The sequence below is a fragment of the Macaca nemestrina genome, chromosome X (assembly GCF_043159975.1).
Source record: "Macaca nemestrina isolate mMacNem1 chromosome X, mMacNem.hap1, whole genome shotgun sequence".
Lineage (NCBI taxonomy): Eukaryota > Metazoa > Chordata > Mammalia > Primates > Cercopithecidae > Macaca > Macaca nemestrina.
Genome location: NC_092145.1, coordinates 35,421,180 through 35,709,537, shown reverse-complemented (window position 1 = coordinate 35,709,537; position 288,358 = coordinate 35,421,180). Strand labels below are relative to the sequence as shown.

General features: G+C 42.6%; 6 protein-coding genes, 1 long non-coding RNA gene and 2 pseudogenes across 15 annotated transcripts; 4 read left to right on the top strand and 5 right to left on the bottom strand.

Annotated features, from left to right (window-relative positions):
* Window positions 1–90,574: 90,574 nt before the first annotated feature.
* Window positions 90,575–101,571, bottom strand: LOC105468404 (Rhox homeobox family member 1). Of its 3 annotated transcripts, none has more exons than XM_071089116.1 (6): window positions 101,484–101,571; window positions 100,338–100,387; window positions 100,039–100,190; window positions 97,839–98,278; window positions 94,874–94,919; window positions 90,575–90,828 (listed from the first exon to the last, which is right to left on the bottom strand). In XM_071089116.1, the coding sequence occupies exons 4-6, from the start codon at window positions 98,231–98,233 to the stop codon at window positions 90,712–90,714; spliced, it is 558 nt and encodes a 185-aa protein (XP_070945217.1). In that variant the 5' UTR covers window positions 98,234–98,278; window positions 100,039–100,190; window positions 100,338–100,387; window positions 101,484–101,571; the 3' UTR covers window positions 90,575–90,711. The 3 variants fall into 3 exon arrangements, with proteins under 3 accessions (XP_070945217.1, XP_070945218.1, XP_024644450.1); XM_071089117.1 differs by having other exon boundaries at window positions 97,839–98,080; window positions 98,180–98,278; window positions 100,338–101,559; XM_024788682.2 differs by having other exon boundaries at window positions 100,338–101,558.
* LOC105468408 (putative uncharacterized protein CXorf42) lies at window positions 101,484–210,036 on the bottom strand. The gene is given in 5 exon segments (XM_024788683.2): window positions 101,484–101,574; window positions 101,761–101,902; window positions 127,384–127,431; window positions 209,494–209,634; window positions 209,636–210,036. Coding segments are annotated over 4 exon segments (426 nt in total). The 5' UTR covers window positions 209,848–210,036; the 3' UTR covers window positions 101,484–101,574; window positions 101,761–101,877.
* On the top strand, window positions 103,045–131,119 carry LOC105468410 (uncharacterized). 3 transcript variants are annotated; one of them, XR_979465.3, is made up of 7 exons: window positions 103,045–103,176; window positions 103,348–103,632; window positions 109,526–109,679; window positions 118,185–118,416; window positions 120,353–120,948; window positions 121,646–121,808; window positions 128,064–131,118. It is a non-coding gene; the product is annotated as an uncharacterized lncRNA (long non-coding RNA). The 3 variants fall into 3 exon arrangements; XR_979464.3 differs by having other exon boundaries at window positions 120,353–121,808; window positions 128,064–131,119; XR_979466.3 differs by lacking the exon at window positions 109,526–109,679 and having other exon boundaries at window positions 120,353–121,808; window positions 128,064–131,119.
* On the top strand, window positions 133,422–148,277 carry LOC105468407 (rhox homeobox family member 2). Of its 2 annotated transcripts, XM_011718541.3 has the most exons (5): window positions 133,422–133,720; window positions 133,904–134,306; window positions 135,547–135,592; window positions 138,647–138,745; window positions 147,889–148,277. In XM_011718541.3, exons 1-5 carry the CDS (start codon window positions 133,642–133,644, stop codon window positions 148,216–148,218), a joined length of 957 nt encoding a protein of 318 aa, XP_011716843.2. In that variant the 5' UTR covers window positions 133,422–133,641; the 3' UTR covers window positions 148,219–148,277. The 2 variants fall into 2 exon arrangements, with proteins under 2 accessions (XP_011716843.2, XP_024644449.1); XM_024788681.2 differs by lacking the exon at window positions 147,889–148,277 and having other exon boundaries at window positions 138,647–139,228.
* LOC139360616 (swi5-dependent recombination DNA repair protein 1 homolog pseudogene) lies at window positions 180,377–181,107 on the bottom strand (annotated as a pseudogene).
* Window positions 188,590–192,412, bottom strand: LOC139360617 (elongation factor 1-alpha 1-like; annotated as a pseudogene).
* Window positions 210,037–215,409: 5,373 nt separating the features above from the next.
* On the top strand, window positions 215,410–223,069 carry LOC105468412 (zinc finger and BTB domain containing 33). Of its 2 annotated transcripts, XM_011718548.3 has the most exons (3): window positions 215,410–215,666; window positions 217,358–217,459; window positions 218,095–223,069. In XM_011718548.3, the coding sequence occupies exon 3, from the start codon at window positions 218,097–218,099 to the stop codon at window positions 220,113–220,115; it is 2,019 nt and encodes a 672-aa protein (XP_011716850.1). In that variant the 5' UTR covers window positions 215,410–215,666; window positions 217,358–217,459; window positions 218,095–218,096; the 3' UTR covers window positions 220,116–223,069. The 2 variants fall into 2 exon arrangements, with proteins under 2 accessions (XP_011716850.1, XP_011716849.1); XM_011718547.2 differs by lacking the exon at window positions 217,358–217,459.
* A 248-nt stretch (window positions 223,070–223,317) lies between these two features.
* Window positions 223,318–275,304, bottom strand: LOC105468411 (transmembrane protein 255A). 3 transcript variants are annotated; one of them, XM_011718543.3, is made up of 10 exons: window positions 275,015–275,236; window positions 268,186–268,328; window positions 258,563–258,625; window positions 255,826–255,915; window positions 251,715–251,783; window positions 250,150–250,221; window positions 249,651–249,739; window positions 241,520–241,682; window positions 232,924–233,067; window positions 223,318–225,696 (listed from the first exon to the last, which is right to left on the bottom strand). In XM_011718543.3, exons 1-10 carry the CDS (start codon window positions 275,070–275,072, stop codon window positions 225,538–225,540), a joined length of 1,050 nt encoding a protein of 349 aa, XP_011716845.1. In that variant the 5' UTR covers window positions 275,073–275,236; the 3' UTR covers window positions 223,318–225,537. The 3 variants fall into 3 exon arrangements, with proteins under 3 accessions (XP_011716845.1, XP_011716846.1, XP_011716847.1); XM_011718544.3 differs by lacking the exon at window positions 250,150–250,221 and having other exon boundaries at window positions 275,015–275,304; XM_011718545.3 differs by lacking the exons at window positions 250,150–250,221; window positions 251,715–251,783.
* LOC112424403 (prefoldin subunit 4-like) lies at window positions 237,326–238,200 on the top strand. Its single transcript, XM_071089183.1, has 2 exons — window positions 237,326–237,331; window positions 237,820–238,200. The coding sequence occupies exons 1-2, from the start codon at window positions 237,326–237,328 to the stop codon at window positions 238,198–238,200; spliced, it is 387 nt and encodes a 128-aa protein (XP_070945284.1).
* Window positions 275,305–288,358: the final 13,054 nt, after the last annotated feature.

Here is a 288,358-nt window from a genome sequence, read left to right as displayed (position 1 = left end):
CCTGGGCACTCCGGCAGCCCAGAGGGAGCCTGTCCCCCCATCAAGCCCAGCAGGTGCCGGCCGGCTGTGCCGAGTGCAGGCCCTCCGAGCCCACGCCCACCCGGAACCTGCGCCAGCCTGCGAGCACCTCTCTTCACACTTCCCCAGGAGCAGAGGGAGCCGGCTTCAGCCTTCCGCTCCAGAGAGGAGCTCTCATATCTCAAGGGCGGGTTGAAGGGCTCCTTAAGTGCGGCCAGAGTGGATGCCGAGGCTGAGGAGATGCCGAGAGTGAGCGAGGGCTGCTAGCATGTTGTCACCTCTCATCAGTATAATTTCTTCCTTAAATGTTTAGTAGAATTCCCCAGTGAAACTATCTGGGCCAGGTGCTTTCTATTCTGGAAGATTATTGATTATTGATTCAATTAAAAATACATATAGATGTTCAGATTGTCTGTTTCTCCTTGTGTAAGTTTTAGTAGATTGTATCTGTTGAAAACACTCAGAAAAGCTGAGTGTTGGAAGAGAAGCTGAAGCAGGGCTGCATGTCTGCTAGACTTGCTGGTTCCTTGCTTCTAGAACTCCCATTATCCCAAGTAGCCCTATGTTTTTCATTCACTTGACACACTGTTTCCTTTCAACCCCCACTTGTTTCTTTGGGCACTAATAAACAGCATGGGCTTCCAGAGCTCAGGGCCTTTGCAGCCTCCACACTTGCAACGCCCCCCCCCCCCCCACTTTCTCTCAAATGGTCTTTTCCTCAATCCTTTGACTCCGCTGGACTTCATTTCCCCATGACCTGGTGTTGGGTCTGATCACCCCAACAATATCTTTCAAGGAATTGGTCCATTGCATCTAAGTTACTAAATTTGTGGCCATAAAGTTTTTCAAAATATTCCTTTCTCATCATTTTAATGTCCATGAGATAAATAGTAATGACCTCTCTTTCATTTCTGATATTAGAAATTTGTGTCTGGGCATGGTGGCTCATGTCTGTAATCCCAGCACTTTGGGAGGCTGAGGCAGAAGATTCCTTGAGCACAGGAGTACAAGGTCACAGTAAGCCTATGATTGCACCACTGCACTCTAGCCTGGGTGACAGAGCAAGACTTTGTCTCCTGCCAAAAGAGGAAAAAATTTGTGTTTTGTCTCTTTTCTCCCTTGGTTACCGTGACGAGATATTTACAGATTTTGTGATCTTTTTAAAGAGCCAGCTTTTGGTTTTATTGCTTTTCTCTATTGTTTTTCTGTTTGAAATTTCCTTGATTTTTGCCTGATTTTTTATTCTATCTTTTCTTCTGCTTTCTTTTGATTCAATTTACTCTTCTTTCTCTAGTTTCTTAAGGTCAAAGTTTAGATTATGAATTTTAGTTCCTCTTTTCTGTTTTGACGGAGTCTCACTCTGTTTCCCAGGCTGGAGTGCAGTGGCACAATCTCAGCTTACTGCAACCTCTGCCTCCTGGGTTCAAGCGATTCTCCAGCCTCAGCCTCCTGAGTACCTGGGACTACAGGCGCATGCCACTATGCCCGGCTAATTTTTTGTATTTTTAGCAGAGACGGAGTTTCACCGTGTTAGCCAGGATGGTCTTGATCTCCTGACCTCGTGATCCACCTGCCTCAGCCTCCAAAGTGCTGGGATTACAGGCGTTCCCCCGGCCCTGTTTTTCTAATACATGCACTAAATGCTATGAATTTTCCTCTATGCATTTCTTTCATTGATTACCACACATTTTGACAAGTTGTATTTTCATTTTCATGTAATTCAAAATATTTTTCAAATTCCCCTGAAATGTCTTCTTTGATCCATGTGTTCTTTACAAGTGCGTCTTACGGCACAGAAGTGGTCTATCTTGTTGAATGTTCCATGTGAGTTTGAGAAGAATGTGTATTCTACTATTGTAGGATAAAATGTTCTATAAATGTCAACTAGATCCAGTTTATTGATGGTGCTGTTAGTTCAACCATATCCTTACTACTGATTTTCTGCCTGCTGGATTTGTCAATTACTGATGTTGACGTGTTGATATCTCCAAGTATAATAGTGGGTTTAGCTCATTCTCCTTGCAGTTATGTCAGTTTTTGCCTCACATATTTGGATACTCTCTCATTAGACACATACACATTAAGGATTGTTCTGTTTTCTGGAGAATTAACTCCTTTATCCTTATGAAGGGCCCCTCTTTATCCCTGATAATTTTCCTTACTCTAAGGTTTGCTTTGTCTGAAATTAATATAGCTACTCTGACTTTTTCTTTTTTGATTTTTGAGACAGAGTCTTACTCTGTCACCCAGACTGGAGTGCAGTGGCATGACCTCAGCTCACTGCAATCTCAGCATTCCAGGTTTAAGTGATTCTCATGCCTCAGCCTCCCAAGTATCTGGGACTACAGGTGCGCGCGACCATGCCTGGCTAATTTTTGTATTTTTAGTAGAGACGGGAGGTTTCACTATGTTGGCCAGGCTGGTCTCAAACTCCTGGCCTCAAGTGATCTAGCCGCCTTGGCCTCCCAAAGTGCTGGTGTGTCTGGAATTTGTTCCTTCCAGTGGCTTCTTGGTCTCACTGACTTCAAGAATGAAGCCGCGGACCCTCGCGGTGAGTGTCACAGTTCTTAAAGATAGTGTGTCCGGAGTTTGTTCCTTCATATGTTCAGATGTGTCCGGAGTTTCTTCCTTCTGGTGGGTTCGTGGTCTTGCTGACTTCAGTAGTGAAGCCGCAGACCCTTGTGGTGAGTGTTATAGCTCTTAAAGGTGGCATATATCCAGAGTTGTTTGTTTCTCCTGGTGGGTTCGTGGTCTTGCTGACTTCAGGAGTGAAGCCGCAGACCTTCACGGTGAGTGTTACAGCTCATAAAGGTAGCGCAGACCCAAAGAGTGAGCAGCAGCAAGATTTATTGTGAAGAGCAAAAGAACAAAGCTCCCATAGTGTGGAAGGGCACCTGAGCAAGTTGCCACTGCTGACTTGGGTGGCCAGCTTTTATTCTCTTATTTGGCCCCACCCACATCCTGCTGATTGGTCCATTTTATGGAGTGCTGATTGGTCCATTTTACAGAGTGCTGATTGGTCCATTTTACAGAGTGCTGATTGGTGCGTTTACAATCCTTTAGCTAGACAGAAAAGTTTTCCAAGTCCCTACCTGACCCAGAAGTCCAGCTGGCTTCACCTCTCACTGGGGTTACAGGTGTGATCCATGGCGCCTGGCCCAGCTTTCTTTTGATTAGTGCTACTATAGCATAATTTTTCTCCATCCCTTTTCAGAAAAAACTCCTGTCTCCAAAAACCATTCTTTTACTTTTGATCCATGTCTTTATATTTTATTTGTTTATTTATTTATGAGACAGGGTCTTACTCTGTTGCCCAGGCAGGAGTGCAGTGGCATGATTATGGCTCATTACAACCTCAAACTCCCTGGGCTCAGGTGATCCTCCCACCTCAGCCTTCTGAGTAGCTGGGACTACAGGCACAAGCCATCCTGCTTGGCTAATTTTTATATTAGCCAGGGGTTTTGCCATGTTGCTCAGGCTGGTCTTGAACTCTTGAGTTCAGGTAATCTGCCTGCCTCAGTCTCCCAAAGTGCTGAAATTACAGGTGTTAACTGCCACACCTGGCCTGTTTTTGTATTTAAAGTGGGTTTTTTGTAGACAACATAGACTTGGGTCTTGTATTTTTATCCACTCTGAGTGTTTCTTTTTTTTTCTCTTCATGCTCATATCATGAAATTTGTCTTTTAATTTGTATATTTAGATCATTCACATTTAAAGTGATTATTGATATATTTGGATTAGTGTCTACCATATTTGTAACTATTTTCAATTTGTTGCCTTTGTTCTTGGTTTCCATTTTGTCTTTTACTCTTTTTCTGCCTTCTTTGGTTGTAATTGAGCTTTTAATTATGATTCCATTTTCTCTCCTCTCTTAGTATATCAGTTATACTTCTTTTTAAAAACTTTATTTGATGGTTTGTATGTGTGTTTTCTTTTTCTTTTCTTTTTTTTTAGGGTAAGGTCTTATTCTGTTGCTCATGCTGCATGATCATAGCTCACTGCAGCCTTGACCTGCTGAGCTTAAGCAGTCATCTTGCCTCTGCCTCCTGAGTAGCTATGAGTACAGGTACACGCCACCACGCATGGCTAATTATACTTCTTAAAAAATATTTTTAGTGTTGCCCTAGTGTTTGCAATATGCATTTACTACTAATCTAAGTTCACTTTCAAATAACACTATATCATTGCATGGGTAGTACAACTATTTTATAACACAGTATTCCCAATTCCTTCCTTATAACATTGCTGTCCTTTATAACATTGCTGTCATTCATTTCACTTATCTGTAAACTATAATCACTAAACCCATTTTTTTCTATAATTAATTTGAAAACTGTTATCAATTAGATCAAATAAGAATAAGAAAAATACGATATTTATTTTATTTTATCATCATTGATGATTTCTCTAATGATGTTCCTTTCTTTATGTAAATTGGAATTTTTTGCCTCTATCTTTTTTTTTTTTTTTTCATTTTGAGATGGAGTCTCGCTCTCGTCTCCCAGGCTGGAGTGCAATGGCGTGATCTTGGCTCACTGCAAGCTTCACCTCCCGGCTTCAAGTGATTCGCCTGCCTCAGCCTCCTGAGTAGCTGGAACTACAGGCACCCGCCACCATGCCCAGCTAATTTTTGTATTTTTAGTAGAGATGGGGTTTCACCATGTCAGCCAGGCTGGTCTCGAACTCCTGACCCCAGGTGATCTGCCTGCCTTGGCCTCCCAAAGTGCTGGAATTACAGGCCTGGGCCACTGCACCCGGCCGATCATTTTTCTATTCTTTGAAAAACTTTTGGCTAGGCACAGTGGCTCACGCCTATAATCCCAGCACTTTGGGAGGCAAGGTGGGTGGATCACGAGGTCAGGAGTTCGAGACCAGCCTGGCCAACAGAGCAAAATCCCATCTCTACTAAAAATATGAAAATTAGCTGGGTGTGGTGGGAAGGTGCCTGTAATACCAACTACTCGGGAGGCTGAGGCAGTAGAATCGCTTGAACCTGGGAGGTGGAGGTTGCAGTGAGCTGAGATTGCGTCACTGCACTCCAGTCTGGGTGACAGAGCGATACTCTGTCTAAAACAAACAACCCCAAAACTTTTAACATCTATTGCAAAGCAGTTATACTGGTGACCATTTCTCCCAGTTTTGTTTGTCTGAGAAAGTCTTTATTTCTCCTTCTCTTGAAGGGTAATATCACTGGGTACAGAATTCTAGGTTGTTGGTGTTTTTCTTTGAATACCTCTTCTTGCTCCTCTATAGGTAAGGTATTGTTTTCATCCATCTTCTTTTAAGAGTTTCTCTTTGTGTTTGATTTTCTGTAGTTTGAATATATGCTTAAATATAGATTATTTTGGTATTGATTCTGCTAGATGTTCTTTGACTTTATTGGATCTGTGGTTTGCTCTCTGTATTAACTTTGAAAAATTCTCTGCCATTATTACGTTAATTATTTTTTCCATTCCTTTCTGTCTTCTCTCATTATGCATATGTTACACCTTTGTAATTGTCCACAGTTCTTTGATATTCTGTTTTGTTTTTTTTTTTTTGAGACGGAGTCTCGCCCAGGCTGGAGTGCAGTGGCCGGATCTCAGCTCACTGCAAGCTCCGCCTCCCAGGTTTACGCCATTCTCCTGCCTCAGCCTCCCAAGTAGCTGGGACTACAGGCGCCCGCCACCTCGCCCGGCTAGTTTTTTGTATTTTTTAGTAGAGACGGGGTTTCACCGGGTTAGCCATGATGGTCTCGGTCTCCTGACCTCGTGATTCGCCCGTCTCGGCCTCCCAAAGTGCTGGGATTACAGGCTTGAGCCACCGCGCCCGGCCTCTGTTTGTTTTTTGTTTCATTATTTTTTCTGTTTGCTTTTCAGTTTGGGAAATTCCTATTGTCATATTGGGAACTTTTCCTTTCTTTTTCTTATTTTACTTTATTTTTGAGAGAGGGTCTCAGTCTGTCATCTAGGCTGGAGCACAGTAGATTGATCATAGCTCACTGCAGCCCCCAACACCAGGGCTCATGCAGTCCTCCCGCCTCAGCCACCACACCTGGATAATTTTTTTAAGAGATGAGGTTTTGCTATGTTGTCCCCGCTGGTCTCAAACTTGCCTGAAGCAATCCTCCCACTTCAGCCCCATGAAGTGCTGGGCTTACAGGTGTGAGCCACCATGTCCAACCCATACATGGAAGTCTATTGTCATATCTTCTAGTGTACTGTTTCTTTCTTTCTTTTTTTTTTTTTTTGAGACTGAGTCTGGCTCTGTCGCCCAGGCTGGAGTGCAGTGGCCGGATCTCAGCTCACTGCAAGCTCCGCCTCCCGGGTTTACGCCATTCTCCTGCCTCAGCCTCCGGAGTAGCTGGGACCACAGGCGCCCGCCACCTCGCCTGGCTAGTTTTTTGTATTTTTTTAGTAGAGACGGGGTTTCACCGTGTTAGCCAGGATGGTCTCGATCTCCTGACCTTGTGATCCGCCCGTCTCAGCCTCCCAAAGTGCTGGGATTACAGGCTTGAGCCACCGTGCCCGGCTTAGTGTACTGTTTCTTTCCTGCCTTCTCTAGTCTAACGATGAGCCCATGAGCCCATCAAGAACATTCTTCATTTCTGTTACTATGTTTGTGATTTGTAGCATTTCTTTTTTAATTTTTTCTTAGAGGTTTTATCTCTCTATACATTACTCATCTGTTCTTCCATGTTTATAGAGCCCTTAGCATAATAATCGTAGTTATTTAAAATTCCCAATCTTATCATTCTAAAATATCTGCTGTATTTTAGTTGGGTTCTGATGCTTGCTTTGTGTCTTCAGAACATGACTTTTTTGACAGGGTCTCACTCTGTTGCCCAGCGTGAACTGCAGTGGCATGATCATGGCTCATTGTAACCTCCTGGGCTCAAGCGATCTTCCCACCTCAGTTTCCCAAGTAGCTAGGGTCTACAGGCATATTCCACCATGCCTGGCTAATTTTTCTTATTTTTTGTAGAGACAAGGTCTCACTATGTTGCCCAGGCTGGTCTAGAACTTCCGGGCTCAAGTGTTTCACTTGCCTTGACCTCCTAAAGTGCTGATATTAAAGGTGTAGGCTACTGCACCTGGTTCTAGAATATGTTTTTTGACTTTTAGCAGTCTTTTACATTTTTGTTGAAAACCATACGTGATGTACTGGGTAGAAAGAACTGAGGTAGGCTGGGCATGGTGGCTGTGCCTCTCTATTCCCAGCACTTCATGAGGCCAAGTCAGGAGGCTCACTTGAGGCCAGGAATTCGAGACCAGCCTGGACAATAATACAGTGAGACCCTGTCACTACAAAAAAAAAAAAAAAAAAAAAAAAAAAAAAGGAAAAACAAAAAAGCACTGAGGTAGGTAGTTCTTTTGTGTGAGGTTTTATGGTTATCTGGCTAGGAATTAGGCTGTTTACTTTTGGCCGTAGCTTTAGGTGTCAGAAGCTAAAATTTCTTGTAGGGCCCTTGTCTTTGTTTCCTTTGTTGTCTTTGAGTTTTTCCAAAGGCTCCTTCTTAAATAGGATCTGAGGCTTGCAGTCTTTTCAGCTGTAATTCACCTATAATCTGCGGTTATTATGCAGGATTCTTACTGATGTGGTGGTAAGGTTGGGAGGAGGGCAAGCATTTTATCATCCCACGATTAGATCTCAGTCTTTCACTAAGCCTGTGTCCCTGGGCTGTGACCTTTGCAAGTCCTTCTCAGCGTCCCCACCCATCCCTTTAGCTTAGATGGAAGGCTAGACAGGGCTGGAGTTGAGTACTTCCTTTCCCCGTGGTTGGTCAGGCTTTGGGGAAACCCAACTTTGTTAGGCTCTGGTAAAATGGTTTCCTCCCAGGGTAGTCCTTGGCTATGGAAAACAGAGAACTCTGGGCATATTTCAAAATGATTGCTTTTCTTGTCCACCTGCTGGAAGCAGGGGGGGATTCCCACCCCCTCCCTTCACAGTGACAACTTGGTGTGGCTTCTGGAGATAAAACTCATGAAATCCCCTTAAGGCTGCCCCCACCCTTGAAGTTTTAACTCTCTAGATAGGCCATACTGAGCTTCTAGAAGTTCATCAGTAACAGTTGTTCCTACAGAGTGTTCCTACTCATGCTGGCTCCAACTATGGGTTTCTGCTGGTGGCCTTCTACTCTTGGTAAACAGTAATTCTCTGTATCTGCCTATCTGCATTTCTAGTTTTCATGCCTTCCACTGTGATACTCTGATATATCTAAGAAGAATTGTTTTTAGTTTGTTCAGCATTTTTCTTGTTGTGAGGACAGGAATGATGATTTCCAAGCTCTTTACATGTTGGACTGCAAACGCGCAAGTCCTTGTCTTGCTGTTTAAAGTGTGAGAATTTGAGGTTTCCAAGATGGCTGAATAGAAACAGCTCCAGTCTACAGCTCCCAGTGTGAGTGACGCAGAAGACAGGTGATTTCTGCATTTCCAACTGAGATACCGGGTTCATCTCACTGGGGCTTGTCGGACAGTGGGTGCAGCCCATGGAGCATGAGCCAAAGCAGGGCAGGGCATCGCCTCACTGAGGAAGCACAAGGGGTTGGGAAATTCCCTTTCCTAGCCAAGGGAAACCATGACAGAAGGTACCTGGAAAATCGGGACACTCCTACCCTAATACTGTGCTTTTCCAACGGTCTTAGCAAGCAGCACACCAGAAGATTATATCCCGTGCCTGGCTCGGAGGGTCCCATGCCCACAGAGCCTTGCTCACTGCTAGCACAGCAGTCTGAGATCGAACTGCAAGGTGGCAGCGAGGCTTGGGGAGGGGTGTCCACCATTGCTGAGGCTTGAGTAGGTAAACAGAGTGGCCGGGAAGCTTGAGCTGAGTGGAGCCCACCACAGCTCAAGGAGGCCTGCCTACCTCTGTAGACTCCACCTCCGAGGACAGGGCATAGCTGAACAAAAGGCAGCAGAAACTTCTGCAGACTTAAATGTCCCTGTCTGACAGCTTTGAAGAGAGTAGTGGATCTCCCAGTATGGAGTTTGAGATCTGAGAATGGACAGACTGCCTCCTCAAGTGGGTCCCTAACCCCCGAGTAGCCTAACTGGGAGACACCTCCCAGTAGGGGCCAACTGACACCTTATATGGCTAGGTGCCCCTCTGAGACAAAGCTTCCAGAGGAAGGATCAGGCAGCAACATTTACTGTTCTGCAATATTCACTGTTCTGTAGCCTCTGCTGGTGATACCCAGGTAAACAGGGTCTGGAGTGGACCTCCAGCAAACTCCAACAGACCTGCAGCTGAGGGTCCTGACTGTTAGAAGGAAAACTAACAAACAGAAAGGACATCCACACCAAAACCCCATTTGTACGTCACTATCATCAAAGACCAAAGGCATATAAAACCACAAAGATGGGGAGAAACCAGAGCAGAAAAGCTGAAACTTCTAAAAATCAGAGCACCTCTTCTCCTTCAAAGGAACACAGCTCCTCACCAGCAACAGAACAAAGCTGGATGGAGAATGACTTTGGCAAGTTGAGAGAAGAAGGCTTCAGATGATCAGTAATAACAAACTTCTCTGAGCTAAAGGAGGATGTTCGAACCCATTGCAAAGAAGCTAAAAACCTTGAAAAAAGATTAGATGAATGGCTAACTAGAATAAACAGCATAGAGAAGACATTAAGTGACCTGATGGAGCTGAAAACCATGGCACGAGAACTATGTGACGCACGCACAAGCTTCAGTAGCAGATTCGATCAAGTGGAAGAAAGGATATCAGCGATTGAAGGTCAAATGAATGAAATGAAGTGAGAAGAGAAGTTTAGAGAAAAAAGAGTAAAAAGAAGCAAACAAAGCGTCCAAGAAATATGGGACTATGTGAAAAGACCGAATCTACGTCTGATTGGTGTACCTGAAAGTGACGGGGAGAATGAAACCAAGTTGGAAAACACTCTTCAGGATATTATCCAGGAGAACTTCTCCAACCTAGCAAGGCAGGCCAACATTCAAATTCAGGAAATACAGAGAATGCCACAAAGATACTCCTCGAGAAGAGCAACTCCAAGACATATAATTATCAGTTTCACCAAAGTTGAAATGAAGGAAAAAATGTTAAGGGCAGCCAGAGAGAAAGGTTGGGTTACCCACAAAGGGAAGCCCATAAGACTAACAGCAGATATCTCTGCAGAAACTCTACAAGCCAGAAGTGGGTGGGGGCTAATATTCAACATTCTTAAAGAAAAGAATTTTCAACCCAGAATTTCATATCCAGCCAAACTAAGCTTCATAAGTGAAGGAGAAATAAAATCCTTTACAGACAAGCAAATGCTGAGAGATCTTGTCACCACCAGGCCTGCCTTACAAGAGCTCCTGAAGGAAGCACTAAACATGGAAAGGAATAACTGGAACCAGCCACTGCAAAAACATGCCAAATTGTAAAGACCATCGATGCTGGGAAGAAACTGCATCAACTAACAAGCAAAATAACCAGCTAACATCATAATGACAGGATCAAATTCACACATAACAATATTAACCTTAAATGTAAATGGGCTAAATGCCCCAATTAAAAGACACAGACTGGCAAATTGGATAAAGAGTCAAGACCCATCAGTGTGCTATATTCAGGAGACCCATCTCATGTGCAGAGACACACATAGGCTCAAAATAAAGGGATAGAGGAAAACTACCAAGCAAATGAAAAATGAAAAAAGGTAGGGGTTGCAATCCTAGTCTCTGATAAAACAGACTTTAAACCAACAAAGATCAAAAGAGACAAGGCTATTACATAATGATAAAGTGATCAATTCAACAAGAAGAGCTAACTATCCTGAATATATATGCACTCAATACAGGAGCACCCAGGTTCATAAAGCAAGTCCTTAGAGACCTACAAAGAGACTTAGACCCCCACACAATAATAATGGGAGACTTTAACACCCCATTGTCAACATTAGACAGATCAATGAGACAGAGTTAACAAGGATATCAGGAATTGAATTCAGCTCTGCACCAAGTGGACCTAATAGACATCTACAGAACTCTCCACCCCAAATCAACAGAATATACATTCTTCTCAGCACCACATCGCACTTATTCCAAAATTGACCACATAGTTGGAAGTAAAGCACTCCTCAGCAAATGTAAAAGAACAGAAATGATAACAAACTGTCTCTCAGACCACAGTGCAATCAAACTAGAACTCAGGATTAAGAAACTCACTCAAAACCGCTCAGCTACATGGAAACTGAACAACCTGCTCCTGAATGACTACTGGTTACATAATGAAATGAAGGCAGAAATAAACATGTTCTTTGAAACCAATGAGAACAAAGACACAGCATACCAGAATCTCTGGGACACATTTAAAGCATTGTGTAGAGGGAAATTTATAGCACTAAATGCCCACAAGAGAAAGCAGGAGAAATCTAAATTTGACACCCTAACATCACAATTAAAAGAACTAGAGAAGCAAGAGCAAACACATTCAAAATCTAGCAGAAGGCAAGAAATAACTAAGATCAGAGCAGAACTGAAGGAGATAGAGACATAAAAAAATCCTTCAAAAAATCAATGAATCCAGAAGCTGGTTTTTTGAAAAGATTGACAAACTTGATAGACTGCTAGCAAGACTAATAGAGAAGAATCAAATAGACGCAATAAAAAATGATAAAGGGGGATATCACCACCGATCCCACAGAAATACAACTACCATCAGAGAATACTATAAACACCTCTATGCAAATAAACTAGAAAATCTAGAATAAGTGGATAAATTCCTGGACACAATACACCCTCCAAAGACTAAACCAGGAAGAAGTTGAATCCCTGAATAGACCAATAACAGGCTCTGAAATTGAGGCAATAATTAATAGCCTACCAACCAAAAAATGTCCAGGACCAGACGGATTCACAGTCGAATTCTACCAGAGGTACAAAGAGGAGCTGGTACCATTCCTTCTGAAACTATTCCAATCAATAGAAAAAGAGAGAATCCTCCCTAACTCATTTTATGAGGCTAGCATCATCCTGATACCAAAGCCTGACAGAAACACAAGAAAAAAAGAGACTTTTAGACCAATATCCCTGATGAACATTGACGCAAAAATCCTCAATAAAATACTGGCAAACCAAATCCAGCAGCACATCAAAAAGCTTATCCACCACGATCAAGTTGGCTTCATCCCTGGGATGCAAGGTTGGTTCAACATATGCAAATCAATAAATGTAATCCATCATATAAACAGAACCAAAGACAAAAACCACATGATTATCTCAATAGATGCTGAAAAGGCCTTCGACAAAATTCAACAGCCCTTCATGCTAAAAACTCTCAATAAACTAGGTATTGATGGGACGTATCTCAAAATAATAAGAGCTATTTATGACAAACCCACAGCCAATATCATACTCAATGGGCAAAAACTGGAAGCATTCCCTTTGAAAACTGGCACAAGACAGGGATGCCCACTCTCACCACTCCTATTCAACATAGTGTTGGCAGTTTTGACTAGGGCAATCAGGCAAGAGAAAGAAATAAAGGGTATTCAGTTAGGAAAAGAAGAAGTCAAATTGTCCCTTATTGGGGACCGTGCCGGGGGTGGTGGAGAATGAACAGACACAAAAGACAAAGACAAACAGAGAACATGGCGGCCGCACCCAGAGCCTCTGCCTCACTTTATTTATACTCCATAAACCCCACGTCAGCAGAAAGAACACAATGCAAAACAAACTTTCTTTACCCAGATGTAACCTTCTGCTTAGTTCCTTGTCTCTCTGCTCTTCTTTATTTGTCCGCCTTCTTGGCGCCTACAGGAGTTCATTAAAAGTTCAATTGGAGATACTGTCCTTGAGCCCTATCTATTCTCAGCATACTGTTTTCAAGGGCCCCTGCAGTCCCTGTTTGCAGATGACATGATTGTATATTTAGAAAACCCCATCGTCTCAGCCCAAAATCTCCTTAAGCTGATAAGCAACTTCAGCAAAGTCTCAGGATACAAAATCAGTGTGCAAAAATCACAAGCATTCCTATACACCAATAACAGACAAACAGAGAGCCAAATCCTGAATGAACTCCCATTCACAATTGCTTTAAAGAGAATAAAATACCTAGGAATCCAACTTACAAGGGATGTGAAGGACCTCTTCAAGTAGAACTACAAACCACTGCTCAGTGAAATAAAAGAGGACACAAACAAATGGAGGAACATTCCATGCTCATGGATAGGAAGAATCATTATTGTGAAAATGGTCATACTGCCCAAGTTAATTTATAGATTCAATGCCATCCCCATCAAGCTACCAAGGACTCTCTTCACAGAATTGGAAAAAACTACTTTAAAGTTCATATGGAACCAAAAAAGAGCCCGCATTGCCAAGACAATCCTAAGCCAAAAGAACAAAGCTGGAGGCATCATGCTACCTGACTTCAAACTATACTACAAGGCTACAGTAACCAAAACAGCATGGTCCTGGTACCAAAACAGAGACACAGACCAATGGAACAGAACAGAGCCATCAGAAACAATACCACACATCTACAACCATCTGATCTTTGACAAACTTGACAAAAACAAGAAATGGGGAAAGGATACCCCATTTAATAAATGGTGCTGGGAAAACTGGCTAGCTGTATGTAGAAAGCTGAAACTGGATCCCTTCCTTACACCTTATACAAAAATCCTTTGGGTATATACCCAGCAATGGGATGGCTGGGTCAAGTGGTATTTCTCGTTCTAGAAACTTGAGGGATCGCCACACTGTCTTCTACAATGGTTGACAGTCCCACCAACAGTGTAAAAGTGTTCCTGTTTCTCCACATCCTCTCCAACACCTGTTGTTTCCTGACTTTTTAATGATCGCCATTCTAACTGGTGTGAGATGGTATCTCATTATGGTTTTGATTTGCATTTCTCTGATGGCCAGTGATGATGAGCATTTATTCATGTGTCTGTTGGCTGCATAAATCTCTTCTTTTGAGAAGTGTCTGTTCATATCCTTTGCCCGCTTTTTGATGGGGTTGATTTTTTCTTGTAAATTTGTTTAAGTTCTTTGTAGATTCTGGATATTAGCCCTTTGTCACATGGGTAGATTGCAAAAATTTTCTCCCGTTCTGTAGGTTGCCTGTTCACTCTGATGATAGTTTCTTTTGCTGTGCAGAAGCTCTTTAGTTTAATTAGATCCCACTTGTCAATGTTGGCTTTTGTTGCCATTGCTTTTTGTGTTTTAGTCATGAAGTCCTTGCCCATGCCTATGTCCTGAATGGTACTACCTAGGTTTTCTTCTAGGGTTTTTGTGGTTTTAGGTCTAGCATTTAAATCTTTAATCCATCTTGAATTAATTTTTGTATAAGGTGTTAGGAAGGGATCCAGTTTCAGCTTTCTACTTATGGCTAGCCAGTTTTCTCAGCACCATTTATTAAATGGGGTATCCTTTCCCCATTTCTTGTTTTTGTCAGGTTTGTCAAAGATCAGATGGTTGTAGATGTGTGGTATTATTTCTGATAGCTCTGTTCTGTTCCATTGGTCTGTATATTTGTTTTGGTACCAGGACCATGCTATTTTGGTTACTGTAGCCTTGTAGTATAGTTTGAAGTCAGGTAGCATGATGCCTCCAGCTTTATTCTTTTGGCTTAGGATTGTCTTGGCAATGCAGGCTCTTTTTTGGTTCCATATGAACTTTAAAGTAGTTTTTTCCAATTCTGTGAAGAGAGTCCTTGGTAGCTTGATGGGGATGGCATTGAATCTATAAATTACCTTGGCAGTATGGCCATTTTCATGACATTGATCCTCCTATCCATGAGCATGGAATGTACCTCCATTTGTTTGTGTCCTCTTTTATTTCGTTGAGCAGTGGTTTATAGTTCTCCTTGAAGAGTTGACCCACCTATTTTTAAAGCAAACCTTCAATCAGAGATTTTATAAAGGTATTAGTTTAGTATATTGAACAATTAATATCATTAAAAAAAAACCCCACAACATATAACTCTATGCCATTGACATTTTAAACTACACTGGGAGAAGCTATTTCCTTATTGGAAAAATATTTTAGGAAAGTTAATGCTGTACCCACTTCCCTTCAGTTCTGTTTTGGACTATGCTTATTGCTTTGTCTCTCTCCTCCCATTGTTAATATTCTTTAAGGGTTTTTACCCAGCTCCCAGATGTGAGTCTAGTGGACACATTGCAGTCAGTACCTGCTGTTAATGCTATGCTTGGTAACAGAATGAAGAAATTTCAGTATCCTGACAGTGGACCATTGGGGTGTCCTTGAGCAGCTGCCTCTGTTGCCTTCACTTCATAGTGTCACCCTGGTTGTGGGGATAGTTGAGCAAGGTATAAGGTGGGCCCCAGTTGCAGTTATATGGAGGAGAATGATCCCTCCATTTGGGAAGATAATTTTCTCACATTTTTCTCACAATAACTTCTTACTGCTTATTGGAAAAATGAGTCAATACTAGAGATACCTACTGATAACTTGGTAACTACTTAAATGCAGGCATAAAGCAATCATGGCTTGAAGCCAGAGAATGCAAAACCAATCTTTTCTCACATCTGAATTCCTGTATCTTGTTTAATTAATGAGTTAGCCCAATATGTAATTAGTCACACCTTGTTAACTAGATATAACTAGATATACTGATTTAATTTAGAATTTTAATCAACCCACCCTTCTCACATTTAAATATTTACATCTTTTGTAATATCGAAGTAGTGCTATAAACACAGTTATCTTTGTAAGACGTATGTAAAGATAACTAGATATTACTAGAACTAGACTGAGTATGTGAAGGCAGGATGCTGTCAAACACGTTTTCCTCAAATTCAACTTCATAATTCTTATTTTAAAAAACTTGCTATAATATAGATAATATGTGGTTCCTAGTTAAGTACTTACTTAGACATATTGGAAATAACTAGAAAAATACCTGAATCTAGGATGTTGAAAAACACATTCTTTTTACATCCGAATTTAATTTCTTTTGGCATAAGGTACTGGAAATATAGATAACTAGTGGTAGCTATGTAATTTTAAAATTAGAGATACCTAAAATTAGCTAGAAAGCTACTTAAAGCCATAAAGCTGAAAAATACATGCTTTTCATCTCTAAAATATTTGTTTTTAATATTTCTTTTTGGAATGTGCATTTAGTACTCAAAATTCCTAGCATACTAAGGTAAGCTTTATTTTTATTTTTTTGAGACAGGTTCTCACTCTGTTACCCAGGATGGAGTGAAATGGCACTATCATGGTTCACTGTAACATCAAACTCCCTGGCTCAAGTGATCCTTCTGCTTCAGGCTCCCAAGCAGCTAGGACTACAGGCATACGCCACCACGCCTGGTTAATTATTTTTTATTTTTTATTTTTTTTTAGGTAGGGATGAGGTCTCACTATGTTGCTCAGGCTGATCTGGAACTCCTGGTCTCAAGCCATCCTCCCACCTTGGCCTCCCAAAGCACTGGGTTGACAGGCGTGAGCCACTGCACCCAGCCTCTAAGGTAAGCTTTATATAAAGATAACTAGATATAACCTAGTCTGGGCAACATAGGGAGAACCTATCTCTACCACATATTTAAAAATTAGCCATGTGTGGTGGTGTGAGCCTGTAGTCCCAGCTACTCAGGAGGCTGAGGTGGGAGGGTCAATAGAGCCTGGGAGTTAGAGGCTGCAGTGAGCTTGATGGGCTTATTGTACTCCAGCCTGGGCAATAGAGTGAGGCCATCTCAAAGGTAAATAAATAATAAAAAATAGATACAACCTGAATGACTAGTTGAAAGCAGAAAGCTAAATAACGCATTTTTCTCAATGTAACTTCTTATCATTGAAGGAATATGTTAGTAATATAGATGACTAGTGTTACTTATATAACTACTTATAGAGAAATAACTGGAAATAACTAGAAAATTAATTGAAGCCAGGATGCTGGAAAACATTTTTCTCAAGTGAAACTTATTATTTCTTCTTGAAGTTAAGTACTGGAAAGGTAGACAACTAGTGATACATAGATATATCTAGAAATAACTGGAAAACTACTAGCTGTCCAAAAAACAACAACAAAAAAACTACACTTCTCTGTTCTATATTTTTTGAATGCTACTACTATAAATAAGTAGTAATCAAGAGGCATTTGGTTTACTCTGGATAACTAAACATGAGCAGAATAAGTAGTTAAAGCTGGAGAACTAAAAAACACAACACAAACTTGTCCGTTGTAAATTCTCCTTATCATTGGAATAGTTAATACTGTAAATGTTCAGTTGGTACCTTTGTAATTATTTACCTAGAAATAACCAGAAATAACAAGAATACCTAGTTGAAGGCAGGAAGTTGCCAGTCATGTTCTTTTCAACTCTAAATTCTCTGCTGAAGAAAAGTTGATCAATCCAGGAAGCTGAAACAATATTCTTCTCAACACTACAGTCGTTTCTATTGTGGATATAATGAGTTAGTGCTGTAGATAAGTATTTGTACCCAGGACACTAACTAATTGGATATAACTATTAATATGGAAATGAAGATGAGGTAGGAGGCCCGCAGAACTTATTTTCCAGTCACAGGGTCACGACCCCACTGATGGAAACAGGATCGGGTCAAAACAGGATGCAGTTGGCCCAGGCTGTTGGCTCGAGCCTGTAATTCCTGCACTTTAGGAGGCCGAGGTGGGCGGATCACTTGAGGCCAGGAGTTCGAGACCAGCCTGGCCAACATGGTGAAAACCCGTCTCTACTGAAAATACAAAAATGAGTTGGGCGTGGGGACGGGTGCCTGGAATCCCAGCTACTCGGGAGGCTGAGGCAGAAGAATCGCTTGAACCCGGGAGGTAGAAGTTGCAGTGAGCCGAGATCACACCATTGCACTCCAGCCTGGGGACACAGTGAGACTCCCTTAAAAAAAAAAAAGAAAAGAAAAGAAAAGAAAAACAACAACAAAAACCCGAAAAACCAGGATGCAGGGAAGAAGCCATCCAAATCCAGCAGATGGCAACGAAAGCTACCTCTAGTTGTCTTCACTGCCCATTAGCAGCAAGACAGTCGCAGTGTAAAGACAATTCACAACTGCCATAGCCAGGGGCCATGGCAATAGCCAGGAAGTTACCTTGTATTTTCTGGATACTCCTCACTCGTTTTCTTGAAAGTTCTCAATAACCTACCTATTGATTAGCACATAATTAAAAGTGGGTATAAATACAGCTGCCAACAGCCCATCTGCTGCTGGCTCCGGGTGCACTGCCTACGGGTTAGCGCTGTTCTGCAAGGAGCAATATTGGTTCAATAAAAGTTGCTCTGTCTCACCACCCGCTCACCCTCCATCCGGGCAAAATCCCAATTTGGCGGCTTGCCTGTCCTACGCTAGAGACAAGGAGGTGAGAAAATATTCTCATAAATACTTTCTTTTCTTTCTTTTTTCTTTCCTTTTTTCTCTTCTTTTCCTTTTCCTTCCCTTTTCTTTCCTTCTTCCTTCTTTTCTGTCCTTTCTTTCCTTCTTTCTCTTTCTTTTTTTGAGACAGCACCTCGCTGTGTTGCCTACGCTGGAGTGCAGTGATGTTTGAAAGCACAGTCTTCACAAACTCAAATTCTTATTTTTTTTGTGAAATAATGAGTTTATACTACAGATATCTGGTGGTAACTATGTCAGTAGTGAAATAGATTTAACTAGAAATAACCAGAAAAAAATATGATGTCATGAAGTTGAAAAAATAATGATTTACCACTCCAACTTCTTATTTCTTCTTATTATAACGGGTTAGTATTATAGATATCTGGTGACGTCTACTTCATTACTTACCTCAAAATAACTGGAGATAATTAAAATAAGTATTGTAATCCTGGAAGGTGATCCTGCCTCAATTTCGACTCGCACCAAACAGCTCAACCCCTTCCTCCCGCAGTCACCCTGCCTGCAGTGGGAGTGGTCAACGAAGCCGCAAAATGGATCGAAGGTCCCCACACACGCCCGACCCCTCCACTCCTCCCCGTGCCCTGACCACAAATGCGTCCCTGATTTAACAGCCACGCTCGCGCTGTGAACGCCTGCCAGTAGGGCCTTCCGCCACACACACACCGTAAGCGCGGAGGCGCAACGCTTCATCCACGGCGCTCCCAGATGGGGTCCCAGCCCAGATCCGGCCACGAAGACACAGGTGACCCCGGCCTGGGTTTCCTGTTCCATGAGCTCCAGGAAGGCGACAGTCAGTGCCTGTCTGGGGACTCGGACCGGTGCTTTGGGGAACTCTGGGAAGGGAACTTTCCTGGAGAGGGACGCGTGGACCGGACGCTGCTGCGCCTCCTCTCTCAGGCTGCGGTTCTGTGCTGCCCTATGCCCTCGCCAAACGCCCTGATATCTCTCTCTCTCATCTCTCTCCTCACTCAATCTCTCTTTGCCTTTCCTCCTTTCCAGATGCGAAGGCTGTAGGGACTTCGGTGATTGAAGCGGGGGAGGGGAGACAGTGAGAAGAAAATACGGTCCGAACCCGAGCAGGGAGCCGGAGCAGAAGTAGAAAGTCATGTCTGCGCGGGAGCTGCCGATCCCACGGTCAAGTAGAACCAGAAGGGCGACGGTGGCGACCAGGAGCCCTCACAGTAGCAGCCTGAGGCTTCCAGCCCAGGAGGAGCCACAACCTCAATATTAGCAGCGTCTCTTCAGCACCAGTGCATTCAGCAGGTTGCACCTGAAGGAGCTAGACCGCATTTTCCCACGCTCTGAATATCCCGACGTGATCGCCGGTAAGCGGCTTGCTCTGGAGCTACCCAGTTCCCAGGATGCTGGGGCACTTCCCTGGACGCCTTTGGCTCTACCCATGTCTTGTTACCACCCTTCAGTGCCAAGAGCTATTTAGGGGGCTCAAGGCCACTGGCTCAGGGCCGCTCTTGAGCTGTGGGATGCCGGCGATAGCAACTGGGTATCAAGGTATTTTTCACGCAGTATAGAAATGAATCAAGTTAAATATTTGCATTAAAAATTATTAATCTTCGGGCTGGTGTGGTGGCTTATGGCTGTAATCCCAGCACTCTGGGAGGGCAAGTCAGGAGGATCGCTTGAGTCCAGGAGTTCAGGACCAGGCTGACCAATATAGTGAGACTTCATCTCTACAAAAAATTTTGTAAAATTATCTGGGCATGTTAGCAGCATACACCCGAACTCCGAACTTGAGCTTGAAGTTCAAGGCTTCAGTGAACCATGATCCGGCCACTGCCCTCCAGCCTGTGCTACAGAGCTAGACCCTGTCTCTAAAATTAGATACATAGATAAATTACATAAATAGATGATTGATAGATAGATAGGTAGATAGAGAGAGAGAAATCTTGAATCCTGAGTGTTTTAGCCCTCTCTTAAATTCTGCACACAAAGAACAACCATCCCTACCTAACGCAAGCCTGGGGCTAGGTATCACAGAAAAATGTGCAGGAGCAGTTGGGAGGATAGACATTTTCAAACTGGTATGAAATGCTCATAGGTGTATTTCATTTCATCCACAATCCCAAATACTGAATTTTTGTTGTTTTCTTCCCCAGAAAGCAGCTTGCAATATGCATGGATATGAGTGAAGCCAAAGTAGAAGCCAGTAAGCCTGATGAAAGCAATTGGTCAGAGTAGCCACTCTGAAACCTGCCTCAGTCCTTGGATACCTTTGTCCTACACATTCTTAAATTGGCCTGTTTTTGTTGCCTTTTCTGTGTTTGCCAAGTGAGTTTTGAACTTTAGAGGGGGAGTAATGGGATACATAAACCTTAGCCTATGGAAATTTCCCATTACCAGAGGGAATATGCTTTCTAATGGAAAAAGAAAACGAAACAGAACTAAACTGTTACTTCTGTTTCCTGTACAAGATTAAGTATAAATAAAGTTCCATTCCTTCTAACAATGGTGTCCTTTAGAGAACACTTCTGTGTATAGTTATGTTGGGACTGAGTCTGACTTGAGGAGTTGGCAAATTAATGCACCAAGGAGCTATATTGTGAGAAGGTTCAACTGTATTTAAAATATTTAAACCAGGCTATGTTCTTAGCTAAATGACCGAATTTATAAATATTCAGGCATTGGAGTGAGGGAATAAGTTACACACAGAAAGAACACATTATATGAGTAATTAATATATGTTTAGTTTCACTGAGACTGATGGGGAGGACATAGCTTAAAAGTCCAAGTGCCTGGTGGTCCTGCTGTTGTTTTTAAGGGTCTGATGAAGCCATGTAGAAAGTGGCAGCCCGAAATTTTGATTTTCTCGAATACTTTGATTTGTAAGCCTGAATACACTGCTAATATACTGGCATTACAGTGGGGGTGTGGGGAGGAGGCAGGTTTGCAAACTGGATATTTGTTTAAAAATTGGAATAAAAAAGAACAATTATTGAATAAGTTTTCACTCACCTAAGAAGGGTGAAAAGGTTAAAGAAAAATTGCATACACTCAAATATATACCTTGAAGATATGGCACAAATGGAGCTCTATGAGGGAATATTCTCTTTAGGAATTTCTGACAACTAAGGATTTTTTTTTTTTATGTTACTGTTTTAAACTGGTGGGTTTCATGTAATTTGTTTGGTGGTGGGGTGGGGTACGCTCAATTTAAACCAGGTTCTTACCTGTGCTAATTTGAAATGCTTTTTCAATTTCCCAGGCAGTGATGATTAATTTGTAGGTCATGAGATGAAGAAATTGCTAAGATTACTTAAGTATTATTGACCGAGTATATTTTCAAAACAAAAAGAAAATCCAGGATGAGGTTATGAGCTGTGCTGTGCAGTTCGCGTGAATGCAGTGATGCCCCCACCCCGCCATGACGAAGCCTTTTTTTTCAGACCATCTTTTTCACTCCCAAGAGTTTTCAGAGGATGAAGGCCAGCCCAGTGGCTCACGCCTGTAATCCCAGCAATTTGGGAGGCCAAGGCGGGCAGATAACGTGCTGTCAGGAGTTCGAGACCAGCCTGGCCAACATGGTGAAACTCCATGGTGAAAATAAAAAAATTACCTGGACTTGGTAGCGCACCAGGGTAGTCCCAGCTACTAGGTAGCATGAGACAGGTGGATCGCTTGAACCTGAGAGGCAGAGGTTGCAGTGAGCCAAGATTGTGCCACTGCACTCCAATCTGGGTGACAGAGCAAGACCCTTGTCTCAAAAAAAAAAGACCAAAAAAAAAAAAAAAAAAGAGAGTTTTCAGAGGATGAATGGCCCCTTAGGCATCCTTGAGGAAACCTGATTAAAAATCCAACCTGCTCCTATTGATGTAGTTACTTCAGACTGAAGATGAGCTTTTCAAATGGGGCTGCAGTGTGCGGACATCCAGCCATTGCACTCCAGCCTGGGTGACAGAGTGAGACTCCGTCTCAAAAACAACAACAAAAAAGAAACTTTAGAAAGCAAAACCCCCAATGTTTTTGATTACTGTAGAATGCAGAAGTGCCTGGACTCCTCCCAAGATTGTGTTCATAACTTTTCAGCTGAAACTAACATTTATGAAGACCATCTATTTTGGGTGAACCTATTTTCTAGTAACCAGTGTTAAATTTTTTTTAATAAATAAAAATTTTAAACTTGTATTAGAACAATTAATTTCTCATCTTTGCCTTTTTTCCTTTTCATATGTTTATTTTTTAATCCCTTTTGAGAAATGAGATCTCAATATGTTGTCCGGGCTGGTTTTGAACTCCTGAGCTCAAGCAATCCTCTCACCTCAGTTTCCAAAAGTGCCGGGATTACAGGCCTGGGTGATCACACCTGGCCTGATTGTTGCCGTTGAAATATTTGAAGTACATTTTAACATACATGGGTTTTGTGGGATTACTTTTAAAATAACTCTTTGTTTTGAAACTTAGACTGAGTGGAAACTATTATCTAAAGCATTCTTTTTGACTATTTCCTCTGCCCCATGCCTTAATTCTTCTGGAACTTGGAAGAACTAGAGAGGCATTAAAAATAATATATATGTCGACAGGGTGCCGTGGCTCCATTCAAGTGATCCCAGGGGGTGGATCGCCTGAGCCCAGGAGTTTGAGACAAGCCTGGGCAACATGGTGAAACCCCAGCTCCACTAAATGTACAAAAATCATCTGGGCATGGTGGTGCATGCCTGTAGTCCCAGCTACAGAGGAGGCTGAGGTGGGAGGATCCCTTGAGCCTGGGAGGTGGAAGTCGCAGTGAGGTGAGATCGGGCCACTGCACTCCAGCCTGGACGAGAGAGTGAGACCCTGAGTCAAAAACAAAAACAAAAACAAAACAAACAAATACATACATGTCTCTTGAAGACTCCATCAGTTATGGGAAATGGTATTCACTATTCTTTTCCTGAGCATGAAAAAAATGTTCTGTTAGTGTGTGTCAAATTGAATGTTAGTGTTTACTGCAGGATTTGTGTGGAGTATTTCTTGGCTTTCAATCGCAATATGGCAAAACCATGTGCTCAACTGGGACACAGAAGAGGTCAGAACTCGGTCTGATGGTGTTCTGTGGCTTTCATTTCTATAGATTCTGTAGTTCTGTTTAGAGGGTACCTATAGCATTGAGGAAGCTGATGTTTAAAAAGAACAGGTGCCACATCGGGAAATAAATGTTGGTTTCAAACTTATCTGTTGAGGATGGCAGTGGGCATACACAGGTGCATTCCTAGATGTTTCCCAATTCAGCCAGGTGCTGGGGCCACTGGGTAGCAATAACCTCCTCTCTGTGCAGAAGTCCCACATTACGTGCAACTGCTTTCCTGACATTTCATATCCACAACTGTGAAGGTCGCAGAGTGAAATAGTGGACAATACAGGAAAAAAAAAAAAAAAAAAAAAAAGCAAGCATGCTTTCCTAAGAAAACAGAGCCTTGCTTTACACTGGGAACACATAAGTGCTGTGAAACTGGACTTTGATGTAACCCCTGCGAGAGGAAATTCTGATTGAACCATGGCACTTATCTTAGCAATCACTTCATAGTACAGCCTTGATGGTCACAATTAAGCACTTTTAATAGCGAACGAGAAGCCTTGCATTGCTAGAGATTGCTCAAAAGCAAAGGCTGTATTGAGAAGAACTTAATGTTTCTTGAAAAATGGGCCTGGCTTCCTTCACCCTCCCATTTTTCTTTTTGTTGTTTTCTACTGTGGTGGTTGCACAGTAAGAAGACACCATGAACAAATGACTGCCTAGTCCAGTGAATGATCAGTCTGGATCACTGCTCAGGGGACCATCTCCTTGATCTGAGTGCCAATAACCCCAAATATGCCCTTTCTATTTTTAATTAGCAGGAATTCTAGATCTCTTAAGGATGAAGAGAGCAATAAAATACATTGGACGTTGTGATTGTCCATTTTGAGTTAGGGAAGGTGTAATAATATGCCTTCTGGTCTGGGGATGGGGAAGAAAAGGGAGAACAGCCTCCTTCTGGCTTTGGTGGAGTCTCCTCTCATGATTCTTCTGAAGCAGCAGGACCTTTGGGCCAGAATGACTCCTATTCCCCTGTGTCCCCCACAAAAAGGGAGGGCAGTGGACAGAATCTGGAGCATGTTGAATCAATGCTTAGCTGTTGCCTTCCCATAAATACTGAGTAGCCACTTAGGAAGCTTCCCCTAGAGTCCGGAGTTGGGCATGAATGTTCCTGTTAGCATGGATGGGTCTCTATTCTGTCTGAAAAATTGGGCAAAACTAGTTCAAAATTCACTAAAAGTCACCCGCACTAGCTCTGCAGCTCCTTTCCATCACTGCACTCACACAAACTGCAGAGCGGGGCTCATAACCTTATCCTGGATTTTGTTTTCATTTTGCAAAATTCTCTCTTAATAAAACTTAAGTAATCTTAGTAATCTTTTGATCCCATGACCTACAAATTAATCATCACTGCCTGTGAAAATGAAAAAGTATTTTAAATTAGCACAGGTAAGAATCTGGTTTAAATTGAGTGTGCCCCCCATCACCAAACAAATTTCATAAAACCCACCTCTTTAGATAGTCCCACCAAAATAATTCCTTAGTTGTTAGAAATTCCTCAAGAGAATATTCACTCATAAAGTTCACTTTGTGCCATTTCTTCAAGGTATATATGTAAGTGTATGCCATTCTTCTTTAACCTTTTCATCCTTCTTAGGTGACTGGAACCTTACTCAAAATTGTTCTTGTTTGTTCCAATTTTCAGACAAATTTCCAGTTTGCAAACCTGTCTCCCCCCAACCCCCACTGTAATGTGTGTATATTAGCAGTGTTTTCAGGCTGACACATAGAAGTATTCCAGAAAATTAAAATTTCAGGCAGCCACTTTCTACATGTCTTCATCAGACACTTCGAAAAAACATTAGGACCACCAGGCACTTGGACTTTTAAGCTATCTCCTCCCTATCAGTCTCAGTGAAACTAAACATACATTAATTACTCATATAGTGTGTTGTCTGTGTGTGTGACTTATTCCCTTAACCCAATGCCCAAATATTTATAAACTCACTCACTGAGCCAAGAACATAGCTTGGTTTAAATATTTTAAATACAGTTGAAACTTCTCACATCCTAGCTCTTTGATGCATTAATTTGCAAACTTTGAAGTCAGACTCAGTCCCAAGATACCTCCACACAGAAGTATTCTCTAAAGGATACCATTGTTGGAAGGAATTGATCTTTATTTATTCTTAATTTTGTACAGGAAATAGAAGTAGCAGTTTGGTATGTATAGTTTTCTTTTTCCATTAGAAAGCATATTCCCTCTGGTAATGGGTAATTTCTATAAGCTGGGGTTTCCTTATCCCATTTTTCACCCTCTAAAGTTCAGAACTCACTTCACAAACATAGAAAAGGCAACAAAAATAGGCCAACTTGAGAATGTGTAGGACAAAGTTATCCAAGGACTGAAGCATGTTTCAGAGTGGCTACTCTGACCAATTGCTTTTATCAGGCTTACTGGCTTCCACTTTGGCTTCACTCACATCCATGAATATTGTAAGCTCCTTTCTTGGGCAGAAAACCACAAACGTTCAGTATTTAAACTTTTTCAGAATTGTGAATGAAATGAAATACACTGATGAACGTTTCATACCGGTTTAGAAATGTCTATCCTCTCAACCGCTCCAGCATATTTTTCTGTGATACCTCACCCCATGATTGCATTAGGGATGGCTGTCCTTGGTGTGCAGAATTTAAGAGAGCACTAAAACACTCAGGATTCAAGATATCTCTGTCTATCTAACGGTCCATCTATCTATTTAATTTTAGAGATAGGGTCTAGCTCTGTTGTCCAGGCTGGAGGAGGGGTGACACAATCATGGTTCACTGAACCCACGAACCCACGTAGGCTCAAGCAATCCTATGGAGTAGCTGTGACTACATGTGTGTGCCACCATGCCTGTCTAATTTTTTTAATTTTTATGTAGCGACAGAGTATCATTATATTACTCAGGCTGGTCTTGAAGGCCTGGACTCAAGTGATCCTCTCGCCTCGGCCTCCCAGAGTGTTAGGATTACAGGCGTGAGCCACCAAACCAGCCTGAAGATTAACAAATGTTAAGGCATTATTTTAAAAATCAAGACCAATGAAAAAAATCCATAGTAACCAAATTGTTAAAATGTTCAGTAAAGGCAAGATCCAACCCTGTAGGACTCGCTCTCCTCACCCTGATGTCAATCGCAATTCCAATAAAACATTTCCAAAACAGGAGTCTGGCCAAAGTTGCCTGGCTTGATTTGTTTCTATAATGCGTGAAAAAATACCTTAATGCCCAGTAGGCATCGCCCCCACCCCACAGCTCAAGAGTGGCCTACTCCTGTGGCCTTGAGCTCCATATGTAGCTTTTGACTCTGGAGGGGAGGGAGCGAGACTGGGGCAGAGCCAAAGGCGTCCCAGGAAGAGCCCTAGCGTCCTGGAGAATTGCGCACCTCCAGAGCAAGCCGCTTACCTAGCAAACACGTCAGGATATTGAGAGCGTTGGAAAATGCTGTCTAGCTCCTTCAGGCGCAACCCACTGAATGCGCTGGGGGAGAAGAGGTGCTGCTGATCTTGGGGATGCAGCTCCGAGGAGGAAGAGTCCTGGGCGGACTCCTCAGGCTGCTGCTGCCAGGGCTCCTGGTCTCCACCGCCGCCCTTCTGGTTCTCGCCGAACATGGGGTCCGCGGAGCTCCCGCACAGACGTGACTTTCTTCTGCTTCTGCTCCCTGCTCGGGTTCAGACCCTATTTTCTTCTTATCCTCTCCTCCCACTTCAATCACCGAAGTCCCTATAGCCTTTGCATCTGGAAAGGAGGAGAGGGAAAGGGAGGGGGAGAGAGAGAGGAGAGACAGAGATAGAGATAGAGATAGACATAGACATAGACATAGAGATAGACATAGACATAGACATAGACATAGACATAGACATAGACATAGACATAGACATGAGAGAGAGAGAGAGAGAGAGAGAGAGAGAGTGTGTGTGTGTTTGTTTGACCGGGCACAGAGCGCCTAAGAGAGGCGCCGGTCCACGCGCCTCTCTCCAGGAAAGTTACTTTCCAAGAATTCACCAATGCACAGGTCGGGGTCCCGAGCCAGGCACTGACCGTCGCTTTCCTGGAGCTCATGGAACAGGAAGCCCAGGCGGAGGTCGGTGGTGTCTTCGTGGCAGGATCTTGGCTGGGAGCGCGGTCGATGAAGCCAGATGCCTCCGCGGAATCTGCGCTGGGGTCCTCTGGCTCCTGGTCTGAGTTCGGGCGGGTGGACTTTGGGTCCGACGCCTGCACGCGATGGGGAGCCGGCTGCTGCTCTGGTCGCCTCCGGTCGCGGTGTGTGTGTGTGTGTGTGTGTGTGTGTGTGTGTGTGTGTGTGTGTATGTGATGGAAGGCCTTGCTGGCATGCCCTCGCGGCCAGGGCATGGCCCTAAAGTCAGGGGCGCGCTCCTGGTCAGGGTGCGGCTTCCGGGCAGGCCTGTGTCGGAAACCCTTGCTCCATTGCTCCATTTTGCGGCTTCCTTGACCACTCCCATTCCCAGCAGTGTGACTGCCAGGAGGAAGGCACTGTTACTGCTGATCTGGGGCAGGGGGAAGGGCGGAGGACCGAGACCCAATCTAGCCCCGGAGCCGTTGGGCCAGGTGATGTCGCCTGTAATCCTAGCTACTCTGGGAGGCTGAGGCGGGAGGATCGCTTGAGCCCAGGAGTTTGAGACCAGCCTAAGCAACCTAGCAAGACACCCATCACTAAAAAAATAAAAAATAAAAGTAGCCGGACCTCGTGGTACGCGCCTGTAGTCCAAGCTACTCAGGAGGCTTAAGTGGGAGGATCCCCTGAGCCCAGGCGTTCCAGGCTGCAGTGAGCTATTGTTACTGGTGAGGAAGTCCAGGTTCTTGGCGTTTGGAACAAAAATTGGACAAAACGCACAAACAAATCAAGGAAAGAATGAAGCAACAAAACCAGAGATTTAGTGAAAACTAAAGTACACTTCACAGGGTGGGAGCCGCTGTAGCAACCGTTCGAGGGCCCTGATACAGAATCTTCTCAGGTCCTAATACCCCCTAGATGTTTTCCATTGGCGATTTGCTGTTCGCCTTATGTAAATGAAGTGGTGGCCCGCAATCAGAGGCTGAAGTGAAGTTACAATGGTCACACTCCTATGCAAACATCTCACTGGTTGCTGAAAGCAACCACTCAGAGGCTAAAGTGCAGTTACAAAGTTGTACTTCTACGCAAAGGAAGACTTGGCCTGCAATCAGTCTTTCAATTTCCCTTCTGCCCCCACGGAAAGCGTGGGAGTTTGCAAAGGGTGTAGCCGTTGGTCCTTTTGTTACTTAGGCTTGGAAAGTTAGGGTTTTCCTTTCAATTTAGTTCTAGGAAGTCAGCATGAAACGGCCTTAGATTCCCTGCCTCTAGACTCTATTCTCCTGCCTCACTATGATCACACCACTGCACTCCAGCCTGAACTACAGACTGAGACCCTAGCTGTAAAATATAAAATAAAAAAATAAGAATTGTGCCTTTGAATGAGTTGGTTTCCTGAAGAGTGATTATTTATCCAGTTTTTACCTTCATAACCTCCATTGTCATCAGACCCATTCAATAAATTAAACTATTTTCATAAGCTGTAAAAGCACCCTGGACCCCACTCACTTTGCCTGCTGTGCCCAACAGGTAAGTCTCTCCTGTCTCCTATTCCTGAGAGGGTAGATAGGAAACCAGCTACAAGATGGTTTGTTGACCAATTCACTCTGAAAACGCTGTCAAGGAATTTCACCCCCACAGACTCTCCCTGACATTAAGCAAGATGTCCCCTCCCCAGGCTGCTGCTTGTAGAGTTCTGCAAACCTCACCCTTCACGTGGCCAGACAGCCTGTAATGAATTTCGGCCTGGGATCCGTTATTATGTGAGAGAACTACAATGATTTTAATCATGGTGTGCCTCAGCCCAGCTAGGACAGCTGTCAGAATTGGAGTCGTGTGGTGTCTCACATCTGAGATTTCCATGACTTGCTTCAGTGCTTTCTCAGCTTCAGTAGTCATTTCTGTGCTCCTTTGGTGAGTGTTACCTCACGGGGCACCAATCAAGATGGTATTTACTTTAAAATTTTAGTTACACTGATTCATTTCTTGCAAATGTTACATACATAATTGAGCATCAGCCAGGTAAAAATAGGCACAAATGACGGGTTTGATGTCCTAGATTTATGAAGGAAGAGACCCTGGGGCCAGACTGCTGGCATCTGCATTATGGCATTGCTTGTCATTTGCTAGCTAGCTAACCTGGTGAGTTGTTTTTTTTTCCTGTGCTTTAATTTTCTCATCTATAAAATGGAGTAATAATAATACCTACCTTATGGAGCCTGTTGTGGAGATTGAGATGGTACTAATGGTAGCTCAAACTTATGTGGTTCTTACTGTGTTCTAGGCAATGATCTAAGTGATTTGTTTATAGTAACATTTAATCCTCTTAACAACCCTGTAGACAAGGATGTGTTATTATTGTCATTTTACATGTGGTGTTATTGAGTAACGGAGATTTTAAGTACCCTGCTCAAAGTCACTCACTTGGGAAATGTCCGGTGCTGGGATTTGAACCCATTCTCCGAGTACTGTCCCTGACACAGAATAACCTTTGCTCAATAACCTTTGCTATTATGCTATAATTAGTGTCTTTTGTAATTAGTTAACTAGAGATAAACAGAAATAAAAGTATCATTCATCTCAAAATTTCCTTCACTTGTTTGGATATCGAATTAGTGCCATAGATATCTAGTGGTACCTCCATCATTAGTAACCAAGGGATAAATAATGATATCTAGAATAGCAAGTTTAAACGAGGATGCTAAAAAAAAGTGGTTGAATTCTGGAAGTTAACCAGTCCTATAGTTAACTGCTTTAACATAGGTACTAGTTAAATAGCAATAACTACAGCTACTAATTTCAAAATAATATTATAGCATATAGCACGATAGCAAACATCCTCTGTGTCATGGATAGTATTCAGGATAGGTTAAAATCCCAGCTCTGGACATTTTCCAAGTGGGTGGCATTGAGCAGGTCACTTAACGTCTCTGTGGCTCAATAACACACACTTGTAAAAAGTCAATAATAAATATAGTCAGAGAGTGAACACCTTCTTCTTTTTTTTTTTTTTTTTTTTGAGACGGAGTCTCACGCTGTTGCCCAGGCTGGAGTGCAGTGGCGCGATCTCGGCTCACTGCAAGCTCCACCTCCCGGGTTCCCGCCATTCTCCTGCCTCAGCCTCCTGAGTAGCTGGGACTACAGGCGCCCGCCACCGCGCCCGGCTAATTTTTTGTATTTTTAGTAGAGACGGGGTTTCACTGTGGTCTCGATCTCCTGACCTTGTGATCCGCCCGCCTCGGCCTCCCAAAGTGCTGGGATTACAGGCTTGAGCCACCGCGCCCGGCCGAACACCTTCTTCTTATAACCAACTTCTTATTTCTTGTTAGCATAATGAGTTAGTTCTATATAACAAGGGGTGCATAGGTAACTACTGAACTGGAGATAACTAGAGATAACTAGAATAACTCAGAGAAGCCTGAAACCTGGGAAGCAATCCTCAACAAGTCGAATTCTTATCTTTCCTTGTTAAAATGAGTTTGTAGTTTACATATCTAGTGGTACACAGGTCTCGAGTAAATTTGGATTATGTAAAAGTAATTAGAAAAAAGATTTGAAGGCATGATTCTGAAAAATCATGATTTACCACTTGAACTTCTGATTCTTTGTTATAATAATGAGATAATACTATAGATAGCTGTTGATACCTATTTAACTAGGTTACTACAGGTAACTAAAGATAATTAGAACATTCATTTGAAGTCAAAATTGAAATGCACAGTCTTAATAATTTTTTTCTTTTTTGGAAATGGGGTTTCAGTATGTTGCCCGATCTGGTCTTGAACTCTTGGGCCCAAGCAATCCTCCTGCCTCAGCCTCATGAATAACTAGGATTACAGGTGTGAGACATTTGTATTTGGACCAATTTATTTGTATAAATTTATGGGGTAGAAAAGAAATTTTGTTACATGTATTTAATGCATAGTGTCAGGTCAGGGTATTAGGGTATCCATCACCCAGTGCATTTTTGCTAAGTATAGTCACTCTACTCTGCTATCAAACATTGAATTTATTCCTTCTTACTGTATGTTTGCACCCTTCCACCCACTTCTCTTCATCATCCCCCCCACCTCCACTCTTTCCATTCTTTGTTATCTATTTTTCCACTCTCTACCTCCATGTGTTCACATTTTTTAGCTCCTACATATAAGTGAGATGATGTGGTACTTGTCTTTTTGTGTCTAGCTTATTACACTTAAGGTAATGACCTGCCAAGTTGCTGCAAATGGCATGATTTCATACTTTTTTATGGTTGAATACTATTTCACTGTGTATATGTACCACATTTTCTTTATCCACTCATCTGTTGATTGACACAGGTTACTTCCGTGTCTTTGCTATTGTAAACAGTGCTGCAATCAACATGCGAATGCAGGTATCCCTTTGATATATCGATTTCTTTCCCTTTGAGTAGACCCAGTGGTGGGATTGCTGGATGGAATGATAATTCTATTTTTAGTTTTTTGAGAAATCACTACACTGTCATTCATAGTGGCTATACTAATTTTCATTCCCATCAACAATATATAAGAGATTCCTTTTCTCTGCATCCTCACTAACATCTGTTGTTTTTGTCTTTTTAATAATAGCCATTATGACTAGGATAAGATAATATCTCATTGTGGTTTGATTTGCATTTCTCTGATGAGTGATGTTGAGCAATTTTTCATATACCATTTGTATGTCTTCTTTTGAGAAATGTCTATTCGTGTTTTTTGCCCACTTTTTAATGGGATTATTTGCATTTTTTCCACCTGAGTTGTTTGAGTTCCTTGTATACTCTGGATATTAGTCCCCTGTCAGATGAATAGTTTGCACATATTTTCTCCCATTCAACAGGTTGTCTCTTCACTCCGTTGATTGTTTCTTTTACTGTGCAGAAGATTTTTAGTTTAATTAAGTCTCATTTGTCTATTTTTGTTTGCCTGAAATGCACAGTCTTATACACTATCTCGTTATTCCTTGATGGAATGTTGCCTTAGAACTATAGAAAAGTAATGGTACCTAAAAGAAAAAAAACCTAGGTATCTAGGGATAACTGGAGGTGACTAGAATGACTAGCGTAAGCCAGGAAGCCAAAAAGTATTCTTCCCAACTTTGACATCATATTTCTTGTTGGCATAATGTGTTAATACTATACATAAGTCATGGTACCTAAGGAAAAAGTAAACTATAGATAGCTTATGATAAGCGGAATAATTAGTTGAATCCAGGCAGATGAGAAACCTATTCTCAACTTTACCTTCTAATTTCGTGTTGGATAAGGAGTTAATACTACGGATATCTGGGAGTATCTAGATAACTAGTTAACTAGACACAAGTAAAGTTAAATAGAGAAATACATAGTAGCCCATAATCTAAAAAACACATTTTTCTCAAATCTAAATTCTTACTATAGTGGAATGATGAGTGAGTAGTACAGTTATTTAGTGTTACATAGGTAATCAGTTAAATAAACGTGAATAGAAATAACCAGTATGAATATATGACACCAGGAAGTTAATACTTTGTTTTCAATTCTTTTATTTAAAAAAAAATAATAATGAGGTAATATTGATAAATAGTGACATCTGTTTATTTATTTAATTAGAGGGAATTAGATATACCTAGAATAATAATTGGAAGCCAGGAAGCTAAAAAACCACTGCTCTCAACACTAAATTTAATTGTTCCCACACGTATTAGTGCTGTAGACAAAAAACTGGTACCAAGTTAACTACTTTATTAGGGATAGCTAGAAATAACCAGAAAATCTGTTTGCATCCAGAAGTTGAAAAACTGTTTCCCACTACCCTAAATCTTGGTTTGTTTCTTTGTTTTGAAACATGATCTGGCTCTGTCGCCCAGGCTAGAGTGCCCTGGTGCAATCTTTGCTCACTGCCACCTCCACCTCCTGGGCTCAAGCCATCATCCCACCTCAGCTTCCTGAGTAGCTGGGACCACAGGCACGAACCACTACATCAGGGTAACTATTATTTATTTATTTATTTATTTATTTATTTTTTGAGACGGAGTCTCGCTCTGTCTCCCGGGCTGGAGTGCAGTGGCGCGATCTCAGCTCACTGCAAGCTCCGCCTCCCAGGTTCACGCCATTCTCCTGCCTCAGCCTCCCGAGTAGCTGGGAGTACAGGCGCCCGCCGCCACACCCGGCTAATTTTTTGTATTTTTAGTAGAGACGGGATTTCACCATGTTAGTCAGAATGGTCTCGATCTCCTGACCTCGCGATCTGCCCGCCTTGGCCTCCCAAAGTGCTGGGATTACAGGCATGAGCCACTGTGCCCGGCCTAGTTTTTTTTTTTTTTTTTTTTGTAGAAAGGTCTCACTATTTCCCTAGGCTGGTCTCATACTCTTGGGCTTAGGCAATCCACCCACCTCGGCCTCACTAAGTGCTGGGATTACCACCCTAAATCCTAGTCTTAGCTAGTTAACTACAGAGAACTGGTTGAAGCTAGTAGGTGGAACCATAATCTACTTAGCATGAAATTCTTAACTCTGGTTGAAAGAATTTATCAGTAGTATGGTTAATCAGAGGTAACTCTTTATTAGCTGTCTAGAGAAACTTTGACTTCAGGAAGATGAAAAACACACTCTTTCTAATTCTCAATTCTTAGTGTTTTGGAATGTGGATTTAGGAATGTAGATTACTAGATGAACTTGGGTAGAAGTTAAATAGAGATAACCAGATAAAAGCAGAACACATAGTTGAAGTCACAAGGCTCTTAACATTCTCCTCAAATGTTAGTCTGAATTCTTGTTCAAATAGGATGTTGGCACTAAAGGTAAATTTTGGCACTTAGACGTTACTTACATAGAAATAGCTAGAGATACCAATTAGAATAAGCAGTTGAGGTTAGGAGCTGAAATAAGGTGTTTTTTTTTTTTTTCCAGATTCTACATTGATTTTGCCTGTTGATTATTAAGTTAGTACTATAGATGAATAATGATACTTAGGTAACTAAAAAATATTACAAAGCCGCTCGCAGGTGGCTCATGCCTGTAATCCCAGCACTTTGCAAGGCCGAGTCTGGTGGATCACTTGAGCCCAGGAGTTTGAGACCAGCCTGGCCAACATGGCAAATCCCTGTCTCTACTTAAAATACAAAAATTAACCGGGTGTGGTGGCGTGCACCTGCAGTCCCAGATGCTCAGGAGGCTGAGGCAGGAGAATCACTTAAACCTGGGAGGTGGAGGTTGCAGTGAGCCGAGATCATGCCACTGCACTCCAGACTGGGAAAGAGAGCGAGACACCATCGCAAAAAAAAAAAAAAAAAAAGAATGTTAGAATACCTAGTGGAAACCATGAATTGGAAAACACATCTTTTCTGTCTAACTTCTTATTTCATGATGAAATAATTCACAAGACCTAGAGATCACCACTGGGACCTAGATAACTAGTCTGTAGGTGATATCTAGAGATTACCAGGAATATTGGTTGAGGTCAGGAAACAGAAAAGGACATTTTTCACAGATTTAAATTGCTATTTCCTGTTGAAATAAAGAGTACCATAGATACATAGTGGCATCTGTATAATGAATTAAACATAGGTAACTAGTGATAACTAGAATAACTAGTCAGTCAAGAAGCTGAAAATCATGACAGTCTCATGTATATATTCTTATTTCCTTGTTGGAATAATGAATGAATTGAAGAGCTATCCAGTGGGATCTAGGTAATTTGTAAACTAGAGGTAACCAGAGAAAACCAGAAAAACAAGTTGAACTCACCAAGTTAAGAAAAACTTCCTCTCAATCCTAAATTAATATTTCATCTTGGAATGAAATGTTAATACTGTCGATAATAGTAATACCTAAGTAACGGCTTTATTAGAGTTAACTAAAAGTGACTAAAAAATCTAGGGAGACTTAGACACATTTTTCTCACAATAACTTCTTATTGCTTATTGAAAAAGTGAGTTAATACTAGAGATAACTACTGATAACTTGGTAACTACTTAAATGGAGGCATAAAGCAATCATGGCTTGAAACCAGAGAATGCAAAACCAATCTTTTCTCACATCTGAATTCTTGTACCTTGTTGAACGAATAAGTTAGCTCAATAGGTAACTAGCTACACCTTAGTAACTAGATAAGCTGGTTAAGCTTAGAATTTTGAAAAACGGCCGGGCGCGGTGGCTCAAGCCTGTAATCCCAGCACTTTGGGAGGCCGAGACGGGTGGATCACGAGGTCAGGAGATCGAGACCATCCTGGCTAACACCGTGAAACCCCATCTCTACTAAAAAAAAATACAAAAAACTAGCCGGGCGAGGTGGCAGTCGCCTGTAGTCCCAGCTACTCGGGAGGCTGAGGCAGGAGAATGGCGTAAACCTGGGAGGCGGAGCTTGCAGTGAGCTGAGATCCGGCCACTGCACTCCGGGCAACAGAGCGAAACTCCGTCTCAAAAAAAAAAAAAAAAAAAAAAAAAAAAGAATTTTGAAAAACCCATCCTTCTTACATATAAATATTTATGTCTATTGTAATATGGAAGTAGTGTTATAAACAGAATTATCTATGTAAGACTTATGTAAACGTAACTAGATATTATCAAAATGAGTATGTGAAGGTAGGATGCTGTCAAACACATTTTTCTCAAATTCAACTTCAAAATTCTCATGTAAAAAAAACCTTGTTTTAATATAGATAATATGTGGTATCTAGGTAAGTACTTATTCAGAAATATTGGAAATAGCTAGAAAAATACCTGAAGCTAGGATGTTGAAAACCACATTCTTTTTACATCTGAATTTAATTTCTTTTTGACATAAGGTATTAGAAATATAGATAACTAGTGATAGCTATATAAATATTTAATTAGAGTTAACTAGGATTAGCTAGAAAGCTACTTAAAGCCCCCAAAATGAAAAATACATGGTTTTCATCTCTAAAATATCATTTAAATTTCTTTTTGAAATATGGAAGTAGTACTCTAAATAGCTAGAATATTAAGGTAAGCTTTATATTTATTTATTTATTTATTTATTTATTTATTTGGAGACGGGCTCTCACTCTGTTGCCCAGGCTGGAGTGCAATGGCATGATCATGGCTACTATAACCTCAAACTCCCTGGCTCAAGCATCCTCCTGCTTCAGCCTCCTAAGTCGCTGGGACTACAGACATTTGCCACCAGGCTTGGCTATTTTTTTTTTTTTAATTTTTAAAATTTTTGTACAGTAAGTTCTCACTATGTTGCTCAGGCTGATCTGGATCTCCTGGCCTCAAGCCATCCTCCCACCTTGGTCTCCCAAAGCACTGGGATGTGAGCCATCACACCCAGCCTCTAAGGTAAGCTTTATATAAAGATAACTAGATATAACCCAGCCTGGGCAATATAGTGAGACTCTATCTATCTCTACAAAAAAATTAAAAATTAGCCAGGTGTGGTGGTGTGAGCCTGTAGTTCCAGCTACTCAGGAGATTGAGGTGGGATGATCAGTTGAACCTGGGAGCTTGAGGCTGCTGTGAGCTATGATGGGGTCACTGCACTCCAGCCTGGGTGACAGAGTGAAACCATCTCAAAAATAAATAAATAATAAAAAATGGATAGAACCTGGATGACTAGTTGAAGGCAGAGGGCAAAAGAACACATTTTTTTTCCCTCTCATTCTGACTTCTTATTTATCATTGAAGTAATATGTTAGTAACATAGATGAGTAGTTTTACCTATATAACTATTTACATAGAAATATCTGGGCCAGGTGTGGTGGCTCATGCCTGTAATCCCAGAACTTTGTGAGGCCGAGGCGGGCAGATCATTTGAGGTCAGGGGCTTGAGATCAGACTGGCCAACATGGTGAAACCCCGTATCTACTAAAAATAGAAAACTTAGCCAGGTGTGGATAGTGCACCTGTAATCTCAGCTACTCAGGAGGCTGAGGCAGGAGACTCGGTTGAACCTAGGGGGCAGAGGTTGAAGTTAGCCAAGATTGTGCCATTGTCCTCCAGCCTGGGTAACAGCGAGATTCAGTCTAAAAAAAAAAAAAAAAAAAAGAGAAATAACTGGAAATAACTAGAAAATTAATTGAAGTCAGGATGTTTAAAAACACTTTTCTCAAGTGCAACTTCTCATTTCTTCTTGACGTAAGGTACTGGAAGGGTAGATAACTAGTGGTACATAGATATACCTAGAAATAACTGGAAAACTACTTGCTGTTTAAAAAAGAACAAAAAAACCTGTACTTTTATAAAATTTTTTGAATGCTATTACTACAAATAATTAGTAATCAATAGGCATTTGTTTTACTATGGATAACTAAACGTGAGTAGAATAAGTAGTTAAAGCTGGAGAGCTAAAAAACACAACACAAACATGTCAATTGTAAATTCTCTTTATCATTGGAATAATTAGTTACTACTATAAATGTTCAATTGGTACTTTTGTAATTGTTTACTTAGAAATAACCAGAAATAACAAGAATACATAGTTGGAGGCAAGAAGTTGCCAATCACGATCTTTTCAACTCTAAATTCTCTGCTGAAGAAAAGTTAATCAATCCAGGAAGTTGAAGAAATGTTCTTCTCACCACTATTGTCTTATCTGTTGTGGATATAAGAAGTTAGGACTATAGATAACTGTTTTTACCCAGGACACTAGCTAATTGGATATAACTACTAATATGGAAATGGAGATGAGGTAGGAGGCCAGCAGAACTTGTTTTCGAGTGACAAGGTCATGACCCCACTGATCTAAGCAGGATCAGGTCAAAAGAAGATGCAGTGGGTCTGGTGCGGTGGCTCACACCTGTAATCCCAGCACTTTGGGAGGCCAAGGTGGGAGGATCACTTGAGGTCAGGAGTTTGAGACCAGCCTGGCCAACATGGTGAAACCCCATATCTACTAAAAATTCAAAAATTATCTGGGCTTGGTGGCATGCCCCTGTAATCCCAGGTACTTGGGAGGTTGAGGCAGCAGAATTACTTGAACCCAGAAGGCATAGGTTGTAGTGAGCCGAGATCACACCACTGCACTACAGTCTGGGTGACAGAGGCAGACTTCCTCTCAAAACAAAACAAAGTGAAACAAAGCAAAACAAAACAAAACAAAAACCAGGATGCAGTGAAGGAGCCAGCCTCATCCAGCAGATGGCGACCAAAGCTACCTTTAGTTGTCTTCACTGTCCATTAGCATCAAGACACTGCCAGTGTAAAGACAATTTACAACTGCCATGGCAACGGGCCATGGCAATAGCCAGGAAGTTACCTTTTATTTTCTGGAAACTCCTCTCTCCTTTTACAGAAAGTTCTGAATAACCTGCTTCTTGATTAGCACATAATTAAAAGTGGGTATAAATACAGCTGCCAACAGCCCATTGGCTGCTATCTCTGGGTGCACTGCCTATTGGTTAGTGCTGTTCTGCAAGGAGCAGTACCAGTTTAATAAAAGTTGCTCTGTCTCACCACTTGCTCACCCTCCACCCAGGCTAAATCCCAGTTTTGGGGCTTGCCTGTCCTTCATCAAAGACAGGGAGTTGAGAAAATATTCTCATAAATAACTTTCTCTCTCTCTCTCTCTCTCTCTCTCTCTTTCTTTCTTTCCTTTCTTTCTTTCTTTCTCTCTTTCTTTCTCTTGCCTTTCTTTTTCTTTCTTTCTTTCCTTCTTTCTCCTTTCCTTCTTTCTTTTTACTTATTTTAAATTTTACTTTAAGTTCTGGAATACATGTGCAGAATGTGCAGGTTTATTACATAGGTATACATGTGCCATGGTGGTTTGCTGCACCTATCAACACATGCATTAGGTACTTGTCCTCATGATCTCCCTCCCCTTGGCCCCCACCCCTGAACAGGCCCCAGTGTGTGATGGTCCCCTCCCTATGTCCATGTGTTTTCATTGTTAAACTCCCACTTGCAAGTGAAAACATGTGGTGTTTGCTTATCTGTTCCTGTGTTAATTTGCTGAGAATGATGGCTTCCAGCTTCATCCATGTCCCTGCAAAGGACATGAACTCATTCTTTTTTTATGGCTGCATAGTATTCCATGGTGTATATGTGCCACATTTTCTTTATCTACTCTATCATTGATGCACATTTGGGTTGGTTCCAAGTCTTTGCTATTGTAAATAGTGCTGCAATTAACGTATGTGTGCATGTGTCTTTATAGTAGAATGATTTATAATCCCTTGGGTATATACCCAGTATTGGGATTGGTAGTCAAATGGCATTTCTGGTTCTAGATCCTTGAGGAATCGCCATACTGTCTTCCACAATGGTTGAACTAATTTACACTCCCACCAACAGTGTAAAATCGTTCCTATTTCTCCACAGCCTCGCCAGCATCCATTGTTTCCTGACTTTTTAATAATTGCCATTCTAACTGGCATAAGATGGTATCTCATTGTGGTTTTGATTTTCATTTCTCTAATGACCAGTGACGATGAGCTTTTTTTCATATGTTTGTTGGCCACATAAATGTCTTCTTTTGAGAAGTGTCTGTTCATATCCTTTGCTCACTTTTTGATGGGGTTGTTTTTTCTTGTAAATTTAAGTTCTTTGTAGATTCTGTATATTAGAACTTTGTCAGATGGGTAGCTTGCAAAAATTTTCTCACATTCTGTAGGTTGCCTGTTCACTCTGATGATAGTTTCTTTTGCTGTGCAGAAGCTCTTTCGTTTGATTAGGTCCCATTTGTCAATTTTGGCTTTTGTTGCCATTGCTTTTGGTGTTTTAGCCATGAAGTCTTTGCCCATGCCTATGTCCTGAATGGTATTGCCTAGGCTTTCTTCTAGGGTTTTTAATGGTTTTGGGTTTGACATTTAAGTCTTTACTTCATCTTGAGTTAATTTTTGTATAAGGTGTAAGGAAGGGGTCTAGTTTCTGTTTTCTGCATATGGCTAGCCAGTTTTCCCATCACCATTTATTAAATAGGGAATACTTTCCCCATTGCTCGTTTTTGTCAAGTTTGTCGAAGATCGGATGGTTATAGATGTGCAGTGTTATTTCTGAGGCCTCCGTTCAGTTCCATTAGTCTATATATCTGTTTTGGTACCAGTACCATGCTGTTTTGGCTATTGTAGCTACTGTAGCCTTGTAGTATAGTTTGAAGTCAGGTAGCATGATCCCTCCAGCTTTGTTCGTTTTGCTTAGGATTGTCTTCGCTATATGGGCTCTTTTTTTGGTTCCATATGAAGTTTAAGGTAGTTTATTCTAATTCTGCAAACAAAGTCACTGGTAGTTTGATGGGTATAGGCACTGAATCTATAAATTACTTTGGGCAGTTTGGCCATTTTCACAATATCGATTCTTCCTATCCATAAGCATGGAATATTTTTCCATTTGTTTGTGTCCTCTCTTATTTCCTTGAGCAGTGGTTTGTAGTTCTCCTTGAAGAGGTCTGTCACATCCCTTGTAACTAACTTTCTTTCTTTCTTTCTTCTTTTTTCTTTCCTCCTTCTTTTCTTTTGTTTCCTTTGTTTCTTTTTTTTTCTCTTCTTCCTTTCTTTTTCTTTCTTTTTTGAGAGATAGTCTCACTGTGTTGCTTAGGTTGGAGTGCAGTGATGTTTGAAAGCACAGTATTCACAAATTCAAATTCTTTTTTGTGTGAAATAATGAGTTTGTACTACAGATATCTGGTGATTTAACTAGAAATAACCAGAAAAAATTTGAATTTGTGAAGTTAAAAAATCATGATTTACCACTCCAACTTCTTACTTCCTATTATTATAATGAGTTAGTATTATAGATATCTGGTGATGTCTATTTCATTACTTTGAGGAGAGAGGCCTGAGGTTAAATATTAACATGGCCATTCTAACCACATGTGCTATCTATAGACCTCAATCTATCATGACCCTTTCATGTGGAACCACTTAGAATTGTAAGCCCTTAAAAGGGCCAGGAACTCTTTCTTCAGTGAGCTCAGTTCTTGAGACGCAAGTCTGCCGATACTCCCAGCCGAATAAAGCCTCTTCCTTCTTTAACCCAGTGTCTGAAGGGTTTTGTCTGTGGCTTGTCCTGCTACATATCTTGGTTCCCTGACTGGGAAGTGAGGTGATTAATGGACGGTCAAGGCAGCCCCTTAGGTGACTTAGGCCTACCCTGTGGAGCATCCCTGTGGGGGACTCCAGCCAGCTTGAGCAACACAGATCCTGAGAGGCACTTGCCCCAGTGGAACGCCTCGTCAGAGTGGTGCATGGCAGGCCCCCATGGAGGATCAATGCAGTGGCTGAACACTGGGAAGGAACTGGCACTTGGACTCTGGACATCTGGAATATGGTAGGACCGCTCCTGGGAACTTGCCCACTCCATTTGAGTGGAAGCATGGCCTGATCACCCACTGTGTGCCCTTGTGGGCACTTTGGTCTCAGTATTGATTTTGATTTGGCTTGACTTGTTTGCAAAAAGGAAAGTGAAAGTGAGTACTTGAGTTTGAGACGTGTGGTGCGAATGTTGTTTTGTCTCAGGAGGAAGATGGGTGGAATGCAAAGTAAGCCCACTCCACTAGGAACTATGTTGAATTTCAAGAAAGGATTTAATGGAGACTATGGAGTTACTATGACACCAGGAAAACTTAGAACTTTGTGTGAGGTAGACTGGCCAGCATTAGAAGTGGGTTGGCCATCAGAAGGAAGCCTAGACAGGTCCCTTGTTTCAAAGATATGGCACAAGGTAACTGGTAATCCAGGACACCCAGACCAGTTTCCGTACATAGACACTTGGTTATAGCTGGTTTTAGACCCCCCACAGTGGTTAAGAGGACAGGCAGCAGTAGTACTAGTGGCAAAGGGACAGAGAGACCGCTCTACCTGCCGAGGGAAGTCGGCTCCTAAAGTCCTATCCAACCCAACATCAGAAGATTCATGGCAAGAAATGGTGCCAGTGGCCCCCCCACTTTCACCAAGAAGGAAGGTCTCCCACTCCTGAGTCCACTGCGCCTGAGCTTCCACAAGGCCTACATACCCCAGGCCACCCAGTGTAGAAAAGAAAGGATGTGAAACCTTGGGAAAAACCCCTCCCTTGGTAGCCCATTTGAGGCCTAGAACTCGGATACAAATGCCCCTGAAAGAGCAGTGGTATACTGGGGTAGACAAGGATGGGCATATGGTGGAAAGGCATGCCTTTGTGTACCAACCCTTGACCTCTGCTGATCTCCTCAATTGGAAAAGCAATACCCCATCCTATATCGAAAAGCCTCAAGTTAGATTGATTTGCTCCAACTATTATCCAGACCCATAACCCCACCTGGGCTGATTGCCACCAGTTGCTCATGTACCTCTTTAACACAGATGAAAGGAGGAGAGTGCTCCAAGCAGCAATTAAGTGGTTGGAAGAACGTATTCCAGTTGATTACCAAAACCCCCAAGAGTATGTAAGAATCGAACTACCAGGAACAGACCCCCAGTGGGACCCAAACGAAAGACAGGGTATGCAAAGGCTAAACTGGTACAGGGAAGCCCTTCTGGAAGGGTTAAATAAGGGAGCTCAGAAGGCCAGAAATGTTAACAAAGTCTCTGAGGTCATTCAAGGAAAAGATGAGAGCCCGGCACAATTCTACAAGAGACTATGTGAGGCCTATTGTATGTATACTCCCTTTGATCCCGATAGCCCTGAGAATCAGTGCATGATTAACACGGCTCTAGTTAGTCAAAGTGCAGAAGACATTAGAAGAAAATTGCAGAAACAGGCTGGGTTTGCAGGCATGAGTACTTCACAGTTATTGGAGATAGCCAACCAGTGTTTGTGAATAGAGATGCGGTAAGCCACAGAGAGAACTGCAGAGAGAGTGAACACCAAGCCCGGTGAAACACCGACCTGCTAGCCGCAGCTATTAGAAGGGTCCCCCCGAAGGGGTGAGAGAAGGGGGGCCCCAGGAAAAATACCCAGTCTGGCTGTCCACACTTGCAGCATAACCGGTGTGCTTACTGTAAGGAAATAGGACATTGGAAGGACAAGTACCCCCAGTTGAAAGGGAAACAAAGTGACTCTGAGCAGGAGGCCTCAGACAATGATGAAGAGGCCTTGTTCAATCTGGCAGAAGGGTTACTGGACTGAGGGGGACCGGGCTCATGTGCCCCCAAAGAGCCCATGGTCAGGATGACAGTCGGGGCAGGGACATTGAGTTTCTTGTTGATACTGGTGCTGAACATTCAGTAGTAACCATCCTGGTCACCCCCTTATCCAAAAAGACTATTGATATAATCAGAGCCACAGCGCTTTCGGCAAAGCAAGCTTTCTGTTTGCCCTGGACTTGCACTGTGTGGGGGGTATGAGTGATTCACCAGTTTCTGTACATACCTGACCGCCCCTTGCCTTTGCTAGGAAGGAACCTACTTAGCAAGCTGATAGCCACCATCTCTTTTACAAAGTATGACTCTTTACAGCTAAAGCTACTTGGAACGGGAGTCATCATGGCCCTTACGGTTCCTCAGGAGGAGGAATGGAGACTCTTCCTAACTGAGCAAGGCCAAGAGATAGGACCAGCTCTAGCTAAGTGGTGGCCAAAGGTGTGGGCAGAAGACAACCATCCAGGGTTGGCAATCAACCAGCCCTGCGTACTCATAGAAGTTAAGCCTGGGGCCCAGCCAGTCAGACAAAAACAGTACCTGGACCCCAGAGAAGCTCTTGAAGGTATCCAGGTCCATCTCAAGCACCTGAGGGCCTTTGGAATTATAGTCCCTTGTCAGTCTACATGGAACATTCCCCTCCTGCCTGTTCCCAAGCCAGGGACCAAGGACTACAGGCCGGTACAGGATTTGCACTTGGTCAACCAAGGTACAGTGACTTTGCACCCAGTGGTACCTAACCCATACACGTTGTTGAGGTTTTTGCCAGCTGAGGACAGCTGGTTCACCTGCCTGGACCTAAAGGCATCAGACTAGCTCCTGAGAGCCAGAAACTGTTTGCCTTTCAGTGGGAGGATCTGGGGTCAGTTGTCACCACTCAGTACACTTGGACCCGGCTTCCCCAAGGTTTCAACAACTCCCCCGCCATCTTTGGGGAGGTGCTGGCTCGAGACCTCCAGAAGTTTCCCACCGGAGACCTAGGCTGCATGTTGCTCCAGTATGTTGACGACCTCCTGCTGGGACACCCCATGGCAGTTGGGTGCGCCAAAGGAACTGATATCCTGCTCCAGCACCTGGAGGACTGTGGGTATAAGATGTCCAAGAAGAAAGCTCAGATCTGCAGGCAGCAGGTACCTTACCTGGGATTTACTATCTGACAGGGGGCGCGCAGCCTGGGATCAGAAAGAAAGCAGGTGATTTGCAACCTACTGGAGCCTAAGACCAGAAAGCAGGTGAGAGAATTCTTAGGAGCTGTGGGGTTCTGCAGGTTATGGATTCCCAATTTTACAGTACTGGCCAAGCCCTTGTACAGAGTCACAAAGGGGAGGTGACAAGGAATCTTTAGAATGGGGGTCCCAACAGCAACGAGCTTTTCATGAGTTAAAAGAGAAACTCATGTCACCCCCAGTCTTGGGGCTGTCTGACCTGACAAAGCCATTTACACTGTATGTGTCAGAGAGAGAAAAGATGGTGGTTAGAGTTTTGACCCAGACCATGGGGCCCTGGCCAAGACTGGTGGCCTACCTCTCTAAACAACTAGATGAGTTTCTACAGGTTGGCCCCCATGTTTGAGGGCCTTGGCAGCAACTGCCCTGCTAGCACAAGAAGCAGATAAGTTAACTCTTGGGCAAAACCTGAACATAAAGGCCTCCCATGCTGTGGTGACTTTAATGAATACCAAAGGACATCATTGGCTAATGAATGCTAGACTAACTAGGTACCAAAACTTGCTCTGTGAAAATCCCTGCATAACCATTGAAGTTTGCAACACCTTGAACCTCACCACCTTACTCCCGGTATCAGAGAGCCCAGTTGAACATAACTGTGTAGAGGTGTTGGACTCAGTTTATTCTAGCAGGTCCGACCTCTGAGACCATCCCTGGACTTCAGTAGACTGGGAACTATACGTGGACAGGAGCAGCTTCGTCAACCCACAAGGAGAGAGGTGTGCGGGATATGCAGTGGTAACCCTGGACGCTGTCACTGAAGCCAAATCATTGCCCCAGAATACTTCAGCCCAGAAGGCCAAACTCATTACTTTAATTTAGGCCTTAGAGCTAAGTGAAGGTAAGACTGTAAACATTTACACTGACTCTCGATATGCCTTCTTAACCCTCCAAGTGCATGGGGCGTTATATAAAGAAAAAGGCCTGTTGAACTCTGGGGAAAAAGACATAAAGTATCAGCAAGAGATCTTGCAATTATTAGAGGAAGTATGGAAGCCCCAAAAGGTGGCAGTCATGTATTGCAGAGGACACCAGTGAGCTTCCACCTTGATTGCCTTGGGGAACTCCTGAGTTGACTCAGAGGCTCAAAAAGCAGGATCCACCCCCTACAGGGCATCAGTCACAGCCCCTCTGCTCCCTCAGGCACCCGATGTTGTACCTACTTATTCTAAAGAAGAGAAGGACTTTCTTCAGGTGGAGGGAGAGCAGGTGATGGAAGAGGGATGGATCTGGCTATTGGATGGAAGGATAGCTGTGCCACAACTGCTAGGAGCCACAGTCTTACTGGCTGTGCATGAGACCACCCACCTAGGCCAAGAGTCACTTGAAAAGTTGTTAGGCCGGTACTTCTGCATCTTGCATCTGTCAGCCCTTGCCAAAACAGTGGCACAGCCAGTAAGACTGTGTCACCTGCCGGCAGCACAATGCTAGGCAAGGTCCAACAGTCCCACCCAGCATACAAGCTTATGGAGCAGCCCCCTTTAAAGATCTCCAAGTCGACTTCACCAGGATGCCCAAATGTGGAGGTAACAAGTATTTGCTAGTTCTAGTGTGTACATACTCTGGGTGGGTGGAAGCCTATCCAACATGAACTGAGAAAGCTTGTGAAGTAACCCATGTGCTTCTCCGAGATCTCATCCCTAGGTTTGGACTGCCCTTATGAATCAGCTCGGACAATGGGCAGCGTTTGTGGCTGACTTGGTACAGAAGACAGCAAAGGTATTGGGGATCACATGGAAACTACATACCACTTACCGACCACAGAGTTCTGGAAATGTGGAGCAGATGAATTGGACTATCAAAAATAGTTTAGGGAAAATGTGTCAAGAAATAGGATTAAAGTGGGTATAAGCTCTCCCTGTGGTATTGTTTAAGATTACATGTACCCCTTCTAAAAGAACAGAATATTCCCCTTATGAAATATTATATCATAGGCCCCCTCTCATACTGTGGGGACTCCCAGGCACGCCTCAAGAGCTAGGTGAAATTGAATTACAGTGACAGCTACAGGCTTTAGGGAAAATTACATGAACAATTTCAGTCTGGGTAAATCAGAGGTGCCCCATCAGCTTATTCTCCCAAGTTCACCCTTTCTCCCCAGGTGATTGGGTGTGGATCAAGGATTGGAACGTAGCCCCCTTGCAGCCATGGTGGAAAGGACCCCAGACCATCGTCTTGACCACTCCCACAGCCGTAAAGGTAGAGGGAATCCCAACCTGGATCCACCACAGCCTCATAAACTCTGTAGCACCTGAAACCTGGGAGGCGAGACCAAGCCTGGACAACCCCTGCAAAGTGACTCTGAAGAAGACGACAAGCCCTGCTTCAGTCACACTCAGAAGCTGACTGGTCCATGCACGGCCAAAGCATGAGGATAGTTAGAGACATGACAAAGCTGGCACATGTGCCCATGCAGGTTTGGCATAGGTTTGATCCTGGATCCCTGTCTGGAAAATAGTTTCCAGCTCTAGGAGGATTTAAAACTCTTATAATAGGACTAAGGGGCTTCACTACCACCTTAGTTCATCAAAAGACCTCAGCACAAGTGTATTATCGATCTGTCTCTCAGGAAGACCTGGGTAGTGAAGATGAGAGTGAGAACTCCCACTAGTGAGTGAGGTTCTCAAACAGGGTAATGAGGAGAGGCCTGAGGTTAAAGATTAACGCCCCCACTCTAACCACATGTGCTATCTATAGACCTCAATCTATCACGACCCTTTCATGTGGAACCTCTTAGAGTTGTAAGCCCTTCAAAGGGCCAGGAACTCTTCTGCTCTGGAGCTCAGTTCTTGAGACACAAGTCTGCCGATGCTCCTAGGCGAATAAAGCCTCTTCCTTCTTTAACCCAGTGTCTGAGGGGTTTTGTCTGCGGCTTGTCCTGCTACAACTTAACTCGAAGTAACTGGAGATAATTACAATAAGTTTTGGAATCCTGGAAGGGGCAAAACAAAGTCATACAGTCTATGTTCTTTCCTGTTTCTTGTTGGAATTTTGTCTTAGAACTATAGCTAAGTATTGGTTCCTGAAAAACTAGATATATAGAGACATCTGGAGGTAACTAAAATAACTTACACTTCCTGGCTTACACTTAAGCCAGGAAGATGAAATATTTTCTTCTTAACTCTAAAATGTTATTTCATGTTGGCATGATGTGTTAATGCCATAAATAATTGGTGGTACCTAGGGAATGAGTAAACTGCAGATCACTTGTGATATCTAGAATAATTAGTTGAATTCAGGAAATTACCTTATTTCTTGTTGGAATGATGGGTGAATATTACAAATAACTAGGTGTCCCTGGGGAGCTGGAAAATTAGAAATAAGTAGAGAGAAGCAGAAAAGCTTGTAGAAGCCCAGACCCTGGAAACACTTTTTTTTTTTTTTTTTGAGACAGAGTCTCGCTCTGTCGCCCAGGCTGGAGTGCAGTGGCGCAATCTCGGCTCACTGCAAGCTCCGCCTCCCGGGTTCACGCCATTCTCCTGCCTCAGCCTCCTGAGTAGCTGGGACTACAGGCGCCCGCCACCGCGCCCGGCTAATTTTTTGTATTTTTAGTAGAAACGGGGTTTCACCGTGGTCTCGATCTCCTGACCTTGTGATCCGCCCGCCTCGGCCTCCCAAAGTGCTGGGATTACAGGCGTGAGCCACCGCGCCTGGCCAGAAACATATTTTTTTCAAATGTAAATTCCTTTTACTTGTGGAATAACGAGTGAATAGTATGGTTATGTAGTGGTAGCTAGGTCATTAGACATAACCAGAATAAACAGTTGACAGCAGGAATTTTACAAAGAATAAAACAAAAGATTATTTATAAAAATTAATATTATTAATAAAAATTAGTAAATAATAATGAGCAATACAAACAAGAATTAAGACTAACAAACAAGAATACAAATATTCTCAAATCTGACATTTATTTTTTGTGATAGTGTTAGTGTTATTGATAAGTAGTGGTGACTATTTATTTATTTAAAGGTAACCAGATTTAACCCAGTCAAGTTGACACATAAAATTAACCACCACAAAGTAGGTAACTAGTTTAGTAGGGATAGCTAGAGATAACCAGGAAATGTATTTGAATTCAGAAGGTGAAGAACCATCTGTCACACCCCTAATTCTTGACTCATATGGGAATAAATGGTTAGTACTATGGCTCACTACTGGTAACAAGATTACTAGTTAACTACAGAGAACTAGTTGGAGCCAGAAGTTTGAAACCACCATCCTTACAACTGGGAATTCTTAATTCTCATTTAAGTCCTGGATTAGCAGCATGGAGAATTAATTCGTGGTAACCAGATAACTAGCTTACCAGACATCTACAAAAACAGTTTGCACCTTAGAAGCTGGAAAACACTCTTCTACATTCCCAATTCCTATTTTTTGAATATGGTGTTAGTTTGTAATGTAGATAACTAGATTTGTTTGGGTAAGATTTAAGTAGAGATAATAGGATAAAAGCAGAATAAATAGTCAAAGGCAGAAGGCTAAAAACCTATTCTCAAATGTCTTAATTTTTGTGGAAATAACAAGTTGGTGGTATAGATAAATGAAGGCAGTTAGGTGAGATGTCTAGTTACTTAGACAATAAGTTGTTGAAATTAGGATTTGAAATGAAGGTTTTTCTGGACTCTATATTCTTTTTTTCTGCTGGATGAATAAACAGTACTTAGGTAATTAATTAACTTTAATTAATTAGGATAAGTTAATAACTTTGGTTAATAAATTAATTAGAATAAGTAGTTGCAGTCATGAATTGGAAAACACATCCTCTCACTATAACTTGTTACATGTTGAAATAGCTCATAAATCCTAGAGGTAACTAATTACAGCTAAGTAAGTAATTTACAGAAGATTATCTAGAGAGAACCAGAAACACTGGTGGAAGTCAGAAAGCTGAAAAAGACATTCTTCTCAAATCTAAATTCTTCCTTCTTGTTGAAATAATAAATTAGTATCATCTATAGAGAATGATACCTAAATAGCTAGTTGACTATAGATAATTAATAACTAGAATAACCAATCAAAGCCAAGAGCTGAAAATCATGATCATCTTATATCCATATTTTTATTTTTATTTTTGAGACAAAGTCTAGTTCTATCACCCAGGCTGGAGTGCAGTGGTCCAGCCTCAGCTCACTGCAACCTCTGCCTCCCGGGCTCAAGTGATCCTCCCACCTCAGTCTCACGAGTAGCTGGGACTACAGGAACGCACCACCATACCCAGCTAATTTTTTATTTTTTGTGTAGACAGGGTTTTGCCTTGTTACCTAGGCTGGTCTCAAACTCTTGAGCTCAAGCAATCTGCCCACCTCGGCCTCCCAAAGTGTTGGATTACAGGTGCGAGCCACTAAACCTGGCTATGTCTATATTCTTATATACTTTTTGGAATGACAACTTAGTGGTGCAGCTATCTAAGGGGATCTAGGTCATTTGTTAATTAAAGAAAACCAGAAAAATGAGTTGAAGTCACCAAGCTAGGAAACATTTAACTAAATATCTAATTAAGTTCATTTTCATATTGAAATAAAATTTTAGTACTATAGATAGCCAATAATACCTAGATGAGTGCTTTTCTAGAGTAAAATACCTGGTGAATTTAGTGAATTCTCTACAAAAATTACCCAGGTGTGGTGCTGCACACCTGTAATCCCAGTTACTAGAGAAGCTGAGGTGGGAGAATCCCTTGAACCCGGGAGGCAGAGGTTGCAGTGAGCCGAGATTGCGCCACTGCACTGCAGCCTAGGGGACAGAGTGAGAATGTTTCAAACAAACAAACAAAAATCATTCATTGCTTTCTGGAGAAGATGGAATTTTCAGAATGGACTGAAACAAAATTTCCTGCTTTTTCCTGATTATATATTACATGCCCATTGTTGAAAATTTGGAAAATTGGGCCGGGTGCAGTGGCTTACACCTACAATCCCAGCACTTTGGGAGGTCGAGGCAGGAAGACTGCTTGAGTCCAGGAGCTGTTTGAGACCAGCCTGGGCAACATAGGAAGACCCCATCTCCATTAAAAAAATACATTAAAGTTTTTTTTTAAAAAATGGAAAAATGAGTAAAAGTATCAAGAGCAGAGATTTGCCTATTAACGTTTTTGCTTCTTCCTGCTTTTATTTCATGCATATATAAATTGTGTTTTTAATCAAAGTTGAGATGATAAGAAATTCCAAGTGAGAAAAAAAGTTGGGATTGTGCTTAAGAAATTTCAAATGGGAAAAAAAAAAGTTATTTAATAGGAAGTGGGGAGTAATACCTGGCTGCCCAGCTCTGGAGGGCACCATTTCACACTGTGTTCAATAGCAAAACCAATTTACAAGTTATTTCTCCAATCACATGATAATGATTTTGCTTAAGCTGAATCCCTGTCTGAACTTGGGTGATGTGTTCAATGTCTAGGAATTTAGAACTTGTAGATTATAACGCTGTAATTGTAACTACAAAAGGATATTAACACTGCACTCTGGAATTCAGTCGAGAAAGTTTGAACTTCCTGGATAATTTTATTTATTATGCAGTCAGTGGAACTGAAATTATCAAAGCTGGACCAGAAGCTGAAATGGGAGAACTTTAGCATATTTACTATGGAAATCCCAACATGTGCAGAAAAAAATAGTATATGCAGAAAATGTTATTAGGAACCTCTCTACATTTAAATTCTAAATTATGTTTTATTGGTCTGAGTGAAATGTACAAGTACATGCTCAATCTTAATCTGCAGCTCCACAATTCTGTCTTCAGATAGTCTGAGACTTGCCATGCGGGTAAGGGCCATTTATTTGCTGGTCCCTAGTAATGGTCAAGGCTGCCTTCCACAAAATGCAGTTACACCTGCCCCTCTTATATATACTCCTCTTTAGTATTTGTAGAGTATTAAGATATATCAAAAAACACAGCAGGCAAGGGTCTCTGCCTTCGCTTCAGGCTCTCAGAGAGATGAGAGTTATTATTCCCAGCAGATTGTAGCAACAACCATCCAGGTGTATGCAAAGAACATTCTTGCAAATGTGTGTAGTCTCCTCTGATCTAATATCCTGTGGGGAGGTGGGGAGGAGGCAAGAGGAAAAGACTACAGTAGCGAATCATTTCATTTAGATACTTAACAAATTACTTTAAGTAAACTACTAAATTATTTGACCAGCTTGCATTTGTAATTATTCACCAAAAAGTATACTTTTTTATTTTATATTGAAATCATGTTTTTTTTCTTTGGAGAATAATGGAATTGGTGGTGAAGTGTCACAAAGTCTGAAATTTACCTGTGAATGTTTCAGCAAAAAGCAAACAAGCAAAAGCACATGCACACATAGATATAGAAAGAAAGTATAGCAAAATGTTAACAAGGTTTGAACCTACTTGGTGAGTATACCGGTATTACTGTTCATTCTTTAAAGTTTTCCGTATGTTTGAAAATTTTCATTAACAATTAAAAAAAAATAAATGGAAGGTTTAAACAAAGTATGTAAACCCAAAAGCCTTACACTTAACATCTAAAGCTCAAATAGCAACCAAGTTTGACTTCTACGATGAACAATAAAGACCCTTGGTTTTTATTTCACTAAGTACACTTAAGTATTGCCACATTATGAGCATTGCCTTAAAACGTCTGCTCTAAAAAGACATTTGGGGTTATATGGCGAAAGTGTCAAAGCAAGGCACTGAAAGACCAAAGAACTCCATGTAAAGATTATCCTAAACCTAATTGCCTTGGGATTTCTAAAAGTACTGCAAACACTACCCAAGGCTGATTTTGTTCACTTCTAGTGATTTCCTCACCTCCGTCCTTGCATGCCGGCATTCCAAATGGCTCACAACAATAGCTCCCAGCCGAACACACTGAAATTCTTAGACTTAAGACAAGTATGCCACAGAGCAGTCTTCTGACACTACAACTGGGGACAATCAGTGCACCTTCACTTCTCTCTCCACCACTCCTCAACATCTTCCTCAGGATCCTTTATTTTTATTTTTTTAGAGACAAGATCTCACTCTGTTGTCCAGGCTGCAGTGCAGTGGCCTGATCATGACACACTGCAACCTCCACCTCCTGGGCTCAAGCTATCCTCCCGTCTCAGCCTTCAGAGTAGCTGGGACTACAGGCATGCACCACCACGCCTGGTGATTGACATTTTATTTTATTTTATTTTCTTAAAGACAGGGTTTTGCTGTGTGGCTCAGGCTGGTCTCCAACTCCTGGCCTAAGCGAGCCTCCCGCTTCAGCCTCCCCAGTAGCTGGGACTGCAGGTGAATACCATCATGTCTGGCTTCCCCCAGGATCCTTGAGCCTCAAGTATTGCACGTGTCTCTCAGGCAGCCACACCCACCATCGTAGTGTGGTCAAGCCCATGAAACCTGCACTCCAGCCTGGGTGACAGAGTGAGACTCTGTCTCAAAAACGAAAAAATGAGTAAAGTATATGTAATGTTCTTTGTGTCTTTCAGAATTATCTCTGAGGTGAATGTGCTTAATGAGGGCCCTGGAATCATTCTAAGACCCTTGTCCTTAGAAAGAAGCTAATGATCCTCTCAGTGTGTGGCTTGGAGAAAGTGACAAAATCATGACTTCCTGACATGATAAATGGTCTGCTGTTGTGTGGTCCAGCGTTCCTTTCAATGCCTAGTTGCTGGGCTAAAAAGACAACTATATTGACTCTAGAATGTCAGTTACAATGTCTGTCCTCACAAGGGAAGTCATGATCAAACTCAAACAAGCAAGGTGTTCCTATGCTAGATGCCAGAGACAGGTTTACCCGTGGGTGAATGATGCAGTTCTTGCCTATGGTATAGGATGGGATGGTGTGGTGTCAGGGGAGGGGGCAAGGGGAGCACTGGAGGTAAGAGAGTGGGAGAAGAGAAGAGGGCCCTGTCAAATTTCCCTCAATCCTAAGAGAGACACTTAGGAATGTAGTGTCTCTGCTCCCTCTGGATATTCCCCTGTATATTTTGAAGCCTGGGAGGCAGGATGGAGTACATCCTGCTGATGACTGAATGGTGGCAAAGCAGAACAGAAGGATGCTCCCTTAACCCCATGACCGAGCCTCTGAATTAACCAGCTCCAGTGTTTAACCTATGTCTGGACTTACTTATTTTTTGACTTCTAATTTCAACTTTGTTAAAATACACTGTCCCTATTCATTTCTTTTTCTTTTCTTTTTTTTTTTTTTTTTTTTTTTGAGATGGAGTTTTGCTCTTGTTGCCCAGGCTGGAGTGCAATGGCACGATTTTGGCTCACCACAACCTCCGCCTCCTAGGTTCAAGCGATTCTCCTGTCTCAGCCTACCGAGTAGCTGGGATTACAGGCATGCACCACCAAGCCTGGCTAATTTTGTATTTTTAGTAGAGACGGGGTTTCTCCATGTTGGTCAGGCTGGTCTTGAACTCCCGATCTCAGATGATCCATCTGCCTCAGCCTCCCAAAGTGCTGGGATTACAGGTGTGAGCCACTGCACCCAACCTACAGTGCCCCTTTTCTTGTGATAGTCTTTATCTAAAACACTGCAGCTCATTGCACATAAGAAAGCCCACCTGGGGAAAGTATTGGCCTCCCTGATTGGTAAATTTGGAGCCTAATGCTTATTCTGACCAACTCTCATTCTTTCTGGTCATTTTGTCAATCTGTAAGTCAACAGAGCGGAAACAGTTACCATTATTTATTTATTAAAAGACCATAGTTGTCACTTGGAATAAAGAGTTGCATGTTCAATGCTAAAGGTAACCAGATAATATGAAGATCCAAAAATGTATAACTACTGTAAAGATAGTGATATTCCATGTGTATACAGCACTTCCACAGATGACATCAGGGTCTAGTAAGAAAACATTGTTTTTGATATTGATATTTTATCCAATTTAATATTTGTTCTGATGATGACTTTAAACACACCTGCACTGTGTGATTTATGTTGTCCTCATCATACAAGGCAAGATTTACAGAAGGAGAGAGGTGGCTTTCACGCTGAGAGTGATACTCTTTTATTGTACCACTCCATGTTAATTAGGCAATGACTTTTTTACATGACAAACTTCATGTAATACAGCCTCTAGTCTTTATTTTGTGCTTCACAGATCTCATTTCTCTGGAAAGGAAGAAAGAGAACAAGTAGTTGTATTTCCATTACAGATAGTCAGGGATATAGAAGACTATTAACAACATTACTAAGTCTATTACTAAATCTGTTAATGTGTAGTTCTGATATCTTTCCACTTTGCCTGCAGAGGAGAAATTACACACTAAGTTTATGTTCTTAGATGAATTTCACAGCCGAATAGTGAGGGACTACAAAATGACTGGTGAAAATGAGAGTTGGTCAGAATCAGCATTAGGGTCTGAATTTTTCACCTTTCTTCATGGTATATACTATGGAAAACATCAATTAACTTGTAACTTGAGCTTTACCTTTTTACTCTACTGCTGGGAGTGAATCATATTACAACTATTTGAAGCTAGAAGATTGTAGTGGTGCTGTGTATCTTGGATTTCTCTTGATTTTTTGCAAATGCAGTTAGCCAGAAGGGTTTTAAAAAATTTTTTATTTTATTTTATTTTATTTTTTACAGTAGCTCTGACTGATGTGGTCCAGCCACCCTTAGAGCCACTGGCCTTGGGCCAATATGTTGCCTACTCTTAAGTATTTTGAAATACTGCATGGAAAAAAATGTCATTTATTTGGTTTTATTACTATATTTAATTATTTGAATAGATATGGTTAGTTTAATATGTTAACTTGGCTAAGTGATGGTACCCGGTTATTCAATCAAACACTAATCCAGATGCTGCTGTGAGGGTATTATATAGATGTGGTTAACATCTATAATCAGTTGCTTTAAGTAAAGGAGACTGTCCTGGATAATCTTGGTGGGCCTCATCCAATCAGCTGAAATGCCTTAAGAGCAAAACTGATATTCCCAGAGGCAGAAGAAATTCTGCCTGCTGACTACAGCCTCAGTGTCCACCTGAAAGTTTCTAGGCTTCCCAAGTTCCCTACAGATTTTGGACTTACCTAGCTAGACCCCACAATCATCTAAGGCAATTCCTTGACACAAATCATATACATATATACCCTGTTGGATTTTTTTTTTTTTCTGAAAGAACCCTGACTAATACAGATTTTGAAACTAGAAGTGGGATGTTGCTGTACTGAAGACCTAAAATGTGGAATTGGCTTTGGAATTAGGCCATGGGTAGAAACTAGAAAAATTTTTGAGAAGCATGATAGAAAAAACCTAAATTGCCCGGAAGAGATTGTTGTTAGAAATAGGAATATTAAAATTGATTGTAGAGAGGTCTTAGAAAGAAATGAAGAAAATGTTACTGAAAATGGGAGGAAAGGCAATGCTTGTTACACAGTGACAGAAAATTTGGCTGAACTGTGTTCTTCAGTCATATGGAAAGCAGAACTTGAAAGTGATGAACTTGGATATTTGGCAGAAATGTACAGGCAAAGTCCTTAAGGTTTTTCTCTGTGAACCCCAAGATCTTTACCCTAAAATGTTTCTGTTGAATTTTACCCTGACAATGCAAATTGATAGCTTATCTTCATAACCTGGTTTCTCCTTGCTGCTTATAGTAAAATGTAATATTGATATGGACAGGAGACAGGGAAATACTGGGTAGAAGAGGGTGGTTTCCCAGCAAAGGCCTCACCCTCAAGTCTGGAAACCCGTGGCCCTAAATGGGAACAAGTGTTCCTATTTTCATGCCCAAATGTTGCCTTTTGGCCTGCCACGCGCCCCCCTATCCTGTACCTGTATAAACTACAAACCCCAGGATCCACAAGCAGATGAGCAGACAAGCAGAAGAGAAGAGGAACAGAAGAGTGGTGTGGCAGAGAAGGAGAGAAGAGAAGGAGGTTCTGAATGTCAAGAGGAGTTCAGTTGGGGACGGTAGGAGAGGAGATCGGCCAAGGGACGACTGAACTCCAGGGGAAGATCATCTTCCCAGTCCATTCCCTTTCCAGCTCCCCATCCATCCTGCTGAGAGCCAGCAATAAAATACCCCATATTTACCATCCTTCAATTTGTCTGTGTGACCTGATTCTTCCTGGACGCTGGACAAGAACCCAGTACCAAGAGGGCACTGAGCTGTTTAACACTTAAGCTGTCCCTGGATGGCAGGGCTAAAGGGGCATCATGACACCCCTGGATACCGCTGTAGGGCCGGAGCCCGATAGTGCTTGCCCTGGCTCAAATGCATGCTCCCCCTCCCATAAGGGGTTTGAGTGTGCAGTGGCCAAACAGACGAGCCACACCCCTGTTGCAGGCCCTGCAAGGGGGGTCGGTGAACTCTCCCATTTCAATGTGAAAGAGATAAATTGAGGAAAGAACTATTAGGCAAAAAGTAACCAACACTTGATTTTGGAGGTTCTCAGCCTATCATGATTCTGAAGGATGACAAAATTAGAAAATTTATTGTTGCAAAAGCATGCTCTGAAGAGAAGGCCAATAGTATGACTGGACAATCTTGCTAAAGAGATTATATATGTGATTCATGGATCCAATCAACCATATCAGCTGAAGGCAGGAATAAATATGGGTTTATCCATGAAGGATCTTGTCTAATGGCATGGACTCCCATAACACACACATGAGACTGATAAGGATTTTGAGAATGTTATATCAACAGAAACACTGGCATCTTGGAGTAAAGGAGATAGATATGGGATGAAATGAAGGAAGACTGTTGGACTTCTGGAATTCTATAGGCAGGATATGAGCTGACAGGGCTACTAGACTGCAAATACACATTAGCCTTCAAGAAAAAGGAAGAATGAATTATGAGGGTGGCACAGAAGCTGGTGGAGCACTGCAAGACCAGATGGCAGAGCATTGAGCTAAAGAGGATTATTCCTAGGCCTTGAAATCTAATGGAAGTAGCCATGCTATTTATTTATTTATTGAGATGGAATCTCATTCTGTCACGCAGGCTGGAGTGCCGTGGTACAATCTCAGCTCACTGCAACCTCCACCTGCCAGGTTCAAGCAATTCTCCTGCCTCAGCTTCCTGAGGTAACCCCTGACCTCAAGTGATCCACCCACCTCAGCCTCGCAAAGTGCTGGGATTACAGGTGTGAGCCATCACACCTGGCCGTGCCATGCTAAATTTTGAAATTACTTGGGACAAGAAACCACTTTATGCCTCCCATGTTCATTCTTTTGGAATGGTAATGTCTTGTAAAAGGAAAATAAATCTCAGGACTCCAAAATCATTAAGCCAAAGGGAAAAGTCAAGCTGGGAACTGCATCAGGCAAACCTGTCTCCCATTTTATTCTTAAATAAGATAGTTACAAACAAAAAAAAGCCTCATACATCCCTCACAATTTCTCCACTGGGACATTCCTTTTGAGCTCCAAGATGTTTACCTTAAAATGGTTCTGTTGAATTTTACCCTGACAATATAAGTTGATAGCTTATCTTCACAGGTTCTAGACAAAGAACATAACTCAAAGTCATCCTTCTGTTCATCTGAGACAGATGCATATCTGATTGCTTTCCTAATGTAAAAATGCAGATTTACCGAGCTGACAAAGGCATAAGTGACTATTCCTCTACCCTTCTCTCACATGTAAATTGTGTATTCAGTGAAATGTTTATCAAACACTCAAAAGAATGCAACCATTTGTCTGTTATCTATCCACACCTTTATTTTTTTTTCCTTTTCCCCCAATATCTGCCCTTTTGCCTTTAAATATTGAAGTCCACCAAAATCTTTGGAAAAAGGCATACACCTGCCTTCCAGGTGCTTGTTCTTAACCTTCGTAAAATAAAATTTCCAAGTTAATTGAGACCTAGCTCAGATACTTTTTAGTTTACAAATTGGTAACAACAAAGGGATTCTGAGTGGAGGTGCCCCTGACCTTTGACAAATCTTCTATTACTGCTTGGTAACAGCTTGAGATATCTTTTTTTTTTTTTGAGACGGAGTCTCGCTGTGTCTCCCAGGCTGGAGTGCAGTGGCGTGATCTCGGCTCACTGCAAGCTCCGCCTCCCGGGTTCACGCCATTCTCCCGCCTCAGCCTCCCAAGTAGCTGGAACTACAGGCGCCTGCCACCACACCCGGCTAGTTTTTTGTATTTTTAGTAGAGACGGGGTTTCACCATGTTAGCCAGGATGGTCTCGATCTCCTGACCTCGTGATCCACCCACCTCGGCCTCCCAAAGTGCTGGGATTACAGGCTTGAGCCACCGCGCCCGGCCTAGCTTGAGATATCTTTATTGCTCAAACCAACAGGCGGATTTGCTGAGGCCTGGGAACTTCTCCCCTCCAGACAATGCCTGATCTGCACAATTTTGGTTGATATCTAAGGCTTTTTTTGCTGTACAACTCCTTTTCTGGAGTTTTACTCACTTTCAACAAGGTAGGCGAGTTTTCCTGTTTCGATGATGATGGAGGGCAGGCAACTCCTTTCTGGAGTTTCAGCTCACTTCCAACAGGGAAGGCAAGTTGGAGTTTTTTTCCTGCTTATAGACTGGTAGAGAGCAGTGTTGAGCCTGGACTCCATTCCTAGGTAAGTAGCTGAATTGGGGTTTTATCTTGAAAATTCTCCCTAATGACCTAAAGTGAAGATTAACAACCAGCTGCTCTTAATTTCTCCTTACCATTAGAGTGCTCAGGAATTGTATACATAGTATGATCATTTGTTTGTTTTCCAGGCTAAACTTTTTCATTTATTTGTTTGTTGTTGTTTTTGTTGTTTTGGTCTTTTTCCCATTGGATTTGACTAACTCTACCCAACTATATCAAATGTGAAGGAAAGTTACAAATTGTGAAGAACAACGCCTCTGCATTGGCTAAATTCCTGCAGCTGTGGGGAAAAAGAGAAAAGGATAAACAGCCATCAACAGGAAAAAAGAAAGATTTTGAGTACCTGAGGGGCTTTATTTACGTAATAAGGCCACATTTTGCTAGCCAAGCCAAACTGTGCCCCACGCTGCAGTTCTGTAGCTAAGGTTTTGCCCTTTTTTTCACCACAACAGCCTGGGTTTGGTTCCTAAATCAAGTTCTTTCTGGTTTGATATTTGTGTTATTTTTGAAATATCAGCAGTTTGTTCCAGCTAAAATAGGGTAGAGAGATTTAAAAGAATTTTTTAAGAGCTCAATGGGTAAAAGTCAGCTTAATTAAAAGCCAATATCCACGATGTGTGCGTGTATGTCTGCGTGCGTGTGTGTGTCTGTGTGTGTATTTAAAATGCCTTTATGGTGTTTTGTTTTGTTTTGTTTGTTTGAGAAGGAGTTTCACTCTTGTTGCCCAGGCTGGAGTGCAATGGTGCGGTCTTGGCTCACTGCAACCTCCGCCTCCAGGGTTCAAGCAATTCTCCTGCCTCAGCCTCCCAAATAGCTGGGATTACAGGCATGCAACATCACGCCCAGTTAATTTTGTACTTTTAGTAGAGATGGGATTTCTCCATGTTGGTCAGGCTGGTCTCAAACTCCGGACAACCTCAGGTAATCCGCTCACTTCGGCCTCCCAATATGCTGGGATTTCAGGCGTGAGCCACTGCGCCTGGCCTGTTTTTTTTTTTTTTCTTTCCTAGTGCCTTGTTTTTTGAGAAAAAGGTTTTTTCCTTCTCAGTCAAATGAATTCTGTTTTCTCCATTTACTTCTGCCTATCTCTCTTTTGTTCCCATCTGCTGCATGAGGGACCTAAAATAGTTTCTAACAGCCTGTAATTCCTTAAAGCAAACAGAGAAGGCACTAGACTCCTTTTTCAGGAGAAACATCTGTTTTTCCTTATGGAACCCCAAGAGTCTAAACAGACAAGTTCCTCTTGGATCTTAAACTGCTTGCTTTTGTACTGTTACCTGATTTTTGGACTAAGTTATTACAACAGAGGTTACTCTTTGGGTGTTTAAGATAAGAAAAGGTGTACTTTAGACACTTAGAGAAAAGTCTTTGTAACAAAGTGCACTGCAAAAGCATCACATGGTGTAGAATCATGATAATTCTATCTTTTGGAGATCCGGGACTCAGCGTGGGCTCTGCCCAGAGCTGAGGTCCAGTTAAAAGCTAGAGACTAGGCCGGGCGCAGTGGCTCATGCCTGTCATCCCAGCACTTTGGGAGGCCAAGGTGGGCAGATCACGAGGTCAGGAGTTCAAGACCAACTTGGCCAACATGGTAAAACCCCATTTCTACTAAAAATACAAAAATTAGCTGGGCATGGTGGCTTGTAATCCCAGCCACTTGGGAGGCTGAGGCAGGAGAATTGCTTGAACTGGGACCTGGGAGGCAGAGTTTGCAGTGAGATGAGATTGTGCCACTGCCCTCCAGCCTGGGCTACAAAGCAAGACTCCATCTAAAAAAAAAAAAAAAAAGCTAGAGACTAAATTGAGAACTATCTATATAAATAAAATTGGCATTCTTATACAATCCTATGATAGATTTCTATAATTTTAGGTTTGATTTGGCATCCAATTTTAATCTCTATCTAGCACACCAGACTCTCTTTGTACTTTTAGATGTTAATTTCTCTATCTGATTTTTCATCTGAAAGTTGTTCCTGTAATATGAAAATGTAGGGCTATCTATCTGACAACTGCTTGAGATCCAGTTAAAAGCTGATGAAACAGGTTATCAAGAAATCAGGAGTCTAAGATAGGAAAAAAGAGGTCTTACGAATCTAAAAGGTCTACTTTGATTTGTGTGACTAATACATGTGTATATTTATGTGTCATTTTTATGTAATGTTTCACTACTAAAAATATAATAAAAGAGATCTAATTAATTGGCTTAAAGGGAAAAAGCACTTAAGTCAAATACTGTATCAGACAAATGCTTTTTTAAGTTCGTGTGACTTAAGTAAATCTTTAAGAAATAAGCTGGTTTTAAAATTATTGGTAAAATAGAATTGGAAATGGCTTCAGAATTGTCAACATACATTATTGTGTAGATTTATTGGTCAAGTGGTTTTATATTTATCTCTGCTAGATGTTAGAATGTGTCAAAATTTGGCATGAGAGTTATAAAGCTATGGATACAGCCCAAAAGATAATTATCTTCATTTATGTAATTTTTTGATAAACAAAACATTTCATATTTTTCATTTAATGAAAACAGCTAAATCCTGAGTTATTAGTCAAGAAAACCCCCATTTATCTAACCTTAAGGTTCTTACATAGAAAATCTGAAATTCACAGGCTATAAAAATGTTTATTAGGGAAATAACATTAAATGATAACTATCACAGTTTGCATAAGTAACCTAGGCAAACTATTTTTAAAAGTTAATTAATTAGGTAAATGTAATGGAATAAATGCTTATAAATAAAATTGTTGGCCAGGCATGGTGGCTCACGCCTATAATCCCGGCACTTTGGGTGACTGAGGCAGGTGGATCAGTTGAGGCCAGGAGTTTGAGACCACCCTGCCCAACATGGCAAAACCACATCTCTACTAAAAATACAAAAATTAGCTGGACATGGTGGTACATGCCTGTAGTTCCAGCTACTTGGGAGGCTGAGGCACAAGAATTGCTTGAACCTAGGAGGCAGAGGTTGCAATGAGCCAAGATCACACCGCTACACTTTAGCCTGGGTGACAGAGTGAGACTCTGTCTCACAAACAAAAACAAAAAAACCCCTTGTCATGTAATTTATAATCTAAAGTTATATAGTTAAATAATAGATACTCATTAAATGTCTGGGTCATTTCCAATTTTTAAAAAGTTATAGGAAAACATTTATCTAAAATGTGTTCTTATTTAAAGGAAAATAATTTTTATCTAATTCAAAGATTATTTAAAGGCTATTTATGAAACAAGGTAAAAGGAACCAGTAAATAAGGGTGATGTAAATAAAGTTATAAATATAAATAGGTATTTTTGGTAAGAAAGGTTAAAAGGAAAATAATTTTATATGAGAAAGAATCTTGCATGGTAAATTTTTGTCCTAAAATAATATGACTGGTTATTTAAGAAAAATGAAAGTCTAGGATAAAATAGGAAGTCCAAACATGTAAATGATGTGTATAAGTCATAATAAGGTTTGTGGCTGGGTGCAGTGGCTCACGCCTGTAATCCCAGCACTTTGGGAGGCTGAGATGGGCGGATCACCTGAGGTTAGGAGTTTGAGACCAGCCAGGCCAAAATGATGAAACCCCATCTCTACTAAAAACACAAAAAAACTTAGCTGGGCATGGTGGTGCACACCTGTAATCCCAGCTACTCAGGAGGCTGAGGCAGAAGAATTGCTTGAGCCCAGGGGGCGGAGGTTGCAGTGAGCTGAGATTGCATCACTGCACTCCAGCCTGGGCGACAGAGCGAGACTCCATCTCAAAGCAAAAAAAATAAGGTTTGTAAAAAGAGAACTTATGAGGAGAAAAACTATAATAAAGTTTATAAAAAAGAGGATTTGTGAAGGAAAAATACTTTATGTGATCAAGTTGGCAATAATTAAAAGGAAATTATGTATAATCTTTTTAGAGATTGAGTTTTGATATAAAAAACATTAATACAGTAAATAATTGGTTAGAACAACAAAATGTTTTAAGGTATTGATTTACTCTTAGTAAAATTATTTTTTTATTTTTATTTATTTATTTTTTTGAGACGGAGTCTCGCTCTGTCACCCAGGCTGGAGTGCAGTGGCCGGATCTCAGCTCACTGCAAGCTCCGCCTCCCAGGTTTACGCCATTCTCCTGCCTCAGTCTCCCAAGTAGCTGGGACTACAGGCGCCCGCCACCTCGCCCGGCTAGTTTTTTGTATTTTTTTTTTTTTTTTTGAGACGGAGTCTCGCTCTGTCGCCCAGGCTGGAGTGCAGTGGCCGGATCTCAGCTCACTGCAAGCTCCGCCTCCCGGGTTCACGCCATTCTCCGGCCTCAGCCTCCCGAGTAGCTGGGACTACAGGCGCCCGCCACCTCGCCCGGCTAGTTTTTTGTATTTCTTAATAGAGACGGGGTTTCACCGTGTTAGCCAGGATGGTTTCGATCTCCTGACCTCGTGATCCGCCCGTCTCGGCCTCCCAAAGTGCTGGGATTACAGGCTTGAGCCACCGCGCCCGGCCCCGTTTTTTGTATTTTTTAGTAGAGACGGGGTTTCACCGTGTTAGCCAGGATGGTCTCCATCTCCTGACCTCGTGATCCACCCGTCTCAGCCTCCCAAAGTGCTGGGATTACAGGCTTGAGCCACCGTGCCCAGCCTACTCTTAGTAAAATTATAAGAGATTTTAATTTTTTATCCAAAAACTTCAACTTTTATTGTGTTTTGCTGTTTTCAGCTTTTTCTCCCCTTTGAGAAAGCCTGAGATAATATCCTTCTTCAAATTCTTCAGCTCCTGTAACTTTTTTCCTCAGGTTGTATTGTTGTGGCCTGATGCTAAAAATGTTTTATCTTAATGGTGTAAAGGATATGTTTTCTTCCAATATAATGTTCTGTGCTCTTGGCTTTAAATTGTTCTAAGAATCCAAACATTTTCACTTATGACCCAGGAAACACTCTTCCTATGTCTAACTAATTCAGGTACCCTTTTCATTAGTTTTGACTTTCAAGTTATCTAAATTGACTTCCCGTAGGGAAAAACAAAGCACACTGCAGAAGGTCTTTTCTTTTGCCTTTTGGTAACTGGCCTAAACAGATTTTACATTTTATTGAAATAATACTTATATCATTGTTATTAAGTTTTGATTTCCTTAGAAAAACTGAGCTTGAAAAATTAAAAAATTGAGGCTATTGCATCTATGTAACTTTCTGTATTGCTTTTAAAGACCTTGTGACATTAAGTTTCAGGGCTTTGACTCCTGGGTTTTAAAAGGACAGCAAGTCCTGCTAAATCCCTTTTTTTTTTTTTTTTTTTTTTGAGATAGACTCTTGATCTGTCACCCAAGACTGGAGTGCAGTGGCATGACCTTGGCTCACTGCAACCTCCACCTCTTGGTTTCAAGAGACTCATGCCTCAGCCTCCCAAGTAGCTGGGATAACAGTCACACACACCACCACACCCAGCTATTTTTTTTTTGTATTTTTCATAGAGATGGGGTTTCAACATGTTGGCCAGGATGGTCTCAAACTCCTGGCCTTAACTATCTGCCCACCTCACCCTCTCAAAGTGTAGGATTACAGGTGTAAGCCACCATGCCTGGCCTTAATCCTGCTAAATCTTAAACACTGACAGCAGCTTCATCTTCAGACTTGATAGACGATGACAACCAAAATAAACTGCATTTGTGAGACACAGGGCAAAAATTAAAATTATCAACTCTTCTAGGCCCAGGGACTGTTTATGATAGAAGAGGTCAGCACATGAGATTATAAGGGCCAATTTTGAGATAAAATTAGTTCAGTTTCTCTATAAATTAAACATAAATATTGAAGGCACACTGATTTAAGACTAGCATTTGGGCCCTTGTGTTAGATTAACAAGATTTTAACCCACTCTTGATTAATTAATTAATTTTATTTTTACATGGATGACATAATTAGCCCACTGTTAAATAAAAAATTCCAAAATGTTAAAAAAAGTTTACAGAAATTATATCTCATGGTCAAGATGGTTAAAATTTAATAGATTTGTTTATAAGATTTTGAGAGATAGATTTAATTGGCCTCATACTGTCTTTATTAGGGCTTATTGTTTGAGAAATTAAATCTCTCTTAAAGAATAAAGGTTTTTGCTTTTCATTTTTGATATCTTTGAGTTATCACTTTGGCTAAATGAAAGACTTATTTTACAATGACCTGTGATCCTATTTTATGATATCAAGGGTTTTAAAGTTTTTATATTTGACAAACTCAGTTAGTGAGCATGGTGTGTGCTTAAAAAGCATCTAGGTGAATAAATGTACATAAGGCGTGGGAGCATATTATGGGAAAAGAAAAGAAATGGAAGTTCACAACATGTTCTGAGGCTGTATTTCAAGATGAAAGGTAACACATATGCAGTTTGACACAAAATTGCAACTTGAGACTGGGAGGTGGAGAAGAGGAAAGGAGAAAGAAGAAAAAAAAGTTTGCAAATGCAGTTTGAGGCCAGGCACCGTGGCTCATGCCTGTAAATCCCAGCACTTTGGGAGGCTGAGGCTGGTAGGTCACCTGAGGTGAGGAGTTCAGGACCAGCCTGGCCAACATGGTGAAACCCTGTCTCTACTAAAAATACAATATTAGTCAGGCATGGTGGAGGGTGCCTGTAATCCCAGTTACTCGGGAGGCTGAGGCAGGAGAATTGCTTGATCCTGGGAGGCGGAGGTTGCAGTGAGCTGAGATCGTGCCACTGCACTCCAGCCTGGGTGACAGAGTGAAACTCTGTCTCAAAAAAAAAAATGCAGTTTGATGCTAGGCTGCTAAGCTGTTACGCTGCTAAGCAGCTTGGTTATACTTTCACTGTGGTACTGTGAGAAAAACCACCATGGAACAATTACAAGTTTTTTGTTTTTCTTTCCCAAGTGTGTAGATGTGGATTCCAGATAACCGATAAGAATGGCTTTCAGTTTATTGGTTTAGGTCTGGATGTGCTTATGCAACCTCTCCCAACCTCCATCAACTTGCTCACACCTCATTCACATTCCTGTTGTCAAATATTTAGTATCTGAGGATTACATGTTGCGGGATTTTTAAGGAATCAGAGAGACCGATGGGGTACAGGAGGATATTTATTAATTATTTAGGTGCACCGGCCCCGTCAGATTAACATCCAAAGGACTCAGCCCTGAACAAAGAGTTAAGTTACCTTTTAAGCATTTCGTGGGTGGGGGGAGATCTGTGCAGGGGAAAGTATACTACAGAAGTGAGAAACAAAGGCAGTTATTCAGTTGAGACATGCATTACATCATTTCTTACTTTTCAAGGAAAAACATGTTTTACAACTTGAGTTTATCTGTCTAGTGACCTTGCAGCTGCACAGCTAGGGAAACTGGGTCTTCACAATGCCTGGGAAAGGAGGAGAGATAAGGCTCACTGGCCACAGAAAAACAGGCAGTTAACTTTTAAAGGACTCCAGCTCTTTCTCTTTCTCAGGGGGAATTGGGTTTTCTTACATACAACTGAGTTTCTGCCTACACACTCTTTAATTTCTTTTAATTCCTATTCCATTCCCCCCTTTGGTGCTTTTTATAAAAAAGGTGTTAATAGAAAGCACCACTATTTGCCACCTCTTCGGGGAACTGAGTTGTTTCTACTGGCAGCGGCTGATATTTGGTTAATTCCATCAACTGTGCGGTAGTGTGTCAGGTTACTATTGCCTCTATAGTTGACTGAATACTCCTAATAAACAGAGGTAAAAGGCAAGGGAGGATGAGGCAGATGCCAAGAATAAGCAAGAACCCACTAATGAGGGTTGTGAATCCTCCAAAGGTTGAGAACCATCCTGCAAACAAGGAATCCAGGGACCACCTGGACCATCTCTGAACTGGAACATGGGCAAACTTGCACATTCTAGCTGTTATTTCCATGACAGCTCAGCCATTATTATTGATTTCTAGGCAACAGTGGGTTAAATTTTCCACATACTCCTCCTTCTGAGGTTAAGAGGTAATCTAAAGCCAATCTATTTTGATATATAGCATTTCTCATTTGTGTTGCTTGTATTACCAATAAATCTAGTGACTTTGATGTTTCATTGGTTATGATTTCAAAGACTGCCTGCAATCTTATGATGTGGTTGAGCATACAGATTGGAGTGCGGCAACCCCATGACCTGTCTTGCACCCAGGTAGCTAGCCCAAAGTAATGATTCTTTCAGGAGGCCATTCATTATCTTTACAGTTTCCTATGTTCACATCCTTTTTGATATTTGTGTCTATTTCTGTGATTATGCTTCTTCTAGTTCTTCTTTTATTTTCATCATAAACTGGATATCTTAAGAGTTCCCCTTGCTTTAGAGGAATTAGAAAGAAGGATGGCTTGATTGTTCCTAACACACATGCCCCTGTCCATTTAGCCAGCAGTTTCTGATAGGCCCATGCTCCACAGATCCAGTAAAGGCCAAAGGGTGCCTTCCAAGCATTTGGAGACTCTAGCTGATGCCAAGAATGGCTTAGAGTAGAGAATCGAGAGAAAGGGTTTGGATCTGGTAAGTAGGAGTCGTTCTGGGCATTTCTCCATGGAGTTTTGTTTTTAGTCTCATCATAGTACTGTTGCACTAGGCAAGTTGTTTCTCCTACTACCTCTGTGAAAGCCTTTCCCCATCGGGTGATACAGTACTTTCCAATTATGGAGGTTTTTAACCACCAAACACTGGCTGAGGCTGTTGGTTCATTGGCAGGGTTAAGCAAAGTGAAGTTATCTTGTGGCATTAATTCCTTTGCCTCCCATGGCCACTGGTCCCCCATATTAGTTCCTCCACATACATAGCATGAGGAAATTCTTAAGCTGCCAGCTATGTTTTCAGCTAGTTGAGCAAATAAGTTTTTGGGTGATTGGGGAAGATCAGGTACTGCAAAATGCTTATAGAATGACTTACGGACCCGGGGTTGTGGGGTTGGATGCATTTGAGTCCTTCTAGTCTTTTTGACAATTAGTAGTGGAACTCCAAGGCCTGCTTCTTATCTATCAACTCATAATAGTGCTGTCTGTCCTGTAGACCAAAAAGGTAGCTCTGGCTTTAAGATAGTAAAATTTAAAGGATTGCATGTCCTTGTCTTACAATTTGGTTTGGCTGACAAACTACTTAGCAGAGCAGTCCTTCCTGAATATAGGTATTGAAGCTGTGTTAGCATAGACAACTGAATGTTACAGTCTGGGCATCCAATTTGTGGTTCTCCGTACAGATGTTTAGGACTGCTGCTGCTAAGCCTCTCTTGTGTCAAACCATTGCAGGCTGCTTCTGGTTTTTAAAGATTATGAACATACGTGGCATGGCAAAGTACAAGGAAATAGGCCCTTTATAGGAGGGAGGGGCTTCTTTGGTTCGAGCTATAAGCTCCCCTTCTTTTTCTCCCTTTGATGTAATATGTATGTCAAACCAGAATTCATAGGGTAACAGCTTAGGGTCATAACATATATATAGCTGATTATTTCCTGGGTCACAGACTGAGTAGGTGGTCTGCTTGTCTGTGCAGGCTTCTAACTTGGTTCCTGTACATTCATAGTAGGTTTGGTACAGTACAGTTTTAACTATGGTATTCCTTACCCAGGTAGTGTGTACACAGTGTGGGCATCCTTCTAGAGATTTCTCCCCTTTTAGTATAGGCAGAAATGGTAACAACATCAGTATATGTAATAGAAACGTGCTCACACAACACATGGGCACGGCAAACCTTCCTCTGGGCATAGACATTTGCAGCATTTGCAGTAATAACATAACAGAACAATCAGTATTGACAGAATTATAGCTAGGCTTATAAATTGTATCCACATTTACTTATCCAGAGATGGTCCTCTGAGCTTCAGCTGTGCATAGACTAGTCAGCTTCCGAGATGTGACTAGAGCAGAGCTTGCAGGATCCTCAAGCTCCAGCCATGTGTAGACTGACCAGCCTCTGGTGTGGTCAGAGCAGGGCAGTTGTCTTTCTTACCGGTAGTTGGGTTTTGCCATAGGACTGTTCAGGTGGGGCGATCTGGGTCTTATTGGCTAGTCCATTGGTTGTCTTTGGGAGTCACTGCTGCCGCTGGTTTCAGCCAGGTATGATGAATCCAAGGTGTGACACCTGCAACTTTAACAGCAGTGGGAGTAGACATGATCACAATATGGGGCCCATCCTATAAGGGCCCCAGGGCTGTTGGATTTCACCTTTTAACCTAGACAGCGTCCCCTGGCTTTTGTGGATGCACTGGGTCTGTTAGACTTAAATGTATCCTTTCCCTTACCCAGCCTTGCACCTCCTGCATTGCCCCTCCTAAAGCCTGCATCTGTCTTATATGGGTTAGCTCTCCTAACTCCTTTAAATCCCCTCTAATTTGATTAATGATTGGGGTTGGCCTTCTGAACAATATTTTATTGCACGAATACCCAGTTTGTTTTGTAGGTGTACACCTGACTTGGAGTAGGACCATGGGCAAGATCTGATTGTAAGTGAGTTTCCTGGCAAAACTTTTTTATTAGCTCTTTAAGTGTCTGGTTCATCCATTCCACCTTCCCTGAACTCTGTGGTCTGTAGGCTGTGTGCAGTTTCCATTTGATCTTTAAAAACTGAGTCAGCTGTTGTGCTACTTCTGCCACCAATGCAGGACCATTGTCTGATCCTAGGGTTAAAGGCAATTCAAACCTTGGTATGATGCCTTTTAGTAGCATCTTTGTCGCCTCTCGTGCCTTTTCAGTCCTGGTGGGCAAGGCCTCAACCCACCCCAAGAAGGTGCAAAGAAACACTAGCATATACCAGTAACCTCCTGCTCAAGGCAACTCGGTAAAGTCTAGAAGCAGGTTCTCACAAGGCACAGCTCTCATTTCCTGAACTCCTAGGGATCGAGTAGGTCCTTGTTTTGGCTTATTCCGGGCACAGGATAGACATTGTTCACAAACAGCATGGGTGATGGCAGAGAGCCGTGGCACACAGAAGTGTCGACCTATCAAATTCTCCAGGGCAGTCCTTCCAATGTGTGTTACTTGATGAATCTGCTTCACAAACTTTGGGGCTATTGTCCTGGGACAGCTAGCCTCCTGTCAGAGAACAGTCACCATGCACCTTTAGTATATTTCCTTGTTTCCTGACCAAACCAAGCCTTTTCACTTGAAGAGTAATTGGGTACCTCTAGCAAAGGGGGCTCTATAAGGAGAGGCATTGCTAGAGTTCTTTCTTCAGGTAAAGCCTTGTTCATTGCTGCCCGCCTAGCCTCTTGGTCTGCTTTCTGTTGCCCTGCACCTCATAGCCTTTCCTGATTTGGTGTCCCTTGGAATGAATGACAGCCACCTTCTCTGGAGCCCATATGGCTTCTAATAATTGCAAAATTTCCTCTTTATTTTTTATTTCTTTTCCTTCGGTAGTCAAAATTCTCTCTCTTTGTATATTTCCCCATGGGCGTGCAGAGTTGCAAAAGCATATTCAGAGTCAGTACCTTTGTTTACTTTCTTCCCCTTGACCAATAACAGTGCTCTGGTTAATGCTATTAATTCAGCCTTCTGAGCAGAAGTCTCAGAAGGTAAGGCTTGAGCCTTGACCTGTTCCTTTTCTCACAGGAGGAGCTCTCTTTCCTTTCCTTTGGCAGCCTCATATAAGGTCCTTGCTATAAGGGAGAAGTTTGGAATCCAGATTTGGCAGAATCCCGCCACGCCTAGAAATTCCCTGACCTGCTGCCTTGTAACTGGGGTGGGCAATGCACATACAGCCTCCTTGCTTGCACTTCCAAGCCTGCACTGGCCTTGGTATACCATGAATCCTAGATATCCAACCTCCTGAAAACAGCCTTTTGCCTTGTCCTTGGACACTTTGTAACCAGCTTCACACAGCAGGTGAAGTAAGCCTCTCTGTTCCTTAGAGTCATTCCTCCCTCCTGGGGGCAGCAAATAGCAAATCATCAATGTGTTGCAATAGCCACAATTGTCACTAGGTGGCACCAAAGCCTCAAGATCTGCAGCCAAGGCCTCCTCAAAAATGGTGGGAGAATTCTTACACCCTTATGGCAGCCTTGTCCAGGTATATTGCGATTGCCCCCACTGGAAGGCAAATATAGGCTGACTTTGGGGAGCAAGCCTCAAACAAAAGAAGACATCCTTTAAGTCCAGACACGTGAACCAAGCAGCATCAGCAGGAATCTCTCCCAGCATTGTGTATGGGTTGGATACTATGGCATGGATAGTGACAGTGGCTTTGTTTACTGCCCGGAGATCCTGCACTGTCCTGTATTCCCCATTGGGTTTGCGAATGGGTAGCAGAGGAGTATTCCATGAGGAGTTGCATTTTACTATAATCCCATGCATATAAAGCCGATTTAGATGCTTTTGTTATTCTATCAATTTCCTCCCTGGGTAGCGGGTACTGATGGACTTGTACCGGGGCAGCATGAGGGTTAACCTCTACCACCACTGGCTGTCTGTTTGCAGCAAGTCCATGGGGGTTATCCTCGGGCCATACACCTGGTACCTTGAAAAGCATCCCCCACATATTCTGTAGGTCTGGCTCTGTTGGCTTTATGGCACACAGTTCATAGAGCTGCCATTCCTCAGCCCTTGGGACAGTTTGGGTCCATACCATTGCCTTGGACTTTCCAAACTCCAGTGTCATCTTCCCTTTAGGTGTAAAGGAAATTTGTGCCTGCAGTTTCTGGAGTAACTCTGTCCTGAATAAGGGCACTGGATAATTTGGCATATATAGAAACTCATGCTGCACTTCTTGTCCCCCAGTAATACATCTCCTGGATTTGGAAAAGGTCTCTTTTCTTTGGCCCCAGCAACCCCTACAATAGTAGCACAGTTCTTTGTTGGGGGGTTAATTGGGTGAGTTACCACAGAGAAATCAGCACCAGTATCGACCAAAAAAATCAATTAACTGGCCCCCTACTTTCATAGAGATCATAGGCTACCCGGGGCCTAAAAAGATGGAGCCTGCTCTGTCTCAGTCCTCAAAATTCTCGGCCCCTGCTAAGCCGATCACATCAGGATCTGCCCTTGAGGCGCCATGACTAGCATCCGAATACTGCACTTGGGTGTTAGACCATTGACCATCATTTCCATCCTTTTCCTTTTCGGGCCACTCATCTTTCCAGTGGCCCATTTGCCTGTAAGTTGCACATTGGTTCCTGTCCAACTGGGACTGGCTTTCCTCTCCTGGTCTTGTTTGCCCCCTTCCTCAGCCTCTGCCTCAGCCACACCCTCTAGCAAATTCAGGGTTACTTTCTGCTAGTGCAGCAACTATACATTGAGCTCTCTTTGTTCCTATATCTGGTTTTTCTTTCTTCCTTTGGTTGGACTGCCTGAGCCACTAATGCCTTGATAAGGCTCACTAGCCACAGAAAAATAGGCAGTTAATTTTTTTTTTTTTTTTTTTTTTTTGAGACGGAGTCTCGCTCTGTCGCCCAGGCTGGAGTGCAGTGGCCGGATCTCAGCTCACTGCAAGCTCCGCCTCCCGGGTTCATGCCATTCTCCTGCCTCAGCCTCCCGAGTAGCTGGGACTATAGGCGCCTGCCACCTCGCCCGGCTAGTTTTTTTTTTTTTTATATATTTTTTTAGTAAAGACGGGGTTTCACCGTGTTAGCCAGGATGGTCTCGATCTCCTGACCTCGTGATCCGCCCGTCTCGGCCTCCCAAAGTACTGGGATTACAGGCTTGAGCCACCGCGCCCGGCCACAGGCAGTTAATTTTTAAAGGACTCCAGCTCTTTCTCTTTCTCAGAGGGAATTGGGTTTTCTTACATACAACTGAGTTTCTGCTTACACACTCTTTAATTTCCTTTAATTCCTGTTCCATACATACACTGGAATATTCTTTTGGAATGTGTTCTTCCTTTTCTTTCTAAAGGATACAGGAATAGATATTTGTGGCCTATAGCCAGCTGTCCTGCTGAGAATTACTGAACTGAACTGAGCTGGTTGAGAACTTTGTTATTAGTTTCATATTTTAGTGCACTTTTGGCAAAGGGCAAAAGAAAAGTTCTGTGTAGAATAAACCCAAAGCTATGTTTTCATAACCTTTGATTGTTAAGGGTTGCTTTGGCATTCTTTTTTTTTTTTTTGAGACGGAGTCTCACGCTGTTGCCCAGGCTGGAGTGCAGTGGTGCGATCTCGGCTCACTGCAAGCTCCGCCTCCTGGGTTCCCGCCATTCTCCTGCCTCAGCCTCCTGAGTAGCTGGGACTACAGGCGCCCGCCACCGCGCCCGGCTAATTTTTTGTATTTTTAGTAGAGACGGGGTTTCACTGTGGTCTCGATCTCCTGACCTTGTGATCCGCCCGCCTCGGCCTCCCAAAGTGCTGGGATTACAGGCTTGAGCCACCGCGCCCGGCCTGCTTTGGCATTCTTGTGTCTTATGTCATTGGCTATAATATAGTTTGCCTATCATCAAAGGCTCTTTTCCATGGAAAAGCCAAATGACTGCTATTGGGACGTCTACAAATCTTGAATCAAGGTTAAACGCCAAATTATTTTTAGGGAAATACTGAGAAAATGGCCAGGCAATATTACTTGTATATTCAGCTGTGGAAACCCATGTACCTGTTGCTTTTCTAGTTTGAAGACATTTTATCAGTTGTTTTGTATGTTGGCAGATACTATCTTTACTTTGAGAAAACACAGAGAGATCAGTTATTAAACTTGATCTACAGAGTGCTCAGATAATATGATAAAGTAAGTGTGTGATTTCTACCATGACCCCAAAGAATTACATTCCCAAAGGCAGTCGATAAAAGGTAGGGAAAACAATAAGAATATCCAGTATTACTTATACAAGAAAACAATATGATTTCCCATGTATTTAAGTGTTTCATTGATACATTATGTGCATCTTCTTTTGTACCACTTACCACATGGTTACATGAAGGAGTATTTTGTTTAGCATATACATTTTCCTTCTAGTGCTAATATATTTTGTTTTTAGAGGCCAAAAAACAGTGCAGGTCCAGGAAGCCCACTCTTTTCTCTACCTTATAGACCTTGGTGTTTGGGGTGGGCTTAATCAGGTCTATAGGGTAATCATAGAGTTTTCAGGCTAAGCCTGTAAGAGTGGTTCACTGTAGATATGACCTTGGACCTGACTGGAAAAGAGAACACCACCAATATCACCATCAGATATTCAGCCATTAGAGGAACAGCTTTGCCACAGTATTTTAGTTCTGCACAAGGCACTATTCAATGAGGCAGTCCACTGTGTGGCAAACACACCTGTTCAAGTGAGGCTGGAATGTTCTGAGAGGTCTTAAGACATCATGACTCTCGGCTGGGCGCGGTGGCTCAAGCCTGTAATCCCAGCACTTTGGGAGGCCGAGACGGGCGGATCATGAGGTCAGGAGATCGAGACCATCCTGGCTAACACACTGAAACCCCGTCTCTACTAAAAAATACAAAAAACTAGCCGGGCGAGGTGGCGGACGCCTGTAGTCCCAGCTACTTGGGAGGCTGAGGCAGGAGAATGGCGTAAACCCGGGAGGCGGAGCTTGCAGTGAGCCGAGATCCGGCCACTGCACTCCAGCCTGGGCGACAGAGCAAGACTCCGTCTCAAAAAAAAAAAAAAAAAAGACATCATGACTCTCAAGGATCTGCCCACATGGGACTGGCCAGCACAGTACTCAGGGTCCATGGACTTCAGTGTTGGAGGATGGACCTCAGCTTGGTAACATCCTGGGTTATAACCACCTCCTCTTGTAACCAAAAAGCAGGTTAACTGGACTTAGAATCCAATTAACAAGAGCAAGGCCTTGTACAAGAAAAGTGAGTTTATTTCTGAAGCTAGATAGGGCAAAGGGCATAAAGTGTCTTGTTTTAAATGTGATGCTTCACTTTTGTAGCAAAAAGTGAACATAAGAATGATACAATGGACTCTGGGGATTCGGAGGAAAGGGTGGGAGCTGGGTGGGGGACAAAAGACTACAAACAGAGTTCAGTGTATACTGCTTGGGTGATGGGTGCCCTAAAGTCCCACAAATCACCACTAAACAACTTACTCATGTAACCAAATACCACCTTGTAACCAAATGCCACCAACTACTTGTTATTCGTAACTTCAACTCTAATTTTATTCACTTGAATTTTCAAAGTGTGCAGCTGTAAGGGGCCACAAAAGGTTCCCTAGCTTAGTTGCTATTCTGTAATTATATGTAAAGCCCTGATCAATTTCCCTAAAGCCTATGCAAGGCTTTTCTTGAGAGCGTTTGCTGAGACAATTTTTTATTTCAAATCACAGAATTAAGAATTATGTCATTGGTTAGAAGGGGAGAGCATAACTTACATTAATATATTTGCAATGACATATTTGCTTTCCTGTGGTAGTGTGAGGAATAAGAAGGCAATAGACATTCATATTTATGAGTATATGTTTATAAAGTGAAACACTTTTGAAACTCACTGCTTAAACAAGAACAAAAAACCAACACTGTATGTTCTTACTCATAAGTGGGAGCTAAGCTATGAGGATGCAAAGGCATAAGAATGATACATTGGACTTTGGGGACTCAGAGGAAAGGGTGGGAGTGGGGTGGGGGAGAAAAGACTACAAACTGGGTTCAGCGTATACTGCTTGGGTGATGGGTCTCCTAAAATCCCACAGATCACCACTAAACAACTTACTCATGTAACCAAATACCACCTGTTCCCCAAATACCTATGGAAATAAAAAAATTAAACTTAATAAAATTTAAAAATAAGCAATAACAAAACTCACAAATCTAAAGAAACTTAAATGAAAACCTGGCCAAAGGTTTTACCCATTTTTAGCTTCTGAGTTATGCTTTTGTTTTTTTTTTTAACTGATATTCTTGAAATATTTAATTTCATAAAACTAACCTTTGAAATATGAATGTCTGTTCCCTTGACATCACTCACAGTATCAAAAAGAAGTAAATGTATTACTGTGTATGTTTATGTCTATGATTGTATGTATTTCATGTGCAGTTGTACATATGAATTTAGAGTTGTCATTTTCAATTAATTTATAAAATTTTTACACTTCTATATTACTCCTAGAATTGGTATGTGACAAACCTCTCAGTGTTCCTTCTACGGATAGCCAACTTTAGATACTGATAATAAGAATTAAATTAACAGCTTTGGTCACTTACTTAGTCCCTGCTCTTTACCTGCCAGGCGCAGTGTTAGACATGCATGCATTGCATCTTTCACTTGTCTCAGCAATGGTGTAAGGTAGATGTTATTCCTGTTCTCACCTTTCTGCCTATCTCCTACTAAGGCAGCACAATATATCTCAGCTGATTTAAGGAGTTAAATTTAGGTAACATCAAATCAAGTAGAAGTATAGAATTTAAAAATCATCAGTGCAATTATTTGATAAAGCATAATGTCAACTTTGGAAGAAGGATAACGTTTAAAGTTATGAAGCAATACAAAAACCAGAAAGAAAAATATGCACCACAAAACTAAGAAGAAGAGGAAAACAACAGAATGGGGAAATGTTTGTCGTGAAAAACATAAGCATTAGTTATTTTAAATGTATTTTTAAAGTTATTAAACTTTGGAAGAATACCACCAAATGTCCAAACATTCAGTGAAGAAGAAAACAAATCACAGAACGAAAAGCACATAGAAGAGCCTTTAAAGAGGTGTTAACTTCATTATGCAACAAGGAAGTAACTCACAAGTAACTCACAAGGAAATAAAAATATATTTTTAAATTAAATTAAATTTATATTTTATTATATTTTTGAGACAGAATCTCACTCTGTCACCCAGGCTGGAGTGCAGTGGTGCAATCTCAGCTTGCCACAACCTCTGTCTCCTGGGTTCAATTCTTGTGCCTCGGCCTCCAGAGGAGCTGGGACTACAGGCACCTGTCACCACGCCCAGCTAATTTTTGTATTTTTAGTAGAGATGGGGTTTTACCATGTTGGCCAGGCTGGTCTCAAACCCCTGACCTCAGGTGATCTGCCCACCTCAGTGTCCTAAAGTGCTGGGATTACAGGCATGAGCCACCAAGCCTGGCCTAGTTAGTATAAATATAACAGTATCATTTCATACCTAATTAATAAATAAAAACAAGCTGAAAATGATAAAATACAATGAAATTGTATTCGTGTGGCTGTGGGGAAATAAATGTATTGCAAATGGCAATGATAACAGTAACCAATATTGTGCCCACTTTCCTCTTCTGCCCACATTTCTGTGCAGAGGAACCACTGTTTACCCCATTTTGTAGATCAGATGACTGTGACTCAGAAGGGAGGGATAAGTAGTCCCCCATCACACAGTTAGTATGGTGTTTTAGTCCATTTTTGTGTTGCTATAAAGGAACATCTGAGGCTGGGTAGTTTATAAAGAAAAGAGGTTTATTTGGCTCATGGTTCTGTAGGCTGTACAAGAAGCATGACACCGACATCTGCTTCTGGTGAGGGCTTCAGGAAGCTTCTACTCATGGTAGAAGGGGAGCAAGTGTATGTCAATCACATGGTGACAGGAAGGAAGGAAAGATAGGGGAGGAGGTTTCAGGCTTTTTAAACAAGCAGATCTCAGGAGAAATAATAGAGTGGGAACTCACTCATTATACCAGGTCAGCACCATGCCATTCATGAGGGACTCGACCCCATGATCCAAACATTTCCCACCAAGTCCCACCTCCAACACTGGGGATTAAATTTTGACATGAGATTTGCTGGGGACAAATATCCAAACTATAACATATGGGCAGAACCAGCCTAATAGAGCTTTGTTGAAGCTAAAAATGCTATGTTCCTTTTTTTAAATTTTACATAAAACCATTTGGAAGCATTTTTTTTTTTAAATAGAGATGATGTCTCACTATGTTGCCCAGGATGTTCTCAAATTCCTGGCCTGAAGTGATCCTCCTACCTCACCTCCCAAATCTCTGGGATTACAGGTGTAAGCCACTGTGCCTTGCTGATTATTTTTTAGAGGCAGGGTCTTGCTCTGTGGCCCAGGCTGGAGCACAGTGGCACAACTATAGCTTACTACAGCCTCAAACTCCTGGGCTCAAGGGATCCTCCTGCCTCAGCCTCCTGAGTAGCTAGGACTACAGGTGTGTGTCACCACACCTGGCCTAAAAACCATGTTTTAAACCAAAACTGGATACTGCTTCCCGTGGCAATATGCAAGAAAAAAAGAAAAGATTCAAACTCTTTTACTTAAGTATTTCAGTCCTGGCATGTTAGCCCAAAAGTACTAACTTAGGCTGAGTGTGGTAGCTCACGCCTGTAATCCAAACAATTTGGGAAGCTGAGGCAAGAGGACTGCTTGAGTCCAGGAGTTCAAGACCAGCCTGGGCAATATGGCAAAACCCTGGCTCTACAAAATATTTGAAAATTCGCTGGGCATGGTGATACATGCCTATAGCCCAAGTTATGCAGCAGGCTGAGGTGAGCCACTGCACTTCAGCCTGGGTGACAGAGTGAAACACTGCCTCAAAAACAAAACAAGGCCAGGCACGGTAGCTCACACTTGTAATCTCAGCATTTTGGGAGGCCGAGGTAGGCAGATCACTTGAGGTCAGAAGTTTGAGACCAGCCTGGCCAACATGGTGAAACCCCGTCTCTACTAAAAAATACAAAAAAATTAGCCAGGCATGGTGGCACACGTCTGTAATCCCAGCTACTTGGGAGGCTGAGACAGGAGAATTGCTTGAACCAGGGAGGCAGTGGGTGCAGCGAGCCTAGATTGCACTACTGCACTCCAGCCTGGGTGACAGAGTGACTCCGTCTCAAACAAACAAACAAAAAACAAAAAAGGAAGCAAAAGAAAGTTTAAAAGAAAAGTAGCCGTATGTACAAAGATGTGCATTCATTCAATTGATATCTGTTGATCACTCATTATGTGCCAGGAAACAACCTTAAGCAAATTACAAGATATGAATGCAGACATTAAAATGAAAACTACGAAGAAAATGATAAAATGTTGAAAAGCATTTCTGAAATAGTGTTAAATGGAAAAACTGGACCACACTATTGGATACTGAAAGTAATCATTCACTTGAGTTAGGTCGAAGAGCTGAATTGAGTCAGAGAAGTTACGTGATTTGGGGAAATTTCTAGTAAGAAATTTTTCAGTGGAAATCTTAATTGCCCTACTTTTGTGGCACCAGAATGTATACTTTCGCATAAAAGCCAATTTTGCAATTGTGGTTCTTTTGCCAGACTCCTGATTGGTGGGACTTTAGGTCCTGAGAGAACAGCCCCACCTCTCCTATTCCCAACTCTTCCACCTCCAGGTGGTGCATGATGTTCTTGCCATTTCCGGAGAGCAGCCTGTGTTTCTTGAATGGGAAGTGAGGGGAGGCCAGAGCACACCAGTGATAGGGGAGGGAGGCAGGGAAGTGCTGGGAGGAGAAGCGGAGTCCCTAGCAAGGGCTCCACCCCCGGTCCTGTGCCCGTGGACCGAAGTGAGGACAGGCATTTCTGTTTTCATGCCCAAATGTTGCATTTCCCAAGACCACCCTGGCCCGCCACGCCCCCATCCTGTGCTTATAAAAACCCCGAGACCATATCGGGCAGAGACACAAATGGCCATGGGCAGACAGAAGTGGCTGGCCCTCCAGAGGAACACACTGGCGGAAGAGCACACTGGCAGACACCAGCAGAGGCCAGCAGGCCGACCAGCTGAACAACACTGAGTTTGGTTGTGGTGGTCAGAGGAGAGCCTGGCTGCTGGGCGACCTGACTCCAGGGGAAAACCACCTTCCCACTCCGTCCCCCTTCTGGCCTCTCCATCCACCTCACTGAGAGCTACCACAACTCAATAAAAAACCTTGCACCCATCCTCCAAGCCCACATGTGATGATTTTTCTGGTACATAAAGGCAAGAATCTGGGAAACAGAAAGCCCTCTGTCCTTGCGATAAGGTAGAGAGTCTAATTGAGTTGATAAACACAAGCTGCCTATGGATGGCTAAACTGAAAGAGCACAACTGTAACACATGCCCACCGTAGACACTGCAGTGGGATCGGAGTCACATGTCACTATACTGATCTCTTCTTTGCAATAATTAAGTTGTTTTTATGTTACAGCTTTTTTTTTTTTTTTTTTTTGAGATGGCGTCTCACTCTGTCACCCAGGCTGGAGTGTAGTGGTGTGATCTCGGCTCACTACAACCTCTGCCTCCCGGGTTCTAGTGATTCTCGTGCCTCAGACTTCCCAGTAGCTGGGATTACAGGCATATATTTAGTGGAGACAGGGTTTCACCATGTTGGCCAGGCTGGTCTCCAACTCCTGATCTCAGGTGATCTGCACACCTCGGCCTCCCAAAATGCTGGGATTACAGGTGTGAGCTACTGCACTTGGCCTATGTTATAGCTTCAGGGACATCCAGTTTCCATTCATTACCCTTCTTCCCAATCTGTGACCCTGCAGTATGGACTGGCACATGACTGCCACTTACAGCACCCATGCAGGACTCCAGGCGGGGAGCCAACAGGGAGCAGGGGTTGTGTAGGAATGTATTATAGTCTGTGTTCATTCAATTCTGCATGAAGGCCCTTCCCAATTATATCAACAACTTTTTAAGAGATTTCGAGACTAAAAAAAGCTTTTAATCACTAATGTGTTTTTGAAAGAATCTGAATTAGGTACTTTTAAAATTAATTTTTCTCCTGAATAAACTATTTAGGTATTATTTTTAGTTAATACAGATTTGTACGAATTTGACACCCAACTGAGGAGTTGGCTTTGTAGGTCCCACTAACAACTGGCTTGACAAGCTTTATTCTATGATGATGTATTGTTCCTGTTTTTATAGGAAGGAGTTTGATATTAGGCCACTGTATGTATGGAAAATTTCCCAAACTCCTGGATTAGTCAATTGGAATTTTAAATTGGAAAATCCTCTCATAAATAGACAATTGTTTCTTGTTTTATCTCACTGGGAGCAACTTGACAGTTGTGTCTTGTAACAGGTAGAAATGTGGTTGCAGCTTGTGGGGGTGGGGGGTATTCTGATGACCAAAAAACCACAGGGTGAAATGGAGTGATGTGACCATTGCAGGTGCTGCATTCCAGGCCTGGTAGTTAAAGGTGTTTTCTAGCTAAAGATCCTGTGTGTGTGCACGCATGCCTACATGCACGTGTGTCTGCAAAAGAGAGAAGGAACAGCCACAAATACAAGCTCATGGTTTGGAAGGAGAATTCGAATCCTCTGCTGACCACCAAGTTCCTAGGGAAACAGGATGTGACAGGGATTGTGAACCAGGAAGCCTCATAATTTGGTCAACAACCCAGATCTCTCAGCACAGCCAATGGCTCATTGTGCCAGATTTTAAATGCAAATGAACTGTCAATTCACATCCACGTATGAAAGGCAAGAAAAGGGAAGGAGCAGTGGATATAAAGATAAGAAAGACATAGTTCTCTGCCCTTGCATTATTTAGGTCCAATTTACTGATATTCTTTATATGGAGCATTTAGGGTGCAACAATGTTGTGCTGATATTAAAAGACAAATGTGCTACTCATTTGCTGTTTCTTTAAGGGCAAAGTGCACATTTTAAATATGGAACCTTCGCCTTTTGTTTTTTATTTTGCTTTACATATGAAATAAATGGACTTTCTTTCTCCTCCAGGTGTCCACAGCCTCCTTGTCCCCATAAATGAATTCTAAAGTAAAAGTGATGTCATGCAGCATTCTTAGGATGAGGGATATGTGATGAGCATTATATCATCATAGCAACCAACTCCACAGGGTGTCCACTTAAGGTATGAGAATCCCAGTCCATGCCCACATCAAATGAGACAAAATTGAACTTACTAATCAGGAAATCCAGTGAAGGGCTTGTGAAGGCAAAATAAATTGCACAACTACCAAAATCACTAAGCCAAAGGGAAGAGACAAGCTGAGAACTGCATCAGGCAAACCTGCCTCTCCTTTTATTCCTAAATAACATAGCTACAAAGATTTTAAAAAGGCTGCATGCCTCCCTCACAATTTGGGAAATTCCTTGTGGGCCTCACGATCTTTACCCTAAAACAATTCTGTTAAATTTCACCCTGGCAATGTAAATTGATAGCTTATATTCACAGGTGCTGGACAAAGGTCAGAAGTCAAAGTCATCCCTCTGCTCACCTTGTTACAGGTAGTTAGGCATGAGCAGGGCAGGAGAGGGCTTTCTCCCACCCACTAGAAATGTCAGGTGATAGTTTAGCAATTACCTCATTGCCTCTCTAAAAATGAAAATTCAGCAGCACCAGGGAGAGGTTTCCTGATGGTCCACACCTGTTAACATCAAATTGTTAATTGAATGCAGGCCCCAGGGAGAAGCAACTTCCTGGGCATGCATGTTAAGAGACAAAAATGGTAAAGTATGATCTTCCACTGGCATACTCCACTGGGAAAGAAAGCCTCAGAGGAGCATGTGTAACTCCCTAAACACACTGAGCATGCTCAATTCCAAAGGGTAAGGAAAGCACTGGGCATGCGGATAGCCCACCCTAAGGGAAGAATCATGGGAAAAAGGCAAGCCTATAAAGTCCGAGGATCAAGATTAAAGGGCCTTTCTGCTGTCTTCTTTTGCTCTCTTTTCTCTCTTGTACCTTCAGGTGCCTGCTTGGGTCTCTTTCAAGCAAATTTTCCTTTCCTTTCTGTTCTAAAGCGTTTTAAATAAACTTCCACTTCTGTTCTGAAACTTACCTGGGTCTCTTTTTTTGCTTTATGCCCCTCAGTCGAATTCTTTTTTCTGAAGAGGCAAGGATTGAAGTTGCTGTGGACTGGTACAGATTCACCACCGTTAACACGGGTAACTGGGATGTCTTCCACTGCTAACAACGTGAGACAAATGGGTGCCTGATTGCTTCTTCTGCCCTATTGTTTATGTAAAAATGCAGATTCACTGAGCCAGATTAAGGCATAAGAGACTGTTCCTCTACCCCCCTCTCACATATAATTTGTGTATTGAGTGGAAGGTCAAAGACTCAAAAGAATCGAACCATTTGTCTCTTGTCTACCTATGACCTGGAGGCCCCCTCCCCATTTTGAGTTGTCCCTGCCTTTCCGCACAAAACCAATGTACATCTTACATATATTGATTAATGTCTCATGTCTCCCTAAAATGTATAAAACTAAGCTGTATCCAACCACCTTGAGCACATGTCATTAGGACCTCCTGAGACTGTGTCATGGGTGTATCCTTAACCTTGGTAAAATAAACTTTCTAAATTGATTGGAACCGGTCTCAGATACTTTTGGTTCACAAGTATCTGACCTAACCCTTGACAAATCTCCTATTGGTGCTTGATACCAGTTTGAGCTATCTTTACTGTTCAAACCAATAGGACAAGTTGTGAAGGCCTGGGAACTCCCCCTTCAGAGAATCCATGATCTCCTCAAATTTGGCTGAGATCTGAGGTTTATTTTGTTGTACAACTCCTTTTCTGGAGTTTTACACACTTCCAACAAGGAAGGTGAATTGTCCTGCTTCATGACGATGGAAAGCAGGCAACTCCTTTCTGGAGTGTGAGCTCACTTCCAACAGGGAAGGTGAGTTGAAGTTGTTTCCTGCTTCTAGGATGGTAGAGAGCCATCTTCAGACTGGGCTTCATTCCTAGGTAAGTAACTGAATTGGGATTTTATCTTGGAAATTCTCCTTAATGACTAAAGTTCAAATTAACAACCAGCTGCTCTTAATTTCTCCTTACCTTTAGAGTGCTCAGTAATTGTATAAATTGTGCAATTTTTTTTGTTTGTTTTGCTTAACTATTTTTGTATGTTTCTATTTTTGTTCTTCTTTTGGTCTTTTTTCCATTGGATTTGATAAACTCTATCAGACTTGATCAAATTTGAAGGAAATTTCCAAATTATGGGGAACAACGCCTCTGAATTGGCTAAATTCCCACAGCTGGGGGAGGGGGGAAGGAAAAAGAAAAAATGACCAGCAAAGGGGAAAAAAAGGAAAGATTTTAACTACCTGAGGGATTTTATTTACATAACGAGGCCACTTTTGGCTAGCCAAGCCAAACTGAAAGAGCAACAGCTGTTGTCCCATGGTGCAGTTCGGTAGCTAAGGTTCTGCCCTTTTTTTCCCACCAAAACACCCTGGGTTTGGTTCCTAAATCAAATCCTTTCAGGGTTCATATTTATGTTACTGTTGAAGTATGAGCAATTTGTCTCAGCTAAAATATGGCAATGAGATTTAAAAGGATTTTTTTTTTTGAGACGGAGTCTTGCTCTGTTGCCCAGGCTGGAGTAGTGGCACATTCTCAGCTCACTGCAATCTGCCTGCTGGGTTCATGCAATTCTCCTGCCTTAGCCTCCCGAATAGCTGGGATTACAGGCATATGCCACCACACCAGGCTAATTTTTTTTTTTTTTTTTTTTTTTTTTTTTTTTTTGAGACGGAGTCTCGCTCTGTCGCCCAGGCTGGAGTGCAGTGGCGCGATCTCGGCTCACTGCAAGCTCCGCCTCCCGGGTTCACGCCATTCTCCTGCCTCAGCCTCCCGAGTAGCTGGGACTACAGGCGCCCACAACCGCGCCCGGCTAATTTTTTGTATTTTTAGTAGAGACGGGGTTTCACCGTGGTCTCGATCTCCTGACCTTGTGATCCGCCCGCCTCGGCCTCCCAAAGTGCTGGGATTACAGGCGTGAGCCACCGCGCCCGGCCAGGCTAATTTTTGTATTTTTAGTAGAGACAGGGTTTCACTATGTTGGCCAGGCTGTTCTCAAACTCCTGACCTCAAGTGACCCACCCACCTCGGCTTCCCAGAGTGCTGGGATTACAGGTGTAAGGGACCACACCCGGCCTAAAAGGATTTTTTTTTAAAGAGCTCAATGGCTATAAATCTGCTTAATTAAAAAGCTAATATGGAAGATTTTGGGGGTGTGTGTATGTGTGTGTATGTGTGTGTGTGTGTGTCCACTTAAAAGGCCTTTATGCTTTTTTCTTTCCTAGAACTTCATTTGATTTTTGGAGAAAAAGTTTTGTTTTTCTCAGTTTTCTCCATTTTTCTTCCTGTCTCTCCTTCCTTTTGGCCCCCTCTGCTGCATGAGGGACCTAAAATGATTTTTAACAGCCTGAGATTTCTTAAAGAAAACAGACAAGGTATCAGACTCCATTTTGGGGAGAAACCTCTGTTTTTCCTTATGGAACCTTAAGAGTATAAATAGACAAGTTCCTCTCAGATCTTAAATAGCTTGCTTTCGTATTGTTACCTGCTTTTGTTTTGACTAAAGTAGTTATTACAACAGTGGCTATTCTTGGGTGTTTAAAATAAGAAAGAGTATAGTTTAGACACTTAGAGAAATGTCTTCATTAAAAAAGTACATTGTCAAAGCATCACATGTTCTAGGCTCAAGAAAATTCTCTTTTGGAGATTCAGAATTCAGTGTGGGCTCTGCCTAGACCTCAGAGATCCAGTTAAATAGTAAGAGACTAAATTTAAGACTACCTATATCAGTAAAATTGGTCCCCTTATACAATCCTATGATAGATTTTTATAATTTTATGTTTGATTTGGCATCTGTTTTTAATCTCCCTCTAGAACACTACACTCTTTTTCTCTTTACTTTGGGCAGTATGGCCATTTTCACAATATTGATTCTTCCTATCCATGAGCATGGAATGTTTTTTCCATTTGTTTGTGTCTTCTCCCCTTATTTCCTTGAGCAGTGGTTTGTAGTTCTCCTTGAAGAGGTCCTTCACATCCCTTGTTAGTTGTATTCCTAGGTATTTTGTTGGGAAAACTGGCTAGCCATATGCAAAAAACTGAAACCGCTTCCTTACACTTTATACAAAAATTAACTCAAGATAGATTAAAGACTTAAATGTAAGACCTAAAACCATAAAAACCCTAGAAGAAAACCTAGGAAATACCATTCAAGACATAGGCATGGGCAAAGACTTCATGTCTAAAACACCAAAAGCAATGGCAACGAAAGCCACAATTGACAAATGGGATCTAATTAAACTAAAGAACTTCTGCACAGCAAAAGAAACTATCATCGGAGTGAACAGGCAACCTACAGAATGGGAGAAAATTTTTGCAATCTACCCATCTGACAAAGGGCTAATATCCAGAATCTACAAGGAACTTAAATAAATTTAGAAGAAAAAAACAACCCCATCAAAAAGTGGTTGAAGGATATGAACAGACATTTCTCAAAAGAAGACATTTATGCAGCCAACAAACATATGAAAAAAAGCTCATCATCACTGACCATTAGAGAAATGCAAATCAAAGCCACCATGAGATACCATCTCATGCCAGTTAGAATGGCAATCATTAAAAAGTCAGGAAACAACAGGTGCTGGAGAGGATGTGGAGAAATAGGAACGTTTTTACACTGTTCGTGGGAGTATATATTAGTTCAACCATTGTGGAAGACAGTGTGGCGATTCCTCAAGGATCTAGAACCAGATATACCATTTGACCCAGCAATCCCATTACTGGGTATATACCCAAAGAATTATAAATCATTCTACTATAAAGACACATGCACAGTGTTTATTTCAGCACTATTCACAATAGCAAAGACTTAGAATCAACCCAAATACCCATCAATGATAGACTGGATAAAGAAAATGTGGCACGTATACACTATGGAATACTGTGCAGCCATAAAAAATGAGTTCATGTCCTTTGCGGGGACATGGATGAAGCTGGAAACCATCATCCTCAGAAAACTAACACAGGAACAGAAAACCACACACTGCATGTTCTCACTTATAAATGGGAGTTGAACATTGAAAACACACGGACACAGGGAGGGGAACATCACCCACCAGGGCCTGTTGGGGGTGGAGGGCTAGGGGAGGGATAGCATTAGGAGAAATACCTAATGTAGATGATGGGTTGATGGGTGCAGTACACCACCATGGCACGTGTGTTCCTATGTAACAAACCTGCACGTTCTGCACATGTATCCCAGAACTTAAAGTATAATAAAAAAGTGGGCAAATGAAATGAACAGACATTTCTCAAAAGAAGACATTTATGCAGCCAACAAACATATTTTAAAAAGCTCAACATCACTGATCATTAGACAAATACAAATCAAAACCACACTGAGACGCCATCTCACGCCGGTCAGAAGAACAATTATTAAAAAAAACAACAGATGCTGTCAAGGCTGCAGAGAAATAGGAACGCTTTTCCACTGTTGGTGGGAATGTAAATTAGTTTAACCATTGTGAAAGACAATGTGGTGATTCCTCTAAGACCTAGAACCAGAAATAACATTTGACCCAGCAATTCCATTACTGGGTATATACCCAGAGGAATATAAATCATTTTATCATAAAGATACATGCACATGTATTTCATTGCAGCACTATTCATAATAGCAAAGACATGGAATCAACCCAAATGCCCGTCAATGATAGTCTGGATAAAGAAAATGTGGTACATATACACCATGGAATACTATGCAGCCATAAAAAGGAACATTATCCTGAGCAAACTAATGCAGGAACAGAAAACTAAATACTGCATGTTCTCACTTATAAATGAGAGCTAAATGATGAGAACACATGGACACATGGAGGGGAATAACACTCACCAGGGCCTACTGAAGGGTAGGAGGAGGGAGAGGATAATGAAAAATAACTAATGGGTACTAGGCTTAATACCTGGGTGATGAAATAATCTGTACAACAAACCCCCATGACACAAGTTCACCCATGTAACAAACCTGGTTTGAAAATCATCCTGTGAGAGTGGTGAGGTACATTCTTCTTGGATTTTCCACACTCCCAACAGGGCCTGGGGCTTCTGTGTAGCAATCACAACCTTGTCTCTGTGGAAGCCACATATTATGCATACTACGTTGCTGACATTTGACAATCATAGGTGGAAAAAAGGAAGAAGGAAGGAATTAAAATTAGCAGGCACCATGGCATGCTTTTCCAAGGAAACAGAGCCTTCCTTTACACTGGGAACATACGAGCACTATTAAACTGGTCTTTGATTAAGACCCATGAGAGGAAATTGTGGGGTAACTGGTACCTTATCTGTAGTCATTGCAATCACTTTATAATATGACTGTGGGGTTCACAATCACTTTTAACATAAAACTCCGTTGAAGGAGACTCATATTGCTAAAGGTTACTCAAAAACAAAGGTTAAACTGAGAAGAACTTTTTATGCTTTAAAAATGGGGGCCGGGCACGGTGGCTCACGCCTGTAATCCCAGCACTTTGGGAGGCCGAGGAGGGTGGATCACGAGGTCAGGAGATCGAGACCATCCTGGCTAACACAGGTCTGAAACCCCATCTCTACTAAAAATATAAGAAAAAATTAGCTGGGTGTAGTGGCGGGCGCCTGTAGTCCCAGCTACTTGGGAGGTTGAGGCAGGAGAATGGCATGAACCCAGGAGGCAGAGCTTGCAGTGAGCTGAGACCGTGCCACTGCACTCCAGCCTGTGCGAAAGAGCAAGACTCTGTCTCAAAAAATGGGCTGGGCCTCTTCATCTCCCTAATTTATTTTTGCTTTTGTTTTCTTTCTATCCTGGAAGTTTTGTACAAAGAAGATCATGTTGATGAAAAGAGTAAAGCTCTTTAAAATATTTGAAAAGATTTATTCTGAGTCGCATATGAGTGACCGATGACCCATGAAAACTCTCAAGGGATCCTGAGAATGTGTACCCCAGGTGGTCAGGCTACAGCTTGGTTTTATACATTTTAAGGAGACACAAGACATCAATCAATATATGTAAGATGTACAACATTGGTTCTGTCCAGAAAGGTGGGTTAACTCAAAGTGGGAGCTTCTAGGTCATATGTAGATTCAAAGATTTTCTGATTGACAATTGGTTGAGTTACGTTATTGTCTAAAGACCAAGAATCAATACAAGAGAATGTCTGCATTAAGATAAGGGGTTGTGGAGACCAAGGTTCCCATTATGCAGAGGACGCCCCCAGGTAGCCGGCTTCAGAGAGAATAGATTGTAAATGTTTCTTACTTGAGTTGATTCTCTCCTGGATCAAGGAAAAGGCCTGCACAAGAAAGGGGATTCTCTTGAGAATGTACATTTTCCCCCACAAGAGACAGCTTTGCAGGACTATTTCAAAATACAGCAAAGAAACACATAGGGTAAAATACTTTTGATTTCTTTCAGGGCCTGCTATCTGTCATGTGATGCTATACTAGAGTTAGGCTGGAAATTGGTGTCTTATTGCTACAGATCTGTTAGTCTTCAGTTCTGTTCTAATGTTAATACTGGTCAGCTGTACATGAATTCCAAAAGGGAGCAGGGAATAATAAGGCATGTCTGACCCCTACGTCCCATCATGACCTGAACAAGTTTTTCAGGTTAACTTTGGAATGCCCTTGGCTGAGAGGAGAGATCCATTCAGATAGTTGGGGGGCTTCGAATTTTATTTCTGATTTACAATAGCATGAACGAAGCAGAAGTCTGACTGCTTCGTTCCACTGAGTGGTTATTCTGGAACATTGCTCAGGGCACCATCTTCTTACTCTTGTTTGAGCAGCACTAAATGAAAAGGTCCCCTTTCACCTTGTAATCAGCAGGAAGTGGGATTATCTTGAAGATGCTGATGATGACAAAATAAACTTGAAGGATTGTTCATCTGCTTTTGAGCTAGGGAAGGTGTAACAATATGCTTCCTAGGCTGGGGGTAGGGGAGAAAAGGCAGAAGAGCCTCTTTTTGGGCTTAATGAATTTTTTGCTTGTGTTTCTTTTGAAGCAGCAGGATCTTTGGGGCAGAATGGCTCCTATTCCCCTGTGTCCCCCACAAGAAGGGAGGACAGAATTTGGGGCATAGTGGATCAATATTCAGCTGCTACCTTCCCATAAATCCTATGAGTAGCCACCTAGGAAGTTTCTCTTTAGAGTTCAGAATTTGGACGGAACTAGTCAGCATAAATGGAACTCAGCTTTATGTGGGAATACACTGTAGTCTCACCAGGAATCTGCTTCACCCCTTCTTGCACATATTTGTGTTCCCTAAAGGGGCAAGGTGGTAAGGAGGATGGCATAATGGCAGGGGTAGGGAGGGGGAGTGGAGAAGGACGTATGGGTCAGTGCAAACTCACAATGACACTTGATAAACTTCTGTGATGTGCAGGGCCTATTGTTGATGGCAACTCAGGGATGTCATTTCATGAAAGGAGATCTCCTTGTCATTTTGTTTAAATGGCCTTTTTTTTTGATGTGGAATCTCGCTCTGTTGCCCAGGCTGAAGTGCAGTGGTGCGATCTTGGGTCACTGCAACCTCTGCCTCCTAGGTTCAAGCCTCCCGCGTAGCTAGGATTACAGGTGCCTGCCACCACCCCCAGCTATTTTTTTTTTTTTTTGTATTTTTGATAGAGATGGGGTTTCACCATCTTGGCCAGGCTGGTCTTGAACTCCTGACCTCGTGATTCACCCGCCTCAGCCTCCCAAAGTGTTAGGATTACAGGAGTGAGCCACTGTGCCCAGCCTTAAATGGCTTTTTAAAAACAATTTGCACCTATACCATACTAACCACAATTGGCACACAAAAACAAATATATTGCGAATTTGCCTCTTTATTGATAACATAAGTTCAGAGGAGATAAGGGTAGCCTGAGCGGCATGGGCAGCCCAGGTGTCAGTGGCACCAGAAAAACCCATCTCCAAACTAGCTCCTGAAGAAGGATGGCATTCTAGGGCTCGTCCAAGATGATGTAGACACAGTTGTCTGGGTCAGCAAGTAGTTCATTGGCGAGCATTAATTCCCTCTGATATCGCCTACATCTGGCCCTTTTATTCTTAAACCAAACCTACAATCAGAGGGAAAAGGGGATTGGTTCAGTATATTGAACAGTTAATGTTATAATAGAAAAACACAGTATGCAGCTTTATATGCTATTGTGATTTTAGACTGCATCAGGAGAAGCTATTTCCTCATTGCTAAAATACCCTAGGAAAGTTAACAACACAGCCCCTGGCCCTTCAGCTCACCCTTAGTGAGCACCAGCTTTGTGCCAAGTCCTGGAATAAGCTTATTACTTTGTATCTCTCTTCTCCATTTTATTATTTATTTATTTATTTATTTATTTATTTATTTATTTAGACAAGGTCTTGCTGTTTTGCCTGGGCTGTGGTCCAGTGGTGCAATCATAGCTCACTGTGACATTGAACCCCTGGGCTCAAGAGATCCTCCCACCTCATCCTCCCAAGTAGCTGGTACTAGAGGTACATGACACTATGCCCAGCTGTTTTAATTTTTCTGTAGAGATAGGGTCTCGCTATGTTGCCCAGGCTGGTCTTGAGCTCCTGGCCTCAAGCGATCTTCCCACCTTGGTCCCCCAAAGTGTTGGGATTACAAGCGTGAGCCACTGTGCCCAGCCCCAGTTTTAATACTCTTTAATGGTTACTTCCAGGTATTGGATGCAGTTCTGGCTTATGAGTTGTTCCAGGTCCTTGCTGTTAATTCAATGCCTGGCAACAGGGTAACAAAAGGTGTGCATCTGACAAGTGACCATCAGCTATCCAGCTGCTGCCTGCTCCCTCCTCACTAGGAGTTTCACCTTGTTCGTGGGAGAAGTTCGGCATGGTAAAAAGTGGGCCTAATTTCAAATCGTTTTCAGGGGACTGTTTAAAAAATCCATCTTGGTATGTAGTAAATAATAGGAAAGAGCACACTGGAATTTTAGACAGGTTTCCTTCCAGGATGTCTAAGGGATCATTTGTCCTCTGGCAAGAGAGGCCTGGACACTGTCTTGATAATTTTAGCCTGTAGCATTAAGGAAAGTTGAAACCAACTCGACCCAAATTAACTGAAACGCTCAAAAATCTTTACCCGCCCAACAGTTTAGGGGAAAGAGGCATACCATTGTCACCAATGCCAAATCTTCGTTCTCCAACCTGCTGCACCCTCCAAACCTTCCTGGGCTCAGGACAAGGTCAGCTCACTCTGTTTTAGCTACAGCTCCAGGATCCTGGACTGGAGGTGCTGTAGCCCAGTGTGGCAGGGCACCCTAGGCCCTGCTACTCAACCAGGAGATCTGAATCCCACCCCTAATCCTAAGGCAAAAAGGTGGAACCAGCGTTTTAGGAAGATGGTTAACATCAATGTGGGGGAAGAGTCACAAATATGGCTCCTCCCTAAATATCTGCCAACAATTAAAAAGCAAACAGACAAAGAGAACCTGTCAGTTACATGTCACTATCCTCTCAGCGTCCTCGTTAATGGAGTTTATATTGTATTTATTACTTTCAAAAGTTCTCAAACTGCAAGTTGTTTTTGTTGTTGTTGTTTTTGTTGTTGTTGTTTTTTTTTTGAGACGGAGTCTCTCTCTGTTGCCCAGGCTGGAGTGCAGTGGCCGGATCTCAGCTCACTGCAAGCTCCGCCTCCTGGGTTTAGGCCATTCTCCTGCCTCAGCCTCCCAAGTACTACAGGCACCCGCCACCTCGCCCGGCTAGTTTTTTGCATTTTTTTTAGTAGAGACGGGGTTTTACCGTGTTAGCCAGGATGGTCTCGATCTCCTGACCTCGTGATCCGCCCGTCTCGGCCTCCCAAAGTGCTGGGATTACAGGCTTGAGCCACCGTGCCCAGCCTTCAAACTGCAAATTGTAAGTGGCACAAAGGGCCTTCTTTTTCTGCCTGACATGTCTCTTTCACTTTCCCATTTAAGGATTTGCAGTCTTTCTGCTGCATGAGGCCAGTCTCTAAAAGTCTAAAAGAGCTCATTTTGGGAGGTTTCAAGTGTACCACTGGTCAAATCTATAAACATAACCCAAGTGTACAGTGGGTTAACTGGTATGTTCTGATATTAGGTCTACATTCCCAATACTGGTTTCATAAACCAGTTGCATTATATCCGCAAAAGCTATGGGGACACTATGTATTACTTTCTTGGGGGAAATTTATGCTGTATAGTTTGGAGATACTTGAGAACATTCTGTCTCTTCCCTTATTTGCATCTTGTGGCTCATATTCTTTTCAGAGAACTATGGAGAGAACATTATGTAAACCCAGGGAGGGGAAAAACAACTCACCAAAACCTTGTTTTTCTTTTCCTCTGAGTTTGCCTTACCAGCCCAAGAACAGCGGTCCCAACCTCTTTTCAACTTCTCCAACCCGAACCAGGTGTGACTATGAGCCCACCCTTTGCCATTAGGATGTCAGCATTCAGTGACCTGCTTTGTTAGGCTGCTTTTTTGAACAACCCACCACCAGATCTGTAGTGCATTTCCCTCACTACACTCACACATGAACTCTGCATAAAAGCTATAAGGTCATCCTGATTTTTGTTTTCTTTTCTTTTTTTTGAAAAGATCACTTTGATACTATGTATGGTTTTCTTTAGTCTTAAGTGGTCATCATTTGAATCCTATGACCTACAAATTAGTTAACACTGCTTAAAGGAATGAAAAGTATTTGAAATTAACATGGGTGTGAATCTACTCTAAAATGAGGGCCACCTCTCCAAACAAATTCCAGAAAACCCACGCCTTCAAAAAAGTACCACCAAAAAGAAATATAAATCCTTGGATGGATAGAAATTCCTCAAGAGAATAGTCACTTACACATTTAGTAGTTTGATAATGTTGAATTTGTATGGTATGTGCAAAGCCTATTTTGCCCATATTTTTCTCTAACCTTTTCACCCTTCTTGGTCAATTGAAATGAGTTCAATATTACTCAATTACTCATTTTGTTTCATTCTTTAGACAATTTTCCAAAGCATAGAAACCTTACAAACCTTCCTCAATTCCAAAATAATATGACTATTTTAGCAATATTTTCAGGTTGACACATCAAAGTATTTTAGAAAATTAAAACTTAGCACTGCCACTGTCTATACTGCTTTACCAATAACTTAAAAACAAAAGAAGGAGGACCAGGGGCTTGGACATTTAAGCTATCTTCCCATCAGTCTCAGCTTAACTAAATATACATTATTTAGTCATGTAACGTGTTCTATGGGTGAATTAGTCCCTCATCCCAATATTTATAAATTCACTCATTTAGCTAAGTGTTTATGCCTGGCTTTAAATAATTTAGTACACTCGAACCCTCTTATAACCCTGCTCCTCCCTGCATTAACTTGAATACTTCTTTTTTTTTTTTTTTTTTTTTTTTTGAGATGGAGTCTCGCTCTGTCACCCAGGCTGGAGTGCAGTGGCCGGATCTCAGCTCACTGCAAGCTCCGCCTCCCGGGTTCACGCCATTCTCCTGCCTCAGCCTCCCGAGTAGCTGGGACTACAGGCGCCCGCCACCTCGCCCGGCTAGTTTTTTGTATTTTTTAGTAGAGACGGGGTTTCACCGTGTTAACCAGGATGGTCTCGATCTCCCGACCTCGTGATCCGCCCGTCTTGGCCTCCCAAAGTGCTGGGATTACAGGCTTGAGCCACCGCGCCCGGCCTTGAATACTTCTAAGGTAAGACTGAGCCCCACCATGACTCTACACAGAAATTGCTCCTAAAAGATACCAGTGTTAGAAGGAGTTGAATTTTATTTATTGGATATATACATATATGTATACATGTATTATATATATGTATATATAAAACACATATATGTGTTTCTTATGTATTTGTTTAATTTTGTACACAGATTAGGAGAAGCAGTTTTTTGTTTTGTTTTTCCTTTAGTCAAATCATGTTCCCTAATGGGAACAGGAAAGAGGAAAGAACCATAAGCTGGAGCTTACTCCCTTTTCTACCGACAAAGAACCCAAACTTCAAAACTTATTTGCCAACATAAAAAAGACAATAATAAAAACAACAACTTTAGAATGTTCAGGACAAAGCCTTGAATGCCCTGAAGCAGGTTTTAGAATGGCTGCCCTCTCAAATTGCTTTTTCAAGTGTACTGACCCGCACTTTGTCTTCAGTCACACCTAAGTTTTCGGCAAGTTCCCTTCTGTGGAGAGAAAATCACACATGGTTAGTATTCAAGGTTGTGGATGGAACGAAATATATAGTATGTACTATATACTTCATGCTTGTTTTACAATTTATAATCTCCCCTCACACCTCCCCCAAGCACATACTTTTCTCTAATTTCCAGGTCCATGGTTGCTTTAGAAATGGTTCACCCTCATCACAAAATTTAAGGTGATGTTAACAACTCAGTAATCAAGAGAAATTTTTTTTTTGTTCTTTTTTAAATTGAGACAAGGTCTCAACTCTGTCTCCTAGGCTGGAGTTCTGTGGCGTGATTTCAGCTCACTGCAACCTCCGCCTCCAGGGTTCAAGCGATTCTCATGCCTCGGCCTCTCGAGTAGCTGCGATTACAGGCACATACCACCACGCCCAGTTGATTTTTGTATTTTTAGTAGAGATGGGGTTTTGTCATGTTGACCAGGCTGGTCTCGAACTCGTGACCTCAGGTGATCCGCCTGTCTCAGCCTCCCAAAGTCCTGGGATTTGGGGCATGAACCACGGCACCCCGCCAAGATGAATAATTTTAATGCATTATTATTATTATTATTATTTGAGACAGGGTCTCACTGTCGTCTAGGCTGGAGTGCAGTGGCAGGATCACTGTTCACTACAGCCACCATGTCCTGGGCTCGAACGATCCTCCTGCCTCAGTCTTCCAAGTATCTGCGAGTACAGGCACGCATCACCACACCCACCCGGCTAATTTTTAAAGTTTTATTTAGAGACGGGGTTTCACCATGTTGCCCAGGCTGTTCTTGAACTCCTGGATTCAAGCAATCTTCCCACCTCGGCCTCCCAAAAGTGCTGGGATTACAGGCCTGAGCCACTGTGCCTGGCCCTAATGCACTATTTTAACAAATAACAATTAATGCAAAAATCTGTGATGAGGGCCAGGCGCGGTGGCTCAGGCCTGTAATCCCAGCAGTTTGGGAGGCCGAGGTGGGCAGACTGCTTGGGCCCAGAAGTTTGAGACCAGCCTGGGCAACATGGTGAAACGATCTCTACACAAAAAAATACAAAAATTAGCCAGGTGTGGTGGCCTGTGCCTGCAGTCCCAGCTACTCAGGAGGCTGACACGGGAGGATGGCTTGAACCCAGGAAGCGAAGGCTGCAGAGAGCTGAAATGGCACTGCTGCACTCCAACCTGGGCCACAGAGAGAGACTCTGTCTCAAAACAAAACAAAACAAAAAAACAGAAAAAAAAACAACCAACCAAACAACAACAACAACAAAACTATGATGAACAAATTATCAAAATTTTAAATAAAGGAAGGATCTAGCACTGTAGTTGCATGACAGTACCTCATTCTCCTTACCCCAATTTCTTTTTTTTTTTTTTTTGAGACGGAGTCTGGCTCTGTCGCCCAGGCTGGAGTACAGTGGCCGGATCTCAGCTCACTGCAAGCTCCGCCTTCCGGGTTCATGCCATTCTCCTGCCTCAGCCTCCCGAGTAGCTGGGACTACAGGCGCCCGCCACCTCGCCCGGCTAATTTTTTGTATTTTTTAGTAGAGACGGGGTTTCACTGGGTTATCCAGGGTGGTCTCGATCTCCTGACCTCATGATCCGCCCGTCTCGGCCTCCCAAAGTGCTGGGATTACAGGCTTGAGCCACCGCGCCCGGCCCCCCAATTTCAACAAAATTTTATTTATAAAAACAGACCAGAGTTGGGTATGGTGGCTCACTCCTGTAATCCCAGCAACTTAGGAGGCTGAGGTGGGAGGATTGCTTGAGGCCAGGAGTTCAGCTTGGGTGACAGATCCCCCACTCAAAAACAACAACAACAACAAAAACAAAAACAGGCCATCATCACGGGTAATAAAAGAAAAAATAGATAAACTGGACTATATCAAATTTAAAACTTCTGTATATCAAAAGGTACAATGAACCGAGTAAAAACACAACTCATAGAATGGAACGAAATATTTGCAAATCACATCTGATAAGGGGTTAATATCCAGAATATATAAAGAGCTCCTATAACCCAATAACCAAAAAAAGAAAAAAAAAGAAAAGAAAGAAAGAAAAAAAGAAAAAGCCACTCAGATTTTAAAATGGGTAAAGGACTTAAAGAGACATTTCTCCAAAGAAGGTATACAAAGGGCCACTAAGCACATGAAAGGATGCACAACATCACCAATCATTAGGGAAATGCAAATCGAAACTATAATGAAGTATCACCTCACACCCATTAGGATGGCTATGTAAAAAACCCCAGAAAATAACAAGTGTTGGTGAGGATGTGGAGAAACTGGAACCCCCATGTACTGTTGGTGTGTATGCACCTATATCTATAAAATTGAATATTATTTAGCCTTAAAAAGGAAAGAAATTGTAATATATGCTGCAATATGGATGAACCTTGAAGACCTTATGCTAAGTGAAATAAGTCAGTGACAAAAATGCAAATACTGTATGATTCTACTTACATGAGGTACCTAGAGTAGTCAAAATAATAGAGACATAAAATAAAACAGTAGAATGGTGGTTGCCAGGGATTGGGGAAAGGCGGAAAAGGGGAGTTGCTTAACTGGTATAGAGATTTAGCTTGGCAACATGAGAAGAATTCTAGAGCTCTATTGCACAACAGTGTGAACATACTTAACACAACTGAACTCTATACTTAAAAAGTGGTTTAGACGGTAAATTTCACGTCTGTATATTTTACCACATCTTTAAAAAAGGGAGGCACGAACTAGTTTCCAGGTTTCATTCACATAAACCTTGCAATAAAATATTTACCTTGATGCCCAGGAGGTGAACATTCCCCTCCACACCAGCACAAAGGCAGGCAAGGACCCCCAGTGGCTTTTTCCTCATGACTGGGTGGGGCAAGGGAGAGAAAAAGATGCCTCGAAACGAACTTGGATCTCGCGGCTCCTGGAGCAGGACACTTACCTTGTGGGCACATCAGGGTATTGAGTGCGTTGGAAAACACTTTCCAGCTCCTGCACCTGCAACGGCGTGAACTTCTTGCGCCGAATTCGTGGCTGCATGTTCTCGGGCTGCGGATCCTCCATGGCCGCCTGGGCCGGCTCCTCCAGGGGCTGCTGCAGCTGCCTAGGCCCCTGGTTTCCACCGCCGCCCTCGTGGATCATGCCGCCATAGCGGTTCATGTAATTCTCGTGGTTCACGCCGCCCTCAGGGTTCATATTACCCATGAGGCCTGGAGCTCCTTGGCCAACATGGCCTTCTACCCTTGATGCTGCCCCCAGCTCAGGTGTGGAGCTTATTTTTACCTGGTATACATTCAGGCAGTAGAACTTGGTGTCATGGACGAGCGAACGTGCCATGGCTGGAGTGCTGCGCCCCTTACACAAACCCCGTGGCGTCTGCAGCTGGAGCGGGGGGTCAGAGGGTGGAGCTAGTTCCTGTTCTCATGCTTGGTATTGGTTACAGTTGCAATCAGGGGGACTTGCTTATGCGCACAAGCAAGAGAGGGAATGGAGAGGAGTGGGGGGATGGGAAGGTGGGGGTGCGGGTGGGGGTGAGGAGTGGGGGGTTGCAGGTGGTAGTGGGAGGTGTGAGTGTGGGGGTGGGGTGTGGGTGGGGGAGAGGGGGTGCAAGTGGGGGGTGGGGGTGTGCACGGTGAGGGTGGGGGTTGCAAGTGGGGGTGGGGTGTGGTTGGGGGGTGGGAAGCTGGGTGGGGGTGCACAATGAGGGTGGGGGTTGCAGGTGGGGATGGGGTATGGGTGGAGGGTGGGGGGTGCACAGTGAGGGTGGGGGTTGTGGGTTGGGGGTGGGGGTACGTGGTGGGGGTGTGGGTGGAGGGTGGGGGCTGTGAGTGGGGGGTGCGTGGTGGGGGTAGGGGTTGTGGGTGGGGTGAGGAGTGTGGTATGGGTCGTGGGTGGGGGTGGCGGTTGAGGGTGGAATGGGGTAGCCAAAACATAGGGGCAGTGTGGAGAAGGGCCAACAGGAGGCATATATGTATGCAACATGGGGCCCCAGCTTGCAGCTTAGCTGACTACACCCTACTCGGGCCTAGTTATTACCCCGAGGAAAGCTGATTTGGGTGCTTAAGGGGGAGGTGAGATCTCACAGTGACCATAGGACTGCTTGAGCAAGTTTGGAGAATATCTCATGGCCTGACCCTCCATATTTGGCAGCCTACACGGGGCACGGGCTAGTAATTAAGCTGAAACGATTGGCTAGGGGGCTGCTTGTTCAGAGTTCCAGCAAGGCACTGAAAGCAGAGCTGCCATGCTCTCTTCAGTGCTGGGATTGGGATCTGGGAGATAGGCATGCAGAGCATTCTGGGTGGTAAGATGTGCTCTGTAAGAAATCCCATGCACCCTTTGAGAAAGTTAACACAGAATAAACACGAGGCTGAATCTGTTAGCTGAATATCTTTGGCTGTGCAAGAGAAACCTGTACTCATGGCAAAATGGAGTGCTATTAGGACAAGCAATAAATAATAAATAAATACATAAAAATCGGGGATGGTATAGGAAGAATCCTAGTAAGGGCATACCTGCCAAAAATCTCCACTCTTGGGATGGAGATTTGGGATCTATGGATGTGCAGCTTACTGGATGTGGAGCCACTTCTGCTCCGCAGAGCCTCATAACTACACAGCCTCCCTACTACTGCCCCACCCCACCCCAATAAGCCCAATCACGAAGAAAAACCCTGAAGAGCCTGGTGCAGTGGCTCCTGCACTAGTCCCAGCTACTCAGGAGGCTGAGATGGGAGGATCACTTGAGCCCAGGAGTTTGAGGCTGCGGTGAGCTAGAATCATGTGGCAGCACTCCAGTCTGGGCAACAGATAGAGGCCCCTTTTCTCTAAAATAAATAATAAAATAAGAAATAAAATGAAAATGAAAGAAAGGAAAATGCTAGAGAGTCTGTCACGAGGAAGGGCATGGAGACGTTTTCTGAGGGTGGACAACTCATGAATCCTTAATTTTTCTAGAGATTGTGTGTGTGCTGTTAAGTGATGGTATATACTTTATTTTGTTTTTTAAAAATATTTTTTAAAATTTTTATTATTTTAAAATGTTCTTTTAAAAACTTTCTGTATCTATTTACAAATATTGGTTATTTGAGGTTTTTTTGGCAGCATATATAAAGATTCAGACCCGTTGAGTCTGTAGCCTACCGAGAGAGAGCTCTGGTCTTCATGGTGATTCTGAGCGTGGAAAGGCCCTTGCACTTGGCAGCATGCAGGGAACCAGTATGGCAGGACTAAGCCACTCGCCCCATTAATTGACTGCCATCCACTGGGCTAAGTGAGATCCTTGCATTCTATCCCTAGTGAAAAAGAGAGAGGAAGAAGAAGAAAAATAGATAATAAGAAAATTGAAAAAGAAATGAAGAAATGTACATTGTAGGGAGCAGGAAAGGACTACTAGTAATGGGAGGCATCAGCTAGGAGCACAGATCCGAAGCATGACTCACTGTGTGTCCTGGGACACTGGATGAATCTATCTGGTTCTTAGCTTCTTCACCTATAAAATGGAGATAACAACAGTGTCTCGATCATTGGGTTTTCATGAGAGTTCAATGAGGCAAAGCATACGTGTAACTGAACACAGCTCTAACTGCTCGCCACTTGCAAAGTCCAATGAACAAGAATGACGTCTGGTAAAAGAAAGTGGCTTTATTCCAGAGCTAGCTGAGGGGATTAGTACAGGCTGCCTTAAGGAAGCCACTACAGCCTTTGGGGCAGAAGGCAGGAGCTTTGAAAGGGGGGCTTGGCATGAACGACATGCAGGGGAGAGGGCGATGGAGTGCGGAGTCTGTGTGACTTGCTTCGGATGTCTTATCAGGTGGTCTGGCTGGCACCGTCATGGGCAGAGCTAGGTTGTAAATTGAGGCAATCTCAATTTGCCTCCTGGTAGGAGAGAGTTCTGGAGGTTCCTGGTTTGCTTTAAGGTTCAGTCTCTGTAACTTCTAAGTAAACACGTAGTTAGATAAGCTTGCTGTGTAGGGAGTGTCTGGTGGAGAGAAGGTAAAGGTTATAATGGCATTCCCAAAGAACTAAGTAGGAGGTGTGAGGAAAGGAAAAAGGAAAAAATAATTCATTTGAGTCTTTAAAAAAGAGGTACTTGGTTACATATAGACTGTTTTATTCTTTTTCTTCAACTCCAAATAGTCAATTTATCAGCAAATCCTGTTGACCCCACCTCAGAAACCCATTCCCAAACCTTTAACTTTTTTCTCTGACATGCCTAAGATAATCACTGTCATCTTAAACCTGGGATAATGCATTAATGTCCTGTCTCCCTGCTTTCACCTTTTTTCTCCTATAAACATTCTCCACCCAGCAGCCAGAGTGATCTGATGATGAAAATGTGAATTACACCATCGTGCCCCTGCTTATATCACTTTCATAAGGCTTGTTCTTGGGTTGGGTCCAGAGTAGGTACTTAATACATGGTAATGTTTATTACATTATCTGGTATCTAAGAATAAAATATATTAGGCCAAGAAAGAAAATCGATCTGCTGAGTGAAAGACACAGTCTTCTGGCACATTTCCTGGCCCAGGGCTCATACATGCAGCAGCCAACATAGGTTTACTGACGGAAGCACATATACGTACATAGAAACGTGGTACATGTATTGTTTTCACAAGAAGATGCTCTATCTTCATTACATGCTCCCGGAGGATAACAATCACTCTCTCTCTTTCCCTTGTGAATAAAAAAATATGAAAGTGAGTCAAGTAGGAAATGTGAGGCTACATGGTCTGGTCATTTGTGAAATTGTATAATTAAGCACCTCAATTAATCCTCAAAACACCTCTATGATTTAGGGATGACTGTTATCTCCATTTAAAAAATTATTAAACCAAGGCAAAATGAGAATAAACTGCTCACCAGATTAGCCAGCTAGCAGGTGGTGAGTGAAGCCATGATTCAGATATCCAGTCTGGTTCTAGGGTCGCTGCTCACATAAATCTGTTACATCAGGCCGTGATTTGTGGCTATTTTTGCTTAGGACGAGGGTTCCATTGGGTACCTAAGGTTTTCAAGAGTGAATCAAAAATTAAAAACTAAATTATATTTAAACTAAAACATTTAAGTAAACACTAGCTTTTCTGGTGCCCACATAGGGCAACAACACTCACCTAAGGTGCCTATGAGTGACTGAAGGTGAGAAAACACTGGGGTACACTGTGGAAATCTGAGATGTGGAAGAACATCGAGCTGTCACAGATGTCTCAGCTAGTCTACTGCACCCCATGATTAAAACTCTTACATGTCTCTCATGCAGCATTTGATCCAAGGCTGAAAATTGATCATGAACTGATTAGGCAAGAGAAGGAGAGGGGTGCAGACTCCAACAAAAGTCAGATGGAGGAGGCAACATTTTGGTTGAAGTCAGAGAGCGGCTGTGAGATTGCCATCCCTTGACATCTTTCTGAAAGTGAATTGTTTAATCACCTTTTTTTTTTTTTTTTTTTTTTTTTTTTTTAGCTGATTTCTTAGCCATCTTGCAGAAATATGAGGCAGGGGCACTTATCCATTAGATACAGTAGGTAAGGTACCTAAGCCCCATGACAGACACCCTTAGCGGCCCATGAAAATTTCTTTCATAAAATGGTGCTGAAGATAATGATAGTTGCAAAGGGAAAAATAGGATAGACCAATATCATAGTACGATACCAAGCATAGGGCCTATTATTGGAAGCTACTTCCAATGCTCAGGATATTAACATCTTCTGGAGCGTCTGCAAAACACATCTTGAAGGGAGAACCATAAAGTCCTCATTTTGGCCTGCCTCTTTTATTTAACAATAAAGTTTTATTTATTTCTGAGCACAAGATTACGATTTTATTTCTAGAAAATGGGAGAAAATGTGGAAGAAGGAGGAGGCAGGGAAAAGGTGGAAACTTGCCCAGGCCCACAGCAGGAGCCCAACACAGGGAACACTTAAGCTTGTGTAGAGTACTTGTAACCAGAAGCCCCGAGGTGGAGCACAGCAGAGCCACTGTCGCGGCCAGAGCCCATGCAGTGTAAACATTAACATTCTTGGATGCACTAAGCACTGGGCTGCGGTCTACACTTGCACTCTGAGGTGGTGGAGTCATTGCTAAAATTTTGGAGTACTTGGACTTTTCTCAAGAGGCGTTGCACTTCTTGTCCCTACCGGGGATTACCGCAGGTCGCAGCTCAGAGTCTGCGGAGGCGCGCCGTTTCATCGACAGCAGGGACTGAACCTTCAGCCCAGGAGAAGCCAAGATGGCACCGATATCGCACCCGGGGAATCGAGGACCGGGAAGAACTTAATGGTTAGTGCCTGGATGGTGACAGGTGCTCCAGTGTACTCGGGCAAACTACCTTTTCCTGCGACAGCCAATTATCTTTGTGCAGCTTTCCGTTTGCGGCCCCTGACCTCCTCCAGCCCGCAAACCCAGGCCTCCAGTGTTCTGATCTTTCTCTTTGCCTTTCCGCCTTTCCAGATGGGATTCCTTCCGTGATCTCAGTGGCTGTATCAGGCGAAAACGAGAAGGGCAAAATACCGTCCAAATGTAAACAAGGAGCAGCCACACCAGCAGCAGCAGAATGCCGCGGTAGTTCGGCAGGCCCTGGCCCCAAGGACAAAGAGAAACTCCACAGTGGCAGTGGCCACGAACTCAGAAAGCCTGAGGACATTCAGCAGCTCCTCTGGCTCATCACTTTCACATTGGTGCAACTATAGGAGCTGAAGAACATTTTCCAACTCGTTCCATACCCGGACGTGTTAGGTAAGTGGCAAGCTCAGGCGGCACCCACTTTTCACGGAGCAGGGGCTGGGCTTAGGGCTTATTCTCTTTCCCCAGGCCCCTTCCAAACCTTTCTGAGCCAAAGGCTACCTAGGGGTTTCAAGGCTGCTGGGGCCTGTTTGCCCTTGGACTTCAGGGTGGAGGCAATGCCTCCTGGACATCAAGGTAAATATTTTCAAACAACATTTAAATGAATCAAGTGGGGAAACTTTGGCTTGATAACTAGGTTTGTATAAGTAGAATTTTATTGGAACCAGAACCATGATCAGGGTGAGGAGAGTAAGGCATGGTCGTGCAAGTGGATGGGCAAATTCTGCTTTTATTTAAATATTTGATAATTTGCTCATAATATTTTTGATTTTTCAGAGTAGTGCAAAAAGTGTTATTTTTCTGGAATCCTGAACTTTTTTGTGCCCCCTTACATTCAGTATGGGGGAAAATCATTCCTAAAGACAGCCTTAATCTGGATATTACAAAATAGTGTACTCGGGGAGAGGTGTTGGGGGATAAGTATTTAAAAGCAAGCTTGAAATGAACAACATAAATTTTGTTTCATCCACAACTCTAAATACTGAACATTTGTGGTTTTCTCCTTCCAGAAAGGAACTTGTAAGATGCATGAGCATGACTGAAACCAGTGTGCAGGTCACTATACCTGAAAAAGCTTATTTGGCAGGGCAGCCATTCTAAAACCTGCTTCAAGACGTAGATACCATTGCCCCAGATATTCTGAAGTTTGTGTGATTTTGTTGCCTTTTCCAGGTTTGGGAAATAAGTTCATACTTTGAGTTTTTGTGAATAGAAAATGGGATAAGTAAACCTCAGCTTATGGAAATTTCCCATTATCAGAGTTGACATGATTTCAAAAAAGACCAAAGAAAATAGAACCAGACTACTTTTCTAGTTTATATATTAATACAATTAAATATATATGTGAATAGTATCAGTATGAAGTATATACAATATGTTATATTGTATATAAACAATATGCAGTGTATTTGCATATATGTGTGTGTGTATATATATACACACACACACACACGTGTATATATGTTAGAGAGGACATCTATGTGAAGATTATCTATAAGATGGGAATAAAAGCATTGTCTATGCCATAGAATTGAGAGGAATAAATGACAATATATGTAAATACCTAGCACAATACCTAGTCACAGAGTAAGACCTCAGAAATATTTATTACTATTACTCTGTAATATATCCTCTCACTACAGTATAACTCATGGCATATGTGACACAACAGAAGAAGCCTGGTTAGGAGTCATACATTTGGTTCTTTTGGAGATACACACTGAAATATTTACTGGTGAAATGATGTGATGTCTAGATGTGCATCACAAAAATCCAGGGGGAGATCCAAGTGTGTTTGAGAATTGGTTAGGGTATTCATGAAACAAGGTTGTCTATGAATAATTGTTGAAACTGGGTAATGGGTACAAATAGGGTTCATCTTTACCATTCTCTCTGCTTTTATATATGTCTGACAGTTTGCATAATAGAAAAATTGTAATAATCAGAGTTGTAAATTCAAATGTTGACAAGGCCAGACAGGTAACATAAAAGAAAGAAGCAAGCAGAGTAGGGACTGTGGCAAACTGGGAAAGAATATGTGTCTTCCAAAGGGGCAGCCAGTATTCAGCTCCAGCTTAGTGTTGCTGGCTGGCAATGTTGGGCCAGGACTGCCAGATTTTTCAGTTTTTCAAGATTGGCCCCAAATTAAAATGTTGATATGAAACCTTCAGTTCTTTAAATGTTGGTAACTAACTGAAATATGTTTTATTGAAAAGTATGGGGGCCATCTAAATCAGGTCTGCAGAACAGACTCAGGCTGGAGCTGCTAGTTTGTAAACTCTGCCTAAGAAGCCAATTTTAAGCAATTTTCATTCTCTGGAGCAGTGGAATATAATTGACAGCATTTCTAAAGCCGACAATCCAAGAATGCCATTGTGCTGTCCTGCTGTTCCTTATTATAAGTCCCGTGCCCATATATGCTTTGCTCTCTGCCTTCCATCCCTGCCTGAAGTTTCTCTATCTTTTTTTTTTTTTTTTTTGAGACGGAGTCTTGCTCTGTGCCCCAGGCTGGAGTGCAGTAACATGATCTCGGCTCACTGCAAACTCCGCCCCCCTGAGTTCCCGCCATTCTCCTGCCTCAGCCTCCCGAGTAGCTGGGACTACAGGCGCCCGCCACCTCGCCCGGCTAATTTTCTTGTATTTTTAGTAGAGACGGGGTTTCACCGTGTTAGCCAGGATGGTCTCGATCTCCTGACCTCGTGATCCGCCCGTCTCGGCCTCCCAAAGTGCTGGGATTACAGGCTTGAGCCACCGCGCCCGGCCTCTAACTTTATCTTTTATTCTCTTTGTTTGGTTCTGATCTTAAGGTTCAGAGCACTGATGACTAAGACTTCACAAGTGTCCGAGAGAGGAGACCTCACAGTAATGAATCAGGCACCAGCTCACCTGATCTTTCTCTCTGGTACATTTTGCAGCTCTTCTTAACAATATGTAGGTCCTTTGGACAGTTTTCAGAAATATTATGCCTCAAGGGGCAAGGTACCAGGCTGGAAGGGCAGGGCACCCTTGAGAAGAAAAAGGGAATTTTATAAAACTAGTATCTATTTGTGATCAAGTAAAACTTCCTGAAGTTCAGCAGTTCTTTCAATCTCCGTGTTGTTCTTTTTCTTCTCTTATATTGAAGTAAAATTTAAAATTTAATACTTTTATTTTTTAAAAGCATGTATGGCATCATTTCAGTCTTATTAAATTCTCTCTGCATCCATTCACCCAGCCTTCTTTGTTTTTGTGTGTGGAGTGGTCTCTGTGAGAGGGTTCATTAATGTCAATCCTGATCCTTTCTTCCTCATGAGATGTCAGTAGATTTGTTTTTTTTTTTTTTTGCTTTGAACTTCTATGAATTGATTGAATTTTTATGCCAATTACTTTAAAAGTATTACATAGAAGAACAAATGGACAGAAACATTTAAATGCAATCAAATCTTGTTGATGTTGAAGTATAGGAAATAATCTTGCATTGTCAGGTAAACTGCAGGACACTCGTATTTGAGTTTCAAATAAACAACAAATATTTTTGTATAGAGCATGTCCCAAATATTGCATGAGACACAGTTATCCAAAAATATTTGTTGTTTATCAGTGGTTTGACTCAGCGCTCCGTATTTTTATTGCAACTCTCATATAAACATATTGTCATTTTCGTAGGAAATGCTTTGAATACTTTGTCCTTTTTTCCCCATCCATTCATCCCGTTTATATTTTTCTTTCCACTTAGGAGAGATTAAGGAAAACATTAGGTACTTTGATTTGAGCCATCTCTATAATTATACAGATGCATATATTATATACACTCATATATATATATTATCTATATACAGATATGTATGACAGTGTGCTCTATATAATACCTGATATAAACACACATGAAACACAGACTGAACTGACTGTATTGTTGAAACAGCTGCTCAGTGAAATATGTCTTGTGGCCGGTGGTCCTTCTGAAACTGACCCAACAGTTCTATAGACCAGTGGTCCCCAGCCTTATTGGCACCAGGGACTGGTTTCGTGGAAGACAATTTTTCCATGGACTTGGTGGGCGGGGCAATGGTTTCGAGATGAAACTGTTCCACCTCAGATCGTCAGGCATTAGTTAGATTCTCATAAGGAGCGTGCAACCTAGATCCCTCACATGTGTGGTTTACAGTAGGGTTCGCACTCCTATGACAATAAAATGCCACCACTGATCCGACAGGAGGCAGAGCTCAGGCAGTAATGTTTGTTCGCCTGCTATTCACCTGCTGCTGCTCAGCCCATTTACTAACAGGCCACAGACCAGTACTGCTCTGTGGCCCAGGGGTTGGGAAGCCCTGCCATGGACTGTTCTTTTGATAAAAATAGAAATGAACCCTTCTGGTCTTAAAGTTTGAACCTTACATTTGTTTTATCTGAGTTCCTTCCTCAGGAAGCAATCTTCAGGCCTTTCAAAAAAAAAAAAAAAAAAAAAAGGGATCAAAGAACTGAAACTCACCAGATCATCACATCCAGACAGTGAAATGCTAGACCCCTCTTTCATCTTGATTGCTTCCTTGCCCCTCCCTAGTTCCTGTTTTCTTACACATTGTTAAATTTCTTCCCTGCTATTAAACCCCTAGTTTTAGTTGGTCCGGGGGATGGATTTGAGACTGAGCTTCCATCTCAGCTGCAGCATGATTATAGCCTTCTTCCTTGGCAGTACTGACTGTCTCAGTGATTGGCTTTCTGTGCAGTGAGCAGCAGAACTGACTGTAGCCTTGGTGTTTTGGTAAGACTTCCCTTGGGTCATTTCGGAATGAGGCAGAGAAAGGACAAGGTCTCCTGTTTAGCTTAGACTTGAATGTCATGTGGAACTGGAAGGAGGCAGGGACCCAGTTGCCCTACTGGCTTTTTTATTTATCCCCTTATCACACAGCAGCAGTGAGGTATCTGGGAGGCCTTGGGCTCTGGAGGAAATGTCAAAGTTGGTGGAAGAGCCCCGAGCCCAGCAAATCTGCCCACTCCCTGCAGGACTGCTGCTTTCACTTTCAATCTTGCCCATGGCCTAGGGACTGGAATGGCCTCAGCCACCAGCTGGATGGCCTCCACCAAGGCTCTTGAAACCAGTCCTACTGCTCACACTAGTGGTCTTGCTTTCTAGGGTGGCCCTCTGCCCCACATGGCATCCCATTAGTTTCTGCCTTCTGGTCTGCCAATAACAGCTACCCACACCCCTATGGGTGTGACAAGCTGTGGCCTGGCCTTCTCAACAAAGAGAGGGAGGAGAAGTGAGTGAGCTCACCTGCCTGCAGAGTCCCTGATATCTTCTGACTATTCACATTTCCTCTCTGCCTGCCTTGCGTTTTCACCCGTTCAATCCAGCTAGCTGATGGATCCCTTATATATCCTACCTACCCCCTTACATTCTTACTCTTCATCACGTCCCTTCACAAGGTGCCCTGGTCTCCTTCCTCTACCTTTCGCCTCCTGCTGGAGCACACATGGCCAAACACCTCATACTCACTGGAATTTCCTTATGTTATCATTAGAGAGAAATATATGTAATATATATGTTATATATTATATATGTTAATATATTAATATATAGTATATAATGTAATAAAAATGTATATTTTTTAGTGATGAGGTCTCGCTACCTTGCCCAAGCTGGTCTGGAACTCCTGGCCTCAAGCGATCTTCTCACCTCAGCCTCCCAAGCAGCTGGGATTAGAGAGCATGTTTTTATTCCCCACTACACTGAGCTCCTGGAAGGAAGGACCTCTGTTTTTTTCATCCCAGAATTCTAGTGCTGACAAAGTCTCTTATTGACCAAATTCTACTCAGGTTCCCTTGAGCTCTTTTTCAACTAGGCCTGGATTTTTGGATTTCTGAGTTTGTCTCTGCACTGTCCAGTTTCAGCAAGGAAATTGCTAAGTCCTGCTAAGTCTATTTAGCCATTCCCCATATCCAACCACTCTCAATATCTTATCTGGTTCCTCATCCTCCATCATGTCCCAGGTGATGTTTGATCACCCTGGGCTGCCTTCAGTAAAAATTCTGTTAGGTCGGTTTAGCCCAAATCTTCCATTATGCCTGATGTTTCCTCTTAGTAAATTTCCGTCCATTGACTCCCACCTTGTTCCTTGGCTCTAAATTCCCACTTGCTTACACTATTTTAGCTGATCTAAATCTATCTCCCCCATTGTAAGATGCCATTGCAGTGGTTCCTATACTTATCTTGATATTTCCCCCTTGAACACAGTCTTTCTCACCATCTTTAACACGTGTCGTTTAAAAAAAAAGTTGAACAGTAATGATGCTGTGACTTTTATAGGATCAGATTCATCACTGGACTCCTGGACCTATCACTGCGGACCTCAAACGTGCACCTTTTAAGCCCTTTCCTTCACTCCTGACTGATGGATTTGGGATCCACTGCTAAGTCAGACTTTTGAACCATTGTTCCAGGCAAACTTCTGTTAAAGCTGGTAAGGACTGATTTGATTCTTAAGATTCTGAGTATACTCTCTGAAGCAGGTTAGAGTACTAGGCTTCTTTTGAAAGGTGTCTCCTAGGCTGGACGGTCTCCTTCCTGGATCTCTGTCTTGAGTGGGGATTACTCTGGCTCCCTGGGCTGTAAGTTTTTCTTTCTGGCTTTCTATTTTGAGTGGGAATTATTCATTGATTCTTTGGGCTGGAAATTTTTTTTTTTTTTTTGAGACAGGGTCTTCCTCTGTTGTCCAGGCTGGAGCGCAGTGGTGTGATCATGGCTCACTGCAGCCTTAACCTCCCAGGCTTAAGCAATCCTCCCACCTCAGCACCCCTGAGTAGCTAGGAGTACAGGCACACGCCACCATGCCTGGCTAATTTTAATTTTTTTTTTTTTTTGTAGAGACAGGGTCTCACTATGTTGCCCAAGCTGGAAATTTTTTTCCTTATTATTTTGTGAGGTCTCTCTGTTCTATTTGATCCTGTTTTTCCCATGGGAACTTCTGAGTCAACTGAAACACCATTCTTGAATTCCTACTGACTATATGCTCCACCTACACTGTCCAACTCCTTCTTGTTGACGTGATTTTGCTGAGGATAATTTGGAACTTCACTGGTCTTTTTGGGAAACTTATGATCTCCCCAAACTGGTGTCTCTAAGACTTCTCTCTTCCCATTGGTTTCTCTCCTCTTTCCTCCTCTTACTGTAACCAAATGCAAGCTCAGCTGCTCATTGCTTGCAAAATTGAATAACAAGGATGAGGGTGGTAAAAAGAAAGTGACTTTTATTCCAGAGCTTAGCAGTGGGGAAACAACAGGCTCCTGCCTTAAGGGAACTGCTTTAACTTTCAGGGCAGAAAGCAAGGGCTTAAAAAGGGAAAGTTGGTGTGAATGGCATGGAGGAGGGGCGAGGAGGTGCGGGGTCTACGTAACTCACTTGGATGACTTATATTGAGTGATGCCATGTGATGGTCTGGTCTGCACCATCATGGATGCAATTGGATTGTGAATTAATTGTTGTCTTGAGACAATCTCCTGGTGGGGAATTCCAGAGAGTGCCTGTTTTGTTTTGAGATTTGGTCCCTGACACTTCTAAGCAAACATATATTTAGATAAGCTTTCAGTCTAGGTGTTACTGGTGGAAGGTGTCCAGGTTCTTGGCATTTTGAACAAAGAATTGGACAAAATGCACAAAGAAAAGCAAGGAAAGAGTGAAGCAACAAAAGCAGAGATTTACTGAAATCGAAAGTACACTCCACAGGGGGGCAGCAGGCCTGAGCAGTGGCTCAAGGGCCCAGATACCGAATCTTCCTGGGTCCAAATACCCCCTAGAGGTTTCCCATTGGCCACTTGGTGCTCACCTCATGTAAATAAAGTGGTGGCCTGCAATCAGTCTGAATGGTTGTGGAAAGCAACCAATCAGAGGCTGAAGTGAACTTACAAAGGTCACATTCCTATGCAAACATCTGGTGGTTGCAGAAAGCAACCAATCAGAGGCTAAAGTGAAGTCACGAAGTTGTACTTCTATGCAAACGAAGACCTGGCTGGCAATCAATCAGATTGAGCTGAACTAAAGTTATAAAGTTACACTCCTATACAAAATTCTGATTGGTTGCCAAAATCAACCAATCAGAGGTACTTTCAATTTCCCATCTGCCATGAAGGAAGGGTGGGGGTTTGCAAAGGCAGTAGCCTCTGGTCCTTTTGTTACTTAGGTGTGGAAAGTTAGGGTTTTCCTTTCAATTTAGTTCTAGGAAGTCAGCGTGAAACAGCTTTAGGTTTCCTGCCTCCAGCCCCTATTCTCCTGCTTCACAGGGAGTGCCTGTTGGAAAGAAGGTAAAGTTTATAATTGTATTCCTAAAGAGCAAAGTAAGAGGTGAGGGAAAAAGAAAAAAAGGTTAAAAATAATTCTTTTAAAGAAAATGAGGTACTTGGTTACGACGCCCCACTGTCAAATTCTATTCCATTTTCATGGCATTTGGGCATTGTTTTTATTCTGGGTACTTACTGCTGAAAGTGGGAGGAGTTATAGGGTATCAGAATGGAACTGATCCATTGGAGTTGGAAATATTCACAAATACTGGGGTTCACAGACAACGTTTGCTGGAGCATTATGGTGCGAGGCCAGGAAAGTCTCTTGGGAAAACCTGTCTTGCATTTCCATACAGAAGGTGCAACAGCAGTAAAATCCACAGCAAAGAAATATGCCTATCCCTGCAACCAGGGCCAAAGTTATAAGGAGCTTTAGACGCCAGGACGGTTCTGACCTGAACCAGGATGCTAACTATTGAGCTAGCGATAATGTGGGGTCAGATATAGTTTTGATTTGTTGGTTCATGTTTTGCAGAGCTAACAAGACATTTTCTGAATTATCTGGGATAATATGTAGCATTCAGTCTTAATTACTTATCATGCCCCGTCCCCACTGTCAGTTGTATCCAGAGTTCCTGTGGGGATATGATGACAGGTGGACTCAATACACAAATTGAAGGTTTTTTTTTTTTTTTTTTTTTAGTTTATATTTTCCACATCTTTTGGTTAAGACATACAGGAGGGGTCATAAATATTTATGAAGGCTGTCTTGACACATGTGTATGGAACAAATATGTATGTAACCTGAGAAGGAGCCACTGCACTCCAGCCCCGGGGACAGAGTGAGACTGTCTCTGAAATAATAATAATAATAATAATAATAATAATAATAATAATAATATCCAAGCTAAGAACAAATGTACAAGTAAAGATGCAGGTAAAAATGAATTGTCTGATATCCATTACCTCACATGTGTCAAGCACAGTAGTAAAACAATGAACTCATGCATTTAACATTTTAGGTTTTTGCTTTTGTGATGCCAAACATGGACATGCTGTAAAAATAGTTAATAGGGAAATAACTTCAAATGATGGCTAGCCTTGTTTAATGTTATGTTTGCCTAAAATAAGAATCTAGATCTTTTCTAAGTAAGATAAACCACTTAAACACTAATTACTGAACCTAAGTTTTAAGTTTATATGCTTTTGGGGTTTTATTTTATTTTGGTTTTTTAGATGGAGTCTCCCTCTGTCGCCCAGGCTGGAGTGCAGTGGCGCGATCTCAGCTCACTGCAACCTCCACCTCCCAGTTTCAAGTGATTCTCCTGCCTCAGCCTTCTGAGTAGCTGGGACTACAGGTGCGTGCCACCATGCCTGGCTACTTTTTTGTATTTTTAGTAGAGATAGGGTTTCACTGTGTTAGCCAGGATGGTCTCAATCTCCTGATCTCATGATCCGCCCACCTTAGCCTCTCAAAGTGTTGGGATTACAGGATTGAGCCACCATGCCTGGCCTGGTGTTTTATTTTTATATGATATAGTGAAGCTAAATACATCTGGTTCTGTTAATAAACATGAAAAATTATACAATGAGGAAGTATATTCCTCTAGAAATTGTGTGTTCATAAATTTACTAATCTGCTACAGAACACTAGTATATGACAGTGCTATGGACTCAATGTTTGTGTCCCCCCCCAAATTCATATGTTGAAATCCTGACCCCTAATGTGATTGTATTAGAAGGTGGAGCCTTTGGTAGGTTATTAGGTCACGAGGGTAGAGTCTTCACAAATAGGATTGGTGCCCTTAAGCATTCTCTGCCTGTTTCTATTCTGTAAATACATGTAAAGCCCTGATAAATTTCCCCAAATGTCATTGTTACAAACCTATTTGTATCTTTACTACCGAGCATATCCTGGGAAAATTTTTTATTTGAAATCACACGGTTAAGAGTTCAGAATTGGTTAGAAGAGTAGGGAATGCCTTACGCTAATATATCTACGATGACATATTTGTGTTCCTGTAGTGTTAAGGAAAGGAAGGCAATGGATATTCAACAGCAGCAACAATAATAACAACAATTAATCTAAAGAAACTTAAAAGAAAATATGACTAAATATTTACCCACTTTTGGCATTTGAGTTTTGCTTTCAATTATTTAAACTGGATTTCCTGAAGTATTTAATTTGAAATGTGAATATCTGTTCTCTTCAAGTGATACCTTTTTCCTTTACTGATTTTAATGTGTTTTCTGTAGCTGTAATAAGCCATAACCAGGTGTCTGACAGCTTTTCTGAGTCCAGAAGCACAGAATGCTCTGTGAAAGACCATGATCCGTTCTCTCCCCATCAACACCTTTTTATTTGTTCTGTACCCCATTTATTTTGTCCAGAAGCAAACACACAGACCCTAGGCCTATTAAAGTTGTGTTTTGGCTTAGTTTCGGTACACATATCCTTTAAATACAGCAGTTATTAAAAATTATTTTAGGCAATTAGAAAGGGTAAAGAGTTCTTGGTGGAATTTTCCATTGATAAAAAGCGACCCCCAAACCATTTCTTTTCTAACAGAAAGCGGCCTGAAACGTCAAGCTGCAAGCATAGCTATGCAAGCTAGCTTTCATATTGAATACCAGCAGCTGTACCTGGAAGCCAGGCACATTCAATATGGCGATTCTCACTCCCTTTTCTTTGTGACCACGTGTGTGGGTGTCATGGCACCAGCGGGGTAAAGTCACATGTGCAGGTGTCATGGCAACAGTCAGATAGAAGCCACAATTGCATAATAAAATATTAGGGTTGGAGGGCCAGTCTTTTCATGGGCTGTGTAAATGGAACACCTGGTCAAACCAATCCCCTGGGCCCTATGTAAATCAATCACCGCCTCCTCAAGCCTCCGTACAAAATTGATCACGTTTTGCCCCAAACCCGGAAACCCTCTCTCGGGCGACCTGCTTTCTCAGCATGAGGAAGCTTATTCTGTCTCTCTTCCTTTTTGTCTGTTAAACTTTTTGCTCCTTAACCCACTCCACGTGTGTGTCCATGTCGTTAATCATCAGCGTGAGACAGCTAACCACAGGTATTTCCCTAGACGAAGCCGTTTCACTTTGAATGGTTTGGCACTATTGTCAAATATCATACTTGTTATAAGTCTATGCAGATTTTCTATTTATTCTTGAGTCAGTTTTGGTAGCTTGTATGTTTGTAGGAATTTTTTTCAATACATTAGGGCATCTAATTTGTTGAAATACAATGTTCATAGTATTTCCTTATAATCCTTTTTATTTCTGTCATATCAGTGGTAACATCCCCTCTTCTAAAAAATAATTTCAACTTTTATCTTTGATTCAGGGGATACATGTGCAGGTTTGTTACATGAGTATATTGCATGATGTTGAGGTTTGAGATATGAATGGTCCTGTCATTCGGATGGGATACTAGTGAACATAGTACCCAACAGTTAGTTTTTCAACCCTTGCCCCATTCCCTACCTTCCCCCATCAGTCCCCAGTGCCTATTATTGCCATCTTTTTGTCCATGAGTACCCAATGTTTAGCTACCACTGTAAGTGAGTACATGCAGTATTTGGTTTTCTGTTCCTGTGTTAATTAACTTAGGATAATGGCCTCCAGCTGCATCCGTGTTGCTGCAAAAGACATGATTTCATTCTTTTTTATGTCTGCACAGTATGCCATGGTGTATATGTACCACATTTTCTTTATCCAGTCCACCCTTGATAGGCATCTAGGTTGAGTCCACGCCTTCACTATAGTGAATATTGCTGTGATGAATATATGAGTGCATGTGTCTTTTTGGTAGAACAGTTTATTTTCTTTTGGATATATGCCAGTAATGGGATTGCTGGGTCAAATGACAGTTCTGTTCTAAGTTCTTTGAGAATTCTCCAAACTGCTCTCCAAAGTGGCTGAACTAATTCACATTTCCACCAACAGTGTGTAAGTGTCCTTTTTTTCTGCAGCATCACCAGCATCTGTTGTTTTTTGACTTATTAATAATAGCCATTCTGATGGGTGTGAGATGGTATCTCATTGTGGTTTTGATTTGCATTTCTCTGATGATTAGTGATATTGAACATTTTTTCAAATGTTTGTTGGCCACTTGTATGTCTTATTTTGAAAAATATCTGTTCATGTGTTGTTTGCCCACTTTTTAATGGAGTTACTTGTTTTTTATTTCTTGAATTATTTCCTTATAGATTCTGGATACTAGGCCTTTGTTGGATGCATAGTTTGTGAATATTTTCTCCCATTCTGTGGGTTGTCTATTTACTCTGTTTATAGCTTCTTTTGCTATGCAAAAGCGCTTTAGTTTACTTGGGTCCCAATTGTAAATTTTTGTTTTTGTTGCAATTGCTTTTGAGGATTTACAAACTCTTTCTCAAGGCTGATGTCCAGAATGGTGTTTCCTAGATTTTCTAGGGTTCTTATAGTTTGATGTCTTACATTTAAATCTTTAACCCATCTTCAGTTAATTTTTGTATATGATAAAAGGTAGGGGTCCAGTTTCATTCTTCTGCATATAGCTAGCTAGCTATCTCAGCACCATTTATTGAATAGGGAGTCCTTTCCCCATTGTTCATTTTTGTAGGAGATCAAATGGCCATAGGTGTGCAGCTTTGTTTCTGGGCTCTCTATTCTGTTCCATTGGTCTATGTGTCTGTTTTTGTACCAGTATTATCCCCTCTTTCATTTCTTATTTTAGTTTTTGATATTCTCTCTTTTTCTTAGTCTGGTTAAAAGTTTGTCAACTTTGTTGATCTTTCTGAGAACCACATTTTGGTTCTGCTGATTGTTTATACTGCTTTCCTATTCTCTATTTTGTTTATTCTTGGAAGCAAAATTTATTCAAAGACCTGGGCAAACATTCTTAAATATCTGTGAGCCGTAATAAAGAAATCAATGTGCTTTATGTTCTTAGCTCCCACAATTTAGCCTAAATATTTGCCCTGGCATGCTTATACTGGTCCAAGCAAGCATTAGGCCATAGCCTGTTCCCTTTCCTTATTTGAAGGTGTTTTTACCTTTCTCGGCATTCCATAAATTACTTCCTCCTTCCTTTGTTCTCCTCTGCCTTTGCCTCTCATAAAAAATTCTAAGTTGCTAGCCAGTCGGGACTAATACAGAATGTGAGGTTCCATTCCAGTCAATGGAAACTGGACACAGCAGTAGTGTGTCCACAATTGGTGGGTTCTTGGTCTTGCTGACTTCAAGAATGAAGCCGTGGACCATCGTGGTGAGTGTTACAGCTCTTATAGGTGGCGTGTCTGGAGTTGTTCATTCCTCCCGGTGGGTTCATGGTCTCGCTGGCTTCATGAGTGAAGCTGCAGACTTTTGCAGTGAGTGTTACAGCTCATGAAGGCAGCGTGGACCCAAAGAGAGAGCAGCAGCAAGGTTTACTGTAAAGAGCAAAAGAACAAAGCTTCCACAGTGTGGAAAGGGACCTGAGTGGCTTGCCCCTGGCTGACTCGGGCAACCTGCTTTTATTCCCTTATCTAGCCCCACCCACATCCTGCTGATTGGTCCATTTTACAGAGAGCTGATTGATCCATTTTACAGAGAGCTGATTGGTGCATTTACAATCTGTGAGCTAGACACAGAGTGCTGATTGGTGCATTTACAATCCTTTAGCTAGACACAAAAGTTCTCCAGGTCCCCACTAGATTAGCTAGACACAGGGTGCTGATTGGTGCATTTACAAACCTTGAGCTAGACATAAAAGTTCTCCAAGTCCCCACCAGATTAGCTAGATACAGAGTGCTGATTGGTGCATCCACAAACCCTGAGCTAGACAAAGAGTGCTTATTGGTGCCTATACAATCCTCCAGCTAGACATAAAAATTCTCCAAGACCTCACCTGACTCAGGAGCCCAGCTTGCTTCGCCTAATGGATCCCATGCCAGGGCCGCGGGTGGAGCTGCCCACTAGTCCCATGCTGCACGCCTGCACTCCTGAGCCCTTGGGCTGTTGATGGGACCAGGCGCCGCAGAGCAAGGTGAGGCACCCATAGGGGAGACTCAGGCATGGCGGGCTGCAGGTCTCAAGCCCTGCCCCGTCGGAAGGCAGCTGAGGCCTGGCGAGAATTTGAGCATGGTGTGGGCAGGCCAGCACTGCTGGGGGACCCGGAGCACCCTCTGCAGCTGCTGGCCTGGGTGCTAAGCCCCTCACTGCCTGGGGCTGGTGGCACTGGCAGGCCACTCTGAGTGCAGGGCTGGCTGAGCCCGCGCCCACCCAGAACTCACACTGGCCTTCGAGCGCTGAGCGCAACCTGGTTCCCATCCACGCCTCTCCCTCCATGCCTCCCAGCAAGCAGAGGGAGCCAGCTCCAGCCTCAGCCGGCCCAGAGAGGGGCTCCCACAGTGCAGTGGTGGGCTGAAGGGCTCCTCAAGTGTGGCCAGAGCAGATGCCGAGGCCGAGGAGGCGCTGAGAGTGAGGGCTGCTAGCACGTCGTCACCTGTCAGTAGGGTGGACATGTCAGGTTATAAACGACCCTGTCTCCCTTGTTCAGTGTACTCTAGTGGCAGAACTGCTGGCGAGTGTACCCTTTCTGCAGAGAGTAAAAATGCCCTTGCTGAGGAAATTATATTTACATTCAAGTAAATTTCTTTATGGCACTGGGGAACAAGCATTTCTAACAATTTTGGTGGAAATCCATACACAGATACATTCTCTTCCAGGGGCGGTCTCCAGTCCTTTCTCATGAGGGAGCATACTCCTCTGCCTTATTGCAGTGGCCTCAGGGATATGGAATTAAGGCCCACCTGGTGTGATGAATAAACCCAGACTCTCAGCAACGCAGGAAAAAAACACTGGCTGGCAATCTGGAGTAAAGCATCCTCACATATCACGTGAACCAGGAAACTCTGTGCACAGACTGAGGAAAAAAAAAAAAAAACACTGGGAGAGCTGGTAAAGTATTTCCTTGGTGGTGGGGATTAAGGAAAAAGTGGCAGGGTGGTAAAGTATTCCTTGGTTAAGACATACCAAGGAGAGAAACCGCAGGGGTGGTAAAGCATTCCTTAGTCAGGACTAGGGAAAGAAAGCCATGGGGAGAGGTAAAGTATTCCTTAGTCAGGATATCTTGGAGGTTAAAAAGAAGTGAGAAATCCCCATTGAGGGGGTTAAACCTTAAAAAGAGGTAAGAAATCCCCATGGTGGGGGGTTGAACCTCAAAAAGAGGTGAGAAATCTCCACTGGGGGGTTGAACCTCAAAAAGAGGTGAGAAATCCCCATTGTGGGGGTTGAACCTCACACAAATCTCTGGTAGTAAATATATACATATATTCAAAACTCCCCTTTCCTCTCTTCTTGGGGAAAGAAAAAGGCTAAGCTCCATTCCCACTGGTTGCTCCCCTAGGTGAAGGGGAAGGAGAGAGGGGAAAACAGCAGCATAGGTGGCTGGCAGAGGCAAAGGAAAGACCAGCAGGGAGTAAAAAGAAACCAGGAAAGGAAGTCAGAGAGAAAGAGAACAAAAACAGCAAGCAGGGAGCCAGACAGGTGCACAAAGGGTTAAGTTCCTCTCCCCAGCCCAGCTCTATGTGAAAAAGAGGGTGGGGAATGGAGCTGGAAGGAGAGCAGAGGAGGTGAAAGGGCATAATTCTTGCAATTTGCAGCAGGCATCTGCCAAGCCTCTGGGCCAGTGATGGCCTGGGGCCTGGACTGCAGCCCCACAAATCTCACCTAGCCAAGAAACTGAGTGTAGGAACAAAGGAGAAAAGTAAAAAGGGAAATTGGGAAAAGAAAAAAAAAAACCAGATGAAACAGATGAAACAGACAGCAGTGCGTGTGTGGGGGCGGGGCTCATGCCATTGCCCGGCTCCACCTGCCGCAGGACCAGGAGAACTCGGGAGGGAAAAAGGAAACAAGGGATGATGGGGAGAGAGAGAGAAAAAGAAAGTGCAAATGAGAGAGAGAGAAATGGGGGGAAAGAATAAGTAAGAGGGAAACTGGAAGAGACAGAAATCAAAGATACAGAGGGTGAAACTAGGAAAAGAAATAGTGTAAAAGGAAGGCAGAAAGTTAAGACATGTTGAAATTGTGAAAGTCATAAGAAAAGTTATAAAAGGGAATTTATGCAAGAAATATTGTATAATTTAAATGTAATTAGGCCTAGTGAATGTAAAACTATTAAAACAACAGTTTATGTACAAAGTATGTAAGAAAAATAAAATATGCTCTTAATAAAAGGATTATAAGGAGGCATAAGAATATGGATTTTTACCTACATTAAAAGGTTAAAAAAATTTTGTTTTAAAGCTGTAAGCAAGTTTTAACATGTTAATTATGAAGGAAATTCTGTGTGTAAACATTTTTGCTAAAGCTAAAGGGTTTATCATCCAGTTTTTCTGTGAACTGGACATTAAAATAAAAGCACAATAGATTTTTCTTAAATCACTAACATGCTCTTTCACAAAAATTTTAACATGTTAAAAAGAGGCTATAAAAATCTTACCTTATAGTCAGACATTAAAATGGGATGTCTACAAGATTTTATTAAAATTAAGTTTAACATTAATAGCACATTAATATAAAGGTAAATTTTATCTTATGTGGTACAAAATCATACAAAAAACACTGTCAAATATAAAATGGTGTTTAGCTTTCTTAAGGCCCAAGGGCGGCTGGGTAAGTCACAAGCCCCTCATCCCAAAGGCCACAATGCGCAGGGGAGGTGAAGGCCACTAGAAGGCCAAGATCTTAAGAGGGGGCAGGGCCACAGCATCGCATGAGTGGTGCTGAGCAGGAATGGAGTGGGAGGCATCACCATGGGGCCTCAAGCCCCAGGATATGCAGCAAAAATTATGTACTTAATTTATCTTCCACTTTCCCTTCCCTGTGCTAAAAGTCTTTTAGCACAGGCACTACCCCTAGAATTTCCAGTACACCAGCACAAGCCTGGAAACCACATCCTTATCAAAAGACAGAAAGAAAAAAACTCGAGCCAGCCTGGGAAGGACCCTATTTTTTGCTGTTAACCACTGAGACTGCCGTCCGCACAGCCAAGAAAGGATGGACCCACCATACTCAAGTCAAGAAAACATCTTCTTCGTCAGAATCATGCGTTACTGTACTAGGATTAAGCCCTACTAAGTTAAAGTTAAAGAAAGCTTAATTTTCATATACCTTCTATATTGCTTCCTTTCCTTTCCTTGTTCTGTTACTAGCGCCTTTGTAACTAAGTCTGACTCACCTCAGACCATTGCCTTTAATGCTTGCTCTATCATACTTTGTGGAAATGTAAAAGATCAATGACAGCTAACCTTTTCACACAATTATTTATGCCCCAGCCCTCTAATTTACACAGTTACCCCTAGCACTCATTGTTGTGATCACCTGCAGCCAAGATGCTGATTTTCTGCTCCTATAGCCTGGCAACCTTGTAGTAAATGGGACTATGTCCTTTAAACTACTCAGAAGCAAAGTTGGACTTCCATGAAAAAGGTTTGTGCAGATCTAAAACCCCTCATCTATTTCATTAAAAGAACTGCCCCTTCTAATTGTCAGCCTTATCAATGTAACCCTGTCCTTCTCTCTATCACCACCTCCACCTTAACTAACTCTAGACCTGCCCTTAATTGCTTCTATGGTATTGGAATAGGAATTAAAGGAAATTAAAGAATGTGTAAGCAGAAACTCAGTTGTATGTAAGACAACCCAATTGCCCCTGAGAAAGAGAAAGAGCTGGAGTCCTTTAAAAATTAACTGCCTGTTTCTCTGTGGCTAGGGAGCCTTATCTCTCTTCCTTTCCCAGGCATTGTGAAGACCCTGTTTCTCTAGCTGTGCAGCTGCAGGTTCACTAGACAGATAAACTCAAGTCGTAAAACATGGTTTTCCTTGAAAAGAAAGAAATGCTGTAATGCACGTCTCAGTTAATTAAATAACTGTCCTTGTTTCTCACTCCTGTAATATGCTTCCCCCTTCACAGATCTCCACCCACCCCACAAAATGCTTAAAAGGTAACTTAACTGTTTGTTCAGGGCTCAGTCCTTTGGTTGTTAATCCGACTGGGCCAGTGCACTTAAATAATAAATATCTTCCTGAACCCCATTGGTCTCTGATTCCTTAAAACATCCTGTAACATTTCTGGGGACTCGCCTGGGATTGGAGACGACAGATTTACTGTTCCCTTTGCCTTCAGAACTAGAGCCCTGGGACCAGGGGAGACCTGGCATCTAAGACTTGCCACAGGGGAGCTTCACCCGGACAGAGACTGGCTCTCCTTGCATCCCACTGGCCTGCCTGGCAGTGCAACGGATTCGGGGACGGGGCTGCAGGACGATACCAGCACTTCAGGAACTGTGGTAAGGAGCAAGGGCCCAAGACAGGAAAGCCCGTCCCATAAGGATGAAGGAGAGCTTGGTTACCTCTCAGGGACCGACCATTAATCTAACCCAGAGTGGCTGGGGGCAGCAAGAGTGGCTTGCCAATTTGGATGAACCTCATGTCCCCACTAACAATGGAACTGGGAAAAGGGAGAAAATGGGCCAATACAGCGGCAAGTGTAGCAAGGTAGAGCTTGCTGGCAGGGTGGCAAGAGTGGCTTGCCACCCCAACTGGGAGTGTGTGGGTGCATGTGAACCTACCTGGGACATGAGAGAGGGTCGTTTTGTCCGATGAGGAGTCCTGGGATAGGAGTGGTGTGTGTATATGTGTGAATGTGGGAGCCTAACTAGGCTCACCCGGGACACGAGAGGCGCTTGTTTCATCTGATGAGGAGTCCTGGTGCAGGGGAGGTGTGTGAAAGTATGAGAAAGAGATAGTCTCGGGAGAGGCCAATGTGGGGAGTGATGTGGGGAGGCACAGATCCCTTAGCATGGGCTGTGTGCTCCGAGGCGAGTGTGGGGGAAATCAGACCTACGACACTGTATATAGCTGATAAGACCAGCTTCACAGCCACAGCAGGCTGTGACAGGGGAATGCACGTTCCTGGCTAAGCAGTGTATGAAACTCCCATAATAGGACCCGGTCTGGTGGACCCAAGGGTGAAAGTGAGAGTGAAAGTGCACTGCAAGGGTGGAAATGGGAGGGAAGGCATTGAAAGTAACTCCTTTGGAGTGCATGATATAGAGTTTTAAAAAAGGATTTAGAGGTGATTATGGGATGAAACTGGATGCTCTAAAGCTAAGGACATACTGTGAAATAGATTGGCCTGCTTTCAATGTGGGGTGGCACCTCTGAAGGTATAATAGACAGGGAATTAACTGGCCATGTGTTTAAGGTGGTCACTGGAGTTCGAGGACAACCAGGATACCCAGACCAGTTTCCCTATATAGACTCTTGGCTCCATGTGGCACAAAGTCGCCTCAAGTGGCTACAGCCCTGCCTAGAGGGATATTGCAAGGCATTAGTGGCTCGTGCAGCCCAACCAAAGGAAGCAGAGGAACCGAAAGCCCCTAGCGTCTCCCAGGAAAAGGAATCCCTGAAGCCTCAGCCGAAACCAGTTCTTCAGGCCCTACCTGAGGAAAGGGAATGTCTACCCCCATACGTGCCAGTCTACCCGTCTTTGACCAGAATAAGGCAGGAGGCAGAGTCAGGAGTGTCTGTAGAGTTGGGCTCAGAGGAAAGTGAGGCTCAATCTCCCCCCATGGAGGATCAGAAGCCCCCATTAGAAAAAAACAAGGAAGATGGACAGGGCGAGGCAGCTGGGTGCCTCTGCTCAGGCCGACCACGGGCTTTGCAGATGCCACTTCGAGAGACCAGGACACAAGTTTATGATGCCCAGAGGCAGATACAAGCTGGCCCTAGGCTTTATGTTTATCAGCCTTTCTCCACTACTGATTGCTTAAATTGGAAACAGCACACCCCCTCCTACACAGAAAAACCTCAGGCTCTCACTGATTTGGTGAATTCTATTATTATGACACATAACCCAACCTGGCCAGACTGTCAGAAACTTTTGCTAACATTATTTAATACAGAGGAGCATAAGAGAGTTAATCAGGCAGCTCTCAGCTGGTTACAAGGGGAAGCCCCAGAGACCACCCCTAACCCGTGCCAGTTCACCATGGAGCGATAACCAGATGAGGACCCTAACTGGGACCCAAATGAGGCAAGGGACATGGAAGGGCTGCAGCTATGTAGAAAGGCACTCCTGAATGAGATAAAAGCAGGAGGGAGGAAGGAAGACAATGAATATGAGCAAAATATCAGAAGTATGCCAAAAGCCTGACAAAAGCCCAAATGCATTTAATGAAAGGCTTTGTGAGGCCTATAGGCTGTACACTCCAATTATTCCAGAGGCTCCTAAAAACTGAAATATGATAAATATGGCATTTGTCAGGCAAGCTCAGGGAGACATAAGACAAAAGCTTCAGAGGCTGGAAGGCTTTGCAGGGAAAAATATTAGTGAACCCCTGGAAATAGCAAACAAAATATACATAAACCAGGAAGAAAAGGTGGAGAGAAAGGAAGAAAGAAAAACCAGAAATAGAAACAAAGAGACAGCTCAATTTATAGCTGCTGCACTAGCAGAAAGTAACCCTGGATTTGCTAGAGGGCGAGGCTGAGGCAGAGACTGAGGAAGGGGGCAAACAAGACTGGGAGATGAAAGCCGGTTCCAGTTGGACAGGAACCAATGTGCAAGGTGCAGGCAAATGGGCCATTGGAAAATGAGTGCCCTGAAAAGGAAGAGGATGGAGATGACGGTCAATGGCCTAACACCCGAGTGCGGCATTCGGTTGCTAGTTGTGGTGCTTCAAAGGCAGATCCTGATCTGATCGGCCTAGCAGGGGCCGAGAATTTTGAGGACTGAGACAGACCAGGCTCCATCATTTTAGGCCCCCGGGGAGCCTATGGTCTCTATGGAAGTAGGGGGCCAATTAGTGGATTTTTTTGGTCGATACTGCTGCTGATTTCTCTGTGGTAACTCACCCAATTAGCCCCCCACAAAGAACTGTGCTACTATCGTAGGTGCTACTGGGGCCAAAGAAAAGAGACCTTTCGAAATCCAGGAGATGCGTTATTGGGGGACAAGAAGTGCAGCATGTGTTTCCATATATGCCAAATTGTCCAGTGCCCTTGATGGGGAGAGACTTACTCCAGAAACTGCAGGCACAAATTTCCTTTACACCTAAAAGGAGTATGACCTTGGAGATAGGGAAGCCAAAGGCAATGGCATTGCCTTTGTCCCAAGAACTGAGGAATGGCGGCTCTATGCACTGTATACCAGGCGGCTGCCAGAGCCGGACCTACACAATATGTGGGGAATGCTTTTCAAGGTATCAGGTGTATAGGCTAAGGACAACACCCCTGGACTTGCTGCAAACAGATCCCCAGTGGTAGTAGAGCTTAACCCTCATGCTGCCTTGGTACGAGTCCGTCAGTACCCACTACCCAGAGAAGCAATTGAAGGCATAACAAAACATCTCAATCGGCTCTATGAACATGGGGTTATAGTGAAATGCAAGTCCTCCTGGACTACTCCTCTGCTGCCTGTGCGCAAACCAAATGGTGAATAAAGGCCAGTGCAGAAACTCCGGGCGGTAAACAAGGCCACTGTCACTATGCATGCCATAGTACCCAACCCATACACAAGGTTGCGACAGATTCCTGCTGAGGCCACGTGGTTCACGTGTCTGGACTTAAAGGGCGCTTTCTTTTGCTTGAGGCTTGCTCCCTAAAGTCAGCCTACATTTGCCTTCCAGTGGGGGCAATCGCAGTATACCTGGACAAGGCTGCCTCAGGGGGTTAATAATTCTCCCACTATCTTCAAGGAGGCTTTGGCTACCCATCTTGAGGCTTTTGCGCCACCTAGTGACAACTGTGGGCTATTACAACACATTGATGATTTGCTATTTTCTGCCCCCATGAGGGAGGAATCACTTCACCGAACAGAGAGGCTTCTTCACCTGCTGTGTGAAGCTGGTTATAAAGTGTCCAACGACAAGGCAAAAGTCTGTTTTCAGGAGGTTGGATGTCTAGGATTCATGATATCCCAAGGCCAGCACAGGCTTGGAAGTGCATGCAAGGAGGCTGTGTGTGCACTGACCACCCCAGTTACAAGGCAGCAGGTCAGGGAATTTCTAGGCATGGCGGGATTCTGCCAAATCTGGGTTCCAGATTTATAGCAAGGCCCTTGTATGAGGCTATAAAAGGAAAGGAAAGAGAGCTCCTCCTATGGGAAAAGAAACAGGAAAAGGCCTTCAAGGATATAAAGGGAGCTCTCATCCAGGCCCTGGCACTAGGGTTGCCAGATGTAAAAAAGCCCTTCTTTCTGTATGTGGATGAATGAAACGGAATGGCAGTCAGAGTCTTAACTCAGTTGTTGGGCTCTTGGCATCAGCTGGTAGCATACTTATCCAAAAGACTGGACTTGGTGGCTTTAGGTTGGCCCAGCTGCCTCAGGGCATTGGCAGCTACTGCAATCCTTATAGAAGATGCCAACGAGCTAGGCTTAGGTCAGAAGTTAATAGTTCGGGTGACACACGCTGTAGTCACCTTAATGGAGCAAAGAGGACATGGTTGGCTGTCCAACTCTAGAATGCTTAAGTATCAAGGGCTTCTATGTGAAAATCCCCAGATAACACTAGAGAATATAAATACCTTGAACCCAGCTACCCTGCTGCCTCTGGAGGAGCCTGATTGGAAGGATGGTGGGTTGCATCACTGCTGGCAGGACTTTTCCCACTGTTGCATAAAGATTGTGGATGAAGTGTTCTTGAGCCAGGAAGACCTCAGAGATACTCCCTTGGAGAGCCCAGATGTTAAATACTTCACTGATGGCAGCAGTTTCATAACACATGGGGTGCAATATGCAGGGTATGCAGTAGTGACCCAACACTCGGTGGTCGAGGCTCAAGCCTTACCTTCTTGGACCTCCACTCAGAAGGCTGAATTAATAGCATTAACCAGAGCACTGTTATTGGCCAAGGGGAAGAAAGTAAACATATAGACTGGCTCTAAATATGCTTTTGCAACTCTGCATACCCATGGGGCGATATACAAAGAGAGAGGACTTTTGACTACCGAAGGAAAAGAAATAAAAAACAGAGAGGAAATTTTGCAATTATTAGAAGCCATATGGGCTTCAGAGAAGGTGGCTGTCATTCATTGCAAAGAACACCAAATTGGGAAAAGCTATGAGGCACAGGGCAACAGAAAGGCAGACCGAGAGGCTCGGCGGGCAGCAATGAGCAAGGCTTTACCTGAAGAAAGAACTCTAACAATGCCTCTCCTTATAGAGCCCCCTTTGCTGGAGGTACCCCATTAACTCTTCAAGTGAAAAAGCTTGGTTTGTTCTGGAAACAGGGAAATACATTAAAGGTGGATGGTGACTGTTCTCTGACAGGAGGTTAGCCGTCCCAGAGACAATAGCCCCAAGATTTGTGAAGCAGATCCATCAAGGAACACACATGGGAAAGACGGCCCTAGAGACTTTGATAGCTCAACACTTCTATGTGCCACGGCTCTCTGCCATCACCCGTGCTGTTTGTGAACAATGTCTATCCTGTGCCTGGAATAAGCCAAAACAAGGACCTACTCGACCCCCAGGAATTCAGGAAATGAGAGCTGTGCCTTTTGAGAACCTGCTTCTAGACTTTACCGATTTGCCTTGAGCAGGAGGTTACTGGTATATGCTAGTGTTTCTTTGCACCTTCTTGGGGTGGGTTGAGGCCTTGCCCACCAGGACTGAAAAGGCACGAGAGGTGACAAAGGTGCTACTAAAAGGCATCATACCAAGGTTTGAATTGCCTTTAACCCTAGGATCAGACAATGGTCCTGTATTTGTGGCAGAAGTAGCACAACAGCTCACTCAGCTTTTAAAGATCAGATGAAAACTGCACACAGCCTACCAACCAGAGAGTTCAGGGAAGGTGGAACGGATGAACCAGACACTCAAACAGCTACTAAAAAACTTTTGCCAGGAAACTCACTTACAATAGGATAAGGTCTTGCCCATGGTCCTCCTCCAGGTCAGGTGTATACCTACAAAACAAATTGGGTATTAGCCCTATGAAATATTTTTCAGAAGGCCACCCCCAATAATTAATCAAATTAGAGGGGATTTAAAGGAGTTAGGAGAGCTAACCCTTAGAAGACAGATGCATGCGTAAGGGGTAATAATGCAGGAGGTGCAAGGCTGGGTAAGGGAAAGGATACCTGTAAGTCTAACAGACCCAGTGCATCCACATAAACTGGGGGATTCTGTCTGGGTTAAAAGGTGGTATCCAGGCTGGACGTGGTGGCTCACGCCTGTAATCCCAGCATTCTGGGAGGCCGAGGCGGGTGGATCATGAGGTCAGGAGATCGAGACCATCCTGGCTAACATGGTGAAACCCCTTCTCTACTAAAAATACGAAAACAAAAAATTAGCCAGGCATGGTGGTGGGTACCTATAGTCCCAGCTACTTGGGAGGCTGAGGTAGGAGAATGGCGTGAACCTGGGAGGCAGAGCTTGCAGTGAGCTGAGATTGCGCCACTGCACTCCAGCCGAGGCGACAGAGCGAGACTCCGTCTCAAAAAAAAAAAAAAAAAAAAAAGGTAGAATCCAACAACCCTGGGGCCCTTACGGGATGGGCCCCATGTTGTGATCATGTCTACTCCCACTGCTGTTAAAGTTGCAGGTGTCAAACCTTGGATTCACCATAGCCAGCTAAAACCAGCGGCAGCAGTGACTCCCGAAGACGACCAGTGGACTAGCCAACAAGACCCAGATCGCCCCACCTGAACAGTCCTATGGTAACACCCAACTACTGGTAAGAAGGACAACTGCCCTGCTCTGACCACACCGGAGGCTGGTCAGTCTACACATGGCTGAAGCTTGAGGATCCTGCAAGCTCTGCTCTAGTCACATCCCAGAAGCTGACTAGTCTATGCACAGCTGAAGCTAAGAGGACCATCTCCGGATAAGTAAATGTGGATACAATTTATAAGCCTAGCTATAATTCTGTCAATACTGATTGTTCTATTATGTTATTACTGCAAATGCTGCAAATGTCTATGCCCAGAGGAAGGTTTGCCATGCCCATGTGTAGTATAAGCATGTTTCTATTACATACGCTAATGTTCTTACCATTTTTGCCTATACTGAAAAAGGAGAAATCTCTAGAAAGATGCCCACACTGTGTATACCCTACCTGGGTAAGAAATACCATAGTTAAAACTCTACTGTACCAAACCTACTATGAATGTACAGGAACCAAGTTAGGAACCTGCGCATACAACCAGACCACCTATTCAGTCTGTGACCCAGGAAATAATCAGCTATATGTATGTTATTACCCAAAACCCTTACTTTATGAATTCTGATTTGAGGTACATATTAAATCAGAGGGAGAAAAAGAAGGAGAGCTTATAGCTTGAACAAAAGCAGCCCCTCCCTCCTATAAAAGGCACATTTCCTTGTACTTTGATGCCTGCCATGCCACATATGTTCATAATCTTAAAAAAAAAAAAAAAAAAGCAGTCTGCAATGGTTTAACACAAGAGAGGCTTAACAACAACAGTCCTAAACATCTGTATGGAGAACCACAAATCGGATGCCCGGACTGTAACATTCAGTGGTCTATGCTAACACAGCTCCAACACTTATATTCAGGAAGGACTGCTCTGCTAAATAGTATGTCAACCAAACCAAATTGTAAGACAAGGACATGCAATCCTTTAAATTTTACTATCTTAAAGCCAGAGCTACCTTTTTGGCCTACAGGACAGACAGCACTATTATGAGTTGATAGACAAGAAGCAGGCCTTGGAGTTCCACTACTGATTGTCAAAAAGACCAGAAGGACTCAAAAGTGTCCAATCCTGCAATTCTGGGTCCATAAGTCATTCTATAAGCATTTTGAACAGCCAGTGCCTGAGCTTCCCCATCACCCAAAAACTTATTTGCTCAACTAGCTGAAAACATAACTGGCAGCTTAGGAATTTCCTCATGCTGTGGATGTGGAGGAACTAATATGGGGGACCAGTGGCCATGGGAGGCAAAGGAATTAATGCCAAAAGATCACTTCACTTCACCTAACCCTGCCAGTGAACCAACAGCCTCAGTCAGTGTTTGGTTGGTAAAAAAACCCCATAATTAAAAAGTACTGTATCACCCGATGGGGAAAGGCTTTCACAGAGGCAGTAGGAGAAACAACCTGCCTAGGGCAACAGCATTATGATGAGACTAAAAACAAAACTCTATGGAGAAACGCCCAGAATGACTCCTACTTACCAGGTCCAAACCCTTTCTCTCGATTCTCTACTCTAAGCCACACTTGGTATCAGGTAGAGGCTCCAAATGCTTGGAAGGTACCCTCTGTCCTATAATGGATCTGTGGAGCATGGGCATATCAGCAACTGCCAGCTAAATGGACAGGGGCATGTATGTTAGGAACAATCAAGCCATCCTTTCTAATTCCTCTAAAGCAAAGGGAACTCTTAGGATATCCAGTTTATGATGAAAATAAAAGAACTAGAAGAAGCATAATCACAAAAATAGACACAAATGTCAAAAAGATGTGGACATAGGAGACTGAAAAGATAATTGTCTCCTGAAAGAATCATTAAATATTATAAGCCAGCTACCTGGGCGCAAGACGGGTCATGGGGATATTGCACTCCAATCTGTATGCTCAACTGCATCATAAAGTTGTAGGTAGTCCTTGAAATTATAACCAATGAAACATCAAGGGCACTAGGTTTATTGGCAATACAAGCAACACAAATAAGAAATGCTGTATATCAAAATAGATTAGCTTTAGATTACCTCTTAGCCTCAGAAGGAGGAGTAGGTAGAAAATTTAATTTAACCAACTGTTGCCTAGAAATCGTTGATAATGGCCAAGCTATTATGGAAATCACAGCTAGAATGTGCGAGCTGGCCCATGTTCTAGTTCAGACTTGGTCTGGGTGGTCCCCGGATTCCTTGTTTGGAAAATGGTTCTCAACCTTTGGAAGATTCAAAACCCTCATTGGTAGGTTCTTGCTTATTCTTGGCATCTGCCTCATCCTCCCTTGCCTTTTACCTCTGTTTATTAGGCGTATTCAGTCAACTATAGAGGCAGTAGTAACCCGACACACTACCATGCAGTTGATGGCATTAATCAAATATCAGCCGCTGCCAGTAGAAGAAGCTCAGCTCTGTGAAGAGGTGGCAAAAGTGGTGCTTTTTATTAACACCTTTGTTATAAAAAGCACCAAAGGGGGGAATGGAACAGGAATTAAAAGAAATTAAAGGATGTGTAAGCAGAAACTCGGTTGTATGTAAGAAAACCCAATTCCCCCTGAGAAAAAGAAAGAGCTGGAGTCCTTTAAAAATTAACTGCCTGTTTTTCTGTGGCCAGTGAGCCTTATCTCTCCTCCTTTCCCAGGCATTGTAAAGACCCTGTTTCCCGAGCTGTGCAGCTGCAAGGTCACTAGACAGATAAACTCAAGTTGTAAAACATGTTTTTCCTTGAAAATTAAGAAATGATGTAATGCATGTCTCAATTAATTGAATAACTGTCCTTGTTTCTCACTTCTGTAATATGCTTCCCCCTGCCCCACGATATGCTTAAAAAGTAACTTAACTCTTTGTTCAGGGCTCAGTCGTTTGGATGTTAATCTGACTGGGCTGGTGCACCTAAATAATAAATATCCTCCTGAACCCCATCGATCTCTCTGATTCCTTATCAATCCCGCTACACTTTGAGAACCTACAGCACAATGGTCAGGCATTGATCAGACATTGTGGCAATCCTCATATTTCCTGGCACAGGGCCCTGTAAACACAGCAGCCAACAAAGGTTACTGAGTGAAGTAAATATAGGTACAAAAAGACTTATAGAACCATTATTTTCACAAAAAAACATCCTGCCCCTGTTGCCCACTGCCAGAGAATAACCATCATCTTTCTTCTTTCAAGGACCCTTGTGAATAAACACAAACAAACTGGCAGAAGCAGGAAATATGAGGCAGCATGTTTAATCATCTCCATCTATTCAAAAACCCCATGAGATAGTTATCATTGTCATTCCCATTTTACAGATTAGAAAACTAACACAAACGGAGAGTGATCAAGTGAGATTAGCCAGCTACCAACAGGTAAGCAAAGCAAAATTTCAGATTCCAGCAGTTTAGCTCCAGGAGGAGCCAGCCTGAGGAGGAGACATCTTAGTTAAAATCAGAAAGAGGCTGTTAGATTGTCATCCCTTCCCATCTCTTCGAAAGTGAATTGGTCAAATATTTTCTAGCTGTTTTCTTACCCATCCTCTGGGAACATGAGGTATAATGGGTGCACTCATCCATTATGATCAGTCATTGAGGTGACTGGAACCCACAGTACATGTAGGGGCCCACAAAACAGTTAAATTTCTTATATAAAATGAGGTTGATGAAAAGGGTCGTTGTGCAAGCAAAAATAGAATGAGTCACCCAAATGATGGAGGATAGGTCCTATAGTTGAAACCTACTCTCTATATTCAGGACATTAACAAGTCCTGCAGTATCTACAAAATACTTATTAAAGGAAGAATCTTAGAGCACTCAATCTGTCCTGGCTGTGTTTATTTGACAATAAATAAAATGTATTTATTCTTAAACAAGAGCTCAGAAAGGTATCTGTAGAAAAGGGCAGGAGTAGAGGAAAAGAGGGCTATGCAGCAGCAGGAAAGAACGGAAATCACTGCAGGTCCACAGCACCAGTTCAGCGCAGAAGGTTAAGTGCGCATTTGTAATGGGTCTGTAGCCGGAGACATAGCAGAAGCTGCACTATCCACAGTCACAACCAGAGGCAAAGGAAGGATGCCCTGCAATTTTAGAAATCTTGGCTGCAGCTGGGAACGGTGGCTCACGCCTGTAATCCCAGCACTTTGGGAGGCCGAGGTGGGTGGATTACTTGGGGCCAGAAGTTCCAGACCAGCCCGGCCAACATGGTGAAACCCTGTCTCTACTAAAAATACAATAATTACCCAGGTGTGCTGGTGCATGCCTGTAGTTCCAGGTACTCAGGAGGCTGAGGCACTCCTGAGTACCTGCACAACACATGCAAGCATCCACTCCATCCTACTCCCTGCCCCCCGCCCTCCTCCCCCTTCCCCCTTCTCCTCCCCCTTCCCCCTTCTCCTCCTCTTCTCCTCCCCCCTCCTCCCCCGCTTCTCCTCCCCCCTCCTCCCCCGCTTCTCCTCCCCCCTCCTCCCCCGCTTCTCCTCCCCCCTCCTCCCCCGCTTCTCCTCCCCTCTGCCCTACTCCCCCCTACCTTACTCCCTCCCCTCGCCCTACTGCCCCACCCCAACACGTGCTCTTCTGCACCCAGGGCAAGGCCAAGCCCCTAAGGCATGCGCACCTCATTAGGCCCAACCCACAGCAAATAGCGGGAAGAGGAAAGGCAAGAAAGGAGGTCTCTAAGTGGATACACTGTTACTGAATCTAGGCGCCCAGAAGATGGAGGTTGTAGTGAGCCCAGATCGTGCCACTGCATTTCAGAGACAGAGCGAGACTGTCTTAAAAACAAAAACAAAAACAAAAAACAAAGAAAAGCAATCTCAGATGCTCTAAGCATTGTGCGTGTTTCTACCCTTGCACTTTGATGTGGATTCATTACTAAAAATTAATAGTGAACTTTCTCAAGGAGGGTGCTCCATTTTTACATAGTGCATTTGCGCAGCCCACAAGCTTTGCAAATCCAGGCCCAAGCTCCTGTTCCTGGAGACCTAGGAATCATGGAGCTAGTGTGAAATCTCTTATCGCCATAAAATGGGCTTGCACAATTCCGCACAGCAGCTTCCCCAAGTTCCACACTAATGCATGCCAGTCTACAGCACAACGCATGCAAGCACCCACCCCATCCTACTCCCCCGCCCACGCCCTACTCCCCCGCCCACGCCCTACTCCCCCGCCTACGCCCTACTCCCCCCTCCCCCGCACCCTACTCCCCTCCTTACTCCTCCCCCATCCCCTCCCCCTACCCCCGCCGCCAACACGTGCTCTCCCCCACCCAGGGCAAGGCCAAGCCCCTGACGCATGCGCACCTCAGCAGGCCCAACCCAGAGCAAAGAGCGGGAAGCAGAAAGGCAAGAGAGGAGGTCTCTAAGTGGATACACTGTTGCTGAGTCTAGACGCCAGAAGAACCTTCCAGGCTGCGACTCACAGTTCTAGCACTGCCTAGGAGATCGTGGTGGCCCCAGCTTAGAATCTGCAGAAGCACACAGCTCCATCCATACCACTCAGGGTATGGAGCCTCTGGACCAGTCTAGCCAGGATATCACCAGCTTGCTCAGCCTTGGAGTCGACTACGAGAAGGAACTACAGGGTCAGTACCTGAATAGGACTCATGCTTTTGCGAACTCAGGAAACCGAGGTTCCCTGGGAGAGGCGAGTCGACTGGATGATGTCCCCGCACTACCACTGCTCTGAGTGCAGCCCCTCACCGCCTCCTTCCAACACCCTCAGGACCAAGGCCTTGATCTTTCTCTTGGGGTTTCTGCTTTTCCAGATATGAATGCTGCGGTGCTGTCGCCTACTGAAGAGTTCAAAGAGGAGGAAGAGGATGCACCGTCTGAGCCTGAGCAAGGCACAGCAGCAGCAGGAGAAGAGTCAAAGTTGGCAGGAGCCCAAGGTGGAGAAGAAAAAGATGGCGGCGGCGGCGGCGGCGCAGGAGCTCCTGGCCTCCTATGGAAAGAAAACCGCGAGGGCAGCAGCGGCAGCGATGGCGACGATGAGGACAGCGACCAGGGCGAGAAGGAACCCAGACAGCAGGATTCGCCCCCACCGGGCGCTGTCGGGGGGCTGGAGCCTGGCAACGCGCAGGAGCCCAGCGTCCACGCCTTCACCCCCTTGCAGCTGCAGGAGCTGGAGCGCATTTTCCAACGCAAGAAGTACCCCAGCGAGTTCCTGCGGTAAGCCCATTGTTGGTTGGTGCGCGGTTTGCAGGGAGCACGTGCTGCTCCAGGGTGGCGTTTGGCTTTCCCCCAGCCCTCTCCTGCCCTCTCCCCTCCTGAACCAAAACCCACCTGGGGCCTGGTGTCGCTGCCGTCCCCTCCCCGCAGACCCCTGGCACCTGGTGGGTTCTGTAGTGGGGCTGTGCCTATTAGGCATCATGTATAATTTAAATGAACCAAGTCGGGCAACTTTGGGCTGAGGTCGGTTATGATAAGTAACTCCTATCGCAGCCGAGGCAGAAATAAAGGTTCGGTACAGCAAGTGCAGGGTCGCATCTTGACCTTATTTAAAATTCTGAGAAGTCTGTTGTTCGGCTGGGTTTCCTTTGGTGTTAATTGTTCTAAGTTTCAAATAGTAAGAACATATTTGGGCCGGGCGCGGTGGCTCAAGCCTGTAATCCCAGCACTTTGGGAGGCCGAGACGGGCGGATCACGAGGTCAGGAGATCGAGACCATCCTGGCTGACACGGTGAAACCCCGTCTCTACTAAAAAATACAAAAACTTAGCCGGGCGAGGTGGCGGGCGCCTGTAGTCCCAGCTACTCGGGAGGCTGAGGCGGGAGAATGGCGTAAACCCGGGAGGCGGAGCTTGCAGTGAGCTGAGATCTGGCCACTACACTCCAGCCTGGGCGACAGAGCGAGACTCCGTCTCAAAAAAAAAAAAAAAAAGAACATATTTATCTTGATTGACGATTTTTTTTTTTTGTTATGGGGGGTTATTTTTTATTTGTTTGAGAAACAGTCTCGCTGGGACACCCAGGCTGGAGTGCAATGGTGCGATCTCGGCTCACTGCAACCTCTGCCTCCCAGGTTCAAGAGATTCTCCTGCCTCAGCCTCCAAAGTAGCTGAGACTATAGGCGCCAGCCACCACTCCCGGCTAATTTTTGTATTTTTAGTAGAGATGGGGTTTCACCATATTGGCCAGGCTGGTCTCGAACTCCTGAGCTCAAGTGATCCTCCTGCCTTGGCCTCTCAAAGTGCTGGCATTACAGGCGTGAGCCACCGCCTTGATTTTTTTTTTTTTTTTGGCATCTCCTTTATTTGTGACCTGAGAGAAAAGTTCCTAACGTGAGGCTCAGCTGGATGTTACAGAACAGCCTACTGCGTGTGGGGAGTTGGTAGAATAAAAAATTAAACACAAGAATGAAACGACACCCACAACTCCAAATGCTAAACACGTGTGGTTTCTTCCCATAGGAGGAGGCTGGCAAGAAGCATGAATGTGACTGAACTCGCAGTGCAGGTCAGTAAACCGAAAAAGCAGTCGGGCAGGGGAGCCATTCTAAAACCTGCTTCAGGGCTTTGACACAACTTTGACCCAGACATTGTCATCTTGGTGTTTTTGTGTTTTTTTTCATGTATAGGCAATGAGGTCTGAATTTTGGGATCTTTGTGGCTGGAAAATGCAGCAAGGAAAGCTCAGCTTGTGGAAATTTCCCGTTACCAGAGGGAACATGACTATCCACGGAAAAAAAAATTAGTACTGAACGGTTTCCTTTATTCCTTGTGTATAAAATATATTATGCACTTGAATAAATTATAAATATATAAATATATGTATTCCAAATTACAAATATATATATATAAAATATATGAGTGTAAATTAAATATAGCATAATATATAAGATTAAACTCCTAGCACTGGTATCCTTTAGGTAGCACTTCCATGTGGAGGCATCCTGGGGTTTTCTGACCTGGGGATTATTCAAATTAATGCTCCAAAGAGCTCCATTAAACTAAATTATTTAATATATTTGAAACCAAGCATAAACTCTTTGGTTAAGAATTTATAAATGTTTAGGCATTGGGGTAAAGGAATAATTCACAACCAGAATGTATGTTTCCTGAAGCTGAGACTGATGGGGAGGTGATAGCATAAAGTTCAAGTGCCTGGCCCTCCTACTATTGTTTTTAAGTATTTGGTAAAGCCTTGTAGAGAGTGGCAGCTCTAAATTTTAATTTTCTGGAATACTTTGATTTGGCAGCCTGAAAACATTGCTGACATAGTTAGTTTTGCATTATGGTACAGATAGCAAAAAGGTTTGCAACCTTTGCAAGTTTATCTACAAATCAAAACAAATTTCAAGATCAATTTTGCATAAATTTCCACCAACCTAAGAAAGATAGAAGTGTTAGGCAAGAATTGTATACAGTCACACTCATGGCTTGGGGAAACTGCTCCCATTCAACTTTTGAAACTACCAAATGCATCAGTGAATATTTTCTTGAGCAATTTCTAGCATTTAAGAGATTTTTTGTTTTTTCCAGTTTGTTGTACTAATAGGAAGAGATGTGTTTTGTGTTATATGTTGATAGTGGCGGATGGCTCTCAGGTCAGGCTAGACTCTTACCTGTGGCAATTTGAAATACCTTTTTATTTGCTCAGGCAGTGATAATAAATTTGTAGGTCAATGGATCCAAAGGAGTATTTGCAAAAATGGAAAAGAAGAAAGAAAAAGCGGGATGACCCTAATAGCCTTTCTGCAGAGCTCATGTTTGTGAGTGCAGTGAGGGAACTATGCTGCGATTCTGTCAATGGTGGCATGTAGAAAAGCAGCCTGACAAAATGGGGCACTGAGTGTTGACATCCTGTTGCTCGCCATTTTCAAAGGCAGGCAATGCCAATTTGGGGGAGATGAAATATTGACGTTTGGGTGAATTGCCTTTCCCTTCCCTGGGTTTACATAGCATTCACTCAATGCAGTTCTGAAGGCAAAAGGACCACTCTCACTCAGCAAACAAGGGAAAAGGCATGATGTTCTCATTTATTGCCAAACATTTCAGCATGAATATCTCCAAAAAATTTTAATAGACGTTTCCTCCCTCTGTATTGTAACGATAATAAGGGCTGTTTTATGAAACCAACACTGAGAATGGGGACCTAATGTTGGCCCATAGCACATTTAGCCCACTTTTGGCATTACTTATGTTTATGAACCTTTGACCACAGCCACATTGCAATTGCCTCTAAACAAGCACTATTACAGTAGGCTTAAAATTCAGACTATGTATTCATGAGGGAGAAGGACTCCGAACAGTAAGATGGGAGAAAGAAATGGGGCATCAAACAGGGAGAGGAGTCCCTTTGTCCCGTAAAATTTGCAGTTTGGGAACTTCTAGAAGGATCAAAATACAATGGAAATGTCATTAATTAGAAGCTTGGGGGATAGTGTTGTTTAATGGACAGGTTTTATTTTTTGGTCTTTTAACAGTAGGCAGGTGTTTAGGGAATAGTGTTTGTTGATACCTCTTCCACATTACTACTGAACATGTTCAGAGATGCCTATTTGGACACTCCCGCTTTGGGGATGCTGATGAGATTGGGATCTTCTGTTTGAGTAGTGAGGCTAGATGGCTGATGGTGTCCCATGGAGCTGGGCAACCAAGTCTTTCCCACATCCTGGGACTGGGGAGAACCAAGTGAGCTGACCTTGTCCTTAGCCTGGGAAGAGTTGGAGGGAGGGATAAGTTGGAGCATGCAGAATTAGCAATGCTTCCTTTCTCTCGAACTCTCAACTGGGCAAAGCTTTTTGAGAATTTTTGTGAATTTGGACAACATTTGTGTCCTCCTTTCACAAAACTTCAAGCTGAAGTGTGAAGACAGTGTCTAGGGCTTCAGATACCCTCATTTCCCAGCAAGACAATCTAAACTCCCTGAGCCCCCTGTAACGAGACTTGCCTTGCAATATACCATCTTTTTAATTCTCAAGGAGTTTCGGAAAATGAATGACCCATTAGAGGTTCTTGAAGGAAAGAAAACTTGTTTTAAAATACAGTGTACTCTTACTGATTTTTTACTTTACACTGAGGATGGGCTTTTCAAAATGGGGGCCTCATCCTCTTGGTATGACTTTAAAAGGCACCCTCCCCATTTTTTCCAAGCTCAGCTTCCCCCACGACCAGGGTGACAGTGGCCTAGTAAGTAGTAGTTGGTGGGCAGCTGGATAGCTGATGGTCTGGTATCTGCAAGCAGATATGCCACACACAGCAATACCAGGAGGGATCGAGTTCCACTCATCAGCTACACCTGCACCCAAGAGTGGAAAATGTAATATTACAGATGAAAGGACAGAGACAAAGAAATAAGCCAAGCCAGAGCATATGTAGCACATACTTGGAGCTCACTCTGGCAAGGTGTGGTGTTCACCTTTCTAAGATATTTTAGTAGTCAGGAAGTAGCTTGCCTTGATGCACCGGAAAAGGTTAAGGGCAGAGAGAGTTGCTTGTTGTGTGTTTTCCCGTGATGAAATTAAATGCTCAATATACTAAACCTGTTTCTTTTTTCCTCTGATTGAAGATTTGGTTTGAGAATAGAAGAGCCAAGTGGAGGAGACATCAGAGGGCATTAATGGCGAGAAACATGCCGCCCCTCATGGTCGTGGGCCAGCCTGTCATGGTAACTGCAGTTGAGGCCATAATGGCACCCTTGTCCATCAGCAGGATGAGAGATGGTTACTTCTGGGGCTACAGCCATTCCAGCACCCTGTGTTTCTCCATGTCACCCTTTCCTCCTCCGTCCTTGCCCCTTCCAACTGTGTTTCTTCCACCTATGCCTCCCTCTGACGAGGCCCAATTTGGCCGGTTCCCTTTTGTTATCGGGCATTCTTTCACATTCCCCAATGTGTAAGGGATACCCTCTGTGCCACTTTTTGCCAGAGTGTGTTTGAGCCAGATTCGTAGTTTGCGTAGCACCCCATCAAGAGTAGTTCATCAAATGTCTATTAAATGTTTTAAAGAAAAGTAGATTATTGACCCATTTTTAGGGCACTTTTAAAAATGTTTCTATAAATATGTGAAGGGTATGTACATTTGTTTTGTGTGTCACATGGGGTCAGTAAGTTCTGAATAAAAATTGTTAAGAAATGCCGTTCAAACCGAATGTCACGGACTCTCCTCTCATGCAGTAATCTTGAGTCACCATTCGGGGGTTGTGCATGCCACAGAAGTTTCCCATGTGCCTATGGCAGGCTTACACTGACCCACACATTCTCTTCCACCCCCACCCCCAACATCCCATACTCATCTCCTCTCTGCCCCATTGATACCAGATACGTGTGCAAGATGGGGTGGTGTGAGTCCCTAATGAGAGAATAGTGTGTTTTAAGGCACTGCCAGGGTGGAAAACAGCAAAACCAAAATGGTATCGGGAAGGAAGCCAGCCCACTCTTAAAAATTCATTAAGTTTTTTCTTGCTATGGAAGACTTCTTTAAAGTAATTTTCTTTTAAAAATGTAAATGTAAATAATGCCATGAAATTATACACTGATTTAATGGCTACAATGGCAAATTTTTATATGGCTTACCACAACAAGACAAAAGGAAAAATATACCAAAAAGTTTTTTAAAAGTGATTATGAACATTGTGGTGATCCTGTGAAGTGATTGCAATGCCCGCAGATAAGGAGTCATGGTTACAACAATGTTTTCTCTGCAAATTATTTGATGGCCACTTTCACAATGCTTATGTTTTCAGCCTGACGGAAAATTCCATTTTCTTGGGTGAGCATGAACTTTCTGTCAAGCTGTCTGCTGCTATTCATTCCCCACTTCTCTCTTTACAATTGTGGGTGTCAAGCTTCAGCCACACAATTGCATTTGATGTGAGGGTTTGGCAAGGAGAAGGAGGTTTCTTCGTACCCCTGAAGTCACAAGCCTTGGTGGGAATAGGGAAAGTCCATGAATTCACTATGCATTTATGCATGCCCTTGGGCCAAGTGGATTGTTTTTTCTTCTCCAATTGAGATTTTCCCTTTCTTTCTTTCTTTTTTTTTTTGCTATTGTTCTCATTGTATTGTGCTTTGTATAATTATTTACAGTAAGTCCCGCATGTCAGTGTACATTCAGTCGGGAAATTGTTTCCATTTGGTACATTTTGTTCCAGTCTGTCTATTCCTGCTCATTATTTTGTTTTTCTACATTCAGACTAAAATATTTGGTAGCCTAGAGGTACTCAGAAATAGGCAAAGAAAGGTAAAAGAGGAGGAGGGGAGATTGAAGTCATACTTCCATTATCCCTCCTCATGGTTATCATATTCATAACATTTTTACACCATCAAAAGACATTTTTAGCCATATATGTTTCCTTTATATAGAAAATGAGATCTCCTGTACTCAGTTGGCATTTGTTTTCATGTATCTGATAAGTACCTCGTAGAATTATAGGTCAAGACATTGTCTGGCTCTGGTAACCTAGATTCTGAATTTCAAAGCAGAGTTCTTGTACCTTATGAAATTCAAATTCATAGAATTATAGGTAGGATGCCGTTTCACTTAAAATCACATAAAATGAATAGAAACTGACCTTGAACAACACATTGTCTAGGTAGCATACACTGGGACTAGTTCAAGGGGCTGGGTAGAAAACAAGTTAACAGTTTTTTTTTTTTGATGGGGAATATTACTGGAGACAGTACCCTTAAAACTTTCATTCCCTTTTTATTAGCAGCTAACATCTTATATGCCTTTACTATGTGACAGGCAATAAAATAATTTCCTTGGATGATTTTGTTTGATGCTCAAATGAATCCTAATAGTGAGGTTCTAAAGAAGAGGAAACTTGTCCATGGTCCAAAGCTAATCAGAGGAACAGGATGTGAAACCAAGTTTGTCTGGCTCCAGAGCCCATGCTTTGTCAAGTTTAATTCAGCAGTGGTGCACTGGGATGCCACAGTTAGGGCAATCTGGCTTTCAATCCCAGATGTGCCACTTCGCAGCTGTTTCCCCCTGGGCATTTTACTTAAGCTCTATAGTTTCATTATTATTCTTTACAAGATGATAATATATCAGAATTGATGAGAGTAATAAATAACATATGTAAGTGGCCTTCCACAACGCCCAGTCACAGAGTAAGCACACAGAAATGTTTTCTACTATTATTCTATATTATCTTTTATCATCACATTATTATAACCTGTTGTCCCACCTTTCCTATGTGGTATAACAGAAAGAGACCTGATTAAAAATAAGGTGGTCTGGGTTCTTGCTGCAGCTCTACCCTGTCTTTGTTTCCTTGAATGAGTTGCTTAACCTACTATATCTCTGCTGTCTCATGTGTTAGGTCATTCTTGTTTTGCTATAAAGAAATGCCTGAGGCTGAGTAATTTATAAAGAAAAGAGGTTTAGTTGCCTCACAGTTCTGCAGGCTTAACAGGAAGTGTGGTGCTGGCATCTGCTTCTGGTGAGGACCTCAGGAAGCTTACAGTCATGGTGGAAGACAGACTGGGAGCAGGCATCTCACGTCATGAGAACAGGAGCAAGAGAGTGGGTGTGGGAGGTGCCACACACTTTTAAACAACCAGATCTTGTGGTAACTCGCTCACTATTGCAAGGACAGCATCAAGCCATGAGGGTTCCACCCCCAGGACCCAAACACCTCCCAACAGGTCTCACCTCCAACACTGGGGAAAATAAGGATTACATTTCAACATGAGATTTGGGCAGAGACAAATATCCCAACTTTATCATCTCACCTATAGAATCATGAGAGTAATAGTCTGACTCATGTATTTGGAGCAGGTTTAGTGGTAAAAGTTTATCAGGCATAGTTCAAAAAATCAGAAAAAATAGGAATGAATGCCTTATGAAAAAAATCATTTCACACATTGTTTTCTAGAGTGTAGAGAGTACCATTCATGTTTATATGCGTGCTCAACCCCATTTTCCCAGATCAACGATTCCTGTTTGTCCTTTCTTAACAGAGAAAAGGAATCAAATGAAGTGAATAATACAGAGTGGAATTTTGTAAAGTGAGCAGAGTGGATATCTATAAAGGCTTTTCCATGTTTTGGCTATGATAATGATTTATGTGGCTGTCTATATAAAAAGGGTGTATCATTTAAACATGCCCTGAAATAGTTAATGATGAAATTTTGTGATGTCTCGATGTGCTTCCAAATAATCCCAGGTTGGGTGCAGGGATGTTGGAGAAATCAGCAAGGCTATTGATGAAACAAGACTGGATATTCATAATTGTTGAATGTGGGTGGTGGCTATATGAGTGTTCATCTTATGTTTCTTTTTATATATTTTTGACATTTCCTATAATTTTTTTTTTAAATAGTAAGGGTGGAAAACCTGGATGCTAACAGGGCCAGGAAGGTAACATAAATGAGGAAAACAAGCAGAGTGGGGACTGATAAACTGGGAAAGGATATGTCTCCCCAAAGGGAATGGCCACTACTCTGCTTCAGCCTAATATTTCTGGTCAGGACTTTGGGGTCCAGATCTGGCAGATTTTCCAGTTTGTAAAGATTGTCCATAAATAAGTGTTTACATGAAACCTTCTAGTCTTTAAATCTGAGCAATCAATTCAAATATGTTTTATTTCAAAGTACACTGGTCATCCAAAACAGATCTGCAGACCAGATAGAGGATGCAGCTTACACTTTGCAACCTATGCTTGAGAAGGTAACTTTAGGCAAATTCAAAACCCTGAGGCAATAGAATATGATTGAAAGCACCTCTAAAGCCAGCAATCGTAGGATGCCATCATTCCACCTTATTTATTTCTCATTATAAGTACTGTTCTCATGTGATAAAAGAAAAATTTCAGCCAAATTAAATTTAAAGGAGTTTAATTGAGCAATGGACGATTCGCAAATCGGGCAGCCCCCAGAATGACAGCAGATTCACAGAGACTCCAGTGCAGCCATGTGGTGGAAGATGTATAGACAAAAAAGGGAAACTACATACAGAAATCGGGAGTGAGATAGAGAATGGCTGGATTGGTTACAGCTCGACGTTTGCCTTATTTGACATTTTCATTTTACCAATAATTTTAAAAACTGTCTTTATTTCCCAAAGATTACTTAAGGCACATGAACTAAAAGGCATTATACTTTTTACTTTTCTGACAAAATATGTTATTTAAGCTTTTTTGTTTTTAAACCAATTAGTTAAAGCTCTTTTGTATATAAACATCACACACATAATACATATAAATACACAGACAGAAGTTAAAGGACACATTTTCCAAGCCAGGAATTGAACCCTGAACCCAGGCTGCCATTGTGAAGAGAGAGCATGGCCATGTGGTTACAAGGTCAAGTTCCCAAGGATATAGAAGAAAAGAGGGAAACCTTATCCATTTTTTTTTTTCAGGGACCTGCAGCAAAGCTTATAACTGATCAGTTTGCTTGGCTGTCTTGAACAGCGGGCTTACGGGTGTCTTAAGCCTATGTTCTATCTTAAGGTGCCCCTCATTAATGACAGAAAGTACGGAAAGACACACAAAGCATACCAAATTTGCTACAGCTTAAGACTAGCCTTACAAGTCCTTTTTTCTGATTAATTTAAACTTTGCAGGAGACAATTAGTGATTTTTACCATCCATTCAACCGGTTTGCACAGAGAGAGAGTGAGGCCAGAAGTCTGACTGGTAAATTCTTACCTGTTTGCCAGCATGCCAGGCTTCTCTGTGTTCCCTTTCCCTGAGTGGCCCTAGTGACCCAGCTCGCTGCATCACAGCCCTGGGGGCCAAGCCGCAACACAAAGGAAAATTATCTTTTTTTTTTTTTTTTTTTTTTTTTTTTTGAGACGGAGTCTCGCTCTGTCACCCGGGCTGGAGTGCAGTGGCCGGATCTCAGCTCACTGCAAGCTCCGCCTCCCGGGTTCACGCCATTCTCCTGCCTCAGCCTCCCGAGTAGCTGGGACTACAGGCGCCCACCACCTCGCCCGGCTAGCTTTTTGTATTTTTTTTTTTTAGTAGAGACGGGGTTTCACCGTGTTAGCCAGGATGGTCTCGATCTCCTGACCTTGTGATCCGCCCGTCTCAGCCTCCCAAAGTGCTGGGATTACAGGCTTGAGCCACCGCGCCCGGCTTCCGGAAAATTATCTTTTTCTGTTTTGGCCAGAGTAAAATATGTGTGACAAAACTTAGACATTAGCTACTCTGCTTAGCACCCAGTATTAAACTGGATGGCTTAAATTTGTCCTTAGATGGGTCCTGTCATCTTTAATCCAACTTCTGACTAGGAATTTCAACACGTGGTCCCTGGGCAAGATGGTCACCCCGAGTAACAGAAAAGATAATAAAGGGAAAGGAGAGAGAGAAAAGCATTGCCTGTGGCAGGGTGGGGAAGGTGAAGAGCTCAAGGAGACCAGAGAAAGACTCACCCATTCACTGCAGTGACACTGAAAATGAAAAGTTCAGGTGACCACTTGTCAGTAGTGAAGGGATCTTTTCCAGGAGTTCCATCAGCTGTCAAGATTCCCCTTTGGGGGAGGAAAAAGCTCCCATCTCCCATGGTCCCGCACATGCCTAATCCTGTCACCCACAGCTGTCAGCAAAAAGTGTAAGACAGATTAATCCAAAGAGAATAGCACTTAACATTCCATGGTGCCAAACCCGTCCTTAGCCAAAAGGGATTTTACCAAGAGCCCTCATTCTTCAATGTATTTTAATGTGGTGGTGTTCATCTGGAACGTTCCACCGTAAGTTCAAGTGATTCTCCTGCCTCAGCTTCCCGAGTAGCTGGGACTACAGGTGCGTGCCACCACACCCAGCTAATTTTTTTTTTATTTTTAGTAGTGATGGGGTTTCACTGTGTTTAGCCAGATGGTCTCGATCTCCTGACCTCATGATTCACCTGCCTTGACCTCCCAAAGTGCTGGGATTACAGGCGTGAGCCACCGCATCCAGCCTCTTGTTCTCTTATTTTCTCCCAAACATACAGAAACTCTCTCTCTGTTCTGAGCCAACTAAAGCTGGGGGTGGAGTGACATAGGTATTAATACCCCTGTGGCCGCCACCACAATGACTGTGCTGGGTCAGACCTGAAGCCACCCAGCACTGGATGTCACCCAAGGCCTGTTGTAACCACTCCCTGGCTACTGCCTGTTTGCTTAAGGCCCTGGGCGCTACAATGAGCAGGTGGCAAAGCCAGCCAGGCCTGTGTCCTCCCCTTCAGGTCAGTGAGTTCCCCCAGGTCCCAGGTGGGTCTAGAAGTATCATCCAGGAGTCAGGGACTACAGTCAAAAACCTTGTAAGTCTACCTGGTGTTCTATTGTATTACGGCTGAACTGGCACTCAAACCACAAGACCTAGTCCTTCCTGCTTTTCCCTCCCCTTTCCAAAGGCAGAGGAGCCTCACTCCATAGCCACTGCCACCCCTGGCCACAAGGAGTACTGAAAGACTACCACCAATGTTCCGTTAAGGCCCAAGATCTCTTAAGTTAGCTTGTGGCAAATGCTGCGTGGCCTGGGACTCACCCTTCAGGGCACTGGGCTCCCTTCTGGCCTGGGACAGGTCCAGAAATGCTGTCAAGGCCTGGAATCTGGAACTTCAAGAACCTTCTTGGTGCTCTAGCCCCTGTGGCAGTGTTGGTACCTGAAGAGGCAAGTCTCAGAGGCTCATGATGGCCCTCAATGAACGATGGAAATGTTAGGCAAGAATTGTCACACTCATGGCTTGGGGAAACTGCCCCCATTCAACTTTTGAAACTACCAAATGCATCAGTGAATATTTTCTTGAGCAACTTCTAGCATTTAAGAGATTTTTTGTTTTTTCCAGTTTGTTGTACTAATAGGAAGAGATGTGTTTTGTGTTATATGTTGATAGTGGCGGATGGCTCTCAGGTCAGGCTAGACTCTTACCTGTGGCAATTTGAAACACCTTTTTATTTGCTCAGGCAGTGATAATAAATTTGTAGGTCAATGGATCCAAAGGAGTATTTGCAAAAATGGAAAAGAAGAAAGAAAAAGCGGGATGACCCTAATAGCCTTTCTGCAGAGCTCATGTTTGTGAGTGCAGTGAGGGAACTATGCTGCGATTCTGTCAATGGTGGCATGTAGAAAAGCAGCCTGACAAAATGGGGCACTGAGTGTTGACATCCTGTTGCTCGCCATTTTCAAAGGCAGGCAATGCCAATTTGGGGGAGATGAAATATTGACGTTTGGGTGAATTGCCTTTCCCTTCCCTGGGTTTACATAGCATTCACTCAATGCAGTTCTGAAGGCAAAAGGACCACTCTCACTCAGCAAACAAGGGAAAAGGCATGATGTTCTCATTTATTGCCAAACATTTCAGCATGAATATCTCCAAAAAATTTTAATAGACGTTTCCTCCCTCTGTATTGTAACGATAATAAGGGCTGTTTTATGAAACCAACACTGAGAATGGGGACCTAATGTTGGCCCATAGCACATTTAGCCCACTTTTGGCATTACTTATGTTTATGAACCTTTGACCACAGCCACATTGCAATTGCCTCTAAACAAGCACTATTACAGTAGGCTTAAAATTCAGACTATGTATTCATGAGGGAGAAGGACTCCGAACAGTAAGATGGGAGAAAGAAATGGGGCATCAAACAGGGAGAGGAGTCCCTTTGTCCCGTAAAATTTGCAGTTTGGGAACTTCTAGAAGGATCAAAATACAATGGAAATGTCATTAATTAGAAGCTTGGGGGATAGTGTTGTTTAATGGACAGGTTTTATTTTTTGGTCTTTTAACAGTAGGCAGGTGTTTAGGGAATAGTGTTTGTTGATACCTCTTCCACATTACTACTGAACATGTTCAGAGATGCCTATTTGGACACTCCCGCTTTGGGGATGCTGATGAGATTGGGATCTTCTGTTTGAGTAGTGAGGCTAGATGGCTGATGGTGTCCCATGGAGCTGGGCAACCAAGTCTTTCCCACATCCTGGGACTGGGGAGAACCAAGTGAGCTGACCTTGTCCTTAGCCTGGGAAGAGTTGGAGGGAGGGATAAGTTGGAGCATGCAGAATTAGCAATGCTTCCTTTCTCTCGAACTCTCAACTGGGCAAAGCTTTTTGAGAATTTTTGTGAATTTGGACAACATTTGTGTCCTCCTTTCACAAAACTTCAAGCTGAAGTGTGAAGACAGTGTCTAGGGCTTCAGATACCCTCATTTCCCAGCAAGACAATCTAAACTCCCTGAGCCCCCTGTAACGAGACTTGCCTTGCAATATACCATCTTTTTAATTCTCAAGGAGTTTCGGAAAATGAATGACCCATTAGAGGTTCTTGAAGGAAAGAAAACTTGTTTTAAAATACAGTGTACTCTTACTGATTTTTTACTTTACACTGAGGATGGGCTTTTCAAAATGGGGGCCTCATCCTCTTGGTATGACTTTAAAAGGCACCCTCCCCATTTTTTCCAAGCTCAGCTTCCCCCACGACCAGGGTGACAGTGGCCTAGTAAGTAGTAGTTGGTGGGCAGCTGGATAGCTGATGGTCTGGTATCTGCAAGCAGATATGCCACACACAGCAATACCAGGAGGGATCGAGTTCCACTCATCAGCTACACCTGCACCCAAGAGTGGAAAATGTAATATTACAGATGAAAGGACAGAGACAAAGAAATAAGCCAAGCCAGAGCATATGTAGCACATACTTGGAGCTCACTATGGAAAGGTGTGGTGTTCACCTTTCTAAGATATTTTAGTAGTCAGGAAGTAGCTTGCCTTGATGCACCGGAAAAGGTTAAGGGCAGAGAGAGTTGCTTGTTGTGTGTTTTCCCGTGATGAAATTAAATGCTCAATATACTAAACCTGTTTCTTTTTTCCTCTGATTGAAGATTTGGTTTGAGAATAGAAGAGCCAAGTGGAGGAGACATCAGAGGGCATTAATGGCGAGAAACATGCCGCCCCTCATGGTCGTGGGCCAGCCTGTCATGGTAACTGCAGTTGAGGCCATAATGGCACCCTTGTCCATCAGCAGGATGAGAGATGGTTACTTCTGGGGCTACAGCCATCCCAGCACCCTGTGTTTCTCCATGTCACCCTTTCCTCCTCCGTCCTTGCCCCTTCCAACTGTGTTATTTCCACCTATGCCTCCCCCTGGCCGGGCCCAATTTGGCCGGTTCCCTTTTGTTATCGGGCATTCTTTCACATTCCCCAATGTGTAAGGGATACCCTCTGTGCTACTTTTTGCCAGAGTGTGTTTGAGCCAGATTCGTAGTTTGTGTAGCACCCCATCAAGAGTAGTTCATCAAATGTCTATTAAATGTTTTAAAGAAAAGTAGATTATTGACCCATTTTTAGGGCACTTTTAAAAATGTTTCTATAAATATGTGGAGGGTATGTACATTTGTTTTGTGTGTCACATGGGGTCAGTAAGTTCTGAATAAAAATTGTTAAGAAATGCCGTTCAAACCGAATGTCACGGACTCTCCTCTCATGCAGTAATCTTGAGTCACCATCTGGGGGTTGTGCATGTCACAGAAGTTTCCCATGTGCCTATGGCAGGCTTACACTGACCCACACATTCTCTTCCACCCCCACCCCCAACATCCCATACTCATCTCCTCTCTGCCCCATTGATACCAGATACGTGTGCAAGATGGGGTGGTGTGAGTCCCTAATGAGAGAATAGTGTGTTTTAAGGCACTGCCAGGGTGGAAAACAGCAAAACCAAAATGGTATCGGGAAGGAAGCCAGCCCACTCTTAAAAATTCATTAAGTTTTTTCTTGCTATGGAAGACTTCTTTAAAGTAATTTTCTTTTAAAAATGTAAATGGCTGGGCGCGGTGGCTCAAGCCTGTAATCCCAGCACTTTGGGATGCCGAGACAGGCGGATCACGAGGTCAGGAGATCAAGACCATCCTGGCTAACACGATGAAACCCCGTCTCTACTAAAAAATACAAAACACTAGCCGGGCGAGGTGGCGGGCGCCTGTAGTTCCAGCTACTTGGGAGGCTGAGGCAGGAGAATGGCATAAACCCAAGAGGCGGAGCTTGCAGTGAGCTGAGATCAGGCCACTGCACTCCAGCCTGGGTGACAGAGCGAAACTCCGTCTCAAAAAAAAAAAAAAAAAAAAAAGTAAATGTAAATAATGCCATGAAATTATACACTGATTTAATGGCTAAAATGGCAAATTTTTATATGGTTTACCACAACAAAAGAAAAGAAAAAATATACCAAAAAGTTTTTAAAAAGTGATTATGAACATTATGGTGATCCGGTGAAGTGATTGCAATGCCTGCCGATAAGGAGTCACGGTTACAACAATGTTTTCTCTGCAAATTATTTGATGGCCACTTTCACAATGCTTATGTTTTCAGCCTGACGGAAAATTTCATTTTCTTGGGTGAGCATGAACTTTCTGTCAGGCTTTCTGCTGCTATTCATTCCCCACTTCTCTCTTTACAATTGTGGGTGTCAAGCTTCAGCCACACAATTGCATTTGATGTGAGGGTTTTGCAAGGAGAAGGAGGTTTCTTCGTACCCCTGAAGTCACAAGCCTTGGTGGGAATAGGGAAAGTCCATGAATTCACTATGCATTTATGCATGCCCTTGGGCCAAGTGGATTCTTTTTTCTTCTCCGATTGAGATTCTCCCTTTCTTTCTTTCTTTTTTTTTTTTGCTATTATTCTCATTGTATTGTGCTTTGTATAATTATTTACAGTAAGTCCCACATGTCAGTGTACATTCAGTCGGGAAATAGTTTCCATTTGGTACATTTTCTTCCAGTCTCTCTATTCCTGCTCATTATTTTGTTTTTTCTACATTCAGACTGAAACATTTGGTAGCCTAGAGGTACTCAGAAATAGGCAAAGAAAGGTAAAAGGGGAGGAGGGGAGATTGAAATCATACTTCCATTATCCCTCCCCGTGGTTATCAGATTCATAACACGTGGTCCCTGGGCAAGATTATCACCCCAAGTAACAGAAAAGATAAGAAAGGGAAAGGAGAGAGAGAAAAGCATTGCCTGTGGCAGGGTGGGGAAGGTGAAGAGCTCAAGGAGGCCAGAGAAGGAATCACCCATTCACTGCAGTGACACTGAAAATGAAAAGTTCAGGTGACCACTTGTCAGTAGTGAAGGGATCTTTTCCAGCAGTTCTATCAGCTGTCAAGATTCCCCTTTGGGGGAGGAAAAAGCTCCCATCTCCCATGGTCCCGCACATGCCTAATCCTGTCACCCATAGCCGTCAGCAAAAAGTGTAAGACAGATTAATCCAAAGAGAATAGCACTTAACATTCCATAGTGCCAAACCCGTCCTTAGCCAAAAGGGATTTTACCAAGAGCCCTCATTTTTCAATGTATTTCAATGTGTTGTTGGTCATTTGGAACGTTCCACTGTAAGTTCAAGTGATTCTCCTGCCTCAGCTTCCCGAGTAGCTGGGACTACAGGTGCGTGCCACCACACCCAGCTAATTTTTTGTATTTTTAGTAGTGATGGGGTTTCACTGTGTTTAGCCAGATGGTCTCGATCTCCTGACCTTGTGATTCACCTGCCTCGACCTCCCAAAGTGCTGGGATTACAGGCGTGAGCCACCGCACCCAGCCTCTTCTCTTATTTTCTTCCAAACATATGGAAACTCTCTCTGTTCTGAGCCAACTAAAGCTGGGGGTGGAGTGACATAGGTATTAATACCCCTGTGGCCGCTACCAATATGACTGTGCTGGGTCAGTCCTGAAGCCACCCAGCACTGGGTGTCACCCAAGGCCTGCTGTAACCACTCCCTGGCTAATGCCTGTTTGCTTAAGGCCCTGGGCGCTACAATGAGCAGGTGGCAAAGCCAGCCAGGCCTGTGTCCTTCCCTCCAGGTCAGTGAGTTCCCCTAGGCCCCAGGTGGGTCTAGAAGTATCATCCAGGAGTCAGGGACTAGAGTCAAAGAAATATAAGTCTACCTGGTGTTCTATTGTATTGCAGCTGACCTGGCACTCAAACCACAAGACCTAGTCCTTCCTGCTTTTCCCTCCCCTTTCCAAAGGCAGAGGCGCCTCACTCCATAGCCACTGCCACCCCTGACCACAAGGAGTACTGAAAGAGTACCACCGATGTTCCGTTAAGGCCCAAGATCTCTTAAGTTAGCTTGTGGTGAAAACTGTGTGGCCTGGGACTCACCCTTCAGGGCATTGGGCTCCCCTCTGGCCTGGGACAGGTCCAGAAATGCTGTCAAGTCCTGGAATCTAGAACCCTAAGAACCTGCTTGGTGCTCTAGCCCCTGTGGCGGTGTTGGTACCTGAAGCCAGCAAGTCTCAGAGGCTCATGATGGCCCTCAACATGGTGCCTGTCTATTGCTGCTAGGTATTCAGGGTTCAAGGGCTCTTCAGTTAGCAGGTGATGAATTCTGGCAGGATGGGGTCCTTTCCTTCAAGGCAGTGGGTTCCCTTCTGGCCCAGGGTTTGTCTAGAAATGTCATCTGGGAGCTAGGGCTGGAACAGGGGCCTGATGACTCTGACTGGAGCCCTATCTTGCTGTGACTGAGTTGGTATCCAAGATGCAAGACAAAGTCCTCTCAACTCTTCCCTCTCCTCTCCTCAAGCAGAAGGAAGGGTCTCTTTTAGAGCCACATGCTGTGCATCCTGGGGTTAGGGGAAAAGTGATGCCAGTGCTCCCTTGGCTGTCCCAGCTAGTGTCTCAGCACGTTGTGTCCTGCCCTACCCCCACCCCTGCCAAGTCCACTGTGTCTGGACCTAGTTCAGCCCTAGGACTCACCTAAGAGTTGAAGTCCTTATGACCTAGGCTGCCTTTCAAGTTTAGTTAGAGACTGAGAGCACTTTGGCCCTTCACGGTGAGGTTTGCAGGTACTCAAGTTCAGACTGCTGGGATCAGTAATTCCCCTCTGGCTAGGGCTGGTTTAAATGCTCCTTCTGTGAGTGGGCATCAACTGAGTTTGGTCTGGTTTTCCTTTCTGCTGTAACAGGACATTGCTGAGATCAATGCTTCACAATTGAACTGTGAAGCAAAAGAACTGTGTTCTCCCTTCCCCAGTGTCCAGAGACACTCTCCACAGCACGTCATGGCTGCGAGGGTCAGGGAGGGGTACCGTTGGTGATTCAGGATTGTTTTTTCTATCTCTTCAGTGCCTCTTTCAGTGATACGAAATTAAAACCAGGTACTGTAAGTGCTCACCTGATTTTTGGATTTGATGAAGGTGTTTTTTTCTGTGTAGGTAGTTGTTAACTTGGTGTCCTTGCACAGAGTCGCAGGAGGACGATCAGTGGAGCTTTCTATTCTGCCATCTTGCTCTGCCTCCTTTCCTAGCCACATTTTCCCCTGCTTCCTGCTCCGCCCCTGGGTGCTGAGCACATGAGTCTTCAGAACACACCAAGCTCATTCCCACCTTGGGGCCTTTGCACTGGCTGTTCTCTCTGCCTGGAATGCTCTTCCTACAGGTTTTTGCATGGCTGCCTCCTTTATTGCATTCATGATTCTGCTCAAATGCCCTCCCTAAGCACCTGAGCTAAGATCCCCAACCCCACAGTGCCTCTACTTTTTTGTTTGGTTATTGGCTCTCTTGTTTAATCTCTGTCTTCCTACAAGAGGGCAGGATTCAGAATTTAAACAGTGCCCTGACACATAATGAGAGCTCAGTCATCTTCTGTTAAAGATAAAAATGAAGCCACAGTTTAGGTATACCCGAAGGCCAACCACTCATAACCATGCAACCAAAATTTAATTCATCCCGATTTCCCCAAACACCATCTCTAATCATAAATACCAAACATAACCTTTACATCTTTGTCAGCATGATTCAGTGAAATTAAACCAATCAGCTATAGGCAAATCAGTTTAAACAACTCTGTTTACCTTAAAAAGAATGTTAATGTAAAACAGCCAACCACAAAAAAAATCAAAATATTCTCCTTTATGCTTTATAAAGTGTGCTATGACTGCCATAAAGTGAGCTTTCTACCACTTTGTTTGAAGTCTCCTGGATCATGAGCTGTACTTTCTCTTACTATGTAACAGTAAACTTTAAAATGTTTCCTAACTTGATCTGATTCTAATTTTGACACTTCCAATAATCTTGAGAAATGCTCCTGAGCACTTTGGATCTGGTATTCTTAGGGCAAACATTCTCATTTTTCAAAGCAGAAATTGAGGCCCAGAGAGAGACAGTGACCCGCCTCAAGTCATCAAGTTCCAGCACTCTCTTTCCTTACTCCCTTGTTCTCCTGGTCTTGGGGACATCAGACATCTTTAAACATTTGGTCTCACTGTAGAAACTTTGAGACTCAGTGTTCCCTAGAGGGACAGAACTAATAGGATATATATATATGTGTGTGTGTGTATATATATGTGTGTGTGTATATATATCTCGTCCATATATATATATATATCTCCTCCATATATATATCTTCTCCATATATATATCCTCCATATATATATATATCCTCTCTATATATATCCTCCACATATATATATATATATGGAGTTAATTCAGTATTAACTTACACGATCACAAGGTCCTACAATAGGTTGTCTGCAAGCTTGAGGAGCAAAGAGAGCCGGTCTGAGTCTCAAAACTGAAGAACTTGGAGTCCGATGTTCAAGGGCAGGAAGTGTCCAGCATGGGAGAAAGATGCAGGCTGGGAGGCTAGGCCAGTCTCTCCTTTTCACGTTTTTCTGCCTGCTTTATATTCACTGGCAGCTGATTAGACTGTGCCCACCAGATTAAGGGTGGATTCGCCTTTCGCAGCCCACTGACTCAAATGTAAATTTCTTTTGGCAACACCCTTAGAGACACACCTAGGATCAATACTTTGTATCCTTCCATCTAATCAAGTTGACACTCAGTATTAACTGTCACACCCAGAGTGGCTGTTACTTCCCAAAAATATTCAGTAATTGATAAAGTGGGGTTTGTACCCTGGTATGTCAGACTTGCAGCTGCGACATTCTGACACTTGTGAGGCTGGATGGGGCAGAGGCAGTGGATAAAGTGGGCCTTTGCTTGTTCTCATAGGTTGGAATTAACATCTGAAGCACTTGCTTTCAACCTGAAGAACTTCCTTTATTATTTCTTGTGAGGTGGATCTAACAACAAATCCTCCCATTTTTATTTAACTGGGAATGTCTTTGACTTCATTTCTGAAAGGTAGCTTTGCTGGATGTAGGATTCTTGGTTGAGTTTTTTTCTTTAAGCAGTTTGAATATTTAATGTTACTGCCACCTGGCCTTCATTGTTTCTGCTGAGAAGTCAACTACCAATCTTACTGGGGTTCCCTGGTAAGTGATGAGACATTTTTCTCTTGCCACTTTCAAGATTTTCTCCTTGATCTTAGCCGGTTTTACTATGATATAATCTGTTGGTGGATTCTTTACATATATCCTTCTTATAATTCACGGAGCTTCCTGAGTGTGTAGGTTATTGTTTTTAAAATAAATTTGGGAAATTTTCTGCCATTATTTCTTGGACTATTTTGTCTGCTCCTCTCTATCTCTTCCTTTCTTCTGGTAGATCCCACTAAGGTTTGTGTGGCTGATGATGTCCTACATTTGTCTGAAGCTGTATTTATTTTTCTTCATTCTTTCTTCTCTCTAGTCTTCATCTTGCATAATCTCTATCGATCCTGTTTCAAATCTGCTAATTCTTCTGCCCGTTTAAATGTGCTATTGAACTCTGCTAGTGAATTTTTCACATCAGTTATTGTACTTTTCAGATTCAGAATTTCCATTTGGTTCTTTTAAAATAATTTCTATCTTTAATGATATTTTCTACTGGATGCAACATTGTTATCATACCTTTATTTTCTGAATCATGCTTTCTTTTAGTTCAGTAAACATATTTTTTCTTTCTCTTTTAAAACAATTTTTTTTTCCTCTGTAGAGATGGAGGTCTTGCTATGCTGACCAGGCTGGTCTCAAACTCCTGGCCTCAGGCAATCCTCCTGCTTCAGCTTTCCAAAGTGCTGGGATTACAGGTATGAGCCACCACACCTGGCCTGCAAACATATTTATAATGGGTATTTTGAAGTCTTTTTCTGTTAAATCCATCATGTGGTTGCTCTCACAGGCAATTGATGTTGTCTGCTTTATTTCTGGTGTATGGGGTATACTTTCCTGTTTCTTTGCAGGTCTGTATTTGTCTGTTCTCACATTGTCGTGAGGAAATACCCGAGAGTGGGTAATTTATAAAGGAAAGAGGTTTAATTGACTCACAGTTCAGCATGGCTGGGGAGGCCTCAGGGAACATACAATCATGGCAGAAGGTGAAGGGGAAGCAAGGCACCCTCTTCACAAGGCAGCAGGAAGGAGAAGTGCAAGAAGGAGAAATGCTAGACGCTTATAAAACCATCAGATCATGTGGGACTCACTCACTATCATGAGGATAGCACAGGGGAAACTGCCCCCATGATCCAATTACCTCCACCGGGTCCCACCCTTGACACATGGGGATTATGGGGATTAAGGGGATTACAATTCAAGATGAGATTTTGGGTGGAGACACAGCCAAACCATATCACATGCCTCATACATTTTTTGCTGGAATTGAAATATTTTTTGAGACAGGGTCCCACTCTGTCACCCAGGCTGGAGTGCAGTGGTGCAGTCATGACTCACTGCAGCCTTGACCTCCCAGGTTCAAGTGATCCTTCCACTTCAGCCTCGTGAGTAGCTGAGACTATCAGTGTGCACCATCACACCTGGCTAATTGTTTTTTATTATTTTTGTAGAGACAGGGGTCTCTCTATATTGCCCAGGCTGGTCTTGATCTCCTGGGCTCAAGTGATCCTTCCACCTTGGCCTCTGAAAGTGCTGGGATTACAGGTGTGAGGCATTATGCCTGGCCAGAAAATTTTTGATAATATGTTGTAGCAACTGCCCCCAACCCTGGCCTCTGGGACTTGTTATTTGCTGGTATATTTTTTAGTGATTGGCTGGATTATTGTAATGAAGCTTATTCCTTCTCCTCATAGTCTTAAACCTCTGATGTTGGTCTTCAGGAAGATATGACTTTGGGTGTGTACACTGTCACTCTAGGATGGCAGTGGTGTTAGTAGGGCTCTCTCTCTTTTCCTTACCATGCACAACTATTAAACTGTACTAATTGCCTGCTGATCATTCAATTGTTTTCAGCAATGCCCTAGGACATAAATTGTTCTACAAACGAATCCAATTAAATTGTGGTTTCTTTCAAGGAATGGTTTTTGAGGTCCATGTCTGATATTTGTTCTGATACCAGGAGTGCTCTTACCAGCCATCTTATTTCCTGGTTTTCTCCTGAAAGCTATTCAGCTTACAGGCCACGCTTTATCTTCATTAGATCCACAAATCTCAACTGCCTTGTATGACAACCTCCACTGTTCTTGAGAGCACTCTTAGGTTTGAACTTTACACTCTGTTGCAAATGAAGTCGATTCCTTTGGAAAGAGATTAGGAGCTACCTGTTGTGTAGCCTGTTTCTCCTCCAAGGCAAAATCTTTGAGCAAGAGCTCTAGAGACAGGGTGGGGACAGTGGCAAGCTTCTCTTTGAGTGGCAACCCCTTTCTATGGGCTGAGGCCTTGGCAGAGTGGGGTGCAGCAGCCTAAAGTGCTCTTGGCTTGCCTCTTCAGCATGTAACCACCACTTCATGAGCGAGGCAAGGAAATCTTGAGCCCCAGTTTCCTCAGTGTGTTGCATCTAAGATAGAGCCTCCATTAAATAACTGGAGGACAGAGTAGGCAGATTAAATGAGCCACCATCACTCAGCTGTACTCACCTGATACTTAACCTCAGAAACAAGTAGCTGGTGTCAGTATGAATGATGCTGAAGTGCTGCTCCTCCTGGGAAGAAAGTCCTCTGGCTGGGAGCCAGAGGGGAGAGGGAGCCCTATGCTCTTGCCTCAGCAGTCTGAAGTAGAATAAGTAGAATCTCTGCCTTACTGATCTGGGAGGGGGAAAGGAAGAAGCTGTAGTGGTTCAAATACCACAGACTTGCTTTTCTTACTGAATTTTTGTAGGTTCTCTTAGATAGATGTTTCTTCATTTACTGTTTTCCCTTAGGACCATTTCTAGGGGCTTTCAGTGGTGGTTTTAAAAAATAATATTTACCACTTTCACTTGTGAGTGCATCAGCAGAGTTCCTCAAGCTGTCATGCTGGAAGTTGAACTCCATGTTTGGTACTTTTTTCATTTGCACAGTGATATTTTTTCTATGCCTAGACAAGGTTATGAAGTGGTATTGTTTTTTCTCACTTCATCAAGATCACAGTGACTTTGTCTGACAGTAGTACTCTGTGAGACCATTTATGTTCAACAGGAAAACATCAAGACCTAGTTGTGAGTACCAGGCCAGTGCTGACTGTCAGGGACTGTGATATGGTTTGGATTTGTGTCCCTATCCAAATCTGATGTCGAATTGGAGGCGGAGCCTGGTGGGGGGTAATTATATCATGGAGGAGGATTTCCCCATTGCTGTTCTCATGATAGTGAGTTCTCATGATATCTGATGGTTTAAAAGTGTGTGGCACTTTTCCCCCCTCACTCTCTTGCTTTCCTGTCACCATGAAAAGATATGCCTTGTTTCCCCTTCACCTTTTGCCATGATTGTAAGTTTCCTGAAGCCTCCCAGTCATGCTTCCTGTTAAGCCTGTGGAACTGTGAGTGAATTAGACCTTTTTTTCTTCATAAATTACCCAGTCTTAGGTGGTTCTTTACAGTGTGAGAACAGACTAGTACAGACTACTTATCACCTCCTCACAGTGTAGAACAATCACTTCATAATTATCCTGTCTAAGGGGCAAGGAAGCTTGGGCATTTATCTATCAACTCCCAATAATCATTGGTTGAGAGTTCCTGGGGGCATTTATTCCCCAGCCTTCCCTGTTCAGGCAGAGGGACTTCAGACCCAAGAGGAAGCATCAAGCTGTTGGAAATTGGGCCAAGTACATATGGCTGAGATCTAGTAGGACACAGACAACATCTGTTACAGATGACCTGCCAAAAATCCTGGAAGGACCAGGATTTGAGCTCAGTGTTATCTGATGACCATGTCTTAGCCACCACTTGATTTGGTGAATGGAGAGGTTTGAAAAGAACAGCAGAACTTTGCTAGAGGGGTTGTCAAGATTACTTACCTGAACTGTTTCTCATTTATATATTACACAGACTGTTGGAGATACCTGCTCTGTTCCCAACTCCTGGCTAGACTATGGGGTCTCAAAGATGAACCAGGCATGTTTTCTGCCCTTATGGTACTATCTGTCTGTTGAGGGTGGGATATCTGAAGGGACAAGCCCACACTTCGTCCCCAGTCCTACCTGTGTTGGCTAGAGAGTCCTTCCTGGAAGATGTGCTGCCTAAGCAATGGAGAGTATTTAGGGAACATCCAGCCTACTCTTTTTACTTTACAGATAAAGGAACACAGGCCCACAGCAAGGGAATGGTCTGCAAAAGAGAATATATAAGACTGCACCCTGGAGAAGGCCAGCCTCTAAGTGGCCGTGCCCTTCCTTAGCTCCCCAGTCACCTGGATACAGGAAGTGCTCAGATTCAGTATATCAGATTCAGCTCCTCAGCACTTACCAACTCCATCCTGCCCAGAATGCTTTTCTTCAAAGGCCTGCAGGCTCAAGGCTCTGTCCTAAGCCTGAGCCTTTTTACCTCTAAAGAAAAGTAATCAACCTCCTCCAAAGGCATTCAATATCCTGGTGTGGGAGAATATGTGTGTATACCAGGGTCTGGGAATTTTGAGAAACCATCTTGAGGTCTGGTGAGTTGCTTTTTCCCCTTATGTGAATTTATATAGTTCTCTATGGAGTTCTGGAGGGAAAATGAACCAGACAAATTTTTTTTTTGAGACAGGGTCTCACTCTATCTCTTAGGCTGGAGTGCAGTGGCACAATCTTGGCTCACTGTAGCCTTGACCTCACGGGCTCAGGTGATCCTTCCACCTCAGCCTCCTGAGTAGCTCAGACTACAGGCATGCAGCACTACACTCAGCTAGTTTCTGTATTTTTTGTAGAGGTAGGATTTTACCATGTTGCCCAGGCTGGTCTCAAACTCCTGGGCTCAAGTGATCCTCTTGCCTTTGCCTCCCAAAGTGCTGGGATTACAGATGTGTGTTACTGCACCCAGCCGAAGATTTTCTTTTAAGTAAAAACAAAGTATGTTTTTATTTATTTCCAAACTCTGTAGCATGAATTTCTCCAAGAAACTTTTAGCAGATGCTCTCCTCCCTTTTGCAAATATACTAAAACTATTTTATGAAAATAGTTTCTAAATGAGCCCTAAAATGAGCTCTGTTACACTGACCTACTTTTGACTATGTCCTTTATGCAGCACTGTAGAGGGCTTTCTGCAGGCCCAGAGCAATGGAGTAGTCTGCATAAGAGAACACACAGAGCTCAGCTTAGAGGAGGCCAGCCTATGGATGGCCATGCCCTCCCCTGGGCCAGGGATCATTCAATTAAGAGAAACACACACCAGCCCAAGTTCAGCTCTTCAGCACACATTATCTAGCCCAGAACTATTTCACTTAAAGGGTTGAAGATTCAAGTCCCTTCCCCAATCATGGCACTGGGACATTTTACCTCTAGGAATAGTAAACAACTTCCCCTAAAGGCATTCAGTATCTTGGTGTCCATTCTTACAGGCCCTTGAGGGAGTGATATAACTTGTACTCTCCTCACAACTCTCATTTCTCCCAATCTTCTTGCAAATCTGTGCCTGAAGCTGGAAGCACAACACATGAACAATAACTAGCTTGATGCTTGGTGTTGAATTAACTTTTTTAAGAAAGCAGGCTAATAGGTTGGAAATTGTCCTGTCAATATTTTAGAATCTAGTAATACAAAAGACCCCTTCTAAAAGCACATTCTGTTGTGTTACATAAGCAGGGGGACAAAGGTGATTTCAGAGGTAGCATTCAGGTGTGAGCGTCATAACTGATACATTTGGACCCCTCCAAAGCACAGGCCACAAACAAAACTAGGACCTCTATGAGAACTGCAGAGTTGGATTATGATTTTTTATTTCAAGCCAAAGAATCTTGGTTTAGGCAAAATAATGGAGGGAAGGCAGAGAACAAGGAAGAGTCTCTGTCCATTCCCCTTGAACAAGAGAGACAAAAAAATTAAACAAAGGATGTTTTAAAATCAAAAGGTGAAAGAGTCCTTGGAAACATAGGAGGAAGGAAATCCATGGCAATGGCTGAGCCTGGAGCTGTTGTTGAGGTGTGGGGAGCTTGATGACAAACAGCGGCTAGCAGCTGGGTACTGCCTCTGGAAGGTAGCCAGTGGGGCACAAGGAGGTAGCTCTAGCCAGCTGGGCTTTACCATAAAAAAAAAATAAAGGAAAAATAGAACTCGGGTTCCTATATAAATCAGTCCCTAACATGTCCTTCCATAGCCCTCATCACGAGGCCAAGCAATAAGACTGCAATTTCTCTTTCCCTCTGATCCCTATCCTCCCTTTAACTCATCTGGTCACCTTAAGGGGTTTCAATGGGATTGAAATTATTTACAAGGAAGACAGGAAAGTCAAGACTGAGTAGAGGTTTCACAATCTCATTTTCCCTGGCCCAGGTCCCCAACCCCAGCACCTCAAGCACAAAATATGATTCTATTCATTTTAAGCACAAGGAATTTCCAAGGATTTCTCACAAATTCCACAGGCCTACCCACCACATCAAAAAGGTCAACTCCAAAATTGAGTGCGACAGAAATATTGTAAGATGCTAAATTGGCTCTTCTATTTATTTAACATAGAGACTTAGATTTAGGAGCCTCTTCTTGGCTCAGCCCGTTAGGTGAACACATTCTATAGTATCAAAGTTTTGCATAACTCTCCACTAAGTAAATGTTTAGTCCATTCATTCTGAACTGGAAGGAAGGGGACTAGGTGCCAGCTGTGATCCTAGTCAACATGCAGGATGTGATGAAATGAGGAAGTCTTCATGGTCGTTGAGTTACTGTCCAAGAGTAGCAACCACAGCTAATGACAGAGATCAAATTTCATTCATCTCACTCTGCTCCTTCTCACCATTCTTTCCCCTATGAGCCATAGGAAAGACTCAATCCACAGGCAAAATAAAAATGATACTTTGAATAACTCTTTTAACACCCTCCTGATATTTAGGCACCATGCACAAACTGGCTTGTTCTCTCTCACAACTGGTAGCATTCTAATATTGTACATCAATATCTCAGTTAAATAGAATAACACTAGGAGGGAACTTTAATTAATCGTGATTGCATACTTATTGCAGGAAAAGATAAATAACCAAGAAAGCCACTTTTCCTCTGCCGAATCTTTTTCTTTGTTTAGCTGTTTCCATATGCGTTGCTTTATATAACCATTTAGAGAAAGTCTCAGGGATCAGCACACATTCAATCTAATAGCCTAAGTGTTTTTCAGCTAATGCCATGGCAATAAAGTTTGCTCTCTGGAGTGATGGCTCTTAGACACTGTATCAGTCTGTTCGCACACTGCTATGAAGAAATGCCCAAGCCCAGGTAATTTATAAGGAAAGAGATTTAATTGACTCACTGTTCTGCATGACTGGGGAGGCCTCAGGAAACTTACAATAATGGCAGACGGCAAAGGAGAAGCAGGCAGTTTCTTCACAGGGCAGCAGGAGGGAGGGAGTGCAAGCAGGGGAAATGCCAGGTGTTTATAAAACCATCAGATCTTGTGAGACTCATTCACGATCATGAGGACAGAATGGGGGAAACCACCCCCATGATCCAATTACCTCCACCTGGTCCTGTCCTTGACACATGGGGATTATGGGGATTACAATTCAAGATAAGATTTTGGATGGGGACACAGCCAAACCATATTAGAGACTACAAACTCGCAGTGAATCTCTGGAATATACCATGCTCATTTCTGACTATCTTTGCTTGTGCTGTTCTTATTCTCCTTTCCTCATCTAGCCAAATCATTCATGTCTGTTTTCCTCTCACATTTTCTGCCTCCTTTCACCCATCTTCTTTTTCCTTCTGTTTCTCAACCTCACCTGCCCAATTGTCTCCCCTTCCAGAACCCCTATAGAGCTGAAGTATCAATCACTAATTAAGAGGCAACAGTCATGACTTACGGCCTTTCACTGAAACGTAACTGTTTTGTGGGTGTAATTCTTATGTTCCCTACCTGCATGGTAAGCACTTGTATTTTCAGACTGGGTCTCCTACTCTTCTTGTTTCCTTAATGGAAGCTAGGGGTGGTGCTTTATGTGTAAGTTGTTGTTGTTGTTGTTGTTTGTTTTTGAGAGGGAGTCTTGCTCTGTCGCCCAGGCTGGAGTGCAGTGGCCGGATCTCAGCTCACTGCAAGCTCCACCTCCCGGGTTTACGCCATTCTCCTGCCTCAGCCTCCCAAGTAGCTGGACTACAGGCGCCCGCCACCTTGCCCGGCTAGTTTTTTGTATTTTTTTTAGTAGAGACAGGGTTTCACCGTGTTAGCCAGGATGGTCTCGATCTTCTGATCTCGCGATCCGCCCGTCTCGGCCTCCCAAAGTGCTGGGATTATAGGCTTGAGCCATTGCGCCCGGCCCAGAGGTTCTTATTATGTGCCAGTTACTGTGTAAATGCTCAGTATATGTTGTTATTTACTCCTCACAACAGATATTAGTGTTTTCATATTAAATTTCAGGAAACAGACACAATGCTCATTTGCCCAAGACTCAAACTCAGAGATGTCTGTGTTTTACTTGGTTATTCCTAAATTCTGAGATCAGGGCCTCCCTATGGGCCTGAAGGTTTCTCTTAATGTCTTTTATGAAAGAGAGAGACAGTATATTATAGTATACTAACTATAATGGTTATCAGCAGAGTCAGGAGCAATTTACATATTGTTTCTTTTTCTTCAATTTCCTTGCCTATAAAATGGGGATAACAAGCTTACTGAACAGGATTTTTATGAGGATTGAATCAGATATTTCACTGAAAGACTGAGAACAGAATCTGCCACATTGTAATCTCTGTTTACAAGGTTTAGATATTTCCGTTATTAAATATTTTGAGACAGGATTGTAACCACCTGATGGGTTCTTCCTGCCTGATGCACAAATAAAGATCATGGCATGGTAGCTCACGCCTGTAATCCCAGCACTTTGGGAGGCCGAGGCGGGCGGATCACGAGGTCAGGAGATCAAGACCATCCTGGCTAACACGGTGAAACTCTGTCTCTACTAAAAATACAAAAAATTAGCCGGGCTTGGTGGCGGGCACCTGTAGTCCAAGCTACTCAGGAGGCTGAAGCAGGAGAATGGCGTGAATCCAGGAGGTGGAGTTTGCAGTGAGCCGAGATCGCGCCACTGCACTCCAGCCTGGGTGATAGAGCGAGACTCCGTCTCAAAAAAAAAAAAAAAAAAAAAAAAAAGATCATGGCATGGTAGTAAAGAAAAGAATTTAATTGATGCAAGGCTGGCCACGCCACATGGGAGATAGAATTGTTACTCAAATCAATCTTCTTGAGCATTTGGGGGCTAGGGTTTTTCACAGGCAGTTTTAGGGAGGGGGTCAGGGTGGCTAAGCAGTGGGTGCTTGCTGCTGATTGGCTGGGGGTGCAATCATAAGGGTGCAGGAATGGTCCTTCTGCCCACTGAATATCTTCTGGGTGGGGCCACAGGAGTGGCTGGCAGGTCCAGGTAAAGCCATTGGTGTCAGACAGGCAAAAAAAAATCTGAAAAGATATCTCAAAAGGCCAGTCTTAGGTTCTACAATAGTAATGTTATCTGGAGGAGTAATTGGGGAAGTCCTGTGATCTCCAGAACAATAGCTGGCAATCGTTTATGTGTATACCTTAGCAGAATTTATCCTCCTAGCCTGCTGGTCTCTCATTAGCTTTAAAAGGCAGTTGAATTTGGGAAAGGGCTATTATCATTTAAAGTATAAACTAAATGTCTCTCAAGGTTAGCTTGGCCTAACCCAGGAGTAATTAGGGGCAGCTTGAAGGCCAAAGGCAAGATGGGACTTTGGCGTGATCGGATCTCTTTCACTGCTGTAATTTTCTCACTGTTATAATTTTTGCAAAGGCCGTTTCAGCCTCACTCTGTTGAGAGACAGGACTAGCTGGATTTCCTAGGTGGACTAAGAATCCCTAAGCTAGCTGGGAAGGTGACCGCTTCCACCTTTAAACACGGGACTTGCAACTTAGCTCACAAATGGCCAATCAGATAGTAAGGAGAGCTCACTAAAATGCTAATTAGGCAACAACAGGAGGTAAAGAAATAACCAATCATCTGTTGCCTGAGAGCACAGTGGGAGGGACAAGGATCAGGATATAAACCCAGGCATTCGAGCCAGCAATGGCAACACCCTTTGGGTCCCCTCCCCTTATATGGGAGCTCTGTTTTAACTCTATTTCACTCTATTAAATCTTGCAACTGCACTCTTCTGGTCTGTGTTTTGTTACTGCTGGAGCTGAGCTTTTGCTCGCAGTCCACCACTGCTGTTTGCCGCCATCGCAGACCCGCCACTGACTTCCATCCCTCTGGATCCAGCAGGGTGTCTGCTGTGCTCCTGATCTAGCAAGGCACCCATTGCCACTCCCGATTGGGCTAAAGGCTTGCCATTGTTCCTGCATGGCTAAGTGCCTGGGTTCATCCTAATCGAGCTGAACACTAGTCACTGGATTCCACGGTTCCCTTTCATAACCCATGGCTTCTAATAGAGCTATAACACTCACTGCATGGCCCAAGATTACATTCTTTGGAATCTGTGAGGCCAAGGACCCCAGGTCAGAGAACATGAGGCTTGCCACCATCTTGGAAGTGGCCTGCCGCCATTTTGGAAGCAGCCCACCACCATCTTGGGAGCTCTGGGAGCAAGGGCTCCCTGGTAACACTGTCACCCAGGCTGGAGTGCAGTGGTGCAATCACAGCTCACTGCAGCCTCAACCTCCTGGGCTCAAGTACTCCTCCTGCCTTAGCCTCCCAAGTAGCTGGGACCACAGGCACACACCACCACACCCAGCTAATTTTTTTATTATTTATAGATACTGGTTCTTCCTATGTTGTCCAGGCTGGTCTTGAACTCCTGACCTCAAGTGATCCTCCTGCCTCGGCCTCCCAAAGTGCTGGGATTACAGGTGTGAGCCACCATGTTCAGTCTACTATTATTTTAATAGTAATATAAATGGTGTTGTTTTAAATGTCCTTAATTAGTGAAATAAAAAAGATAATAACCTATGTCAGGACCCAATTTTATTAACTTTATTAGTCCCTGACATCTCCAAGTATCAGAAGCCCTGCCTTTAACCACTATACGTTGTATATGGAGTAATTTCCCACCTTAAGACAATTGGTCTCAATTGCAACACAGAAAGGGAAGTGCTTCATTAAATGTCCTCTCTATCCAGGAAGAAATACTAAGCTTGCTGCCTGGAAAACACTACAGAAATCTAGGACCCATATGTAAAGATGATGCTGCTGAGATGGCATGGAGGGGTAAGGGCACTGGGGTGGGAGGAAGAAGTATAACTGCCCAAGGGGTTTACCTTGCCCATTGTCTAGGCAGAGCTGATTTATAAAGACAGGGGAATTGCAATAGAGAAAGAGTAATTCATGTAGAGCCGACTGTGCAGGAGACTGGAGTTTTATTATTGCTTAAATCAGTCTTCCTGAGCATTCAGGGAGCAGAGTTTTTAAGGATAACTTGGTGGTTGGGGGGAAGCCAGTGAGCCAGGAGTGCTGATTGGTCAGAGATGAAATCATAGCAAGTTGAAGCTGTCTTCTTGCGCTGAGTCAGTTCCTAAGTGGGGGCCACAAGATCAGATGAGCCAGTTTATCCATTTGGGTGGTGCCAGCTGATCCATCAAGTGCAGGGTTTGCAAAATATCTCAAGCACTGATCTTAGGAGCAGTTTAGGAAGGGTTAGAATCGTGTAGCCTCCAGCTGCATGACTCCTAAACTATAATGTCGAATCTTGTGGCCAATGTTAGTCCTACAAAGGCAATCTAGTCCCCAGGCAAGAAGGAAGTCTGCTTTGGGAAAGGCTATTACCATCTTTGTTTAAACTATAAACTAAGTTTTTTCCAAGGTTAGTTGGGCCTACGCCCAGGAATGAACAAGGACAGTTTGGAGGTTAGAAGCAAAATGGAGTTGGTTAAGTTAAATCTCTTTCACTGTCTTAGTCATAATTTTGCAAAGGTGGTTTCAGAAGTATAGGAGGCAGTGTGGCTTAATAGGAGGAACAGAGACTCTCAATGCAGACAGAGGGTTTCAAATCACAGATCTGCCACTTACTGGATTTGTGACTTTAGGCAGGTGGTTTTAGCTTTCTGAGCCTCATCTGTACAATGGAATTTTCATGGTAGTTAGTTCATAGGGCTGAAAAGAAGATGAAATGAAAAGATTCAAGTAGAACACTCAGAACAAGGCCTGCCATGCTGTAGGTGTTTAATAAACATTATCTTCCACAATGATGATGATTAAGGGACTAAATTTCATGCATGTCCATGTGAAGAGACCACCAAACAGGCTTTGTGTGAGCAACAAGGCTGTTTATTTCACCTGATGTAGGTGGGCTGAGTCTGAAAGAGAGTCAGCAAAGGGAGATAGGGGTGGGGCTGTTTTATAGGATTTGGGTAGGTAGTGGAAAATTACAGTCAAAGGTGGTTGTTCTCTTGTGGGCAGGGGCGGGGGTCACAAGGTGTTCGGTGGGGAAGCTTCTGAGCCAGGAGAAGGAATTTCACAAGGTTAACGGCTCAGTTAAGGCAGGGCAGGAACAAATCACAATGGTGGAATGTCATCAGTTAAGGCAGGAACAAGCCATTTTCACTTCTTTTGTGATTCTTCACTTGCTTCAGGCCATCTGGACATATACATGCAGGTCACAGGGGATATGATGGCTTAGCCTGGGCTCAGAAGCCTGACATTCCTGCCTTCTTATGTTAATAAGAAAAATAACATAAAATAATATTGAAGTGTTGGGGCAGCGAAAATGTTTGGCGGGGTGGCGTGGAGAGATAATGGGCAATGTTTCTCAGGGCTGCTTTGAGCGGGATTAGGGGTGGCGTGTGAACCTAGAGTGGGAGAGATTAAGCTGAAGGAAGATTTTGTGGTAAGGGGTGATATTGTGGGGCTGTTAAAAGGAGCATTTGTCATATAGAACGATTGGTGATGGCCTGGATGCGGTTTTGTATGAATTGAGAAACTAAATGGAAGACACAAGGTCTGAATTAAGAGAAGGAGAAAAACATGTATTAAATGACTAAGAATTGGGAGGACCCAGGACATCCAATTAGAGAGTGCTCAAGGGGGTTCAGCATAATTACTTGCTTGGTTGGTGAGTGTTGGGGCTCTATCCTTGACAGAGTCCTCCTTTTTAAGTTGGAGGCTGAGCTTTGTGAGGTGTGTTTAAAAGACTATTAGTCCGTTCTACCTTTCCTGAAGATTGAGGACGGTAAGGGGTATGAAGGTTTCACTGAATACCAAGAGCCTGAGAAACTGCTTGGGTGATTTGACTAGTAAAGGCTGGTCCGTTATTGGACTGTATAGAGGTGGGAAAGCCAAACTGAGGAATTACCTTTTACAGAAGGGAAGAAATAACCACGGTGGCCTTTTCAGACCCTGTGGGAAAGGCCTCTACCCATCCAGTGAAAGTGTCTACCCAGACTAAGAGGTATTTTAGTTTCCTGACTCAGGGCATGTGAGTAAAATCAATTTGCCAGTCCTGGGCAGGGGCGAATCCCCAAGCTTGATGTGTAGGGAAGGGAGGAGGCCTGAACAATCCCTGAGTAGTAGAATAGCAGATGGAATACTGAGAAGTGATTTCCTTGAGGATAGATTTCCACGATGGAAAGGAAATGAGAGGTTCTAAGAGGCGAGCTAGCGGCTTGTAACCTACATGGAAGAGGTTATGAAATGACAACAGAATAGAATGGGCCTGTGAGGCTGGAAGGAGATATTTTCCCTGGTCTAAGAACCATTTGCCTTGTGTGGGAAGAGATTGATAGGTGGAAGTTTCAGTAGGGGAGTAGGTAGGAGTGACCGATGAAAAGGAGAAAAACTGGCTGTGAGGGACAGAAGTTGGAATGCTAGCTGCTTCTTTAGCTACCTCATCAGCATAAGTGTTGCCCTGAGCAATGGGATCTGATGCCTTTTGATGGCCCTTGCCGTGAATGACTCCAGCTTCCTTGGGAAGTAAAGTGGCCTTGAGAAGAGTTTTTATTAAGGAGGCATTAATGATGGAGGACCCTTGCGTAGTGAGGAAACCTCTTTCTGCCCATATAACAGCATGGTGGTGCAGGATATGGAAGGCATATTTAGCGTCAGTATAAATATTGATGCGTAGTGCTTTTGTAAGAGTGAGGGCTCAAGTTAAGGCAATGAGTTCAGCTTGCTGAGAGGTAGCGGAGGGGGGCAGAGCGGTAGCCTCAATTATAGATGTGGAAGATACTATAGCATAGCCTGCCTTTGCTGGTGAGGGGCGATTAGGCCTGGTGAAACTGCCATCAATAAACCAAGTGTGATCAGGATGAGGAACAGGAAAGAAAGTAATATGGGGAAATGGAGTGAATGTCAGGTGGCTCAGAGAGATACAGTCATGGGGGTCAGGTGTGGTATCCGGAATAATGTGGAGGCCAGATGGAAGTCTGGTCCAGGAACAATGGTAATTGTGGGAGACTCAACAAAGAGCGAGTATAGCTGAAGGAGCTGGGGAGCAGAAAGTGTATGTGTCAGGTGGGAGGAAGAAAATAGATTTTACAAGTTATGAGAACTGTAGAGTGAGTTGAGCATAGTTTGTGATTTTTAGGGCCTCTAAAAGTATTAGGGCAGCAGCAAGCCACTGCACAGAGACATGATGGCCAACCTAAAACAGTAAGGTCAAGTTGTTTGGACAAAATGGCTACAGGGGGGCGCGGTCCCAGTCCTTGTGTAAGAATTCTGACTGCACAGCCCTGCACTTTGGCTGTGTGTAATGAAAAGTGTTGGGATGAATCAGGGAGAGCTAGCATGGGAACAGTCTCTAAAACTGTCTTCAAGGATTGGAAAGAGGAGTGGGGAAAGGATTTAGGATCTATGGGGTCAGCTAGGTTTTCTTTTGTGAGTTTATATAATGGTTTTGTTAGGATGGCAAAACCAGGTATCCAAAGGCAAAAGTATCCAACCATGCCCAGGAAGGAAAGGAGTTGTTGTTTTGTAGAAGGGGTTGGGGTTTGAGAGATCAGTCGGACATGGTTGGCAGGGAGAGCATGTATGTTTTTATGAAGAATTATACTGAGGTAGGTAACAGATGGAGAAGAAATTTGAGCTTTAGAGGGGGATACCTGATAACCCTTGGAGAATAAATGTTGAAGGAGTAGGAGGGTGTCTTGTTGAGAAGATTCAAAGGAAGTGCTACAAAGTAGAAGGTCATCAATATATTGAATAAGGTGAGAAGTGGAGGGGTGGAAAGAAAGTAAATCATGAGAAAGAGCTTGGCTGAAGTAATGAGGGCTGTCCCTGAAGCCTTGCAGCAATACAGCCCAGGTAAGTTGCTGGGACTGATGGGTGTCAGGGTCAGTCCAGGTAAAAGCACAGAGAGGCTGGGACGAGGGGTGTAGGGGAATAGTGAAAAAAGCATCTTTAAGATCAAGAATGGAATAGTGAGTTGTGGAGGAAGGTATTGCAGACAAAAGAGTGTATGGGTTGGGCACCACAGGGTGGATTGGCAAAACATTTTGGTTGATAAGGCACAGGTCCTGAACTAACCTGTAAGACTTGTCCGGTTTTTGAACAGATAAAATGGTAGAATTGTAAGGAGAGTTTATAGGTTTTAGAAGCTCATGCTGTAACAGGCAAGTGATAACAGGCTTTAATCCCCTTAAAGCCTGTTGTGGGATGGGATACTGGCATTGAGTGGGGCAAGGGTTATTAGGTTTTAATGGGATAGTAATGGGCATTTGATCAGCTGCCAGGGAGGGAGTGGAGGTGTCCCATACTTGTGGGTTAAGGTGGGGGGATACGAGAGGAAGACGTGAAGGAGGCTTTGGTTTGGGAAGAAGGGTGGCAATGAGATGTGGCTGTAGTCCAGGAATAATCTGGGAAGCAGATACTTTGGTTAAAATGTCTCAGCCTAATAAGGGAACTGGGCAGGTGGGGATAACTAAAAAGGAGTGCATAAAAGGATGTTGTCCAAGTTGGCACCAGAGTGGGGGAGTTTTAAGGGGTTTTGAAGCTTGGCCGTCAATACCCACAACAGTTATGGGGGCAAGGGAAACAGGCCCTTGAAAAGAAGGTAATGTGGAGTGGGTAGTCCCCATGTTGATTAAACAGGGGACAGACTTACCCTCCACTGTAAGAGTTACCCAAAGCTCAGCGTCCGTGATAGTCCAGGGGGCTTCTGAGGCAATCGGGCAGCATCAGTCTTCAACTGCTAAGCTGAGGAGATCTGGGAAGGAGCCGGCCAAGGAACGCTGGGTTTGGGCTCCAGGGGCTTTAGGAGCGGTGGCGATGTGAGTTGGACCTCCAGTGGGGACCCGCACAGATAGGGCATGGCTTAGGAGGAATCCCGGGCTGCGGGCATTCTGAGGCCCAGTGGCCAGGCTTTAGGTATTTGAAGCAAGGTCCATGGGGATGTTTTGAAGGAGCCCCTGGGAGCTGTGGCTTGGATGTTCTGAAGTTTTTGTATGCTGGAGATGTGGTTGTGGGCTGTCTTACAGCAGAGGCAAGTAGCTGTAACTCAGAGATGCATTGTCGCTTGGCTGCCTCTTCTCTATTATTGTACACCTTGAAGGCGAGGTTAATTAAGTCCTGTTGTGGGGTTTGAGGGCTGAAATCTAACTTTTGGAGTTTTTCCCTAATGTCAGGAGCAGATTGGGTGATAAAATGCATATTAAGAATAAGGTGGCCTCTGGCCCCTCTGGGTCTAGGGTGGTAAAGCATCTAAGGGTTGCTGCTAAGCGGGCCATGAACTGGGCTGGGTTTTCATCTTTACCGTAGGTAGTTTTTTTAAGCTTGTCATAATTAACAGCTTTGTAAGCTGCCTTTTAAAGCCCTTCAACTAGGCAGGAAACCATGTAATCTCACCTAGCTATACCTGGGGAATCTGCCTGATAGTTCCATTGGGGATCCTCTCGGGGAACTGCTCTAATGCCTTCCTGGAGGTCTGGCTCATGGAGCCAGCGGTTGTCAGCATGAGATTGGGCTAGGGAAAACTCTTTCCCATTCATCTGGGGAGAGGGTAGAAGTTAGGATGACATTTAAGTCACTCCAGGTTAAATTGTAGGACAGAGTTAGGTATTGGAATTCCTGTATATATTTAGTGGGGTCTGATGAGAAAGAGCCTAAATGCTGGCTGATTTGGGAAAGGTCTGAGAGAGAAAAAGGCACATGTAACCTGACCATGCTTTCAGCTCCAGCCACCTCTCTAAGAGGAAATTGTTGGGCAGGTGGGAGAGGCAGTCACAGAATGAAACTGTAAACCAGATCAGGTGTGGGGAGGGGAGGTAATAGAAGGGTTATAGGGTGGGGGAGCAGAGGCTGAAGAAGAGTTGGAGCCTGATTCAGCCTGGCGGGGAGCGACCTGAGGAGGAGCAGTCTGGGGAGGAGGTGAGAGGTCAGATGGGTCAATAGAAAAGGAAGATTCACAAGACTTAGCGACGCTTGGGGTTGGGACTGAAGGGACAGACGGTAGGGAAAGAAGGAGGATTTGGGACAAGTCACATTGGGAACAGAGACTAGAGAGGGAACGAAGTATGAAAAATGCCTAGACATAAGGCACCTCAGACCATTTGCCCATTTTTTGACAAAAATTATCTAAATCGTGTAGGATGGAGAAATCAAAAGTGCCGTTTTCTGGCCATTTAGAACCATGGTTGAGTTTGTATTGGGGCCAAACGGTATTGCAGAAGAAAATAAGACGCTTAGATTTTAGGTAAGGCAAGAGTTGAAGAGGTTTTAAGTTCTTGAGAACACAGGCTAAGGGAGAAGAAGGAGGAATGGAGGGTGGAAGGTTGCCCATAGTGAAGGAGGCAACTTTAAAGAGAAGGGTAGAGATACGGAGAAGCGGGTGGGGGGCAGCCCTGGGCTGCAATGTGAGTAAGCAGCCAAAGCAGGTGTCCCCACAACTGACTTGCCACCAAGGGAATGTGGGTGAATGACCAAGGCAGGCATCCCTGCAGTGATCAGACACCAATGGAATGTGGGTGAATAATCAGGCAGGTGCCCCTGCAGTGATTAAACACCAAGGGAAGACTATCTTCCCGAGTCCGTGACCAGCGCCAGAGTTTTGGGTCCATGGATAAAATGTGTCTCCTTTGTCTCTACTAGAGAGGAAAAAGAACTGGAATTGGAAGGACAGGGAGATTGAAGGGTAGTGAGAGAGGCTGGAGAAGAGAGTGAAAAGACCGCTTACCCAATTTGAAATTGGTGAGATGTTCCTTATGCTGGTTGGTCTGAGGACCTGAGGTCAGAGGTGGATCTCTTCACAGAGTGAGGGTGAGGACAAGGGAGTGGTCTCCCGAAGGAGTCCCTCTGACTCGGGTCTTTGGCACCAAATGTCACACGCGTTCGTGTGAAGAGACCATTAAACAGGCTTTGTTGTTTATTCCACCTGGGTGCAGGCAGGCTGAGTCCAAAAAGAGAGTCAGCGAAGGGAGACAGGGGTGGGACTGTTTTATAGGATTTGGGTAGGTAGTGGAAAATTACAATCCAAGGGGGTTTTTCTTTTATGGACAGGGGCAGGAGTCACAAGGTGCTCAGTGGAGGAGGTTTTGAGCCAGGAGAAAGAATTTCACAAGGTTAATCACTCAGTTAAGGTGGGGCAGGAACAAATCACAATGGTGGAATGTCATCAGTTAAGGCAGGAACTGGCCATTTTCACTTCTTTTGTGATTCTTCACTTGCTTCAGGCCATCTGGACATATATATACGTACAGATCACAGGGGACACGATGGCTTAGCTTGGGCTCAGAGGCCTGACACTAACCATAACAGATAGAATTGAAAAAGCAGAGGAACCAAAAAGAGCCCACCACTCTTCTGAGCTGGGAGAATTTGCCCAGTATTCCAGGGATAGGTGTGTCCTAAGCTTTCACTAGGTAGGGTCAATGCCCAGCAGCTGAGCCAGAAGGAAGATTTGGGCAGACACTGTCACTGGTGAACACGTAAGCTCCAGAGCTAGAATACTACTGATGATGGTTACTGGCTTTGGTTCTTCTGTCTGGTCTGACACCCAGAAAGCCCATCAGACTCACTGCTATGAACCTTCTAGTGCCACAGCAGGCCAGAAACCACAGCCCTGCCTCCCCTTCTCCTGAGTGCCCTGTGTGGGTGTGGTGGGGGCAAGGGTGGATTCAGTATTTCTGTAATGGAAACTAGAAATACCCAGCCCCACAGTAGCTGCATTCCAAAGGGGCGGAGCTCCGACTTCCTTTGTTTCATGCTTTTAGAGACAATGACAGCAAGACCTCTCATAGGAAGTGCTAGGACCACTGGAGAGAGTGAATTCAACTCTTGGCCAAAAACCTATGGGTGATCTTTCAGGCCTCGCTATAGGCAATTACGAAAGCTTTACCTGGCAGGGGTCATGGGGGGATGTGCCCTCCCCACATCAGACTTGATGCACAGCCAGTGCATTGCAGGCTGTGAATGGAGTTGCAGTCAAGGACTCAGACATCCCTAATTGATCATGCTCTCACACATGTCTGCATTCCTAGACCAGATGCCTCCATTTGGAGTCTACCTTATCAGGAGCCTTTCGCAGAGGCCTTTCTCAAGCACCTGGGCTAATACCTCTTTTTGCCATGGTGGGAGTTGGGGGGTGCCTAAAAATATTTTTTTCTCCACGCTGACTCAGTACTCAGTACTTTTCTACTCCTAGCCCTTCCCCGTCACCTCCTCCTGCCCCTGGGTTCATAAAATGGCAGAAGCCTTTTGTTCAGGGCTCCCTTAACAGTGAGATGATGATGCCCTGCATCTGTGCTAATCCATCAGACCCCTGTTGGAGCCACTCCATGTGGAAAAATGGAATAATGGAGGAGTTGGTACTTTTTCTGGTTCAGTCCCTTCCTTATACTATCAAAGGAAGTGATTAAAGCCTGACTGCAACTTTTATTTTGACTTGTCTTAATCAACTACTCTGACACCCAGCAGCTCAGCTCTCTCTAGTTCAGCGGAGCTATTGAAAAATTGGAATGGCAAGCTGGGTAGTTGATTATGAATAATGCCGTTTTTGAAGAGCAAAGAGCCTGAAAATTTCGTGGGGCAATTCACCAATGATGGGTGTAAGTAGACCTTGCAGGGCACTCCTGGAGGATGCTAATGGATCATTTGCTAGAGTCAGAGGGTCTGACCGGGCACTCTGCCAGTGAGTCCTGGGAAGTGCTAGCAGACCTCACGTAGCACTTTACCAGCCATGCCAATGGGTCTCAGGAATTGCTATTGTAAGTCACAGGGTATACTTGGAGGATGATAGAAAATGGTTCATAAAAGCTTTTGGTTCCAAGGTAACCATCGGTCCTCCTGTTTATCCCCATCACCTCGGCTGAGATAAACTAGGGGATCAAATTAGAGATCCAGCAGAGGGGCTCTAAGAAGCCACCAGAAACAATTCCCTGGACACTGTTCTCTGATGATGGGTCCAGAAGTCATTGGAGACCCTGCAAACTGACTTGTACCCCAAAACTATTCCTAGATCTAAGCAATTCCTTGGGGCTGATGGACAACATGCCATGCAGCATGTTACTGAGACTCATGCTTCTAATAAAAATAATGTAGAGCTCTTTAGAATCACTTTGTCCAGTGATCTCACTAGATAGGGTCAGTGCCCAGCAGCCAAGCCAGAAGGAAGACTTGCTCAGAGGAAGAAACCATAGAGACTTGGCTAGTTTGCTTCCATTACGAAAAAGATAATCTTGTTAAATAAACTTCATAAAGGAAAGTGGCTCCTTGAGGGGTACATCACTACAGACCCCCTCCTCCATAGTGCCTTGATAGTGGCCACTTTCTCTGAGGAGGAGGAGCAAGGTGGGGAGATGAGACTGTATGTATACCAACGACCATCTCATTCCTCAGCTGGGTACTATTTGGTCTCTGACAGATTTGGTCCACACATCATGAGTACCTAGTTACTGAAATATGTGTCTCAACCACCTTCGCAGAGGCTATGGAGGTCCTGCAGCCCTCCTGGTGGTTTCTTGGGTCTAGTATGAGGGAGTGGGAACAGTAGATGAGAAGATTAACCAGACTTAGATTTATAGGTTTGTTTGTGCTGCTCCTGCTTGTTGTCAAGCCCAATTAAGCCACCTCCTGAGGTCAAGTCCATCAATCTGCTATGTGATCCAGATCTTAACAGAAATTCTCAGGCACAGAAAAAGTGGCTTCTGATAAAATAGCAAAATTTGACCCCTCCCCTCCAAAAAAGGAGCATAAAAGTAGTACTTGAGTGCCCTCTTCTGGACTATCTGGGCAAGGGCCTTCCCAAAGAGATCTCTGAGTCTGATTACTCAATAATGGAACCACGAAAGCAGATTGATGGGCTCCCCACTAAGAAACTCAAGGCCAAGTACCAGACCATGGGAATTTGATAAGTGGTCCCGCTAGGGTCTGCACAGTGATGGCCTTCCACCTCACCTGGTGGATTTGGAGACAAATCAGAGATCCTGAGCAACTTTTGCTCTGACACTCAGCTTTCAAATATAAATAAGATTAGGGGTTACAAACAAAGATCCAAAGATTAGGGGTTATAAACAAGACCCTTCTGTACCCAGGGGACCCAGAGGCCCTATGCCAAGGTTAGAGTTCAATTGAAAAGTGGAGAGGAATTGCACTTCTTAGCCCTTTTAGATACCAGTACACAGGTGACTGTGATCCCCACAAACCCTTGCATCAAGATGAGGAGAAAACAGATCATATTCTCCGATTTTGGGCTCCTACTAACCTCCATTGTCATGGCCCCACTACTGAATGAAATATTGGTACTGATGTGTTTTCCATGTGTACCCCCACTTGCCTTTGCCCCCAAGCCCTGACAGGAATTGCAATTGTTATGGCCATCTTAGTGGGAAATATAGAAGACCATGGACCACCTGATGACCAACACCTAATACTGTTGTTTCCCAAAAAACAATATCAGCTGCCTAGGGGACAAAAAAAAAAATTGCCATCATTGCTGAGCTTAAGGAAGCCAAAGTGTTTCATGAGGCTATTTCTCCATTCAATAACCCCATCTGGCCTGTGCACAAGACCTTGATTTCTTGGAGACTTACCATTGATTGTAGGCAGCTCAGTGCATAATACCACATTTAGCACCAGTAGTACTTGACATTGTGACTATTACAAAGGCCCAAAACAGAGAGAACTTGGTATGCAGCAATTGATATTGCAAACGCATATCAAATTGTAGTCCCTAGTGTTGGAGATGGGGCCTGGTGGGAGGTGATTAGATCATAGGGGCAGATTTCCCTTTTGGTTTTGTTCTAATGATAGTGAGTAATCATGAGATCTGGCTGTTTAAAACTGTAGCATTGGCTGGGCATGGTGGCTTACGCCTGTAATCCCAGCACTTTGGGAGGCCAAAACAGGCAGATCACGAGGTTAGGAGTTCGAGAACAGCCTGACCAACATGGTGAAACCCTATCTCTACTACAAATACAAAAATTAGCTGGGCATGGTGGTGTGTGCCTGTAATCCCAGCTACTCAGGAGGCTGAGGCAGGAGAATTGCTTGAACCTGGAAGGCGGAGGTTGCAGTGAGCCAAGATGGTGCCACTGCACTCCAGCCTGGGCGACAGAGTGAGATTCCGTCTCAAAAAAAAAAAAAGTGTAGCACCTCTCCTGTCTTCCTCCTGCTCTGGCTGTGTGAAGATGTACCTGCTTCCCCTTCTACCATAATTGTAAGTTTCCTGAAACCTCCAAGTCATGCTTCCTCTACAGCCTGTGTAGCTGAGTCAATTAAACCTCTTTTCTTTATAAATTACCCAGTCTCAGGTATTTCTTTATAGTAGTGCAAGAACAAACTAATACAGAGCAATTTCTTAAAACTGCTCCTCCCTGAATCCTCACTCTCACAGCCAGAGACCTAGTTGCCATCTGCAATGGACTTAATTGTGCCCTGCCTCAAACTCCTATGTTGAAGTTGTAATCCTCAATGTGACTGCATTTGTAGATTCAGCTTTTAGGCGATAATTAAGGTTAAAAGAGGTCACAGGGTAGGGTCCTAATCCAATAGAACTGGTTGCCTTATAACCTTATAAGAAGAGGAAGATTGACCAGGCATGGTGGCTCATGCCTGTAATCCTAGCACTTTTGGAGGCTGAGGCGGGTGGATCACCTGAGGTCAGCAGTTTGAGGCCAGCCTGGCCAACCAACATGGTGAAACCCTGTCTCTACTAAAAATACAAAAATTAGCTGGGCATGTTGGCACACCCCTGTAATCTTCTCAGCTACTCAGCAGGCTGAGGTAGGAGAATCACTTGAATCTGGGAGGCGGAGGTTGCATTAGTAAGCCGAGATCATGCCACTGCACTCCAGCCTGGGAGACAGCAAGATTCCATCTCAAAAAAAAAAAAAAAAAAAAAAAAACTGAAGATTTTCTCTCTCTCTCCCCTTCCTTCTCTCCCTCCCCACTCTTTCTTTCCACTGGAATGTGAAAGGAAAGGCCAGTGAGTACACAGAGAGAAGGCAGCCAACTGCAAGCAAGGAAGACGACTCTCACCAGAACCTGAGCACACTGGCATCCTGACCTTAGACTTCCAGCCTCTAGAGCTGTAAGAAAATAAATCTGTGTTGTTTAAGCCAGCCAGTCTATGATATTTTGTTGTAGCAGCCCAAACAGACTAAGACGCCATTCTTGATACCTTCTTCTTTCTCAGCCCGACATATAATATGTCAGCATATCCTGTGTGCCCTTCCTTCAAAATATGCTCTGAATCTGGTTACTTACCACTTCCACTGTTGCCACCCATAACCAAACTGCTATCATCAGCTTTTCCCTAAACACCTGCAATAGCTCCTTACTAGGCTCCTGCACTCATGCCTGATTCCCTCCCATCTGTTATCTTCATATTAGCCAAATTAGTCTTCCCCAAACCTACATCAGATCATGTTAGTGATAAAAAATAATACAGTGGCTTTCCACTGTACCCTAGGACTTGATTTAAAATTCTAAGCATGGCTTTCAAAGCTTTGCCTAATCTATCTCCTGCTTTAACTCTTCAAACTACTGGAGCCTCTCTTCTCACTCCTCACCATCTAGTCACATGGCCTCTTTTGGAATATATGAAAATATCCCAGCTTGGAATCACTGCCCATCATCTTTCACCTGGCTCATTCTTATTTATCCTTCAGGTTCAGCTTTCATGTCCCTTCCTTGGAGTGGCCTCCCATGACCTACATCCTAAATTAGAAGACTTTGTATTCTTTCTAGTTTTACCATGTTCTTTACATTGACATACATACCACCAGTTTTGTATTTATTGGTATATTGTCTGGCTCCCCAGTTGGGTGACCAATTTCATTAGAGGAAGGGAAGCATCTGCCTTGTTCACTGACGTTATTACCAGCACCCAGCCGAGGGTTCAACAGGAGTAGGGACTCAGTAAACATGCGTTGAGTGAGTGAATAAATGAATAGACTCTATGAGGTTGATGTTTTTAGTTCAGAGTAGTTTGGTGATTTACTTGCTGCCACACAGCTAGCAAGCAGACATAAATGGGCAAGATCCCAGAATCATAGTTCCAAGGTGAATACATAATCTAAGAGGCTGCTAGGGGGTGAAAAATGGAAGAGGGCCTGGAGTGTGAGACAGGTGAAAAGATTCCAGACCATTGATTCTAGGGAGATCTTTCTCTGGGGTGTGTTTTGGCAGGTGGAGTACATATTCAATATTCACATTTGTTGAAAAATAGCTTCTGATTTCATAATAAATATATATTGCTGAAAGACTATTCCGGTTGATAAGGATAACAGAAAATACAGCATTTCTTCGCTGAGGGCAGATTTTTTCAGTTTATTAGAGGAGGCAAGTTAAAAACGTGACTAGGAAACTGCACGAAAGCTTTCTGCCATTCCCCTGACTGGAGCTAAGGTCTCCTGGGGTGCAGGAGACACCAAGGTTTGGGTCGTGCCGGGACTATGCTCATATAGTGGAGAGTAGGTCTTGGGGACACAGCAACTCACAGGCTGCACATTCCCACCCACCCCTCACCCCAGCAAACTGCACATCATTCCACCCCTATCCCACAGACTCCCCTTCACAATTCCCTAATCTGTATATTACCTCTCAGGCTCTACACATGCCCCACGCCAGTCCCCCTCTCCAAGCTCCACTTTACCCCACATCACCCCTCAGACTTCACATTACCTCCTAGAATCACATCACCCCACAAATGGTGAGAAACAGCCATTTGTGAAAAGTGAATTTGGAAGGTGCTGGTCAGGAGAGCTGGGTGCAAAGCCAGAACCCTCAGGCAGAGACGGCGTGAGGGCCAACTCGACAGAAGGCGCCTGAGAGCCTCTTGGCAAAGGCCATGCAAGGACACGCGCTCCTGTAAGTACAGCCTCCATGCCTGGGTTAATTCCTAGACAGGTAGTGAGCCAACCGAGCCAGCCACCCACTTTCTAAAAAAAAATCTACTCTTTCTCGTTGCCCTCCTCTGCTCAGCATCGTTCACTATGCCTCGAATATTTTAAATGGCCCTATGGATATCTGTAAAACAAAGGCTAGTAGTTATCATTATTATTATCATTAATCAGATATATAGATAAAAGGCGATCCTAGGAACAAAGCCAAGAATCTGGAGTAAGGACAGCTAATGGGGATTGTGTTTGAATAGTTTGCTTTTGTTTCTTATTTTTCTTGGGTTGTGATGTGTGTTGTTTCAACATATGGCAAAAACAAACAAACAAACACACTCTGTTAATGTATTGGTCAGAAAGTGTCTTTCTGGGAAAAGGCACTTATTTTCCCAGAGTGATTTGACACATTTCTGGTGAAATGCGTTAACATTAACGTTCCTTTTTTTTTTTTTTTTTTAGTTTTGGACATATGGGTTTAATTACCTGCTAGATTATCAGATGGAAATATGTGGTAGATGGATGTAAACAAGGTGCATAAACTTAGGAGGCAGAAATTTTTAAACTTTAGGTTTAGACATTCACTAGATTGGACAATTTTTTTTTTAACATTTAAAATAAAACTTTTGGCCACAATAAAACGATTGTATTAAAACTAGTTTCCAGAACTGCCCAAATGACTTTTTAAACATGATTTAAATGTCAAGTTTTCTTTGTCAAATCTATCCAAAATACTAATTTTCCTTTTAGAACTTAGTTTATAATTTATATATTAGAGTGCCCTTAATTGATGTTCACTGGGATACCTTCCTCTGAGCCCTAATGGTTTCTATCTTCCCTTTAAAATGAGTAAGTATCTTTTAATTAAGTTATCATTCTCAAAGATATTCTGGAGCAAAAATCAGGAATTAAACATCTATAAATTATTCTTCACTTCTGTTATAGTGTAGCAATTTATCTTCTAACCCGTAGTAGTCTATAAATTGAGTAAGCCTTAGTTTCTTGTTCTCTTCAGACACAGGTGACTGCAACTCAAAGCAACAGCTGGCTACCGCTTCTCCACTTCTTTATTAACAATTGTAATGGAGATAGATCATTCTTTGTCATACAGTCTGAATAGTTTTAGCCTCTGAAGAAGGTCTTCTTTCTCCTGAACCTGCTTCACCAATTTGCCTTTTTCATCGTTTAATCTTTGTGTAGAAAGATTCTCATCCACAAACTCATTTTGGAGAGCACTGCATGACCCCGAGTCACGTGACTGAGATTCACAGACATTGAAATTCTTTAAAGTATTTTTCAAATTTGTATTTTCTTCAAATTCACTGTCTATGTGTTTAAAACTTTCTTGAAATTCCAAACAGTTTTCCTCTGTGGAAGATGCTGGTTTCTCTGAAAAGGTCTGATCGTTTTCTTCATTCTCTACTTTAAGAAGTTTCACCACATTATAACAGGAATTAAATGAAGACCTTGCTTTCCTTAATCTTTCTCTAATTGTTGCACTCATAGGTTGTTTTCGTTAACTATTTGTATAGGGAGATGATGGATTTGCAGAGGTCTGAGGAGTGCTAGGTAAAACCACAGCTGAGTCTGATGGACTTTCCATCTTGAAAATGAAATCTTGGTTTTCCTTCGACTCCATAGCAGACTCCCAAGGAAGTCCAGGTCTCAGGCATCCCCCTTCCCCTCAGCAGGGTACCTCCCTCCGCCATCCCCAGCGAGAGCAAAAAGCCAGCTTTCCCTTCTTAAAGGACTCATGGGAAGGGAATAATGGAAATAATAACTTCGCATGCTGAAGAAAACAGATAAAGTGTGAAGAAACCATTTATCAACATTTAAATCTCCACACACTATTTGTTCTTTTTTAAAAAGAACTTTGCTAAGAATCAGCTCCATTAAGTCAAAGAATGTTAGAACACAAAGGAACCTGCAAAATTAAATCACGTTCTTGTTATATATGTGAAACAGGAGACCCAGAGAGGGTAAGTGACTTGTCCAAGGTCACAGAGCACTTGAGTGCAGTCAGGGCTGATTTCCAGTCTGCAACTCAAAAGAGAAGCAGTGTTTCTCAGTAAAAGAACAGTGGTGTGAGTTTTAAAGATTTTATTCTATTCTTTATTACGTGATTATTGTAGGAAAAATTGGGACAAATTTTAAATTACCTAGAATCCTACCACTTCACAATGATCATTGTTAGTATTTTTGCTGTATAATTTTCCAGACTTTTTAATGTATATGAATACTGGTAAATATGTTTACTAAAATTGGATCACACTGTCTGTACATCTCTGTAATATAACTCCTAACAGATGCAAAACTAGTCCACTGAATAGATTAACTTCATCAGTTTAACCAGTCCCTTATTGATAGATAGACAGATAAGCTTTTTCAAATGTTAAACCCTTATGAAAGATGCTGCACTAACTATTCCTGTTCAGACATCTTTTGCTGAAGTGATTTCTACCTACTGATCAGTGTGAACTTTGTAAGAATGCAGTGATGTAGACTGGGTTTGAACTGTGGCTCTGGAACTTACTGTGTGTCTTTACACAAGTCATAACCTTTCTGTGCTCCAGTTTCTTCATCTTTAAGTGGGAATAATCATACTGATAGCCTAGAAGTGTTAAAAGGATTCAATAATACATGTAAAATAGTTGGTTAATACCTAGCATGTAGCAAATCCTAAATAATATTAGTTATTATTATTACCACAATGCTGAAGAAAACTGGCTCTTCAAAATAAAGCCCATGATTTTCTATTACTCTTTAAAAGAGACTAGCCAGAATTTCACAGAGAAGGTTTTAGATGCAAAACTTCAGTAGCTAAATTAACATTTCCTTTTTTCTAACTTAATCTATGGAGAAGAAAAGTAATAAATTTAAATTATGTGTGGTCTGTTGAGCTAGGTTACTATGTTCTATCTATATAACTTAATGCCAGTCAAAATTTAAAAGGCATAGCTTTTCATCAAACGTTCTTGTCTTAGTCTGTTTTCTGTTGCTTATAATAGAATATCTAAAACTGTGTAATTTATAAAGAAAAGGAATTTATTTCATATGGTTATGGAGGCTGAAAAGCCCAAGGTCAAGTGACTGCATCTGGTGAGGACCCTTTAGCTGGTGGGGATTCTCTGTTAACTTCCTAGACAGCACAGAGCATCACAAGGTGAGGGGGCTGAGTATCCTAGCTTGGGTCTCTCTTCCTCTTCTTATGAAGCCACTACCATGATAACTCATTAAATCTATTGACCCATTAATCCATGGATGGATTAGTCCATTCATGAGGGCAGAGCCCTTATGACCCATCACCTCTTAAAAGCCCCAAGACTCCACCTCTCGATACTGCCACACTGGGGATTAAATTTCAACATGAGTTTTGGAGGGGACAAATATTCAAACCATAGTCATTTGTAAGTAAAGTAAGTAAAAAATCAACTGTTTTGTGATAAATAAAGTTGCTCACCTTTCTTTCCCCTTTAGAAAATGCTCAAAGCACGGCTTACCCCATAAAATAAGCAGAATATCTTTACAGCCATCTGTCTAGCCTCCTGGTGCCTTCAAGCTATTCTCCACCGCTTTTCTGTTTTATCCATGGGCCCCCAGCTATTTCGTATTCCTCAGAGGGGTGGGTGAGAGCACAGAAGCCGAAGTTTTCACCTCTGAAACTTTGCTTTTAAACTGAAAAGATATCCATGTGTCACACTGGGATTCATTTCTATCTGAAGCTTTGGAAACAAATCACAACTTTTACCAAAGCCTATACAGTGAATCTAATTTATGTGTCACCTTTATTTCACCAATGGTTGCTTTAAAAATAAGGGAACACTCACCCTCTTTGAAAAGCTGGGTGGAAGGTTCAGTGTTGGATGGCTTATTTCAGAAGTCAGAGGTCAGTGACCAAAATTCATGGTGACCAGAAGCATTCCAAAATGCTGCCAGTAACTCCATGCTTACTGTTTCTTCCTCTTCTGCTCTGCTGAACATTGTGGACATAGACACTCAGGATTGTTGGGGTAGATGATACTGGTTAAATGAGTCCTTCTTGGACACAGCTTTTGTTGAATGTGAGCACCAAACACTGAGAAGTCCTTGTCCATAACTGATGCGCAGAATGACCCATACGTTTTTTGGTTTGGGATTCTTTCTTTTTTCTCTACTGTGTGTTATCCTTTTCTCTAATAGTGACCAGTCACATTCTACTGGTCTGTATTTGTCTCACAGTTGTTGAAATGGCTTTGCCAACTTAGCTAAGCTAGAAACATAGTTTCCTGGAATTGCCTTCCCAATATGGTTCTGAGACTGGACCAGGAGGAAAATTTGGGCAGGGCTTAGGAAGTGGGAGTGAAGCAACAGATACTATATTCTGAAGTTTGGTAGGACCAGGCACTGTTGCCACTGGCGTACACTGGCACTGATCCACTGGCACACCTTGTTGGTGTGGGGCAGCAGCAGGACCTGCAGCAACTCCAACTCTGACAGGATCTCCTTCTTCAACTTCTCCAAGTCCTAGGTCAGTTGTGTGTGCATTTCCATCACTATGGATGTCAGCTCTTTCTCTAGGTTGGAGGCAATAAGAGACAGACGCAGGTTCCAGTAAGTCTTCACAGGATTTACTTTGTCCTAGATATTCAAGTTAATCCTTGCAGGTTCCAGTTTGTCCTTGCTTTCCCCCACACCACATACACCTCTTCTTCCCAACTGTGGGCCCTGAATATCTACAGTGATTTCAGACTGCCATAAGTGCAGAGACAATAGCCTTCCATAGATTTCTTCCCCTGTGTAAGGTACATGGATGTTCTTTGGTCAAGAAATAGGCCAAGGTGAATATCCAGGCCTGCATGACTCAGTGAGTTTGGCATGCAGGCAGATACCTCCACTTGTTATATAACCTGTTTATGTAAGTTTATACTTCACTCTAAGCCACTATTGTCTGTAAAAGGTATAACTGCCCTGCTAACGTTCTACAGGGGCTCTTGGGACTCCACTCGGCTCAACATGGCTTACCATGGCGGGCACGCTGGTGCCCAGAGAGAGAGCCAAAGCTGTCCGTCTTGCAGATGGACAGGAGGGAGCCAGCACACAGCTTGGCTTGCTCATGCCCAGAGAGAAAGAGTTAAGCTGCTGACCCTGAAGGCAAGGGAGAGCCAGATACACAACTGTCTTTGGGAGCCACTGGCTCACGCAGCTGAGACAGGGCGAACAGTGTGAGAGCTAGTGTGAGAAAGCTGTTAATAAAAGCTGCTGCTGAATAAAACCATATTCACCTGCCTACGGCCCCCCAAGTGTTCTTTCTGCTCATCCACCAACTCCCTCTGGACTTCAGCATGGGCTGGACCTGGATCCCGGGACCTGACAACTGGTGATGAGAATGGGATGAGGTGAGTGGGCCCCAGTCCCTGAGGGCTCCCGGGTTGGCTTTGTGGCCGCAGCATGGGCTGTGATACCCGGTGGTGGCTGTGCTGTGAAGATGGGCTCCAGTGGAAACATGGGAGGCAGTGGGTGGGTCTCCTGTGAGTATGGAGAAGGCACTGAAGCACCTGGAAGTGCACAGCACTGAGAAGAAGCATGCCTTTGCTGGCAGAGTCAGATGAGTGTTTGTAATTGTGCTGTGGGAAGTTCATGCCCAGTTCTTGTGGGACTCAGTGCAGGGAGGAGGAAGAACCTCCATGGCAGGCTTGCCCAATGATCCACCACAAAATAGATCATGAGCAGCTACTGGGCCACACGAGTAGGCCCAGAGACCCCCTGCTGTGGTGGAGCACCCTTCCTTTGGTGCCTGTGCCCCTGCTGAGTTGAGGGAGTTAAGCAAATAATGTCGGTAGTCGTGCACAGACTTAGTGCAAGTCATTTGGGAGAAGGACCTTGCTGCGCAACCCAGTCCCGCTCAAGCATTCCAGTTTTCAAAGAGTACCTGCTACAGTTGGTGGAAGTGTAAAGCCTTTTCTGTTTGATAAGAGAACTGGCCGAGATGCCCAGCTTGGAGGGCACCGGACAACAGGAGCCACATTTGGACTTGGCAATCCACTGGTCCCTGACCCCCGGATAAGTTTCTGGGCAGAGCTGCATTTATTGACAACTATGAAGACTGGTCAGTGAAAGTGAAACCTGTATCTCTGCATCTTGGCATCAGCTGCTTGGCTTTCCGCTTATGCGCTATGTATGTCTCTCGCATCCATACCTGAAGACATTCTGGGTGGATGTTTTGCATGGCTTGGCAGCTGTGTCATCTATCACAGACTTAATAGACTACTTGACAACGGAACTTGGCAGTGCCATTGTGTGGTGGACTTGGCTAATGCATTCTTGTCAACTGACAATGCTCCAGAGAGCAAGTAACAATTTGCCTTCATGGGACAGTGACAATGGACTTTCACAGTGTTGCTGCAGGGCTACTGTATAGGCCCCACCATATGTTGTGGTTTTGTTAATAATGTTTTGTTAACCTCTGATTCTCTTGCAGGTTTAAAAGTGGCAGTGTCCCTCTTGCCTGGGATTGGGGTGATGAGGCTGAGACAGCCTTTCTGGGTAGTAAACTAGGGTGCTCATTTACACTGAATGTGCATGTAACCACAGATAATTTTGGCTAGGGCCTATAGCAGTGCATGGAGCACTTGGAAGCACCAGTGGGCTGTTAGTCCCAACTGTGGACGGGACCTGAGCTCTGGTGCTTACTAATAGAGAAGCAGTTATTAATAGTGGGATGGGTGCATTCATGGGTAATGACCCCCTGGACAGAGACAGCACAGACATCCACTTTAGCGAAGTGGGGTGCCTACTTGAAACGGTGAAGTATGCTAAGTACAAAAACCTTAGCAGCAAAGTTGCAAGAGGTCTTGGGACCTGTAGTCCTAATGCAAGATAAGGCCATGGGGCCTGAGGCACTCCTAATCCCTGAGACTTCACCATTAGGAAGGGTATCCCCTCATTCCTGATAGGGCATGGCACACAGCTAGATCTAGCTGGGGTGCAGTCCAGCCTAGTACTAACACCATGTGGTTTGAAACCAGGTGTGGGCAAGGCGGCTAATAAGCTAAACTCAGGGCAGTGTGACTGGTAATCACCAAGGATGTGACAACCTATGGTGATCTGCGCCAATAGCTGGGCAGTTCATCAAAGCTTATGTATATAATGGGCTTGAGTGCCCGAAAGCTTATGTATGTATTGGGCCTGCATGCCCAAAGCTTGTGTGTCAGGCTTATGTGTCAAGCCTGTGTATGTATCAGGCCTGCATGCCCAAAGTTTATATGTCAGGCCTGTGTGCAAAACCTGAGTATCAAACCTGTGTGCCCAAGACCTAAGTCTCCCTCAGCCTAAGGGGTGGAGTGTAAGGTACACGGATGTGCTTTGGTCAAGGAATAAGCCGAAGTGGATATCCAGGCCTGCATGACTCAGCAAGTTTGGCATGCAGGCGCACACCTCCACTTGTTACATAACCTGTTTGTGTAAGTTCATACTTGGCTCTATACTTGGTATAAAGGTATATTTGCCCTGCTAATGCTGTACAGGGCTGTTGGGGCTCAGCTTGGCTCAACATGGTGGTGGGTGCGCTGGTGCTCAGAGAAAGAGAGAGAGCGAAAACTGTCAGTCTTGCAGATGGACGGGAGAGTGTCAGGACACAGCTTGGCTTGCTCGTGCCCCCAGAGAGAAAAAGAGTTAAACTGCTGACCCTGAAGGCAAAGGAGAGCTGGCTGCACAGCTGTGTGTGGGAGCCGCGGCTCAAGCAGCCAAGACAGGGTGGCCAGTGTGAGAGAGCTAGTGTGAGAAAGCTGTTAATAAAAGCTGCTGCTGAATAAAACCATATTCACCTGCCTACAGCCCCCTGAATGTTCTTTCTGCTCATCCACCCACTCCTTCTGGACTTCAGCATGTGTTGGACCCAGACCCCAGGACCTGACACCCTGCTTCCACAATTGCATACGGTCTAATTACTGTAATCATCCCTTATTGCTTTTCACTCTGCTTCTCTGATCAAACTCTGCACCTGTGCTCAAGTGATTCTTATTTTACATCCAAATTTGCAAATCAGACACAGGATTATAGACGTTACAAAAAAAAATTCAATTTTGAAAAAAAAAGGAAGAGATTTGTACATGACACTTAAGTAACCCATCTATTACCCTTGCTTTCTTTTTGATGTCAAACTTCTTTAAATGGCACCCTAAGTTTATTGCAAAAGCATTTTTCTTCCTCCCATTTTCTCTGTAGTTCTTTGAATATGACTCTGGTTTTTAAAACACTATTTTAATTCGTCAGAAACTTATAAAACATCACATCCAGATCTTAGTCTACTTTATTTCTTTGTACTCTTAACACTGTTGACTACTCTCTCTTTTTTCCTCATTAAATTTGGTTTTAATGGGTCTCAAATTTCTGTGACAGGTATTTGGTCAAGTTGTTTCCGCTAAAAAGTGCTGATTTTAAAAACTAAATAACTTAAAACTACCAGATGCCAAAAAAAAAAAGTTCACAAAACATTCTCCTTTCTTCCGAAGGTTTTACAATGCATTGTTATCATTAACCAATCTTTTACGACTAAATTTAAGTGGCCAATTGAAACAAACAGTTCTGAGACCCTTCCATCACTGATTAAGACTCAGGCCAGGCACCGTGGCTCATGCCTGTACTCCCAACATTTTGGAAGGCTGAGATGGGTAGATCACTTGAGCCCAGGAGTTTGAGACCAGTCCGGGCAATATAATGAGACCTAGTCAGGCATGGTGGCACATGCCTGTAGTCCCAGCTACTTGGGAGTCTAAGGCAGGAGGACTGCTTGAACCCAGGAGGCAGAGGTTGTAGTGAGCAGAGATCGTGCCACCGTGCTCCAGCCAGGGCAACAGAGTGAGAACCTGTCTCAAAACAAACAAACAAACCAAAAAAAAAAAAAAAAAAACAAACAAACAACAAACAACAACAACAACAAAAAAGACGGGGGTGGCATGTTTTAGGGATAATATTCATTTAGACTTCTGAGCTTTCTGGACAGACTTGGTGACCTTGCCAGCTCTAGCCACCTTCTTGTCCTCTGCACCCATGGCAACTGTCTGTCTCAGCGAGTTTGGCATGCAGGTGCACACCTCCACTTGTTATATAACCTATATAACCTGTTGTGTAAGTTCATACTTGGCTCTATACTTGGTATAAAGGTATATTTCCCCACAAAATGACCCAGAGAAGAATAGTCAGATAGTCAGAATATTCAGAGAAGCTCTTAACACACATGGTCTTGCTAGGAACTACAATCATGGCAGCATCATCAGATTTCAAGAATTTAGGGCCATATTCTAGCTTTTTACCAGAATGGTCATCTTTTCTTTCAGCTCAGAACACTTGCAAGGAATGTGAGATGTGTGACAATCTAGTACAGGGCATAGCCAGCACTGATTTGGCCTAGATGGTTCAGGATAATCACCTGAGCAGTGAACCCAGATGCTTCCATTGGTGGGTCATTTTTGCTGTCACCAGCAACACTGCCATGATGAACATCTTTGGCAGACACATTCTTTTTTTTTTTCTTAGAAAGAATGTAATGCATGTTTTTAATCAGAACAACAACAGGAACAACAAAAAAATTAAGTATGGATATGCCAATAGAGTGTTGAATCCAGCAATGGACACAAATAAAGGGCAAATGCTTGACAGAGACAGTTGTAAATAATATATGTACCTCTTACATTCCCCCATTTCATACAAAAGACATTCTCTTTGGAAATATGGTTACAAATGTAAATCACTGATTTCTTTCAAGACCACGATGATTCTGTAATAAATATCAAATTGTTCCATTTCAGATTTGTAAAAGGATTCTTTCAGATATGAAGACTTGGGAGCAACTGTGAAGCTGTCTTTATTCAGATACTTTGAAATATAAAGTGGTGATCTAAGCCACCAAGAACTGTAAGGCATGCTAACTGACGTTTATAACAACTTAGCCTTCTTGTTCTTTATATCCGATTTTATTAAGTGGGCAAACACCTTGTTCACATTGAGGCCCACATTGTCCCCAGGAAGAGATTCACTCAAAGCTTCATGGTGCATTTCAATAGACTTTACTTCAGTTCTAACATTGACTGGAGCAAAGTTGACCACCATGCCAGGTTTGAGAACACCAGTCTCTGCTCGGCCCACAGGTACAGTACCAATACCAACAATCTTGTAGACATCCTGGAGACACAGACACAAGGGCTCGTAAGTTTGATGACCTGATGGTAGAATAAAGTCCAGAGCTTCAAGCAGCATGGTTCCACTGGCATTGCTATCTTTACAGGTGACTTTCCATTCCTAGAACCAAGGCATATTAGCACTTGGCTCCAGCATGCTGTCACCATGCCAACCAGAAATTGGCACAAATGCTACTGTGTCAGGGTTGTAGCCAATTTTCTTAATGTAAGTGCTGATTTCCTTGTATCTCGTCTGGTGGTAGGGTGACTAAGTGGAATCCATTTTGTTAACACTAACAAGTAGTTGTTTCACAGCCAGCATGTAAGCCAGAAGGGCATGCTCATGGGTCTGCCCATTCTTGGAGATACCAACTTCAAATTCACCAACACCAGCAGCAATTATCAAGAGAGCACAGTCAGCTTGAGATGTGCCTGTAGTCGTTTTTTGTTTTGTTTTGTTTTGTTTGTTTTTGAGGCAAGGTCATGCTCTGTTCCCCAGTCCAGAGTGCAGTGGTATGATCTCGGCTCACTACAATCTCCACCTCCCGGGTTCCAGTGATTCTCCTGCCTCAACCTCCCGAGTAGCTGGGATTACAGATGCATGCCACCACACCCAGCTAATTTTTGTATTTTCAGTAAAGATGGGGTTTCACCATGTTGGCCAGGCTGAACTCGAACTCTTGACCTCAAGTGATCTGCCCACCTCGGCCTCCCAAAGTGCCCAGATTACAGGCGTGAGCCACTGTGCTCGGCCCGTAATTGTGTTTTTGATGAAGACTCTGTATCCTGGGGCATCAATGATAATCATGTAGTACTTACTGGTCTCAAATTTCCACAGGGAAATATCAGTGGTGATACCATTCAGCTTTCAGTTTATCCAAGACCCAGGCATACTTGAAGGAGCCCTTTCCTATCTTAGCAACCTTCTTCTGAATTTTTCAGTGGTTCTTTTGTTGATGCCACTGCATTTGTAGATTAGATGGCCAGTAGTAGTGGACTTGCCTGAATCTACATGTCCATGATGACAATATTGATATGAGTCTTTTCCTTTCCCATTTTGGTTTTTAGGGGTGGTTTTCAAGACAACCTATGTTCTAGTGGCAAACCCATTGCAAAAAAGCTACTTTCTCTTTTCTGAATGTCTCTCTTCCCTTGGTTTCTATGACCAGCACTTTTTGGAATTTTCTCCTATCTCTCCAACTGCTGCTCCCTGTCTTAGTATGCTCACTTCTCTTCTACCCATTCCTCAAGGTGTAGGAGTTGGTTGCTCAAAGTCCAGTTCTTGGCACTTTTGAATTCTCACTCTACCCTCTCTACCTTTATGATCCCCTCCACTCTAAGGGATTCAACCACCATCCCTTCACACTCATGATTTATAGATCTATGCTTTTATCTCAGCTCTCTCTCCTGAATGCCAAGGTCAAGATTCTTATAGTCCATTTAGTTGCAGATGACTCTCAAATTCAACAAGCGCAACCTGACCTATTTATTTACCATGACATGTTCCATGTCCCCTAGCTTGGATAATGGCATTACAATTCTTCAGTCACTCATTCTCAAAACTTCAGAGTTGGGGAGTAATGTCACGAAAGACAGAGTAGAAGCAATCTGGATTCACTCCCCCTGCCCACTGAAAACCAAAAACAACTATCCAGTGCCACATTTATCACAAGAACTCAAAGCCAAAGCTGTGACAATCCCTGAGGCCACAGAGAAGTGAAAAACTATGAGCTGAAAGTGAGAGAAATGGACTTCTCTATCCACAATGCCCCTCCCCCAAACTACTAGACACCACATGGAAAAATCCTCCAAGACTCATGGTTTCTACATTGGAAAAAGTGAGATCAAAGTGGACAGCCAGCTTCCCCATCATCTTGGGTTCCTATGCAAGAAAGTTGTTCCTGTCTCAACTCACAGGAAGCATCACAAGTGCCTCCACCTAAGGACAGGTGGAGACAAACCTTGGAGGTGGGGCCGCATGGCCCAGCACTAGAAACTCGGGGTCTGCTCTCCACTATAGAAAAAGGGGACACCAAATTAGAGAGGTGGTTTAGCAGCACCACACTGTAGGAGGCACCCTGCAGGGAACCTCTGAGCACGAAGCCATAGCCAGCTTCCCCACACAGCTGAGGAGTCCCCTTTGGAATCTCCCCTTACCTGCAATGGGCAGCACTTGGAGAGCTACAGAAAAGCTGTGCTTAGGGCGCCATCTAGTGCTCAAGAGAAGGCAGCAATCTAGGGCTAAGGGAATCAACGGGCAAATCGCACAGAACCTCTAAACACACAAACCAACTCAGACAGGAAAGACTTGAAAAAATAACCAATTCTTTAACGCGAAGACATAGATCTACATACATAAGAAATAACAGCAAACAGTGAACGATGACCTCTCCAAATGGACAAAGCAAGGAACCAGTGATCAGCCCCAATGAGAGAGCAACATGTGAGCTCTCAGATAGCAAAGTGACAGGAGTCAGATCAAGAATTCAAAATAGGCCGGGCGCGGTGGCTCAAGCCTGTAATCCCAGCACTTTGGGAGGCCGAGACGGGTGGATCACGAGGTCAGGAGCTCGAGACCATCCTGGCTAACACGGTGAAACCCCGTCTCTACTAAAAAAATACAAAAAAACTAGCCGGGCGATGTGGCGGGCGCCTGTAATCCCAGTTACTTGGGAGGCTGAGGCAGGAGAATGGCGTAAACCCGGGAGGCGGAGCTTGCAGTGAGCTGAGATCCGGCCACTGCACTCCAGCCTGGGTGACAGAGCGAGACTCCATCTCAAAAAAAAAAAAAAAAAAAAAAAAAAAAAAAAAAAAAAGAATTCAAAATAGCAGTTTTGAAGATACTCGCAATCTCCAAGTTAATACAGAAACACAATTTAGAAATGTATCAGATAAATTTAATGAAGAAATGGAAATGATGAGAAAAAATCAAACAGATACCTGGAACTGAGAAATACATTGGCTGAACTGAAAAACTCATCACAGAGGTATCAACAGCAGAACTGATCAAGCAGAAGAAAGAAAGAGTGAGCTCAAAGATAGTCTATTTGAAAATACATAGTCAGAGAAGAAAAAAAGAAAAAAGAAGGGAAAGGAATGAAGAATACCTACAAGAACTAGAAAATAACTTCAAAAGAGCAAATCTGAGTCATTGGCCCTCAAGAGGAAGTTGAGAAAGAAAAGGGGGTCGATAGCTTATTCAAAGAAATAACAGAAAACTTCCCAAACCTAGAGAAACATATAAATATCCAGATACAGGAAAGTCAAAGATTACCAAGCAGATTAAACCCAAATAGGACTACACCAAAATATATATTAAGCTCTCAGAGGTCAAGGACAAAGACAAGATCCTAAAAGCAGCAAGAGAAATAAAAGCAAATAACATATAAAGGACTTTGATTTGTCTGGCAACAGACTGTCAGCAGAAATGGTACAGGACAGGAGAGAGTGAGATGATATATTCAAAGTGCTGAAGGCAAAAACTAAGAATAATACACCCAACAAAGCTATCCTTCAAACATGTAGGAGAGATAAAGACTTTCTAAGACAAACAAAAGGTGAATGAATTCATCATCACCAGATCTGTCTTGCAAGAAAATGCTAGAGAGAGTTATTCAATCTGAAAGAAAAGGATATGAACGTGCAATAATAAAGTCATTTGGGCTGGGCATAGAGGCCCACACCTGTAATCCTAGTGCTTTGGGGGGCACTAGGCACAGAAAGACAAACATTGTATTTTCTTACTTATTTGTGGGATCTAAAGATCAAAACAGTTGAACTCATGGACGTAGTAGAAGGTTGATTACCAGAGGCTGGGAAGGGTGGTAGGGGAGTCAGGGATGATTAATGGGTACCAAAAAATAGTTAGAATGAATGACACCTACTATTTGATAGCACAACAGGATGTCTATAGTTAATAATAATTTAATTGTACATTTTAAAATAACTAAAAGAGTATAATTGGATTGTTTGTAATACAAAGAATAATCACTTGAGGGGATGGATACCCCATTCTCCATGATGTGATTATTATACATTGCATGCCTGTATCCACACATCTCATGTACCCATAAATATATGTACCTACTATATACCCACAAGAATGAAAAATAAATTTTTTTTTAAAAGTAGAAAGACTTCAAATAACCTAATGATGCACCTCCAGGAACTAGAAAAGCAAGAACAAATCAAACCCTAAATTAGTAGAAAGAATGTAACAAGGCTGGGTGTTTTAATCACATTTTAATCACAGCACCTTGGGAGACTGAGGCAGGATGATTGTCTGAGACCCACCTGGGCAACAAAGTGAGACTGTGTCTACAAAAAAAGTTTGAAAATTAGCCAGGAATGATGGCATGTGCCTGTAGTCCCAGCTACTTAGGCAGCTGAGGCAGGAGGAGTGTTTAAGCCCAGGAGGTTGAGGCTGCAGTGAGCCATGATCGCACCACTGCACTCCAGCCTGGGGAGCAGAGCAAGATTCTGTCTCAAAAAGAAAGAGAGAAAGAGAGGAAGGAAGGAAGGAAGGAAGGAAGGAGGGAAGGAAGGGAGAAAATAATAAAGATCAGCACCGAAATAAATGAAATTGAGATTATAAAAAAAATACAAAAGATCAATGAAACAAATAGTTTTCCAAAGGGATAAACAAGCAAAATTGACAAATCTTTAGGTAGACCAAGTAAGAAAAAAGAGAGAAGACCCAAATAAATAAAATCAGAAAGGAAAAGGAGACATTAAAACTAATACCACAGAAATACCACAGAAATGTAAAGGATCACGAGAGACCATTATGACCAACTACATACCAGCAAACTGGAAAACCTATAAGATGGTTAAATTCTTGGACACATATGACCTATAAGAAATAGAAAGCCTGAACAGACCAGTAACAAGTAATGAGATCAAAGCAGTAATAAAAAGTCTCTGATCAAAGAAAAACCCAGGAGCAGATGGCTTCCACAATGAATTCTACCAAACATTTTAAGAACAAATATAAATTCTATTCAAATTATTCCAAAAAAATTGAACAGTAGGGAATACTTCCAAATTCATTATATGTGGCCAGCATTACCCTGACAGGAAAACCAGACAAAGGTACAACAACAATAACAACAACAACAACAACAACAAAAAAACTACAGGCCAATATTCCTGATGAACATAGATGTAAAAATTCCCAATAAAATACTAGCAAACCAAGTTCAACATCACATTAAAGAGATCATTCACCATGATCAAGTGGGATTTGCTGCAAGGATGTAAAATGGTTCACCATACACAAATCAATAAATGTGTTATATCACATTAACAAAACTAAGGACATTTTTGTCCATGATGATTTCAACAGATGCTGAAAAAAGCATTCAGTAAAATTCAGTATCTTTTCATGACAAAAACTCAACAAACTGGGTATAGAAGGAACATATCTCAAAACAATAAAGGCCATATATGACAAACCCACAGCTAACATCATGCTGAATGGGGAAAAATTGGTAGTCTTTCTGGGGAAAAATTGGCAGTCTTTCCTCTAAGAACTGAAAGAAGATAAGGATGACCAATTTTACTATTTTTATTAAACATAGTCCTGAAAGTCCTAGCCAAAGTAATTGGGCAAGAGAAAGACTTAAAGGGCATCCAATTTGGAAAGGATGAACTTAAATTATCCTTGTTCATTGATGACATGATCTTATATCTGGAAAATCCTAAAGACTCTACCAAAAATTATTAAAACCGATAATCAAATTCAGTAAAGTTGCAAGATACATAATCGACATACAAAACTCAGTAGCATTTGTATATGCCAACAGCAAACAATTGGAAAAATAAATCAAAAAAGCGATCCCATTTATAATTGCTACAAAAAAAAAACCCTAGGAATAAATTTAACCACAGAAGTGAAAGATCTCTTACAAAGAAAACTATGAAACACTGATGAAATAAATTGAAGAGGATACAAAAAAAAATAGACATCTCATGCTCATGGATTGGAAGAATTAATACTGTTAAAATATCCATACTATCCAAAGTGATCTACAGTGGTCTCTTCACTCTATTGATTGTTTGCCTTGCTACCTATATAATATGATACAAAGTGATCTACAGATTGCAATCCCTACCAAAGTGCCAACAACATTCTTGATGGAAATAGAAAAAACAATCCTAAAATTCATATGAAACCACAAAAGACCCCAAATAGCCACAACAATCCTGAGAAAAAAAGAACAAAGCTGGAAGCATCACACTACCTGACTTCAAAATATGCTATAAAGCCATAGTAACCCAAAACAGCATAATACTGGCATAAATGCAGGTGTATAACCTTCCAGGCACCTCTGTGTGTTCAGCAATCTGGAAGCTCATCAAATCTCATTGTTCAAGAGTTTTTATAGTTCTGGTGTCCTATGGCACAGTAGGGTGACTATAGTAAACAACAAGGTGTTGTAGTTCTCAAAATAGTTAGAAGAGAGGATTTATATGTTCCTATCACAAAGAAATAATACATGTTTGAGGTGATGGATATGCTAATTACTCTGATCATTTGATCATTACACAATGTATACATGTATCAAAACAAAATTACATTAGGCTGGGTGCAGTGGCTCATACCTGTAGTCCTGACACTTTGTGAGATCAAGGCAGGAGGATCGCTTGAGGCCAGGAGTTTGCGACAAGCCTAGGCATCATAGTGATACCCTATCTCTACAAAACATTTTTAAAAATTAGTTGGGCATGGTGGTGTGTACCTGTAGTCCTAACTACTTAGAAGGCTGGGGCAGGAGAATCCCTTGAGCTCAGGAGTCCAAGGCTGCTGTGAGTTATAATCAAGCGACTGTACTGTACTCCAGTGAGGGCAACAGAGTGGAGACCCTATCTCCCAAACACACACACACCACATTACACCCCATAAATGTGTACAAAATCATGTCAATGAAAAATACTTCATTTTATGTTTTTATTATTATTTTTAGAGACAGGGTATCACTCTGTGACCCAGGCTTCAGTGCAGTGACCTGATCATAGTTCACTGCAGCTGTGAACTCCTGGGGTCAAGCGATCCTCCCACCTCAGCCTTCCGAGTAGCTAGGACTACAGGTATGCATCATCATGCATCGATAATTTAAAAAAAAATTTTTTTTTGTAGAGATGGGGTCTTGCTATGTTACCCAGGCTGAACTTGAAATCCTGCCCTCAAGCAATACTTCTACCTCAGCTTTCCAAAGTGCTGGAATTACAGGCATGAGCCACTATGCCTAGAAAAAAAAATTATTAAAGAGATTTTATAGAACTCATCCCTTAGCCCTGCTTTCCCGCCTTTCCTGGATGTTGGTGGGTGAGGCTGAAAGTTCCAACTTGCCAATCCTCTAATCCTCTATTACCTGTTTTTTCAGGTGACTGGCCCTATCCTGGGCTACCTAGGAGTCACACTCTGAGTTATATCATTAGCATAAACTCAGATGTAATCCAAAGGGACACATTATAAATAAGAAGATAATCCTATTTGTCAGGAAATTTCAAGGGTTTTAGGAGCTTTGTGATGGGAACCAGGGACAAAGACCTAATATATTATAATATCACAGGACTATTTCTCTCAATATGACTTTAAAAAGATTCAGTTTTTATGATGCTTAGCTTCTCCCATGACCAGAGTGACACTATTTGTAGTAAGGAGGGGCAGAACAGCTGGACAGCTGATAGTCAGTTGTCAGGACACTAATATTTCTTTATTCTGTTACCAAGCATAGCATTAACGGAAAGGACACAGTGCAATTCATTAGCTAGGTTTGCATCCAAGACTTGGAAAAAAATGAAAGGGTATTAAAAGTGGGTAGAAACTTTGAAAGGAAAATAAATCTCGGAACCCCCAAATCACTAAGCCAAAGGGAAAAGTCAAGCTGGAAACTGTATCAGACAAACTTGCCTCTCATTCTATTCCTAAATAAGATAGTTACAAAGATTTGTTCAAAAGCTACATACCTCTCTCATAATTTGCCCATAAGGAAAATCATGGACAAAGGACAGACAGAACTCAAAGTCATCCCTCTGTTCCTGTGCAACAAATGCATATCTGATTGCTTCCTTTGCCCTATTGTTTCACTAAGCCAGACTAAGGCATAAGTGACTATTCCTGTAAATTGTGCATTCAGTGAAAGGCTAATCAGAAACTCAAAAGAATGCAACCATTTGTCTCTTATTTACCTATGACCTGGATGCCCCCTCCCTGCTTCGAGTTGTCCCACCTTTCTGGACTGAACCAATGTACATCTTACATATATTAATCGATGTCTCATGTCTCCCTAAAACATATAAAACCAAGCTGTATCCCAACCACCTTGAGCACATGTTGTCAGGACATACTGAGGCTGTGTCACAGGCGCATCCTTAACCTTGGTGTAAGGAACATGGCTGCACTGAAGCCAGGCAGACATAGGCTGAGGTAAACATCCTGCATGACTCAACAAGTTTAGGCACATAACTCCACTTGTTATATAATCACAGCCATGTAGCCATAACATGGGAAGGCTCATCACTCAGCTCAGAGCCACTATTGTCTGCAAAAGGTACAACTACCTTGCTGAGGCTGTACAGGTGCACCCAGAGAAAGAGAGAGAGCCAGAGCTGTCTGTCTTGCAGATGGACAGCGGGAAGCCAGGACACAGTTTGGCTTGCTTGCACCCAGAGGGAAAGAGTTAAGCTGCTGACCCTGAAGGGAGAGCTGGCCGTGCGGCTGTGTATGGGAGTAGCTGCAGCAATTAGCGAAGACAGAGACAGTGTAAGAGAGCTGCTGAATAAAACCATCTTTCACCTGCCTACGCCCCCCACTCCCTTGACCCGAGTGTTCTTTCAGCTATCTGCCACCCATCCACCCACTTCCTTTCGACCTCAGCATGGGCTGGAACCTGCCCCTGGACCTGACACTTGGCAAAATAAATTTTCTCAATTGATTGAGACTTGTCTCAGATACTTTTTAGTTAATTGCATAGACTGAACTAATAGAAAACTGAAATAATTATGACTTTTGCTCAAAATGTTGCTCATCCTTTGTTTTTCAGAGCCAAGAAAACTTTTCTTTAGAGCTATTTACAGCTTTTAACACTTAAGTATACTTGTATAAACAAAATTTAGAGCATATTTCTCTCTACCTGATCTCTCCAAAATTTGGAAACTAGTTGTGCGTATTCTTAACTTACAGCAATATAGTTATTTGCATAAGTGCAATAAGAATCTATTTTCTTTTGTAACAGGACATAACTGGAAAAACTGGTTATTTTACCAAGGTATTGACAGGAATAACATACTTTTGGATACAGATTCCTTTAAGAAATCGAAGTTGACTTACAGGGCCAATAAAAGCCCCTTGTAAAAGCTATCCTCGTACCTTATCTACACAGTCCCTGTACAGTCTCCTAACGTGTGGTAAGTAAAGAATGTCACTTTCTGACAGGCCCAGGAGACCTAAGTTTTCTTGGGACCTCGAGGTGAGGAATTCACCCAATTAATACAAGTATTTGCAGGCACAGGTTGGGCTTAAGGCATTAAAGTTGAATCTAAGATTCCTTGTGGAATAAAGTTCCAGCAAAGTCAATTTTAAAAAAAGAGAAGACTATATGACAAATAATTATTCTTGCTGACTTTATGCAAATACTCCAGCCATAAGACTAAAACTTATTTTGCAAATGAATTTGTCCTTTGATTTGTCTTTAGTGAAAACAGGACTGGAAAGAGAAAAAAAAAGTTTCAAAATAAACTATAGTATACCTGTTAGATTCCAGTCTTGCCTAGTGTTTTTCAATTTTTACTATTTCCTATAGTTTAGACTGAATTCTAAAATTTTTCCTGGCTACAAGTCTCCAAAATGATGTTTTCAAATTGTCCTTCTTTCCTTTCCCTTCTTCCCCATTTTTCCTCATTTAAAATCACTAAATATTAAGCTGTGCTTTCTTCAAGCCCTGCAAACTGAAGCTAGACAACTTCAGAAGAAAATAACAGCAACCTATTTACATACACAAGCCACTTTCATACCTGCCTACTGATGCATGGACTTCAGAGTAATATGGCCTATATAGATTTTCCAGGATTGTTCTTGCTTGTTTGTTGTTGCTTTTCTCCCTTCCTCCCCCTGTTTTCTCTTCATAGGACATGAGACTTCACAACCTACTAAACATGAGCTTTTCCAATAACATGGGACCTACTCATCTAGGAATAAAGCATCCTAGCCATGAGAGATCAGACAAACCTAAGACCAGAGGACTCATTTTCTTCTAAAATGCTTTCTCTGAAAGATTTTTAAAAGGCGGGGGGGAATATAAAAACAAAATATATCTCGGGACCCCAAAATCACTAAGCCAAAGGGAAAAGTCAAGCTGGGAAAAGTCAAGCTGGACAGGACAAACCTGCCTACTGTTCTATTCCTAAATAAGATAACTACAAAGATTTCTTTAAAAGCTATGTACCTCCCTCATAATTTGCTCACAAGGAAATTCCTTATGAACAGACAGAACTCAAAGTTATTCCTCTCCTCACGTGAGACTAAAGGATATCTGATTGCTTCCTTTGCCCTATTGTTTGACTAAGCCAGACTAAGGGATAAGTGAATATTCCTGTAAATTGTGTATTCAGTGAAAGAATAATCAGAAACTCAAAAGAATGCAACCATTTGTCTCTACCTATGACCTGGAAGTCCCCTCCCCACTTCGAGTTGTCCTGCCTTTTTGGACTGAACCAATGTGTATCTTACATATATTGATTGGTCTCATGTCTCCCTAAAAGGTATAAAACCAAGCTGTGCCCCGACTACCTTGGGTATATGTCGTGAGGACCTCCTGAGGCTGTGTCACAGGTGCATACTTAACCTTGGCAAGATAAATTTTCTAAATTGATTGAGACCTGTCTCAGATACTTTTTGGTTTACAAAACAAAGCCAGAGGCCTAGTCCAGAGCTTGGCAAATAGTCTATGCTCACTAAGGGTGAGCTGAAGGGAAGGCTTGCAGTGTTAACTTTCCTAAGATATTTTAGTAATAACATAATAGTCTCTCCCATTGTGGTTTAAAATTTCAATAGCACATAGATTTGCATGTTATATTTTTCTATTAAGATATGAACTGTTAAATATACTGAACCAATTCTCTTTCTCCCCTTGAAGGTTTGGTTTAAGATTAGGAAGGTCAAGTAGAGAAGATATCAGAAGGCTTTAGATTTTAGATATATGTCACCGATTGCCATCGATCTCCCTGTCATCGAAATCTTGGATGGGCCCTATAATGCCATCCTTGTTCAGGAGCCCAATTGGAGTTGGGTTCTTGTAGTGCCACTGTAGCCTAGAATATCCAGGCTTCCCATGCTGTCCTTGACTCCTCTGTCTATGCCTTGCTTTGCCCTGACTTTGTTTGGCCTGGTATAGGCCCCTGTCATCAGCATTCATTTGTAGTCTCCATTTTCTTAGGCCTGTTTTTTATAAATTTTTCCAAAATATTTTTCTGCCAGATTCGAATTCTGCATGGCACATCCTCAAGTGCAGTTCACCAAATGTCTGTTAAATGAATTGACTAAACAAAAAAGTCAGTGCACCATTTTTTATAAGGCACATTTTATATTAAAACAAAGCTGTGAATTCCTTGTAAACATTGGTTCCCAGGACCCCTGCAGATACCAAAATCCATGCATACTCAAGCCCCACATTTGGCCCTGCAGAATCCAAGTATACAAAAAGTTGGCCTTACCTATCTGCAGGTTTTGCATCCCACGAATACTGTATTTTTGATCTGCATTTGGTTGCGGGTGTGAAACCTATGGATATGGCGGGGGGGGGGGGACGCGGGGGCAACTCTATTGAAAAAAATCCACATGTAAGTGGACAAATGCAGCTCTAACCTGCATTGTTCAAGGGTCAACTGTATATCTGTTTTGTGTGCCAAATAAAATATGGATAAGAATTTCAAAGGAAAAGTCATTTAAACAGAATTACAAGGAAGCCCCATTTTATGAGCTGACATACCTCAATCACCAATAGGCCCTGTACATCTCACATACATACATATGCAAAATGGCGGTGGGGAAAGTCCCTAGTAAAAGAACAGTGTTTCAAGACAGGGCCCGTCTCCATTTGTGCTGAAGAGCTCAGACACAACCCTGTAGTCTAAAGGAATCTTCCTAAGAAGCTACTCATAGGGCTCTATGGGAAGGTGGCAGCCAAACATCTATCTAGTATATTCCAAATTCTGTTCACTGTCCTCCCTTTCTGTGGAGGACATAGGGAAATAGGAACCATTCTGGCCCAAAGGTCCTCTGCATCAAATGGAACACAAGAGGAGACTCCACCAAAGCCAGAATGAGGCCGTTCTCCCTTTTCTCTTCCATCCCCAGCCCAGAAGGCATATTGTTGCATATTCTCCAGCTCAGAAGCTGACAATCATGCATTCAAATGTATTTTGTCTCATTCAACCTCCTTGAAAGGACCCTGGTTCCTGATGATAAAAACACAAAAAGGGAACCTTTTGTTTACTGCTAGGAGAAGCAAGAGGGAGGAGGTAGTTCCCTGATTCATATTCTCATCAAAAAGAAGCAGTCAGACCTTGGCTTTCTTTATGCTGTCTTCCTCATGTGAAACTGCTAGGCTAGAAAACAAAAAAAATTTAAAAATGGAGTGTGATGAGAGTTGAGGAGTTATTGTTAATTATTTTAGGCATGATAATGGTATTGTAGTTATGTTTTTAGAAAAAGAATGTGCATCTGATATGATATGCCTCTGTCCCCACCCAAATCTCATCTTGTATTGTAATCCCCACATGTCAATATAAGTGGAGGGGTCTGTTGGGAGGTAATTGAATGGATGGGTTTCTCCCATGCTGTTGTCATGATACTGAGTGAGTTTTCATGAGATTTGGTTGTCTGTTAAGTGTCTGGTGCTTCCCCATCTCACTCTCTCTCCTGCTCCCATGTCAGATGTGCCTTGCTTCCCCTTTGGCTTCCGCCATGATTGTAAATTTCCTGAGGCCTCCCACGCCATGCAGAACTATGAACCAATTACACCTCTTTTCTTTATAAATTACCCAGTCTCAAGTATGTCTTTATAGCAGTGTGAAAACAGACTAATATACTGTCTTTTAGAGAAACATGCTGAATTGTTTATAAATGACATTATACCTGGGATTGGTTTCAAATTAATTAGGGGGCAGTGGCAATTTCTCACAAGTTGTTAATTGTTCAAGCTGGGTACTAGGTGCCTGAGGGATCATTATACCATTCTATGTATGTTTATACACATTTGACCTTTTCCATAATAAAAATTAAAGAAAAAAATCTGGCCATCTGTTTCTTTTCCTTTTTCTTAGCTGTCTTTGCTCTCATTTTTGTGTCTTCATCTGCAAATTAAAACACATTATAATTTTGAAAAAGTTACCTTTAAAACCTCAATACTTTTGAGTAAATATATATGCTTTTGCTGTCTCTCATTTGTTGTTACACAGAAATTTATTCATTCAAACATTTATTACTATTGTCAGGAACTGTGCTAGGCACTGGGGATATATACATTATTAAAGTCACATTAGGTATTAGATGATATGAGAAATTAATGTTAATTTTTTCATAAGTTAATGGTATTATGGTTAAGAAATATCATTTTAAAGAGATGCATAGAAATATTTTGTATTGAAGTGTGATGACATTTGTAATTTACTTTGAATACCTTAGTGAAAAATCTATATTTGAAGCAAACATATCAAAATGCTAACAAATGTTAAACCTGAGTACTAAAGTATATAGTATTAATTACACTATTCCCTTTACTTTTCTGAACATTTGAAGATTTTCATGATAAAAAGGGAAAGAAAACTACGTGTGTGTTAGAGTGGGGAAGGAGAACGCTTTCTAGGAGCTCAGTCTAATGGAGGAGACAAATAGGTAAAGAGATTGATACAATCCAGAGTGACAGAAGCTTGGGTTGCTCTGGACACACAGAGGAGTCTCAAAATCAGACTGATTGGAGGAGGGTGGTTGAGGAATGGTTGACCAGGAAAGGTGGCTCTTAGAGTAGTTATTTGATTACAAAAGTACTGCATGCCCATTGTTGCAATGAGTAAGCCAAGCTTGTTGGAAAAAGAGACTGGTATTGTAGGCAGAGGGCCTCTCTACCAAGTAATAGAGTCAATAGAAAGAACATAGAATACTGAGGAAACAGAAAGCAGTTCTAGCCTGGGCAACACAGCATGACCCCACCTCTACAATATTTTTTTAAAAAATAGCTGGGCATGGTGGCGCCCGCCTGTGGTCACAGCTACTTGGAAGGCTGAGGCAGGAGAATCACTTGAACCCTGGAGGTGGAGGTTGCAGTGAACAGAGATCGAGCCACTGCCCTTCAGCCTGGGTGACAGAGGGAGGCCCTAGGAAGGAAGGAAGGAAGGAAGGAAGGAAGTTAGTTTTCAGGCTACAGAGTATGGTGCAAGAAAGAGTGACAGGGTATATGTGATTAGAGAAGGATCAGTCAGGGTCTGAACTTTACCCTGAGGGCTATGGAGAACTATTGAAGGATTTTGAGTATGAGACTGACATGCTTAGATGTGTGCTTTAAGAAAGTTTGGTTTTCCAGCAGCAAGGAAGTAAAGTGACATTGGGGACCAGGAAACTGGGGCAATATCAGAGGAAGCAGAGCCTTTGTGGAATATGCCAACCAAGAAGAAGAACCCTCTGGTCAATTATTAGCCAGGAGAGGGCATAAAAAAGGTGGCTTTTTGTGATGCACTACCCCAGATGGGGTGCCTTCCATAAATTGGCAGCCAGTCTAAAGGGAGTGCCTTTTTGGAAACTGTACAGCAGTGCCCACTGGGCATGAGATTTACACCAAAAAGCCCTTCCACTGGGCTGATGCAGCCCTGTAAGGCTTACTTTGGTACAGCCCAATCCCCTGACGTGGTCTGGTGCCACGTGCTTTGTACAACTATGCACAACCAATCTGGAGTCAAATTGCTTAGGTTTGAATCCCAACTGTGTGACCTTGGGGATAGTACTTATAACCTGCTCTGTCACCATTTCCTCATCTATAAGAAGTACCCTACAGTTATTTATGGATTAGATGGCAATAAATGAATATAAAGCACTTATGGGGATGCCTAGCACAAGGTTAGCAAGTGTTCAAAAACTCTTCAGTATTATTATTACTGTTTTCAGGAACCTTCTTCTAAAATAAGTTTTAAGAAATAAAACTAGTTTTGAAGCAAGGCTTGCAGGACGCTGTTGGCTTTCTTACCACTAGAGTCTGTTTCAGAATCAGAGTCACTGTCGCTATCTTCAGAATACTTCTTGTGTTTTCTTTTCGATAAATTTTTTTTTCTTCCTTTCTTGGACCTTTCACTTGAATGACTAGACTACTTTTTTTCTATAAAAAATACAAATAAAAAAGTAACTTCTAAAAAAGTATTTCTGATTATCAATCTTACTACATTTGAAATACTGAAAAGGAATAGATGATAGGCAATCTGAATAAAAGTAAAGTCTAATGTTCAACTATTTATAAACATTTTTTAACTTCTCAAGAAAGGTCTGTATCTTAAAAATACCTCTTGATGTAGAAACTGAAGTAGTACATTTCTTTGGCTCTTCATTCTCTACTTGCATATGTTCAGCAGAGCTGAATTTAAAGAAAATGGTTATAAGAATTAGAAAAGTGATGAAATATGGACCATAGAGTATAAAAACATAGACTTAAAACTTTTCAGCAACAATGACAATTGTCCAAGAACCATTAAAAACAAGCATTGGATTGCTTTCATAAGAATACAGTTCATGTCTGTAATCCCAGCACTTTGGGAAGCCAAGGTGGGAGGATCACTTGAGTCCCAGAGTTCAAGACCAGCCTACGCAAAATAGCAAGACCCTATCTATACAAAACATTTAAAACATTAGCCAGGTATGGTGGTGCTTGCCTGTAGTCCCAGTTACTCAGGAGGCTGAGGTGGGAGGATCACTTGAGCCTGGGATGTCAAGGCTGCAGTGAGCCATGATCATGCCATTGCACTCCAGCCTGGGTGACAGAGCAAGACTGCCAAAAAAAAAAAAAAAAAGAAAAAAAAGAAAAAACCACAGTTCAAGGGTCTGCCACCTTCATAATAATAAAATAACTTACATTTGCACAATGCTTTGTAGATTGCAAGCACTATTCAAACTAAAAGCAGCATGGAGGATTTATATTTTCAGAAGAAACCACAGGGCAAAAATCGAGAAATCAGAATCAGAAGGAAAGATGAAAGAAACTGTATATAAGAAGTCTGAGGAAGATATCATAATTTTATTCTAAGCATGTGAAAAAGAAGTGGTAGAGCAGCAACTGTTCTGTCTCCTCAGAGCAAGAAGACCCTAAGAAGCTACAATCTAAAGAGATTTGGGGGACACATGTTCTCAGGACCTGAGGCTACGTCATGGTAAAAAATTGTGTGTGTGTGCGTGTGTGTGTGTATATATATAAACAAATATATAATATATAATATATATTATATTTATATAACATATAAATATATAATATTATATATTATTATATATTATATTTATATATATTTGTTTTATTGCAGATAATTCTGAAAATAAGTATTATTAAAGTTTTACAGTAGGCTTGACATGGTGGCTCATACTTATAATCTCAGCATTTTGGGAGGCCAAAGCACAAGAACAGCTTGAGCCCAGGAATTCAAGACCAGTCTGGGCAACATAGTGAGACACTTCTATACAAAAAATTTAAAAATTAGCGAGGTGTGGTGGTGTGCACCTGTAGTCCCAGTTACTCGAGAGGCTGGGGCAGGAGGATCACTTGAGCCGGGAAGGTCAAGGCTGCAGTGAGCCATGATCATGCCACTGCACTCTAGCCTGGGTGACAGAGTGAGACCCCACATCAGAAAGAAAGAAAGAGAGAAAGAAAGCAAATAAATCAATAAATAAAGTTCTATAATACTTTAGAAAGGGACCTTCTATATTATATAATCTTTCCCTTTGAAGATCACATCTGCAATAATTTAGGTATTGCCTAGAAAACTATTTTTAGTGTTCCTTCTGACACTAATTCTATGAGTTCCAGTCCTTTAAGCATTTCCCAAGGGTATCTATAAGAATACACTTCAGATAATAATGCTTTATCACCTTGTCACAAATTACAGGTTTACCTGTGAAGCACATTGCCTCAACTCAACCTAAACACAGAAATAGATGAGAGGGAAGAAGAAACTTATGAGCAACACCAAAGAGAAAAGAAATAAGCAAAAAAAAAAAAAAAAAAAAAAAAAAAAGGATTAATATTTCACATAGTATTGGATACAGAAAAATTAACTAAACCAAACTACACTGGCATCTTCATTTTTTAAAAATTGCTGTGTAATACTATTATCTGGAATGCAATCTGCTCCTGGGTTGAGGGAAAAAATCAAAATATAAATGTATTATCTGTTTTAACACTGAACTCTTCTATTAATAGGAAATTAGCACTCCATGAATAAAATTTAAAGAAAACAATTAGCATGCTAAAATCCATGAGCAAAATGTTTTAATTCTTAGGTATGTTAGACTCCCTTTAGTTCCTTCTAAAAAAAAAGTACCTTACCTATCTATTCTTTGGAGGACATTAATTTTTTTTGTATTATAACGTTTGTCATTTATTGTTTTAATTTTTGCTGTTACTCATAAACTAAAAAAAGAAAACTAAGAGAGGTTCAATTTCCCCAAAGTTTAGCTGCTTTCATCTATAAAAATCCTTATAAAAGAAATATATTTGATTTCATTGCTTGAATAAATTGTTTTTACTTCTTTATTCAGGGAAAAGCTATTATAAGTATACAGAGTTAGACTCAGAGGGTTTCCCATTTCAAGAGCAGGCAATCTAAAAGTAAACATACGTCTAACGGTTCTTGGAATATGAGTATAGGGACCAAGGATGCCTGTCAGACTATAAAGACACACAGTCTTTGTGGTGTGAGGCACAAAATTAAGGCCCAATATTGTGGACTACCTTGGCAATTGGGGAAACCAGGAGGGCTCCCAATAGCCTAACCGCGAATTCCCCTCTCCATTCTGCGCCTGCAAATAAGGTCCCCTAGCCAAATGACCCCGCTTCTCAAAGAGACCAGACGCAGTTCCATCTTATCTCTGGTAGCAGATTTTAGTACACTGTCAGCCTGTGGAATTATTCAAACAAGCCAATTATATCCTTCCAAGGGGAAGCAGGTATTACCTCAATTTCTTGATACTACAAAGTCTACCTCCCACAGCCCCTGATTATTCACTGTCTTACCAACAGCAACCTCGGTGTGGCCCTTCGTGGCACACTGTGTTCTCTCCCATTCCAGCTGTGAATATATGTGATTAATAAACCGCTGTTGATCTCATCTGTCCTGTGTTCAGCTACTCCATAACACAAAGGGTGGGAATCCTTCCCTCATCAACCTGGTGAAGAGCAGATGATTGTAACAGTCCCTGCTGCTACCTGGTTTTATCTGTGCCTTAAGATAAATTATTTATCTTCTATGTGCACAAATGCAAATTTTACCCAAGTTGTTCTTACATCTTTTGGTTAGGATTCTAAAATAAGAAGTTTTTTTGATTGACACAAACTGGGAGGACCTTTCTATCCCAAAGGCAGGAGGGTTCCTCAGAGGAAAAGTGCAGTAGTTTCACTCACCTCTCCCACATGGGCAAAAAATGTGTATCTCCAACCTAACTCAGGACTGTTTTTACTGCTTCTGCTCCCAGGCATGAAACCCTAATAGCCAACACCTGTGAAATGTTTATTATGTTCAAGGCACTAAATCATTACAATAACCCTAAAAACGTCAGTACTATTTGTATCCCCCTTTTACAGCTGAAAAAAAAAAATGAAGCTTGGAGAGGTTACCAAGGTCACACAGGTATTAAGTGGCAAAGTAAGGCTTACAAACTCAGAAAGTCTCAATCCAGAAGCAGTCCTTCTCATCACTATGCTTTATTATATCCCACTAGTGGAAGAAAAAGACTAATCAAGACATCTCCCAACTGCTGGAATTTCAATCTATCCCTCAATACCTGCAACGTTTTAAAATTTCTCATTTTTTAACTGTAGTGCATGTAAGGCACTCAGTATAGTACCTGAAACACTCAATAAACATTTGATATGAGTACTTACACAGCAATAATTATAACTATTTTCCTTCTCAAACCATCTACTTCACACTCCAATATTCACTCTCATTAGAGGAAAACTCATCTCACTCTCCTCTCATTCTTCAGGGTCAAGATTGAGACCACTTAAGACATTCCTCAAGGTAAATCTGCAGTTTAGCACATCACTTTGCCTACATTCATCCAATTATCTCGTCTCAGAGGAAGGTATTCTCCTTTCCAATTTAAACCCTTAAGCTCAACCCTTTCCAACTCCCTACAAGGAATTTCCACTTAGTCTGTTAGGATCTCAAACCGATAATTCACTCAACACACAACACATTCAGTAGGTTGAGCCCCTACTAAGTGCCAGGCATTGCAAATTCTGTAATGAATAAAATAGGGGTCCTGGTTTTCCACGAGCTCAGTCTAGTGGAGAATAAAAATATGTTCACGAATGATAACACAAAACAAATGCTATACGTAGGTCTGTGACCCTTAGCCGTGTCTGCCCCGAGATGAGAGGCGAAAGAGGGTGGAGGGAGACCGGGACACCCTACAAAGAGGCCCAAGGATGAGTAAGAATGTAAAAGAGAAGGGCGAAAAAGGAGCTGCCGTGGATAGATTGCGGAAAAGGATGAAAATGGGCGCAGTGAAAGTAGAAGGAGCGAAATGCAAATGGTCAGAAGCGGGCTGAAAGATGAAGCGGACTCGCTGAAGGCAAGCGGGCCTCTTAGAGCGAAGGTGCGGCCATGATATCACTCACCTCTGCCACGGGCTCACCTCCCTGTCCTCGTCCCGCAGGAGCGTGAGTAGTGGCCGCAATAGGCGCACGAGGAGGCAGAAGCGAAAGTCATGCCCCACGGCGCAGAGAGCCGCTCTTGAGAATGGGACCACAAGTGGGAGCAGCAGGTTTTGGGAGCCTTGACTGAGCCCATTCCATTCCCCAGTCAGAGAGCAAGCGTTCCAGCGAGAGCTGCTCCCCAGCGGAGAATGGGAGGCTTTGTTGGCCTTGGGGCTCTTGGACGAACTGCAACACATCCTCCCCGGAGCCCGAGGCCTCCCTCTTGGCACTACAGAACAGGACACTGGAGCTACTGCAGCTTCGAAAACGGCACATTCTCAGGAGCCTCAGCAGTATCTGTTATCTTTGCTCCAAAAACCAAGCCCGCGCAACCGCTGGGAGCAAAGGAAACCATGGGAACTATTGCGAGTACGTTGGCAAAACATTTCCCCAGGTCTGTGTGGCCAAGGTGAAGAGGTGTGTGTCTTGGTGTAAATAAACCTCCACTGCAACCGATTTCGCTCATTCTTTGGTTCCGCGTTGAGGCTCGCCAGGGTCTAAATCCGCATGGAGACCACGTCTTCCTTAGGCTCCTACTTGAAAAAACTGAAGGGCAGGACGACAGGCCACTGGAGACATTTCACAGAATGGTCATATCAACAACATAGTCAATTCTGTTCGTGTATAGGTGCTTTCCGTGAGTGTGCGTATTACATGCTCTATAACATTGGGCGCACTCTGTGTCGTGTGTATAAATTATGTACATTTGGTTATGTGTGTATATATGTACATATATAATAAATAGGACTGGCTCAAACAGATTCACATATTTTTTCAGTCTATTTGAATTAAAAGAAAAATCTGAGATGGGAAGAAAAGGGACAAAGTATTCAAAGTATTTCGTACACAACTTAAAGTGTGTTTATTTCAGTGTTGTCAGATTTATTAATAGCAAAAAGAAATATACAGTAGGCCCACTTATCTTTGAATTTCAAATAAAGAATAATGTTTTAGTATAAGTATGTTCCATACAATAATACAATAGAAAGTGACTACTTTCTATTAAAGATGAGGTGATAGCCAATGTTGTACTTCTTCCTTCCTCTCCCACTACTTCTAAAATTTGTTTCTTATATTCTTTTTTGTTTGCTTGTTTTGTTTTGTTTTGAGACGGAGTCTCACTATGTCACCCAGTCTGGAATGCAATGGTGCGATCTCAGCTCACTGCAACCTCCACCTCCTGGGTTCAAGTGATTCTCCTGCCTCAGCCTCCCAAGTCGCTGGGATTACAGGTGCCCGCCACCAAACTCGGCTAATTTGTGTATTTTTAGTAGAGATGGGGTTTCATCACGTTGGCCCAGCTGGTCTCGAACTCCTGACCTCAGGTGATCCTCCCACCTCAGCCTCCCAAAGTGCTGGGATTACATGCATGAGCCACTGCCCCCAGCCTTGTTCCTTATATTCTAAGGCTTTTTGCTTGCTGTTTGAGAAAGGGAAGTGGGAGCAGCTCCTGATATCCACAAACTGACCTCGCACTTACAATTAGGCATATTCTTCTCTTGTTGAACATAAACTCACAAAACGCCAACCCAAGACAAGATCACTGGGAGCCTGACCAAGTGAGACAAAACAAGACCACTTCATAAGCTTGTGCAAGCGCGGACAAAAACAAGTTCACTGTGACACCCAGAAAACACCAAACACCCCCTCTTGGCCAAGATAGGTCACTGCTACTTAGCCAGTTAATGTACATCTTTATCCTCCCTCTAGTCTGCCCTCCCTATAAATAAGATTTATTGAAATGTGCAATCATACAATTGCCCCTGCTTTCTGATGGATCTGAGATGGAACTCCTGCTTCCTAGACCTTCCCCCAAATTGTCCAAATTCTATAATAGGTTCGTTCTAACAACTTCTTACTAAAACACATCATAGTTACCTATAGTGTGTGTTGTCCCTCCCTGGACTAAGAGTAATAAATCCAATTTGTCAACTATGGGTATGTTTCTGGTAGTCTGTGGTTGAAGGGCATTGACACATTCCACTGCCTAAAATGTTCTTCCCCAGATATTTATATGGCCCTTTACCTTAGTTCATTCCATTCTTTGCCCATACATCATCTTTTCAGAGAAGCTGTCCCTGACCACACAATTTACAATAACACCCTCATCATCCTCTATCCCTTTACTCTATTTTTCTTCATAGCACTTACTACTTTCTGATATTGTATTATATATTTAGATTATATATACACAAATGTTGATTGTATGTCTCTTCCATTATAATGTAAGTTCCATGAAGACCAATATTTCAACTTGACAATAATTATATCCACAGTGCCTACAACATTGCCTGGCACAAAGTAAGCACCAAATGATATATATTTAATATGTATTGAAAAAATGAATGAAGTTTACAGTGTTGGGGTTTATAAGTTTCATTGTCACATAGTCATAATCAATCTGTTGTTTGGGCTTAGTCTTCCACTTAAATAAATTGGCTTACTGCAAAATCTCCATTCTTAATTCTTTATTTGGACTCATTTCTTATTTGATTTGACTTCATATATTGCCAAGTAATTTTTCACAAATGACTCATGGGTAGTATATTCCCTCAATTTTGTTCAAGTTTGGAATAAGCCGTCTGTTGCTTTTTTTGGTAGATTGTATTATTGTTAGCAATTATCAACTCCTCCTTTTCCAGTAGGAGAGTTATATATCCCTATCCAATTGACTTTGGAAAGTTTTAAGAAAAAAGGGCAATAGGCAGTATTAGACAGGTCACTTAAAGAGAGAGTTGTTGGGATGAAACAGAAAAGGGGATAGTGGTGAAAAAGCAACATATATTTGGCACTTATTGGGTTCCAGACACTCATTCATTCAGCATTAAGCAACCATCTCCATCTACAATTTGTTGGGCCAAGGGATGCTTCACAAATAAGTTAATACTTGAGATGGGTTTTTATGGAAGACCAGGCACTTACCAGGAATTAACCAGACAACATGTTAAGCGAGATGCGGCTATGAAGGAAATGACTATTCCAAGCTCAGGGCTCCAGGCTCAGACTTGAAGGCAGTAAATTGCATGGCATATTCTGGAAACTGTGAGCAGTTTGACACTATGCGTAGTTAATTCATTTAATCCTCAAAGTGACTCTGTGGGAAGGTATTATTATCCCTATTTTACAGATGAAGAATCAGGCTCAAGATCAAAGAGCTAGTAAGTGGCAGTATCAGAATTCCAATCCACTCACATCTTCTCCTTAAGATTTTGTTTCTTCCACTCTACCTTACTAGGGTTTCTGCAGATCCCATGGAGTGACCTTACCAAATCTGTATCCATAAGCATAACATATAGGAAGGGCTCTAAGACTGAATGAGTGTCACTTTATCTTTTGTCATCAATTAATATATATTAAGCACCCACAAGATTGTTGGCATTTTAACACAGGACAGGACAGTTACTACCCTCATGGAATTCATAATCAAATTCAAAAGGCAAGCAAACACTGACAATATGGCTATAAAACCTAACTCATTCCATTTTCAGCCAATGAAACCTTTCTAGAATGTGAAACAATTGATACCTCCAAATCCATTTGATATAGGTTGTTCTCTGACCTCAGGTGATCCTCCCACCTAAGCCTCCCAAAATGAGTTGTTGTTGTTTGAAGTAGGGTTCAAACTACTGAGTTGTTTGAAGTAGGGTTAAGCCCTCCAGATTAAAAACAAAAGTAAAAGTAAAATAACTAGTTGAGAAACAGAAAATTAATTAAACTTTCCGGTGATCCTGTCCCAAAGATGATTATTAAGGCCACTCAGGCTTCTTGGTCTGTTCTGCTTTCCTACAAATAAAATTCCTTTCCTGATCATTGGATCCCCTTTCATTATAGGTAGCTTTTAAACTTGTTTAGTTTTAGCTTGGTTAGGGGGTGAGAGATACAGCAAGAAGGGAAGAGAAGGTTTGCTGTGCTTTGAATGAACAGGTTTCATCATATGTCAGTTGGTCTTCCAAACTTTTAAAACACTTTCAGGAAAGTGACAAAGGCAAGGTAATTCTATTGCCAGCCTCAGTGATGTAAATGCTGGTGCAAAATAAATTGTATTGTGCCTTCCAATTTACTGACAGGTGACCAACAAACATGACATCTAGAGTGGCATCTATTGCCACTGTAATCTGTATTTCAAAGATACGTCTTATTTTAGTTTACATCAATGAAGCCCCTGAAAGATAAATAGATCCTAAACTTTCAAGAAATACCTGGTTCTAATTACTAAGATTTTTTTTTTTACTACTAAGTTTTGGGGAGGATAACTCAGAAAAAATGGTTATTAAGTACTCAGTTGCCAGGAAAAATACTAATCTGCCTTAGTTTACTTTACAACAGCATACTTCTATTTGCCGTGAAATATCTTTATAGTAAATAATGAAACTTTCATAATGTTAAGTCCTAATAAAAAATCAATAATGCAATAATTCCCACATAGTTTGCTTTCCCACAATAAAAAATCTTGGAGAAGAGCTTAAGGAATTGCATATTTCCATGTGAAATACAGCTATATTATACCACTTTGATGTTTTATTATACCATGTGGCTTTACTTTATTGAGGAGGATGAAGAATAGATTAGGGATGGGTAGATGATGACATCCATGTCTGATTTCCTGTCAGAGAAAATTAGATATAGTTAGATCTGTTTTCAGTCTAATATCCTGATGGACATTTTCAGCAAAATTTTTTTTTAGGAAAGAAGCACAGGAATTCTACTGCAAGGTATTAATAGGTACAAATTTAAGATTTTTGGAAATGAATGCAGTATTATCCTATAAATATCTTTTTAAAAAGATAAGGAAGGTAGTGAATGGCCTTAATTATGGCAGAAAAAAGTTACTATTTGGTTCCTTGGTTGAAGATATGATCAATAACCAGCCTAAAAGGGAAATATTTTGCTCTCCAAACACCCATCCTGTTGTTTCATTCATTATGGTACTCAGTTGGAAGGGTATTAGCAGAGGATTTTAAAAAATTATGTAACTCACAATGTATTTTTTCAGTCATTAATCACTGAACACTTACTATGTGTCAGACACTAAAGCCCTCTGAAGATGAAATGCTATGGAAATAGTAATAATAAAAAATTAAAATAGTAATAATAAAAAATTAAAAATGCAAGTGTTAATATTATTAATCTTTCAAGATACAGGTCAAATGACAGCACTCGATTTGCTATTCTCTTCCCTGCTTCTACACCTTGTACAAATATTTTTGTACATGTTTGTGTACCTACCTACTGAGCTCCCTAAAGAGGTAGAGACCTTTGGGTTATTCATTTTTGTATTCTCGAGAGCCTAACATAGGGTTTTTGCTACAGATCAAGCAAGGGGTTAGTAAATGCTAGTTGAAATGAGGGAATTAACACAGTACTGCATCATTTAGTATTCAATTAAGAAGACAGTTGTCCAAACACTAAATTTCTTTCTTAAAAGTAGTTAATGTAATGTAGTTGCTGTCTTGTTATCCCAGAACTTGAATTACCATAAGAAGTTGTTAATTCATATTTGATTGTATGTATTCTATTTCAAGATGGTTTATCATGTAGCAAACAGTCTAATAGAGCAGATTCAAATTTGCAAAAGAAATGAAACCTGTATAGTCTCTAAAAGTTTGTAGGCCCTAGAAGTTCACATTGAATTTCGATGAAAACGACTCGCGTCCCTTCCATCCAATTGCTTGCGACTGCCTTACAGATCTTTCCCTTTCCTTTTTTCCCACCCTTTCGCCCTCCGGAAATAGCCGAACACACAAGAGCTTCCCAGTCTTCCTCCGCCCCCTTGCGGAAAGAGCCGAAGGCAGAGCACGGCGCCGAGGTGGAGCCGCCTCAAGCTCGGGCCCTTCCGGACCACCCCGGCCTGCGCTCGGAAGAGGAGGGCGCCTTTGACTTGAGCGCTTCGCCCCCGCGCTGTGCCCTCTGTCGGCGGCGTGGGGCAGCTGTAGCAGCGTTGGCGGCAGGAGGCGGCGGCCGCGTCGACGTCGACCCAGACTGGAGCGACGTTTAAAGAAGGGGCAGAATCGCCGGGGAGTGCGGCTTCTTCTTGTTGGGGGACTCCCAGCCTTCCGCGCGTCCCGAGGTGGAGAAGCGGCGGCGCCGCGAAGCAGGTGAGGACCCGGCCCCAATCCGGGAGGGGGCGAAGGAGCGCGCTTGCCTTCTCCGTCCCTGGGCCGCGCCTGCGTTTGCATTCGCCTCACTTGAACCAGGAAGCGGCAGAGTCGGAGGCTCTGCTCCTCCGGCTCTTTCTTTGTGTGGGCCGGGGAGTGAAGGAGGGGACGAGCAGCGAGGGCGGCGGCGCGGTCCCCTTCGCCGTTAGGGGCCGAGGGGCTGCCGGTGCCCTGGGTAGGCCCCGGGGCGTGGGGAGCCCATCACAGAGACCCACTTGGCTTTTCCCTCGCCCCTCTCCCTGCTTTTTTGTGCCTCTTTTACTCCCCCAGCCCCTACTTTGATTTAGAGCTTTTCTGCCGGGCCCATCCTCCCTTTCCGTCCCCTTCCCGGGGCACAACAATGCCGCCTGCTTCGCTTCATCCCCCCCCAACACCCCACCCTGCCTTTCACCACCTTCTACTTTCCCTGGTACCCCATATTCCTCCCGCCTTCACTCTGCTGTTTGTACCTGCATCTGTATTTGCAAGAAGCTTGCTTTGCACGTGAATTGGGGTTAAAAACCTCGGTTGCAGCTGGCAGGGTCCATATGGGGAAGAGGGAGGTGGAGGAAGGGAGATGAGGTTCAGCTGCCGCAGGGAGCCGCGTGTCGGTTTGTTTCACTCCCTCGCGGATGGCTTTTATCTCTTTTCCACCGTCACCAGCTCCTCCAAACCGGCCCTTGGTCAAGGGTTTCACAGTGATGTGGAATGGCTTTTCCACAGTCGAATAGCAGATCTTCGGGGTGGGTTCAGACCGACTTGTGCTGTCCCTGGGCCCACCCTGACGGGGAGGAGGGGGACACATAAACGAAACGAAACCGAGTCCCAGTGTCACCTGGACACGTACATTTGACGCATTCCCATATTGGAAGAACCCGTGTGTAACTGACAAAAATTGCGTGCCGTTTTCAGAAAACCTGTCTTTCCACTTAAAATCGACTTCTGTGGAAATGCCCGTATTTCGGAAGCCCTGGTTTTTGGCAAACTGTCCAAAGGTCACCCTTTCTGATGATGAATACCTTTATGGTAACCTGAAATTCCTTGGTACTGTTAACATGCAACACCTTCTAATAATGTTTTAAATCTTTGATTTTTAGACTTTTTGCCTGCTGTTTGTTCTTAAGGTATCATTTTGAAAAATTTAGAAGGTATTTGAGACAGAATTGCCCTCCACGTGTATGTAACTTAAGCATTGTGACATCTATACCTTTTTGGTAACTTCAAAGGGAGAGAATATTAATAAAAATATTTCTTCACTAAAATTACTTGTCAACTAATTGTTAATATATAATATCCATGTATTAAAATATATCCATATATAATATGTATGGATATTATATGTATATTTAATATATGGATTTTTTTAAACTTTGGCCTCTTTGTTACTGGAAATATCTTCTGCAAAGTGCAAAAAATGATGTTTTGCTAGTGCTACACAACAATGCATTCTGAACATCATCCCCTTTTTCTAGCGTAATCTATTCCAGTAAGTTAATGTTTTCATTTTCACTAACTCATTTGGTGTGAAAAAGTTCTCATACCAATGCACATAATTCTTTACCAACAAAAATGAAATGTTTCGTGTTTTCTTGGAAGTGGGCATTTAGAAATGGTAAACTTTCCTTTTCCTTTGTCATATTTTTTCATGATAGTGTCTGTTGACTTCACTTGGCACTGTTTAACATTCCACCTCTGGAAATTGTAAAGATGGAGAGATGAGGGGAAGGGACAAGGGGATGAAGAAAGAGGAAAGGGTAAGAAAGATGTTTAATAGTTTATCAAGATGAGGCACCCCAATTTAAATAACAGAAAAATAATGGGACGTTGGGAGGTAATAATTGTCAGTGTTTATAAATGTCATTGGCTCCAGGGTGTAGATTCTGCATATATTCTTAAAGATTAGTTAAGAGTGTGAATTTCAGACACAGTATTGCACGCACTGAGCTTTTCTGACATTTAAATCATTTACAGAGACGTAACTTCTGTGTGTTCATGATGATTTTCCTTAATTTTGACAGTTAAAAATCAACTCTTACCTCTTCTTGGAGAGAAAACCCAAAATTGGGACTAAGAAAATTAATTCTAATCTTTAAAAATCACTTAGTGGAGATGCATGTATCTAATATTCAAAAGAAGGTGACTATGGAGATTACTGTTCAAGTCTCTATAACAGTGTAAAGCTTACTCAACTCAGGAGCAAGCCATGAGATTTGACACTTGTTCCAAAAGCCTACCTGTATGAACAATTTCTGTAAAAGCCAAAAAATTATGCCAAACTTTGGTTAAAACTTGAATAAACTAATGATGCTGCAGCTTAAATTCTAAATGATAAATACTTTTGTTTTTTCTCTCTAATCCTTTCTCATCCCCTCCTCTCTTTCTCTTAAAGGCATGGAGAGTAGAAAACTGATTTCTGCTACAGACATTCAGTACTCTGGCAGTCTGCTGAACTCCTTGAATGAGCAACGTGGCCATGGACTCTTCTGTGATGTTACCGTTATTGTGGAAGACCGAAAATTCCGGGCCCACAAGAATATTCTTTCAGCTTCTAGTACCTACTTCCATCAGCTCTTCTCTGTTGCTGGGCAAGTTGTTGAACTGAGCTTTATAAGAGCAGAGATCTTTGCAGAAATTCTCAATTATATCTATAGTTCTAAAATTGTTCGTGTTAGATCAGATTTGCTTGATGAATTAATTAAATCAGGGCAGTTATTAGGAGTGAAATTTATAGCAGAGCTTGGTGTCCCATTGTCACAGGTTAAAAGCATCTCAGGTACAGCTCAGGATGGTAATACTGAACCTTTACCTCCTGATTCTGGTGACAAGAACCTTGTAATACAGAAGTCAAAAGATGAAGCCCAAGATAACGGGGCTACTATAATGCCTATTATAACAGAGTCTTTTTCATTATCTGCCGAAGATTATGAAATGAAAAAGATCATTGTTACCGATTCTGATGATGATGATGATGATGTCATTTTTTGCTCCGAGATTCTGCCCACAAAGGAGACTTTGCCAAGTAATAACACAGTGGCACAGGTCCAGTCTAACCCAGGCCCTGTTGCTATTTCAGATGTTGCACCTAGTGCTAGCAATAACTCTCCCCCTTTAACAAATATCACACCTACTCAGAAACTTCCTACTCCTGTGAATCAGGCAACTCTGAGCCAAACACAAGGAAGTGAAAAATTGTTGGTATCTTCAGCTCCAACACATCTGACTCCTAATATTATTTTGTTAAATCAGACACCACTTTCTACACCACCAAATGTCAGTTCTTCACTTCCAAATCATATACCTTCTTCAATCAATTTACTTGTGCAGAATCAGCAGACACCAAACAGTGCTATTTTAACAGGAAACAAGGCCAATGAAGAGGAAGAGGAGGAAATTATAGATGATGATGATGACACTATTAGCTCCAGTCCTGACTCGGCCGTCAGTAATACATCTTTGGTCCCACAGGCTGATACCTCCCAAAATACCAGTTTTGATGGATCATTAATACAGAAGATGCAGATTCCTACACTTCTTCAAGAACCACTTTCCAATTCCTTAAAAATTTCAGATATAATTACTAGAAATACCAATGATCCAGGCTTAGGATCACAACATCTAATGGAGGGTCAGAAGATCATTACTTTAGATACAGCTACTGAAATTGAAGGCTTATCGACTGGTTGCAAGGTTTATGCAAATATCGGTGAAGATACTTATGATATAGTGATCCCTGTCAAAGATGACCCTGATGAAGGGGAGGCCAGACTTGAGAATGAAATACCAAAAACGTCTGGCAGCGAGATGGCAAACAAACGTATGAAAGTAAAACATGATGATCACTATGAGTTAATAGTAGATGGAAGGGTCTATTATATCTGTATTGTATGCAAAAGGTCATATGTCTGTCTGACAAGCTTGCGGAGACATTTTAACATTCATTCTTGGGAGAAGAAGTATCCGTGCCGTTACTGTGAGAAGGTATTTCCTCTTGCAGAATATCGCACAAAGCATGAAATTCATCACACAGGGGAGCGAAGGTATCAGTGTTTGGCCTGTGGCAAATCTTTCATCAACTATCAGTTTATGTCTTCACATATAAAGTCAGTTCATAGTCAAGATCCTTCTGGGGACTCAAAGCTTTATCGTTTACATCCATGCAGGTCTTTACAAATTAGACAATATGCATATCTTTCCGATAGATCAAGCACTATGCCTGCAATGAAGGGTGATGGTATTGGGTATAAGGTTGACACTGGAAAAGAACCTCCAGTAGGGACCACTACATCTACTCAGAACAAGCCAATGACCTGGGAAGATATTTTTATTCAGCAGGAAAATGATTCAATTTTTAAACAAAATGTAACAGATGGCAGTACTGAGTTTGAATTTATAATACCAGAATCTTACTAAACTCCTTTGAAATACTAGAAAGTTGTGTTTTGGATGATGGGGCAGGGGTTTCAGAAGATCTGTAAAACAAGGTGCAAATAAGTTAATTTGATCTGCCACATTATCTGAAAGAAGTGTAGTGGGATTTTTGTTCATAATTTTTAGAAGCAAATTTTTCTGAAAGTTTTGACTAGAGGTGAGACCCCCTCCCCAAGTATCTGTTTATATAGTTAGTTTTCAGCTCATTTAAAAGGCAAAAATTAAAAGCTTGGAGAGATAGTTTTCTGAATAGAATTTGAAGCAGTCTGAATGTTCTTTGAAAATAACTGGAGTTATTAGCATACCCTAGTACGTCTTACAACTTTCCCCTTCCATGTTAGCACTTTACTGCTGAATTCTCAATTTTCTTAACATTGAGACAATAAATGTGTGTTTTGTCTTGTATATGGCATAAAGAGTAAAGTTTTAGAGTTGTTCTGGAAAATGTCAGAATAAGTCTCTGCTTGGGTTGTGTCATCTGCTAGTCCAAGCGGACAGCAACCTCCTGCTACCCTCTCTCCATGAAAATAGCCATGCAGACAAGTCTCTCATCTGAAGAACAAATTAGATTTAGCTAATCAGAATTAATCCTTGCTTTCATTGCCATAGTCTGTAAAAGACTTTGGTGGCTAGACCACTTTATACCTTTGCAATGTGGTCTCTGGGGGCAAAAAACTAACGAAAAAAAAAATCTCTGTAATGGCGGATAGGAGGACATGAAAAGTTCTGTTGCATGTATTTTTAATTCTCTGGCTACCACGTTGTAGAGAATGGAATGAAGATTTCCTTTTTGCTTCTTATGGTTAAAAATATTCCCATGAAAATTTTCAAATTTTGAATCTGAAAGCCACCAAATGAATCTTTATGTATAAATCCTTGTAAATGATAGATTCCATGGGTGAGACTTTACATATTTTGGGTGGGAGGCTACTGGCATATATTTTTAAATGTTCATATTATGTAGAATCTCCAATAGGAAGTCTTTATTTGAAATAGTTGAATCAGTGATCTAGTATTTTCCTTTCAGCAAGATTTGTTAGGTTTTTACCCCTTCTAAAATAAGTTTTATTCCATCCGCAAATTGCTGCAATATTATAGCAATCAGAAACTACATGAGGAATGTTATATAGGCTTGTCAGTTCCCATTTTTCTTGACAACAATAAATACCACTTTTCTTCTTTTTAAAATGACACATATTTAAACACTTAGAAAATAAAGTTAACACTTACTGAAGTGCTAGTACTAAACTGTGCTAGTACTAAAAGGAAGCAGGTTGGAACATACATATAGCCTAGCATTTATAACAGAATTGTTGAACGTCTGTAAATGATTTTTTGTTTTTTTGCAAAGGAAAAAATTGATACTGGAAAAGATTGTTGTGCATAGTTATTAGTCATTTGTAACCTTGCTTAAGTATTTCTTAGTCCAACATAGATATTTTCTTTCTCCTTACCATGTATTTTAAAAAATAGCCTATTTCTTGACTTTGAACTTAAAGCTTTAATCATAATTTCTCATGTATACATCGTTCTTCTGATGGTAAGCTGGATTTGAAGGTAGTGGTTTCAGTGTTTCTTAAGTTGGTAGCTGAGGGTATCAGGCATCAGTACATGCAATAATACAAGAAAAAAAATCCTTTGCTTGCCAAGGGGTAGAGTGATGTGCATTTATCTGTTTTCTGTTCTGTAAGTCTAGACCTTCAAACCATTTGTAAACTAACCCCTGGGAAATTTGAAATTACCTTATAACTTAAGACTTTGTGATCTCTGGAATCACCATATCTGTTTCTTTTTTGTGTAGATATTGATAACATCACTCTTTGACTATAGTGTGCAGTCTGAAATGTTCTCAGTGAAAATTTGTTTGAGTTTCATTAATGCTATTTCACCAGTTAGACATAATTACTTCTACCAATGTGAATGATACGGGTGCCGGCAGAGCTTCCAGATCTTTCAGACTCAACTGCTAGGTCAATTAGTTTGTCATAATAAAACTTGGCAGTTTCTACAAGCCTATTATGACAAACCAGGAACTAATTCTATAATGGAAAACTATGTGTTCTGAATAATAGGGATGTAATTATTTGCTGCTGCTGTGCTCTGTAAATTCTGAATATGACATTTAAACTGTGCCTACTAAAGGTATCTTCTGGAGTTTTTTGGGAGGAGAGAAACTGGAAAATTAAATTGTATTTTTGCCAGAAGACTCTTACTTGCATGCGTCTCAGGGTCTTCAGTTTTTCTATAAGTTTCCATATCCAAAGTTCGCAGTTCATGTGAAATACTTCTTTGGGGCAAAAGTCCTTCATTCCTGGTATTTATTGGATTGGAAATCTGTAGCAAGATGCTGTTTAAAATTATCATGTGGTTTTTCTATCTTATACTTAGCTCTCTGGCTCTTGAACTTCCTTTTCGTCTTTGAAGTTAGCTTCAGATTTGCTCCTATGCTAAATTACCTGTAAATATTCTGGATAGGAACTACTTGAAATAGTAATTTGTTAAGAGATACGACAAAATGAAAATGCTTAAACTACAGAAGTTTTAAAATGCCATAACAATCTTGCAAGACTAACTTTAAAATATACTTTAAATGATTATTATGATTTTGGTGGTAACGATCCCCCACACACAACTACTATGAAGAAATAATGCCACATTTTCCCCCATTGTACCAAAAAGATAAAAAATGGTAAACATTGCTCAAGGTATTTTGTATTGTCAAGGCATGCATATTCTAAAGAATTAAATGCTAACTTAACAGCACTGGCTTTCTGGCTGGTCAACCATATGAAACCTTGTTCATTCCTCCCAGTACTGTAATGTTCACACTTGTACAATCTTCCCTGTCATGACTTTAAGTTCTACTTTTCATTAACCATGGCCTGATATTAGTTCTTAGAGCTTCTTGTGGCAAAAATAAAATGATTTAATTCTGATGTTTGAGTGCGTGTTTTACAAGATTGTCTTTCAGAAATTATATGGGTTTTTACATTTTTCAATTTTTGCAGCAGGAGACTGGAGCTGTATTTCTGATGACAGCATGGCAGAATTTCCCATTAGGTTTTATATGTTGGTTAATCATGTCCCCTTTTATCTTGAACCCTAATAGTCAAAAGTGAGTCAGCTGCTGTCAGTTGCTTTAGAGCATTTGCTGTACTTTTATAGCTACCTTGACACAAGTGGATAAGGAGGAGGATAGTTTTATTCATTTGAAACATCACAAAAGCAGTCTGAGTTTTCAACATGGCAGTGATACAGATTTTAAGCAACATCCAGTTTATACAGGTTCTGGATTAATATTTTAATGTTTCATGCCCAGTTCAATACTTTAAAGCAGAATTAGGAATAAAGCAGTAAATATTACAAAATGCAGTCAAGATACATATTGGAAATACAAATCCCTTCATTACAGCAAATGTTTTGCAAAAGAGTAAAGCAGCAAATAATTTTTCCAAGGTAACATGCACTTTATATAATTCAATGTAATAAAAGCTGCTCAAATTAAGTGTTACAAAATCTATACTGTTTCAGGTTATTTTGTAAAGTAAGAAAAATACATAGAAATGAGCCATAGAATCTTAACACTTTAAGAAATGTGATAAATGTAGGATATACTGTGTAATGGTGCCTTTAAAAAATTAAATATAGACATTCACTAAAGCAAATGGTCAAGTGTAAATGGCAAAAAACTTCATTGAGTATTACAAGTTGGTATTTGTTTAGTAAGTCAATTGGATATTAGTCTCTTTGAAATCCAGTAGAATTTTAATATGCTCAGAACTAAAAAATCATAGTAATTTTGTATAACACAAAAGGATTATAGTTTTTCAGATTCAAAATCTGGATAAGACAACATTCATGATGCTGAAAGTTAAACTGGATATCTTGCAAACATTTACTGTTAATAATGAGAGAGTGCACTTCTTGTGCCTTGATTCTTGATGGCTGGGTGTCTACAAGGTACATGGGAGCACCAGCATTTGTCTGCTACCTCTAATCCATTAAGTTGGGAGGTAGCAATATTGGCTGGAAATTTTTCTAGTGTGTGTTCTGTGTTTGGAGAACTGTCTAATTAGGTACCGTCCTGTAGCCCCTGTATTTTTTACGTTATAAAGTTTAGGATTATCAATCTTCCTTTAAATCAATTCTCAGGTTAACATAAGATCACAATGAAGGTGTTCATTCTGAAGTGAAGGCATGGGTGCAAAAGTGTTTTAAACTTATCAGGTTGATGGTTTAAAGCTATGTGTAATTAAAAGAACTGTACAAATAATCTACCACGGTGTGCCAGATGGATTTTAAATCTACCATAACACTTAAGTATTTGTCAAGTTGGCTATGTTTGAGGTTTTGCAGACTTGAAGCGGCATTGTAACACTTTCATAATCTTGAATGCTGTCATGACTGGTCTCAACAGAAAAAAGGACCAGTAAGACCAGTGGTATTAAAATACAGTCTTTTGGGGTGGGGTGCAGGATACGTGCGGATTGCTGGGGTTAAGCACAATATTTGAAGATTAAATAGTCACAAAGATTAGTAACAATTCATATCACGACCCAAGAACCTAATTTATAACATTTTTAAACTCTTAATTACAACCATAAGATTTATATCTCCTGTAGCAAATGTATTTTGTAATAATGCAACATGTAGTAGAACCACTGTCTCCTAAGTGATCTACTTAAAGCATCTCACATGTTGCTGTGTATTTCAGTGTTTCCGGAACAATACATCCTGTTCCCCACTACTCAAGATGCAAGAATATTGCACTTTTCCCTTCAGGAGGTACCAATAACAAAAGCTGAGCTGAGTGATCACAACAGCCATTTTTACAATACAGAGAAGAAAGGAGTAAGAGATATGGGCAGCCTTTTTCAACATCCAGACACAAGCAAACAAAATCTTAGCCAGAACTCTCTGTATTGGAACTACTGTGTAGCCCCATCAGCTGGGAAATTGTCCTTAGGGACTGACTTTAGTGGTAGGGAAAGATAGGACCTATAAGCCGGGTGCTTCAACCTAGGTGCTGGGGTGGCAATCTGCCAAGGGCCTGAGGACAACACTTCTTTACATAAAGTGAAACAGACGGCAACCACACTTCTGCTGAATACAGAGGTGGAGCATAGGGTAATGCAGGTCCAAACACGACAAGCTTCTGGCTGGGCTGGCTCCCCAGCCTTGCTTAGAGAGTGTGAGCTGCCCTTCTTCTGTGCTGGGTTCAGCCTAGCCACCCCTGCTCTGCACTAATAATGAATAAGCTTCATCCCTATCTTTCCCTAGCCTGGCAGGCCATTGTAAAACTTTATGCATAAAAGTCACACTTTAAATTTTGAACCCTACACACTTCCACTGAAGCAGAAATACAAAAGCCACAATAATCTCAATAGCCAGCAGGCATTCCTCTTTAGGGACTGTAAGGTGGTGGCTTTTCAAAAGGTGGATAGTAGGGTGGAGAGTAACGGGGCGGTGCACTTGAGGACCACATGTAGCTGGGTGAGGGAGAGGCAGACTGGGGCTCATCAGAAAGTCCAGAGGGAGGGGAGGATGGAAAGACACTGGAATGCTGTGTGATAAAAAGAAAACATTAGTTTAGGCAGTGAGTTTGCAATTCCCTGAACAGTCATTACTATTTAAAAATGAATATGGGCCAGAGCCTTTTTTTCTATTTGGAAGAACAGAGAGCTAAACCTCACAGAGTTAATGAGCATGAAACAGGTGGTTCTCTTAGTCACTCAGACTACAGCCACCTGCAGAAATATCTTGGAATCCTCCTCTGCAACCTCTTACAGTCCACATCCAATCAATCACCAAATCCTGTTGCTTCTACTTCTGTGTTGTCTCTTAAATCCATCACTACCTTTTCTACATTTATAACTCAAGCCTCCAATACCTTTCCCTTAAGCTATGGCAACAACATCCCAACTAGTCTTCAAAAAGGTAATTTTTGGCCTTGAGAACATTTAATGAGGTTAAGCCATTGATCCCTGGGAAAGTCTTTGCTAAAAGAGTATATCACAGAGAGGTAGTACAGTAGTCAGGAGCCCCTCTCATAGACAGGAAACTAAGGTCAGAGAGGTTAAATAGCTTGTTTGGACCTGGAGTCTTCTGACTCCAAGTCCAACATTTTCTACTCCACCTTAACTGCTGCCCTCTCATCCCCAAGTGCACAGTAGGCTGGAGAGCAAAGAGTAACAAAGGCACGGAGGTGAGAATGAGGAACAATGTGTCAGGTTGCAGAGACACTGAGTATTCAGTTTTACTTTGTGTTGTCTTACTTTGGGAAAGGTTGTTAGTCTTTGGGAAAGGAATGGAAATGAAGTTTTTAAAATATGCAGTGAATTGGCAAGAGTCATTTTCCCCTTTCTCTCCCTGGCCTATGTATATCCTTGACCCTAGTGAGTTCCCTGCTGAAGGAGAGTTGGCCTGTTGTGTTTGTTGCTGTATCCTCCAGAGCTCAGAACAGTACTTGCCATGTAATAGGTGCTCGATAAATCTTGAATGAGTGAATACAATTTCAGGAGCATAGTAGATGAACTTGGCATGCTTTTAAAAAATAAAACCTAGGCTGGGCGCGGTGGCTCAGGCCTGTAATCCCGGCACTTTGGGAGGCCGAGGTGGGTGGATCATCTGAGGTCAGGAGTTCGAGACCAGCCTGGCCAACATGGCAAAACCCCATCTCTACTAAAAATACAAAAATTAGCTGGGTGTGGTGGTGGGTGCCTGCAATCCCAGCTACTCAGGAGGCTGAGGCACGAGAATCGCTTGAACCTGGGAGGCAGAGGTTCCAGTGAGCGGAGATCATGCCACTGCACTCCAGTTTGGGTGACAGAGTGAGACTCCATCTCGAAAACAACAAATAAATAAACAAACAAACCTATGTCCAGATTTCTAAGCCTTGCTTGAGGCACAGAAATATCTTCCTTACCACATAATGTTAAGACTGAGAAGAGATGATAGCTGCCATCATCCCCTGCCTCCCAAATCCCATCCATTATTTCACTCTGAGTGAAGAAATGGCAGGGTCATAGAACCTGGAGAGCCCTTAAAGGCAAAACAACCTGAGGCAGTGGACTCAAGACAATCTAGATTCTTTCCTAAAATCTCAATTTTTCTCCTCCCTCCAAGAAGACACCCTTTGTTAAAACATCAGTATAGTGATTTCCTGATTTTCCATCTTGTACCCTTCAAACTCTCCCTTCCTCCTCCTCTCCCTCCCTCCTGTTCTATTGCTTTCCTCAACTAAGAACTCTCTCTTCTTAACCAGAGAGGGGAACAAAAACCCACCAGGGCAAAGAATCTCTGTGCCTGGGCATGTGGCACTCACTGCCTCTCTAAATCCCACTACAGAGATGACATGAGAGGCAGCAGGCCAGTTTTAGGTGTTCCCAGCCACAGAAGGGAGAGGCAAGTTTCCTGAAGTGAAGCTAAAGGCAGTTCTGTCCTGAGAGGCATTAAAAGGCTTCTGTGGGCAGCAGCTGCTGTGGGTGGCAGTTGTACACTTTGATAATAAAAGGGGGTGGTACAACGGCCCTTGGGTTTTCACTTCTCAGTTTTGTGTTTGAGAAGTATGGGGAGGAGGGGGGCATGATTCTCACTTCCCTTTGAGGATGCTGGGAGTCTTAAGGATAAAATTGAAGGGTTCCTGGCAGAGCTAGGGAGCTAACTGGCTGCAGTCCACACACCGTTGGGGTTTAGTGAGGGAAAAGGCCCACAGTACCACTGCATAGTTTCCTAGCAACAGGCAGGCACCTTGGGAAAGATTTGGCTTTGTCGCAACTGGGGAGTTGGCCTGGTGTATTCTGGTTCCTGCCTGAGAGTGTGACTTTAATAATGCTGTGGACAGCTCAGGAGAACAGAGCTTTGAATCCTTGTGCACCACCAAGCATAAAGAGCATCTAAACAGCCTACTGCTGGGCCTAGTCAGCTCCAGCTTTCTGAGCTGCTTCTTAGAGGCTGGGGTGACCAACAGGCTGATGGTGCTCAAAGAGGAGCACCACCCTTTGAGGGACACAGATGGCTTTCCTCTTCCACCTTAGCCTGCCTCCTGCCTGCCTGATGGCTGACCCACACTCTTCAAGATCAATGTGCATTTCCATCAGGGCATGCTTCTCTCTTCAGGAACCTTGTGGGACAGTGACTTCACAAAGAGCCCGGGAACTGGCTGGTGATAATTACTAAAGATGCTGTATCCCAAGGGTAAAATCCAGCATCTGTTGGTACTGTGCATTCCCTCTCTGTTCTGCCCCCGGAAGCAAAGCTTGGACAGATGGAGAGAAGAGTGGATAAAAGAAAGATTTTTTAAAAAGGGGTGAGTCAGGAACAAGGGAAAGGAGGGGAAGAAAGGAAAGACTTGACAGTGGGGCATAGGGCGGGTGGTGGGGGGAAGAAAAAGTTGAGTGACAGCAACAACAGCTTTCTAAGGCTCTCAGCAACCTATGCCATAAACTGTACACTCCTAGGATCAAAGCAATCCTTTTATTAAATGGGCCCAATTTATAATGAGTAACTTTTAGTGGCTAGGGTGAAACCTAGTGTACCCTCGTGATTTAATAAAGAAAAACAGAGGCACTTTTGAATTGCATAGGTTGAGACTTTTGTTTTAAGCTTAAACTTGGCAGGTCACCAAATGGATGGGAAAGGGACCATTCCATGGTTAAAGTAGGGGTACTGGCCCAGTATGCCAGACTGGGAAATATTGCTGGGAACCTTGAAGGGTTTACAAATAGCTGGGTTTAATTTCCCAGCAGAAGTAAAAACTGATGCTTTGTACCCTACAGATTTTGGACTACTTGGCTAAAGCTGAAGGGCTGGTGGGTAAATAGTGTAAAGGACAAGAGAAATGAGTGTTGGTAGATGAGCAAGGAGGCAAAGATAGTCTCAGCTTATATCCTTCCTGCTTTGGAGTATGGGGAATTCCTGAGAATCAAGGACACCCTGGAGCCCAGTGCTTGAAAGAATCCAGTTTCTCTAAGCTCAGCACTCAAAACTTCCTCAGGGCCAGCTGATCAGACCCAAATCCTTGCTCATGTCTGACCACAAGAAGTGTTTCCCAAGCTGCCTCACTGGACAGCTACCCAATAAGGGTATGACTTTGAGGGGTTAAAACAAAACATTATAAGTCTTTTTTCCTCATCCTTCTATTAGCCTCAGGGTCAAAAGGAAGTTGAAATCACCAAACCCAAAGTCACAGAAATAGTCCTACTTGGAAATAACCAAAATGGGAAGTCGTTCAGAAGAAAGTCTAGAAAGGTCCATTTTCTGACTGTAACTTAGGTCATTTTACAATGAGAAGTGCATGAGGGAGCTCTGGCCTTTTGGGGGTGGGTCTGTGCTTCAGGTGGTTTTATTGTCAGATCTGGAGTGCATTTGCTGACTGCTTTTTATTTATCTGGGAATATAAGCAGATGTTTCTTGGCCTCTTGACTTTTTTTTTTTTTTTTTGAGATGGAATTTCTCTCTTGTTGCCCAGGCTGGAGTGCAGTGGCGTGATCTCGGCTCACCGCAACCGCCACCTCCTGGGTTCAAGTGATTCTCCTGCCTCAGCCTCCCGAGTAGCTGTGATTACAGGCATGCGCCACCATGCCTATCTAATTTTGTATTTTTAGTAGAGATGGGGTTTCTCTATGTCGGTCAGGCTGATCTCGAACTCCCGACCTCAGGTGATCCGCCCGCCTTGGCCTCCCAGAATGCTGGGATTACAGGCATGAGCCACTGCGCCTGGCTGACTTTCTTGTGTAAAGAATGGTATTTTCGCCTATGAAACTATAAGGGAATGAAACTTGGTGAGCAAAATAAAGCTAAACTAAAATACTAAAATGAAACCATTTAAATCCTAGAGAGAAATCACTTAAAATCTTACCCCCTCAACACCTAGGCTATACAATTATAAGGTCTTCAAACAGGAAATACTAAAGACATCTTGAGCCTAGGGAAAGAAGTGGGAGACATATAAAAAGTGTCCAAGCAGCCCCTGAATTCCCCCCTGAGGAATGCATGAAGGAAGGGCATCCTTTTTCAGTGGGGATCAATTTAATAATTTAATAATAAAGAGTAAAGAGACCCTTTCTGAGGACCATGAGTAGGAAGCCCACGATTTAAACCAGTAGAAAGTATAAATATCCCAAAATTAACTGGGGAAAAGATCTGTGCTCCAATTAGATTCACAACTTCAAAAATCCCCCAACCCAATCTCTGGAATCAGACAGTCCTAGATATAAATCCTTGCTCTTTCACTTACCACCTCTGTGACTTTGGTGAAGTCACTTAATCTCTCCATGATTCAGTCATCTTATCTTAAAAATGGCAATTACAAGAGTACTTCTCTCAAAGAGGTAAATGACTGAATGATGATATAGGTAAAGCACTTAGCACAATGCTTAGTACATAGTAAGTACTCAGTGAATAGTAGCTGTTATTAAAAAGTAAGGGTGGGCCAGGCGTGGTGGCTCATGCCTGTAATCCCAGCACTTTGGGAGGCTGAAGTGGGTGAATCACGAGGTCAGGAGTTCGAGACCAGCTTGACCAACATGGTGAAACCCTGTTTCTACAAAAGCTACAAAAAAGTGAAATAGCCGGGTGTGGTGGCGCATGCCTGTAATCCCAGCTACTCGGGAGGCTGAGGCAGGAGAATTGCTTGACCCCAGGAGGTGGAGGTTGCAGTGAGCCGAGACTGTGCCATTGCACTCCAGCCTGGGCGACAGGGCGAGACTCTGTCTCAAAAAATAAAAAAAAAAAGGAGAGGCTTCTACAATCCCTGAAGTCCCTGCTACTAGGTTTGGACTAAGTGGCTAAATCTGGATCCCTTCTTTGGGTTAGGTATACGGTTTCCATAGCATTCTGGGTAATGTTTTCTTTACTTTTTGTCCCCACTGCTGTCCCCTGACCACCAACCCCCAAGTCCCTAGACTAATGCAGGGGCTGTCTCATTTAATTTCTATTTCCACAGCTCCTGGCTCAATATGTGGCACATGGAACACAGAGTAAACATTCATTGAACTGAAACCAACAATCCAAGTCACTGCTGGCATTCTCAATCTTGCTTTCATTTCTGGGGTAGGATTTGAATGAGGAATGATGGCTCCATACCCAAAAGAGAGGTTTCCTATCTTATAATTTGTGGTAACCATCACCAGATGTATTATTGTCCCTACTTAAAGGGTTCATTATAAAGTGCAAATTCCTGAAATCAATGTAATTTACTTTGATATAAAAGTAGAGGAGGCCTCTTGGGCTAGACCCATGTGTGGCTCCTCTATTTCAGGATGACTTTTTATTATAGGGACCCCAAGAGAATGATGACCCTCCTTGTTTTAGCTTCAACATCCCTGCATTCTTTTAAAGAATTCCTTGTTGCCTCAGTCACTATTGAAATTATTCCCTTCTTGAACATATTTTTGTTTTCCAATCTATACCACCAATTTGGGTAACAAGTTACCTGGGTTGTCTACCTGTGTACACAGTAGGCTTTAGAACGAATTTTATCATTTTATTTCTAAGCTTTAACCCATTTATGCCTAGTGTCCCATTACTGGAACACTAAGCTTGTGGGAGTTATTTATATCCTCCTGCTCAAGGTCATCGCCAAAGTCTGATTTATCACACAAAAAAATCTGCAACCTCTGGCATAAATGGGTTAATGGATACCTTTTTGAACTAGTACTATATTTTATACAAGTGAAAAAGTGCATGTTCACACTATATGTATTATTGTTGCATTATAGAACCACAGACCTCTCTGAACGGTATCTAAACCAAACACAACAACACTTTATTCAACTTAATCAGATTTTTAAGTTTCAATTATTTTGCCAAACTGAAGTTGCAATTAGGTTGCCCAACGGCTTAGTATTGCCAAACTGGCTGGTTAATTGGAGTACCCCCAGATAGTCATAATTTTATGTCCCCATGGAACATTCATGGTCTCTTGATCAATAGAAGCAAATTTATTATGAGTTTCACTTCCTTAAAAGGTATTTCCTTCGGTCACTAAAGTTTGAATTAACTAGATTTTAGTGTGACCTTGCTCTTCTGTGGTCAAGGGTTTATAATCATTGTACATACCTAAAGGACCATTTCACTTGTTTGCCCAAAGCGTCTAGTTCAGTGTTCTGCATACAATGAATTCCTTTTAACTAAGTGCCTTTTTTTGGTTCTGTTTTTCAACTAGTAGTCACAGTTCAAAAGGAAAAGGGGAAAGTGCAAATTTGGTAACACTGTTTCTGACCTACGTGATAACAGGGCAAAAGGGGAGGGGTGTTATAAAAATACTCTGTGTATTGCTCTGTGTAGTCCTAGTTAGGAAGCCTGGAGAAAAAGAGTGGGACATCTTCCTCATTACAGGTTTGATTCAAACCCTTGTGTGGCTCAGAATGCCCTTGTATTAAGTAGCAGGATTAGGCCTCTCCCCATATCAGACGAATGGAAAAAGCCACTGTTGCACAGGAGTCCATGGTAGCGTACAAATGAGCTGCCATTTCCCAACTAGCTTATCTTCTCCTTGGTGTGGTTCAAGGCAATTTGGGATACCTTGATTCTACCTCCCTCTCTCCCCTTTTCTTCCATCTCTCTGTTTCTTCTCTTGGACAGTTTCCACCCGCCCATCTCTGCCATCATTGCCTGCCTACATAGTCCTTAAGCTAGCATCCACAGGCTTCTGGCCATTAGGGAGATGCATGGCTACCTCATACATATGCAGACAATGGAAAGGTTCCGTAATTGAATTTAGGGAGAGAACAAGAGAGCATGAGTGAGAGCAAGGGTAATAGAGAGTTCTTTTTCTCCCAAAACATACCTGAAAGTCATAAGCAGAATATGGTGGCAGGTGAGGAGGGCTATGGTAGTAGGTATTGTAGGATGTCACTTGGGGATGAGCATAGTAAGAAACTGTTGGATGGGTATTTTCAACAGAGCAGTTCAGTGCTGGGAGAGTTGGGTTCTGTAGAAAAACACAAATTAGAAACAACATAAACAGTCGTCACTAGGAGAAAGGTTAAATAAACTTGGTACATCTATACTATGGAATACTATGCAGCTATTGATAAACAATGATGTGGACCTATTTAGAGAAAGTTGTCCAGGATATATTTTTATGGTTTAAAAGCCATTATGTTATATTAATATAGCATGATTTCAATTTATGCTTTAAAAAAAGACCCCCAAAATTATACATGTATGTACGTTTGTAAGTGCAAAGAAATTAACCTGGAAAGATGCATAGCAAACTGTTAACTGTGATTTATCTCTGGGGAGAGTAGTAGAATTAGGAGGTATATAGGGATTCTTAACTTTCTGCTATATATGTCAAAGTGTTTACAACTAATTTGTATTGTGTCATTTTCCCCAAACTTTTTAACTTGAAACATTTAAACCTATAGAAAAGTTGAAATTATTTGTGTGATTTTAAAAAACAAGAATTAAAAAGAAAAAAATAAGACTCAAAATGCAAAACATCAAATAGACAAGGCTGAACAAGCTAGTGTTCTTGCTGTGACAGAGTGCGTTCAATCACAAAGAGTTTGTAAAAGTTGTAAGGATTCTTAGAGATCCCAACCTTGCTAAGGGGCTCTCCTGAAGATATTTCTCATCAGCCCTGTAGAGTAGAGGCAAAATTCTAGCAGTGCACAGAAGCCATGAAAGACCAAGAAGAATATATTGATCCCCCCCTTTTTTTTTGGCAAATAAAATGATGCAGACATTTTATATCCTTTTCACAACATGGTGGTGTGTGTAGCCCTTTATGGGTTAAAAATAATCTTGTCCAGAATGGAGGCCCTGTTCTCATCAGAGCCAAAGCACTGCTAAAGGAAGTTACCACTACTCAATAGTTCCCAAGTAGGACTGCTTTGTGCCACATGGGTCAAGGTGTGGGGTAAATGTTTTTTCCATCTTCCATGTCATTGATACCTCCTCCATTCATGTGTATAATTGACAGATGTCTGAAAAATAAGTGTGTCTTCCTTCTGGAACATATCTACAGCACATTAACAGAGAAGCAGAAGCTTCCTCTCAAGTGATGAAAATGTGTAGGCAGGCTTTGGCAGTCACAAAGGCAACCATGTTAGGGTGTTGGCAGGGGGAAACTCCCTTCCAGCAAGTTTCAACACAGTTCTGTTGCTCTCTTCCTTGGAGTGGGTTACTGTTTACATCTCTAGGAGGTTTGAAGAGCTACAAACCTCAGTCATTATAATGCAGCTCACAGACAGCCAGATAAATGTTTGTTAGCCTCTTTAATGTGTGGGAGAGGGCTGAGATCTTGATCATTCCAAGGGCTGGCTTGCTTTATAGAGGAGAGCACTCAGAAATGCCCTTACCTCTCCACCAGAATTCTGAAAAGGAATTCTATCCCTTGGGAAGTACCAGAAATCATGTTCCCTTGGCATTCTATCCATTAAAAACACACCCTCCAGCTCTTGCAAAATGAAACCAGCTCTTCTATCTAAATGAATTAAGCTTAACTGCGGAGAAACAATCATGCAATGTAAACTATATAAAAGTTTTTGTGTGTTCAGCAAGGCCAAGGGTCTAGACAATATTTGAAAGGAAGTTGACTATTATAGAGAAGGCAACACGGAAAAAACATGAGAGTAAGATTAAATGGGTATAGGAAAGTCTCTGAAGAGAAGAGAGTCAGGGGTAGAGGATATAGAGAAAATGGACAAGCCAACAAGAGAAGGAAGAAGAGGGAGGGGAATGGAGTGAAAACTTGGTCAGGGATGGGGCAAAAGAGATGGCCCAAAATAGTGGTCTGGTTATATTTTAAATCAATAAATCTGATTTTACAATAAATGTGGGCCCTGTTTCTATTTGTGTGCACATATAGGAGTGTGTGTTTGTGTGTATGTGTGTATGTGTATTTCTGTTAGAATTCTGGGACTTACATTGTGAGACAACCCCCCCGCCCGCCCCCCCCCGCCCCCCCCCCCCCCCGCCATTATTGATCAGTAGCATTCTGAGCTCCAGTAACACAAAAGGTTACTAGGTAGCACAGGAAATGGTGAAAGCAATCTTGCCTGGACAAAACTGAGTCTATTCTGAAACAATGATTGTGGACTTTGGAAAGAATGCTACTTTTTTTCCCTCTCCAGTTTACTCTAAACCAGCGATACCAATTAGGAGAAAATGGAAAGATATATTCACTTTTTAAAAATTTGTCTCAAATCCTCATATCTTTGGTCAACAAACTCTTCTTCAAACATTTATTTAAGATCTTTTTCACCAAGCACCTCTTGTCAGGGTTCCTTTCATGATCCCACAGCTTTGGAAATGGTGGTTCCTAGCTGATTCCATTGAAGGCTGCCAGCTCACAGCCCCTGTCCTCACTCTCTGGAAATGGCTTTCATCAGCTAGCACCCCTGAGCCTCCCTGCAGACCCAGGGGACTCTACTCAGGGAGAGGCACATCACAAGTCACCAACCACACTTGGATGTAGGCCAAGGATTATACTTAGGCTCACCTGAATGATGTTCCTGAACTTTTTACACCATGGTCTTATTTTAATAGAGTGATCTAGGCAATGATTCCTCCTTGGTATCCTTATCTATGCCCCCACTGGTGTTCTCTAATCTCTTGAATCAAAGATCCTCTCCCAGGATCTTTGCTTTCATTTTTTTTTCTGCCCTGGTCCTTGATAGAGTTCCCAGGATTTACATTTGATAATGCTCAGTACTTCTCTTGCTCTCCTTCCGTACTGTGAAAGAAGCTCCCAACAGGTGAAAACAACTTGCTTTTAATTTTTAAATTAAATCAACTAAACAAAGGAGATAATATCTGTTAAAACACTCATAGAACCAGAAAGGGCTATCCAAATGTTAGTCAGGGGCAGCTGGGATGGAATAGAAAGAGCAAAGTCTCTGGCATTTGACAAATCTGGGCTCCAGTCCCAGTTCTGCTACTCGGCTCTGGGCAAGTCACTTGACCCCTCTTGGCCTGTTTCCTCACCTGTTAAACAGAGACCTACCTCACGAGGTAGTAATAGTGAAGATTAATTGTGCAAAAGCACTTTGTAGAGGGTTAGGGGCCATTATTGCCCCTATCAGGACAGACCATCAGCAAACCCGTTTTTTCCTCAGGAGATCAAAGATAACAGTGAAATTAAGAATGCAGAAACAAATCTATATATCTGCAGTTAATTGATTTTTGACAAGGTTGCTAGGACCATAAAGTAGGGAAAGAGCAGTCTCTTCAACAGATGTGCTGGGAAAACTGGATATCCACATGAAAAAGAATGAAATTGGACCCCTACCTTATACTAGATATAAAAGTTAAATCAAAATGTGTCAAAGCCCTAAATGTAACACCTAAAACTATAAAATTCTTAGACAAAAATGTGGAAATCATGACCTTGGGCTTGGCAATAGATTCTTAGATATAACACTAAAAGCATAAACAACAAAATAAAATATAGATAAATGACACTTCATCAAAATTAAAAACTTTTGTGCATCAAAGGCCATTATCAAGAAAGTGAAAAGACAACTCACAGAATGGGAGGAAATACTTGCAAATCACATATTTGATAATGGTCTAGTATCCGCTATTTATGAAGAACTCTTTCAACTCAACAACAACAAAACATTTAAAAATGGGCAGGATTCTTGATGAGTGGCCAGGTCCCAGCTACAGCAGGGGAGTGGAGGGTGTGGGATGCTGGGGGTGCCCAGCTCTGAAGCTCAGTGTGGGGCCCAAGACTGGGGCCCCCAGCCCTTACAGCTGCTCCATGGGGAGCCCTGTCTGCACCCAGGGCCCTGAGCATTTGCTGAGGCATCTGGCTTGTTGAGGCAGGGGTCCCCAGGTCGGAATCCATGGAGGGCTCTGGGCACCTCTTTCAGTACTGATGGTGCCTCTGGGGAGCATGAGGACCCTGCAGCCCAGGCCTTGTCCTTAGTGTGTGGGAAACCGAAGGTCCCATTGACTGAGGTTGGCTTTTACGTACTTGATGCACTGATATGGTTTGGATTTGTGTCCCCACCCAAATCTCCTCTTGAATTGTAATCCCTGTAATCCCCAGGTGTTGAGGGAGAGACCTGGTGGGAGGTGATTGGATCATAGGGGTGGTTCCCCATGATGCTGTTCTCATGATAGTGAGTGAGTTCTCAAGAGATCTGATGGTTTTATAAGGGGCTCTTCCTCCTTTGCTTCCTTCACATGCACTCTTGCCTGTTGCCATGTAAGATGTGCCTGCTTCCCCTTCTGCTATGGTTGTAAGTTTCTTGAGGCCTCCTCAGTCATGCAGAGCTGAGTCAGTTAAACCTCTTTTCTTTATCAATTACCCAGTCTTGGGCAGTTTTTTTTTTTTTTTGACGGAGTCTCACTCTATTGCCCAGGCTGGAGTGCAATGGTGCAATCTTGGCTCACTGCAACCTCCGCCTCCCAGGTTCAAGTGATTCTCCTGCCTCAGCCTCCCGAGTAGCTGGGATTACAGGCATGCACCACCACACCTGGCTAATTTTTGTATTTTTAGTAGAGACAGCGCTTCACCATGTTGGTCAGGATAGTCTCAAACTCCTGACCTCGTGATCCGCTCACCTCAGGCTCCTAAAGTGCTGGGATTACAGGTGTGAGCCACTGCACCCGGTCGGGCAGTTCTTTATAGCAGTGTGAGAATGGACTAATACATGCACTTTACCTGGGTTATCACATCAGCCCTCACAAGTCCACAGGTAGGTGCTACTAGTACTGTTGTTTATAGGCTGCAGAAAATTTCAATGCTACTTTTGAAGATCAACAAAAGGTAAACAAATTTGCAAGGAATATGAGTAGGATAACAGAGCCGAAGGAAGAAACAGAAGTAAAAAGGAAACAACTCCACAATTTAGAAGATGTTTGCAATGACATCATGCTTGCAGATGATGACTGCTTAATGATACCTTATCAAATTGGTGATGTTTTCATTAGCCATTCTCAAGATGAAGCACAAGAAATGTTAGAAGAAGCAAAGAAAAATTGGCAAGAAGAAACTGATGCCTTAGAATCCACAGTGGTACCAATTCAGAGAGTGTTAGCAGATTTGAAACTTCAGTTATACACAAAATTTGGGGGTAACATAAACCTTGAAGCTGATGAAAATTAAACATTTTATAATACTTTAAAATTTTGTTTAACAAACTATAATATTGTTTGGAAAATAGAAAAAAATGGGCAAAGAACTTGAATAGATATTTCTCCAAAGAAGATATACATACAAATTGCACACAAACATATAAAAAGATGCCCAACATCACTGGTCAGCAGGGAGGTGCAAATCAGAACCACAACAAGATACCACTTTGCGCCCACTAGAATGTTTATAATTTTTTTCAAGAAAATGTTGGTGAGGATGTGGAGAAATTGGAACCCTCACACACTGCAGGTAGGAACGTAAAATGACACAGCTGCCATGGAAAACAGTTTGGCAGCTCCTCAAAAAGTTAAACATAGAATTACCAAAAGACCCAGCAATTCCACCCATAGGTGGGAAAAGAATTAAAGCAGGCAATCAAACAAGTACTTGTACATGATTGTTCATGGCAGCACTATTTCCGGTAGCTAAAATGTGAAAACAACCCAAATGTACATCGATGGATAAAAAACTAAATAAAATGTGGTCTATCCATACAATGGAATATTATTCAGCCATAAAAAGAAATGAAGCACTGATATATGCTACAAGGTAGATGAATCTTAAAAATAAAAATTATGATAAGTGAAAGGAGCCAGACCCAGAAGTTCAAATATTGCATGATTCCATTTATAGAAAATACCTGTGATAGGTAAATCCATAGGGACAGAAAGCAGATTAGGGGTTGCTGGGGGCTCAAGGAAGGGGCAACAAGAAGTGACTCTTTAATGGGTACAGGTTTCAGGTAATGAAAAAGTTCTAGAACTAGACAGAAATGATGATTGCACAACATTGTGAGTGTACTAAATGCCACTGAATTGTACACTTTGAAGTGATCAATTTTATGTTTGTGACTTCCACCTCAATTTTTTAAAAGGGGCACAGTGAGGAAAACAGGGGACTAAAGCTAAGGCTAAAAGCTTGGCAGGGTTGTATTCCTTAGCTTATCACCTTCCTACTCCTCCCTTCTTTCCAACTTCCAGAAATTTCTTGAAAGTGTCCATCTAGCCACTCTCCCTGTCTTCCTCAGATGCCCTTTGCCTTCAAAATCCAATTTTTTCCATCACCATGGAAAGGGTCTTATCAAATCCTTCACGCGGAGAGATTAGTAACTCAAAGTATTAACACCTCTGTGGCCTACAAGCCTATTCCTTTGTTTAATACATGCATTTTGAAAGCAGACAAGGAGAAAAAGGACAATGCTTATCTTAAAGTAAGGAATAAAACATGGTGGCAGTTTCAGCACCCACAGTAGGGTAAAATTGGAGAGGGAGGAATCCTTACAGGCACCCCACAGAGCCTACCAAGTAGCTACCACCTACTCCATTTGTGCATCAAGGTAGCTTTGCCATCCAAGGCTGAAAGCTCTAGGGACAATTTAGAGAACTCTTAATGCCCATCCTGAGGTCCCATCTCTTCAACTCGCCAAACCTGGGAGCTTCTCTTCCAGCCAAAGCTGCTGAGATTCCACACAATACCTGTACTTTCATCTGCCCCCCTGGGGAAAGTCTCCAAGAACAAAGGGCTTTCTTTTCTCCAAAGAAGCCCCAACCCAGAAACAGCTTTTTTGCAGCTCTCTAACCTGAAAGCTTTCTCAAGGCCAAATTTACAGGAAATCCTTTTCCCTCCTGGGGCTCCACCTTTGTTGATGCTTCCCCTACTTGTTAGTGCTTGGGCATTCCAGAGTCCGGGGAGGGAAGCTGGGATGAGAAATGCGCAGATGAGAGAGGGAGAGAAAGAAGAGAGAAAGACAGAGTGCAGACGGGCAGGAAAGGATTTCTCTTGACTTAGAGTCACTAGCAGGAACACTTAATACTTCCAGTCAGCCCAGTACTGCTGGAGACTTGCGGTCCAAAACGATAGAGTGTTTTTCTTTTCCCTTGTCCTACCCCACCTTTCATTTTCCGACATTTATCCTTTTGACAGTCCAGGATCAAATTACAAACTGCCTTTCAGGTTTCTGTTCTTCAGGGACCCCAAAATCTGACAGAAACAGCCAAGGGCCTAGGGGCTAATTTCTGGCGTCAAAGGAAAGTCCCTCTTAGGCACAAAATAATTCCATAAACAGATGTGGGACGTTCATTTAAAGCAGTGGTATTCAATCATGGCTGCAGATCAGAATTACCTGGGAGCTTAAACAAAAACAAAAACAAAAACAAAAACCTGATGCCTGGGCTTCAGTTTAGACCAATTAAATCAGAGAAGGGGCCCAAGCATTTTTTTTTTATATTTTTATAGACAAGATCTCACTCTGTCACCCAAGCTGGAGTGCAGTGGTGCAGTCATGGCTTACTGCAACCTCAACCTCCTGGGCTCAAGTGATCCTCCCACCTCAGCCTCCCGAGTAGCTGGGACTACAGGTATGTGCCACTACACCCAGCTAATTTTAAAAAGTTGATTTTTCTCAATAGAGACAGGGGCTGTTGCTTAGCATAGTCTCAAACCCTGGGCTTAGTCAGTCCTCCTGTCTTGGCCTCCCAAAGGGCTGAGATTACAAGCATGACCCACCATGCTGGGCAGGTGATTCTTATATGAAGCCAGGTTGATAACCATAACTCAAAGCTATTGTCTCCATAATTAGAGATCTAGTTTTATCAAATAAGCAAATAAATGCTTAGAAATGCCTTAAAGGGAAAGGAAAAAAAGAAGCCTACTATATGGAGTACCTACTGAATGCTGAGTCCTGGTGTGCCTTTGCAGACACACACACACAAATAGAAAAGATTTGGAAGGGAAGAATGGAAAGTGGGGAGGCTGAGGTTGAGGTTCAACTTGAAGGCAAGACCTGGCAAGCAGCCTAGCCTAGAGCTGGCTCTGCGAATGCAAACAGAAAAGAGCCCAGATGCTCTTTCTGAAGAAACTTCAGGATGAAATACCTGGGGAGGGGGAGACTAGCATTAATCCCACCTATAGCTAGAATAACCTTTCCTTCCATCTCTCCCAAAGTTTGTTAGGGGAAAACTATTCCCAAAAAATTTTACTAAAAGTGTGGGCTACTATGTTTACATAACCAGTGCGAATGGGGGAACTGAGAACACCCCTTCCTCCTCTCACCCCAACCCCAGAAGGTGCCTCCAGAACAAGGTAATTTGTGTATAACAAGAAATATTTGCAGACTGATAACATTACCTGGCTCCTTCAACTTGACACATTTGAAGGCAGCTACATCCTTGAAGCAATTGCTTCTGATTCCTCCCTTCAAAATATGTGTCTGCATTTCCCCCAACTGCCTAGCCTTCCCCCTATCCCCAACAGGGACCACTGTGAAATGCAAAGTCAATTCTTTCCTTACCATGTCCTTAAAGCCTCCAAGGACAGCGGCAGTGATGATGCCCAGGAACAGGCCAACAATGTTGAGGATGGTGGCAGACCAGAGCAGGTGGTAGAGGTGGATGATATCTTGGCAACTGCTGACATCGATGTATTCGTAGTACCCACCAGTGATCTCCACCCGGCTGAACAAGGAGGAGCACGCTCCAGTCAGTCCCCAGGGAGCAGGCTGTCCTCCCCAACCCCCTCTCCAACACTGGGATTGGGCTACCATACAGCTCAGTGAAAAGACAGGTGGGCAGGTGGGGAGCTATAGTAAGAGACATCATAGCCATGCACTATAATAAATCAAAGTGTGATTGTTTATCCCCACTCCCCGAAAAAAATCCTTCTACCTGCCAGAAAAATACTTGTAAACATCACTAACACTAATCCTAGATAGCACTTATCGATACTTGCTATGTACCAGACACAGTGCTAAGCATTTCACATATGTGAATTCATTAAATTTGTGCTGTTTAATATGGTTGCTACTAGCCACACGTGGCTATTTAAATTTAAATTAAGTAAAATTAAGTAAAAAGAAAAATTCAGTTGGTAATTCTCACCAGCTACATTTCAAGTGCTCAGTACTCGCATGTGGTTAGTGTTTACTATACCGGACACAGCAGATTACAGAACATTTCCATCATTGCAGAAAGTTCCGCAAATCCTTACAGTATTCTATCAAATAGGAACTATCATCATGCCCATTTTTACAGATGAAGAAAGTGAAGCACAGAGAAGTTAAAGAACTTGCCCAAGTCATAAGTGGTAGAACTGGGACCTGAATTCAGGCTTCAAAGACTTCAGTGTGTGCCCTCTCAAAATGAAACAAACAAACAAACAAATAAACAAAAACCAATGTCCTGGTAAAGAACTAAAGCTGAGTTGCTGCACAAAACCTGAAAGTTGCCTCTGTGGGGAGGCCTTTCTTGACCACTCTGTCCAAAGGCACCCCTTCCCAGCCCTGTTGCTCTCTATCACATTATCTGCTATGGAATGAATTTTGTCCCTCCAAATTCATATGTTAAAGCCCTATCCCCCAATGTGACTGTATTTTTACACATGACTTTTAGAAGATAATTAAAGTTAAATAAGGCCATAAGGGTGGGGCCCTAATCAGATAGGATTGGTGGCTTTATAAGAAAAGGAAGCTCTCTCTCCTCCTCCTCCTCCTCTTTTTCTGCCTTCTCCCCTGACTTCCCCGCTCCGCACCCCATCCCCCACCAGCCTTTCTTTCTCTCCCTCCCTACTTGAATGTGAAAGGAAATGTCACTGTGAGCACAGAGGAGAAGTGGCTACAAGCCAGGTAGAGAGCCCGCACCAGAGCTCGACCATGTTGGCACTCTGATCTTAGACTTTCAGCCTCCAGAATTGTGAGAAATAAGTACATTTCTGTTGTTTAAGCCACCTGGTCTATGGTATCTTGTTATAGCAGCCCAAGCTAAGCAATATATCACCCTTTTCTAATTTCCCTGTAGCATTCTTTCCTATGTGAAAATATCTTACTGATGTGTCTACTATGTTATTGTCTGCCTCCCCAACTTGAACATGAGCTCCATGAGGGCAGGAACAGTTCATTTTGCTCACTGCTGTGCTTGACACACAGTTGGTGTTACATAAATACCTGTGGAATTAATTAAATGAAAGTTCCTGTCCTCCTGGATGTCACAAACTAGTTTACAACTTGGCCACTGGAGTTCATTATGAATCCAAAACACTGTGGTTCTTAAAGTCACAACGAAACACCCTGGCATTAGGATGGTTATTACATGTGACTCCCCTGCTATAAGAATGCAAAAAAGGAAAAAGAAAAACAATCAAAGGTTGATCTCCAAAATGAATCAGAGAGGGATTATTCACATATGAAAAGACTTAAACTTTACAGATGAATTTATCTTCAGATTCTTTAAAGTCAGTGTTTCTCTAAAGAGGTGAAGTCAGTGTGGTTACAGGGCAGACTGCCTCAGAATCATCTGTGTTTGTGTCTATGTGTGTCTGCCTGTTTGTATCAGTGCATTATTTGTGTGTGCCTGTGGGTGTCTCTACGTGTATCTGTGGATGTATCTTTGAGAAAGAGAGATAGTTAAACATGCAGATTCCTGGGCCCAGCCCCAGTCCTAGTGAATCTGGTAGAATCTCTGGGGATGGGGTCAGGAATTTGTGTTAACAAGCTCATCAGTGTTTGAGACCCACTGTTTTTAATAGTAAGCTCCCGTAGTGGAATTTTTTTTAAAAATATTTTTTGTAGAGACAGGGTCTTGATATGTTGGCCAGGCTGGTCTTGAACTCCTGGCATCAAGTGATACTCCCACATCAGTGTCCCAAAGTGCTGGGATTCCAGGTGTGAGCCACCACACTCGGCCCATAGTGGAATTTTAGGGGAGTTTCAATTAATCAGAGTTTGAATTGGATTTCAGTATTTTCAGGAGCGTATCTCAAGAGCCCATGCATAAACATACATTGTCTCCTATTAGCTGGCATTGTACTAGGCCCTGGGGATAGGGTAGGGAGGATGCACAGATTACTTACTGCCCCCCAAAAGGGACGGCTGTACAAGGACCATTCTCTGAACAGCAAAGGCCTCTGTGTATGGGTGAGTGTGGAACTGTAGGAGCACCTTTGTGGCTTGGGAGTCAACTTCTGACATCCCCCAAATTATGTTTGCCTGCCTCCTAAAACACCGAGGGTGGACTAGTAGTATATATAGGCAGGCAGTATGCCATAGCTGACTCTGAAGTTAGACTGTGTTTGAATCCTGGCTCTGTCATCTATGCTCTGTCACCAGATGCTGACTCTAGCAACTTACTTTCTTACTCTTAGGTTACTTACTTAACTTCTCTGAGCCTGGGGATGTAATGCCAGCAGGCATGAAAGCAGTACTCCGACATATAATAAGATCCCCCACTAAAATATGTAGCTACATTTTGTTCCTTCTAAGAGCCAGCCTCTGGCAACACAATTCAAACCTTTGAACCCTGTTCTTAAAGGTATTAACACTTTATTTTGTTTTTTGTTTGTTTGTTTGGTTGGTTGGTTGGGTTTTTTCTCTTTTTTTCCTCCTTTTTTTTTTTTTTTTTTGAGACAGGGTCTTGCTCTGTCACCCAGGCTGGAATGCAGTGGTATAGACATGGCTCACTGCAGCCTCAAACTCCTTGACTCAAGTGATCTTCCAACCTCAGCCTCCCAAGTAACTGGGACTGCAGGCTCACACCGCCATGCCCAGCTAATTTTTGTAGAGCTGTGGTTTTGACATGTTGCCCAGGCTGGTCTTGAACTCCTAGGCTCAATCTATCCTCCCATTTCAGGCTCCCAAAGTCCTGGGATTACAGGCGTGAGCCACTGTGCCTGGCCAGTGTTAAGACTTTGTAGGCACAAACCACAATATGGGAATAGGATAGTAGTTTGTCTTAAAATATTCAATAATTTTAGATAATATATACTTGGTTTCAGTTTGAGTGGTTCCAGCAGCTATTTAATTTTTTTTTTCACTGAACCATGAAGGAAAAGAAAGCTAATTCGTAGATATGGTTCGGGTTTAGCAAATTAATGTGGTTTTTTTCTGCTTGAGATTCAGGATTCCATTTGCTTCAGTCTCTGGGCAGAGCTTCCTCTGAAATTGCACCTTTTACATTCCCACTGCTCCCATCCTCATGCCTCCATCACTGTAAGGCTGTCCTGCCAGACTCTACTGCTGCCTGATTACTCTTCCTAAAACACTTTTAAAAATATGTCATTTGCTTAATCAAAACCCTTCTGTGGCTCCCCAGTACCTTCAGGGAAGTGTTCAAATTCCTCAGTCTGCCAAAGTCCAGTCCCAAAATGGAGTACACACTCCAGCCAGGCTGGAGTCCACAGAAGCCCCGCACTGGTTATGCTGGGTACTAATTCCAAACCTGTGCTCAGATTTCTCCCCCTGCATTGAAGGTATTGCTTTCTGTTCTCTGCCTATCCTAATCTCTCTCACTGCTCAAAGCTTCAATAGTGCCTTCTTCAAAGATGCCACTACCCATTCATTAGCTTTTTCCTTAGACTCCCATAGTCTATTCCTCTTAGTTTGGCACTTTGTGTATATCAATAATTCAGTTATTTATTTAATCTAATACGTACTGGGAGCGTATCAGTGCTAAATACTGTGCTGGTGCTAATGTTACAATCAAGGCCAAGGCCGACATGATGTTTCTGTTGAAATCGCAACGTTTTGAGGGCAAGGGTCGTCTCTTAACATTCCTTTGGGTCTCTCTCACTGCCTAGCACAGTGGTAGAAACATTAAAGGTCGTCAATAAATACTCGGTGAATGAGTAACTGAGTGCAAAGACTAATTATTGTATTGATCATGAGATTGATTACCCAATGTGGGCTTTTACCCCCTTGCTCTCAACATTCTGGGTGGACCTAGAGAAACGGATCAGTTCTCTGTGTTTCAGTCTCCTACTTAACAAAGTAGGCAGCAGATGATCTTAGATAAGGCAGGAGGGTATCCTTCTGCTCTTCCATAAGGGCCTGGAGCACTCACCAATTCTTGGTGGACAGGCAGTGGCAACGGCCAGCCTCTGTGTGTCTCTCTCCTGCTGTATGCATTCTGCATATACATTTAAGTCCCTCTCCCTGCCATCCCCCTGGCAAATTGAGTTCCTTAAGGGCAAAGCTGTGTCTTATTGATGCCCATTCTTTTAGAACAGCCCCTAGTACATAGTAGGAGCTCAAGAAAAGTTTGTCGAAGAAAGGAGTGAATGGAAGTAAGGCTATCTTCCTTCATTTTGTTACCAGCTAATGCTGTTCACAAATCACTTCATTTCCTTTAGGTTACGTGCTGAAAACCAGTGATATTGATTTGACCTTTCCAAAGATGAGTGAGTAGGTGAAAGCCTGAAGTACTCTGAAAGGCAACTTTCTCTGTACTTTACTCTGAAAGGACACAGCTGACGTCAAAGAAGGTCTGTGGGTTCGGGGGGACAGTAGAGACTCTGTTTCTGTAGTACTGTACAAATGACTGCCTGATGTTTTTGTTCCCACTTTTTTTTTTCTTGGCCTCCTTTCCAGGAAATGGACTGGAGGAGCTGGCAATTGATTAAAAATAGGCTTCGTGTGAGGAAAACAAATACACATTTGGCAAAATTAAAGTCTCCAAGCCTCAGAATGCTTATTGCTAGCTATATTTAGGCCTTGAGTTTAGATCTCTTTGGCTCTGGGTGGAAAAAGCCCCAGGTCAAGAAAAAACGTTTTCCTCTATTGTGGACCCTCGCCTCTTCAGTCTCAGCCCGGGTTTATGGCCTGGTGGGACTGTTTCCTCAGGAAAAGCTAAGGAAGTCCTTTTCTAGTGGTTTTGCCCTTGGAATCTTAGCACTACAGACTTGGGAAAGGACTTTGAGAGATGTCTGGGGCTGACTTCCAGGCACTAGGTAGGTGAAAGATATTTCTAGACTTGAAGATCTTTAGCAGGACTGTTCCCATGACCCCTCTCAGTTGCCTAGTCCAATATTTTATTTTCCCCAGTGAAAAGGGAGTTCTTCTTTTTGTTCCTTTTTCAACAAACATCACTCCCTTTTCATCAGCTCTTTATTCATGCCCAGCCCTGTGCTGGGGCCAGGGAAGTATAGATAAGATTAAGTCATGCTCCCTGCCCTTAGGGAGTGCATAGTTTTGCACAGATCCTCATAAAATTCCTTGAAGACTATTCTGGTATAACTTGCTTTAAGAAAGTAAGGAAGTCGATTTTTATGAAGTTCAGAATGACAGGAAGATAGAAGGGACTTAAGCCTCCACTTTCAAAAACAATTCACCTGAGGGCTCAGCTAAATGGAATTTAAAGTAGGATTTTGTGTATTCAAACCTTTTTCAGAAACACACTGTCACAGAGAGAAAGGTGTGTCTGCAAGGAATCACTTCTCAGCCCGCTCAGTGGGCCTCCTCTCTCCTTGAGATCTCAGGCCCAGTTCTGGCCAGCTCCCAGCACCACCCTAGGAGGCCATGAAATGGGAAAGGAGAGGAGAGCACCAAGGAAAACGGAGAAGGATGGCAGGGGGAGGGAGAGAAGAGGGAGGAGATAAAAACAAAGGGAAAGACAGATCGGGGAAAGAAGGATGAGGGGAGGCAAGAGGAAAAATAGTAAAATAACCCCAATTCCCCTAGGACCTGTGTTACATTTCTTTGATCATGTCTGTAAGGATGGGCTGAGGAAGTACAGTTATAGCCAGCTCTCAATCATTGCTGCTAAGGAGGGATGTCTTTTACAAGTGATGGTTATTATTACAACATAAATAATTGAACTCCCCAGACAATCCCTAAACCTCATTTGAATCTGTAAATTTCTCTTTCTCCACTGCCAAACCTTTCAATGAAACAAGCCTGGCACAAGCCAAGAAGGTAAAGGGCTGGTGTATAGTCTCTGCCTTCTCCTCCCTGCCTCTAGCCTGGCAAGTCTTAATCCTTAAACCAGAGTAACTGACCCCAAAATACCAACAGTAGGGAATGTGAGTGAGGAGTGGGCTGCATCCACCTGCTGCCTCTGAATCTAGCTCCATCCAGCCCCACTCTGCAGGTTCCTCCCCTTACTCTCTCCCTCCCATGACCCTCAGTTCGCCTTCACTAAGATTCTGAAGGAAATACGTGCATGACAGACATTGGTCAACATACCCTGCATGGAGAGGTGTTCACTCACTGTGCACATCACCTACGCACACATCCCTATTGATTCCACCTTCCAGATTGCTCTTAAAATGATTCCCTGCTTTGTATTGTCTCCAACTTGATCTAGGCTCCATTCTTTATGGCCTGCACTCTTGCAGTGGCCTCCTAGCTGCCTCCATTCCTCAACCACTCAAGTCCGTCTTCCATGCTGTACCCTTCGATGGCCCCCAATTGCCTACAGGGTCAAGTCTGAAGTCATTCTTATGGTCAATGAGTTCTCTATCATCTGATCTCTGGCTACACCTCTGTCTCACCTCCTACCACACCTTCTGTAACTACCTCCACCTCCTACCTCTTCACAACTACCAGGAATATCCTTCCCACCTCTATCTTCTTTTGGTTTGTCTCCTAATTCTCTACTTATTCTGTAAGTTTCAGCTCCCACATCACCTACTCTTTGACACTGCTACCTCCCAGCAAATTCTGACTTTCATTCATCGGGCCTCCAGAGTCCTCACCACATCCACTAATCCCCACTGCACTTATCACATTATATTGCAATCGATTGTTCACATGTCCATCCTCTTTACTAGTCTGGGAGCTCCTCAGTGGCAATCTCTGTATTCCTAGCACCTAAATATGTTTTGAAAGAAAGAATAAAGGATGTTTTAGCAATTTGGAGTGCACAGAGCCAGAGTGGTTGCAGCAGAACCAGCACCAAAACTGCTCCTGCCTCAGAACCTTTGCACTTGCTATTCCCTCTGCTTGAAACTCTCTTTCTCCAGGTATCTACCCGGGCTGCCCACCCCCACAACTACATTCAGGTCTGCACAAATGTCACCTGCTCAAAGAGGCTTTCCCTGGCTACTCTATCTAACACAGAGTGTGCATGCAGGTGCACATGCACACGCACACACAGACACACCTCATCACTATCTACCTCTCCTGCTTCATTTTTCTTCAGAGCTCTGATCACCACCTGGCATTATATTATATATTTATGTATTTCTTGACTGTCTCCCCTACTATAATATAAGCTCCACAGGGGAAAGGACTTCTGTTTTGTTGGCTGCTGAATCTTCAGTGTCTAGAACAGAGCCAGGCACTGAGAAGGTACTCAGTAATACTGTTAAACGTGGGTATAGACAGAGCTGAGTTTGAATCCTATACATATTATTTTCAAGTTCTGTGTAACCTTGGGCTAGTTGTCTGTTTCCTCTGAACTTCACTCTCCTCATCTATAAAATGAGGATTACTCTGCATACATCATAAGTAAGAATTAAATGAGATAAAGTATGTGAAAGTACCTAGCATGATGCCTGGCACAGAGAAGGCAAGTAATGTCTATTAGCCAAAATCTATTAACAGATCAATGTCTTCCACTTCCCTAATTCCCACAATGCACCTTTCCTTACTCTCAGCCCTTCTAGTGTCCATTGTGGTCAAACTGTTATTCCTGTGTCTGGGCCTCAACACTTACTTGCCACAGTTGTAGAGGTCACAGCAGAAGCAGGTGTTGCCCCGGATGCGAGGTGTGCAGAATTCACGGCTGAGGTGAGGGCAGTTAACCTGAGGGTATATAACAGTGAGGAGATGAGCCGGCATTGGATAGGAGGCAGGACCCTCTGGGATTGGAAATGTGAGTTAGTGACTGATGGAGACAGTAAAGATGGCTTTGAAATGAACACACCAATGTGTGGGAGGGATGGGGCTGGGCGGTGAGCTGGCCGAACTTGTGCATGAGGCAAGTCACTGTGTAGCTGGGCTCATGTCCAGCCTCAGCCACAGCCCTCGGTGCCCCATGCCTGAATGGTGGAGACAGAGAAGAGGAAGGACAGATGGAAGGACAGACAGAAGAACGAATGGACTGGAGGAGATGAGGATATGAGGGCAGGGAAAATCAGGGTACAGGAGGAAAGCAGATAAGGTGGGAAGGAAGACAGAGGGGCTGGCGCATGCACTCTGAAGTACAATAGTACCTCTCTAGCTGCCTGGGTAAGGTTCCTCATAACCCTCGTGGAAGGAGAATTTTTGGTTGAGGAACTTATGACCTTATATAGGAAAAATAGGGTTAGGGGGACCAGGGTTACAAGTGAACCTATGGAAGTCATTGTTAATATTTTTACAGTCACCAAATTAACACAAGAAAGCTATCACGACAAAATCTAGAGGACAGCAATGACATTTTACACATTTTGAGTTAGTAAAAAGGTTTTAAAAATGGAAAAGAATTCCATTTACCATCTCTTCTTAGCAAGAAATTTTCCAGCTTTCTCCCCCATCCAGATACAATGAAGTGCTGGTAAATTTGTCTTGCTTTGTTATAGAGAATATTCATAGCAAATAGGCATTTTTTTCTATGTTGGGTCCTTCATCCAAATGCTCACTGCCTTTCAGACAAGCTGTTATCATATACACATTTCTATTCCTCCTATCTAACCTGAGAACAGTGAGAGAAATAGTAAATTTATGGTTGTTAAAAGAAAAAGTAGTCAAGTGGACGGCAGAGACATAATCAAAGTATTTGGCATAGTGCCTTTGGAGCAGGACTGCTTTGCCTTACTCCAAGGGCACCTATTCACATTGTATTTTATGTAAAATGGCTTCCCCTGAAGCTGTGCAATGCAGTGGCCATTTTACATCCACTTGCCTTCCTTTTCTCTTCCCAACTGAAAGTTTACCATTTTTCTAACTATTTGGGAATGATTGACTTTCAATGTGAGGTTAATAGAGTACAAAATTGTCAAGATTCCTGGAAGCCTAGGTACAGTTTCATATGGAGAAATCCCTGGGTTGGGAAGGGATTATTGCATACTGAAATGAAAACTCTCCCAAAATGATCTGGAGTCATACTTTGCCTCACTACGCATTGCATCTAGCTCTGCCTGAGGCAACATGGAACATAAGGAGAGCTGTTTGGGGCAGAAGAGAGACTCATCTGTGCATGCTCAAGCATTATTAGGCTGGCCTCTTGGACGTGTTATGAGAGGGGCCAGGCTGACAGTCCCAGCCTCCCCAGAGCATAGAGGTGGATCTGGCTTCTCAGTTACCTTCATTTGGCTTCCAGACCCATCCTATGTGTGGAACTCAGGCTCTGCCTCCGTAGTTCAGGCCTAGTGCCCTGGTGGGGCTCCCACTTTTATTCCAACTGAGCACTGAGTTCAGGCTCCCACTTTTATTCCAACTGAGCACTGAGTTCAGGCAACTGAACCATCATCCACAGAGATGGGGGAGGGGCATGTCCTGTGGCCTCTGTACGCTCATCTGTCCCCCTGAGGATCAAAGCCACATACGGGGAGGCTTCCGGCTGGGGTCAGAGGGTTAGCCTGTGGCCACAGAACAAAGTAAAACTGATTAGGCCTCATGAGGCTCCAACCTATGACCATGGCCTCATTAGCAATGTGCTCTGACCCACTGAACAAATCAGCTATACATACCTAGAAATAAACCTTAGGCCCATGAAAAGGAGTAAAAGAAAGGGTATTTCAGGCAGAACAGGGGACTTTCCCAGGAGGTAAAGACATGCAGCCTCATTCTGGCTCACCTCCTCAGCTTCCTTCTGGGATGTCTTGGGAACATAATGGCACCGGTTAGCATAGAGTGGTTTCAGATCCTGAAAAGGGAAACACCAAACCAAAGGGGTTTTGGCTTTGGAAAATAAAACAGCAAGTGTTGTACTTGGTAATAAAAGGTTTGAAAACACACACACACACACACACACACACACACACACACACACACACATAGAAGCAGGCAGGCAGGAGATTGGGTTAATTTCTGAAAGTTACCTGTCTAGGGAGACTGAGTGAAGATTCGACAAAAATACTTTAAAAATTACTTTCTATTAGACTACTTGGTTAATGAGAAATTATGAAACTGATTGAGAAATGGGCTTCTTGAAATTTCCTCTGTTTTCTTTTACTTCTAGCCTTTGTCTTCTTGTAAACAGTCCCCAGGGGACAAGATGCAAAACTCCAGGTTATTATGAAATGACACTTTCAAACTAAGGGAGATGAACTCCAACAATGAGGTTTCATTATCACCTGCGGACAGGACTAAGGCTGGCTGACTTGTACCTCTTGCTGTCATTTCCACATCACTTTCAAAAGGAAGAGCTCTGGAAGCAAGCCTCAGGAGAAGGGGCAGCTCCTGAGGCTGCTGTAGATTTTAACTCAATTGAACTATGAGCCATTTTCACCCAACTACATAGATTAGATAAAGTCGGTGAACTCCAAAAACACTATTCAAGCCTCAGAAAACTAATATGGGGCTCAAGGACAGTCGATTTACTCTGCTGGGTTGGCCAGCTTCCTGATGAGAGAGAGCTATCATGCATGGGGGTTGGGGTAGAACCAATAGACACAAGCCAGGGCTGCCTGGAAGCTTCCAGGCAGCAGCTGCTGTTCACTTTCTGGACTGATGCTAAACATCCCCTGAGTGGTAGGGGGCTTCTGCCAAAGGCACCTTAGGACAGGACAAACAACTTATGCAAATTGACCTTGGGGTTTGGCAGAAGTACCCAGGCAGAGGGAATTTATATATTGTCTCCTTCCCTTCTGCCCCTACTTCTTTCACCATTTCCGATCATCTCGGTGGCTGCTTTTCCCCACACATGTGATTTAGCATCTCTTGTACTTGGCACTCAAATGCCTCCTGCCTTCTAGCCGGCCTCCCCATTAAGGATATAGGACTTTTCACCAGCTAGCTACTTCTACATGAAACTCCTGCCTGCTCAATGTTCTAAAAGTACCTTGCCTTGTTAGCTTAGCCTGGAGTCTGGTTGGAAAGGAATGAGGGTGTTCATGCTCACACCTGGAATGGCTTATTGCCCATGTTTGGTGTTTGGGTGGTGGCAGAATAATTATCATAATTATCCTGCTGAAGAGGAGGCTTAATGTGCTGGTTGCAGCCCTTCTCACCTCCTGGTTTTGCAAAAAGCATTCAGCCACCAAATGCCCTAAATGAAGACAGATGTGTGATAGTTGCCCATTTGCTGCCTCTGGCTGATACTCTTCATTGAGGTCCAGAAGAGGAACAAGAACAAGACAACTGGAAGGCAAGAAAAGGTCACTAAGCCAGAGTCTGGCAACCTCTGTAATCTGAAGGGCTACCAACTATGGCGTGAAGGGGTAGAAAAGGAAATTGTTTTATATTGAGTGTCTGCTCCATGCCAGGCCCTCTTAGGGCATATCCATACCCATTATTTAATTTCATCCTCATGCTAACCCTGAAAGGTAAGTTACTACTATGTCCATTTGGAAGAAAAGGAAACTATAGTACAAGAAGGTAAAGTGATTTTCCAAGCTAGTTAATGGCTATACTAGGGAGAGGGGAAAGGAAAGAAATATGAGACAAAAGAGAGATGACACAAGCACATAGAGAGGGGTGAGTGAGAAGGTAGTAGGTCTTGAGAGGAAGTTCAGATTCACCTAAGCCAAAGGAACAGGGAAAGATGATGTTAAAGGGCCTCAACAATAGGACAGCTGGCTCTCACCCATCCAAGCTGTGCTAGGGTCCAAATGTGCCTTTCATTTAAGTTGGCCAATAGATATCATCATAGATTAATAAAGCCTCCTTCCTCAAAACTCTCTGGATGTCAACGAGGACTAGCCAATGTCTTAGGGCAGGTACAGTATAAGCAGAAAGATTTTCTTAAATATTCATCCAGTCTTACCCCCAAATACTTGAGTCAAATGCTGTACTGCAGGTCACCAGCAGCAGGAGGTACAGAGGGCCTGGACTCAGAAGCAAGTAGTGGTCATTAGAGGAAACTTCCAGTAAATATAATTTGAATTTTTGTCCATTGCCTTTGACTGGAGCCAATGATCAAAAACATTGGAATGTCAGGAAAATGCAAATCAAAACCGTAATGAGATACTGCTTCATACCCACTAGGATGGCTGGAATCAAAAAGTCAGATAATAATGAGAGTTGAGGAGTATGTAGCAAAATCAAACCCATCAAACACTGCTGGTGGGAATGTAAAATAGTGTAGACACTTTGGAAAACACTCTGGCAGTTCCTCAAACAAATAAACATACTTACTATATGATCCAGCAATTATACTCTTAGGTAGAAAGAAAATGAAAATGAAAACAAAAACATATATCCATGCATAAATTTGTACATAAATGTTTACGGTAGAATTATTCATAATAACCAAAAAGTGGAAACAACTCAAATGTACACCAACCAGTGAATGTACAAAGAAAATGTGGTACACCCACACAACGGAATACTATTAGTCCGTAAAAATGAAGTACTTGATACAACATGAATTAATCTTGAAAATATTACACTAAGTGAAAGAAGCCAGTCACAAGAGAATATATATGTTATATGATTCCATTAATACAGAATGTCTAGAATAGGGATACCTTACACAAAGAAAGTATATTAGTGGTTGCTTGGGTCTGGGGAGAATGGGGGATTATGGAGGTGAAACCTAAATGGTATGGGGTTTCTTTTCAAGATGATGAAAATCTAAAATCGACTGTGGTAATGGTTGCACATAAGTAACTGATACATACTAAATACATTAAAAATCATTGAATCATACACATTAAATGGGTGAATTGTATGTGATGTGAATTATATCTCAATAAAACTATTAAAAAACATTAGGAGTGAGAGGAAGAGGGGAAAAAAAGGAAGCCATTTTAGTTCATGCTGCCATCAAAATCTACTGCAGGCTTCTTAGCCACTAGGCCTATGTTGCCATGGAGACTGCCTCAGAGTGAATACTGTTTGTCAAATGGGGATAATAATGCCTGCCCTATATATATCACAGGATTACTGTGGGTCTCAAATGAGGTAATAGATGTGAAGGCACATCGAAAAGCTAAATGCACTACACAAAAACAAGGAATTATTGTTATTAAGATGGCTTCTGTTGAATACAAAATAGTATGCATACTATGATTGACTGCAACTATGCTACAAAAATAGGTATATACTTAGCAGCTAATATGGAAAAACAATAAAAATTGTCAAGTTAGGGTGGTAGAATTATGGATGTTTAAAGTTACTGGTGTGTCATTTGACTTTATAAGAAGAAAAAGATGATGAAAAAGATGGCTGATCTCAGCTAAAATCAGAAGGGATGGATCTGGTAGAGGGGCCTACATTTATATTCCTGGTCCCGAAAGAAAATCAGGCAAAGGGCCTTTCTCTGGCATCCCTTATTTTTCCCCTTGCCCAGGAATTGTTTCTTCAGATGCCATTGCACAGACTGTTTGGGTGACAGCATTGACCATAAGTCATGTGGCTTCTTGGTGCTCTCTCTCTACCCTGTTACCCCCAACACTAGTTCTAAGCAATTCCCTTGACCCTTTGCCTTCCCAAATCTTACCCACATGTCAAAGGCCTAGCTCTAGCCTTACCACCACTGAATGCCTTCTCTGACCCCTGGAATCCAAGATAAGCCACTATGGCACTGGGAGTTTGTTCCCCCAGCTTAGACCCCGTTCTCTAGATGTCTGCATGTCCATTGGTGTCTTCACCTTGACTGCCAACTCCTTGAGAAAAGGGATTGTGTCTTCTCCCTCTCATGTAACCCTCATGGCACTTAGCAAAGGGCTGAATATCCAGCACACATTCAGTGCAGCCTTGTGGTATTGTATATTTACTTTAACTCAGGACAAAAAAATACTCACAATGTGTCTGGCAGCAAAGACCCCGTCAACTATGGCACAACAAAAAGCTGCAATCACACCAAAGCTGATAAACACGATAGAAGCCACCAGCTGTAGAGGGGAATAAAACAAAAGCGTCTGTTAGCCTTCCACTCTTGCTGCCTCTGGGGACCAGGTGATCCCCAAGAGACTTCCAGCAAAACAGAACTCTAGCCTACCACCCCATGGGAATGCTCTTTTTGGTCATGCAGGATGAGTGGAAGGGAAGTAGGCAGGGGAGGCAGAGAATGGGCAACTGAAGCAATTTTTACATTTTCAAGGAAAGCTAAGAAATTCACTCTTTGAGCACCAAATGAAGAGGAGGCTTGCTGGTATCTAGCGTGCTGTCCATGAAGGAATTTGACTGCATGGCCCTTCCATCCTTGGACTCAGAAATAATGTTGGACTTTTGACATTAGGTAGTTCAATCCTCTGTTTTATTTATGTAGAAATGGAGGCACAGTGAGGGGAAGTGGTGTGCCCAGGGTTTCCATCTAGTCTGTGGAAAAGCCTGGTGCCCACCAACTCCTAGTCCAGTGTTCTTTTTACCCCCTCACACTGCTATTTGATACTATAGTGGGCACTGATGAAGGCAATGATGATTCTGAGGTCCTGCAAAACTCTACATGACTTTCTGCAACATTGAAGAACCAGGACATTCAACTTAAGACTTATATGTCAAGGACATTTTACAAAGGATTGAAGTCTCTGATCAACTTTGTATGGTACATATTTTTTAAATTTTTAAATTTTTTTTAGAGACAGGTCTCCTATGTTGCCTAGAGTGGTCTCAAACTCCTGGGAACAGGCAATCCTCCTACCTCACCCTCCCAAAGTGCTGGAATTACAAGTGTGAGCCACCATGCACAGCCAGTATGGTACATATAAAAACTTTCAAGTAAGACAAATGTTTACTTGAACCAGGCTGCCCTATTCTCTGATTGTGTTAGATAACAGAAATTTTCCTAATAATTTGTCTACTATTACAAAGATGCTACTACAACCCAATGTGGGGGAAAATAGGAATTTCAAGGCATTTCCAGGGAGCAGGGATAGATGCTACCTGAGCCCACCATCTGCCTGTGTTGACCCTCAGAACTAGATGGAATCAGCACTTTTTTTCCCTGAGGTTTTTGGAAGAAAAGAGGGGAGATCACATGGCATTAAGTTACTCTCTATGGAGAAGGAGAAAATCAAAATCAAGGCCACCCTGGGCGCAGTGGATCATGCCTGTAATCCCAGTACTTTGGGAGGCTGGGGCAGGTGGATCACTTGAGGTCAAGAGCTCAAGACCAGCCTGATCAACATGGTAAAACCTCATCTCTAATAAAAAATTTTAAAAAATTAGCCAGGCATGGTGGCGTGCACCTGTAATCCCAGGTACTCGGGAGGCTGAGGCAGAAGAGTGGCTTGGATCCGGGAGGTGGAAGTTGCAGTGAGCTGAGATTGTGCCACTCCACTCCAGCCTGGTGACAAAGCAAGACTCCATCTCGGAAAAAAAAAAAATCAAGGCCACCCTAGGGTTCTCCCACCTCAACAGGCTAGGAGGAAATACTTATCTCCTTTGGGAGTTGTTCAGAAACCTCTCCTCATAATTCTCACTTTACAGTGCTACAGAGAATTGGTAAATCATGTATGAACAATGTCATGAAATTGGCATTATTAGCTACGCTATGATCAGCTCTACAATTAAAATTCCCCCATTATTTTGAATAATTTAAGCCTAAAGTGCAAACACAACTGGCAAGGAGGGAGTCCAGGTGAAATGGAAGAAGAAAACTATTAGAACTCCCTTAAGGGTGATTTCCCACATCGCTGGGGGAAAACATATGGTTAGAGTTCTCTGTCCCTGGAACTATTACGTTATCTGATTAAACTTGCTGTGAAATAGACCCCATTATCAAAGTTTCAGTGCCACAGAGACTGTACAGGGAGAGCCCAATCACAATCTGACCACTCACCAGGCATCTTGATTTACAACTCTATAAAACTGCAATATGCTTTCAATTCAGTCTGTATCTTCTACTCTTACCCTTGAGGAAGCCTTTTCAGACTGAACGAGGAAAGTACAAAAGCTTGCCCTTGTGGGTCCCTGTTAAGACATAGAAGCTTCACCTTCTGTTTAATGCTTGTCCTTCCTTTCAATCTTACAACATGCTTAGCTTTGAAATATGGGTAATGGAGATACTTTAGGATGGCTTTATAATTTTATTTTACCTTTTTTTTGTGCCACAAGTACATTTGCTCATGCAATCAAAGTCTGCTATATTGTAATCTCCTAAAAGGCAGGAACTCTCTGTGAAAACTTGCCCAAAAGATTATGTATCAGAGAGAAAGATGTGAGGGCCACCAGTAATTCAGGGCTGTAGTAACAGAAATGGAAGCAAAAGCATTCTAGGTGAGGATCATAGCCTGACTGGATAGGCTGGAGCACTCCTTTGGGAGTAAGGAGGAAAGCAAAGGGCAAGATCCAGAATATTCTATCCCTTTGGCATAAGGAATCTAGCTAGGCCAGTGAGGGAGCATCAAGCAAGATGAGAACCAATCCCATATCACAGGGTCACAGTAAAACACATTCCCTAGAGGTTTAGGAGAAAGGGCAAAGTAGCAGTTCCTTTTATGACCAAATCACGCAAACTTAAGAAATGTGTTACTTATACACATAAATGTTGTGCTTTTTTAGAGGAAGAATTTGACTCTATAAGGGATGAAAACTTACCATCTGCCTTTTGTTTTCAATAAGGTTTGATCCGATGATTCCAAGGAATGATCCAAAGCCGAGCTGCAAAGCAATATGGCATACATAGTATGTGGGATGACAGTCAGGCTGACCACACAATCATTCCAGTCCCTGGATATGATTCAGGATAATAGAAAAAACTGGGGTATCGATGCTAAAGCTACATGCAGTGGTTACTTACACAAATACAACATGTACAATAAAAGTATTTTTCCCACCATTTGCCAGTTTTCCCTTGTAGCTATGAATTATACCTAAGAAGAAACTCATGTGCCCAAAAACTAAAAGTAAAGGTCAACCATAGCTTTTCAGAGCCTGCCTATTTCAATTGCAATATCTATTACCTAGCGTGTGACTGGTGAGTCAGTAAGAGACATATAATGATGAAAAGCACATGTTATATTTTTATCTTTATCTTTTTTTGAAAAAGACCTTCCACTTTGATGTATAGATCACAAAATAAAGGTTTGCAAAAGCAATTTTGATGCCTCTGGCATACCAATCCAACTCAGGAAGTACTTTAGAAATCAGGAAGCACCTTAACCCACACTAAAAAATTTTTTTTAAATCTTTTTTTTTAAAGCCTATATTTGTGGTTGACCCACTGCAATTTATGTTAGCACTTATTCACCTCTTCTTCCATCCCTGCTTCATTTATGGACAGAAAGCATTCATTAAAGGGTGAACATAAATGGCAGTGTAAAACACTGAAAAACAATTTTCCTGTCTAAGTGGCTGGGATTATGGCTTGGTATAACAGATCTCACTGCCCTCTCAGCTCTGCTATTAGAGGACTGAGTCTGCCAGTCTTAGATGAAAATGATCACTAACCAATAGTTGTTGATGGGGATGAAAGTGGAAGAAGTAAAAAGTGGTGAGAATGGACCAATAAATCTTAACACAAGTTCAGTGATGTAGTTACTTTCCTCTTTAGCCTCACTAATGGTCTGGGTTTCCATCTGCAGCCTTACTTTGGCTCACAGGACATCTATTTCAATTTGAGACCCCCAGGCCTTGCACCTAGGTTTGAGAATCTAACAGACCCAAGGGCTGGGCAGCAGCTTAGTAGGGCAGTGTAGGGGGACTGGGTGGTTGTCTCAGACCCCAAGAATGAGAGAATGAACGGAAGAAATGAATAGAAATCTCCAGGACTCCTTGTGCAGGGCCACTCAGACAGCAATGTCTCTTGAGAAATAGATACTACAGTGCATGAGGGTAATATCCAAGACTACTGAGAACATCCTCATTCAACAGTCAAGCTATGCCTGTCTCCCACCTGGTCTTATTTCAGATATAATTAAAATATGTTGTCATAAAATATACTGATTAAAACTTAGTTATCACACTAGCCTGGCTTCCAACCCCAGCTCTTCTATGTCTGTGTAACCTTGAACAAACTGGTTAAGCTCTCTAAACCTCAATTTCCTTATATTGTAAAAATAGGAACCACAGTAGTGACTACCTTATAGGGCTTTTGTGAGAATTAACCAGGATGATACATTCAAAGAACTTTGCACAGCGCCTGGTACACAGTAAGTACTCAGTAAATATTACTTTGTTCTAGTGATTATTATTATTATTATTATTTTTAAAGTCATTTAACTTTTGAACCACTCTAACCCAATTTGAGCTGGAAAATCCTGTAATTTTTTATAATGTGCTCTATTTTGTGCTAAGAGAGTTTCCTTGTTCTATCTTGTCTCCCCCTCTGATATGTTCCACGGCTTCTATTTTTTAGGAGAAAGTCCATGAATAGTCTGTGCTTTTGGCACTCTGGGCCACTTGTGGAGTTGAGAGAAATTGGGAGGCAGCTTCTTACAGGATAAATAAGTCATTTTACTTAACAATTCATCAGCTTCCAAAGGTATTCACAGAATGTCTCCTGAATCGTGATAGCAGTCTTTGTCCTAAGACAGGAAGCAAAAACACTTGCCCCCGCTCGCCAACCCCACTATTCCTCATACTCTCTCATGGCAAATAACTCTCTGATGGCAGTGACCAGAAGAGGTGGGTGGAAGTCTTGTGGAATTGTCTGGAAAGACAAGGCACTCCAGAACTGAAACTCCCAGGCCAGTCAGTTACTTCATCCAGTTCTCTCCCCTTCCCCTCTATTCTATTCTATTCCACTCCAATGCATTCAGTTTTCTGACGTTAACTACTAGCTTTATGTCAGATGAATAAGACGTGGCTACTGTCCTCCAAGAGCTCACAGTCTAGTAAGGGAGAGACAGACAGGGTTAAGGACCACAGATCAGGTAAAAACAAAGTGCTATAGGAGCAGGGAATAATTTGTGCAGCCAGGAATATAATATATTCTTGGCTCTGCCCTTGGCCCAATTCCTTAACCACTCTGTGCTTTGGTTTCATCATCTATAAAATGGGAATCATAATAGAGCCTGCCATACAGGGTTGCTTTGAAGATTATATGAGATGAAGTATGTAGTGTGATTTGCATAAGGTAGGCTGCTAAATAAATGGTAGTTCTAAGGTTTCATAGAGAAGGAGACATTTTTATATGGGTTCAAAATATGGATTAGAGCTCAGCAGGCAGGGAACTAATATGTATTGAGTCATGGCTGGAAGAATTCACTTACCTGGATGATAGGTTAATGAACTCACCAGTGTTGCTAAAGCAATCTTCCATTTCATAAGCATTTTAAGTTAAAGAAGTACTTGCCCCCTAGTTTGGTCACATGAATATGTCGGAGTGTGGTGGAATTGATATCATTCCCATTTGATAGACAGGAAAATGAAGGCACAGAGAATTGTAAGGATGTATGCCCTCTTATGGCAAGTTAATGGTAGGTCTGGGACTAGTTCTCGGGTTCCCTGAATAACAACTTGCGTTCTTTTAGCCACACCTTGCTGTGTTTGTGGCCAGTGTTAGTAGAATAGTGACCTCCAATTAACAAGGACCTAATTGTTGCTCCCTAGAGAAGAAGTTCTCTGCAAGGATGGGGTGAGAAGTCTTATTTGTGGAAGAGCTGAGGGGTTGAAAATAAAGAAGGGAAAACCAACAGTTTCCTTAAAATGGACAGCTGCTTCTAAACAATTGCTTGCTCCCCTGAGACCTCAGAAAGGTAAGCTCTGTGGTCTCCCCTCAAGAGCTTCATGGAATCATGTAATGTTCAGACCTTTGGACCTCCATCTTGATTCCCCATTACCTGAACAAATAACTAGTTTGCTTTGTTTTGGCTGCCCTCCACTTGTGGGGGAAAAAAAAGGACAGATGATTAGATATCAAAGACAGATTCAAGGGCTTTTTTGAGGCTGGACTCTTGTCACCTATGCCTATTCCCATTCACTGTCCCAGACATCTAGGACTAAGGCTAAAAATATTAGTCATTAGGTAAATATTAATTGGACATCTACTCTGGCTGGCACTGTATTAGATCTGTGATTTGGAGGCCAGGAGGTGGGATGGGGTATGATCAAGACCACTCAAGCTAAAGGTATGATCAAGACCACTCAGGCTAAAGGAGCTCATACTATAATCAGGTAAACCAGTCCACAACCCCTTTCCATAATATTGAAATCCACAAAGCTCTTAAAACCAAAAAGTTTTTTTTTTTCTTGAATGTAACTAACTTGGTGGCAAAACCTGATCTTGAACTGATGTGAGGTTATATTATCATCTTTTTAAAAAATATTATCATCTTTATCTCACTTAGTGTAAAAATCCATCTTTTATTATAGAAACACGAGGTGCTTGATTATGGGATGCTTCTCAAGGCTCTACTTGATTGTTAGATAATATGTGGTATATGTACTGTATACTTTTTCTAAAATAAAAAGTCTAAATTCTGAATCCCATCTGACCCAAGGGTTCAGAGAAGGGATTGAGGACCTATATAAACAAAGCTAAATGAGAATATAGCCCCAACAGACGCCACAAAGCAGGACATAAGTATTTTCCAGCAACCATGAATAGGAGGAATATATGGTAGGGAGTTCAAAGATGGTAGACACCACTGTGGAGCCCAGTATCTGAGAAATGTTTCTGCTGTGTCTTTAAGTCAGGATAGAACAGAGCACTGAGAGAGAGAGAGAGAGAGAGAGAGAGAGAGAGAGAGAGAGCAGGGAGGATGTTTCAGGCGCAAGGAAAAAATGCTATGATGGCCCCAAGGCAGAAAAGCCCAAGTCATGTTCAGAGGACTGTGAATTGACAATTTTGGCAAAAGAGAAGTAATGAGAGACTAGGCTGAGGGCATCTATGGAGAGCTCTGAATGACATGCCAAGGAAGCAACAGGGAGCCAATGAAGGTGAGAACCTTGTGGTATTATAAAAGTCTTACCCAGCAAATCAAGATTCAAATGTATTTATTTATTTAGAGACAGGATCTCACTCTGTCACCCAGTCTGGAGTGCAGTGATGCAAACAAGGCTCACTCTAGCCTCGAACTCCTAGACTCAGGCAATCCTCCTGCCTAAGCTTCCTGAGTAGCTGGGACTACAGACCTGAGCCACTGTGCCTAGCTAATTCTTAATTTTTTTTTATAGAGACAAAGTTTTGCTATGTTGCCCAGGTTGGAGTGCAGTGGTGTGATCCTAGCTCATTGCAGCCAGCCTCGACCTCCTGGGCTCAAGGAACCCCCTTGCCTCAGCCTCCTAAGTAGCTGGGACTACAGGTGTGCTAATTTTACCACCACACCTGGCTAAATTTAAAATTTCTTGTAGAGATGGGGGTCTCACTATGTTGCCCAGACTGGTCTCGAATGCCTGGTCTCAAATGATTTTCCTGCCTTGGCCTCCCAAAGTGATGGGATTACAGTCCCAAAGTGATGGGATTACAGTCATGAGCCACTCCTCATGAGCCCAGGTGTCATTAAAATGAGCCCAGGTGTCATTTAAAAATGTACTTAGTAAGTTAGGGACTTATACTTTAGAATGAACTTAGATTTTAGAAACATTTTCAAACAAGAGGTAGAAACTTTTTCACCTCTTGTTGAAAATCTTTCTGCCTAATACACAATTTACTACAAAATCCCACTATCCAGAGCTCCTTATGTTTCCTGAGCATTCATGTTAATTAAAATTTCTTTGGACTTTTCAGAGGAGTCTTTACACGTGAATCTGAGGCCACACTGACCTAAAGAAGGTTTCTGGGATATTGATTGTTTTGAATGATCCCTGTTGTCCCCATCTCCTAATATCCCACAGTAACTCTGAAATTATTTTCAATTAACTGATTCTCCTACCCACTCCCTGGGAAAGCGGGCAGAAATTCTTGCTCTTTCCTAAAAAAGACTCAGGCTAGTATGGGCCCTAATAGTATCAATACAGCAGCTGAGGAGAGGGTGCAAGAATGAAAGGCTTGTCTCACTACCCAGGGGGCCAACTCCATCTTGTGGGTTGCTTGGGAAACACATTTAGAGGCCTCTTTTTCCTGCATCTAAGGTAAGAGGAGGTGTATCGGGAAGGAGCAACCACCCTCCCCTGTCTCTTTCAGCTTCAGGTAACAAACGAAACTCTTGGGTTTTTAGGCCTTCAGAGTAGAAAGCTCACCTGAACCCTCCTGGAATAAAATGCCTTGAATATTTGAGGACAGTAAAATTCTTAATCCAGTTTGTCTTTTTTTTGTTGGTGTTCAGTTTTTGTTTCTGTTTTTTTTTTTTTTTTTGAGACAGGGCCTCACTCTGTCACCCAGGTTGGAGTGAAGTGGCGCGATCTCAGCTCACTGCAACTTCCATCTCCTAGGCTCAAGCGATCTTTCCACCTTAGCCTCCCACGTAACTGGGACTACAGGCTTACACCACAGGGCCAGGCTAATTTTTTTTTTTTTTTTTTTTGTAGAGACGGGGTTTTGCCATATTGTCTAGGCTGGTCTCAAACTCCTGGACCCAAGCGATCCGCCTGCTTCAGGCTCTCAAAATGCTGGGATTACAGGTGTGAGCCACCGCACCTGGCCGTTTTTAGTTTTAAAATTTTATTTATTTATTTATTTGAGACAGAGTCTTGCTCTGTTGCCCAGGCTGGAGCCCAGTAGGGTGGGTGATCATGGTTCACTGCAGCCTTAACCTCCTGGGCTCAAGAGATTCTCTCACCTCAGCCTCTCCAGTAGCTGGGACCAGAGGTGTGCACCACCATACTTGGCTAATATTTTATATATATACTTTTTGTAGAGATGGTGTCTCACCATGTTGCCCAGGCTGGTCTTGAACTCCTGGCTTCAAGCTATCCTCCCACCTCAGCCTCCCTAAGTGCTGTGATTACAAGCATGTGCCACCGTGCCCAGCCTGGTTTTAGTTTTTTAAAACTTTACAGTTCAGCCTGTACAGACTAGCACATCTTTAAAGAGGCATGTGTGCGTATGTCTCTTAGAACGATGATACCACATTCTAGCTCAGGTAGAATAGCTAACATGCCATGAGAATGCACCTCGCTGTACAAAGATATCTCATTTGGCAAACTAAAGATGCTCCCGAAAAGCTTCACATGACTTAGAATTACGCAAATTGAATTATATTTTAAGTATCTGAGATCACAATATTTAAATGATTTGCATGGTAAGTCTTCTTTTAATCTAATAACTTCTCCCTAATTTGTCTGTTTTGAAAATTTAAATTCTCATGTATTGTTAACACATTTAATCAAAGTCTAAAACAGCAGACTGTTTCAAAGTCTAAAACAGCAGTTTCAATAAGCTGAAACTGTTCCACAGTTCTATACATTAGTAATTTATATTTAAAGTGACCAATTTGACAGTGCAGAATCTCCAGATGATGCATCATGATCCTGGTTTTATTGCTAAGCATATTTTACTGTGTGTAAATTCTCCAGGTGGTTGCTAGCCCACCTGAATTAGACTTTTCCCCCCCCTCACCCCCAGGATTCTTTCCCCTCTGGTGGATTCAACATGTATTACTTTCTCAATCAAAGGTTAGTTCATGAAAAGAAAATTCAGATTGCTGGGGCCCATGCAGACCAACTGAATCAGAATCTCTTGGGCTAGGGAGTAGAGATCTGCATTTTTCACAGGTTCACCAGGTCATTCTTATTCACGTCAGAGTGGGGAAACCACCAGTTTAGAGTTTCTATAGTAACTCCCTAATAACCAAGCTATTCAATTAGTGAAAGTACCCCATTCCCAGACAAATCTGGATTCTCAGGCGTTTACTGTTTCTGAGGTATGAGTCGTAATTGTATTTGTTACTACCTGATCTGACCTATAAACTCATAGATTTTTCTGCTATTCAATCTGCTATCTTTTCCCCTTTATTCCATGTAATTAAAATGCATTTTAAAGAAACAATCTCCAGGAACTATGAGAGCACATTTTTAAAGGTTAAATCATGGGGGCACAGTATCCGTTAGGGGTGGCTTTCCTATTAACACTTCCATATCAGCTCTTAGTGAACCACTCACATGCAAACACACGCCCCCACTGCTTCAACTTCCAGTGCTAACTGAACATCAGGTACTTGAATAACAGCAATCAGTCACCCTCTTTCCTTTGTTCACGTATTCCAACCTAGCTGCCCACGGTAAGATATTCCACAGAGAAGGTTCACAGCCACTGTTCATGAATAGGAGTTCGTACTCTTAAATAACATGGAAAATACCTTCCCCTCACCCACAGAGACTCTGAATCTTGGCTTCAGCATTTGCTAATCAGTCAGAAATATTTTACTAATGCAGCTACCTGAAATACACAAAGTCACGCAGACCCTATAAATTGCTTTTCCAAGCCACCGAAATGCTATCTTACCCACTCTGTTCCTCCCCGCGCAACCCCCCGCCCCCGCCGGCTTCACTTGTGTTTAAAAATAAAACTCAATTCTGCTGACGACTGGTTTTCTTGCCTCACCACAGGAAATGGACTGGGTGAGTTCTCACATCACATGTTTAACAGAGGGCACCAAACAGTGTCTGTGGGTCACCTGCCCTCAGCTGGGAGGAGCCCTGCCTGCCCCGGAGCTGTAGAGGCACTTCCCCCAGCAGCCTTCAGCTCCAGGAAGGCATAGCCTACAGCCCACGTTAGGTCCCAGCTTCTCAAGAACTATTGAGGAGGCTGACTGTGGAATGAAATCAGTGACCTAGGCAACAGGCTCCAGGCTTGGTCACTCATAGCTCTGGCTTGTCCAAGACATCATCTTTAATCTCTTCCTCTCGCTTTGCTTCTTTCTCCAATCCCCATCTCTCTCTCTCTCCCCCTCCCCTCTCTCATTTCATTTCAAAGAGAAATGAAACAAAACAACAACAAAAAATACATCTGACCTCTTTGCTGTACTAAAATACCTATTAACTGAACTGTCCTAAACTTCCTTCTGCTCTCTAGCAATTGAGGAGCCATTTAATTGATATTTAAAATATGATCTCACCTCTAGAGTTAGGTTTTTGGGTTCAACAGCAGTGTACGTAGACTCAAATGAAGTTTTGGTTTTTCTAATGTAACTAGTTTAGCAGTCTCCAAAGGGAACTGCATGCACCCTAGGGTAGATAAAACAATCCACTGGAATACAGCTGTTTCCTATTTATTGTTTATCTAAAATAATAAGAAAGAAACCAAACATTACTAATATTTAATAAACAGACTGTCACTGGCACCCTCTGTCCGTGTGAATGTCAGGTGATCAGGTGACCTATCCTTCTGAAGGAGGGCAAGTTCCAAGCAGCAAAGGGTTGATGGTGGGGCATTTTATGTATGCCTGGATTGTATTATTCAATTTTAACGAAACTAGTCCCAACAAAATGGATACGAGGCTTGAAAAGATTCCTCTTGAGACACCAGAAGTTGAAGATGACCCTAATAATGTAAGCAAACGTAAGCAACAAGAAAATGACAGAGTTTGATACTTCTAACTCCCAGCTTTTTTGTCAGCCAAATTGTGAGATTGACATTTAAAAACATGACTCCAATGACAATCTAATCATATGGGATAAGAAGGCAGCCAAAAATATTCACAATTATCTACTGGGCCATTTGAAATAAGGATTTAAAGCCACTGTCTTTAATGACAAATTTCACACTAAGTGCATATTATCCGGTGACATTTTAGTTTGTGTTCACATGAAGATATTGAAAGTTATTGTATACTTAATTTTTATCTAATTTTTGAATGTTCATTTTTATATAAGTTTTATGAACATGTATATATATATAATTTATAAGTGAATAAATATATATATATTTTTAAGAATATATCTTCCACAGCTTTTTCTGATAGGAGTGCAAGATCACTTTGGAGATGAGTGCTGTTGGTCAGAGTGTCAAGCTGCCAGGATCCTCAGATTTCAGGTAAGATCAGATGACCTCTATTATATATGGGAATGCAGATGCCTGGAGAGAAAGGACCTTAGCCTAAAGTTAACACTGCTAGTTAGTAACATCTCCTAAACCGGAAACCTGAGGTCTTAAGGAGTGAGATGACTTGCTCAGGATCACACTATTAGATAGGGATGGTGCTGGATTCTTCTGATTTTCAGTCCAGTGCTCTTCTTAGCGGGCCCAGAGTTGCCTCTCTACATAAATATATAGGCATATAAAGGAGGAAATCTGAGCAAACACTAGACACTCAAACAGAATCGAAAACTATCAGAGCAGAGCCAGAATTTCTGTAGACAGCAAGCTACTGCGACCTACCTGTGCCTTCTATACTTACAATAACTCCTGGGTAATAACCTCCTACAGTCACATTCTGGGTCCTGGTGGTTGCAGCAAGGCCCACTGTGAGAATTAACACGGACACAATAAGCAAAGTCACGGTGACATAGATGGAGTTTCGTTTCCTCCGATTGAATGCTCCTGAAAGCACAGAAAGAAACTAAAATTGCTCATTTCAGTTGGGGAAAGGACTGACTTAAAGAAAAAAACACTGAGAAGGTTTTCCTTTCCTATTCCTACTGGTAACTGAAGTTATCTTTGGTGGTGATGGTGGGGGAGTGTTGTGGGGAAGGGATAGAGCATTAGTTTTTGCAGTCACCAGGTGCCACTTCTATAATAAAAAATGTATTTCCAGTTTGAAAATAAACAACAGAAGAAATTTCACCAGTGAGTGCTCCTGGCAATCTATAAGAGATGTGTCATAACTACTTAGTAGAGTGGTTTTTTAGACCAAATTAGAAGGCATATGATAAATGGGAAGTGTGTGGGGGGGTATGAAATGAAAACATTTTAAAGCCAATATCCAACTAAAGAGATTTTTTTCATAAGCTAGAGATATGAAATTTCATTTTCAGTGTAAATATCACAGCCAAGCCAAGTTACTGGGATTTTTTTTTTCATTTATTTCTGACATTTGCCACCTCATGTATAAACTTTAAAATGGTATATTGGCAAGATTTGTCACATAACAAATGTGTGTAATAAAGTGAGTGTTTGGAGGCCATTAGTCCACAAAGACATGTATCAGGGGAGGTAGGTGGGAAGGATTATAACTTATACACATTTAGGCTTATGTGAGGGTGACATAAATATAAATGATGAGAAAGCCATTCTCCCACTCAGGGCTTATCAGACATGATAGTGCAAACCAATATTTTTTTGAAAACAGGATTATTAAGTCAGATAGAAAAATGGTATCTAAGCTCACTTTTTAATTTAATTTTTTTTTAAAGGAACCGAGCACTGTCCCACACTCTGCAGGGATTTCTCAGGCATAGGGAGAGGGCCTTCAACAGGACATACCAGGGGAGAGTTACCACCTAGGAGTTCTAAAAAAAAAAAAAAGCAAATGAGAAGGGTCCAGCTCCCTAGTGGAGGTGTGGAGCATGAGGAGGATGAAGCAGTGAGGAGCCCTGATGGAGTTGCCCACCCACGTGGCTTGACTGTCATTTATGGCCCTAAAGAGATCACTTGAGTCTGTCCATGAAGACCCTGTCATTCTGGGAGACCTCACTGCAGCCTCAGGAAGCAGTTGTTGAGAGAAGCCATGCAGACTGTTCCACAGGGAAGTGGGGGAGAGGGGATGGAGGAAGGGGGAGGAGGTCAACCAAGCGAGACCCAGGAGGCAAGGTGGTGGTGAGACAGAGGGGCTGTGGCTGGCCTTGCAGCCCCCTGCAGATATCCCCTCCTGTATGGAAGAAAAGTATTGGGAGTATCACCCAGGCTTAACCCCACCATCCATCTTGTCTTCCCCAGTACAGTCCCTGCTGAAGTCTCCAAGGGAGGTGGGAGGGGCTGGCGGTCTCCCCTGATGTCAGCCTCGAAAATGAGGGATGTGACTCATCAGGGTCATTTCTAATATGGGACTATTCTAAGACTATTTTTCATTGAAATGTAGAAGTGGTTTGAACGTTTGTAGGTATCTACAATGCTAAAGCACCATGTCTCACCCTGGGGAAGAGGTAAGAAGAGTTGGCAAATGAGACTCCTCTTTAAAGAGGCCTGAGTCCAGCCTCCAAGGGGCAAAAACATAAAGTCGCACTAGAGACACCTGTAACAGCAGGGCCCTTTCATGACAGAGCTATTAGGGATGCAAACGGGAGCTGACTAATGGTAAACACATGAGCAAAGCTGGGAGCTCTGGACTGCATGGTACTGGGAAAGGAATAGTAGAGGGGTTGGGGAAGGCCAGGAGTTACTTCTTCTGTTTACCTGAAGTGTAGTTATCCTTCCTTTTGATTTTGAAGGACCCTAAATGAGTCTCTAAACCAGAGTGCCTAAGTTTATTTGATGGTAGATACTTCTCAGTGAATCTGTGAGTTGGTTCTACAGAGGGGCTCTAACATAAACTTACCAACACGGCCTCCCATTCTTACATCTTCCCTTCCCTTTTGTCAGTCACACAATCTCTAGCCTTCCCCTGCCCCAGATTGGCAAAAGAGAGTGAGGGAACATTTGGATACACCACGGATATCTTTGTGACACGGAAGTGTCTCAACACCTTACCCAGAAAACATGTAACCTTAGAGACTAAATTGGAGAAGTGTGTGTGCATGCATGGTCTTTTTAATTTTTGTTTGTTTGTTTGTTTCATTTGCCTGCTCCTTCCCCACCAGCTGGCCTTTAATCTTATTCACAGCTCTTGGGTCTTCTTTGCAAATAATCACTCTAACTTTTAAAAGCGCAGGAAGGGCCAGGTCAGAAAAGTGACTCAGCAAACCACATAGTGTCATTTGAAAATCTTTTTTCCTGCTTTAGAAACTGAATTGAAAATTCAGTCACTTGAGCAACCCAGGCAAAGATCCCACAGCCCCACAGGGGCCTTGCCTCCAGATAGGATTTGCTTTGGGTAAAATTCCTAAGAAAACTCTTCCCATCACCAGGTCAAATATCTAATCTCTGTCCTCTCACGAGCATCCTTCCCTGTCCCCACTTATTTTATATTATAAGGACTATAATTGTGTAACATGAAATTATTTCTAGTTGCACTTGGGAAATTGACTGTTTTAAGGAACTCCCTCCCAGGATGACTTGTTTTGAAAATGAAGAATCACCCCTCAATTTATCTTTAGTGCCAATTTGACTCAATAAAATTCACATCTACTTAGAGCAAGACATACCCATTTTCTGAAGGTGTGGCCCAGGCTCCTAAAAGGCAGTTTATTGTGTCTGCTTAGGACATTTTCCTGGTGGTTGTTTTATTTTAGAAGGGAGAAGTACAGCTCTGTTCTTATTTGGGTACAATTTGGGGCTTGCCTTAGATGTTTCTGTAAACACAGGACCATCTTATTCTGATTTTGTTCAGTAAAGTGACACATAAAAAAACTCAGGCACCATGAGGTACTTAAATAAAGCAGTGGGTATATGAAAATCATGCCTATTACAATTTATACCTAGTGTTTGATACCTAATAAACAGTCCGTACTTGTTGAATAAACAAGAGGCAACATCTCAGAATTGTTTCCCTTGTAATCAAGAAGGATGTGGGAGAAATTGTGTGAATAAATACGGGCTATTCTCATAGAATGGATTTTTTAACGTAGGGTACACCTGAGGGTTCCCTCAAATTAAAAACTTTCTGGCTAACTAGTGTGAAAACTGCAATATCTCTCACTACCCTGTCTCCTTGGCACCCAGTATATTTCTGCTTAAACAACAACCACCTCTGCAACCAACAGCAGTGAGAGTCTGAAATCTTGTCATTGGCCTTACTTGCCCCCCCTCAGCAGACTCCCTGCAGAACTACTGCAGCCCTCCCTCTCTGCAGTGCCCCACCTCCACCCCAGATTCCTGATGACCAGGATGCTTAGCTCTAGAAGCACCCAATTGTTTGCTGTCTCCACCCTTCCAAAAACAACCAGCTTTTCTCTCATCGAGTTTTCCCCCCATCAGAGCCCCCATCTGCATTGCGGTCTTTGAATCTGGGTGCCTCCCTTAGAAGCATGCTCAAAATTCCCCTCCTCCAAGAAGTTGTTCTTGATCAAAATTAATCACTTATTCATGTCCCTAAATTCCCAGGTACCTTACTCAGTAAGTATATTAATTGTAACTGGTACCATTATAGTTGTAACCGTGGGTCTGGTCCACAACCCATATGATGTCTGCCAGTCCCAGGATTATGTATCTGAGGGAACCAAGACGTGGGTTGCTAGAAGGTAGGATGCTGTATCTGTTACTTTGTTTTACCTTGCACACGTTTCTTGATTATCCTCTCTCAAGAGACTAGATAAGGTGTATAATCTTTACTGGGCGCAGTAAAGTTGGGAACCCAGTATCCAGTCCTGTACACGGTGTTGTTGATGCCTGGCTAGTTCTCTGGGTTGATCTTTTGAACTGATTAGGATTTGCTTACCTGAGTCAGCTTTGCCACACAGGGTGGGTCCCCGGATATCCCCGCCTTGAGTATCCCTAGAAACAGGTGGCTGCCCAAGACCTCAAGACCCTGCCTCAAGACCCTGCCTCAAGACCCTGCCAACCTCCCGAACATTTCCTTAAAGGCGCTGAAATCCATCTCTCCCCACTTTAGACAGTCCTCTGAATGGAGAACATCCAAGGCCGCCGGCGAATTACAAATGTGTTATTTGGGAGGAAGGAATGCCCTACTGTAGTAGAGGTGCCTTTGCGCCTGGGGGCGGTGTTGCCAAAAGGGAGAAGGGGGTTGCTGGGAGGGGATGGGGGGACGCCGGAGTCAAATTACCGTCTTCTTAATTGCCAAGTGCCTGCTCCACTCTGAGCCTTGGACAAACTGCTCTATTCCCAGGCAGCCAGCAAGCATAGATTGCAGGCTTGGTGCAGTGTGTCTGTGTGTTTTAAATTTTATTGTTTTGGTTGCGGTTGTGTCTTGACAATAAAGGAATCCCCTCAGAAATGCTGCCCTTGGAGGCCGAAACACTAACCCACCCACCCACTGTCCTCTTCCCCCCACGCAAGTGGGAGTAGCTCCTAAGTAGCCTAGACGCTGATTCAGGCCCGGGTTGTGCTGGACCAGAGCCAGGGAACTCCGGGATGACTCCCCTGTCCAAACTGTGGAAACCCAGCGTTACCACTCGACTCAGGAATTTGCTAGTGCCGTCGGTCTGCGGACTTTAAAAAGTGGAATGCGTGGCGCCGGCTCCGCTTCTGTCTGGGATTTATGATTCCTTTCCCGCAGTGTGGAGACTGGGCTGGGCGAAGCCCACTCAGCTGTTTGTTGCGCAGACCTTTCGAGAAACACAAGATCGCTGAGGGCCCCTGGGAGTCCAAGAAAGAAAGCTCTTCATCTTGTTCCCCAACCCACAGAGCAGTGCGCCAGGTAGCAACTCTTTAAGCCCTGGACCACCAACCAGCCCACTCCCCGAAGGCAGACGGGCTCGGGGCGTTGTGGCTTGATTTGCAGGTGGTTAGGTGGTTGTCGTCCACAGCGGGAATGGACGCTGCGGAACCCTAGCGCTCTTCCACTCAGCCCTCCCTCGCGAAGCGCAACAGCTTGGCGTCGGGGAGCCAGGACTGTGTTGTTGGCGCCACAGCTGGCCAAGGTAAGGAGTGCATTCCCACCTGTCTCTCTCTGTCTCTCTCTCTCGCTCGCTCGCTCGCTCTTTCTCTCTCTCCCTCTCCTTCTGTGTGTGTGTGTGTGTGTGTGGTGTGTGTGTTGGAGAGAGAGAGTGCGCGCGCGCGAGCTGGGAGTAAGGGGGAGTCTGGTACTGCTGGGCTCTGGATTCGGACCAAGTCCTTGGCCTCATTTGTACCCCGTTGTAAATAACTATGCCCTTAAAAATGAAAAAGAAAATTCTTATACTGAATATGCAAAACCACTGAGGATACGGATCTTTCCACCATCCAGGAGATAACACTTTCTGGGGCCCCTCCGGTGAACGAGTTTTGTTGACACCGAGTCTTCTGCAGGCAGTAGGGAGATTATATAGGGGGTTCGATCTTTTCCCTGCCCCCTCCACTCGAGATGTTCCCGCAAATTCATCGGAGAAAACCTGAGCAGACTGGTGGCAGGAACTGCGGGACAAAGGGATTTTGCAGAATGTAAAGTATGTTGGAAAGAAAGAATTCGATTTGATTGAAGTGTATCCGAGGCGAATTTTAAAAGATTAGGTGGGATCATGATTTTACAATCCCCTCCCGCTCTCCAGGGCTCCAAATTAATTTCTCCGCCCAGTGAAATCATAGGGCTTGGGAAGATGCCTAACAGCTGAGGGGGACTGGGTTTGTTTTTTGTTTGTAACTACCAAAAGGCAGCTTCAAGCGGCAGCCAAGTTGGTGCCGAAGGTAGCTGTCCCCCAGTTTCTGTAAGGAAAGGAGTCGAAGGATGCCCCTCCCCCTCCATTCCGCCCTGAGAGGAAAAGCGCTACTTCAGAAGATGCGCGGGCTCGTGCTGGATGTTTCTCGCGCTCTCACTCCTGCACCTTACTCCCTTTTCACACTCATGCACATTCCGTGCATTTGGAGCAGAGTAACAATCAAATTCAAAGAATGTTGATCCTGCCGCTGCAGAGGGCAGGGCTGGGCTGTCTTGAGTGAGTCCTCAGGAATTCCCCTCCCCTCATCCCCCCTTTTTTCTCCCCCCCGCCCATCCCCCAGAGTTGCGCAACCCACCCGCCCCCCGCATCAGCGAGGTGCAAATCAGTCCCCTTCCCAACTGCATCTCTAAATTTCAGGGCAGCTTCAAGAGAGTTGGGAGGGGGCGAAGACCCTGCTTCTTCTAATTGTCGTTAGTTGTGAGCTCTTAGAAGTGACCAGGACTTTGCAAAGAGGGAGTGTCGAATGGAAAGCTAAGGCGCAGGTTGCAGGGAAGTGTTTTGATCCTCAGATTGCTGGGATTTACTACCCGACTGCAAGTCTGTAGACACACGCACACAAACAGGCACACACCCGCACTCCGGGGCAGAGATACTCCGACGCAAGCTTGGCGCTCCGATCTCCGCACGTCGCTCCCTCTGCAGCCAGGCCGCTCCCCTGGGACTCTGGTCCATCACCCAGACGCTGGGGCGCGAAGACCACCCCACCCATGCCCCGTTTCCCGCTCTCTGGCTTTTGGGGCAGCCGGGGCGTTCACAGTCCAGAGGCCAGCGCACTCACCCCCTGCTGCCGCCGCCCGAAGGAAAGGCCGCTAGACTTACCCATGGAATCGGGCAGGGACATGTCGCTGGACCGCTGCTGAGTCAGGGACTGATGCATGGTGAAAACTGCCCGGTTGCCCCAGTCCCCGAAGCTGCTTCAAGCGCCCCCGGCTCTGGGCGCCCCGCAGAGCATCCTACACCGCGGTTGCCTCTCTCGGTCCCTCCAAGAGCTGAGAGAGACTGCCTCTGGTTGCGAGCTGCAGCCCAAGTGCCGCCTCCCCCTCCCTTCCCCTCTTCTCCCTCCCTCCTCTTCTGCCTCCCTCTGCTCCGGGAGGCAGCAGCATTGGCGGTCCGTGCAGCCGCGTGCGCTTGCGCAAGACCCCCCCCTCCCCCTCAGTCTCCCCATCCTAGTTATCCACCTCTCAGCTTCCCAAGCCAGACAGGGAGCAGTTTTAGCCCCTTGGGGCCAGGGCTGCGCAGAGAAAGAGGGGGAAGCTTCAGTCTGAAGCCAACCAACCTTCTCTGTAGTTGGACAAGGTCTTGGGTAATTATCCTGTTCTAGGATTTGTAACTGGGGAGGGGGTCAGAGTCAGAGGTTCAGAGCTGAGGAACACACACACACACACACACACACACACACACACACACATACACACACACACTTGAGCAGGTCTAGTCTTAGTGCTTCCAGAATGACATAATGGAGCTGGAGATGATCCAGAGAAGGGCCACTCTATAATCAAAGGGATGGTGTGTGTGTGTGTGGGGGGAGGGGGCTGACATATGAAGATAGATTAAACAAATGCAGACTCTTTAGTCTAGAACGATGAAGCCTGGGAAGGGATGTGACCAGAGTGTATAAAATTATGCAGAGACGGAGAGAGGGAGCACAGCCTTATTCACCAGATCTGAGAATTCTAGAACCAACGGCCCCCAATCTTTAGCTAGAAAATTCAGCTAAAGCATGACTCTGCACCAGAACCCCAGTTTGTACTGTTCAAGTGCTTTTATATCAAGGATCTTATTTTCTCATCATAACCTCCATGCAAGGGAGGAAGAAGAGTTATCAATAACCCTATTATGCAGAGAAGGAAACTGAATCTCAGAGAAGGGAAGAAAATGTCCTGTGCCCACTCAGCTAGTAAGTGGCAGAAGTGAGAGCTAGAACCTAGATCTGTTGGACCTGAAGGTCAATGTTCTTGCTATGGTGGCTGAAAAGAACTATTATTCTCTATAGCAAATGGAAAACCTGAGGAATTCATTAGCTCCAAAAGATGCAACAAGATGAAAATGCAAGTAGCTTTGGAAAGAGTGAAAGTAAAGTCATGGCTGACAGATCCACTGTGGATTACTAAGGGAAACTGGGGATGAGGTGGGAAAGTCACTGATCTTGGAAGACAGCCAAGTCCTTCTCGAACCTATCCTTTTGGACCCCATTAGGATATTGGGCTTGAAGCACCTTGTGGTTGGACCAGAAGGTGGTTCGAATGTTCTCAAAACAACTGCAGAACAGAATGAAGCCTCCTTGGAGTGCCCCCAAGACATTTGTCTGGTGGCCAGGGGAGGTGGAGGGTGAGCAAACGGGTAACAGTGGGCTCCACCTCCCTCTGGAAACAGCCCTGGAAGCCTAACATAGCTAAGGGAATATACCTGTTTGGAGGTGCCCATTCTGTCCCATTGAGGAGCTCCCAGGCTCTGCTTGCCAGGTCTCCTTCCAACCATCTCCTCCTGATGGTTGCTGCAATCCTCTCCCCATGTCCCCCGTAAAAACCCAAATCAAATCAAGTATAAAACTATTCTAAGAGTCAATCGGATGAAGAAGAGTACTTGGCTCTTTCCAGATCTGCCTTGCTAATCTACTGTAAAGCTTTGTTTTTCTTATCCAGGAAATGGGACTGAAGGCACTTGCCCTTTCCCATCTTCTGAAGGAAGAAAATATGTTTCTTGAAGGTTGAAAAGGAAGCCCTTTGTAAAGAACTTGGGCACCCCAGGGGCCACACTGAATGCTGTGTCAGGTATTATTAGCAGCCCTACACTATAGATGTGGTTTAAAAATCTGTGATATATGTCCTAGATAGAGACAAGATGCCTACTATTGTAGATGTGTGTGTCTTAAGCCTGCTTACCTTGTGTCAGGCTCTCCATAAGCTCCACAAAGGCAGAGAGAAATCCTGTATTTGTACTTCTGCAACGATTGTCTTTGAGTCCTGTTTACTTATCTCTTTCTCCTCTCATTCTAAATATCTCATACTTAATGTGGAGGACTCCTGCAACCAGCACTGATTTCTCAGGAGTGCTTGCTAATTAACATATTTTGTTTCTGTGAAAGTAGCCTGAAAGAAAAGAGGTTTTTACACAGGCTCTAAAGACTATTTAATACCTCCTTTAGAGATCCTTGGCTCCCCTATAGCAATCACACAGGGAGAGATCCCTAAAGAAGCCAAATAAAAACTTGTTACCATGCTGGTTTTGATGGACAGATCGAGGCCTTTTCAATTCAGGGAGAAACACACTACCCATCAAATGATGCAGAGGGCATATGTAATTTGACCTTTATAATCCCAAAGACACAAACTAGTGAGGTACCTTTAATGGGAATGAGCTTTGCTTTCTCAACATCTGTATTCCTGAATCCTGCTTGAAATTGAACATTATTTTATAAAGTACTAGAGGAGCTGGCTATTTAAAAGAACCACATATGGTATGTTTCTTTTGTGCCGTCTCTTGGGGTGCCATATGGGACTTGGAGCACAGCACACACTCAGTCAAGTTAAAAATGACTTTGAGACCAGTAGCAGTGACAATAGCAGCAGCTGCAGCAGCTCGCAGCTCTGAGAGTAGTCTCCCCAGAGATGGTGTATGTGTTTGGAGAGAGGATCGGGAAAAGGGGAGGGACTAGAATGGGAACTAGGGGGAAAACCCCCTACATTTTAACTAAGCCCAGTACATACACCTCTTTTCCTCCAAAAAAAAGTTTATTTTAACTTAGACTGAACTGGATGATTAAAAAGCAAGAGGCAATGTTTCCTGGGCTCCATTCTGATTTTCTTCATGTCAAAACACATGTGGAGTTTATACATAAATAGGTTTGTAATAAAACTTACTGATAGGCAAGCCACCTAGATGAAGAAACAGGTCTTTCATGCAAGTAAAGGCTACTGTAAAACTGCTTGGTTAGCTTTTGGTAAAAAAAGAAATTATTAAAATGCCTTAAAATAAATCCTTTTCATAGCAAGCTTAATCAAGCATACAGTGATGCCCTAGGTTGCAAACTGCTTTATAGCATCAGGAAATGTTTGCCAGTGGGGCTGTAGCTTACTGCTTTCCATCTTCTTCAAACCAATGATGAGCACCCTCCCCAGAAACCTTCAGACCAGTAGAAAAATGCCAGATGGTGCTCTGGGTCTAACACATTCTCCCTGGGAAGAGCCATAGCATCCAATTATCTCCTTATTTTGCTGACCAATTTGACTATTTAAATTACATAGTATACCTTTCTGATTCCAAATCTGGGAATGTGGGCTAGAGAAATGTCTACACGTATACACACACATACATGCATACATGCATATTTAAAATGGTGGCCATACAGGTATTCACAAGTGCACATACATATACACATCCCAGCTAGTGTCTCTATGCTCTGGTTATCACCATCCAACTCTCATTTTCCAGACTTTGGTTGATCAACGGCAGAGAGAAACTTCAGAATAATGGACAGCCTCAAAGAGTCCAAACATCCCTAACTGAGGTTGGGGTGTGCCCACCAGACTACCTTATGTCAATGCCTAGTACTCAGTGCCTGCACCACAAACAGGTGAATCTTCATTGAGGAAAACCATAGTTAAGGGTGTTGCCTGATTCTCGTTGCCAGCTGGTCTTTTTCTTTGGGTACCAGGAAAATAATCATAGCTCCAGAGAAAAGCATTGGTACTTGTCTTTACTTTGTTATTGATTTATTTCTATTTTGTAACCTGTGTTAGTTACCAAACACTGTATAATAAATGTTTTCCAATATCCGTAAAGAAAAAAAAAACTTTGATGATATGATTTAAAATGAATGGAACATAATTTATTTACCATTTCACTGTTATTGAATATTTTCGAGATTGTCAGTTTTTTAACATTGTAAACAATGCAATGAACTAAACCTTTGCATCTTTTTCACCATAGGATACAACACTACCATGGAATTAGTGGTTCAAAAGTTCCAAACACATACTTTTAATTAAACATTTTTTTATCAACACACATGTAATAAAATGTACAGACTGATGTATTTTAACACACACACACACACACCCTTGTAAACCACCACACAGATTAAGATATTGAACCTTTCTAACATCCCAGATGGCTCTCTTGAGCCCCCTCCCCAGTCAATAACTCTCCCAGAGGTAACCACTCTTCTGATTTTTATAATCAAGTCAGAATATTTTTAAGGCTTTAAAAATGTATTACCAAATTGCCCTCCCAAATATTTGTAGCAAAGCACATTCCCACGATCAGCATCTGAAAGTGTCTGGGTCCCCACGACCTCTTGATTTTACCTTGAAAAGGAGATGTTTAACACTGATGACACACCTAATTGCAGTCAGCTACAGGAAGGGCCAGTCAAGAAGCTGAAGTTCAGTTGGGCACAAGGCATCTAGTGGGAACCACAGATCTAGGAGGCAGAGGCCGAGGGTAGTACCAGGGTAGACAACACTGTCACAGCCCACAAGTACAGTCATGTGCCACATAACGATGTTTTGGTCAACAATGGAACGCAGATATGAAGGTGTTCCTATAAGATTATAATGGAGCTGAAGGCCGGGCGCGGTGGCTCAAGCCTGTAATCCCAGCACTTTGGGAGGCCGAGATGCGCGGATCACGAGGTCAGGAGATGGAGACCATCCTGGCTAACACGGTGAAACTCCGTCTCTACTAAAAAATACAAAAAACTAGCCGGGCGAGGTGGCGGGCGCCTGTAGTCCCAGCTACTCGGGAGGCTGAGGCCGGAGAATGGCGTGAACCCGGGAGGCGGAGCTTGCAGTGAGCTGAGATCCGGCCACTGCACTCCAGCCCAGGTGACAGAGAGAGACTCTGCCTCAAAAAAAAAAAAAAACAAAAAACAAACAAACAAAAAAAAAAACAGAAAAAAAAGAAAAGAAAAAAAAAAAGATTATAATGGAGCTGAAAAACTATCACTTAGTGACATCATAGTGCAATATGTTACTCATGAGTTTGTGGTGATGCTGGCGTAAATAAGCTCACTGTGCTGACAATCACATAAAAGTGTAGCATATACAATTAGGTACAATGCATAATACTTGATAATGATAATGAATAAGTTACTGGTTTATGTATTTCCTATACTATACACTTTATCATTATTATAGAGTGTACTCCTTCTACTTAAATATTTTTAAAAAGTTAACTGTAAACAGCCTCACACAGGTCCTTTGGGAGGTATTGCAGAAGAAAGCATTGTTGTCATAGGAGATGACAGCTCCATGCGTGTTATTGCCCTTGAAGACCTTCCAGTGGAACAAGATGTGGAGGCAGAAGACAATGATATTGATGATCCTGACCCTGTGTAGGCATAGGCTAATGTGTGTGTGTTTTGACTTTGTTTTTAAGAAAAAAATTTTGAAAAGTAAAGAAAAAAGAATAGAAAAAAGCGTATGGAATAAAGATATAAAGAAATAAAATATTTTGTACAGCTGTACAGTGTGTGTTTAAAAGTGTTATTATAAGAGTCAAAAGTTTAAAAAAGTTTATAATGTACAAGTTACAGTAAGCTATGGTTAATTTATTGAAGAAGGAATAATCTTTTAAAATAAATGTAGTGTCCCCTAAGTGTACAGTGTTTATAAAGCATATAGTAGTGTACAGTAATGTCCTAGGCCTTCACATTCCCTCATAATAGGACACAATGCTACCATGAGTCGACTCACCCAGAGGAACTTCCAGTTCTGCAAACTCCATTCACAGTAGGTGCCCTATACAGGTGTACCATTTTTTATCTTTTATACTGCATTTGTACCGTACCTTTTCTATGTTTAGCTATGTTTAGATACACAAATACTGACCATTGTATTACAACAGTATTCACTACAGTCACATGCTGTACACATTTGTAGTCTAGGTGAGATAGGCTATGCCTGATAGCCTAACTGCGTAGTAGGATATACTATCTAGGTTTTGCCTGATAGCCTAGCTGTGCAGTAGGATATACTATCTAGATTTGTGTGAGTACACTCTATGATGTTTGCACAAGGACGAAATCACCTAACAACGCATTTCTCAGAAGGTGTTCCTGTCATTAAGCGATGCCTGACTATACCTTAGAAACTTCCAATTGCTCAGGTGTTTTCATTGTCATATTCATTATTATTGTCTGGTGCAAATACTCAAAGTCTTTCTTATATTTAACCTTTACAGTTTCTATAATGATCACTTAATTATGTCTGGTACATAGTTGGCATTTAAATACTTTATTTATTTTTATCTGTTGCTTCACGCTACCTACTAAATAAGACACGACACAGTAGAAGTTCCCAAAACTGCAGAGGTGCTTGATGCAGCAAAGTACTCCTGCTCCACAATTCTACTCTCCACAGGTAACAACGTTTTACAGGTTTGAATGCATTTTTCCACATTTTTTCTTCATGCATACTTTTACCTTTGTTTGTTTATTTTGAGAGTTAAATACTCTAAAAAGCATTTTAAAAGTAAACTCGCTAAATAATGAAATAATAAATATTTTTATTAAGCCTTGTAAGTTGCATTTAATAGCTTTCAAATACACCACATCAAAGTCCATCTTCAATCAATCAAACCCAATAGTAGTTCCTTCTTGCAAAATAAAATTCCCTCCAACTTACATTATGATACCCACTTAGCTATCATGGGCAGGGAATGGAAACTACATCTCCTTTCTGATCACTATTGTGTAAGGAAGAGTATCAGGACAATTACATAAAAATGAATATAAAGAAATGATTCTGATTTCAAAGTACATTGTTTGGAAGCATTAACAAAAACAAAAATTATTCAGGTATACATACTTTTACTGAATTTTTGATAGGAAAGCTCTGAAAACAGTCCATTTTCTACTACAGAAAGGAGGTAGTTTATTTTTAAGATTAGTCTTTGTTTTCCACAGAATTTCACATATTCCTAATTTGAAGGCATAAAACAGCAGCAGAGAACCATAATGCATGAATCAATGAATACACTAGGGACATGGTGATGTTGAAGAAGGCTAGATAATTTTTTTTGAATTTCAAAATAAATGTAACCGAGGTTAATAACCACAAATGTTAAGGTTAGAGTGAGATCAGTCTATAAGAAGCATAATTAACATTTTATACTGCAAACTATTTACTGAAGGAAAACACCCATACAGAAAAATTCACCATATGTATTACTTTTAAATCAAGGGAAAGGGAGAGGAGATGAGTAGCCTTAAGCCCACAGGAACTGGGTTGGGGATCATGTGGGGAACCTCACTGTTGAGATGCTATGATTTACCTGCCAGAGAAAACAGTTGGTAGGGATAGTAGAATAGGATTCAGTTAAGCTGTTTCCTTCCTTTAATTAATGACAGAGCTCAGTATATCCTTCTCCCTTATCCCCATCAAAAAACATTCATTAAACACCTAATTAGATGTGACATTGTTGCAAGCGGGGGTGCATGTGTCCAGCTGCTTGGTTCAGGCTTGCACTGAAGAGGATTTCTGTGTTCAGTAGTTCTTAGGAATCAATAAATTTGCTACCAGTTCAAACTGCTGCACAGAGCCTTTAAAAATGTTTACACTCTGTGACCCAGTAATTCCACTTCTGGGAATCTGTCCTAAGGAAAGAGAAATCTCGACTAAGATTTATGTGCAACAATGTCCATGGCAATGTTATTTTTAAGTTAAGAAAATGGAAAAATAAAACCTGAAATGACAAAAATTAGGAGAACGATTAGCTAGATGATACCATAACCAAATGATTCCATATGTTATATAGCTATTTAAATTGTATTTCAAATATTTAAGAACACAGAAATATATAAAATAATGAGTGCAAAAGTAGCCTAAGAACTGCATGTATAGTTTGATCCCATTTTGTTTAAAATTGTACATATATACAGAGAAAAATGACTAGAAGGAAACTCAAATATTCACTGTAGTTATCTCTGAGTAGTGAAATTACAGGAGATTGGTTTCTTTTTTATACTTTTCTATATCTTTCAAATACATTCAATGAGCATGTATTATTGAAAAGCACAAACTACTTCAAATTCTGTTTTACAAATGAATTAAACAGGTGAATGTTTAATAAATTGCACTGTGTCTGTCCTGCAGTGTGAGCCTGGGGCTGCCCAGGACCCACCTACTTTGGTCAGTCTCTCTCTCTCTCTCTCTCTCTCTCTCTCTCTCTCTCTCTCTCATACACACACACACACACACACACACACACACACACACACACACAGCTCTTCTGTCAGTCTTTCTTGCCTGAATGCTAGTTTCAGGCAACATGTCACCTCTCTCAAGGGAATTTTTACTTCTTTTTCATTGTATAATTAAGGCTTGTTGGTGCTGGCAGGTGGGCAAGTACTTTTTCTGGTCTGGCTTTGTCGATGCCCCTAAAATTACACCGGTAGGGGGCTGTCTACTCTGTGGATTGCCTGGAAGGAACAGCTTTCTGGGTAACTGAACTGTCTAGGAAGATAGAAGAAACTGCCTAGATGGGAGGAGAGGAGGAAATTGGGAGGTAAAACAGAATAGAGAGAGGAAGAAAAATCAGCAACTGTGCTTATTAGAGAGGATTCCTTTGGTAAGGCTATATTTTAGTGTGTTACTGTTTATAAGAAATACAGTTCAATTGGACCTGTAAGAAGTTCTACTGAAGGTGAAATGCACCTAAATTCATGCCCACTGCTCAAATCTGCTCAGGAGGCTGGAATCCTGCAATAACGAGAAAGGGGCTGTTCAATAAAGGCTATTATCCTTTAACAAACACCCAACATTACAAAGGTAAAATATGCACACAGATTTCAAACAATACAAAATTGTATAAAATAAAAAGCGAAATTCTTTCCCTCCCCAGTGTCATTCTTCAGAGGTAACCTCTATTCTGATGTATATTTTCCCAAGATTTTCCACTTTTCCTATGTATATATAAGTATATGCATACACACATACAGTTACACACATAGTGAAGAAAAATGGAAGCAAACTATAAATATTAATCTGCAACTTACTTTTTAAGAAATCCAATACTATTTCATAAATACATCTTCTGTGTCAGTATATATAGGTTTGTCTCATGTTTTTTAAGCTGCTGCCTAACATTCCATTGTGCGAATGTTTCAACTTACTTGAAGAACCCCCATGGGTGGACATTTAGTTTAGTTCCAGTTTTTCATAGTTACAAGCAATGTTGCAATAAACATCCCTTTACATATACCATGGAATCAATTTAAAGGAAATTTTTCTTTCTATCAGCTGTGCATTACCTAACCATTTGCAATTAGTTTCCTGGGCTCTGGAGAACAGTTTTTAATGGCTATGCGAAATGTTCTGTAGTGTCCCAAATGATCCGAGGCATCCCTTCCAATTAAGTTGCAGTCTACTACACACTGCATTTTAAATTACATTATGCTTTAAGGACAGGGCACTGTCTTACATTATTGATACAGTGTTATAATGTTCTGTCTTAGTCCTTATGCCCTAGACTTGAATGGGCACCGCCTGAAGAGAGTGGGCAGTCAGAGGCAGCTGGTACATGTCACCAAGGGTGGCCCAACTCAGCCCAACACAAATATGTGATTGTCCCTCCTCTGATTACATCCAGCATCTTTTCACCACTTCTGGCAGGAAAGCACAACTAGAGATAAGGCACTTTATTTGCCACCTACCAGCTTGGGGGAAAGGAAGATGGGACCACTTACACTAACATCTGAATTGGTGCAGGAGACCAGGCTGCTTTCAGCCCCTCTCCCATCCTGTCTGCCTCCCCTCACCCAGGTGTTCATTGTCTCCAACATGTCCTCTGGCTGTTTGCAGGCCTTTTCTTTGACATCCTTCTTGGACATGACCTCCTTAGCCATTGCCTGCACCACCCCCCCATCAAAACACATCTCTTTTTAGAGCTCTCAATTGACAGCATTCATTTGTGTTAGCAGGACAGAAAGCACTTAAGGCGTGGCATTAGAAGACCATTTTCTAGCCCTATGTTTTTGACCAAGTCAATTAATCTCTTTGAGGCTCCATTTAGACATCTGTAAAATGGGGATTATAGTGATATTTTCTTCACATAGTGGATATAAAATGAAATGAAATGACATATTGGAAAGTACATTGAGAGCAAGAAAAAGTGCTCTGAGATTGTAAAATGCCATTATTACTTATGAATTCTTTCTTCCAGGTAAACCAGTTTTATTTTATTTTGATTAAACAAGAGATTTCTGAAGACTACAATGTTTTCACTGAGAGAAGTGCTTATTACAGTGAAAATGTCAGGCAGTGCGAGCAGGCCAGTGGGGAAGCTATTTTGAGACGGGAAAACTCTTTCAGACCTTCAAATCCACATATGTAGGGGGCTGATGGTATCACCAAGACAGAAGGCTGACCAGAGTCCTCCAGGTAAAAATACCAGAAAGGTCTCTGGTACAGTTTGCTCTCTTCAGGGAGAGAAAGGTTGGGTGGAGGGGGATGAGGACAGCATGGATTTCTGTGGGCTGGCCTGAGGACCTGTCCTTCCTAGGGAGATGTGTTCTAGCAACTGTTTGGTGTATTTTTAAAGGTCAGAGAGGCTTTGGCTCTATAGGATGGAGTGGCTGTGACACCTGATTAATGTCTGTGCAGTACTTTCCAGAATGAAATTTAATCAGCAGAATGATTGCAGCAAGCAGCTGCCTGGAGGAAAATGATCCTGTTCTAACGGTGGCTTGTTTGATATGTTGGCATTGTAGTGGGACACGTACATTATTAGTCCAGCCCAGGGGGCCCACACTAGGGTACTGGATCAACTAGTAAGGAAATACAACAAACAGCAGCACCCACTCCATGGCTCTGTGTAAGGTCATCACTGTCAGATTGTCAGTTCCTCCCCACTTCAAGGACCCTTACTGTCAGCCTCCCTCCTGCCCCCAGGATCTTCTTTGTCAGCTCCTTTATCCCCCTCCTATCATTATCCATTCCCTGAGTCCCTTCAGATCCATCACTCCCACCCTGGCTTCAAGGCCTTCGCTGACAGCTTCCTCCCAACACACTCACACATGCACAAGTGCATGCATACATTTCTCCCCTATCTCCATGGGTGTTCTCAAGACTTAAATGAAATGAAAAATGACCTCTCCTCACAAAATAACTGGAGTCTTCTGCTCTAATTAACAATTTTTGAACTATTTTTCCCATCAGAAGCACAGAGGTTATTACACTGCCTTGCAAAAATTCTGTAGTCAGTATTATACTCCCTAACATCTAGGAAATACAGTGGAGACCTATGTGACTGCCGTGTCCTACCACTCAAATGACATTGGGTGCATTTCATCCAAGCTGAGTATGCTGAACTTTGCTTACAGGATCTGTGGTATAAGATGTTTCCCAGTAGTAGAGAAAATCTGGATGAGCTAGTTACAATTTCTTGCAGGTATTTGTTTCCCTAGTTTGAAAAACTTTCACCAAATCCCTCCAGAGTGTACCCTAGGATCACCACAGGGATCTGACTCAGGATGGGGGCAGTGCTTGGAACTATTAAGGTCACAGTTTACAGTGGAAAAAGTAGCTTTCAGGACCAAAAGAAACCAAACTGATAGGGCCATAACAACCCTTTCTAAATTCAAAGAAAGGATAGAGTAGTCTACTGCTCTGTGGGCAGTTGAGAGTGCTTCAAGATTCCTAGGCTTTGCCTGTGGTACCACCTCTGGGCTAAGGACACCGTCAAGAAAGTAAAAACTGACAACCCACAGGATGGGAGAAAAAATTTTAAAACCATTTATCTATATATCTGATAAGAAACTCTCTCTCATACATGTACATATATATATAATATGTTATAAACATATGTAATGTACATATGTAATAAATCAGAGATCAATTTATAATAGGAATTGGCTCATATGATTATGGAGGCTAAGAAGTTTCATGATTTGCCATCTGCAAGCTGGAGACCCAGTGGAGAACCAGAAAAGCTAGTGGTACAATTCAGTAAGAATCTGAAGGCCAGAGACCAGAAACATGGATGTTGAGTGCAGGAGAATATGAGTGTCCCTGATCAAACAGAGAGTGAATTCACTCTTCCTCTACCTATTTGTTCTATGTGGGCCCTCAGCAGATTGAATGATCACCCTATGTGGGTGAGGGAGATCTTCTTTACTCAGGTTACTGATTAAAATGCTAATCTCTTCCAGAAACACTCTTTCACAGACACACCCAAAAGTTCTACCAGCTATCTGGGCATCCCTTAGCCCATTCAAGTTGACAGATAAAAACCATGCTAGGGAAATGCAAATCAAAACCATGAGATACACTCATGATTGTATAGTTAGGAAATGCAACAAACAGCAGCACCCCCTTCATGCCTCTGTGTAAGGTCATCACTAGGATGAATGTTATAAAGACAAATAATAACAAATGCTGGAGAAGATGTGCAGAAATTAGACCCCTTATACATTGCTGGGTGGAATGTAAAATGATTAGAGCCACTCTGTAAAACTGGCAGTTCCTCATAATGTTAATTACGGAGTTAAGATATTTCACAGATATTCCACTCCTAGGTATATGCCCGAGGGAATTGAAAACATATGTCCACACAAAACCTTATAAATGAATGTTCATAGCAGCATTATTCACACACACACACACACACACACACACACACACACACACACACACACACACACACACACATGTCTCCTGTTGGTTCTGTTTCTCTGGAGAACCCTAACTAATACACCTAGTGACTAATGACATTGAGCATTCCTTCATTTGCTTATTGGTCATTTGTGTATCTTTGGAGAACTGTATATTCAGACCCTTTATCCATCTTTTAATTGGGTTATTTGTCCTTTTGTTATTAAGTTGTAACTTTTAAAAAATATATTCTAGATACAAGTCTCTCATCAGATACATGATTTCCAAAAATTTTCTCCCATTCTGTGGGTTGTCAGATTTTACTTTCTTGGTGGTGTCCTTTTAAGTATGGAAGTTTTAGCCGAGGCGGACAGATCATGAGGTCAGGAGATCGAGACCATCCTGGCTAACACGGTGAAACCCCGTCTCTACTAAAAATACAAAATATTAGCTGGGCGTGGTGGTGGGCGCCTGTAGTCCCAGCTACTCTGGAGGCAGAGCTTGCAGTGAGCCGAGATCACGCCACTGCACTCCAGCCTGGGCGACAGAGGGAGACGGGTACAGCACA

What these genes read in the sequence shown, in the direction of transcription:
- LOC105468411 (XM_011718543.3), bottom strand. Translation starts at nt 275,072, where the DNA reads ATGCATCAGTCCCTGACTCAGCAGCGGTCCAGCGACATGTCCCTGCCC. An exon ending in GTTATTACCCAGGAGTTATT is followed by an intron (nt 258,626 to 268,185) that starts GTAAGTATAGAA and finishes ATTGCTTTGCAG; the next exon opens with CTCGGCTTTGGATCATTCCT. An exon ending in TTACCCAGGCAGCTAGAGAG is followed by an intron (nt 249,740 to 250,149) that starts GTACTATTGTAC and finishes ATATACCCTCAG; the next exon opens with GTTAACTGCCCTCACCTCAG.
- LOC105468407 (XM_011718541.3), top strand. Translation starts at nt 133,642, where the DNA reads ATGGAGCCTCTGGACCAGTCTAGCCAGGATATCACCAGCTTGCTCAGC. An exon ending in CTACGAGAAGGAACTACAGG is followed by an intron (nt 133,721 to 133,903) that starts GTCAGTACCTGA and finishes CTGCTTTTCCAG; the next exon opens with ATATGAATGCTGCGGTGCTG. An exon ending in TGACTGAACTCGCAGTGCAG is followed by an intron (nt 135,593 to 138,646) that starts GTCAGTAAACCG and finishes CTCTGATTGAAG; the next exon opens with ATTTGGTTTGAGAATAGAAG.
- LOC105468412 (XM_011718547.2), top strand. Translation starts at nt 218,097, where the DNA reads ATGGAGAGTAGAAAACTGATTTCTGCTACAGACATTCAGTACTCTGGC.
- LOC105468404 (XM_071089116.1), bottom strand. Translation starts at nt 98,233, where the DNA reads ATGGCACGTTCGCTCGTCCATGACACCAAGTTCTACTGCCTGAATGTA. An exon ending in TACCCTGATGTGCCCACAAG is followed by an intron (nt 94,920 to 97,838) that starts GTAAGTGTCCTG and finishes TTCTCTCCACAG; the next exon opens with AAGGGAACTTGCCGAAAACT. An exon ending in TGACTGAAGACAAAGTGCGG is followed by an intron (nt 90,829 to 94,873) that starts GTCAGTACACTT and finishes CTCTGATTGTAG; the next exon opens with GTTTGGTTTAAGAATAAAAG.